This window comes from Impatiens glandulifera, chromosome 2, assembly GCF_907164915.1.
Source record: "Impatiens glandulifera chromosome 2, dImpGla2.1, whole genome shotgun sequence".
Taxonomy (NCBI): Eukaryota; Viridiplantae; Streptophyta; class Magnoliopsida; order Ericales; family Balsaminaceae; genus Impatiens; species Impatiens glandulifera.
The window spans coordinates 51,255,821-51,522,040 of record NC_061863.1 but is presented as its reverse complement, the minus strand read 5'-3'; the positions used below and the strand labels follow the sequence as shown (position 1 = coordinate 51,522,040).

The 266,220-nt window shown below is 31.9% G+C and overlaps 24 protein-coding genes, 1 non-coding gene and 1 pseudogene across 29 annotated transcripts; 17 read left to right on the top strand and 9 right to left on the bottom strand.

Annotated features, from left to right (window-relative positions):
* The first annotated feature begins 3,916 nt into the window (after nucleotides 1–3,916).
* On the top strand, nucleotides 3,917–17,927 carry LOC124925873 (protein LONG AFTER FAR-RED 3). Its single transcript, XM_047465992.1, has 15 exons — nucleotides 3,917–4,138; nucleotides 4,257–4,426; nucleotides 5,748–5,849; nucleotides 6,802–6,874; nucleotides 9,345–9,451; nucleotides 9,534–9,657; nucleotides 13,143–13,337; nucleotides 14,086–14,171; nucleotides 15,145–15,252; nucleotides 15,876–15,971; nucleotides 16,068–16,166; nucleotides 16,287–16,361; nucleotides 16,948–17,079; nucleotides 17,181–17,296; nucleotides 17,580–17,927. Exons 1-15 carry the CDS (start codon nucleotides 4,060–4,062, stop codon nucleotides 17,752–17,754), a joined length of 1,737 nt encoding a protein of 578 aa, XP_047321948.1. The 5' UTR covers nucleotides 3,917–4,059; the 3' UTR covers nucleotides 17,755–17,927.
* A 22,797-nt stretch (nucleotides 17,928–40,724) lies between these two features.
* LOC124925342 (probable LRR receptor-like serine/threonine-protein kinase At1g06840) lies at nucleotides 40,725–47,653 on the top strand. Its single transcript, XM_047465320.1, has 21 exons — nucleotides 40,725–40,916; nucleotides 41,049–41,154; nucleotides 41,861–42,011; nucleotides 42,100–42,171; nucleotides 42,240–42,311; nucleotides 42,505–42,648; nucleotides 42,725–42,796; nucleotides 42,941–43,012; nucleotides 43,162–43,236; nucleotides 43,427–43,495; nucleotides 43,722–43,790; nucleotides 43,888–43,959; nucleotides 44,059–44,145; nucleotides 44,437–44,505; nucleotides 44,615–45,135; nucleotides 45,211–45,375; nucleotides 45,479–45,762; nucleotides 45,852–45,903; nucleotides 45,975–46,225; nucleotides 46,924–47,058; nucleotides 47,141–47,653. Exons 2-21 carry the CDS (start codon nucleotides 41,061–41,063, stop codon nucleotides 47,504–47,506), a joined length of 2,892 nt encoding a protein of 963 aa, XP_047321276.1. The 5' UTR covers nucleotides 40,725–40,916; nucleotides 41,049–41,060; the 3' UTR covers nucleotides 47,507–47,653.
* An 875-nt stretch (nucleotides 47,654–48,528) lies between these two features.
* LOC124926950 (60S ribosomal protein L23a-like) lies at nucleotides 48,529–50,473 on the bottom strand. 2 transcript variants are annotated; one of them, XM_047467285.1, is made up of 4 exons: nucleotides 50,393–50,473; nucleotides 50,100–50,138; nucleotides 48,989–49,352; nucleotides 48,529–48,818 (listed from the first exon to the last, which is right to left on the bottom strand). In XM_047467285.1, the coding sequence occupies exons 2-4, from the start codon at nucleotides 50,110–50,112 to the stop codon at nucleotides 48,734–48,736; spliced, it is 462 nt and encodes a 153-aa protein (XP_047323241.1). In that variant the 5' UTR covers nucleotides 50,113–50,138; nucleotides 50,393–50,473; the 3' UTR covers nucleotides 48,529–48,733. The 2 variants fall into 2 exon arrangements, with proteins under 2 accessions (XP_047323241.1, XP_047323240.1); XM_047467284.1 differs by lacking the exon at nucleotides 50,393–50,473 and adding an exon at nucleotides 50,275–50,297.
* A 2,919-nt stretch (nucleotides 50,474–53,392) lies between these two features.
* Nucleotides 53,393–53,464, top strand: TRNAH-GUG. Its single transcript has one exon. It is a non-coding gene; the product is annotated as a tRNA-His (tRNA).
* Nucleotides 53,465–53,837: 373 nt separating this feature from the next.
* Nucleotides 53,838–57,569, top strand: LOC124927868 (spliceosome-associated protein 130 A-like). Its single transcript, XM_047468357.1, has 3 exons — nucleotides 53,838–56,811; nucleotides 56,890–57,359; nucleotides 57,432–57,569. The coding sequence occupies exons 1-3, from the start codon at nucleotides 53,838–53,840 to the stop codon at nucleotides 57,567–57,569; spliced, it is 3,582 nt and encodes a 1,193-aa protein (XP_047324313.1).
* Nucleotides 57,570–58,040: 471 nt separating this feature from the next.
* Nucleotides 58,041–59,558, bottom strand: LOC124927473 (annotated as a pseudogene).
* Nucleotides 59,559–64,534: 4,976 nt separating this feature from the next.
* LOC124926218 (60S ribosomal protein L35) lies at nucleotides 64,535–65,644 on the top strand. Its single transcript, XM_047466410.1, has 4 exons — nucleotides 64,535–64,669; nucleotides 64,760–64,895; nucleotides 65,187–65,343; nucleotides 65,452–65,644. Exons 1-4 carry the CDS (start codon nucleotides 64,666–64,668, stop codon nucleotides 65,524–65,526), a joined length of 372 nt encoding a protein of 123 aa, XP_047322366.1. The 5' UTR covers nucleotides 64,535–64,665; the 3' UTR covers nucleotides 65,527–65,644.
* A 21,754-nt stretch (nucleotides 65,645–87,398) lies between these two features.
* LOC124925335 (fatty acid amide hydrolase-like) lies at nucleotides 87,399–91,779 on the top strand. Its single transcript, XM_047465306.1, has 19 exons — nucleotides 87,399–87,603; nucleotides 87,686–87,795; nucleotides 88,694–88,754; nucleotides 88,827–89,011; nucleotides 89,076–89,205; nucleotides 89,297–89,374; nucleotides 89,466–89,613; nucleotides 89,705–89,817; nucleotides 89,926–90,001; nucleotides 90,072–90,143; nucleotides 90,219–90,267; nucleotides 90,351–90,425; nucleotides 90,506–90,586; nucleotides 90,672–90,775; nucleotides 90,848–90,940; nucleotides 91,007–91,075; nucleotides 91,148–91,212; nucleotides 91,295–91,452; nucleotides 91,538–91,779. Exons 1-19 carry the CDS (start codon nucleotides 87,504–87,506, stop codon nucleotides 91,601–91,603), a joined length of 1,833 nt encoding a protein of 610 aa, XP_047321262.1. The 5' UTR covers nucleotides 87,399–87,503; the 3' UTR covers nucleotides 91,604–91,779.
* A 4,483-nt stretch (nucleotides 91,780–96,262) lies between these two features.
* Nucleotides 96,263–102,333, top strand: LOC124925417 (CBS domain-containing protein CBSCBSPB3-like). The gene is made up of 15 exons (XM_047465410.1): nucleotides 96,263–96,541; nucleotides 96,610–96,778; nucleotides 96,858–96,990; nucleotides 97,073–97,243; nucleotides 97,718–97,796; nucleotides 97,886–97,999; nucleotides 98,183–98,249; nucleotides 98,897–99,002; nucleotides 99,076–99,134; nucleotides 100,244–100,353; nucleotides 100,431–100,564; nucleotides 101,390–101,472; nucleotides 101,538–101,627; nucleotides 101,740–101,972; nucleotides 102,157–102,333. Exons 1-15 carry the CDS (start codon nucleotides 96,387–96,389, stop codon nucleotides 102,173–102,175), a joined length of 1,722 nt encoding a protein of 573 aa, XP_047321366.1. The 5' UTR covers nucleotides 96,263–96,386; the 3' UTR covers nucleotides 102,176–102,333.
* A 147-nt stretch (nucleotides 102,334–102,480) lies between these two features.
* On the bottom strand, nucleotides 102,481–103,329 carry LOC124924870 (short-chain dehydrogenase ptmH-like). Its single transcript, XM_047464855.1, has one exon. The coding sequence runs from the start codon at nucleotides 103,327–103,329 to the stop codon at nucleotides 102,481–102,483; it is 849 nt and encodes a 282-aa protein (XP_047320811.1).
* A 15,150-nt stretch (nucleotides 103,330–118,479) lies between these two features.
* On the top strand, nucleotides 118,480–119,531 carry LOC124926932. Of its 3 annotated transcripts, none has more exons than XM_047467268.1 (3): nucleotides 118,480–118,746; nucleotides 118,834–119,067; nucleotides 119,150–119,531. In XM_047467268.1, exons 1-3 carry the CDS (start codon nucleotides 118,647–118,649, stop codon nucleotides 119,251–119,253), a joined length of 438 nt encoding a protein of 145 aa, XP_047323224.1. In that variant the 5' UTR covers nucleotides 118,480–118,646; the 3' UTR covers nucleotides 119,254–119,531. The 3 variants fall into 3 exon arrangements, with proteins under 3 accessions (XP_047323224.1, XP_047323223.1, XP_047323222.1); XM_047467267.1 differs by having other exon boundaries at nucleotides 118,831–119,067; nucleotides 119,153–119,531; XM_047467266.1 differs by having other exon boundaries at nucleotides 118,831–119,067.
* A 24-nt stretch (nucleotides 119,532–119,555) lies between these two features.
* Nucleotides 119,556–122,029, bottom strand: LOC124926931 (ADP-ribosylation factor-like protein 8a). Its single transcript, XM_047467265.1, has 6 exons — nucleotides 121,889–122,029; nucleotides 120,581–120,662; nucleotides 120,458–120,490; nucleotides 120,125–120,246; nucleotides 119,850–120,011; nucleotides 119,556–119,767 (listed from the first exon to the last, which is right to left on the bottom strand). Exons 1-6 carry the CDS (start codon nucleotides 121,924–121,926, stop codon nucleotides 119,650–119,652), a joined length of 555 nt encoding a protein of 184 aa, XP_047323221.1. The 5' UTR covers nucleotides 121,927–122,029; the 3' UTR covers nucleotides 119,556–119,649.
* A 4,054-nt stretch (nucleotides 122,030–126,083) lies between these two features.
* On the top strand, nucleotides 126,084–126,785 carry LOC124925679 (60S ribosomal protein L26-1-like). Its single transcript, XM_047465751.1, has one exon. It carries the CDS (start codon nucleotides 126,165–126,167, stop codon nucleotides 126,603–126,605), a length of 441 nt encoding a protein of 146 aa, XP_047321707.1. The 5' UTR covers nucleotides 126,084–126,164; the 3' UTR covers nucleotides 126,606–126,785.
* A 1,938-nt stretch (nucleotides 126,786–128,723) lies between these two features.
* Nucleotides 128,724–130,522, top strand: LOC124926143. Its single transcript, XM_047466319.1, has 2 exons — nucleotides 128,724–128,905; nucleotides 129,152–130,522. Exon 2 carries the CDS (start codon nucleotides 129,259–129,261, stop codon nucleotides 130,189–130,191), a length of 933 nt encoding a protein of 310 aa, XP_047322275.1. The 5' UTR covers nucleotides 128,724–128,905; nucleotides 129,152–129,258; the 3' UTR covers nucleotides 130,192–130,522.
* A 1,275-nt stretch (nucleotides 130,523–131,797) lies between these two features.
* On the top strand, nucleotides 131,798–134,333 carry LOC124923818 (ribonuclease III domain-containing protein RNC1, chloroplastic). The gene is made up of 5 exons (XM_047463797.1): nucleotides 131,798–132,695; nucleotides 132,862–133,066; nucleotides 133,177–133,377; nucleotides 133,503–133,589; nucleotides 133,783–134,333. Exons 1-5 carry the CDS (start codon nucleotides 131,878–131,880, stop codon nucleotides 134,101–134,103), a joined length of 1,632 nt encoding a protein of 543 aa, XP_047319753.1. The 5' UTR covers nucleotides 131,798–131,877; the 3' UTR covers nucleotides 134,104–134,333.
* Nucleotides 134,334–135,664: 1,331 nt separating this feature from the next.
* LOC124923819 lies at nucleotides 135,665–139,997 on the bottom strand. The gene is made up of 5 exons (XM_047463798.1): nucleotides 139,620–139,997; nucleotides 138,394–139,269; nucleotides 138,034–138,119; nucleotides 137,083–137,223; nucleotides 135,665–136,006 (listed from the first exon to the last, which is right to left on the bottom strand). The coding sequence occupies exons 1-5, from the start codon at nucleotides 139,953–139,955 to the stop codon at nucleotides 135,856–135,858; spliced, it is 1,590 nt and encodes a 529-aa protein (XP_047319754.1). The 5' UTR covers nucleotides 139,956–139,997; the 3' UTR covers nucleotides 135,665–135,855.
* A 2,384-nt stretch (nucleotides 139,998–142,381) lies between these two features.
* On the top strand, nucleotides 142,382–143,391 carry LOC124927675 (peamaclein-like). The gene is made up of 2 exons (XM_047468130.1): nucleotides 142,382–142,955; nucleotides 143,036–143,391. The coding sequence occupies exons 1-2, from the start codon at nucleotides 142,844–142,846 to the stop codon at nucleotides 143,221–143,223; spliced, it is 300 nt and encodes a 99-aa protein (XP_047324086.1). The 5' UTR covers nucleotides 142,382–142,843; the 3' UTR covers nucleotides 143,224–143,391.
* A 586-nt stretch (nucleotides 143,392–143,977) lies between these two features.
* LOC124924113 (U-box domain-containing protein 4-like) lies at nucleotides 143,978–149,937 on the bottom strand. 2 transcript variants are annotated; one of them, XM_047464182.1, is made up of 6 exons: nucleotides 149,805–149,844; nucleotides 148,175–148,340; nucleotides 147,293–147,573; nucleotides 146,990–147,103; nucleotides 144,989–146,902; nucleotides 143,978–144,288 (listed from the first exon to the last, which is right to left on the bottom strand). In XM_047464182.1, the coding sequence occupies exons 3-6, from the start codon at nucleotides 147,554–147,556 to the stop codon at nucleotides 144,229–144,231; spliced, it is 2,352 nt and encodes a 783-aa protein (XP_047320138.1). In that variant the 5' UTR covers nucleotides 147,557–147,573; nucleotides 148,175–148,340; nucleotides 149,805–149,844; the 3' UTR covers nucleotides 143,978–144,228. The 2 variants fall into 2 exon arrangements, with proteins under 2 accessions (XP_047320138.1, XP_047320139.1); XM_047464183.1 differs by lacking the exon at nucleotides 148,175–148,340 and having other exon boundaries at nucleotides 149,805–149,937.
* A 1,808-nt stretch (nucleotides 149,938–151,745) lies between these two features.
* LOC124925507 (metal transporter Nramp3-like) lies at nucleotides 151,746–154,624 on the bottom strand. The gene is made up of 4 exons (XM_047465530.1): nucleotides 154,068–154,624; nucleotides 153,355–153,491; nucleotides 152,504–153,156; nucleotides 151,746–152,200 (listed from the first exon to the last, which is right to left on the bottom strand). The coding sequence occupies exons 1-4, from the start codon at nucleotides 154,517–154,519 to the stop codon at nucleotides 151,922–151,924; spliced, it is 1,521 nt and encodes a 506-aa protein (XP_047321486.1). The 5' UTR covers nucleotides 154,520–154,624; the 3' UTR covers nucleotides 151,746–151,921.
* A 5,436-nt stretch (nucleotides 154,625–160,060) lies between these two features.
* Nucleotides 160,061–160,862, bottom strand: LOC124924868 (zinc finger protein 7-like). The gene has a single exon (XM_047464854.1). It carries the CDS (start codon nucleotides 160,860–160,862, stop codon nucleotides 160,260–160,262), a length of 603 nt encoding a protein of 200 aa, XP_047320810.1. The 3' UTR covers nucleotides 160,061–160,259.
* Nucleotides 160,863–189,388: 28,526 nt separating this feature from the next.
* On the top strand, nucleotides 189,389–191,096 carry LOC124928053 (xyloglucan galactosyltransferase XLT2-like). Its single transcript, XM_047468586.1, has one exon. The coding sequence runs from the start codon at nucleotides 189,460–189,462 to the stop codon at nucleotides 190,966–190,968; it is 1,509 nt and encodes a 502-aa protein (XP_047324542.1). The 5' UTR covers nucleotides 189,389–189,459; the 3' UTR covers nucleotides 190,969–191,096.
* An 810-nt stretch (nucleotides 191,097–191,906) lies between these two features.
* On the top strand, nucleotides 191,907–193,669 carry LOC124926945 (microtubule-associated protein RP/EB family member 1C-like). The gene is made up of 6 exons (XM_047467279.1): nucleotides 191,907–192,081; nucleotides 192,185–192,340; nucleotides 192,431–192,540; nucleotides 192,733–192,946; nucleotides 193,026–193,139; nucleotides 193,234–193,669. The coding sequence occupies exons 1-6, from the start codon at nucleotides 191,974–191,976 to the stop codon at nucleotides 193,519–193,521; spliced, it is 990 nt and encodes a 329-aa protein (XP_047323235.1). The 5' UTR covers nucleotides 191,907–191,973; the 3' UTR covers nucleotides 193,522–193,669.
* A 632-nt stretch (nucleotides 193,670–194,301) lies between these two features.
* On the top strand, nucleotides 194,302–195,980 carry LOC124925368 (ADP-ribosylation factor-like). The gene is made up of 6 exons (XM_047465353.1): nucleotides 194,302–194,519; nucleotides 194,615–194,685; nucleotides 194,768–194,887; nucleotides 194,988–195,106; nucleotides 195,322–195,403; nucleotides 195,723–195,980. Exons 1-6 carry the CDS (start codon nucleotides 194,372–194,374, stop codon nucleotides 195,726–195,728), a joined length of 546 nt encoding a protein of 181 aa, XP_047321309.1. The 5' UTR covers nucleotides 194,302–194,371; the 3' UTR covers nucleotides 195,729–195,980.
* An 84-nt stretch (nucleotides 195,981–196,064) lies between these two features.
* Nucleotides 196,065–203,967, bottom strand: LOC124925367 (CBS domain-containing protein CBSX1, chloroplastic-like). The gene is made up of 8 exons (XM_047465352.1): nucleotides 203,609–203,967; nucleotides 199,399–199,486; nucleotides 199,261–199,325; nucleotides 198,431–198,479; nucleotides 197,351–197,403; nucleotides 196,637–196,752; nucleotides 196,486–196,543; nucleotides 196,065–196,386 (listed from the first exon to the last, which is right to left on the bottom strand). Exons 1-8 carry the CDS (start codon nucleotides 203,861–203,863, stop codon nucleotides 196,318–196,320), a joined length of 753 nt encoding a protein of 250 aa, XP_047321308.1. The 5' UTR covers nucleotides 203,864–203,967; the 3' UTR covers nucleotides 196,065–196,317.
* A 40,209-nt stretch (nucleotides 203,968–244,176) lies between these two features.
* LOC124926529 (AP2-like ethylene-responsive transcription factor TOE3) lies at nucleotides 244,177–247,381 on the top strand. The gene is made up of 10 exons (XM_047466772.1): nucleotides 244,177–245,146; nucleotides 245,244–245,269; nucleotides 245,389–245,419; nucleotides 245,518–245,605; nucleotides 245,681–245,826; nucleotides 245,910–245,954; nucleotides 246,027–246,118; nucleotides 246,214–246,347; nucleotides 246,434–246,544; nucleotides 246,728–247,381. The coding sequence occupies exons 1-10, from the start codon at nucleotides 244,725–244,727 to the stop codon at nucleotides 247,049–247,051; spliced, it is 1,419 nt and encodes a 472-aa protein (XP_047322728.1). The 5' UTR covers nucleotides 244,177–244,724; the 3' UTR covers nucleotides 247,052–247,381.
* Nucleotides 247,382–249,257: 1,876 nt separating this feature from the next.
* LOC124926530 (PI-PLC X domain-containing protein At5g67130-like) lies at nucleotides 249,258–251,578 on the top strand. Its single transcript, XM_047466774.1, has 8 exons — nucleotides 249,258–249,554; nucleotides 249,641–249,763; nucleotides 249,873–250,010; nucleotides 250,105–250,203; nucleotides 250,310–250,613; nucleotides 250,712–250,935; nucleotides 251,033–251,119; nucleotides 251,203–251,578. The coding sequence occupies exons 1-8, from the start codon at nucleotides 249,444–249,446 to the stop codon at nucleotides 251,410–251,412; spliced, it is 1,296 nt and encodes a 431-aa protein (XP_047322730.1). The 5' UTR covers nucleotides 249,258–249,443; the 3' UTR covers nucleotides 251,413–251,578.
* Nucleotides 251,579–266,220: the final 14,642 nt, after the last annotated feature.

Sequence of the window (266,220 nt, the reverse complement as noted above, 5' to 3'; positions counted from 1 at the left end):
AACTTTTAAAATATGTTTTGACGTTTTGGCACGTTTAATACGTTTTTGACATTTTTTCACATTTTCACACGTTTTTCACGTTTTTTACACGTTTTAACACGTTTTTCATATTTTCACACATTTTTCACACGTTTTTCACACGTTTTTCACGTTTTTCAAACGTTTTTCACGTTTTTCACATGTTTTTCACATGTTTTTTTCACGTTTTTCACGTTTTTACACATTTTTTTACACGTTTTCACACGTTTTCAAATTTTTTACAGGTTTTAATACGTTTTCACGTTTTTCACACATTACAACACGTTTTTCACGTTTTTCACACGTTTTCACACACTATTCACACGTTTTTCACGTTTTCACGTTTTTCACACATTTAAACACGTTTTTCACGTTTTACACGTTTTTCACGTTTTTCATGTTTTTCACACGTTTTAACACGTTTTTCACGTTTTCAAACGTTTTCACGTTTTAACACGTTTTTCACACGTTTTTCACGTTTTTCACACGTTTTTCACGTTTTCACACGTTTTTCACGTTTTTCACACATTTTCACACGTTTTCACACGTTTTTTCACGTTTTCACATTTTCACACGTTTTAACACATTTTTCACGTTTTTCACGTTTTTTAAACGTTTTTCACATGTTTTTCACGTTTTTCACGTTTTCACACGTTTTCACGTTTTTTACATGTTTTAATACGTTTTCACGTTTTTCACACATTACAACACGTTTTTCACGTTTTTTACACATTATTCACACGTTTTTCACGTTTTCACGTTTTTCACACGTTTTCACGTTTTTCACACGTTTTAACACGTTTTACACGTTTTTCACGTTTTCATGTTTTTCACGTTTTTCACACGTTTTAACATGTTTTCAAACGTTTTCACGTTTTCACACGTTTTTCACGTTTTTCACACATTTTCACACGTTTTTCACACGTTTTTTCACGTTTTCACGTTTTCACACGTTTTAACACGTTTTTCACGTTTTTCACGTTTTTCACGTTTTACACGTTTTTCACGTTTTTTAAACGTTTTTCACATGTTTTTCACGTTTTTCACACTTTTTTCACGTTTTCACACGTTTTTTTACACGTTTTCACACGTTTTCACGTTTTTTACACGTTTTAATACGTTTTCACGTTTTTCACACATTACAGCACGTTTTTCACGTTTTTCACACATTATTCACACGTTTTTCACGTTTTCACGTTTTTCACACGTTTTAACACGTTTTACACATTTTTCACGTTTTCACGTTTTTCACGTTTTTCACACGTTTTAACACGTTTTCAAACGTTTTCACGTTTTCTATACGTTTTAACACGTTTTTCACACGTTTTTCACGTTTTCACACGTTTACACACGTTTTCACGTTTTCACGCTTTTCACACGTTTTAACACGTTTTTCACGTTTTTCATGTTTTTCACGTTTTTCACGTTTTTCACGTGTTAAACGTGTTAAATGTGTTAAAAATGTATCAAACGTGTCAAAAACGTAAAAAACATGTGGAACGTGTCAACGTGTTAAAACTGTTTTAAACGTGTTAAAAACGTGTTAAAAACATGAAAACGTGTCAAAAACGTGTTAAACGTTCCAAAAATGTGAAAAATGTGTTAAACATGCCAAAACGTATTAAACGTGTCAAAAACGTAAAAAAAGTGTTAAATGTGTTAAAAACGTGAAAACATGTTAAACGTGTCAAAAACGTAAAAAAATGTGTTAAATGTATCAAAAACGTGAAAACGTGTCAAAAACGTGTTAAACATGTGAAAAACTTGTTAAACGTGCCAAAACGTGTCAAAAATGTGGTAAACGTGTCAAAAACATAAAAAAATGTGTTAAATGTGTCAAAAACGTGAAAACGTGTTAAACGTGTCAAAAACGTGTTAAATATGTGAAAATTTGTTAAACGTGCCAAAACGTGAAAACGTGTAAAACGTGTCAAAATTGTGGTAAACGTGTCAAAAACGTGTCAAAAACGTGTTAAATGTGTCAAAAACGTGAAACACGTTAAACATGTCAAAAACGTAAAAAAACGTGTTACAAGTGTCAAAAACGTGAAAACGTGTTAAACGCATCAAAAACGTGTTAAATATGTGAAAAACTTGTTAAACGTGCCAAAACGTGAAAACGTGTAAAACGTGTCAAAATTGTGGTAAACGTGTCAAAAACGTAAAAAAAACGTGTTAAATGTGTCAAAAACGTGAAAACACGTTAAACATGTCAAAAACGTAAAAAACGTGTTACAGGTGTCAAAAACGTGAAAACGTGTTAAACGCATCAAAAACGTGTTAAATATGTGAAAAACTTGTTAAACGTGCCAAAACGTGAAAAACGTGTCAAAATTGTGGTAAACGTGTCAAAAACGTAAAAAAAACGTGTTAAATGTGTCAAAAACGTGAAAACACGTTAAACATGTCAAAAACGTAAAAAAAACGTGTTACATGTGTCAAAAACGTGAAAACGTGTTAAACGCGTCAAAAACGTGTTAAATATGTGAAAAACTTGTTAAACGTGCCAAAACGTGAAAAACGTGTAAAACGTGTCAAAATTGTTGTAAACGTGTCAAAAACGTAAAAAAAAACGTGTTAAATGTGTCAAAAACGTGAAAACGCGTTAAACATGTCAAAAACGTAAAAAAACGTGTTACATGTGTCAAAAACGTGAAAACGTGTTAAACGCGTCAAAAACGTGTTAAATATGTGAAAAACTTGTTAAACGTGCCAAAACGTGAAAAACGTGTCAAAATTGTGGTAAACGTGTCAAAAACGTAAAAAAACGTGTTAAATGTGTCAAAAACGTGAAAACGTGTTAAACATGTCAAAAACGTAAAAAAACGTGTTACATGTGTCAAAAACGTGAAAACGTGTTAAACGCGTCAAAAACGTGTTAAATATGTTAAAAACTTGTTAAACGTGCCAAAACGTGCAAAATGTGCCAAAACATAAAAAACATGTCAAACGTGTCAAAAACGTGTTAAAAACGTGAAAATCATGTTAAACGTGTCAAAAACGTGTTAAACGTGTCAAAGACGTGAAAAACGTGTTAAATGCGTCAAAAACGTGTTAAACATGTCAAGGACGTGAAAAACGTGTTAAATGTGTCAAAACGTATTAAACGTGACAAAAACGTGTTAAACGTGCCAAAAACGTGTTAAACGTGTTAAAAATGTGAAAATCATGTTAAACGTGTCAAAAACGTGCTAGACGTGTCAAGAACGTGAAAAACGTGTTAAATGTGTCGAAAACGTGTTAAACGTGCCAAAAACGTATTAAACGTGCAAAAAACGTGCCAAAATATGAAAATATGTTAAATGTGTAAAAAAACGTGTTAAAAACGTGTAAAACGTATTTAATGTGTGAAAAACGTGTTAAACATGTCAAAAACATGAAAAACGTGTTAATTTGAAATTACAATTCCGACCTAAAAAGATAGGAATTGAGAACTATCAAATTACACTATATTGAATTCCATTGGAATTCTAATTCCAATTCCAATTCTTAATATTAAAGTGTTTAACAAACATAAGAATTTGGAATTGGACCCTCCAATTCCAATTCCAATGCCAATTCCAGGGCTATCAAACACACCCTTATAGATTTGTAACTTTGTAACTGTAATAAATTAATAAGTATAGGTTAGTATTTTAACAGAATGTTTTAAGTTGATTGAAATTGTAATATATATAAAGTGTAAAGGCTATTTTGTTAGTTTAGTAAAACTAATTTGGGGTTTTAGGGGATTGAAACTTTGTAACTTTGATAACTAATTCATCAATGAAGTTGAGTAGTTTCTCTGCGATTTGCTTTCTTGATTAATCTAGCATATTGATCTTGCTTGCTGGATTTGTTCAAACATCCACTCCAGATTGAGTCCAAATTGTTTTCTCAGCGTTCGTTTAGACTTGAGCTGCTGTTGTGTTTCGGCCTGTCCAAGCCAGAGAAGGACGGAAGAAGAAGTGGGCCAAATTCACAATCAATCCTTATTCCTCCACAACCCTTCTTCTTCTTCTTCTTCTTCTTCTTCTTCTTCTTCTTCTTCTTCTTGAACTTATGAATTTCTGGGTCATATTGTCAACCTCGGTAGCTCTGGTTTCCATTGTCTTGTATCACTTACTTAGCGCCAATACTAGTACGTGTTATTTTACTATAACTCTTTCAATTATATTATACTCAACTTTTGAATAAAAAAAGAAGGGTTTTGTGTCATGATTACTGGAACCTTGTATGTTGTTATATATTATCTGCAGGTCTCAGAGATTTGAAATGGCTGTCATCTTCGATCTCGTCTTCAGAAGTAGCCGATTTACTGGTTTATAATGGGATACTCTACACTGGTGACCCTTCACTACTATTTGCTGATTCTATGGCAATTCGTGATGGACGGATTCTCCGAGTTGGGAACTATTCATTTGTTCAGGTGTTACCTTAAACCCTTGTCTGGGTTCTCATTTTACCTTCTGATTCATCTTCACACTTCAAGTCCAATATTGTTTTAGCTCAATTGTAGCCATAATAGGCTAGAATAGATTCCTAATGAAACAATCTTACTGACATTTAAGTGCCAGAACAAGTCTAATGTACTTAGTTTCACTTCTCAATTTATGGAAAAAAGGAAAGACGATAACTCCAATTTATTTCAAGTGTTTTTGTCCATAAGCCAACTGAAAAGCAATTGAAAATTTGATGTGTAACCAAAGACCAATTCCTAAGCCCTTTAGTGTAACCAAATATTGCGTAATTTTAATACAGTAAAATTAGTTGGAGAATGAGGAAGAAGATAGTGGATATAATTGGAGCAAGACAAATGCAATGGCTATGAGTGATAAGGTGATAAGGTGTTGGGCTTAAGGAACTTGTGCGAATCCTATAAGAATTAGGTAAATAATATTGAGAAAGCAAATAGAAGAAAGACAAAATTAAAGCTCGAAAGTGAACAATATAGACTTCAATGCGATATGACGAAGAAACCTAAATTGGGTAGGAGAATAAGGGTTAGGAGTATAGGATTAGTATCGAGAATTCTCAACTTGATTCAATGTTAGGGGTGGAAGAAGGCCCAAGTTCTGCAGAAGAAGATTGAGATATGGTGTTCTCTTTATTTGGTTTAATGATGATATTATTGAACCTAATTTAGAGGAGATTAATGAAGAATGACATATCTTAGTGAAATGATTTTTGATAGTCAGGGTTTTGGTGCTTCTTTCACTAGATTTTCTTATCTGATTATAATCTCCATTCTTGGAGGTTATTCAGCTTGCTTTTTTCTAGAGGTCTTTTTTCCCTCTCTTTTTGTTTCTTTGATCGTTGTTAGTACTGGTACTGCTGTCGCAATTCGCGACATCTTTTTGCTATGTTTTATCTTCTCCCTTATACACTATAAATAAATCTCCATTATATTGTTAGGGTTTAGTACTTGCCTACATATATGTTTAACTAGATTAATAAGAATGCACACAATACTTACCCTAAACTGACAACTCATATCATGAACTTAGATATTGTAGATCTACCTTTTGTTATACTGTTACAATTTGTTTTGATTCCTCTGCTAATATTCATAGTGTCACATATATATATAGTTAGTATTTCATGCGTATGAATTTAAGTGGTAGGGTCCCTACTTTGGATATTTCTTTTTTTAAAATTAAAATTGAAAAGGCCAACAATTATTTCATTGGTTGATGAGAAGTAAGTTTTCTGGAAAGTTCTCTCATCATGTTCCATGCCATTGAACCTAGGAATCAACTGGAGATAGAACTAGAGTTCTGAATTTGCAGGGCAAGCTTGTGACGTCAGGATTCATTGATTCACATGTGCATTTGATTTTTGGAGGGTTGCAGGTATAGTCTTTAGTTGTGTAATTTTGACATTTCTTTATGTAATTTATTTATTTTCTCCTTTGATTCAAATTTCCTTATCATTTGTTTTTACTGAAGTATTGTTTTATAAAATGAGTTACATTTTTCATTTTTTCTATAAGATTAGGTAGTACATGAAATGATTTTTGAAATGGTAGTTTCCTTGCAGAGGTAATTCTCATTTTACCCCTAAATCTTGTCTCGATTTTGATTTTACCCTCAAACCCTTGTTGGATTTTGCCCATGGAACTTTTGGAGCCTTTTGATTTTAGCCCCTAACTAATGAACCCCGCAAACATCGTCTAACTGATGATAACTGGCCAAACTTAAAAAAAAATGCGCGGCTGTCCGTTAGTCAAGAATATAATAAAAAGGAATTCAAAGTTTGAGGGAGAGCACGAGACAATTTACCTATGCCTTAAATCTAAATATTCCACATTTTTTAATCCTAAATAGACTTCGTAATTCAACCCCATCTCCCCTTAAAAGAAAGGAAGAAGAAAACATACGAACCTGGGTTTCCAAAATTTCTAGCAATTTACCTGTGCCTTAAACCATCTTTGCTAGTTTGTTGTTTGCTATCAAATGTCGACTCCAATGAGATTGAGCTGATTCTTTCATATATATCTTAAAATATAAAATATTGTACCGTGTTTATTGTATGTGTATGTTGCAGGGATAGTGAGTCTAACCATTTAGAATTGATAGGTTGTTCCACAAAGTCCTAGAAAAATATACTCCAATTTTGCTCAATGATAGCAATAAAATGGTCCATATAGTACACATTAAATACAAATAATCATTTTATATTGTCTTAAACAATAATTTATTGATTTCCCTCTATATTGCTTTTGTGAATGATCTGATGTTCTGGAGAAAACAATAGCTCAATATTGTTTTTCCCATTATGGTTCCTAACTAGCTGATGTAACAGATGATACGAGTTCAACTCCGAGATGTGAGTAGCAAAGAACAATTTATCAACAAGGTGAAAGATGCTATAGCTGGTAAGAGCTCTTATGTTTCTGTGACAGCATATGTTATCAGTATCACTCTGAACAAGGTGATCATGGTCAAGAAAGTAGAGATAACAATGGGTACCTAATAAACCTCATACTGGCACGTACTTGTCCTTATGGGGTTGGTTTCAAGGACCATTATCGGTTTTGGTGTAGGAATTGAGTAGTGTCAAATACCGGATTGATACCTGAGCCTGGATAACAATTTCATTAATTACAAACATACCATTATATATAAAACTAGATGTGTTGGCCCTTCCCCTTCTTGCACTCTTTCTCTCTTCTAGTTCACATGATGCAAGGTCGTATTAAAGTGAAATTTAGCCCTCTCTTCTTTCTTTAAGAACTCATTTACTCATTAATTCACATTTTGATCTCTCTATGTTGCATAGTCTTTCTCTAAGAACCCACATACTTCAGAACTCTATCTTGCCATAGGTGACACACAAAAACAATTTTTATTCAGAGCCTTTTTGTGGTTGTTAGGTGGAGAAATATTGCTCCGATATTAATCTAGATGCGTTCTTCTACTCATCTAGATAAATTAAAATTTACTATATACTTGTTGTATTTACCTCTTAGCTTATATATTCCTTATCTTGAAATATATTTTTTGAATTATTTGTATGCGTAAGTGTTAAAAAATGCTGTTTAAGCACAACAAAGAAAACCTTTATTCAACCATGTAAACAAACACCACAACACCAAAACAAACAGAAAACCCAAAAACAGAACATCCAACACCAAAAACAGAAAACAAAAAACCTAAAAAACCAAAAGAATCAAAAACAAAACAGCAAATACTGACCCACAATCTCCTAAAAGAGCATCTACTTTCTAGCCTTGAGATCCTTGAGAACATCCACCATTTCTCCTTCTGAGTGGTATGGGCCTCGATTCTAATCTCAACCAATGTCATGAAAGTGGAACTCATGATCATTGTCTGGCCTTACCTTCTAATGTTCTTCTATTACTTTTATCCATATTATCCACCAAATAATCACTGGAACTGGGAATCCATTTCTTGTTCATTCCCAACATAAAACACATATCGATCCATGCCTCCCAGCATTCCTTTAATGATCCGGGCACAACCCATTATCATTCCAAATTAGTCCCCATATATTCCTCACGAACGAGCATTGAATCAACATGTGACGCCGACTCTTCTTCCTTCTTGCACATTCTGCATCTACTAACAATAGTGCTCCCTTTCTTTTTGCATCGATCATCTGTCATAATGTCTCTATGTAGCACAAAACATCCGATGAACGGAATTTTAAATGAGACTCCTTGTATCCACACTTGATTCCATGGAAACACCTTGGGTGTCTCCTTATTCAATGTCTTATCTCATATATTCCTAGAAGATAAAGGACTCCATATTTAGTACAAAGTAGTTGTTATCTAGAATTGGTGACAATGAAATTCGTGATTGCGATGGGTTGGGGAACATCGGAGATCAGACAAAGCTAGAATTTGTCATGATGACATGCTATCACAAAGTACGCTTTCAGTCGTGACTTGGAAGACAAAGAAGAATGTTGTGAAAAATGTCGAGAAGAAACAAGAGAAAACAACGAAGTCTCAACTCCGAAGAGAGATGTTCAAGATTGAGAGCGACGTGGATTATGAGGGACATGGTAGGCCAACTCTTGACTGTCCTCGCCATGGAGCAGAGATCCAAGTGGACAACTAGCTCCCTTGATCTTTTGAGTCGATTCTTCTTTATTTTTTAATGTTTTACAGATTGTATGTAATTTGTTTCTTAACTTGTGACAATCATTGTCATGACTTGGCTAATTTGGTTTGTTTTATTCCATAGGTCTATGCGGTTGCCCCGGGGACTAATGATAAAACATCTCAATTTTTTTTAAAGTTGTTATCTAGAATTAGGCACTAAAAACTTATCATATAAGCATGTAATGATAGTTTAAAAAACACATCGAAGTATAAAATATCTACTCTTTGTTCTCTCAAATTTGGCATTAGGGAACTGAAAAGATAAAAGGAAGGAATTGATGAAAGAAAAACTTTCTACTAGTATCTAAAAACAGGAGTATCCTCGTATACCGGGTTGTCCATGTAGTTGGGAACATGGAAATCTATCAAATCCCCATTAGGTTTGGTGTCAGAGTCCCTATTTGTGTGTGTAATTAGGTTTGTGTTCATGTATTCAGATTGGGTTTGCACCTGTTGACATCCATAGTATGGGGTGGTAAGAATCTCTGGATTTTATATCATTAATTAGTTGAAATCACCAATTTTTTGTACTGCTACATAGGATACGCCTTTATCTGTTTGGACCTACTGTCTTGTATTGCTTCTTGTCCCTGTCTCTTCAATGTGGTCATTTTGGCTTTTTTCTTTCTGGGAAGTATTCATAGCAATACATAGTACTGTTCCCCTCAAGATGAAACCTTCATTTGCTATATGATTATCATCCTTAAGTTTACAGGTACGAAGAGTGGCTCTTGGATATTGGGTGGAGGCTGGAACAATGATCTTTGGGATGGAAAATTGCCTGAAGCATCTTGGATTGATGACATCACTCCTGAGAATCCTGTATGTAGATTTAGATTCATTTGTCTTCTAGCTAATCAGACATTGCTCTAGATCATTAATTGTTGTGTATCATCATGTACAGGTCTGGCTGTCAAGGATGGATGGCCACATGGGTTTGGCTAACTCAGTGGCATTGCAAATTGCTGGAATTTCAGATAGCACAAAAGATCCAGCGGGTGGAATTATTATGCGCCAGTCAAGTGGAGGTACGATATATGTTAGGATTATAATAAATGTGAAAGGAGGGTTTGCTTAAAAAGATAGTTAATGAAGGGTATATTTGATAATAATTGGTCTTGATGGGTAATATTCTAAACTTTCCTAATGCAAACTAAAATTTAAGACTATTTTTTGTCACCATCACAACTTTTATGGGATAAATGACAAATTTAGGTTTTTCCTAGTTTTTTTGTTGTTTGAAGAACTCTCGTTACAATATTTTGTTATATTTAGGACTCCTCCGTTAATTTATATACATGTGTGTTAAACGTATTTTCTATGTCATTTTATTTCTTTAATATAATTTTTTACACGTCATCAACTAATACATGACCCTAATTCTTTAATATAATTTTTCTTCCGCACCATGACATCAAGAGCATCGCCGAAGCAGGTTATGTCCTCCTCCACATTCACAACTGACAATGTACTTTGTTATTGTGGATTGAAAAGCCCAATATGCACAAACAAAGAAGATACATCTTTGAATGGAGTTCATTCCTATTGCAATAAAGAAAAAAAATTAGGTAATAGGAATGAGCTTCAGTCAAAGATATATTAATAATCATTCAGTTGTGGATGTGTAGAAAGACATAATCTACATCGGCGAAACTCTTAATGTCAAGGCCGCAGAAGAAGAAATGTCGGAAGTTTTTGAGTTCTTCGTTGTGGTCACGGAAGAAAATGGATGGGTGAACGATTTGTGGAAGGCAGGTCGATGATAGATGAAGAACGACTGCAAGGAATAGAAGAAGTCGGGTCGCTGTCTGAAGAAATGAAGAGTAAGAGTAAAAAAGAATCAGGGTTATGTTGATGACGTGCAAAAACTATATTAAAAAGTAAAATGACATAACAAATACGTTTAACACATGTATATAAAATAATGTTGTTAGTGGGGAGTCCTAAATATAACAAAATGTTGTGACGAAAGTTCTTCAAGCGACAAAAAATTAAGAAATACCTAAATTTAATAAAACTTTTTAACGAGTCTTAAATTTGTCATTTATCTCCAACTTTTATAGTGATATTTATTTCATTGAATGATCTGTTTGGAAACATTTGGAGTTGGAGTTGAACAAACAAATGTTATTAAATTGTTAATATATACCTAACTAAAAAAAATTACAGAACATTATTTCATCAATATCCCAATAAAATATTAAATATATATATATAATTTTTAAGTAAATTAATTTTTTTTTGTTCAAACTCAGTTCCAAAGCTGGGGTTTCCAAATAGGGATATTAATAATTTAATATGTTTATATTTATTGTTCTTACAATCTTTTCATATTATTCTCATTTAATTTAATTAAAAAGTATTTTACTTCAACTTTAACAAAAAAAATCTTTGTTAATTAAGATAACTATTACATCATTTATAGTCAATGTCATAATGTTTACCATTATATTAATACTGTATTATTTTTTAGAGGTTCTGTGTTCAAGCCCGCCAGACGGCAAGTTCTGTACCTGGTTAAATGTTAAGTGTGTTTGCGGGCTATGTTCTTAACTCCTTGTGACCACATTTTTTTAAAAGTATATAATCACCTTTCAATAAAAAGTATAATTCTTAATTCTTATGATTGATTTAGAAGGAAAGTGTTACGACTTGTTTCGTAAGTTGTGTTTATGGTTCTTGATTCCAAGAATCGAGTTCTTGATCTCTAGGACTGGGTGGAAATATATAATCAAAGGGTAGCGGAAGAGTTTTGTAATAGAGAATTTGGGATGAGGGGATAGAAGAACGAAGGGTGAGAAGAGAAATATTGTTGGTCTATACCAAACAGTTCACAATAAATAATCAAAACATAATAGACAAATGGGGGTTGAAGAACTTTCACAAGTAATTTCATATATTCATTATTCCATTCATGGGTCCTTGGGGAAGAGTGATCAGCCTTTTATAGGTGATGTCTTACCCCAGAATATTCTGTTACAATTACTTAGAAAATAATAGAATTCAGTTTGTAAAATAGAAAGGGAAAGCAAAACAAAATATTAAAACAACAAACAGAAATCTAGCCCAAGTGCACACTAGGACCGATGGAGGGTGCTGGAATTGTATTTGGGACCGTGACATTTATAATTCTTAATTCTTATGATTGATTTAGAAGGAAAGTAAAATCAAGGAAATCTTAAAATAATTTAAAAATATTATCAGAAGTTTTTTTTGAAAAAAGGAAAACACTTTGTAGTTTGTATTAATAATGACAAAGGTTTACAGAATTTGAATGTGTTTTTTTCATAGCCAAAAAAATGTATTAAGATATGAAGATTTTAATATGCATAAATAGATAAGTAAGCTTAAGGTTTTTATTCTTATATTTATTTTGAATAAGACCCCATTTGTCCCATTTTATGTGATATTTAATTCTAGAAAGTAAATCCCAGATTATTTGATAATGCAATATCCAAATTACCCTATCACCAACTGCTTATATTAGAAGTAAACTAATGGCTCGATCCTGACTGTTGTTGAAGCCCTAAGAACTAATGGTGGATTCTATTCAGTTGTTACAACATCTATTGCTTTCTGGCCAATTAGGTGTTTCCAAGTACCTTTATGGTTACTCTTTTACAGAGGCCTTATCAATTTTAGCTTTAATGAAGCTTATATATAGTGGAAGATTGTAAAGGTTTTGGTGTGCATATTGTAATGAAAAGTTTCTGATTTCATCTTACGTTCTAGCTCTCATCTCCATTCTTACTTTCTCCTAAGTATTCCAACAATATTCTAGTTTTATTCATTCAGAAATAATACAAATCCTCTCTTAATATTCATTGCATTATGCGATATTTAGTAGCAGACTGTTGGGTCCAATGGATCGGTCACATCTTCGGGGCATAAGCTCATAATGGACGGCCATCCCTCATATCTTGTGGTGTACAATTTAGGAATAATAGATGAACAATCCAAGGAAGGTGATTTAGGAGCGTGTCTTCCTTTATAACTTCCTCACATTAAATAAAATAGGTATTTGCATATGTTGGGATATCTCGAGATTAGGGATTTAAACTTTATGGCATTTATGTTTTTTTGTTCCTTTTTGTCCTTACCTCTCATTTTCTTGTAATTTGTGAACGCACATCACGTTCACACCTCTTTTGAAATAAATATTATCTGTTCACAGATTTTCTGAATCTCCTCACCGAGGGGCATCATAATACAGGAAGTAATAACATATAACAGGAGTATTAGTTTTTGAGTAACAACAGCATTATCCATCTCTGACTCAGTTTGGATTACAAACCCATTCTCTAGATTAATAACTTTCTGACATCTGTATTTAAGTTTATTTATAACTTAATATTACCTGAGTTTAGCTTGTGAGATTCTTACTCTCATTCTGTCAATATGCAATTATGCATGTCTTCTTGGTAAAGAGAAAAAATCCACTTTTGTTGCTATTTGATTGTGTTCAATCACTAGGGTGATATTGTGATTTTCTTCCTTGTGAGGTCACATTCAGAACCTACTGGATTGCTCATTGATTCTGCAATGGAACTGGTCCTCCCTCACATCCCAGAGGTCTCAGTAGATGAAAGGAGAAAAGCTTTGGTAAAAGCCACTCACCTTGCCCTGAAGAGGGGTGTGACAACTGTTGTGGACTTTGGGAGATATTTTCCTGGTGCATCTGTAGAGCATCCATGGGAAGATCTTTCAGGTCTGACCTTCAAATTCTTATTGATTTTTTAGTTGGATCAATGCATGCTCAGAGAACTATTATGTAACATTAAATTAGTTTTCAGTCATTTATATCGTTCCATAAAGACTATTGAAAATTCTTTCAAATGTTGGTAAAAGTTGAACCCAAACTAAATGCATAAGTAGTGATCCTAAATTTGAAACTCCATCCTATTTTATGTGATATATAGATGCCACAATTTTGTGTTCCATTTATTTAAAACTTGTGTGTATTTGGGATGAGGGATTCAAACCAAATTCATCTTAGATACTAGTAATGACCCATTTGGAAACATTTTCTGTTTTGGATCCGCGAATGAGAATTCTTTGGAAACACTTTTTTTTGTCATATCTTATCCGGATGTGGATCTACATTTGATAACATTTGGAAACAGAACTTATTTAGACATAGAATCATAATATTTTTTGACATTTTCTCATCAAGACCCAAATCCAAAAAGTGTTTCCAAATGGGTCAATTGGTATCTGTTTGTATGTGCGTAGAAGTTCGTCTGAAATCAGCCAGATTACATCCACTCTTTGTATGTAGTAAAAAATACGTAACATGACTATAAAAGTATACCCGTCTAACATCTATTTGTTTATTTACTTCAATATTCTCTCTAGTACTTCATACAACAATATTGCCTTGAGGCTTAAATTCCTACAAATGTGTGGAGAAGCATTTCAACCCTCCTTTCTCACATGCATTTTCTTGAGAATTGCAGATGTGTATGGGTGGGCTGATCTTTCAGGAAACTTGCAGATCCGAGTTTGTTTATTTTTCCCAATAGATACATGGTCGCGCTTACATGTAGGACCTCCTGAAACCAATCAGTAACATTTTGATTTTAACTGTTCTCTTTCATATCTAAGTTTTTCATGAGTTATGGATTATGTTTTCCTTACATTTTCCTGAAATTTCAAAGAATGTGATCTCTTTTTTTCTCTACTATCTGCTACATGATCTTTCTCGGTGTACTTTTTAGATATCTTAAAAATTTGGACAATGCATTCATATGGTCTTCAGATGGACAATTAATGTACCGACGCATTACCATCATGTCTTGTGTGAGACAAGTAGAGGAGTAGCCTTACAAAGCGCTTATATAACCTTTTGTCGGTTGAAACATTGTCCTTGTTCTAAGTTTGTTTTTAAGGAGTCCATCGGAATGCTTGTAGCCTATAACGCACTTAACATATCCAATGTGTATTTACGTTGAGATAAGGATATACATTGCTTTGACCGAGCCAGTTCCATGTCGAGAAATATTTTTAGGGGTTTTAGATGTATCAAACTCTTGAGTAAGTTTGGTTTTGTAAATGTGTTTGAGGATATAAATTATAGGCACCACAAACAAATTAATTGGCCACCCCAAACGGTACCTTAAAATGATTCAAGGAGGTGGCTCTCATAAAACTTTGTTCCACATAATTCAAGAGGTAACCCCGTGATACTTTGTTCCATCATTGATCAGCCTTGATACCAATTTAATGCACTGGCTCCCTCAAAGGGTAGTACATGTGAGAGTATACTCTATTGGCACCTTAGATAAAGCAACTAGAGCATCATAACCTAAGCTTAAAGGGTGTCTAAGGAGGTGATTATAGCTGATACCTCAAACTTATAAGGAATTAACATTTGTTGTAATTTCTGATGTCGACCGACTCAATTTATTTGTAAATATTTATCCCTTAAACTTAGTTGTTTGTTCCTGTTCCCTTTATTAATGGTCTCAGTTAAATTTTCCAGATTTTCATCTCATAAGCTCATATTTCTTTCTTAGGGTCTTATTAAAGAGAAAGGTAAAAAACTGAGTGAATGGATTTATTTAGGAGGCGTTAAAGCCTTTTCTGATGGCTCCTTGGGCTCCAATAGTGCTCTATTTCACGAGGTCAGTTCTTTCTCAAATTTTTAGCGTTACATGCCGAAGTTGATCAAGAATATTGCAAAAGGATTCTTATTCAAACTAGTCAAGGATTTTATCTGCTGGACAATTACTATATAATTGTATTGAAAGTGTTAAACAAGTTATAGAAATAAATGCTATCTAAACTCTGAACTTTTTTATGTAATATTTACCTTCTAAAAGTTGATGTAATTTTACTATGTATATAAAGCATTTACTGATGAAATAATTTATAAATATAACTAGATTCCGATAATGAGAAAATATTAATCACATGGCTAGCAGATACCTGCTTCTCTATTTGACATTGTGAGACGCAATAGTCTTATATATTTTCAATATAAGTCTTGACTCTTTCATTAAGAACATAAAAGTTGTATATCTAGGATAATATGGATATTGACAAACTCCCAAACCAGAAATTAAATATCACTAACAGTATTCTTATGGTTAGGTGAATTTTTCTTCATGCCTGAGATGTTTCCAAAGACGTGCTTTTACTCACTTCTTGCTTTATTTGTGTGATTAATTTTTCAGCTTTATGCACAATATGAAGGACTGTCTTTGTTTTCTCATTGATACTAATGCATTACCAATTTTCGCCATAGCCATATCTTAACGAGCCTCAGAATTATGGGCTACAAGTGAGAGACTTTGGAGAATTGTTCAATTTAACTGTAGCATCAGATAGATCTGGGCTTCAGGTATTTTGATGAATGCATTATTCTTTCTTTTCCTCCTAGAGAGAGGTGCCATTTTAACTTGAAGGTTTTGATTTATGTATATTTATGAATATTCAGGTTGCTATACATGCTATTGGAGACAAAGCAGTTGACCTGATCCTAGATATGTACAAACTAGTTGCTTCTCCAAATGAAATAAGGGACAGGAGATTAAGGGTAAGACCATATAAAAGAATTGTACTTGTACTCTTGGGCAGGGTTTATTTTGGTGTCAAACCATACAAGTTATCTAATCATCTATATGCTTTTACGGCTGGGTAAAAAACTCTATTGCAGATTGAGCATGCTCAGCATTTGGCACCTGGAACAGCAGACAGATTTAGGAGAGGAAAAGTTGTTGCTTCAGTTCAGGTTCATGATGCTCCAATTTAATATCTAAGCTAAATTTATTTTCCCAGTTCATGATATTTAGTTTGGCTGGCTTCTATAAGAACTATTTTTTTTTGGAAAGGAGGGCCTTAATTTAATAACGAAATACAAATTCATTCACAAAAGAAGGAAGAAAAATGTAAAGATACCCAACATGCTGAATATCGCAAGAAAAAACAATAAACTTAACTTATATGACTGAATAAAAAAAACAAGGAAGGCAAAGATTATAAGAAATGCAACATCCTTACTATAAGCTTGCAGGGCTTTATTAAACCTATTATGGCACCAAGTGAAAATGACAACCAAATTCTATATCCACTATATAATTCAATCTTATGGCCTCTACACTGGAAAAACTGTCCACGGATTGTATAGAAATGGCTAAATAGATATTTTCTAACCAGAAAGTTTGTAGTACTTTTTTAAGATGATTGTTTACTATTATGTAAGTTTAATATTTAGATTGTCCACTTTTTCAAAATTGTAAGATCTGATATAATTTCATTAGTTTTGAACCATGATGATTTTGTTTTTAAGATGTATGACTGAACCCTCCATTTAACAGCCAGATCACTTACTATACGATGCGGATCCTGCAATAAAAAAGCTTGGAGTAGAGAGAGCTCAAAAGGGCTCCTATTTATTTCAGTCTCTACTGGACAGCGGGGCACTATTAGCATTTGGTTCTGATTGGCCAGTGAGAAATTTATATATATACATATATGCTTGTTGTGTTTGCACATACAGAACAAAGTCTTTTTGTAGTAACATGATTCAGTATTCACCGGTCTGTTTCAGGTGGCAGATATCAATCCTCTAAGCAACATAAGGACATCAATGAAAAGAATACCTTATGGTTGGACCAGTTCCTGGAATCCTTCGCAACAAATTAAACTGACTGATGCATTAAACTCGTAAGGCTGATTCTTTTTCTTCTTTTTAACAGATTTCTGGGCTACAGAAAGTAATTTGCTCAGAACATAGTAACTTTTAGAAAATCAATGAAGCGTAAGTACTGAATTTTAATAACTGTTGTCTTTTATATGCTCATGTTATACTGTTACCGAATTAAACTAGTATACTAAGAGGTATTTTTGCCCTGATTGGGAAAGTTGTATATATATTAGTCCATTTCGTCCCTATATAATATAGTATTACAAAGTTGATCCTTATAAGAAGTTTCTGTTAATTGAGCAGGCATACAATCTCTGCAGCTCATGCATGTTTCCTTGAAGAAGAATTGGGTTCCTTAAGCCCCGGGAAATTGGCAGATTTTGTTGTATTATCAACCGATTCATGGGAAGAATTCAGCAAAGATGGATCTGCTTCTGTTGTTGCAACTTTTGTTGGTGGTCAACAGGCCTATCCTTAACTCAACAACAACAAAAGGAAGAAGTTTTCATTTTAGTCATCTGCTTATTATCTTTTTTTTGTTGTAAAGGAGGTGTTCATATTCATTATTGGAATTATTTGATATTTTCTTAATCACTCTTGTCTTTATTTTGTAATTATTGTTAAAGAGTTTATAAAGACAACCTTGTACAAGTGGTCTTGTTTTGTCTGGTAGTAAGCTCAATCTTGACTTAATCACAACCAATAACTATTCATGCCTATCTCATAGAAAATTCAAAATACCATCTACTAACCACAAGCTCAGTTGTCACACTTTAGTGTTTATTGTCCTTTTATTTATTTATCATTAGTCTAGTTTGGCTTTCTTTCATGATGATTAGAGCACAATAAAAGATATTTTAATACTATTAAAATAGGGAGAAGAGCAACAAATAGGCTATTCTATTCTAGAAAATGGGTTTTTAATTGGGCTACTCTATTTTAGAAAAATGTATGTTTCATGGTGGAGATATCAATTATATTATTATTCATTTTGAGATGTACATGTTCTTTTATGAATGATATGAAAAAAATAATAATTTTGATTTATCTAACTTTTGTAGAGTATGATCCACCATAACACATTATGATAATTTTTTCTATTCTTATTAAGTTTGGTTGTTTGTCATATAATTCAGTTTATATTAAAGTTATTTAAGAGTGGATTTAGTAATATTATAATTGGAATTATGATTTAATTTTAATTATTATGTTTTTATACTATTTAAATTTAAAAATTGGAATTGAAATTGGAATTAAAATTTTAATATAATACAAATAATATGTAATTTTGTAATTATTAATTATGAAATTGTAATTCCAATATTTGTTATTTATATTTTTAAATAAAATTTTAATTAATTTAAAACATGATTAACATGTTAAATTAATATTTATATTTTTATTCAAGAAGTGCATATGTTAAACTGGTAATAGGATCCTCTGCTACCAAGTTAGTAGGTTCCCATGTTCCCTTCTCACAAGGTGAGGGGTAATATGGTAAATAAATAAAAAGTTTTTTTATTTATTTACCAATTACCCCCTCACTTTGTGAGAGGGGAACATGGGAACATACTAACTTGGTAGCAGAGGATCTCAAGTTGTTAAACTGATATTTGTTTTTAAGTAAAAATCAAAATTTATAGGATATTTGAAGTACGTAATTTTGAAACAGATATCTTAATACATATAATATTTTATTTTAATATTTTTATCATAATTTTTGTTTTAAATGTAAGAATTAAATACCATTTCTTATAAAAATATGAGTTATAATTTTTATATCAATTTCAATTATACTTAGGGTTGAAAAAAATTACTGATATTATTGAAAATATTGAAAATATTGTATTCTAATATATCAAAAATATTGATTTTTAAGATATACTGAAAAAAGTAAGGTATAGTACTAAAATTATTTGTTCAATATAAAATTTTCAAAATTTGATATATCAAAATAATATTTATAAACTAATATATATATGTATAATTTATATATATATATAATAAATAAATTTAATTCTAATTTAATTATAAAAACATAATTTTTAAAAATAAAATAAAATTATAATTATACTATAATATTATTGAATATATGTCATCTCTAACTTGCCGATAATATTGAAAAAATATATAATCAAACTTTCAATCTCTTTGATTGATGTAAATGAAGTTACTCAATTTTTAAAATTATTTTCAATGATATTTTTGAAATCTCATACTCAACAATTGCTTTTAGCTTGGGTAAAAGAATAATGAATTATTTTAGGAATAATTTGAGTCCTAAAATGATTGAGGTATTGATGTGCACAAATGAAATGATTGACTAAAAAGAGTAATTCAATTTATAAAAATATCATACAATTAATGAACTTGAATTGTTTAAGGAAAATGAAAAAATTAAAAAGAGTGAGTTTTTTCAATTAAGTCTAAATTAACTAATATTTATTATTATTATTATATAACTTGAATTATATTATAAATTTATAAAAAGAATATTTTATTTTATGATAAATATTTTTAATTTTTAGTTTTGTATAACGTTTATGTATTAATTATATTAAGTTGATTTTTTTGTTTAAGTTAATATGGGTTGATATATGTATGAAAAGTATAACACCGATATTGTACCGAAATTAAGGTATATCGAAATTAATGTAAGGTAACTCTATACATTTTCTCTTATGTTCATAGTGTGTTGACTTTGAGCAAACTGTTGTAAGTTTAATTTCAGCTCTTGTACTATTTTTTACCATTTTCGGGTTTTTTTAATTAATGACGTAAGTCATTTTTCAAAAAAATAAAAATCTATACATTTTCATATACCGAAATATTTGGTGAAGTATAAAATATGGCTAAAAAATATGATATACCGTACCGAATCATCTTTAAATTATAAGGATCAAACAGAGCCTAATTTTATTTGGAATAACTTAATAAATCTTGAAGACCTCATAAATCACCCACAATGGTCCAAGTATAGGACAAAATAGCGCACATGATGAATTGATTTTTTAATGGTCTTAAAATCCATTTTGAATAGCTTACAATAACAATTACTATGAAAGAGATAGTATGAAATTTATAATTTAAATATATAAATTTTATTTAATATTTAAATTTTTGGTAGCTTTTTTAACAACCTATTCTATATTTTGTTTTGTACTATCTTATTTAGATCCGGTTGGGTTTAGATTTTCTAATAAATTTAATTATTTAAAAAATAATTATTAGTCATAATTTTGAAGAGTTAGAGATTTTTTATTTTTATTTTTTTTTATTTAAAAGACTTAAATGTATTAATATATAGTAATAAAATAAAAAAGGAAGAATATTTTAAAATTTTGTTTATGAATTTAGTGATATTATAAATGTGAGAGAGTGTGAAATGATGTTTTTTAAATTTAGGTATTTAAATGGGAAATTTGACGAAATGATCCTAATAGTTCACCGTTTTGGGGAGTTAACCAACGCCAAATAAACTTTACAAAAATGGTCATTTACCCTGTACAAAGACTATAATACCCCGTCGGGTCGGGAGACGCAACCGCGCGCGTCTCGCAACCTAACCCTTATAAAATCTATTTTTTTCATTTTTTTCTTCACATTCTCTCTTCTCGCTCTTCTCCGCTCTAAACCCTAAGATGACCGTCTTTCTCTTCTTCTCTTCATCACGAACGACAAACACGAACACGCGGGCGAAGACAACTGCGAACTACGAATGTCGAACGGTGAACTGCGAACGTCGAACTGTGAACGAAGAACATATTAATTTGACCCTTATTTCCTTTATAGTTGAATGTTTGGGAGTTTTTGTGTTTAATTGATTCGCTTCCTTGATTGAATGCAAATGTTGATGGGGTCCATGTTGATGAGGATGGATGCGGTGCTGTCTCATGTTGATTCGTCTTGTGGAGCGGTCGTGATTGTTGATCGCTTGATAGTTATCGATTGCGTCTCGCGATTGCTTTTGTCTCACGGTTGCGTCTTGCGATTGCGTCTCGCGATTGTGTAATGAACATGTTTCGCGATGGAATATGAAGAGGCACACTCTATTTATAAGTATTTTATAACCTTTGATTATAAAATATTTCATAATTCTTCATTCTGTCGCGACGTCTCTCTCTAGCCTCTACTCATCTCAATTTTGCCTGCCTCGACGACTCTTCCGGCTCGTATTCTCATTCACTTTGTCTTCATTAATCAGGTTGGTGTTAGTTTTTGGCGAATGGTTTATGTTAGAGTTTAGCCAAATTTGGTTGCGTCTCACGAATGGTTTATGTTAGGGTTTAACCAAACTTGGTTGCGTCTCGCAAATGGTTTATGTCAGGGTTTAGCCAAACTTGGTTGCGTATTGCGAATTGTTTATGTTAGGATTTAGTCAAACTTGGTTGCGTCTTGCGAATGGTTTATGTTAGGGTTTAGCCAAACTTGGTTGCGTCTTGCGAATGGTTTATGTTAGGATTTAGCCAAATTTAGTTGCGTCTTTTGAATGGTTTATGTTAGGGTTTAGCTGGTTGCGTCTCGCGATTGAAGTTTGTTTATTGCAATTATATTTGTTGTAAAATGTTTTTACCAATATTGTTGTTTTTCCATTTGAAGATAGCAGTATCCATCGTTCCTGATTTTCCTAGTATGATATATTAGAAATCTGTCTTATCTTAAAGAAGATAGCTGGTCAATTTGTAAAAATGGATCTTATGGAGAGGGCTTTTAATTGTCAATTTCAATATTTATTCAAAGGAGTCCCGAATTTGTTGTTCTTAAGAAAAATTGTCCATCAAATGCTGCTTAGAAAGGTTAGGTCCAATTCGAAGATGATTTTCAATGTGAATGAAGAAGAACTGACTTTTGGTATGAAAGTATGCCCTTATTACAGGCTTTAACTTCGATAGATTGCCTGAAGTCAAAGATGAATGTCGAGGTTGTCCATCCTTGCTGATAAAATATTTTAAAAGGAGTATGATAGTTCGAATGAAGTAGTTGGAAACTTGTTTTATGGTATACACTAATAAGGAAGATGCATGGAAGATGGGGCTGATATGTCTGATTGGCCAGTGTATCTTTTCATTTGATCCAAGACGTATTCTAAATATCAAAATCCTCCACATGGTGGAAGATGTTGATGTTTTCCTCTGATTTTCATGGAGAAAACTGTACTTTAGAGTCACCGTGAAGGGTTTTAACTAAGACATCATACGTCATATGTCCTTATATCTGGCCAAGAAGGGGAATGGAGTTAGTGATATTTTTGCTTATAACGTTTATGAGTTCGCACCAACACTAAGTGTGTACCTATAAGGTTATCCAAAGCTTTGGGATTATTGGGACTACTCATGACAGATTTTTTACTCATGTTGGTTGTTTTGGGAGCACATCATATTCAAGCTTTCTGTTCCTCTTGGGAGGTTGGATAGTAGTAGCTTTACATTTTCCATCTTGATCTTCTGCTTTTCTCTTGACAGGTTTGGAGTAGGTTTTACATGTTCATCTTCAGTCTTTCTCTTTCTTCCCCAATCATTAACTCTCTCAAAAAAATCATCAAATGAATTGTCTATTTGTTCAAAGTTCACTCCACTGTACAATCTTTTCTCCATGGTAGTCAGCACCACTGTGCTATGAAGGACGGAGTTTAGCTTCTGAATGGTGTTCTTCTTGTTGGAATGATACACTAGTATTCTTGGGCGTAAAGGTCATCACGAACCTAGAGACAAAACTTTGAATAACCTTATAAGTCCACACTTGTAGTGTTAGTGCGAACTTATACACGTTATAAGCAAAAGTATCATTAACTCCACTCTCCTTCTTGGCCAGATATAAGGACTGTTAGGATCTAGGTCGCCGCTGGTGGACCGGGGGTTGGACCGGTTAGCGGTTCTTACTCGTAGGGTGGTAGTTAATCCGGTTAGAGATTAATACCGGGGTTTCAATACTACACAACCTGTCACAAACCCTTGAACTAGGTTCAAGCGCGGAAGAGGTTTGCTTTCAGGTTGAAGCGGCACGCTTGTGTGATAGGCACGGTCGGTTTCGGATGATGGAGATTTGGAGATGGTGGGTCGGTTTCGGTAATCTGGATATTCGGTATGGTTAGTGTAAAGTCGGTTTGGAGCGGTATGGTTAAGTTAGTCGGTTATATGATGAAGCCAGCAGAAAGTAAATAACACAACAGATTTTATGGATGTTCGGAGATAAAACTCCTACGTCACCCCTTCCTCTCGAAACCGCGAGAAGGATATTCACTAAGGAATACAAGTACAAGCCGATCGAGACTTATTTTCCTGCTCGATAACACACTTACAATTTACACCGAAATTGTAACACACACTTTAACTTTCAACACTTAGGCTTTCTAGAACAACACACTTTATCACTTGTAGTAAATGCTCTCAATATCACAGTTGTCTCTTAATGTCTTAAGTCTCTTGTTGTCCCGCATTTACTCTTCTGCAACTGCCTCCTTTTATAGGTGAAATATGTCAACGGTCATATTTCACTGTCTTGAATCTGATTGGCTGATCAGAGGTGCAGTGATTCAGTGTCTCAGAGGTTCAGACCTGCGGTCGTCTCCTCAGACCTGATGGTCAATCTCAGACCTGACATTATGTCTCAAACCTGGCGGTCTGTTCATTCGGTGTGTAAGACAAACCTGCCGGGTTTATCTTTTACTTGATATGGGCACTGTCTGTTTGGACAGTTGTCTGTACTTTGAAGATTTCCTTTCTGGCTTATCCCGAAGTAGAAGGATCCGGTAGTACTGTTTTCAGCAGCCTACAGTCTTTCCTCAGACTTGCATGGATATGGAAGTATTCAGTCTGTTCCTTTGGTATCATTCTCAACAGATACCCAAATTGTCTTCTTGTACTGGTCGGTCATTTGACTTGGCCGAATGTCTTTGGTAGTGATGTAACCGGACTTCTTTCGGTTATTCTTGTCTTGTGATTGATCGGCTGTTTGATGGTTCCGGTTTTGAGCTTTGGCCGATCCTTCCTTTGTGCGGTCACGTTCCGAATACTCTTGATCGGTTTGGTAGCTTGACCGGTTAGATTTCTTCAGTCAGTTCTCTTGTTCATCCGGTCCGGTTCCTTGTTCCTGCATGGGAAGTTTGTTTAAGTTAGGTTTATTTGAACCGGTCTGAATTTATCTAACAATTTCTTCCTTTTTGATTATTTTATTTAAAATTATCAAAATCATGTAAGTTTGCAACCGTAGGCCGGTTGTTTTGTTTGTCCGGTTTTTGAAAAAGACTTAGAGAATTTTTTTTTTTTCGAAAAATTTTGAGAGAAAAGTTTTGGAAGAGTCTTTATCTTTTATCTAACAATTTCTCCCTTTTTGATTATTTTATTTAAAATTATCAAAACTAAGTAGAAATGCAAAATAAGGCCGGATTCAAAAATAACTTTATATATTTATATGTAGATGACCGGAAAAGACAAAATATAAAAATACTAAGGCCAGTAAGAAAAGAAGGATAGTCCCTATTCAGAGTCCGTGAAGTCATAGGCGCTCTTCTTTTTCTTCGGTTGCTGTTGCCTGGTCTGTTCGGAAGATCGTCGCCTTTTAGACCGGGACCGCAGTTGTTCTTCGACTTCGTCCTCGACTAGGTCGGCTTGCTGCGAAGTACCCGTAGTAACCGGTTCAGAGACCCCTTTGAGCATCTCGGCTATCTGAACTTTCTTAGGAGCCTCTCTCTGTCTCTTTTTCGGTGCTGAAACAGAGGCGGACGCCTTCTTCTTCTTCTTCTCGTTTTCCTTTGCAAAAGCTTTCAGCCTCCGTTCCTCCCTTTCAAACCGTTCAGCATCCTCTGCAGCTCGAGCGGCTACTTTATCAGCAAACCCTGGGAACAGGGCCTCTCCTCTTTGAATTCGCGCGGCTTCCACTTCCGCTTCGGTCAGTTGAGATGGGCGCGGTGCCTCTTTATCTTTGCTAACTTCGGCGTCCAGCGCATCCTGGACCCTTTTAGCCACTTGAGCATCAGCCTCTATAGCTGCTGCGTCCGCGTTCTCCTTAGCCTTTAGAATTTCGGTCATTTGTTCGGTAAGTGCCTTTACTTCGGCCACGAGACTCTCGTTTGTCTTTTCGAGTTCTGAGACCCGGTTAATTGTCGTGTCGACCCGTTCGAAATCCTTCTTTAACTCGGAGGTCATACCTTCCAGAGTTGCGGTTCGCTGAGCCCATTTGTCGCGCTCACCGGCCTCTTCCCACAGTCCGGTGCCGAGTTCTGAGAGTCGTGCTTGATGTTGATCCAGAAGCTGCTTTGTCACGTCGGTGAACTTCAGGGCCGAATCGATAATGTTGTTGCATCTATCCTTGAATGGTTGAAGCTTGGACACGTCGTGTTCTTGTACGCGGTCATCGATCCGCTCCGATATGGATGCTTCAAGCTTTTGAAGTCGGTCCTCAACCCATTCTTTAGCAGCCCATTTTTTAGGAGGGTCCGAAGCAGTGACTTCCGGTGGTGGGGGAGGCGAGTGCTCGGTGGGATCTGGATCGGCTCTTTCATCGGGATTTATCGGTGCAGCATTTTCATTTGGAGGTTCTAATTGTGCCGCATCCTCTAAGGTCGGTACCTCAACCTCTAATATCGGTACCTCAACCTCTAATATCGGTACCTCAACCTCTCTTGGAGGTGTTGGACAGTTAACTGGAAATTTTTCGATTACCGAAGCAGTATAGACCGGTACTTGCTTTTGGTTGCATATCGCTTCCAGCCGCTCTATTTCTTGAAGTATTTCCATTTTGCCTTTTGCAAGCTTTGTTAACACCCGCGGCGCTACGGTGTCCACCGATCCCGTCTCGTTATACTCTTCCTTAATTTTCTGGATGCGCTTTCTTAGTTTCCGAAGTTGGATCCTCGGTATTAGGAGACAGGTTCGGCTTTGTACCTCCTGAATTGTGTTGGATTTTGTGAGTCGCAACATCAGGTCCTCTACTTCCTCCAATCTGTCGATGCATTCCTTTTGCATGAAGCCCGGTAGGATTTCTTTATATGTTGTACTGAACCGGTGCTCATGCCACTCCAAATATAACTCTATAACGTCCTCGCCTCGCTTGTCAATGCCCTGAAAGATTTTCTGGGCTAATCTATCGGCCTCTGCTTCGTCGGCCTCCTCCCTCTCCGTGTGATAGCCTTCATTGGCTTCTTTATCAACCTCTTCTTCACCACTATCTTCTCTATCCTCGGTGGTTTCAGGATTGGTGTTTGGTTCGGCATTATTCGGACTCCAAGCCGACTGATCGTCGTCATTGACCGTTCTATCATCGGTCCTTTCCGTGTCGGTTTCCTCAGAGGCTCACTCCTCATCTTCTGTTTGTTGTGGTGGCTCTAAGAATGTTATCTTTTCTTTGCCTCTTCCTCCGGTCTTTGCTTTAGCCGGGGCATCTTTCTTTGCGGCTTTCTTCTTTCGGCCACCTGTGGAACTGGAGGCCGGCTGCGTTCTTTTAAGGAATTGCCTCGATCTAATGAGGCAACGTTTTGCTACCGCAACACCGGGACCGATGTTGAGATTCAAGTGGAGGAAGATCTTACCGAGGGGCACGGCGTATCCCCACGACCGGGTTGAATCTGGTTTCACCATGTCCATGAGGTTGCTGAACACTGATCTTGCCCAGTTGACCTCTTTTCCTTCCAACAGACCGATTAGCATCTTGATTTTGTCCCTTGTGAGGTTGTTGAGGTTTCCTCCCCTTGCCATGATCGCCCTTGTAAAAATGTCACATATCGGGATATACTCCGGCTTTAGCATTTACTTGCTCCCGGATGTTTTGACCGGCGCAGTGGTTGCTGATAAAATGTAGCAGGCCGAGTCAAAAGTGTTCTGGTCTATTTCTGCCGTTGCGTCCTGGCCGGAAGTTGGAAGACGCAGGCTTTCGGCCACTAATGTTTCGGTGAGCTCGATTTGGGAACCGCAAACCGTTGCGATGATCCTGTCGTAGGCGATGGTTGCGGTGTTGAAGAATTCTTCGACCGCATCTTTGTATATAATATGGGGACCGTCGAGGAAATATCCCAGACCGGTTTTAACTAGCCGGTCAATAACTTCCTTTGCCTCGGTCGTACCATTCAGCCGGATTTCCTCGAAATCCACCTGAGAGTAGAGTCTGAACAATACCGAATCACGACCCATATTTGAGAATGAGAGAAAACGGCTTCAGAGAGTTTAGAAAGCTTAGAGAGAGAAAGTGAATTCGCGTGAGAATGAAAGAAAATGATCAAGGGTCCCTTTTATAGACGCGGTTTGGAAACCCAACCGTCCCATCATGAATGGGCGGGAATTTTCCCTCCAAAATGAAAAGGCGCCAAACTATGGGCGGTAAAGTACGAAAAGGTGGGCGGCAATTTTGAGCGGGAGATTTCCCTCCAAAACCCTTTGCCTATGTCATGGATGACGCATTATGTTCCTTGAAGCCGAATGATTGAGCGGTTTCGAAGTCTAACCAGACATTTTGATTGATCAGAGTGTTAACAGTTTTATGAGACCGGATAAGTACGCGGTTATAGGTTGAAAATGTAGACCGGTTACTTAGATAAGTGTTCAAAGAATTTAAGAAGACACGGTCATTTAAACTGAAATGATAATGGAATTCAAGAAATATCAGATGAAGAAAACCGATTATAAGATTCGGTACAGGAATATGCATACAAAAACAATGAAAAATATAGCCTATTCAACAGACATTCTCCAGAGTCGTTCTCTTGCCGAACCACTGTTGAGGATGTTTGAAGAGGAAGCCGGTGTGCCCGGTCCGAACTTTGGTCGATACCCAAGAATCAGCTTGCTGATATGCGGTGCATACCCGAGACCCTTCTTGGTCAGCACCATATTCTTTAAGTTTTCCCAAATGACCGATGACCAGTTGATGGCCGATTTGCGAAGAATGTTGGTCATGATGTTGTAGGTATTCCTGGAATACCGTTGATTGGGTGATTGACACAAAATTGACCTGGTCACGATTTCGAGCAATAGCTGACCGTGACTAGCAAGTTGGGTTTTTGGCCCAAACTGTTCCACCGGAAGAGGGGTGGCCGACAAGTAGAGCGCGGTTTCAAATCCCGCAAGGTCCTGAATAGCCGGGAAGTTAAAGAAACCTTCAGCGGATAGACCGAAGAGTGAGGAAAATTCATCCTCGTCGATCCAGAATGTGTGGTCTCTGACAGTCGAGACGATGTATTTTCCTCTGATGCAGGCGCTTCGAAAGAAGGCCTTGACATCATCTAGAAGGATAGGACCGGCCTCTTCAAGAAACGGTTGAAGACCGGTTTCAACGAGAGAGTTATACATGATTCTCTGCTTAGTAGTGCAATCCCTTATGTCCGTGCAAGATTCGAAATCGATGCATAGGAAGTTTCCCAGAGTTCTGCTCGGCATGATTTCGGTATTGAAAGAGAGAGAAAGGATTCAAGAAGAGTAAGAGTGATTTTGTACTTTCGGATGTGATAAAATGAGTAGAGAACGGCTCCTTATATAGGATCGGTTTTGGAGGGAAAATCTGAGCATTGATGGTCAATTTTGTTTTATTAAGGAAAGGAATCTTTACCTTTTCAAGGCGCATGGGGAAGTGGCAAATTGCAAGTCCCTAGGTAAATATTAGTTGGGAAGTGACCAGTTCGGTTGGATATTAAATGTGCGGGTGGTTGGGAGTTATCTCATTAATTGGGATTATCTCATTAAATGCATTTAACACATAACCGATATTAATTAGATAGAAACCGAAAATGGTAGAGACAATGCCGAAAATGGCATACGGGAACGATGAAGTCAAGAAAAACACAAATAAAACCGAAAGTGACGTGGATGAAGCCGATTTGATCAAACTTGAGTTGGTTAAGAATACATCCGGTACATGCTGCAAAACGTCCGGATGCAGGAAGGAGTAACTTAGCGGGCGCGGGGATTGACTTCACGAGGGGGATTGAAGTTTCTCCTTCTCCAGGCTCTCTCAAACCGATCATAAAATGAATCGGTTGTCTCTCTGGTTAACACCTGGGCCTGGTTCAAACCCTCGCCAGGACAGGTTGGAACACCAAGTTCCACCAGAAGGGTGCTTATTTGGGGAATAAGACCGACCGACCGGATGTTAATCATCCAGATTAGGGTGTCGAATAGCACCCGGGACCAGTTGACCAGCGTGCTGGTGATGATGGCCGCCATCATGTTGAAAATCGCCGCGCAATAGGTGTTGGTGACATCTCTTCCAAAGATGCCCCTTCCTATTACATCGTTGAGGAGCTGATACTCAGCCCTCAGGAGAGACTTAGAGCCATGATCATCAACAGGCTCATCCGACCGGGCAAAGAAGAGGGAGACCTCAGCCTTAATGTCGGCCGGAGAATTGAGGTCTGTGATCCCTTGCTTAGGCAGACCGAAGCACCGAGCAAAGTCTTGTTCGGTGAAATCGAAGATTATACCCCCAACCTTTGATTGGATGTGGGTATCAAAGTGGGGTGTGCCCCGGAATACCCTTGCATTATAGTAAAATTCCAAGACGGATTCAGGGTAGATAGTTTGCTTGTCATCCAGAAAATACTGGAGACCAGTATCTTCCAGTTTCTTGATCATCCGATACACCTCATAGTGTTCGGTACTAGAGCAGGATTCAAAATCGACTTAAAGAATGTTTGGAAATTGAGACATGGTTAGGTTGCTTTAGTGAGATGATTTGTTGTCTTGTGAATGTTTGAGTGTTGTGGTGAACTTTTGCTTCACTTAAATACTAGTTTAGGGGCTATCCTATTGTCCAGGCATTAAATGGGATGACATCTATTAACTGCAGGATAAAAGATATTGCATAAAAATAGGCATGTTTGCAGTCTAGGTATCGGTCATAGGCCTGGACTGTGAAAGATATCAAAAGATCTTCACGTCTTTTTAGGCGCGACCATATTACTTTGAAAAGGCAATGTTTCAGAACAGATATCTACAAGCATTGATAGTTATTCCACATCTGTGTGAAATTCAAATAATCTAGAGTGACCTGCTTCCAAACCGGTCAGATATCAGTTGTTCATCCCGATGCGGTTATTTGGTGCATGCACCACGTAGCCGGTCGGTTTACTCTATCTGATAGACTGGGCGGTTCTTCCACAGACACCCTAAAGATTCGAAATTCAACAGTTTAGGAAGAATTACCGGTTTTGTCTGTTTGAACCTATTTCCCTTTAAGCGTCCTTTGGAAGGATTTGGCTAATGTCGGTTAAGCCGAGAGTAAGCCTGAATTGAGAAAACTTAGCTTCCTGTAGCGGCTTTATGAAGATATCGGCTACTTGTTGATCGGTCGATACATATTTCAGCCGGATATGCTTCAGCGTGACATGCTCCCGAATGAAGTGATGCCTTATGTCGATGTGCTTGGTTCTGGAGTGTAGAACCGGATTGTAGGTGATCGCTATGGCACTTGTGTTATCGCAGAAAATCGGGGACTCTTCGGCTATGATACCGAAGTCCTTCAGCTGCTGTTGAATCCAGAGGAGTTGAGAACAGCAACTTCCGGCCGCCAAATATTCAGCCTCTGCAGTGGATGTGGCCACAGATGTCTGCTTCTTGCTATGCCATGAAACGAGCCGGTCACCAAGGAACTGACATGTTCCGCTGGTGCTCTTTCTGTCAATCTTACACCCTGCATAGTCTGCGTCTGAATAACTTGTTAGATTGAAAGACGAGTCTTTTGGATACCACAGACCGACATCAGGTGTGCCCTTTAGATACTTCAGTATCCTCTTTGCGGCTGTGTAATGGGATTGCTTTGGATTTGCTTGGAATCTTCCACACACACCAACTGCAAACAGGATGTCCGGTCTACTTGCTGTCAGATACAATAGGGAACCGATCATGCCCCGGTATGCAATCTGGTCTACCGATTGGCCTTCATCATCTCTGTCCAGTTTAATGGATGAGCTCATTGGAGTGGCCGCCGAGGAGCATGTGTCCATACCGAATTTCTTTAGCAGCTCCTTGGTATATTTAGGTTGACTGATGAATGTTCCTTCCTTGAGTTGTTTAACCTGAAGACCTAGGAAGAAACTTAATTCTCCCATCATACTCATTTCAAACTTATCAGTCATCATTTTTGAAAACTTATCACATAATTTAGGATCGGTTGAGCCAAAAATGATATCATCTACATAGATTTGAACAAGTAGGATATGTTCCTTCTTTTCAAATTTGAACAATGTCTTATCCACCGAACCGATGGTGAAATCATGCTCTAATAGAAATGCGGTTAGTGTATCATACCAGGCTCTAGGTGCTTGCTTTAGACCGTATAAAGATTTGTTTAGCCGGTATACATGGTTTGGAAATGCAGCATTTTTAAAACCGGGTGGCTGTTCAACATACACTTCTTCACGTAGGTCACCGTTCAGAAATGCACTTTTAACATCCATTTGAAAAACTTTAAAATTTTTGAAGGCTGCAAAAGCTAGAAAGATCCTAATGGCTTCAATTCTGGCTACAGGAGCAAATGACTCTTCAAAGTCAATGCCTTCTTCCTGTTTGTAACCTTGAGCCACTAATCTGGCTTTGTTCCTCGTGACCAGACCGTCCTCATTGAGTTTGTTTCTGAATACCCATCTTGTTCCTATGACCGATTGATCTTTCGGTCTGGGAACTAAGTACCAGACTTTACTACTCTCGAACTGGTTTAGCTCTTCTTGCATTCCCAAGATCCAATCCGGATCTGACAATGCTTCATCTATTCTTTTCGGTTCAATCTGGGATATGAAAGCTGAGTTAAAGTGTCCTTCCAGAAGTTGACTCCTAGTTCGAACAGGTTCTGAAGGGTCACCTATAATTTGCTCAGGAGGATGTTTACTATTTCTTCTGAGATTCAGTTCAGGGATGTCTACCAAATTACCGGTATCTTGACCAAGGCTAGACATGTCGGTAGGTTGACCGAGATTGTCAGACCGACCGACTCCCTCGGATTGGACCGAAGTGTCAGCTTCCTGTTGTGGAATAGCTTGATCCGGCTGGGTATCGATGATACCCATTTGGTCATGGACAAACCGCCTGAAGACCGGAGTCTCATCTTCACTATCAGAATGAATATCGTTATTTTCCAGTCTGTTGTGTAGATCAAAGCATGAAGCAGTATTGCTTTCAACCGATTCATCGAAAACAACGTGAATTGTTTCCTCCATGGTTGCAGTTCTATTATTATATACTCTATATGCTTTACTTACTGACGAGTATCCTAGCATAATGCCGGTATCGGTCTTTGCATCAAAAGCGGTGAGTTGGGTTTTACCATTTATATGAATATAACATTTACAACCGAAAATCCTGAGGTACTTGAGTTTAGGAACTCTGTTAAAATAAACCTCATACGGTGTTTTGTTGTGAAATCTGTTTATCAAAGACCGGTTTTGTGTATGGCATGCAGTGTTGATAGCCTCAGCCCAAAATTTCTGAGCAATGCCGGAGTCGGCTATCATGGACCGTGCGGCTTCCTTGAGAGTCCGGTTTCTTCTCTCGGCCAGGCCATTTTGTTGAGGAGTCCTAGCACTAGACAACTCGTGTCTAATGCCGGATTCATCAAGATATGCAGTTAATGTACTATTAGTAAATTCGGTACCTCGATCACTTCGAATGCTATTGATACGAGTTGATTTTTCATTTTGCAGCCGCTTAAGAAGTGTGATCAGGTTTGATACAGTTTCACGTTTAGATGGTAGAAATATTACCCATGTATATCTAGAATAATCATCAATAACTACCATGGTGTAAAGCATACCTCCTAGACTAATGACCTGAATCGGTCCAAATAGATCCATGTGAAGAAGATCTAGGCATCGGCTAGATTGGATATTTCCATTACTCTTAAAAGATGACCTAGTTTGTTTACCCATTTGGCATGCTGAACAGACCTTATCCTGGTTAAATACTATATCAGGAATACCTTCAACTAGCTTTTTACCACGAATGTAGTTTAAGGTTTTCATGTTTAGATGGTTTAGTCTCTTGTGCCATAGCCAGGTTTGATCGGTCTTAGCTATCATGCATATAGGATATTCTATTCTTGTTTTCCAGTCTACCTTATAGATGTTACCTATCCTATTTCCGGTTAGTAGTACAATACCTTGAGAGTCCTTAACTAAGCATGCATGTTTAAGGAATTCTACCGTGTATCCGGCATCACACATCTGACTAATACTAAGTAGATTGAAACGTAGGTTTTCAACTAGAAGTACATTATCAATAGTCAGATTACCATGGACAATCTTACCCTTGCCCACAGTTTTACCTTTTGAGTTGTCACCGAAGGTAATTAGAGCACCGGTTACTGATCTGATGTCGATTAGCAAATTGCTATTTCCGGTCATGTGCCTGGAGCAACCGCTGTCCAAGAACCATTCGGAGTTTCCTAGCCGTTTCTTTGGATCCTGTTCCTCATTGGCCATGAGGCACGTGAGTTCATCGTCGATGTCACTGCGAGCCCATAGACTTCCTCCATCGTCGGCTATCAGTGCTTTCGGTACCTCACTTCCTTCACCGGCTTGTTGATAATTGTTTGTCATTTTGATAGTCCGGTTTCTGGGTATCCCTCCTTGGTTTCTTGCATTCCCACTTAAAGTGTCCCAAACAGTTACAGTTATAGCATCTTATATTGGATTTGTCACCATAGTAGTTGTTTGTCGGTTGGCTCCTTTTCATGAACCTCCCGAACTTCTGTGCAAGCATTGCCATGGCATCCTTAGTGAACTGTTCGGCGGTTCTGATCGGTGCGGGTGCAGGAACCGGTATCGGTGCAGGAGTAGGAGCAGGTGCAGCCGGTTCTGTAGATGTGATTAGTGCTCTGGTTAACGTTGAGGCCGAGACTTCCTCTTCGGTTCTGGATCTCATCTCGAATTCGTATGCCTTTAGATCTTCGAATACGTCGTATAGTTTCATCTTACGTAGGCTCTTTGATTCCCTCATCACCATTGTCTTTATATCCCAGGCACTTGGAAGAGATCTCAAAGCCTTCATAACTACCTCTTTGTTCTCATACTTCTTGCCCAGAGTTGCTAGTTCATCTAACACACCAGTGAACCGGTCACTGTATTCCTTCATAGTTTCTCCTGGTTTCATTTTGATGCTTTCAAACTTCTGTGTGGCCATCATTATTTTGTTCTCCCTTGTTCTTTCATTTCCTTCAAAGATCTGGATGACCGTGTTCCATGTCTCCTTCGCGGTTTTGCAGTCTCTGATCTTGCAATATGTGTTTCTGTCTACGCTGTTGGAGATCCGGTTTCTTGCATGGTTGTCCAGATTGTTCCTTCTCATATCTTCAGCCGTCCATTCTTTTCTATCTTTATCAATGAATATCGGTCCTTCGGTTAGAATGGATTCCATTTCATCATCCAAGGTGACTAAGTGCAGGTGCATGCGTGCCTTCCAGTTGGCAAAGTCATCACCTTCTAGCATTGGAGGCCTATCCTGATACATGTTTGCTTGAGTATTGAAACTAACTGCTCTGATACCAATTGTTATGATCTAGGTCGCCGCTGGTGGACCGGGGGTTGGACCGGTTAGCGGTTCTTACTCGTAGGGTGGTAGTTAATCCGGTTAGAGATTAATACCGGGGTTTCAATACTACACAACCTGTCACAAACCCTTGAACTAGGTTCAAGCGCGGAAGAGGTTTGCTTTCAGGTTGAAGCGGCACGCTTGTGTGATAGGCACGGTCGGTTTCGGATGATGGAGATTTGGAGATGGTGGGTCGGTTTCGGTAATCTGGATATTCGGTATGGTTAGTGTAAAGTCGGTTTGGAGCGGTATGGTTAAGTTAGTCGGTTATATGATGAAGCCAGCAGAAAGTAAATAACACAACAGATTTTATGGATGTTCGGAGATAAAACTCCTACGTCACCCCTTCCTCTCGAAACCGCGAGAAGGATATTCACTAAGGAATACAAGTACAAGCTAATCGAGACTTATTTCCTGCTCGATAACACACTTACAATTTACACCGAAATTGTAACACACACTTTAACTTTCAACACTTAGGCTTTCTAGAACAGCACACTTTATCACTTGTAGTAAATGCTCTCAATATCACAGTTGTCTCTTAATGTCTTAAGTCTCTTGTTGTCCCGCATTTACTCTTCTGCAACTGCCTCCTTTTATAGGTGAAATATGCCAACGGTCATATTTCACTGTCTTGAATCTGATTGGCTGATCAGATGTGCAGTGATTCAGTGTCTCAGAGGTTCAGACCTGCGGTCGTCTCCTCAGACCTGATGGTCAATCTCAGACCTGGCATTATGTCTCAGACCTGGCGGTCTGTTCATTCGGTGTGTAAGACAAACCTGCCGGGTTTATCTTTTACTTGATATGGGCACTGTCTGTTTGGACAGTTGTCTGTACTTTGAAGATTTCCTTTCTGGCTTATCCCGAAGTAGAAGGATCCGGTAGTACTGTTTTCTGCAGCCTACAGTCTTTCCTCAGACTTGCATGGATATGGAAGTATTCAGTCTGTTCCTTTGGTATCATTCTCAACAGATACCCAAATTGTCTTCTTGTACTGGTCGGTCATTTGACTTGGCTGAATGTCTTTGGTAGTGATGTAACCGAACTTCTTCCGGTTATTCTTGTCTTGTGATTGATCGGCTGTTTGATGGTTCCGGTTTTGAGCTTTGGCCGATCCTTCCTTTGTGCGGTCACATTCCGAATACTCTTGATCGGTTTGGTAGCTTGACCGGTTAGATTTCTTCAGTCAGTTCTCTTGTTCATCCGGTCCGGTTCCTTGTTCCTGCATGGGAAGTTTGTTTAAGTTAGGTTTATTTGAACCGGTCTGAATTTATCTAACAAGGACATATGACATATCATGTCCTGGTTAAGACCCTTGATGGTGACTCTAAATGACAACTTTCCCCATGGAAATCGGAGGAAAACTTCAACATCTTCCACCATATGGAGGATTTTGACATTTAGAATCTGCCTTGGGTCAAATGAAAAGAGGTACTGGCCAATCAGGCATATCAGCCCCATCTTCCATGCATCTTCCTTACCAGTGCATGTCATAAAACAAGTTTCCATCTTGTTCATTCGAACTATCAAATTTTTAAAATATTTTATCAGCAAGGGTGGACAACCTCGACATTCATCTTTGACTTCAGACAATCTGTCGAAGTTGAAGCCTGTAATCAAGACATACTCTTTCATACCAAAAGTCAGTTCCTCCACATTCACGTTGAAAATCATCCTCTTCGAATTGGACTTAACCTTCCGAATCAGCATCTGATGGACTATTAATCCTGAGAACACCAAGTACGGGACTCCTTTGAATAAATACTGAAATTGGCAATTAAGAGTCCTCTCCATAAGATCCATCTTTTCAAATTTCTCAGCTATCCTTTTTAGGGTTTGGACAGATTTCCAAGATATTCTACCAGGAAAATCAGGAACGATTGAGTCTTCCATCTACAAAAGGGAAAACAACAATGTTGGTGAAAACCTTTTACAACAAATATAAACAAACGAGAAACAACCGTCAATCGCGAGATGCAACCAGCTAAACCCTAACATAAATCATTCGCAAGACGCAACCAAGTTTACCTAAACCCTAACATAAATCATTCACAAGACGCAACCAAGTTTGCCTAAACTCTAACATAAACCATTCGTAAGACGCAACCAAGTTTGGTTAAACCTTAACATAAATCATTCGCGAGACTCAACCAAGTTTGGTTAAATCCTAACATAAATTATTCACGAGACGCAATCAAGTTTGGTTAAACCCTAAAACAAAAACTAACACTAACTTGATTAATGAAGACGATGAATGAACGGAAGGCGAGACAGAAGAGTCGTCGAGGCAGACAGCAGTGAGATGAGCAAAGGCTAGAAAGAGATGAGAAAAAAGAAATATGAAATAAATTATAACTCATTATAAAATGTCTTTAAATATAGTGTAACTCTTCGCGACACGTGTCGGCCGCGAGACGCAACCGCAAGACGGAACCGCGAGACGGAACCGCGATACACAATCGATAAGTATCAAGCGATCAACAATTGCGCCCTCTACGCAAGACGAATCAACATGAGACCCCATCAACAATCAAGGCGAATCAATTAAACACAAAAACATTCATCTATAAAGGAAATAAGTGTTAATTTAATCTTTCGTCGTTCGCAGTTGTCTTCGTCGTTCACGTGTGAAGAGAAGAAGAGAAAGGCAATGAAGAGAAGAAGAGAAAGGCGACCGACGTCTTAGGCTTTAGAGCGGAGAAGAGGGAGAATGGGAAGAAATAAATGAAAAAAAAAAGAATTTTATAAGGGTTCAGTTGCAAGACGCAGCGATTGCGTCTCGCGAAGGGGTAAAATTGTCTTCAACCAGAGTAAATGACCATTAGTGCAATGTTTATTAGGCCTTGTTCAACTCCCAAAATCAGTCAATTATTAGTAGGGGTGAGCATAATATGGGTTTACCCAACCCTAACTCAAACCCAAAATATTAATTTGGGTTGGTTAATATGGGTTGAATTGAGTATGGGTTGGGTTGAGTTTAATTTGGGTTGGGTCAGGGTTACCCAAATTACCCAAATTATCTAAATTTAGTTTAATTCTCTATTATTAATCCAATATAAATTAATCATCTTCCAACTTTAAGTCGAACACGTTTTTGACATTTTTAACATATTTTTCATACGTTTAACACGTTTTGCACACATCTAACACGTTTTTAATATTTTTAACACGTTTTAGTTATAACATGTTTTTCACACGTTTAACACGTTTAACATGTTTTCCACACGTTTAACACGTTTTTCATACGTTTAACACGTTTTTCACACGTTTTCACATTTTTGACACGTTTTTACGTTTTTGACACGTTTAACACGTTTTTGACATGTTTAACACATTTTCACACTAATAACACGTTTTTCACATTTTCGTCACGTTGAACACGTTTTTGACATGTTTAATACGTTTAACGCATTTTTGACAAGTTTAACACATTTTTTACATTTTTGGCACGTTTAACACGTTTTTAACATATTTAACACGTTAACACATTTTTGATAAGTTTAACACGATTTTCACGTTTTTGACACGTTTAACACGTTTTAAACATATTTAACACGTTTTTGATAAGTTTAACACGTTTTTCACGTTTTTGGCACGTTTAACACGTTTTTGATATTTTAACACGTTTTTGATATGTTTAACACGTTTTTCACATGTTTAACACATTTTTAATATTCTTATCATGTTTTCACACTTAAAACATGTTTTTCACACGTTTAACACGTTTTTACATTTTTGACACGTTTAACAAGTTTTTGACATGTTTAACACGTTTTCATACTAAAAACACATTTTTGTCACGTTTAACACGTTTTTGACATGTTTAATACGTTTAACGCATTTTTGACAAATTAAACACGTTTTTTTTTTACGTTTTTGGCACGTTTAACACGTTTTTAACATAACTAACATGTTAACACGTTTTTGATAAGTTTAACACGGTTTTCACGTTTTTGGCACGTTTAACACGTTTTTAACATTTTAACACGTTTTTGATATGTTTAACATGTTTTCACACGTTTAACACGTGTTTCACACATTTAATATGTTTTTCACGTTTTTGGCATGTTAAACACGTTTTTGACATATTTGACAAGTTTTTCACACATTAACACGTTTTTCACATTTTGGTACATTTAATACGTTTTTGACATGTTTGACATGTTTAACATGTTTTTCACGTTTTTCACATTCTTAACACGTTTAACATGTTTGTAACATGTTTAATTATTTGTAACATGTTTAACACGTTTTATACGTTTTTGGCACGTTTAACATGTTTTTGACATTTTAACATGTTTTACACATTTAACATATTTTTGACATGTTTAACATATTTTTTTGCACGTTAGCACGTTTTGATAAGTTTTAACACGATTTTGTCACGTTTAACACATTTTTGGCATTTTGACACGTTTAATATGTTTTTCACACGTTTGACATTAAACATGTGAAAACGTATTAAACGTGTCAAAAATGTGAAAAACATGTTAAACGTATCAAAAGCGTGTTAAACGTATCAAAATGTGCCAAAAACGTGGAAAACATGTTAAACATGCCAAAAATATGGAATATGTGTCAAAACGTGTTAAACGTGCTAAAAACGTGTGAAAACATGTTAAACATGTTACAAACGTGTTAAACATGTTACAAACGTGTTAAACGTGTTAATAATGTGAAAAATGTGAAAAACATGTTAAACATGTCAAAACGTGTTAAACGTTCCAAAAACGTAAAAAAATGTGTCAAAATGTGTTAAAGGTGTCGTAATCGTGAAAAATGTGTCAAACATGTTAAAAACGTGTTAAACATGAAAATAGTGTCCAACGTGTAAAATGTGTGAAACGTGTTGAATGTGTGAAAAACATATTAAACGTGTCGAAAACGTGAAAAACGTGTCAAAATGTGTTAAACGTCTCAAAACGTGGACAACGTGTTAAATGTGTCAAAACGTGTTAAACGTGTCAAAATGTGTTAAACGTGCCAAAAATGTGAAAAACATGTGAAACGTGTCAATAATGTGAAAAACATATTAAACGTGTCGAAAACGTGTTAAACGTGTCAAAACGTGGAAAACGTGTCAAAACGTGCCAAAAACGTGAAAAACGTGTGAAACGTGTCAAAATGTGAAAATATGTTAAACGTGTCAAAAACGTGTTAAACGTGCCAAAAATGTGTCAAATGTGTTAAACGTGTCGAAAACGTGTCAAAAACGTGTCAAACGTGTCAAAAACATATTAAATGTGAAATACGTGTTCAACATGTCAAAAATGTGTTAAACGTGCCAAAAACGTGTTAAACATGCCAAAAACATGAAATACGTGTTCAACATGTCAAAATGTGTTAAACGTGCCAAAAACGTGTTAAACGTGTCAAAAATGTGTTAAACGTGTGAAAAACGTATTAAAAATGTCAAAAACGTGAATAACGTGTTAAACGAATAAAAATGTGTTAAATGAGTTAAATACATGTTAAATAAAAAAATAAAAATAAAATAATTTGGGTTACCCAACCCATACTCAACCCAACCCATATTAGTAAATAATATGAGTTGAGTAAATTTAATTTGGGTTGAATATGGATTAAGTAATATGGGTTGGGTAATTATTAGGTCTTTCCTCAAATTTCCCAAGAATTAAAATCCTCTTGTGACTTGTCATTGTCACGTGATTAAGGTTTGTTTGGATGATTGCATAAAAAAAAATTATGAATTGATTGATCATATAAATTTGACCAAATGGAATAATAAATTGATAATTTTGTTTATATTCAAACATAAAAGCCTTTTTTTTAGTTTTTTTCTATCCATTAATCCTCATTTTATGGAGACCAAAATGGGGTGAAAACAAACGAAAATTTGTCATAAATTATTATGTTTTCAACAAAAGAAAAATTCAAAAAACATCAACTCCTCTGGTTTCAAATACCGCCTTTCTTCTCCAAGATGATGGATACAGTGATGGTTGACTCATCTGCTCTATTGAGCTTCGAAACTGACGTAATCCTCGTCATTATCTCTCGAACTGATAAGAGTGATGATGTCAGTCTGGGGCCTGGGACTTGATATTCATTCGACCGTGCGATTACACCATATATTCTTTCTTTGCTCCTCCTGATTTGTATCCAACATTGTGTAAGTGTTTCCTTCTTTTCCATTATACCAAACAGTAAGATTTTGTTATCTTCTGCACTATTTTTGCTGTCTATTTATAAGATTCCATTACCCCCATTTTCAAATGATCTAACATAGTGATTTCTTCTTCAGATTATCCTCAAGATGAAACTTTTATTTGGAGAATTCGTTCTCATGTTCTGGTGTTGCTTCTGTTTCACGCACTTTGCAGTTTCACATCTAACTTTGCCTTCTGAAGGTGAATGAATTTCTTTTGAGAATATTTAGCCTTTGTTATCTTATTATAGCAAAATACAAGAAACAATGATGATACTTTTATTAAAATAATCATTTTTTGTTTGTTAACATTGTCGAGGGGGTTCTCATATCACTTTGACCTTCTGCCCACATCAAAACTTCTTAGAATTGTGCCATTTGTCTACTTCTATCTGAATCCAATCCCCATTCAATTTTGGTTGGTGTTTGGACACTTCTTCCACATAAAACTCTGATTCAAAAACCCTCCCATTTTTTTCACTCCTATGTTCAAAAACATGCTTTTGTCCTCTGTTTTCTAACCATCCATGTTTTGATGTTGCTCCACTCTTGATTATCACGTTGCTATTGATTTTTAGAGAGTTGTTAGTATAACACTAGTATTGTTAGTTGTTAATATGTTAGAGAGTTGTATAAATAGAGGAGGTAATCAAGTGGATATGATATGAAAAACAGTAAAGTGAAGTTTCCTTTTTTGTTTGAATTACTTCAACGTTGAAGTAACCCTAAGAATATAAGTTTTTTTTTACTTTCTGTTTGAGCTTGTTGAGTATTGTTTATTTTCATTTCTGTTGACAAGGGTTTTTTCATTTATTAAAATAAGGCTCTGGCCTTTCCCAAAACAAGGAAAAATTACTGAATCACTCAGTACATGAAATGATTAGGATTGTGTTTTCTTCTGTCTACAGTGTCTGCGTTATTAGCAATCAAAGGAAACTTAATTGATCCTAAAATGAATCTTGTAAACTGGAAACAAGGGGACCCATGTACATCTAACTGGAGAGGAGTTATGTGTTATGATACTGCTGGAAGTGATGGCTACTTGCATGTCAAAGAGTTGTAAGTTTTGGGTCCTTAAACATACGTCCTTGCTGCTTTGTAATGCTTAGCAGATTGTTATATCCATTCAGGTGTGTTATTTGTACAGGCAGCTATTGAAATTGAATCTTTCGGGAAGCTTAGCTCCTGAGCTCGGGAAGTTGTCTCAGTTGAAAGTATTGTGAGTCGCCAAATTAAATAAGTTATCTTTTCAGGATCCTAATGGATTGGTATATTTTTTTTTTGAAGAGATTTTATGTGGAATCAACTAAATGGCAGTATACCTAAAGAGATTGGGAACATTTCGTCTTTAAAACTTCTGTAAGTTCACAACTTCTGTATTTAGAAATTTTTCTTTCACCACTAACTTCCCACCAGTCAATCAATCATCAACTAAAAACTAAAATACTCAATATTCTACAAGGGTATTTTAGGTTTATTCATGCTGATGATTTGTTTTCTGTTTGTGTTAACATGGTCCTATTTGCTTCTTCTTTTTTGTTTATTTGTGTAGCCTCCTAAATGGGAACAAGTTTACTGGTTCTATGCCTGAAGAGTTGGGATATCTTTCAGATTTGAATAGACTCCAAGTGGACCAGAATTTCATATCTGGACCAATACCAAAATCATTCTCAAATTTGAACAATGTTCAGCATCTGTAAGTGGTGGTTGCAGATAATATTATTATTCAGCCACAAGAAGTTTACTGCATATATTTAACTGTTGCATTGCAGCCACTTCAACAATAATTCCATTAATGGTCATGTTCCTCCAGAGCTTTCTTTGTTGCCCAAACTTGTTCACTTGTAAGTTGGTAAATCATCTCACTAGCAAAAGAATTGATAGTACATTTCCTTCACAGACTCTCTTCCCTTATCCTACGCTTCGAGCCTGCATTGTTGCATGCAGATGAAGCTTGTATGGTTAATTTGTCTTCATGATGTTTACAGACTCTTGGATAATAATAATTTGAGTGGATATCTTCCAGAAGAGTTCTCAATCTTACCAGAGTTGCGTATACTGTAAGTTTTTTGTTTTTCTTGTAAGACTCTTAGATTTTTCTATTGTGTGGTGTTGCTAGGCATAGAAGTTCATGATCAATGTTTGGTTAGTGAAGAATATCAAAATATCTTCTTATTATGAATGTAACACTTCTATTTTGTCATAGCAGTCAACTGGACAACAATAATTTTTATGGAGCTGAAATTCCTGCATCATATGGTAACATCTCCAAATTAGTAAAACTGTAAGTATCATCTACTCTTTGAAAATCACATTGGAAGTAGTGAGATTTATATGAAGCTGTAGGGTAGGAAGAAGTTGACAATGAACCAGAAGATGCTTGCAATTTTTTTTTTGTATGCTCCTTATTTTGTCTTCCATACTTTTATTGATCCTAAAACAAATGCTTTCCTTTTTTTCCCTCTACCTTGCAGAAGTCTTAGAAATTGCAGTTTACGAGGAGTTGTTCCTGATCTCAGCTCAATTTCTAATTTGACCTATTTGTAAGATGTAATCCCTTCTCTTCTCATTCTAAGTTTTGCTTTGTTTCCACAACTGGGCCACCACAACCTACCACAAAGTAGATACCTTATAATGAACACCCCTCCCTATAAACTCAAGGGCAAAGCCCTCAGCTTTCCGTTGAGTGACACAATGTCTTAAGATAATGCTTGTACAAGGTAAATCATAATGCAGATTGATCATTTAACTTGGGAGCTTCTGTTTCAGAGATCTGAGCTGGAACGAGCTGAGTGGATCAATACCGTCAAACAAGCTTTCTATTCACATGACAACCATGTATGTAACTGGCAATTTTGCTGAATTCTTTTCATTAGTTACAGATTTGCTTTAGAAATAATTGATTAGTTGGTATTAATCACATCCTTAATTGCAGTAAACTTTCATATAATAATCTTAGTGGATCTATTCCAGCAAGTTATTCAGACCTTCCTGCACTTCAGAAGCTGTAAGATCATTAAACAATTTTATATTCTTTCAGCTATCAAACATTTCTGTTATGCAGATCTTCTTGAAGTAAAATATCAAATTGGCTTATGTAACACAGGTCACTTGAAAACAATCTCTTGACTGGCTCTATCCCAGCTCAAATCTGGCATAAGATGTCCTTCAGTACAAGTGCTAGACTTATAATGTAAGATCATGAAGCAAATTTTACTACTTTAACTCACTAAATTTTGGTTATTTTACCCACTCATGGTAGCTCAAGTGATAATAGTTCAAGTATTCAACTAAGAGGTTGATTTCTTATGTTCGATTCCCATTAAAAACACATTGACTGAAGTGGGAGGTTATGTCGGTGGGAGGCTTGCTAACCTCCTCCAGGAAAAGAAACTCTGGTCTAAAAGAAAAACTAAATTCTGGTAATCTTCGAATAATGTTGTATTAAAACTTTGATCTTTTGGTTGGTTCGTTGAAATGGCAGTGATCTTCGGAACAATTGGATTTCCAATGTCTCAGGAATTCTCAATCCTCCTGCAAATGTGACCTTAAGGCATGTTTTTCCTTCACATTAAACCTTTGTATCTTTTTTTGGCGTTATGTTTGATTAATATGCATTATGCAGTTTAGTTGTGTTCATAATTTTACCAGCTATTCTCCAGGCTTCAAGGGAACCCTATATGCACTGCTTCAAATATACAAAACATTAGAAACTATTGTGGAGCCAACACTAGAGAGGGAGATGATATAGCAAAAAACTCAACAAATTCCAAACTGAATTGTCCGATTGAAGCATGTCCTGAAGACAATAACTTTGAGTATGTTCCAGAAGCTCCAGTTCCATGTTTTTGCGCATCACCTCTTCTAATTGGATATCGGTTGAAGAGTCCTAGTTTCTCCTACTTCCCCCCTTACATGTCTTCATTTTTGATGTACGTGACGAGCTCTCTCAATTTGGATATTTATCAGTTATCTATTGACTCGTATTATTGGGAAAAGGGACCCAGGATGAGAATGTCTTTGAAGCTCTTCCCCTTATTCAAACAAGATCATTCCAGTACTTTCAATCTAAGTGAGATCATTCGTATTAGAGGCATATTCACTTCTTGGGAATTCCCTGGTAATCATTTCTTTGGACCTTATGAGCTTCTAAACTTCAGCCTTGAGGGTCCCTATTCATATGGTATGCACTTTAGCTTGATTCCGGATTTCCTAAATAAATGAATAAAATAGACTTATATTGCTTATATTTCTGCAGTGAATTCCCAGACTCAAGGTCACGAGAAAATCATGAGCAAAGGCATAATGATAATCATTATATTAGCAATAGTCTTATGTGTTTCCACAGTGACTGCAGTTTCCACATATCTAGTTGTTAAAAGACTTCCAAGATCCGTGAGCACTCTGTCAAGAAAACATTGTTGTGAGTTTTCTAACTTCTTAGCCAAATAAAAGAATAAAAATAAAATGATGATTGCTTCTTCTTTTTTCTGGAGAGAATTTGAAGTCCTGAATACTAATTTCAGCATCTAAGTTATCTATCAAGATTCCGGGTATTCAAAGCTTCACATATCGAGAAATGGTATTGGCAACTGATGATTTCAATATCACAACTCAAGTTGGCCAAGGAGGTTATGGGAATGTTTACCGTGGAACTTTATCTGATAAAACTGAAGTGGCCATAAAACGAGCAAGTGAAGGATCTTTACAAGGTCAAACTGAATTTTTAACAGAGATAGAAATACTGTCAAGGCTACATCATCGCAACCTAGTTTCATTGGTTGGATATTGCGATGAAGACGGAGAGCAGGTATTTTTGGTCAGAAAAAATAAAGTAATCATAGTTCTGACTTCTGATAGATATTTTTTACAAGTAAAAAACTCTTTATGTGCATGCAGATGCTGGTATATGAATTCATGTCTAATGGAACGGTTAGAGACTGCATTTCAGGTGCGGAACTTTCTGAAATTCCTTCCTTGTTGCATGAACCTTTTTCTTATTAGTTTCCCATTATTTCACAGACAAATCAAAGGATATAGTGGACTTCAGTACAAGATTAGGTATTGCGTTAGGTGCAGCAAAGGGCATCCTTTACCTCCATACTGAAGCAAATCCACCTATATTTCATCGAGATATCAAAGCCAGCAATATTCTATTGGACTCCAATCTTGTAGCAAAAGTAGCTGATTTTGGACTCTCAAGAGTTGCACCTATCCTAGATGACGAAGGAACACTACCCAATCATGTTTCCACAGTTGTGAAGGGGACACCTGTAAGTCCATTTTTGCTTTATGTTCAGTAGCCATTATATTACAATATATATATATGTATATTAAAGAAACAATTTCATTAAAACTACGTTAGAACACAAAGATCGTGTCAACAACAAACATCGGGGGTGGGGGGGGACACATGAAAACAAATCAGATTGTACCTTTTCCCAAATACGAGAAAAACAAATAATTTAGATTTTCTTTGTATATGTAAAATGCATGGATTTGTCTATTTACAATTGGTTATGTAGATAACTTCTTTTGAACTTGCTGTTAGATTTTTTTTTTTAAAGGCTAGGACCTTAATTGAATAGATATAAGACAAAGTCCAAAGAAAAGATTCACATTATGGTGAGTATAGCAAGGGAAGGCAATAAACTTAATCTATATGATTGAGCAAAACCAAATAAGCAATGGAAAGCAAAAAGGATAAGAACACCAAGAGCTTGTTTGATGTAGGGTTTTTTTAAAAGAAAAGAAAAACATGTTTAATGACTAAAATATCCTTTCTATTTAATATTTTAAAATATAAAATAAAGGTATTTTAGTTGATGATTTGATTAATGATGGGACAAGGGATAAACCGACGAGTCTTGGTTCAGTATACATACCCATGCACAGAAGCCAATTAGCAGGATTATTAGTGTATTTTTCTCCGATTTCTTCTCAAAGTTGTTTATTTTTCTCATGCGTGCAGGGTTACCTCGATCCTGAATATTTCTTAACTTACAAACTGACAGACAAGAGCGATGTTTACAGCATTGGTGTTGTATTTCTTGAGCTGTTGACTGGAATGCGCGCAATTTCACATGGGAAAAATATTGTCCGGGAGGTAAAAGTAAAACCTAATTGAATTGGTACTACTACTACTAGTATGAAATTACATAGGATGTTGATATGTTCATATTGTTCAGGTGAACTTAGCTCATGAGGCAAACATAATGTTCTCGATCATAGACAGGAGAATGGGATCTTACTACCCATCTGAAATTATTGAGAGATTTACTGACTTGGCTCTGAGATGCTGCCAGGACAAGCCTGAGAATCGTCCATTCATGTTGGAAATTGTGAGAGAGTTAGAAAACTTAGTGAAGCTGATGATGCCTGAAACAACAGAGATGTCTGATGTGTCGATAACATCGAGACAGTTGAGTGAATCATCTCCACATTTCTTGTATGGAAGCAGGGGAGGAGGAAGTTCTTCATATGTGTCTTCTTCTTCTGGTTTCTTGGGAAGTGATCTTATGAGTGGTGTTGTTTCATCTGTTGCACCTCGCTGATCATATAATATCGTCATTTCAAGATCCTAACTTATGTAAGTTTTTGTTGTTGTATATTTTAAGAGATTTGTTGTCTTTTCTCAAAACATTATGGAAATTTTGTCTGTTAATATTAGAAGAAATTTAATTATTTGGGTGGTTGGCTTTGTTTTTATTATTTAACTAGATTGTGTGCATTAGTTTAATCTATATATATATATAATGATGCTTAATTTTTAAAGTGTCCGGATTGCCGGGTCGAGAGCTGTGGTTAATTTGGATACTTGGGTCGGATTGTGGGTTGACCCGCCTTTAAATTTAAAACAGTTAAAAATAAAATTAAAAATGTTAGAGATATGTTTCGAACTTGCAACCTAACAAATCAAATACAACTCTTTAACCAACTAGACTACAAAGACTTTATATTTTAAATTCAACATCAAATTTGATAAACGCGGGACGTTTTAATATTAATATAAGTTCAATTTTTAACTAACTAATCTATATATATATAATGATGCTTAATTTTTAAAGTGTCTGGATTGCCGGGTCGAGAGTTGTAGTTAATTTTGATACTTGGGTCGGATTGTGGGTTGACCCGTTTTTAAAATTAAAACGGTTAAAAATAAAATTAAAAATGTTAGAGGTATGTTTCGAACTTGCAATCTAACAAAACAAATATAACTCTTTAACCAACTAGGCTACAAAGACTTTATATTTTAAATTCAACACCAAATTTGATAAACGTGGAACGTTTTAATATTAATATAAATTCAATTTTTTAACTAACTAATCTATATATATAAAGATTACAGATTAAATGTACAGATTAAATGCAAGTTTACATTAATTTAAGAAACAAATGACACTAAATAAAATAACAATTATAAATTTAACTAGTTAAACAAAAATAAATACTTTTTAATTTTAAATATAAATTTACTTTATTTCTGTAAAAGTATATTCAAAAAACCTTAGATATAACTAGTTAGCCTTAGTTTAATATCATCAAATTTTAAGACTGAAATATAACTAACTGCTTTAATAGGCCAATATTGCATAATATGAGAATTTCAGCATTTCTTTAAAATCCAGTAAAAAAATGACTAAATAAAGTAAAAGAATCGCTAAGCATAAAATACTATTACTCTCAATTAAAGATAATGAAAAAAAAAACTGCAATATCTTATGTAAACTGGTTCATTGTCATTTTCCCAAAAATAAAGGAGAAATTAAGTAAACCATGCTTTAGATAATCCCAATCTTGTTTGCTACATCCAAAGCATCATAATCAGGAGTAAGTCGAACATAAGCCTTCTTGGTTCCATCAGGCCTGGATAAAATATAGAAAAGAAAATTCATAATGCAGTCAAATATAGATAACTACAAATAAATTTCTCAATCTGACTAAATTATGTTTGCAAACGTGATTATTGCCAATGGGGACAATGTTTTTACACAAATTATATGGAGCATGTGAGATGAAAAAGTTTAAAAAATTACCTAATCAAAGTGTTAACTTTCTTCGTCTGGATGTCATACATCTTTTTAACAGCATCTTTGATCTTTTTCTTGTCAGCTCGGATGTCAACAATGAAAACCAAAGTATTGTTATCTTCAATCTTCTTCATTGCAGACTCTGTAGTTAGAGGATATTTGAGTATTCGATACTGGTCTAGCTTGTTTCTGGAAGGTGCGCTAATACGGGGATACTTTGGATTCCTTTCCTTCTTCAAAGTTCTAGGCCTGTGAAAGGTAACTGTTGTCCTGATCTTATCCTTCTTCTTGAAGGTAGTAGCACCTGCTTTCACAGCCTTGGCAACCTTCAATGCCTTTGCCTTTGGATCAACCTTTTTCGTACTCTCAGCTGCAATGAAAGACAAAATTAACAATAAAGGCTATGTTTTGAATGTGTGTAATTGGAATTATGAGAATTGGAGAAATTATATAACTGCAATTTAGATGTAGAAATGAAGAATAGAAACTTAAAAAATCATATAGATTCAATTTTCATTACAATCATAATATCAAACTAACAAATGTGAGCTAAACATAAGAGAAATGGAAATCCAAATATGTTTAATGAGAGCTCTATCAACAATTCATCAGCATAAGTATTGAATGAAACATAAAGTTGTCTTGGAAAATGAACTAATCGAATAAAAAGAAGGTTATAACTTGCTGCTTCAATTTGACATTCTTGGGCCACTTGTGTTTACTAAATCTAAGATGAGAGACTTTGAAGTTCTAGAGATAAACTAATTTAAGAAATAGTGACATCAGAACATAGAACCAAGCTCCATTCTTATTATAGACAGGAAATCAAAGCATCGCCATGTTCAAAGTCATCTGTTTTACACAAAAAAACATAAAATCAAAGAGACTTTGAATCACTATTTGATCACATGAACACTCCAGTTATTCACATCAGGAAAACACTAAGCATAATGCTCACTACTAGTAAGAACTCAAGAACATGGCCAAGTGTATCTGAATCCCTTACACATTTAACATTACAAGATACATATAAAAACATGGACCCAAACAGACCAAATCCAAACATAAAGAGAAGGGTTGCAGAGAAGACGACACTCCTCTCAAAAAAAGATTATACCTTTAGGAGCCATTGTAGAGGTCTCGTCACAAATCCGACCTGAGAACAACCAGTTCAAGGGAAAACGTCAAAAAGAAACAAAGGAAAGGAGAAAGAAACGTAGAAAACAAAGGATTTCTACAACAGGAATTCACGAAAATGTGAAGAAAACATGAATTCGATATGAAATATAAACCTCGGTAAGCAAATCGCAAAATAAACGTGAATTTAGAAAACAGAATATGAAGGATATATAGAAATATACAGACAGATGATGCGGCGGCGGCGGCGGCGGCTGAGGTCAGAATACAAACCTAATTGAAGCTTGAGAGAGACCTGTATTGCTGCATACAATACAGGCTAGGGTTTTAATGTAGACGATAGTTGAGCCTTGAGGTATAAATTTTCAATTTCGAAAATGCCCTCAAACTTTATCTTAGGATAAATTAGTGCATTTGAAAAACTCAAGGTTATTTTTGGTATTTTTATTTAGTTTTTTTTTAATTGATAAAAGAAAATTAAGTTATTTGTCTTTTTAATTGTTAAATTATTATATATATATATATATGTTTTATTTATATTTTCTATAAATAAAATAATAGTATTTTAATTAATTAAATAATTAATAATTAAATTATTATATATTTTATATATATAATTTATTTATTTTTTAAAGTTTCATTTGTATTAAAAATAATGAAAATAGTTTGAACACAATTACAAAAACATGTTAAAAAGAGAAAATAATTAAAAAATAAAAAAATAATAATAGGTTATCGTTCAAAAAAACGATTAATTTTCTTACTGACTTCAGAATGAATATAATAATAATAATAATAATAATAATAATAATAATAATAATAATAATAATAGCATTATGAATGGTACGCATCAGACAATTACGATCAGACAATTACGATCAGACAATTACGATCAGTGAAAGTTCGATAATTTATGTCCAACTTGATAGTCCATCAAAAAAATAATTGGGATGACAATCCAATTATGTAGACATGTCATATTAGTCGCATCAATTCAAATTTCCCAACAACTACTCAAAGACTCGGACATCACCCAATGAATCTCAGTTACTCCGCAAAAGACTCTAGATATTAGTCACCTCTTGACAATGCAAAAATAAATGAGTTGTGAATTCAACCTACTCGTGACACATACGACAACGACTAACTATAATACAACATTTTTTCATGCACATATCATCCGTAAGAATTCTATTGTGAATAATACTACTTTCAAAGAACGAGATATTTGATGAAATATTTGACTCTTAAAGTTTTTCTCAACAAAAATTATATGAACTCATCTTGACGAATAACTTGTAGCAATGCCCCACATGAAAATTATTCATGTTTTACCAACAGATAACATCTTGTTCAAACGGTGACACTTGTTTGCGACTTATCAAAAGTAAAATTCTACTATGAGACGAACTCTCTATAATGTTTAATCGCATTTTATATCTAATTCGGCTAGCAAAATCACTAGATCAATGATCAAACATGACCTTAACTGTATAATTTCTACATATAGCAATGGAAACAAGCTTAGAATACGTTGTAGCTAGACTTTTAACACTACACTAAATGTCATCCCAAAAACTGATCGAAGAATCATCCCCACAATGAATCTAGATTGCTCACAAAAGCTTTTGACACTACACTAAATGTTAGCCTCCAAATGTTACACTCCGCTGGATAAATAAATATTTTTGTGAACCAACTAAATCAGTCGTAACCATACTTACATTTGATCATCGATGCCCAAAGACTATTTGGTTCCGTTGCAAATCTACAGCACCATTTTGATAGAAAAGCCTTATTAAAGGAAATAAGATCTCGAATATTAAACATCTTTGATCTTTAAAACATTTAACCTTATCTCAACTAACTAAATGACAAAACAATGAGTTAGATGATCCCCATATAAATTTACACATTATTCTCACCGTCACACTCTTGAAAAAATGAATAAAGACATCATATATGTGGGCATAGATGAAAACACATTCTTAATAAGGATTAACCGATCCCTTTCTAAATTAATTTACTTTTCCATCTAAACAATTACATTCCATTTTAGTGATAATTGGGTCCAAAAGGTGTTGAATAATTAAGCACTCAATTGCATACCAAGGTATGTTGATGTAATATCATCAATTGTGAACCCAACACATTGTCAACACCATTTTTCTTATATTCGAAACAAGATATAAGAAAAAAGATGTCTAATTTATTAAGATTCACTCAAAGACCGAAACATACACCGAATACCCATAAAATATTTCGAATTTGTTTAAAATTCATGTAGCTGAACCATGCAGAGCGTGTCATCAGCGAAAATCAAATGTGATATAGAAAAATGATATTTTTTTGACCGACAATTCACTCTACAGATGAGTTCCGAGTTTTCTAAGAAGGTTATCATTTTTTAGAGAACTTCCATAACAATGACGAATAAAAAAAGAGATAGTAGATAGTGAATCAGTCTGTTTAATCCCTCAGAAACTCTCGAAAAATCCCTAAAAACTACTCAAAATTAAAAAAAAATATATTTTAATTAATTAATGAAAATGGTTAAAAGTAATTAAGATATAATAGGTGTAGTTTAATCCAAAACAAATAACTAGTTTAATTTTGAATAAACTTATTAACTTTTTATATATAAATTATTATATATGTTTGATAATCATAAAAATTAGAATTGAAATTGGGTTCAATTCAAATGATTAGGTTGGGCAGTGTATTTAAGAATTATAATTATAATTCAAATCAATGTTATTTTATTATTCTCAATTTTATTATTTTTAGCTCTAAATTGTAATTTTAATATTTATATTTTATATTTTTCAAATAAAATATCATATTATTTTATCATTTAACACAATTAATCTCATATGCTTAACATATAATTTTATTTATTTATTTATTTTTATTTAGTAAATTATATATATTTTTTAATTTAAAAAATTAACATATTTAATCATGATTTTTCATTTTCTTAATAAGAATCAAACTCTATACAAAACTATCCAATTTTTATAGTTTTTTCAAATATAAGAATTATAATGTCAAATCTAATTTCACTCGTCCAAAACATACACGAATAAATATTATTTTAACTTTAAATCATGATGAACATTTAACTATTTAGAAATCAAATAATCTTAACCCAAATTTATAAAGTAAAACTAATCCTTTTTTCAAGTAAATGGGAAATATTCTAAAATCTAATACTTAAGTATTTGTGATGTACTTTTAATATTTATTTATAATATATTTATTTACTGACACAAAGTGGCTGTAGTTTAGTGGTAAGAATTCCACGTTGTGGCCGTGGAGACCTGGGCTCGAATCCCAGCAGCCACACTTCAATTTTTATTTTTTTTTATAAATTGTATTTTCTAAAATCTCTATACATTTAAAAGTATCATTTAAATATATTGTTCAAAAATAAATTGCATAATATCATGTAAGAAGCATATAAATAAAATAAAAAGTATGGTTAATTTAAAGTATATAACAAAATTTTCATTTAAATAAAAAATAAATAAAAGTAAAACATTTGATGATAGTTTTGTTTCATAACAGATTAACGGTTTGTCCATTTTCCCTCCAAAAAAATTTCAATACTTTAACTAACTAACTGTTCATTTTCCCTGCAAAGTTTTCAAGGTCCAAGAATTTCTTCATTTCAATCACTATGATTTCATCTTAGGGTTTATAAATCTTGTATCTAGACATGTATCTCTACAATCTCACTCTCCAGCAAGCTTCCGGCATAGTCTGCGCCGTCACTGGAAATTTCTCTGGTGGACCGACAACCAACACAGAAGAAATTGTCGTCGCAAGAGGCAAGATTCTCGACCTTCTCCGACTTGACGAAAAAGGTAACATTCTCAAGCTTCTCTCCGTTGAAGTCTTTGGTTATATTAGATCCTTAGCTCAGTTCAGATTACCCAATGCCGACAAAGATTACATTATTATTGGTTCGGATTCTGGACGGATGGTCATACTAGAATACAATAAAGAAGATAATGTTTTCCATAAAATTCAACAGCAGATTTTGGGGAGGACTGGTTGTCTACGTACAGTGCCTGGACAGTACTTGGCAATTGAACCTTATGGTAGGGCTGTTATGATTGGGGCTTGTGAGGAGCAAAAACTGGTTTTTCTGTTGACTAGAGGGGATAAGAAAGATGGGTTAACAATTTATCCGCCTATACATGTGCACAACTCTAAAGTTTTATGTTACTCGATTTGTGGGGTTGATCGTGGGTTTTGTAATCCAATATTTGCTGCAATTGAACTTGATTATAATACTGAGGCTGCCTATGCACAGAAATGTTTGGTATTTTATGAGCTTGATCTAGAGCATACAGTTGTTTCAAGGAGATGGTTTGATCAGGTTGATAATGATGCTAACATGCTTTTAACTGTACCTGGTGGTGCAGATGGACCTAGTGGTGTTCTTGTTTGTGCCGAGAATTTCGTTATATACAAAAACCAGGGTCACCCAGATGTTAGGGGTGTCATCCCTAGACGAGAAGATTTGTCAGCTAATCGCGGCTCCTTGATAGTTTCGGCTGTGGTTATCAGGAAACAATCCGTGTTCTTCTTTCTATTGCAAACAGAATATGGTGATATCTTTAAGGTTACATTAGACCATGAAAACGATACGGTGAAGGAGTTAAGGATTAAGTACTTCGACACAATTCCTGTTTCGTCTTCACTGTGTTTGCTGAAGTCTGATTTTCTATTCTCTGCATCTGAGATTGGTAATCATGGGTTGTATCGATTTAATCCAATTGGAGAATTTACTGATGTGGAATCTTCCTCGAATAAACAGTTGAAAACAAGTGAAGGTTTCCATCCTCTTCCTTTCCAGCCGAGGAAGCTGAAGAATCTCCTGAGGGTTAACCAAGCCCAGAGCTTAATGCCGATAATCGATATGAAAGTTGATAATCTTTACGGAGAAATCCCCCCTCACATTTTCACTCTATGCGGGAGTGGTCCTCGTTCCACTCTTAAGATATTAAGACCGGGCTTGGCTGTAAGGGAAATAGAGAAATCATATCTTCATGAAGTCCCAACTGCTATATGGACAGTGAAGAAGAATGTGAATGATGAATTTGATGCGTATATCGTTGTTTCATTTGCTCAAACAACTATTATGTTCTCTGTTGGTGAAATTACTGAACAAGTGAGACTTACTGGTTTCCTGGAAAACACACCTTCACTTGTGGTTTCTTTGATAGGAAACGATACTTTGATGCAAGTTTATTCTGGTGGGATTAGACAGATAAAGGAACAAGGTCTAGTTGATGAGTGGTTAGCCTCAAAGAAGAGAAGAATTGTTAAAGTCGTAGCTAACAGACTTCAAGTGATTATTGCATTGAATGGAGGAAAGCTTAAATACTTTGAAGTGGGTAAAAACGGTCAGCTGAATTTTGTTAATAAGAAAAAGATATCTGGAACTGTGGGTTGTTTGGCTATCGCCCCTGTTCCAGAAGGAAAAAAGAAATCACGGTTCTTCGCACTTGGATCATGCGATAGATATGATAATAACCGCATTTACATATTTTCTTTGGAGCCTAAACATTGTATGAAGCTACTAAGTTTGCAAAGTATTTATTCATTACCAGAATCCCTTATCTTTCTTGATGATACTACTAGTCTGTTTCTCAATGCTGGTTTAGAGAATGGTGTATTGTTCAGAACGGGTGTGAACCCGGTGTCAGGTCAGCTTGATGATACCCGCTATCAACCATTAGGGATAAATTCCCCCAAACTATTATCTATCGTGGTTGGAGGAATACCTGCTGTGTTATGCTTGTCGAACCGGAGTTGGCTTGGTTTTGTACATCAAGGTGTTTTTATTCTGGCACCACTTTCATATGAAAGTTTTAAGCACGCTGCTTCATTTTCGTCTGATCAATGCAGGGAAGGTGTGGTGGGTGTTAATGGGGCTGAATTAAGGATCTTCGTTGTTCAAAAATTGGGAGATCAGCAGCCGTTTAACCAAATTTCATATCCGTTGAGGTACACACCGAGGAAGGTTATTATTCATCAACAGCAACATGAACAGCAACAACAGAAAATGTTGGTTATTATCGAGAGAGAAAAGGGAGTGATTAATGCTGAAGATCGTGAGTATGAGAAAAACGAGTGTTTTGAAGTTGCAAGTTGGATTAAGGAAAGTGCGGATGGTGATGATGAAGAAGACATGGAAGATCCTTTCTCTGATGAGCAGTTTGGGTATCCCAAAGTGGAATCTGATAAGTGGGTTTCTTGCATAAGGATTTTAGATCCAAAGAATGGAGACACCACTTGTTTAGTGGAGCTTGAGGATGATGAAGCTGCCTTCAGCATATGCACAGTGAAGTTTAAAGATGATGAAACAGTCTTGGCTGTGGGTACAGGTATTGGTCCTAAGGAAGATGAAGTATCTGGTGGATATATTCATATTTATAGATTTGTGGATTGGGGAAAGAAAATAGAACTTTTGCATAAGACGGAAGTGGATAACCTTCCTCTTGCTTTGTGCGAATTCGAAGGAAAGTTGCTTGCTGGAGTTGGGAAGATGCTGCGATTATATGATTTGGGTGAAACCAAATTGCTTAGACAATGTGGTGACATGTTTCCCTGCAGAATTAAATCTATTCAAGTCTACCGTGATCGATTTTATGTATGTGATGATGAGGTAGGTAGCTTCTGTCTTTTTCTTGTTTTGTTTTTCTTTCTAATGTGTGAGTCATATATTTCTTCTCTAAATCCATTTTGTTTGCAGAAAGTCCGCTATTGCAAGTATCTTCCTGGCCCTGATCCAGGCGGAAACCAACTATACATGTTTGGTGAGGATTCAATAGAAAGATGTATTACTGCATCTCATCACATAGACATCGATACAATGGTTGGTGCAGACAGGCTTGGGAATGTCTTTTTCTTACGGTTACCCACGGATGTATCAGCAGCAATAGAAAAATGCCCATATGGTGATGGAACCCCCAACAAAATAGACGAAATAGTCCATTTTCACGTTGGTGATGTTATCACTTGCTTGCAGAAAACAACTCTAACTCCAGATGGTAAAGAGTGTGTCTTATATGGAACTATAATGGGGAGTTTAGGAGCATTACATGCTTTTAGTTCTAGAGATGATGTTGATTTCTTCTCAAGATTTGAAATACAAATGAGGCAGGTTCATTCCCCTTTGTGTGGACGTGATCACTTGACCTTTAGGTCTTCTTATTTTACTGTCAAGGTATAAAAATTATATAAATCAAATGTTTTCAGTTTGTTTCATTTATCTTGAAATATTTTATCAATGTTGTAGAATGTGATTGATGGAGATCTATGTGAGCAATTTCCAACATTGCCCTTGAAATTGCGCCGGAAAATTGCTAGGGAAATGGACATAACTCAGGCTGAACTTCTAAGGAAACTTGAAGCAATTCGAAATAAGATCATTTGAGTAAGCTCATCATATTTACTATATATATTTATATGTCCATCTTTTCTTTAATAAGTTATCAATATAAAATGGTCATTTTGCACCAAAAGTTTCTATGAACTATAATCTTCAAACAAGTCAAACTCAAACAAAACCAGTTAGTAATACAATTTGAGTAATAAAATGGCAACAATTAGTGCAACTAACTGATGGGCTATTTTGTTTTGTCTTTTACAGTTTAACCCTAGTTGGAAGAATGCTCCTTGAAGTTGGAAGTTGACTTTCTTGCTGAATATACAATTTGTAGGACGGACAAATCCTTCTTATGAAAAGAGTATAATTTTGCAGAAGCAATTGTTTTGTTTCTTCTTGTCTGCTTACAATATGAATAATACTACTAACTTCAGCTAATTGATTACTAAATAACAGTGCCCTCGGGAATGTGCTTTAATTGGGGGTTCTAAATGTGTGTGAGCATAAACATGAAAAATCGTTAATAAACATTTGAATCTGTGTATCATTCAGTTTTCAAACGCAATCCCATCTGGAAATAGACAGAAAAAAAATGTTTGCCAATGAAATAAACCTTTATATGTCAAAAAGAGACAATATATGAAATCTAGTCCCACAGAAAATCAAATTAAATTGCCTTTCGGGTTGAGTTTGCAGGTTTCATTTGGAGGTAGGTATCATTGTCGATCTTATGCTCCCTTTCCATTTTAGCATTTTCTGCTTCAACTCTGTCATCGAGCCATGTGATAATATCGGAGAAGACAGTTTGTATGTTTTCAGGAAGTTCACCATAGATTAAGTCATGCCACATTCCTGGATATAACTTAAGTGTCTTATCTGTACTGATAGCTGATTCATACAATAGCTTACTAACTGATGGATCAGTTATTTTGTCAGCATCTCCATGCACAACTAGAAAAGGTAGTGACACCTAACCAAACAAACAAACAAAAAACAGTTGATTAATACTATTCTTCTTTTCGAGTTTTAATTTTGTAATTATTTATTCACCTGGTGAAGTGTTTTCTCGAGATCTAAGCTGACAGTTAAGAGCTGATTTCCTGTTTGTAATCGTGGTCGGCCTTTGTAACAATATGGATTTGACTCAACCTGTCGTCATTTGTAGCTGTTTGTTACACATATGGCTCGAAAGAAACAAAAGAATAAGAGTATTAGTATTTACCTCTTTTCTGATTTCAGGATCTCTAAAGGCAATATGCACAATGTCCTGAGTTGGAATAATCTTCCATTTTGGAATAATATGGCATAACTTGGTCAATACATTGACCACCATTGGATGAGGCTTTATATCATCTGCTATCTTCAAATCAAATCAAATCAAACCAAACCAATTACTTAGACTATTGTATATGGGTCATAGAAGATACATCATTTTCAAATAATACTATAGAATAAAGAGTTAACCTTACACATGGGAGCAACCAAAATGGCAGCATCCCAGAATTGGGGCATAGTCCTATCCAGGAGAAGTGCCACAGCCCCTCCCATGGACTCCCCCATCACTATCCTCATCTTCCCCCCATTCTCCTTTCTCTCTGTTATTTTCAAACTAGGAATTAGTTCAAAAAGAAAAGAAAAAAAATGTATTAATCAAATTATTTACAAAGTACCAGCTATAGATGTATAGTGACGGGAACAGTCACTAACAAGGGCAGAAAAACTTGGGACATATCCATGAAGCCCAGATGACTTCCCATGCCCTTCATAATCCATTCCATATACTGCATATCCTGCCCTTGCCAATCTCTTCCCTGTCCCTGTTCAAACAAAATAAAGGGTTTTTTGGGCATCAAAACAATACAATTAATTACCCTTTTTCCAAAAAAAAAAAAAAAAACCTTTCATGGTGATGCTGCACTCCATGCCATAGCCATGGCAGAGAAAGATGAGAGCTTTTGGTTCTTGATTTGCAGGCAGCCATCTGCAGGTGAAAAGCTTCATTCTTCTGGAATTAAGAATGATGTCCTATATATATATATATAAGAGATCATAATTAGAAAGACCAATCAATCAACATCAAATTTAACAACTTAAATAGAAATGGATTGGAATGAACCTCTTCATATTTAACACCTTCACCTTCAAAAGCCTGCAAAAAAATATGACAAAACCAAAACTAATTCAGATGTTGATAATTAATTAATACATTTATTCATGTTCTTCAAGAAAACAAAAAAAACAGACCATGGCTTAAGAATTCAAGATTTAAGAGATTAAGATTAGAGGGTTCGCCGTTGGCTACTCCTAGAACCAGGGAATTATCAAATTAAGTTGTTTGAGAAGACAAGTATATGTAAAGTTGCTTGGTCAAATATATATATATATAGATTGTCATTTTTTATTTGATTAATATATATGGATTATTTTAATTAAATTCAAATCATTAATTAGTCAATCTTATTATTAATCATGTTTCTTATTTTTAGTGTTTAAAATACTTATCAATTATCCAAATAAATTATAATTATCTATTTTTTCATTAAATTAAATAGTTTATTTTATTTCTTTCCAAAAACATCATTATTTCTATATAAGCCTAGATCAATCAAATACTTATCCAGTTTATCTGCCACCGTGTAACAATTTTTCATTTATTTTTATTTTTCCCTTAGCTTGTTAATTATATATACATAATATTTTTGAAAATATAAAAAGGGATTGGCAGAAAAAAAAAAATTGAGCTATAATGTTTAAAATATATAAATAATAATATTTTTTTGTATATAGTTTTTTTTATTAGTATTATTTTTTATTTTTTTAAGGTAGATTTTTGATATATTATTAAGTCAATAAATTGAAACCAACTTTACAAAATTTTCTGTAAGTTAAAAAATAAATCCCAACAATAATTTATCAATTCAACTTGAGTTCAACATGATATGAGTTTTTCAATAAAGTATATTCAAGAGACTTTATTTGAATATTAATCTTTCTATTAATATCATTTTATTTGAAATAATAATATTTTTCATTATTAGATATGAATGTTAGGATAACACCATAAAATATACAAATAATACATACATTTTGTATACATTTTGTGTTTGTAGTTTCGGAGTGAAAAAGAACTGCTCATAATACATTTTATGTTTGTAATTCTGGAGTGAAAAATAACTACTCATAATATATTTTGTGTCGTCAATTCATTAAAAAAGAAGTGAAAAAAAATAGTTTGATGATTTAAAAGTTTAAGAGTTATCACATTATTATCTTATATCTTGATTTTGGAAGAAGATGGAGTTTGAAAAAATATTATTAGATAGTTTAAAAGTCTACTATTTATTAATTACAAGAAAGACATAAATATTTAAAAGGTGGATTACAAAGTGGAGATTATCAATTAATTGATTTAGCAAAATAATACTTTTGTGATTATGGGTATTCTTGACTAAGTTCAGTTTCACTTTTACAACAAAAAGATTAACATACATAAATTTACTCTCTTTTTTTTTTGGAATGAATTGAAAATGCAAATATTACTAAATTAGAAAAAACAATTTAGTAGTAGAAATGAAAAATAGTTTCAAACATGCTTTTAAATTAATGATGATGTGCTTAGTTTTATATTTGGCTATGTGCTTTAAGTAAAGCCATTACACACTCTCTTCTATTGACTCTTCTATTTCTAACCATGATAGTGACTCTTTATTTGATCTGTTTATTATAGTGTATAGGGACACTACAATATCTTACATTTACTCGTCCTAAGTTAGCTTTTGTTGTCGATTGAATTTGTCAATTCATGCAAACTCACACATTTTCTCATTGAAGAGCAATTAAACGTATTCTTCAATATCTTCATCATACTCTTCGTCATGGGATTTATCTTCGTCCAATTTCACAATTCACTCTTGTTGCTTACTCTGATGCTGACTGGGCAGGATGTCCTGATGATCATCGTTTAACAACTGAATTTTATATTTTTTTAGGTGACAACCTCATTTCTTAGAATTCTAAAAAACAACAAGTAATTATCCGCTCTAGTACTGAATTTTAATATTGTGCTCTTGCATATACAACTACTGATTAAGGATGGCAATTTGAAACCGCCCCGCGAAAACCGAACCGTATTGCCCCGTTTGGGACGGTTTTTCCCCGAAACCGAACGGAGATGGGGCGGGGATGGTATTTGTGTCCCCCGCACCGACCCACCCCAATTTCACCCCGATTCTGCCCCGAACACCATAAATACAATTAAATATATTAAAATTACCAATATATTTATTTATTCATTATATTTTATAAGAGTAATAAGGTTATTTCTTTATAATAATATAAAATTTTAATATATTACAATATATATTACATTAAAATATTCGTTTTATAATTTTATTGTATAATTTTTATTTATTTATTTTAAAAAAATATTGACGGTACCCCGCGGGATTCCCCGAAATCGAAAAAAATCGAACGGGGCGGGGATGGTAATGTATTCCCCGCCCCGAATCGCCCCATTGCCATCCCTATTGCTGATCATTGTTGAATTCAATCTCTACTTAGTGAACTTAGAGTTTCACTTTCTTCTTCCCTAGTTCTATGGTGTGATAATATTGGTGTCGTATTTTTATCAGCAAACCCGGTATTTCACGCTTACACGAAACATATTGAAATTGATTTTCACTTTGTTCGAGAAAAAATTGTTCGTAAATAACTAGTCATCTAATACATTCATACTGAAGATCAAGTGGCTGATATATTCACCAAAAGTCTTGCTTCTCATCGATTTTCTCTTTTACGTAGTAAACTCACGGTTTGTGCCTCACTTTTTCGCTTGAAAATGAATTATAAAGTATTAAACAAATAAGATAAATTATTGATTTATCTCCTATTAATTAGACTCAATATATTAATTAATTCCTAAGTTTTCTTATATTAATTATCTTTTCTATTACTATTCTAAATATAGATAAAGATTACTCATTTAATCAATAATATTATATCAATTTTTTTTTGAAGAATTCAATCAAATAATTCTAGTTTATATTATTAATTGTTAATTTAAACTTGGAACCATGATAATAATATATATATATATATATATATAATATATATATATATATATATATATAAAGAATTATTAATTAAGAAGAAATGGGGGAAATTTAACGAAATGACTCTAATAATGACTCTTTTTTGGAAAATAATACAGGATTGATAAAGTTTGTAAAAATGACTTTTTTGGACAAAACTACCCCTTTCACATACAACATCGCGGGGGTCAATTTTGCAAAAATTATCAGGCCATCCTTTTGCGTGACACGATAATGCATCTCGTGACACGATAATGCATCGCATGACGTGAAAAGGTATTTTCGTCTTTAGACAAACCGAAAATGTCATTTTTGCAAACTTTATCATTTCCTAAAAAATAGTGTAATTATTAGAGTTATTTCATCCCATTTCTAAAAAAATGTAAGTTTTTTTAAGGATATATATATATATATAACGAATTATTAATTAAGAAGAAATGGGGAAATTTAACGAAATGACACTAATAATGATTCTTTGTTGGAAAATAATACAAGACTGATAAAGTTGGTAAAAATGACCGCACCACGGGAGTTATTTTTGCAAAAATTATTAGGTCATTCTTTCGCGTGATGCGAAAAGGTATTTTCGTCTTTCTAAAAACCGAAAAAGTCAAATTTGCAAACTTTATCATTTCCCAGAAAATAAAGTGTAATTGTTAGAGTTATTTTATCCAATTTCTAAAAAAATATGAAGTTTTTTCAAGGATTAGTTTTATATATATATATATATAGATATGTGAATTATTAATTAAGAAGAAATGGGAAAATTTAAAGAAATGACCATAATAATGACTTTTTTGGAAAATAATACAACACTTATAAAGTTTGCAAAAATTTATAAAGTTTGCAAAAATGATCTTTTTGGACGAAAATACCTCTTTCGCGTTACTCGACAGTACTGCGGGGGTCATTTTTGCAAAATCAGGTCATCCTTTCGTGTGACGCGAAAGAGTATTTTCGTCGATCGAAAAAATCATTTTTGCAAACTTTATCATTTCCCAAAAAGTGTAATTATTAGAGTTATTTTATCTAATTTCTCGAAAAAATGTGAAGTTTTTTTAAGGATTAATTTAGGAAAAAGTAAGAAAATATATGTAGAGAAATGAGGAAATATATTTTTTTTAACTAAAAATAACCTACGATGAAGTAAATAAATATAGAGGATTATTATATATATATATATATATATATATATATATATATATATATTTCTATTATTATTTTAATAGTTTTTCAACTGAATAGACTCGTAAAGAGAGTTTGAAAAGTTATAAATATTTTAAATCAATAATTTAAATAAATATATTGAAAAAAAATAAATATGAAAAAAAACCCAAAACCCTAAACTTTGTAAACAAAAACAAAGTTTTAATTTTTTCTCTTAAAGATATATTAATATGTCATTTATAAAAAAAAAATGTGACCACAAGAACCATTTATAAAAAAAATGTGACCACAAGAACCATTTCGTCTGACGGTTCGAACCAAGACCTCTTAAGAAATATGAGAATCTCAACCTCTTATTACCTCTAAGCTAGAAGAGAAGATTTTTATATGTCATTATAATATATCATTTATGAAATATTTTTGTAAATAATATAAATAGATTAGAATATATATGAGGAATGAGATAGATAGACAATAAGTGAGTGATATATATTATTTTAATTATTATTTTATTTGTATAATTTATTTTTAATTTAGTTTAAACTTAAAAAGTTATTTTTATTATATTTGTAGATTAAATTTAATTATTTTATAATCTTACACATTTTATTTTATATGTAACTCAAAGATTATATTATTAAAAAAAAAAGTTAATAAAAATAATGTCCTTACGGACCAGATTTGAAGAAGTTTCATTTCTTTTACAACTGATATTGGGCCTGCAGAAATGAGGCCCATACCCCAATCCAGTATAATCTTCTATTCTCTCCGATCTACCTATAAAACCCATCTCAATTGGCTGAAACCCTAGCCTCATTCCGCATTTGTCACTTCTCTCGTCGATCAAAGAACATCTTCTCTACAACCTTCGAGGATCGAGCGTTGCAATGGGTAAGCCGTTTATTCTATTCTTCATATGATCTCCATTCGAAATTAGTTTATCTCTATCTTATTCCTGTTTGAATGATTTCTGTATTTCAGCGAGAATTAAGGTTCACGAGTTGAGACAGAAGACCAAGGCCGATCTTTTGGCCCAGTTAAAGGAACTCAAGGCTGAGCTCTCTATCCTCCGTGTCGCCAAAGTCACTGGCGGCGCCCCTAACAAACTCTCCAAAATGTACGATCTCTCTCAACTCCACGCAATATTAGTTTTCTCATCATAAAATTTCATTTTGGCATGATGGGTTTGATATATCAGATCACATTAGCAAGATATCTAATGGGTTTGTGTTGGATTCGATGGAAATGCCATCTATTTTGATTGTAGATCTGTATTGGCTATGGTTTGATAGAAATGGCGGTTGATTGGTTATGGTTTTGATTTTGATAGCGATCTGTACCATTAGAATAACTGAAACATCAAACACATTGTTCTTAATTGATTCATTTTATGATTGTTGTTGTACAGTAAGGTGGTGAGGCTGTCTATTGCCCAAGTTCTGACAGTGGTATCACAGAAACAGAAGTCTGCATTGAGGGAAGTCTACAAGAACAAGAAGTATTTGCCTCTTGATCTGCGTCCAAAGAAAACCAGAGCCATTCGCAAACGTTTGACCAAGCATCAGGTATTACTTACTTGTGCATATATGAATAGTTGAATGTTATGTTAAAGATTTCATATTGACCAATAATGTGTATCCTCTTTTGATATACTTTTTGATTGTTTGTTGCAGCAATCATTGAAGACTGAGAGGGAGAAGAAGAAGGAAATCTATTATCCATTGAGGAAGTATGCCATTAAGGTGTAGAGAGGTTCAGATCATTTTGTAAGGTGTTTTTATTTCTAAGTGTCTTGATATCTTGTTTAAGTGAAGGAGATTTTGAACTTTACCCTGTTTCTTTATTATATTGCAACTTTGTTTTGAAGATTGAGTCTAATTCAGAGTACTTTTTTTTTTAAATTTTAAAAAGAATTGTGATTTTGCCGTTGCAAGCCATTAAATTTGCAATGAAATTCTATCTATAGTATTAAATGAACCACTCTTTATTTTTCATAGGTTATACTTTTAGTGCTTCATACAATGTGTTTTGGCTAATCTTTTAGTAAAGTCAATTGAACGAGGGCAATTAGTTGATTGAGCTAAATGGTTATTAGAAAGATTTTGTAGCAAATAAATAGGTGTGGATGGTATCTTGAGATGAAATCAATGCAATAATACAAGTTCTTGTAAACATTCTCAATTCTTCTCCACCATTTGAGATCTCTATCAAATCTGAGATGTTTGATGAATGTTACTGTTCCCAAGTTTTTTTCCTTGCCATGAAAATGTATTACTTCAATTTTGTAAGTGTGATTTACATATCAACCAAGCAAAATTTAGATGGAACGAAAACTAGATCCAAATTATCACAAGAAGAGTTTTGGTGAAAGCTTTATCTTTGTATAGTATAAGGAGAAACTTCCAACAAGGTTTGGTCAATTGAGACTGGTATAGAGAATAACAAGAAAATTACACATCCTATCTTCCTTCACTAAACTTTTGTATAGAAGAAAGAATATGAAACACTATTTAGAATCAAGTTTGAATTAATTATGTGATGTAATCACGATTCCTAATTTGCAAAGTCATCAGAATAAACAAAATAAAATTATTTACATACATTTTTTTTAGGTTTATAGTCAACTCAAATAAAATATGGTAGTCCAACTCAAATTCGTTCATCCTATTAAAATAAAGAGTTACTCCATTCGGTTGGCCAAAAACTAAAACTGATAAAAGTTTAATTTAAAAAATATTTATTATATATTATTGTTATTTATATATATAATGAATTATTTTATATTTTAACAATTTAATTTAAATATAAAATTAATCAAAAAGTATTTATATTAATTTGAATAAATAATATATATATTTTTTAATTTATAAATAATTTTTTTTTTCTAGTTTAAAATTATATCAAATATTAGAATCTAAATTATTTATAAACTTGTGAAATTCCTTGTCGGATGTGCTTGAAGGTCTCCCATGGGGACCGATTACTCCAGCTGTTCCGAAAATCTCCGCTAGTTGAACCGCGTTCAGTAGATTTCCTGTGGAGCTCATCCCCTTTCATCCGTTGTTTAATCAGAATACTGTTACTTAGGTTCATAAATTCTAAAATCTTATTATTTTAAGGATTTAACCATTTAAGAATTTTATCTAAAATTATATTTCAAAAAAACCACAATTCATACGTTGTTACTGTTCATCCACTAAAAGACTATTTTATATATATTTCAATCCTTAATGTATTTTAATATTTATCAATTTAGTTTAAAGTCATAAGTTTAATTTTTTTTTTATATTAATCTTGTTTATATAATTTATTTTATTTTTATATATAATCTTTTAATATATTAATTTTTTTATATGTTTTTTATATATTATTTTTATTTATTTATATATATATATATATTTATTTTTTATATATTTTTGTATGTATCCTAAATTTATAATAATTAACAAAATAAACAAAAAAAAAGTTAAAAAATATATTAAAATAAAATAAAAGTAGGAAAATAACATTACAAATTAAAAATAAAAGACATTTTAGACTACATTGATAAAAATTTCAAGATAAAATAGTCAATTTAAAGATTTTTTAATTAAATAGAAAAAATATTAAGATTTAATTTGTAAAATTTATAAATATGTAGATAGTATTGAAAATATTAAAAAGTTGGTAAAAAATAAATATTATAAAAATATTATTTTGAGTTTTAAAATGATAAGATTAATTACAGTTTGATGTGACATTTATTATTTATGCATTTTCGGTGTAAAAATGAGATTAAGGGTGGAAGATGACCTTTATGATCTAAATTTTTATTTTCTTTATATGCCTTTAAAGGTGTTACATTCAATTAATGTTAATTATTTCAAAAGAAATTATTTTTTATAAAAAAATTTAAATATAAAATAAACACAATTTAAAAGTTAAAAATACTCATAAATTATAAAAAATAATAATTAAATATTAATAATTAAACAAATTCTAACTAGAATAAAAAAAGGGATAAGAGAGAATTTATGGGAAGAAATGAGAGAAAGAATGACATGCATTTGAAAAAAAAAATGTAAGAAAATAGCGAAGATAGATAAATAAATTGCTTTCATCCCTCTCCAAATTTTATTTTCCAATTATTTCTCTTAAAATATATATATCTAATCCACTATTTGTTCAAATTCTACCTTTAGAATATTTTTTTTATAAAAAAGTAATTTTAATTAAATTTAAATAAGAGTTATATATATATATATATATATATATATATATATATATATATATATATATATATATATATATATATGAGAAATGAGTAGGTGAGGGAATTTTGTGAGGGAATGATTTGGCATAATCTTAATTTGCTGAAAAAATCAAATAATTTCTCGCTTTTCTCTCTCCTCTCACTTTTACAATTTTCTAACCTAAAAGTGATGCCAAGTCATTCCCTCACCAAATTCCCTCTCTATCACTCCTCTATATATATATATATATATATATATATATATATATATATATATATATATATATATATATATATATATATATATATATATATATATAATAATAATAATATTTAAAATTAAAATAAATAATTAAAATTTTAAATATTCATTTTTTCTCCTTTTATTTATTTATATATATAAATAAAAAAATGCTGGTGGGCTAAGCCTCATAGCCCATACATCCCTCCATCTCTGGATGTCTGACCCATCATTATATGGGAATTGATTACAATATTCGATATAAGGTGTGGAACCCTAAATTAATTAGTTGTTTTTTAGGTATATTAACATTGGTTTCTCCACCTATTATGTCATTTTTTTTTTCATTTAAATAATTTACTATTGTATTTCTTAACACAATTAAACAATCAAAACTGTTTTGGGGTACACTAGAGAATAAACCTTTCTCTGATTTGTGATTGTTTGAAGCACACCCTCTTAAAAATTACCCACTTTCACAATCTGTTACAATGTTAATGGCATAGATAAACATGTTCAAAACATCATTAATCCTACAACCATGATTGACAAACAAAAATTGATGTGAAACTTCTAGACAATTTTTCCAAACATGGATACCATTTATTCGAATTTAACTTGTTGGATCATAAAATTTTGGAGTACATAACATGAAATAAAAACAGTTGAGAGAATTAAATTAATGGGAACACTTATTGGGTAACAACTTTTGTGTTCTTTTCTCTCGATTGATCTCTTTAACATTAATTCAAACAATTATCCAACCACGGGGAGATGGATAACATTGTTATTATTATCGACGACTAGGTACACCCTATTGCAACAATAATCAGGAAGCCCAATTCTCCCCGGAGTTATGAACACAACCGTCACCAATGGGTTGTCATGCTCTATTATGGCCTTGGCTTGATTCCCGTTTGCCCCAACTAGGTTTGGCCACGCCATTTTGTATCCTGCAATCGACATAAAACACAATAGAAAACGTCAAAGGCGAACATCAACATAACAATAACCAACATTTCTCTTTGATTTCAATGTTTTTGGTTTATTTTGTTTGTTACAATTTGTAAATATGTTATAAACTATACATATATTTTACATTAGTTCGTTTTTATACAAACAAAATATATACCTGCACTGCCGCATGTCATCTGGAGACAAGGAGGGTAAGGTACCCTTTGCACCATTTTTCTTAAAAATGTTGGACAAAATTAAAAAATGTTTTTTTTATCCTTTTGTACAATAATCCAATTGTATTTATACACAAATTTCTTATTAGGGGTCATTAATTAAAGTTAAAATTTAAAATATATTTTTATATATATAATCAAAATTTTGGTGTTTTATTATAAAGGTTAAATACTTTTTTAGAAAGGATTAAATAGTTTTTTAGAAAGGGGAAATAATAACCTAGATATATATCATTATCATTTCTTATAAAGGTCAAATACTTTCTTAGAAATGGGAAATAATAATGAAGTGTATTTAAAAAAAATATATATTAAGGGCATTAAATTTAAAATAAAACATAATCTATCAATAAATTCACTATTACTTTTGATTTTTATTTTATTTTTTCATTTAAAATTTATAGCATTTCATTCAAAACATATGAATGAATAAAAAGAAATTGAAACATAATCAATAAAGTAGCTTAAGTGACAATAATTTTTTTTAAGAAATCAATTATTATAAATTTGATTTTCACTTCTAGTTAGCATCTTATATTTAAATATAAATAAATTATATAGATATGAATTAAATTAAATGATAGAAATATTAATATTTAATTTATAAGGTGATACACAATTGTCCCACATTCATCAATTCTTAACAACTCCTTAAACAACCTTTGCTTTTTTTTGAAGTTGAAGGATGCCTAAAAATTTGGACCATTATTATTTAAAGGGCTTAAGGTTATTAAAATGATCAAATATTAATATTGTTTTCTATTTTTAGTTGTAAAGGTCTTACATAAATAAATAAATTGAGAAAATAGACAATCAACTTCAACCACTTTAATATGAATGCTGATATCGACCCACTGCATATAAATCTCCAAACCAACCAAATAAATTAAATTTAATTAAATTTATTAACCATATGGTCCACTAGTTGAAAACCTCTTACTCATAAACATAACTTTTTTTATTTGAAAACGAAAATTCGGAAAGCACAACATTAAATGCAATAGTTTGCCTTCTTGATTGTGATTTTTTTTTTTTTGGCTGTCGAGTTGACTTTATTGTAATTTAACCACGCAACTTCTTTAGTGTGCATCTGACTATTTATGTTTTTATAATTGAAATATATATATATATATATATATATATATATATATATATATATATATATATATATAATAATGCTTAATTTGAATTTATTTCGTTTATCGGGTCGAGAACTTTGGTTAATTTAGATATATATGTGAGAGTAATGAATACTTGAGTCGAATCGTAGGTTGATCCGCCCATTAACTTGAAACAGTTAAAAATAAAATTAAAAATGTTATATGTATATTTTGAACTTGCAACATAACAAAACAAGTACATATAACTCTTTAACCAAGTGTGATTGGAGTGTGGTTAACCGAGGGATAATATGTTGGTAATAAATGAGAGTGGTTAAAAAATATGAATCAAATATTTGATCGACTAAAGTGTGAGGTCACGAGATTAATTGCCGATTGAGATTGGTGATTTATTTTCCTAATTATGAGAGACGTATAAAAGTGTAATTGAGATGTGATTTGTCAAGGGATAAGAGGTGAGTAACAAAGAATCGTGATGTCACAAGATTAAAGGTGGATTGAGATTAGTGGTTGGTTTCACAAGATTAACGAATAACAGACGTTTGAAAATATAATTGAGATTGATGGTTGGTTTACCGAGGGATAAGAGACGTGTGAAAATATGATAAATAAACATATGAAAAAGTGTGAGTCATAAGATGTCGACTAATTAACTAATTGGTAATAAATATTAAACCCACAATATATATATATATACAAAATTATAAAAATATTTCAACAATCTTAAGTGGTCTAATAGTTAAAGTGTTCAAATTTAATGTTTAAAATTAGAATTCGAATCCCCAAAATTAAAAATTTAAAAATGAGTATTATAAATATGTAAGATACTTGAAATATTAATATTAAATATATATTTATATATATATATTTATTTGTTACAATTTAAATGTCTTTTCAACTTTCACATCAATATCATCATTACAAATTTATATTAAATATATTATTTAATTACTTATACCAACACTTTTGTCCATGTCATCATCATTTTAATTTATATTCTCTATAACTCTTAATATTTCATTTCTTTAATAATAAAATATGTTCCCTCTTTATTCATTTTTTATTTTTAAGATTAACATTTTTTTATCTTTCTTCAATCTTCTTTTTAGTTTTTGTTGAACTTCTTTTTAATTTTTTTTTTTTTTTGTTAAACTTCATGTATATAATAACAATAAAGTTATTATATTGTTCAACTTTTATAACATTACTATGCAGATAAGTAATATTTTTATTTGTGTTTTTAATATTTAGTATATTTATAAAATAATAAATAAAAATTCATTTTTTAATTGGGTAATGGGGTACCCGTTAGAAATCGGGTACCCGACGAATCAGGGATGAGGATACAAATAGTTATACCCGTTGAGTTCGAGGTTGGGGATGAGTAATAAAATAAAAAGCGAGTTTAGGGATGAGTACTTCACTACCCAGCAGGTAGGGTACCCATTGTCATCCCTAGACGAGCATTTAAAAGTGTAAGTGACAAGATGATGGTAAATTGGAGGGGGGTAGTGATTTATTTGACGAGGTATAAGAGGTGTGTGATAAATTGACATTAGTTGTTCATTTATTGAAGTGTGAGTAAAGAGGTCGTCTAAAATTGGTGGGTTATTTACTGAGGGGACAAAGAGGAATATGAGGGAATAAAATGACATATGAAAAAGTGTGAGTCACAATATGATGGTCAATTAGGGGATTAATGATTAATTTGACGAGTGTATAAGAGGTGTGTGATCGATTGAGAATTGGTTGTTGATTTATTGAAGTGGTGGGTAAAAAAGGTTGACTAAGATTTGTGGGTGGTTTGCCAAGGGGATAAAGAGACATGAAAAAGTATGAGTCACAAGAGGTCGACTAAGATTTGATGGGTGGTTTGCCTAGTGGATAAAGAGGCATAAATGTGAGTTATAATAGGTCAACTAAGATTGGTGGATGATTTTCCGAGGGAATAAAATGTGTATGAAAGTATGTGAGGTCACAAGATGAAATGTCGATTGAGATTTGGTGGTTGGTTTGTCGAAGTGAGGGTAAATATAAGAGGTCTTCTTAATAAATTCGATATTAGTTGTTAAAAATATATGAATGAGATGTTGATTGACCAAAGTGGTCAATTGAAGGATTGGTTGTTGATTTGTTGAAGTGGAGGATAAAAGAAGTCTCGATAAGAGTAAATATGATGAGATACGACGTGGGAATTTGTTGTTGGTTTGTCGGGATAAGAAGACGATAATAAAATGAGATATTGACGGTTATATATATATATATATATATATATAAAAGATGTTAATTGATCAGAGTATAAACATGTATGTGAGGTCACAAGATTAGAGGTCGAAATTAAGATTGGTGAGTGGTTTATCGAGGGGATAAAGAAGCATATGAAAAAGTGTGAGTCATAAGATGAGAGGTCGATTGAAATTGATGGTTGATTTGACGAGAGATAATACCACTTGTTAAATATATATTTTTTATCTTGTTTTAGTCTGATTATCTGATATTTTTCTTTATTCATGATCAATAATCCTAAACATTATATTAGTGTTTATCTAGACAAAACAAGATTATGATTGTCTATGTCAATAAGTCGAGATGATAAACTAAGTGGAAGCGTACCTAATATCATTGCCCAAAGCTTTTGAGTTACCACAGGTTGAATCTTCCAATTTTATAGACCGTCTCTCTTGCTTCTCTCTAATGATGGAGGTTATGAGAAATAAAACTGACATCTATGAATCGGGGACCACAACCCTATTTACATTGTCTTTTATTTATTATTTAATCCATCATAAATAATAAATAAATTTCCACACATAATAAACTGTATCATATTAATAACAAAAATGACTTAACCCAATAACTAAAATACTTAAGTAGTTCACTTTATTAATTGAGTTCAAAATAAAAAAATAGACTAAATACATTATTTATATATATTAGTTTAATAAATCTAACAATCTCCTACAACAATATGTTAATTAAATGTGTTTCTCTTTATGCGCAAATAATATAGCTATCATAATTTAAAGTAACTCCAAATCAATCTCGTCCATTAATTATATAAACATTGGACCAAATTTTAATTACATTAGTTCGTAATTTAACCCATCAATGATCACGAATATCAATATAACTAAATGACATAAATCATAGTACAAACGTGTAACATAGAAATGACATCTAATGTGACCAATCATGTCAACTTTTAACTGGTCTTTAATGAGATCAAAGTTTTCAAGAAAATATAGTGTAACCAAATCTTTATTATATATAAACTGCAGTAATCAATAAGTTTATATTATATATATATATATATATATATATATATATATATATATATATATATATATATATATATATATATATAAACTCCCACTATAACTCAATATCTTTAAATGACATAACACTCATTCGAGCAGTATGCTCCAAAGAGAACTTAGGTGGTAGTCCATTAGTTAATGGATCTGTAATCATAGAGTTTGTACCAATATGATCTATATATAAATGACCACTCTGAACTCTTTCTTTAAAAATTAGGAATTTGATGTCAATGTGTTTTGACTTGGTTGAACTCCTATTGTTATTTGAATACATGAATGTTGATTTATTGTCACAAAATAATTTTAATGGTCTTTCAATTCCTTCCACAATTTTCAGTCTAGTGACAAAATTCCGCAGTCGCATTCCATGATTAGATGCCTCATGACATGCTATAAATTTAGCGGCCATAATAGAGGAAGATATGAGTATTTGTTTAACACTCTTCCATGAGATTTCTCCTCTAGTAAACATGAAAATATGACCTAAAGTGGATCTCCGACTATCTTGACATCCAACAAAATCCGAAGCTGAATATCCAACGACCTCTAGTTGGTCAGATTTCTTATACGTGAGCATGAAGTCTTTAGTTCTTTTCAAATACTGAATAACCCGCTTGACTGATATCTAATAATCCATACTAGGGTTAATCAGATATATGTCCAACATTTCGACATTGTATGCCAAATCTAGTCGAGTACAAACTTCTACATACGTCAAACTCCCTACTGAAGATGCATAAGGAATTTATGCATTTCTTTAACTTCAAGATCATTCTTAGGGCATTGTCGAAGATAAAATTTGTCTCCTTTAACAACGGGGGTAAATCCTGATTTACATTAATGCATGCCATATCTCTTTAGAACATTTTCAATGTAGCTCTTTTGTGACAATCCAAGTATACCTTGAGAACGATCTCGATGTATCTGTATTCCTAATACAAAAGAGGCATCGCCAAGATCTTTCATCTCAAACTTAGTTGAAATAAATCTCTTAGTTTAATGCAATAAGCCAATATCATTGCTAGAAAATAATATATCACCAACATATAAAATCAGAAAAAATATGTTTGCTCCCACTAATTTGTGGTATACACAATCATCAATTACATTACTCTCAAAACAAAATGAGATAATGATTTCATGAAATTTGTGATACCATTGACGAGAAACTTGCTTGAGACCATATATGAATTTTTTAGTTTACAAACCATTTTGTTTGGTTCTCCCACCACAAAATTTTCTAGTTGCTTCATAAAGTTTGTTTCATCAATGTTATCATTTAGAACACAGTCTTAACATCCATTTGATGTAGTTGAAGATCAAAATGTGCCACTAATACCAATAATTGTCCTAAATGAGTCATTTGTCGAAACAAGGGAAAATGTTTATATCAAATCAATGCATTCCCTCTAAGTGAAACCCTTTGCAACAAGACATGCCTTATATCTTTCTACATCACCCTTTGAATCCCTTTTGATTTTAAATATCTATTACAACCAATAGGCTTCGCGTGCACCTTTAGGTAATGATACTAGATCACAAACGTCATTGTCTTTCATTGACTTAATTTCTTCATTCATGAAAATAATCCATTTATGAGAATTGGAACTATGCATTGCTTGATATAAGTTGATAGAATCATCTCCCATCATCTCAACGCTATCCTCATGTTCTTGGAGAAATATAATATAGTCATCCGAAATAACATTTTTCCTTTCTTTTGTGGATCTTCGTAATGACATTTGTTTTTGAGATTGTTGAATTTGTTCTTCAAAAATGTTTACCTCATTTTCAATGGGAAGATTTGTATTAATGTCTTGAAATTCTGGAATTGCTTCTTGATTAATATCATAAATAAATTAATTATTATCATCAATAGCAATAACATGAATTTGAACAAATTCCTCTTCAAATACAAATTCCTTAGTATCTCTTCCCTCAACTAAAAATCCTCAAAGAACACCACATTTTCCGTCTCAAAAATATTTTTGTTCATGGGAATAAAAAACTTGTAACCCCTTGATTTCTTAGAATATCCAATAAAGTAACAACTATCTGTTTTGGAGTCCAATTTCTTTTCATGTGCTTATAAGGTCTTGCTTCTGCTAGACATCCCCAAATATAAAATTACTTTAAGACTAACTCTTTACTAGTTCAAAACTCATAAGGAGTTTTAATTGTTGCTTTATTTGGAACTCTATTGAGAATATAAGATGTAGTCCTTATTGCTTCTCCCTAAAGAGATTTAGATAATGTAGAATGAGAAATCATAATTCTTACTATATCCTTAAGAGTTCTGTTTCGTCTCTTAGATACACCATTCATGCTAGGAGAACCTAACATAGTGTATTGATGTACAATTCCATATTCCTCTTGGAATTTAGAAAATGGTCCTAGACGTTATTCTTTTGATCCATCATATCGACCATAATATTCACCATCACGGTCAATCCGACAACCTTAATTGTTTTACCAAGCTAGTTTTCTACTTCAACTTTGTATGCCTTAAAAATGCCCAGTGATTGTGACTTCTCATTTATGAGGTATATGTAACTATATATTGAATAATCGTCTATGAATGAAATAAAATATCGTCGATTATTCTAAGAGACCGTAGGGAATGACCCACATATACAATATGTATGTATGAGTTCTAAGACGTCTGTAGTTCTATTGGTATCTAATTTTCTTATATTTGTTTGATTTCCCTTAATACATCCAACACAAACTTCAAAATTGGAAAAATCAAACTTTTCAAAAATGTGTTTAGATGTATGACATAAACGTTTGTGCAAAATTGATGCAAAATTCTCAATTGTTAATTTTTTTTAGTACCGCGTGTACTTGTATGTAAAGTTTCATTATATGAGGTAATTGTATCAAGTAAATATAGATTATCATAAACCGACAAAGAACCAGTTACAATAATACTTGAATTTACAGAAAGACTAAACTGACTATTCCCAAATGAACAATAAAAACCAAATTTGTCCAAAATAGAAATAGAAATCAAATTACATCTAAAAGATAATACAAAAAAAGTGTCATTCAAATTCAAATAAGAATCAGTTCTTAATAATAATCTAAAATTCCTAATAGTCTCAACTTCAACTGATTTGCCATTACCCACAAAAATGAATCTTTCATCATTACTTGGCTTTCAACAGCTCAGACAACCCTGGATAGAAACACTAAGGTGAGTAGTAGCACCAAAATTTACCCACCAAGTATATATTACTCGGTACTAAAGTTAAATTAACCTGAGAGCAAACTAAAGTAAAAATAATAATCAATTCTTAATAATAATCTAAAATTCCCAATAGCGTCAACTTCAACTGATTTACCATTACCCACGAAAATGAATCTTTCATCATTACTTGACTTTCAACAGCTTAGACAACCCTATATATAAACACTAATGTGAGTAGTAGCACCAGAATCTACCCACCAAGTATATATTACTCGGTACTGAAGTTAAATTTACCTCAGAGCAAACTAAAGTAAAAATATCACCTTTCTTTGAATGCCACATGTGATATTTGGTGCAGTCCCCCTTCATGTGTGTGGTTGCCGACAAAAGAAACAACTAAATTCCTCATTTTCTTTAGTTTGTTGTTTCTTTTGTGCAGGATCACCTACAACTTCTTTAGGGTTATTCTTTTATTTCTTTTATCTCTGAAGTTATTTGTCAAAGCCAAACGAGCATTTTCAGTCCGTTATTGCTTCAATATCTCTTCCTCTTGCACACAATATAAAATGAGCTCATTAAGAGTTCATTTCTTATTCTGACAGTTATAACTTACCTTAAACTAGTTAAATTATGTAGAAAGAGATATCAAAACTAAATGCACGAGTAGTTAATCAGAAAATTCTAACTTTAGTGCTTTTAGTTTTGAAGCATTGTGAGACATTTCTATAATGTACTCCCTTATATTTCTTTTCTTTTATATTTCATTGAGGTTAAGCTCGCAAGAAGCATGCTAGTTTCAACTTTATCTTTTTTTGTAAAACTTTTCTCAATTTCCTCAATGAATTCCTTAGCATCAATAACTTCATAGATATCACCCTTAATTGTTTCTGGAACTCCTCGTTTGATGATCATCAAACACATGTGATTTGATCTTTCCCACTTTTCAAGGGCCCGTTTTTCATTAAGGGTACCCTCATTCGTAATAGTGGGTCGATCAATCCAAAGCGCAAGGTCTAGATCCATACAACTTAGAATAATCAAAATATTATATTTTATTTCCATTCATTACAGGAATTGAATTAACATTGACAGATATTAAAGAAACGGAAGCATTAACTAAAATCATAAACACATATATTATCCAAATATAATTAGTATTTTATATTAAGATTTGTCCATAAAAAATCAATTTTCTGGCACAACGTTAAACGTTAGTCTTTTGACATAAATCTTAACTTGTAAGTGATAATTTAATGTTATGATCAAATATTAACAATAAATCATGTCAAACAATAGTTCTATTTTTGGACCGAAATATCGTTCACATGAAAAAAAACGAATAATTGTCACATATTTATCATTAATGTATATATATTTAATCCGGATTGACAATATTGATATTCCTTTGGGCCGATACAATATCCGCATGAATTAGAAATATACTATCATTTAAAAATTTTACAAAATTAATATTCACAAGTGGATACTTTGGTAACATGTTGTTTCAGTTAATTTGTTTTATAATAATAAACTCCTTTAATCTTAATGTAGTCTTTTAACTCTAGTTCACCAAAATAAACTTCCTTAATTCTTTAATTTCTTATAATTTTGATATATTTTAACTCTAGTTCACCAAAATAATTATTTATAAGTTTTTTAATGATATTTTATATTCTTAATAATCAATATAAAATATATGAGTTTAAAAAAAATATATATATCTTGCATATTGAATGTCTTAGAGAAAAATAATTGTATAAATAATAAGTGTATTTAGTATATATATAAATAAATATAATAAATAAAAGTCTATATAATAAAACATATAATAAATAAATTTTAGTTGGCCTTTTCAAATTCCATTTACATATATTTAAATAATAAATATATAATAACATAATAATACTTGGTCTTTGTTTATTTATTTATTTATTTTATTTTATATACCCATACAATATAAGCAAACTCTATGAACTCAAAAATCTATTTTTTCAGTTTAAAGGAATTATAATTTCTTCCTATCATAATCTTAACATTAAGATATCAACATTTCTTCATATCATAATCTTAATATTAATAAATTAACATTTCTTAATATCATAATCTTAACATCAACAGATCAGCATAAATACATTGTATGTGTAAGTGTGTGAGGTCACTATATGAAATGTGAATGGTGTGATTGGTGGTTGGTTTATCGAAGCGGTGGTAAAAAAAATTGCGATAATGGATAAGAGATCGGTAATAGTGCACGTCTAACATTATTTTAAAAATGAGTAAAATGTATGACACAACTTTAAGTAAATCTCTAAATTGATCTATATACTGTTTAGTTTTGGTCACATGTACAAATAAATTAAACTTGAAAACGATTTCAATGGAAAGATATTTGAATGGAAGCGAATGTCATTACGGTGATGCAATTACGGTGAGTGTCACATTAGTTTTCTTTAATTTTTTTTTAAAACGCGAATGTCATTACGGTGATGCAATTACGGTGAGTGTCACATTAGTTTTCTTTATTTTTTTTTTAAAACTTAAACATGACTTAGTAGATCTTTTGCTCTAACTATTTCATCATTTTTTTTTTGTAAAAATATAAGTTTTTTTTGTTCCTCATCATAGTTAGTGACGAAATCAAAAAGAATTAGAATTATTGTGTTTTAAAAAAATTGGAGCCCTTTTTTCAAATTAGATAAATAAATAGTCAAAGCCAAGCCATTATGTTACAATTTTACCTACATAAATTTATTTATTTCATTTTATTTGAGACAAGCTGAAGCCCACATGAACTCTTAATAGATCCGTTGCTGCTCACGGTCCAGTTATATTAATTAGAGAAGAAAAAAAATATTAGGGGTGTTTGATAACTCTGGAATTGGCATTGGAATTAGAATTGGAGGGTCTAATTTCAATTCTTATGTTTGTTAGACACTTTAATATTAAGAATTGGAATTGGAATTAGAATTTCAATACAATTCAATATGGTGTAATTTGAGAATTCTCAATTCCAATCTTTTTAGGTCAGAATTGTAATTCCAAATTAACACGTTTTTCACACATTAAACATGTTTAACACGTTTAACACGTTCTTAACATGTTTAACACGTTTTCACATATTTTCATATTTTTGGCACGTTTAACACGTTTTTGACATGTTTAACGCGTTTTGACACGTTTTTAACACATTTAACACGTTTTTTTACGTCCTTAACATGATTTTCACGTTTTTAACACATTTTTGACACGTTTAACACGTTTTTCACATTTTAGCACATTTTGCACGTTTTGGCATGTTTAATAAGTTTTTCACATATTTGGCACGTTTAACACATTTTTAACACGTTTTGACACGTTTTTGACACATTTTGACACGTTTTTGACACATTTAACACATTATTGACACGTTTAACACGTTTTTGACACATTTAACACGTTTTTAACACATTAAACACGTTTATCATGTTTTTGGCACGTTTAACACGTTTTTGGCACGTTTAGCATGTTTTGACACATTTAACATGTTTTTCACGTTTTGGCATGTTTAACAAGTTTTTCACATATTTGGTTCGTTTAACACGTTTTCATATTTTTAACACGTTTAAAACATTATTAACACATTAAACACGTTTCACATGTTTTTTTACGTTTTTGACATGTTTGACACATTTTTAATATATTTAACACATTTTTGACACGTTTAACACGTTTTGGCACGTTTAACAAGTTTTTCATTTATTTGGCATGTTTAACACATTTTTACGTTTTTGACACATTTAACACGTTTTTAATACATTAAACATGTTTATCATGTTTTAGGCACGTTAAACACGTTTTTGATACGTTTAATATGTTTTCACATTTTTGACACGTTTAACACGTTTTTACATTTTGGAATGTTTAACACGTTTTGGTATGTTTAACACATTTTTGGCATGTTTAACACGTTTGATAATATTTGGCACATTTACCACATTTTGACATGTTTAATACATTTTGGCCCATTTAACACACTTGTGACATGTTTAAAATGTGTTAAATATGCCAAAACGTGAAAAACGTGTTAGACGTGCTAAAAATGTGTTAAACTTGTCCAAATGTGTTAAACGTACCAAAAACCTATTAAACATGTTAAACATGTTAAAAAGTGTTAAACGTGTCAAAAATATGTAAAACGTATCAAAAACGTGTTAAACGTGTTAAACATATCAAAAACGTGTTAAACGTGTTAAACATATCAAAAACGTGTTAAACATGTCAATAACGTGTTAAACATGCCAAAAACATGAAAAACGTGTTAATCTTATCAAAACGTGTTAAACGTATTAAAAAATTAAAAACGTGTTAAGTGTGCCAAAAACGTGAAAAACGTGTTAAACGTGAAAAACATGTTTTTTTTGGGGGAAAACGTGAAAAACATGTTAAACGTGCTAAAAATGTGTTAAACTTGTCAAAATGTGTTAAACGTATCAAAAATGTATTAAACATGTTAAAAAATGTTAAACGTGCCAAAAATGTGTAAAACATGCCAAAAATGTGTAAAACGTGCCAAAAATGTGTAAAAACGTGTCCAAAATCAATAAAACGTGTCAAAAACGTGTTAAACATATCAAAAACGTGTTAAACATGTCAAAAATGTGTTAAACGTACCAAAAACGTAAAAAAACGTGTTAATTTTATCAAAACGTGTGAAAAACATGTTAAACGTATTAAGAATATCAAAAACGTGTTAAATGTGCCAAAAACGTGAAAAATGTGTGAAAAACGTGTTAAATGTGCCTAAACGTGAAAAACGTGTTAAACGTGTCAAAAATGTATAAAACGTGTTAAACATGCCAAAAACGTGTTTAACGTGTAAAAAACTTGAAAAAATGTTAAACTGTGAAAAACGTGTTAAACATGTCAAAAACGTGCCAAAAACGTGAAAAATGTGTTAAACTTGTCAAAACGTGTGAAAAACATGTTGAACATATTAAAAATGTCAAAAACGTGTTAAACATACCAAAAACATGAAAAACATGTTAAACGTGTGAAAATGTGTTTTAAGTGTGAAAACGTGTTAAAATGTCAAAAATGTGTTAACGTGTTAAACATGTCAAAAACGTGTTAAATGTGTTAAACATGTCAAAAACGTATTCAATATTTAAACGTGTCAAAAACGTGAAAACATATTTAAGAAGTTAACATTTTAAACCGATATTTTATTTTACAAATATATGAATTGAAATTGAATTACAATTCTATCATTTTCCCAAACATAGGAATTGGAATTGAATTACAATTCTATAATGTTTTCAAACATAGGAATTGAATTGTAATTCAATGTCAATTCTCATGGAATTGTAATTCATTGTCAATTCTTATGGAATTGAAATTAATTTCAATTCCAATTCCAATTCCAATTTCAATTTCAATTCCCCCTCGTCAAACACACCTATCTAGTAATTAGACGGAAAATAAAGAAGTTGACGATGATTCTCATTTCAAAATTCTTCAAAATTCTAATTAGTTTTTGTATTATAAATGAAATTTTATGTTGTGTGTGAGTTTCTATTTGATTTTGTAATCACAATTTCTAGGTGATTTTTTTTTTTTAACTTTTTAGTTATATTGGAATAATATATGACATGTACCTTTTGTTATATTATATATTTTATAATTTAAAAAATGACAAAGAGATCGTTTGATGAAAGAGTTTTAGGGATAAAACTCAGTTTTTATTCCAAAACTCAAACATCTTATCAACCATTAAATCAAATAATTTTATTATTTAAATATCAAAATTACTATATAATTTTATTATCTATATCTAACTATCATTCTTTCACCTACACCATATCCTCTAAAGTCAAAGAGTAAATTAGTCTTCAAATTTTAAAAACCAATTTTTTCCTAATTTTTAGGATAAAATTCAGATAAAGTCAAAAAAAAAACTCTTTTCTCAATCAAGCCCAAAGAGAAATCTAATATATATATATATATATATATATATTAAAAATTTTAATTAAGGATGACTAGTATCACCTCTATAACCTCCCATTCAATTACAACTAATAACATTTTTATATCAAATTATTTTAAATGGTTATATATATCAAATGTTATATATATCAAATAGTCTTATCTTAACTTGTTTCTTAATTAACCTTGATTGTGATCTCAAATCTAAACTAACCAGTAATCACACTATTCTTTTTTTTTAATTATCGGTGTTTTTAGTTTCTTGTTGGGTGTTGTTTAAATATATAAATAATCACTTTCAAAACAATATCATTACTTTTCGTGTCACCATATGTAAAGTTAAAGTTGTGAAGTTTGTGTTCCTCTTTATCCAAACTTATTGGTGGTCCGCCATTAAAATAATAATAATTATTAGTCCAAAATGTTTTTCCTATCATTAGTCTCTTGTCAAATAATTTAGACAAATTCTTCATTGAAGTTTAGTGGAAAAGGTATTGACATTTTCTTGACCCAATTATGCAGTTAGGAATAAAAACATTTTATATACCTAATTATATACCCCCATTATATGCAATTTATAAAACTGATCATTAAATAATTAATTAATATATAAATATTATTAATTTTAAAATATTAAAATAAATAAAGACTCATTGGATATTCATAAGTCTATAAATAATAAAATTTATTTTTGGAGGGTCTTAACTAACTCCACTAGAGTTTGTGATCCTTCAAATTGACCTTTCGCCCAAAAAATAACAAGTTTAATGGTAGAGTGAGACCATTTTTTTTAAAACACAAATTAAATAAAATAATATTATAATAGGTTAGTGAAAATAATTTTTATAATTTTTAATATATATGGATATTTAAAATATATATTATAATTATTTTATAAATATTATTTATATAAAAAAATAATATATTACTTGACTCGAGATTCTCACCATTTAAATTACCCAACCACAATTCAAAAAAAATCATATCTTGATCCTCACCATTTAAATTACCCAACCACTATTTTTAAAAAAATCATATCTTGATTCTCACCATTTAAATTACCCAACCACTATTAAAAAAAAAAATCATATCTTGAATAATTTAAAATAATAATTTAACTAAAAATTCATTAATAATAATAAAAAGTAAATCTCACTCAACCACTTTAATTTTGTAACCAAAGCATTTACAAAATAAAAACTACCCATAATAAATTGACATTAAATTGAGAGATACATGCAACCACTAACTTTTCTATAAAAAAAAAAAGTAGGCAAGATTATTAATGACTTTTAAAAACCAATATTTTGTAAATTTTGGTTTTGTTTGATATAAGATTATTAATGTAATTTAGATTATAATTCAGATTATTAAGTGTTTTTTAATTTAATCTATTTTTTGTATTATTATAATTTTGAAACATAATAAATACTTATTAATTTAAATTGTGATATAAATATTAAAAATATAATAATAATTAGAGCTAGTTTGATCTAATGAATTTTGTTTAAAAAAAACTTTAAACAAATCCAAGATCAAACAACCTCTTAGGCTTGTTATGCCTTGTTTGGTTACTAGTTATTTGATGGATTATTCCCAAATGATATTGTTTGAGTTATTAAAAATAACGTTATTTGTGATTATTTAAATATATAATGAAAAATAGAAATAATACTTTCCAACAAACTCTCAAAATAAAATACAGTCTGAAATATGTTCTATGTTTATTTAATTCAATCATTATTAAATATCACATAATTTAATTATTTGATTAAAATATTAAAATATTTTTTATTAAAAATAATATTTTATTTTTCATTATATATTAATTTTTTTAAATAATTTTATTTAAAAAATTAACTACATAAAATTAATCAAATTAACATTTATTGAATAAATAAACTGAAATTAACAAGTTCTTAAATTAAGGCCTAGTTTGATTTTACGTTAATAAGCCGCGTATCGCGTATGGAGTCTGCTTAATAAACTGCTACAGACTTTGAGATGCTATGCTACAGACTTTGAGATGCTACGGACTTTGCGAAATAAATTCACGCAAAAAAAATACAATTAAACACACTTTTGCTTTTAAACTTAAATTTCTCTCTCCCTTCCTCTTCAGCATTTTTCTCTCTCATTATTTTTAAATATTTTTTTATTCATTCTCTTTTATCAATTTTATTTATTTTTAATTATTTTATTCATTCTCTCATCTATTTAATCTCTTTCTAATCATTTTATTCATTCTCTCTCATCTATTACATATATTTATAATATTTTTATATAAAATTATTATAATAAAAAATATATATTTAAATATATTTTTATTTATTATTTATAATATATGTATCTTAATATATAAAGTAATTAAACAGAATATAAAATATAAAATATAAATACACTTTAATATTTTTTTATTTATAATTATAATTTTAGAAATTAAACTAACTTTAATTAAGTATTTAAAATAATGATTAGAATTTAGATAAATCTCAAGATGAATAAAAACGTAAGAAAACATAAAAATAAATTAACAATTAAAAGAGTGGATTATAGAGTGGAAATGTGAAAAAGATAATATTAAATAATATTAAATATTTATATATATATATATTATATTAAATATATTTAAAATTATATATTTATAAAAATTAATATATTAATATTATTTATTTTAAAATATATTATTTTTTAATTTAAATCATTTATTAATATTTAAAATTATATATTAATACAATTTATTTTCAAATATATATTATTTTTTAATTTAAATCATTTATTAATATTTAAAATTAAATTAATAAATATATATAATATTATATCTATATATAATATTAATTATTAAATAATATATTAAAAATATTAAAAATAAATAAGTTGTACACTGTATCAAACATATCAAGCTTAACAATTAAAACTTAATTCAGAATCAACTGAAAACATACCTAAACTTAATGATTAAATAAGTTGAGATCATATCAAATTTACACGAGAATAAACTGGATAAGCTAACGCCAATAAACTTATCAAATTTACACGAGAATAAACTGGATAAGCTAACGCCAATAAACTGAATCAAACTAGCGCTAAATGTTGATTAATGTAGAAGGTGGTTACAGGTTAGCCTCCCAAGATTCTCCGGCAACTTTTCGCTCTCCTATCCTTGTATTGTTCGTCTGATAACTTTTAAATAGAATTTTTTTAATTTGAACTATTTAAATAACTTAATTTAAAATATAGTATTTAAAAAAAATATATATTAGTTAATTTATTAATTAAAATTTTAAAATATTATATATTGTTTTTTATTTTATAATTATATATTAATATCTTTTAAATATTTAAAAATAAATTACTCATTCAAAATAATCATTGGTCATTACTTTTGAAATCATAATTTTTTTAAAAACTACGTCCCAACCGAATTTTAGAATCTGTTTGGATTGAGATTATTTTAATAATTTAAAAAGAAAAAATAAATAATAATTTTAAAGAGGTTAAAATATTTTTTATAAAATGACTTAAAATATATTAATATATAATAATAAAATAAAATTTAATAATTTAAATTATTCGTATATTTTAATATTTTAAATAATAAATTAAATGATTTAATTGATGAGAAAAGAGTAAAATGATATTTGAGAAAAAACTCTAGAGTTTAGTGTTAGGTTATCAGTGAATTTTATTAAAAAATTTAGAGAAAAAATAAATTATTTGAATTTTGAATAAATTATATTATTATAATTTTTTTTTATCAAATTATCAAATTTTTAATTGAGATTTGAATTTATTTTTATTTTTGTAAACTTTATTATTTGTGACTTCTTATGTTTAGAGTTTACAAAAACTCTTAAATTAACTTATTATATACATCAAAATTATAAATAAATAATTAAAAATTTTAATACTAATTTAACTATCAAAATTTCAATTAAATTAAGGAAGAGTTTCAACTTTTGAATTTTAAAGAATGGATTCAATTTGTTAAAACTAGTTAGTTAAATTATTTAGTGAATATTTTATTTATTTATAAATTAAACAAAATGTTATTTTGTATAATTTTAGTGAGATTTGATAAGAGATGTCCATAAAATTTAAGTTAACCATATAAAAAGCCCAAATATAATCATTTAAATTATTTAAAATTGAAATAAAAAACGTTATAATAATTAAAAATCCAAATAACCCATCCCCTTGATTAAACAACATATAAATCCAAAATTGTAAACAAGTTTTTCGTGATAGTGTAAGTCAAGTTGGTTTTCTCTTGTTTTCTCCGTCATTTTGAAGAGGCTATTTATTTCTGGGTCCCCCGATTGGCAATTATTTATTTATTTAACTCAATTTCTCTCTCTATATATGTATCACAAATTCTCTCTCTTTCTGTAATATTTGGTCTGCAATTCTATGTAACTTTCTCAGTCTAATTAACCGCACACACCAGCTTTATTGTTTCTTGTCCAATCGATCAATGGGAATGTTTCTGACCAAAGGGGTCGTTTACAAACCGGCCGCAAAGGTTGACCTTGGCCCTCACAGTGACGAAATTTACCGGCGTGCTTACGTCAAAGGTATACATACTCTGTTCTGTTTTTTTTTTGTTCATAAATGGATCATTTGAAATGTCTAAATTTTATTTATATATATATATAGCTCCTAGAATGGCTGGGCTACTGGTTAAGATCTTTGCAATGTTTCTGGAATCGAGGATTTTCGGCCCTATTCTTCTCTACTTTTTGAAGAGAAATAATCTAATTCACAAGGTATAATAATTAATTATTAAATAGAAGATATCACATTCTTTGTCTTCTATTTATTACTTTATATTTATGCCCATGTTATTTAATTTCCTAATTATACTTATTACAGTCATTTTCTCTCTCTAAACTTAATATCATCGTTACTGCTTTTGGCTTTGTTTTCGTGACCCACTATGACTATTATTTATCTTTTATAATTTGGAAATATTGTGAATTTAAATTAATGTTTTTGATAAAAATGTCAGTTCATATTTAAAATTTATAAAAAAAAAATAGAGTAATATACTAATGTTGATAATTTAATTGAGGTAGGTATCAAACTAGTTTTTTTTTTTTTTCTATTTATGTTGTATGCATTATAATTGATGTCCATATGCACCTACAAAAGAATTTATTTTATATTAAATATTATAATTATTTTTCTTCTCATTTTACCTTTTCATTTCTCCATAACTGTAAAAAATAATATTAATCTGGTTAGAACCCATATACAAAAGTATTTTTTTAATTAAGTTATATTAATAAACTTGTAAAATATATAATCAACATTTTAGGGTCATGATTCAATTTCTTATAACAAATTACAGGGTTGAAAGCTAGCATAATTTCAATTGAATAGTAATGAAAGACAAAAAAAGAGAAATAAAATAACAGACCATACTAAATAAATATATTGTTATATATTAATGAGTACATAACTATTCATCTACTTAGCCATAAGTACACATCTCATTTAATTTCCTGCCTTTCACATATATAGCTAGGTAGTTGGAAAATTGTTTTTTTATACACAATAAAATTATGTATTCCTAAAAGTCCAAATGTGTTATTTCTTTTTGTTAATAATTTATTTGAAATCTGATATTTTATACTTGCATTAATGATCTTATATATTAATCAGCTTGTTTCATATGCTGATTTGGAAGAAGACCCTGTATTTGTTCCATTGCAACCTTACGAAGGTAAAATTGTCGCGTTTATGATTTAGAAAAATGTCCAAAACCGCCTATTTCATTTATTTAATTATTTAACAGATGTTAAAGAACAAGATGTAATATCGATAGAGTCGAATCTATCTCCATCTTCGCAAGTGCAAGAGGCTATAGATTGCCTAAACCCGTCAAAAACTATATCAAGTAACATAAACTCGAGTTTTCGTAGATGGACTATATTAGATTACTCAAGAGCCTATACTTCAGGGAAGATAAATCCAAGAATGGTAAGTTTTTCACAACCATTATTTATTTCAATTGTTTTAGTATTAATTCAATGTTTCTAAACAGGTTGCAGAAAGATTTATAGCTGCTGTACAACAATCTTCCGAACCTTCACTTGACATGTCGTTCTTTATCAGTTACAATGTTGAAGATATTCTTCGACAAGCCAATGAGTCGACACTTCGATATGAAACAGGTATGAAATAGACTTGTCTCATTGTTAAGGATGTTTTTTAATGCTTAAAATTGTCATTGTTTACTATTTTATTTTGAGTGTGGCATTACAGGAGATCAATTATCAGCTTTGGATGGAGTTCTTGTGGCTATTAAAGATGAAATAGATTGTCTACCATATAAAACTACAGGTACCATATATATACATAAAAGCATAACATCTTGATCTCATGAATTAACATATCAATTCAAATCATTTAAGACTCATAATTGACATAACAGGGGGAACAAAGTGGCTGCAGAATGTAAGATCATGTGAAGACGATGCGTGTTGTGTTAAACGCTTACGATTATGTGGTGCTATTCTTGTCGGAAAGACAAATATGCATGAGCTTGGGGCAGGAACCAGTGGTATTAATCCTCACTACGGGTAACAACAACAACACCAACAACAATCTTAATCTATTTGATTTCATACTCTAATTTGTCGTTAATTTAGATGCATTTTATTATTATTACAGGGCAACCAGAAATCCATATAATCGCGATAAAATCTCTGGGGGTTCTTCGAGTGGATCTGCTGCTGTAGTTGCTGCTGGATTGTGCCCTGTTGCTCTTGGTGTTGATGGTGGAGGTGAAATTTATGTCAATTATCAATTACATTAATAATATTGATAATTATTAGTATTAGTATTTTTCATGCTAGTAATTTGAATATAATTGTTTGTTTATTTCATTTTAGGTTCGGTTAGAATGCCTGCTGCTCTATGTGGTGTTATTGGTTTGAAGCCAACTTTTGGTCGAGTTTCGCCATCAGGGTAAACACCAAAACAATTTTTTTTTTTCGAATATTGATAATTTTCTCACAAATTTTTTTTACTCTTGTAGTGTTCTTCCTCTGAATTGGACAGTTGGGATGGTTGGGGTACTTGCAGGAACTATTGAAGATGCTTTAATTGTGTAGGTTTCATTTTCTATAATTGAATACAACCTTTTAAAAACATTACTGTTGTAACTTGTTTATTTAAATTTCAGGTATACAGCTATAAGTGGTGAACTTCCCACCGCGGATAATTCAACAAAGGTATCATCAATCCACCGAGTTTAATTTTTGATGTAATGTTTGTTGATTTTGTGAATTTAATGTTGGTTTGTTTATGTAAATAGCATTATAACATACATTTGCCAATTCTGAAGTCACCAAACTATATATCAGGTGTAAGGCTAGCTAGATATGGAGAGGTAAATTACTAATAAATTTGTTATTATAACAAAGAATTTGAAAGTTTACAATAATATTTTGTTCATATTATATCAAACAGTGGTTCAATGATTGTTCTAAGGATGTTGGAGACTGCTGTTCTAGAGCAGTTGAGAAGCTTCAACATCATTATGGATGGGAGGTAACTCTGTTTTTTCTTGGTGACATACAAAATAAAAATAAAACAGTTAACATTCTTAAAAGATTGTTTGTTTTTTGTACTTAAGGTTGTAGATGTTAATGTACCCGAGATAGAAGTGATGCGATTGGCACATTATGTAACAATCGGTTCTGAGTGCAGCAATGCGATTGCATGTTATGTCGAAAAGCTGTATGTATCTGCCCTACTTTTTTTTTCCTTAATGAAATTGTTTAATCTAAATGAAAATAAAAATATCAATAGGGGTACGAAAGAATTCGGTTGGGATGCAAAGGTGGCTCTTTCTGTTTATCAGTCTTTCAGCAGCAGGGAGTATCTAAATGCTCAAAAGATTAGGTATGGAAAAGATTTATAAAAAAAAAACATTATGAAGAATTGTCTTAACATTTTTGGTCATGTCAGGAACCGTCAAATGCAATTACATAAGCGTATATTCGACGAGGCAGATGTTATTGTCACACCAACAACAGGGTATTAATTTGAAATTTCATTTAACCTATTAAAAGTTGTTTGTTTTTTTTATATTTTCTATACGATTGACAGGGTAACTGCGTACACAATATACAACGATGCATTGAAAACGGGTGAACTTGACTATGTCAATGGAGGTGGGTAACTAAAACATGTTCAAACAAGTGTTTTTTCGTCGATTTCTCTAAAAACAATTCTATTTTTTTTTGGAATTTTCAGCTGCACTAGTGAGGTTTTCAATATCAGGGAATTTCTTGGGATTGCCAGCAGTGACTGTACCAGTTGGATATGACAAAAATGGATTGCCAATTGGACTTCAGTTCATTGGAAAACCATGGTCTGAAGCTACATTGATTCAAATAGCTTATGCAATGCAGGTAATGGATTTATTTAATTAATTCATTCATTCAATCATATAATTTAGCTATTTTAATGATATATATTATTGTGTTTTGGTTCTAGGCTTTGTGTATTTCAGAGTGTAGACAGCCAGAAGTTTTCTATGATCTGCTCAAAGAAGAAGATTGAATATATATGATCAAGCCTTGAAGTTTTTATAATAAATAAGATGATGATTTCAGAATGTATCTGAGTTATTGACTGACTTTCTCTTCTTTCTATTTTTCAATTATGTAAAGTTAGTTGAATTTATGGAGGAATGCTAAGATGGGACTTAATAATTTATAAATTAAAGTTTGACAAGATATTCAAATAAATGCATGAATTTTGATGATATGATTAATGCATTAAACAAAAATTCTTTTGGAGTTTGATTTTGTTCCATTTTTTTAAAATGAAAATATTGTTTCAGGAAAAAATAAGTTATTAATTAGTTAGATTAATAGATAAAAAAATAAAAACATTTTAATGATACAATGATAAATAAATAGGTAGTTAAAAGTTTAGTATCAACTACTTACTTCCAACCTTGTCAATGACACTTAGACTAAAAAAAATGTTTATTATTGATTACATAATTGTTGGTTTTTAATGAAAATTGAGCTAAAACTTTTTAATTATTGATGACGATAATGTTTACCCTTAGTGACTATCAATACTTATTCAAATCTTTATGTAATAATTTTTAAATATGAAAAGATAATTAGTTTTAGAGGAAATAGATGTTTATGAGATTGGATCTTCTGCTCCCAAACATTTCCTGTTCTCCCTGTGAGAAAGGGTAAAACAATCTTTTCAAAAAAAAAAAAAAAAAAAAAAATCCACTTTACCTCTCTAATAAGAACAAAGAACATGTGAAGTTTGGTAGCAAACAATCCTATGAGGATGTTTATAGATAACATGTGTGATGTTCTTGATAAATGAATGCTTGAAACAATAGAAGACTTGCATAAATGCATATATTTCAGGATTTGAAAATAAAAATAATACGAGATCGTCTAAGGGAAAAGAAACAAAACCGAAAAGTCTTATGTCGATTAAAAATGATAAGCTCGTCTCTCTCAATTAAAATAATGCAATATTGAATATTAAATTAATTTTTCATATTATGGGTGTAAATGAGTCGAGTCGCTCGTGTGTCAATCGGTCAAAGTTCGATTCGAGTTCGAACCGAGTTCGAGCCATCTCTTTTGAGATTCGAACCGAATTTAAGCTTAGGTAAGACTCGCTTGATGGCTCGTCGAGTTTTTTCGAGTCTAATCATATATTTTTTTATTTATTATATTTTACTTTTTAATCAAAATTTGAAACATACCCATAAGATTATATATGTGCTTATTGCTTATCTCCTCCCCAAAATCCAATTATCTACCTAACCCTATTTACTATCTTGTTTTCCAAATTCCAAATTCGGACTCTTTGAATGATTTTGATTGTTCTTAGTCATCTCATGTTCAGTCTACAACAATATACTATGAAATTTTGATAAATGAAACTAGTTAGAATAAAAATTTACTAGGAAATTTTAAATTTTAGAATAGACTTGCCCTACATGACAATATTATTTTTGTTAATCATTATACAAAAATATTATATTTATTTAATATAACATAAAATATATGTATCGATGAGAAATATTATCGATATTATAGGTATATCAAAAATATTTAACGGCAATATATCGAGAATATCAAATTTTTCGGTATATCGAAAAAAAGTAAGGTATGTTACTGATGGATAGTTTCCCAAACTAACCTTGTTTGGCATTCACTTTCCCAAACTAACCTAGTTTGTTCATTCATTCCTAAACTAACCTAGTTTACTATTCAAACTCAATTTTTTTAATTTATTCTTTTTACATTTAAAATTCATTATATATAAAACTAAATTATTTATATTTTAATATATATTTTAAATTATTATTTTTATAAATTCAATTGTTTATATTTTGATATATATAATTTAAATTTGATTATTTTTTTTATAAATTTAATTATTTATATTTTAATATATATATATATATATTTACATTTTAATTATTATTTATATATATAATAAATATTCCCTTTAACATTTCTAATAAATAATTGATAAATACTAATAAATTTAAAATATTTTAACTATAATAATATAATAATTATATATTCATAAAAACGTTTTTAAATTTATCAATTATTTATTAAATATAATAACATTTTTAATTAATATTTTAACCATATAAGTATGGTAATATTTTTATTATATTTAATAAATAATTGATAAATTTAAAAACGCGAATATTTAATTATTATATTGTTAGGGTTAAAATATTTTAAATTTATTAGTATCCAACAATTATTTATTAGAATTATTTAATATTTATTACACTATATAAATAATAATTGAAATGTAAATATATATATATATATATTAAAATACAAATAATCAAATTTATAAAAAATAATTATATTTAAATTATATATCAAAATATAAATAATCTAATTTATAAAAATAATAATTTAAAATATATATCAAAATATAAATAATTTAGTTTATATAAATAATAATTTAAAATATATATCAAAATATAAACTTTATATATAATAAATTTTAAATATAAAAAAATAAATAAATAAATAAAACTGAGTTTGAATAGTAAACTAGGTTAGTTTGGGAATGAATGAACAAACTAGGTTAATTTAGGAAAGTGAACGCCAAACTAGGTTATTTTGGGAAACCGTTCGTTACTGATGCCGAAATTATTGGTACGGTAAAAGGTATGAGATTTTTAATATTTTGGTATATAAAGATATACCAAAATAATGTTTATAAATTAAAAAATATTACTTATAAGGAAATAAATAAATTTGATATTAATTTAATTATAAAAATATAATTTTAAAAAATCAAATTAAAATATAATTTTACTATAATATTATTTAATATATGCAATATCAATTTATTATATTTTATAAAATATAAAACTATTTTTTATTTCACTGTAAAGTGTTATTTTTTAAAATAAATTTAATGGAGTTTAATATATTTTCAAGTTAATCTTAAATACAATACACAACTTGAAAATATTCTTCTTGAGAAATTCTCGACTTTTATTTGCATCTCATTGTACAGTCTACACAACACAATAATCTTTATTTTATGAACTATGTTTTAATTTATGATTGTCTTTTTTATTAATATGTAAATAAGAATTTAAATATTTGTGTGGTGAACTACTCATTGATTGATGAAGGGTGATTTAGGTTTTTTATAATATAAAAACTTAATATATAAATATATTTAAATTCGAACTTTTCGAGCCGAACTCGAGTTTATGATTATATAATCGAGCTGAGTTCAAACTTACTATTGAAAGCTCGATCGAGCTTGAGCCGAGCCAATAAAAAACGAGTCGAGACAAACTCGAGTCAGGATTAATTCAAGTTCTGCTCATTTACATCCCTATTGCATATGTCATTTATGAGTCAAATATGATACTGGGTTTTATATCAAGTCATATTATAAACTAACGAAATGTTTTTAATAAGGTCTATAATTATATGGACCAAGTAAAATAAAATAAAATTGTAATAGACTAGTGAATTAAAAAAAAAAACCATTGACAATGTATGCATTATATATTACACCTATTCAATCGAAATTACATAACATTAGAAATCATAATTCTAAGGATTCAATCAATTTTTATATAATTTATATGGATTCAGTCAATTTAGATTTAATTTCTTAAATCTACCTAAATCTAATCTCATATAATCTTATTTATTTTCTATATCTTAGAAGGGTTAAAAGTCAAAATTTATAAATATTGGTGGCAAAATTTTGATCGAAATTTTGATCGGACTAAATTGACATTTGAATTTTTAATTATTTAATTATTAAAATATTTTTTATATTTAAAATTAATATAAATATTATTGTATAAAAAAGAAAATTGTACCATTCAATATTGAGCACGTGGCGTAAAAGCGTGGTGTCAGACTTTATCTATTAGCCTATCACACTTAAAAGCATGAGCACCTCTCAAATATATAATTACAACTTATTCAATTAAAGCTTTTTATTTTTTATTCAGTTTTTGTTTTATATTTTTTTTTATAGTTAGTCAATACTTTTGATATAATTACTAAGAAAATAAATTGAGTTTGTTTAATTTTGAAACCATATAGTTTCAAGGCATAATAATTTTGTTTCAAGGTTGTTATTTAAATTACAATTAAATTGTATACTTTATATAAAAAAAATTGTGTTACAAGTTGATTATTATTATTTTTATTAAAGTCAATATATATATATATATATATATATATATATATATATATATATATATATATATATATATATATATATATATATAGTCATGATATTTCCCTCTAATTTAATATGCTTTTAATAAAGGTTTAAGAAAATATTAACTACTCAAAACAATCTTAAATATAAATATAGTTGACCATTCAATTCTATTAATAAAAATTAATATATACCCTTTTTGTACTTTATACTTAATTTATCTACTTTTCACATTATATATATATTTTTTAAGATCATTCAAATATCAAATACCAGGATTAAAGTAAGTCATGTAAGTTTTTTATATGAAAAAATAAATAAATAATTGACATTCATTTTATATATAATTATTTACAAATAGTTATATAATTTATATGAAAAAAACAGATTAAAAAACAAAACAATTGAATGGAGATGGGTTGACTTTCTGTGGTGTTTTTGCCCCGTTGGAGATAATTTTTAAAATCCGGGCTTCTATTCGTGGAGGCACATTTTGCTATTATGCTCCCATTTGGCTGCTTCCATTTCCATTTACGAATGTTTCTAAGCTTCTCTCACTAGAACTGGGCTATAACTTTTCACTTGATTCCTTCCAATTCTTTTACTATTTTCTTTCTAAACGATGAGTGGTCAGGTGGCTCCAGCTCCGAAGAAGAGCACCAGCACCAGCAGCTTGAATCAGAAGCGAAATCCATCCACTTTGAGAAAAACGTCTTCCCAGACAGACTACGGGATGATTAATGGAGCCAAATCCAAGCCTTCTTCGCCTAACCAATCGTGGGTTTTTTTCTTTCTTTTGTAAGACATGATTATTCCTTCTTAAAACAGAGATATGGGTTTTTCAGGTCTGGTCTTGGAGAAAGGACGGTGAAAAAACTGAGGTTGTCTAAGGCATTTACAATTCCTGATGGTACAACTGTTTCTGATGCTTGCCGGAGAATGGCTGCTCGCCGGGCTGATGCCGTTCTGTTGACTGATTCAAACGGATTGCTTTCTGGAATTGTCACTGACAAGGTTATTAAGTTACCTTCATGTTTTACACCTTTCTATCAAGATTGGCTATCTTTGACAATGATTTATACTATTTTATTAGGATATTGTTACAAGAGTTATAGCTGAAGAATTGAGAGCAGACCAGACTGTTATTTCTAAAATTATGACAAAGAATCCTACCTTTGTCACGTCAGATTCATTGGCCATTGAAGCCCTTCAGAAGATGGTCCAAGGTCAGTTCTACACCTATTTATGTGTTTTCCATATTCAGTAACATGTGTTATAATAATCTTGTTTGATCATCTTTTGCATCAGGAAAATTCAGGCATCTTCCTGTTGTAGAAAATGGGGAAGTTGTTGCCTTGTTGGATATTACTAAATGCCTTTACGATGCCATATTCAAAATGGAGAAAGCTGCAGAGCAGGGTAGTGCCATTGCAGCTGCAGTTGAAGGTGTGGAACGCCAGTTTGGAAGTGATTTCTCAGGTTCCGTGACTTCAATGAATATGAGTTTGAGATTAAGAATGCTTACTAATTTCTGAAGTAACTATTGTGTATCCTTGGGATTGTTTTGGTCATTTTTCTGTCTTTGATCAATTTTAATAACATAAGTTACTGATATCATGTTATTTTTATGAAAATTATTGTTGTTATAGTTAATTTGGTTTTATCTAAAATCTTCAGTCCAAAACCACTTATTTTATTTATCCGCAAAATTACAATAGCAGAGGCAGATCACTAGTAAAGTTGATGTTCATTTGTGATCATAAGTGACGGTCTCAATACAACTGTTCATTCACAATATGACAATTTTAGGATAGATTGATGTCTTATTCACTTGCAAAGTTGTTAGTGTTCTTTTATTAGGTGTTTTACTTAGTTATAAATATTTAACCTTTTTCCAGAGTATATTACATCTTTATACATGCTAATGTTTGTTATTATTGAATTCTCTTGCAGCTCCATCAGCCTTCATTGAAACACTCAAAGAGCGAATGTTCAAACCCTCCTTGTCAACAATTATTGGTGAAAATGCAAAGTAATTCTCACAAATCTTCAGTGATGAGCATTTACATTCTGTAACATGTGCACATGATTTGTTCAGTGACATGCCACTTGTATTTCTAGTGTTGCAGTAGTATCACCATCAGATGCTGTCAATGTTGCTGCCAAGATGATGCAAGAATCGCGAGTTAGCGCTGTTGTTATTGCCCCCGAGAACAAGATACTGGGGATATTGACGTAATGTTTCTTTCAGCATCAATGATTTTCCTTCTGAATAAAAAAAGAGGAAAAGCTCTAAAAGATCAAGAAAACAGTTCTATAAAAACATTTTTGATTTTATTGAATTAACAAATTGATTTTCTTCTTCTTTGGTTATTGTTTTGCCCTGTTTCTTATTGCATGTTATTTTTATTTATCCAGTTCAAAGGACATCCTTATGCGAGTGGTTAGCCAGAATCTTTCACCTGAGTTGACTGCTGTTGAAAAGGTCTGAAATCTGATTTATTTCTATTGTGTTATGACCATTTCAAATTATACATCCCATTTGTTGGAACTGTCAATACCAAGTCTAAGTATATGTAATCGGATATAGTTTTGCTTGAAAGAATTCTGCAAGTGGAAATGATGCATACAAATGAGTTTCGCATGTTTTAAATCATCTACCTTCTCTTTCCAATGTTCTTTCACTATTGCAGTGAGTAAAAACTTCACGATGAATGTTTTTCTTTTTCAATTTATTGTAGAAACATGAAACACTTAATTTTATTACCTTCTCCCCCATCTGGAATATTTTCCCTAAACTGACAAGCATATAAACTTTTTGCCCCTTTTGAGTACATCTAAAATTGTAAAGACAGACAAGTTTATTATTCTGACAAGGATCAATGACATGACTATCCATTTTCAGAAGATGAATCTTTCTTTATGCTGTCGATTGTATTTAAACAATCTTAAGCCAAATATTTCTTCATTGTTGTTAATAGATTTGAACATCTAAGGACATGCATGTGTATCTTATTACTATCCAAGATATGCAGCAACTTATGTGATACATTACTTTCATGTTTCATCTTCAATAACTTACGTCAACTCTATTTGTACCATCTGTATCTCATTTACGTGTTATCCTTTAAGGTGATGACTCCAAACCCTGTATTTGTGACCTTGGAGAGTACAATCCTGGAAGCATTGCATATCATGCATGATGGAAAGTTCTTACATCTTCCTGTTGTAGACAAAAGTGAGAAATACTTCCTTTTAAACAAATGAGAAGAAAAGTCTTCAAACATATTAATGATTTCCTGGCTCAGCAGATGGAAACTTTGCTGCTTGTGTAGATGTTCTCCAAATCACTCATGCAGTAATATCTATGGTAAGGTTTCTGCTATGCTGTTGCATTTTATTGATGTAGTTTGCAAAACGTTCTTTTACGTTTTTTGTCTTGATTATTGTTTGAGATCTTCATATCTGTCTCATAGCAGATCAATATCATACAATGAAAAAGAAAATGACTTTCAGTTGCCTAAAATTCAAACTTAATTAAGTACATATGTTTCTGGCATTTATCTGTGGCTCATGTTAGGCTGAGAATACTTTTGTATATAAAGTAATTTCACAGTATTCATTGTATATGAGAATGTAGAGCAGTAAGGGTCTAAACTTGACCATTGTTGCAGAAAATAAAAAATATGATTCCTTGTCTCTTGCAATATAATATGTCATTAGTCAGGAATGGAAAGGAAACAATTCAATTTCCATCAATATTAACTCATAGTAAAGTGATGAAGATTTTTTTTAGCTTATGGACCTTCAGAAGTGTTCTCTGCAGCTTAATGAGTAGTGTGCTATAAAACTTATTGGTAGGGTAAAGGCCTTACAAAGTGTTCTGTAGCTTAAATGGAAGCTACTGTATAAAAAGTTGTTGCATCATTCAATGTATTATGTTATCCAAGATGGTGTTAAGTTAGGATAGGGGTTGCATAATAGCATATAACAAGCAGAACCCATCTAGCCCAAAAAAGAACATAAAGAGAAAAAAAGTCAGTTTAATCCTTTGTGAGATCCTGTAAATTTGAATTCAAACAATAATAACATTAATGCTACATCATTTCTCTCAAACTTTGCATTGAAATTACCTCTGGTTCCTAAATTGGGTGGGTGTCGGATTAGGACAACCACGACTAGCTTCATAAATTGCTTACTCGGTAATTTGTGCTTATGCTAATATACATGTCAAACATGGATCATTTTAACCCTTGCATTAACTTTATTAAATCTGGACAACAATCTAACCATATTATCTTTGGGAAACAGTGCTGGACTCCTTTCAAGGCATTCATTTACTAGTGTATTTGACTCACCTGTCTTGTGGATGAGCTGACCATTATGTTTTCAGTTCCATTTCATGTTCAGTAGCATTATAGCCTTCCTAAAGACAAGATATTGCTCCTCATGAGGGTACCTACTACTTTTCTATCTCAGATTGAGAACAGTTCTGGCGGTGCAGTTAATGACATTGCAAACACAATTATGCAGAAGTTCTGGGATTCAGCAATTTCCCAAGAACTACCCGATGATTATGAAAATAAAAGGTATTTTGTGCTGGTGCATTGATATGTTACTGCAGGATTTTTGTTTCATCACCTTGTTTAGGGTATTCTTTTTGCAGTGAGATGTCCATGCCTGAGGGAATGACACCTGATGGGGCAGAACATGGAAAGAATTATCCATCTCTTGGCATTGGAAACTCATTTACCTTCAAATTTGAAGACTGCAATGGTCGAATACACCGATTTAATTTTGGTGAGTTTCTCTTGCCGACACCCGATCTTGTGGCATAGCACTGAAACTTCTTTTCTGATATATATACATGCAATGAATATGAAATTTTCTATCTTTCCTCCTGGAATATTGGCTGACCCAAGTGGCAAACCTTCTTTTATGAGTTTGGAAAAACCTTTACAAATGTTTGACTGACAACTTCTGATATATATAAATGCAAGGTTGAAGTGAGCTGAGTTTGTAACTAAAAATGGCTGGTACGGTGTAATGTGACGAGTATAGGACTGTTTTTCCTTGTGAATGGACAAACCGGGCATGATGTTGTCACAGTTGTCTAAATTGATAGTTCTGTCCAGTAAGAGAAAGTTCTTGTTAATTAGTGATTTTGATCTCCTCCATTATTGATGTTGATTTCGGTAACATGTTTTGTAGTCTAGGAAACACAGACTTCAATTATTCAATAGAATTATTAATATGGGACAAAATTCCTAAATACTTAGTCAACTAGTTTGTATGAAATTCATAATTATGTAGTTAATATGGTCAGACTTCTAGTATTGTGTGTAAATTGTTTCTTGTTCCTTAAAAGTTTTTGTGTGGAATTTAGTTAATAGGAAGAAATACAGGACAATTATGATCCATTGTCAGATGTTTATATATGCCGTAATCCCTGCAATATTCTTTATTTAGCTATTTTACTATTATGCTATATAAGGTTCTAATATTTTCTAGAAGGAATTAATCACTATCGAATGGTAAAAAAGGCAGCCTTTGGTCCCAAACATGGTTAAGAATGCTAGTTTGAAGCTTGAACCAATGTTCAGATATTCCTTTGAACTATTGCAGGCACTGAGAATCTTGGTGAGCTTCTTGCTGCTATAGTTGTAAGACTTGGCATTTCTGACAATCAAAGCCGTCCTCATATTTTGGTATGTAAAATATATTTGTTATCTAAGCAAAGATGATTCTTGGTGATATTTTTATAATTTTGTAGTATCAAGACGATGAAGGCGACAAGGTTCTCCTTACAAACGATGCTGATCTTGTTAGTGCTGTTGGTCATGCGAAATCAGCAGGGCTAAAGGTGACATCTCTATTATATTAGCCCAATCTTTTGGTGTCCTGAGCTCATCAAGATGTTAAGTTTTTGTTCTCTAATGGGTGAAGGTGTGGATAATATCTTGATCATTTTGCAGGTCCTAAGATTACATTTTGATTATCCAGAGGTGAAAAGCGAGGAAACTAGCGAGTCAAAAGACACAATTGAGACAGAAAACAGATGCATTACGGAGACAGAAAAAAGAGGAATCCGGTCTCTCCAGTATAGTATTTTGGCTGGAACTGTAGCTGTGGTGGGAATTGGAGTGTTAGTATATCTGAAACGTGCCAATCTTGGACCCTTTCTGCAAAGAACATGGCAAAGAAACCAGTAAGGTGGTTGGTTAATTTATTTTCCAAGGAGAACAAAATTTGAAAGTTATGCCACAAGGTGTTTTAACAGCAGCATTGTGAATTTATACATTAAAATTGTTACTGCAAATACCACAATAAAGAGAGGTATTGAAACTCTTGTTATTTCGCATTGAATTTGTAAGTGCACGTCGCTTTTGCAGGATAAATAATTCCACATAATAAAGGATGTGCGGGTTTTCAACCGAATTTTGGCTGTTGGATGGTGTGTATGTATCCTTTCTAATTGCAAATTATTCCTATTTGTAAGGCTTCTGTATGTCAATTTTAGGCATGTTTTATCATTTGAACAATGAAATGAATGATATTCTAGTTGCAGAGGTGGATAATTCTCTCTTTTTATTTTATTTTTTGCAATCAGGATTTGTTTAATAGATGCCAAAAGGCTTAATTTTGAATTCTCCAATTTTTTTATTAAATGATCACAAATGTTTATAAGTCTTTGCTTAATTTTGAATTACCTCCCCCTATATCTTCTTATTCAAACCAAATCTAGTAGAAAAAAATAGATCTCTAACCCAAATAGGAGACCATGACAACAAACTAAACAAACCGGTCATATGACCAAACCTAATCACCTTAGGAGGTCTTGGACTTAAAACCTTGTTAGCCACATATCTAGCTAGAACACTCGCATCGGTTGCCTTACCCCCTTGAGAAGCATTGGCTCGCTCACTTATAACGTTTCTAAAACCTTCATAAATTTTCCACTCATTATCGTACTTCTCCAACATTTTTGCGTTATTTCTCCCGAAGTTTGACTTAATTGCCCCCGGTACAACCAACACTACATCTATTCCAAATGGCTTCAACTCGACCCTCAACGTATCTGATATCGCATGAATAGCCGCCTTGGTGGCACAATACGAGCCCGCCCAAGGTGTAGGCACGGTTCCAACTACACTACCAACGTTCACGATAGTACCTTTACGTTGATCAACCATATAAGGTACAACTTGTTGGATCAACCTAAGATGGCCAAGAACATTTATTTCATAAGCCTTTCTTATCATGTCTATAGGAAGCTCGACCAAAGGACCCGAGTTTCCTATTCCTGCGTTATTCACCACTATGTCTATACGCCCATGTTTCGACACAATGGCTCCCACAGCTGATTCGACACTATTATTAGAAGAGACATCGAGCTGGAGCGTCTCTATGTTGTCTAACGAGAAATGATCGTTAGACATTTTTTCAATATCAGAAGCGAAAACACGACAGTTGCTTTCGGCAAAAGCTTTGCAGTATTCATAGCCGATGCCACCTTTGGCGCAACCCGTGACTAGAACGACCTTAGAATTATTATTCATAGTCATTTCTTGTTGTTTTTAGTTTAGAATATTTCAAAAGTTGCAAGCTTTGTAGCTCTTTCATAGAACTAGGATTTTAGTATATGCTTAAGGGATATACTTTGGTTCCCATTGTTTAGGCCGGCTGATAAATGTCTTATATTCTTATTTGTTAATCTATTTATATATACGAGTTCTTAATTTGTTAAATTTTTGTTCTTATTTTTTTATTCTCACTTATAATATTGATTTTTATTATACATAGACTGTAATGCTTGCAAATGATATAAAAACTTATTTGAGGGAAGAACAAGGAGAATATATCAAAATAACAAATTTTATTTAGTTGAGATTTGAATCATATATAAAAGATTGATGGGTGAATATCAAAATAGGTTGAATTGTATTCATGCGCAACTAACATCATGCCAAGCTGAATGTTAGATGTGGTCAAAATAGATATTAGAGTATCATCTGACCACCACCTGGGGCGGGGAACAACATGCCACGCTTCTTAGCCGTTTCCAACAGGTCTACTTCACCAACACCAACACCATCATCATCACTGTCGCCTTCCATTTTGGTTCGGAGAAGAAGGTTCTTCAAATTCTTCTTAGCCATGCCATGCTTCTTAGCCGTTTCCAACAGGTCTATTTCTAGGATATCTTCTTGTTTTGTCAAAAAGTGAAACTTATTTTAGGGAGGCTGAAATTTGTGATAACTAACTTCAGCACCAAGATTGGCCGCCATATGTTTTTGTAATGTGTCATGTTTAAAGAACATAACAAATCCATATATGACATGAGTACTATGCAAACAATGAGTTGCCACTTAGTAGTGGAAACACTTACATACCTGACCTTTGTCACGGGCTAAAAGTAGATCCGTGTGGCACTAAGTTAGATCGAAGAGATTCTAACTTAGTAAGCCTTTTTGAAACAAGAAAACTCAATGCAAGAAGACTTAGAGAGAGAAACAAAGCTTGAGAATAAAAATTGTATTCAACAACCACTTTACAAGATGTGACTACATGTATTTATAGGTAAATTACAAGTACAACATTAAATGCATTAAAGATGGATAGGTGGGTGGTGGTTAAGGAGAAAGCATTAAATGCATTAAAGATGGATAGGTGGGTGGTGGTTAAGGAGAAGCATTATATGCATTAATGATGAGTAGGTGGAGTGTGGATAAGACTAAGTCTTGTTTGGTTCCACTCTTCTCCCTTCTTGGATTTGAGTCATGACTTGGTGGACCTCTACTCCTCTTGATTGGGCCCTCTCACAAATGGGCCGTGACATACTCCCCCACCTAAGTCGTGGCCGCCCTCGGCTCGACCTTGGACCGGTATTCTTCGATCTTCTTCTTGAATTGCCACAAATGGTCTTCTTTTTCCCAGCTACTCTCGGCATCGGGAAGGTCTTTCCATCGTACAAAGTATTCGACGTAAGGGGGAACACCCCTTCTTCTAATTTCTCTATGCGATATAATTTCCGTGATATCCTTGTCGAAGGATGTCGTGACGGCCGTTGCTGCTCGATTGGATTGTCCCCTGTCTACATTCTCCGTATCCTCGTGAAATGGTTTAAGTTTACTTACGTGGAATACCGGATGAATCTTTAGTTTGGGCGGCAACTCCAATCGATATGCCACCTTTCCCACGCGCGCCTCGATTGTGAATGGTCCTTCGTATCTACGTACAAGCCCCTTGTGCACAGATCGTAGAGACTTGAATTGTTGTGGAAGTAACTTCATCATTACTTTGTCCCCCACCTTAAATTCGACTGCCCGCCTATTTTGGTCCGCCCATTTCTTCATTTTCTTGGAGGCCTTATCTAAGGACGCTCGAGCAAGATCTACCTCTTCTCCTAAGGATTTGGCAAATGTATAGGCGGATGGGCTTTGACCTGCATAACCGGTCGCCAAACTTTGCGGAGTCGCCGGTTGCCTCCCTGTCGCTAGTTCGAACGGACTGCGCCCAGTTGATTCACTCTTTTGCAAATTATATGAGAACTGTGCCGTATCCAGAAGTCTGCTCCAGTCCTTTTGGTTGGCGCTTACATAGTGTCTCAGATATAATTCTAGCAAGGCATTGACCCTTTCTGTCTGTCCATCGGTTTGTGGGTGGAAGCTGGTTGAGAATGCCAAGTTGGTGCCCATCAATTTGAACAACTCCGACCAAAATTTCCCAGTGAAGCGAGGATCTCTATCGCTGACAATCGTCTTTGGTACTCCCCAATGCTTCACAATGTGTTTCAAGAACAACTTGGTTGTATCGACAGCCGTGACGTCGGATGGTGCCGGAATAAAGGTTCCATACTTAGAAAAGCGATCAACCACCACTATGATTGACCCGTACCCATCGGACTTGGGTAGTGTTGTGATATAATCCATCGAGATGCTTTCGAATGGATGTTCCGGTACTGGTAATGGTTGGAGCAAACCGCCTGGTTGACGTTGTTCGATCTTATCTTGTTGGCAAATAAGACAAGTCCGTACATAAGCTTCCACGTCATCCCGCATTTTGGGCCAATAATACGATTCCTCCATCAGCGCCATGGTGCGGTGCATTCTTGGGTGACCCGCCCATTTTGAATCATGACTTTCCTTCAAGACGTCGTGACGCAAACTTCCCCACTTGGGTACGAACACACGGTTTCCTTTAGTTAGGAGTAATCCGTCGTCGACCCAAAATCTTCGAGTCTTGCCGTTTTGAGCAAACTCCATGAGTTTCAACGCATTGGGGTCTTTCTCTAGGCCCTCCCGTATGCGTTCCCTTATGTTGGTCTCCGGTTGACTAATGGCGGCCAACTCCGCCTTGCGGCTTAAAGCGTCAGCTACACGATTGGTAACTCCCGGCTTGTACTCCAATGAGTAATCGAACTCGGCTAGGAATTCTTGCCACCTAGCTTGCTTGGGAGTTAGTTTCTTTTGCGTTTGGAAGTAACTAGTGGCTACGTTGTCGGTCCGTACCATGAATCTGCTTCCAAGCAAATAGTGTCTCCATGTACGTAAACAATGTACAACTGCCGTCATCTCTTTCTCATGGATCGTGTATCGCCGCTCCGTATCGTTTAACTTCCGGCTTTCATATGCAATAGGATGCCCTTCTTGCATCAACACACCTCCAATGGCAAAGTCAGATGCATCGGTCTGTACCTCGTACTCTTTGGTATGGTCCGGTAGTGTTAACACCGGTTGTTTGGTGACTTTGTCCTTGAGTCCCTCGAAGGCTTCCAAACACTTTTCATCCCACCTCCATGATCGGTCTTTCTTCAAAAGGTCCGTCAAGGGAGCAGCTATTTTTGAGTATCCCGTGATGAACTTGCGGTAGTAATTCACTAAACCAAGGAATGAACGAAGTTGAGGTACGGTTTTAGGCGCTTCCCATTCTTGAATGGCTTTGACCTTGACCTCATCCATCATAATGCACCCTGCCTTCACTCGATGGCCAAGAAACATCACTTGATCTTGGGCAAACGAGCATTTCTCCCATTTGGCGTATAACTCATTCTCTCGCAAGGCTTGGAGAACCAATCTCAAATGCTCCACATGTTCATGCAAGGTGGACGAGTATACGTCAATATCGTCAAGGTAAACTACCACAAACTTATCTAAGTAGGGGTGGAAGACCTTGTTCATAAGGGTGCAGAATGTGGCTGGTGCATTCGTAAGACCAAAAGGCATGACAAGGAATTCGTAAGATCCATACCTCGTAACCATTGTGGTCTTCGTCTCATCCCCTTTTGCAATCCTCACTTGCCAATATCCGGACCGTAAATCGATCTTTGAAAACCACTTGGCTCCTCCAAGTTGATCGAACAACTCGCCAACAATCGGGATCGGATACTTGTTTCGAACGGTCAACTTGTTCAACGCCCGGTAATCCACACACATCTTCAATGACCCATCGTGCTTCTTTTGGAATAACACTGGAGCACCATAGGGCGATTTGGATGGTTGGATCATTCCCGCATCAAGCAACTCTTTCAATTGTTTCTGTAACTCCTTCAGCTCGGGAGGTGCCATTCTATAGGGCGTTCGAGATGGTGGCAATGCGTCTGTCACTAACTCGATTTTATGGTCCACGTCCCTTTTTGGCGGTAATTTCTTTGGGAGTTCGTCAGGCATCGTGTCTTTGAACTCCTCCAACACTTCTTGGACTTCTTTGGGCACTTCTACTCCCACCTTAGAATCGTCCTCATCTTCCATCACAGCGAAAGCGGCAAAAGTCTCTTCACCTCGCTGGAGGCCTCGGTTAAATTGTATAGCCGATAACATTCCCACTCCATCTAGTTCCCTTCTAACCGGTATGGCACTCGTTCTCTCGTGATCCAAGATGACCAACGAGTCAGAATAGGGAATTATGCACGCACGTACCTGATCGAACCATCGTAGTCCTAGTACTACGTCGTAATCGTCAAGGGGGATTACTGAAAAGGAAACCTTCCCGATCCAATCTCCGATTTGGATTTTCACTTCCTTAGCTTCACCGGTCACCGGCTTGGCTTTCGTGTTCACGGACTTGATGGTCCCCCTTGATTGGCTGATGTGGAGGCCAAGCGCCTTAGCCACTCCTTCACGCATGAAGTTGTGGGTTGCCCCAGTGTCGACAAGGGCTTTCACACGCTTTCCTTCGATCAACGCCTCAACGAACATTGAACCCCTCTTCGTTCCTTTAACTGGCTCAACAACGCTAGCCTTAACAGCATTGAGAAACCTTAAAGATCCCAGTTGAGCCCCTTCTTCATCATCGGAAGATTCGGCTCCTTGAACTGCCGCAACTTTCTTCCCTTTGAAAGGACACATGAACTTGAGGTGATTGGTGGCACCACAAATATGACAAGTTCTAGGCTTACCCGTTTCGTCGGCTTGCCTTCCAGGATTGTTGTTTGGTTGCCACTTCTTGGGTTGGCGGTCTCCCCCGCCTTTCTCTTTGTTGTCCTTATTGAACTTTGGTCTATCCACAGACGTTTTAAGCTCAATCAGCCTTTCTGCAATCGCAATTGCCTCCGAGACGTTCTGCACTTTCGCCCTTTGTAGTTCTAACTGCGCCCACATCTTTAGGCCATTAACAAAAGTGAATAGTGCCTCTTGTTCGGTCAGGCTGGGCAACTCTAGCATCAACTCTTGGAACTCCCTCACATACTCCTTTATGGATTGGGAGTGTGTAAGTTGGCTTAAACGCTTTCGAGCTTCGAAATCCGCGTTTTCGGGGAAGAACTGACGTTTGAACTCGGTCTTGAAATCCACCCATGTTTCCATTCGTAACGTACCTCGTTCAATGTCGACTTCACGTCTCCTCCACCACAACAATGCCATATCTATCAAGAAAAATGGCGCCGTTTGCAACTTGATGCGATCGTCAAGTATGTTGGATGCCTTAAAATACCTCTCCATATTCCATAGGAAGTCGTCCACTTCTCTTGCGCTCCTTGAGCCTTTGAATGAAGTTGGTTTGGGAACATCAATTCGATGAGGTGCCGCACCTCGAAGATTCCCTCCTCCATTCCACCCAATCCGCCCCTCCAAGCCTTCGATCCTCCCCCTTATTTCCCTTTGGAAGGCATCGATCATGCCTTGGACTTCTCCACGGATTGCTTCAAATACCTCATTCCGGATATCATCAACATTCACTCGAACCATCCCAAGCACTTCGTCTCGAATGCTATGTTTCGAGTTGTTGATGATTCCCATGATTTCGTTCTCCAGCTTTTCACCTTCCTCATCGAGCACCTTCACTCTATCGGCCACCGTGCTAAAAACTTCGAGAGCTTCTTGGTGCTCGCTCATTCCTTCCTCAAGCCGGGTCACTCGAGCTTCCATGGCAGCACTTCTCTCGACGGACTTGCCCCTTCTAGACACTTTGTCCGCTAGTTCGACGATCGGAACCTTCGTGACGTTGGCACTCGAATCCATCTCTTGCAACTTGAGTGCGGAAGCACAACCTTGCTCTGATACCACTTGTCACGGGCTAAAAGTAGATCCGTGTGGCACTAAGTTAGATCGAAGAGATTCTAACTTAGTAAGCCTTTTTGAAACAAGAAAACTCAATGCAAGAAGACTTAGAGAGAGAAACAAAGCTTGAGAATAAGAATTGTATTCAACAACCACTTTACAAGATGTGACTACATGTATTTATAGGTAAATTACAAGTACAGCATTAAATGCATTAAAGATGGATAGGTGGGTGGTGGTTAAGGAGAAAGCATTAAATGCATTAAAGATGGATAGGTGGGTGGTGGTTAAGGAGAGAAGCATTATATGCATTAATGATGAGTAGGTGGAGTGTGGATAAGACTAAGTCTTGTTTGGTTCCACTCTTCTCCCTTCTTGGATTTGGGTCATGACTTGGTGGACCTCTACTCCTCTTGATTGGGCCCTCTCACAAATGGGCCGTGACACCTTGCTTCCTTGGAAGCTAGACTTGGTGTTAGTTAAATCAGTTATCAATTTATTTGCCTCCAAAACATGTTGGGTGTAGAGCATGGGACTGGCTGGCTGAACCTGCAGACAACAGTATTGCATAGTCAAGATTGAAATTTGTTTGGTATTTAGATTGAACATATATGTCAGGAATCTATTGAATCTGAATGTAACAGTTTGAAAGGGTGAAAGGGATGAACTGATGAGAACCTGAGAAGGATAGTTATGAGAGATGAGAAGTTAGTTAATATATACCCTCAAAAGAATTTGATGAACCTTCTTCTCCGAACTAAAATGGAAGGCGATAGTAATGATGATGACGACGATGATGTTGGGGGAAGTAGATCCGTTGGAAACAGTTAAAGAAGCGTGGCATGCATGGTGTTCCCCGCCACAGTTGGTGGTGGTTAGATGATATGCCTTAAACAATAGATAGTAGCAGCTCTAATATCCATTATGACCGCATCTAACCCTCAGCAGCTTAGCATATGTTACCGAGTGACAATTTAATACTTACCCATGAACCTCTTATATATGATTCAAATCTCAACTAAGGATTATGTTCATATCTTCTCCTTGTTCTTCAACTCAAAGTTTTCAACTTGGAGGAGGAGGAGGGAAAAAAGGGTGTGATGGCTAGTGTGATGAACTGTAGAAGGAGGTACTAGATCCGACTGATGATGAAGGCTATAGCTGCCGTGATGGATATTGCTCATATTCTCTTCTCTCTTTCCTCCATAGATACGAAATATAAACCCGAATCACATCAATTAGTCCAGCGGTAGTAAGAGTGTTTCGTTTAAAAAAAAAAAAAAAAAAGTAGTCAGTCATCAATCAACACAACAAGACAATTGCAGATAAGATCTTCTGCTACCGAATTGGGTGTTCCCCTGTTGCGGACCAATCAAAACTCAGCATTATTATTATATTAATAAATTAAAATTGGGTTGAAAAGGAAGAAAGAGAACCCGGAACCCGTATTTTATTCCGGGTTCAGCAGAAACAGAAATGAGTGAAGCTTCATTCGCTTCACTCTGTTTTACATGATCTTTGAAGAGACAGTCTACACTGTTTTACATAAAGTTGTCCATGTAAAACTGATTGATATATATTCACTCAGGTGAATATAAAATACATTCATGTAAAAACAGTTTATATGATAGAAGTGAAGCAAACTTCACTTGATATTAAATTTGTAAGATATTTAAATGAATTTACTTTAATTATTTTATATGATTATATATTAAATATATATATATATATATATATATAAACATGTTCAAATTTTTTTTTAATATATTTAAATAAATTTGTAAAACAAAATATTTTAAAATTTATTTGTAAGATATTTTTAAAAAAATATATTTAAATTATTTTATATTTTATATAATTATATATTAAATATATGTAAATGTTCATGTAAAACCACTAACACATTTATGTAAAAACATTTATACGTTAGTGTAAAAGCATTTATGCCTTCATTTAAGTCTGAAAAAAAAAAACAAGCGCTACCAGGTGAAGCTAACTTCACCTGGGTATTTACAGCGCTCAAATGAGTGAAACAAGCACTACCAGGTGAAGCTTGCTTCACTCAATATTTACAGTGTTGATAGAAGTGAAGCAAACTTCACTTGATATTTACATTTGTAAGATATTTAAATTAGTTTATTTTAATTATTTTATATGATTATATATTAAATATATATATATATATATATATATAACAATATATTCAAAAAAAATTTGTAATATATTTAAATAAATTTGTAAAACAAAATATTTTTAAATTTATTTGTAAGATATTTAAAAAAAATTATTAATATTATTTTATATTTTATATAATTATATATTAAATATATATAAATGTTCATGTAAAACCATTAACACATTTATGTAAAAATATTTATATGTTCATGTAAAAGCATTTATGTCTTCATGTAAGTCTACAATAGAATAAAAACAAGCGCTACCAGGTGAAGCTTGCTTCACCTGGGTATTTACAGAGCTCAAATGAGTGAAACAAGCACTACCAGGTGAAGCTTGCTTCACTCAATATTTACAGCACTGATAGAAGTGAAGTAAACTTCACTTGATATTTACATTTGTAAGATATTTAAATCAATTTATTTTAATTATTTTATATGATTATATAATAAATATATATATATATATAACATTTTCAAAAAATTTTGTAATATATTTAAATAAATTTGTAAAAAAAAATATTTTTAAATTTATTTGTAAGATATTTAAAAAAATTATTTAAATTATTTTATATTTTATATAATTATATATTAAATATATATAAATGTTCATGTAAAATCATTAACACATCTATGTAAAAACATTTATATGTTCATGTAAAAGCATTTATACATTCATGTAAGTCTGCAAAAAAATAAAAAAATAAACAAGCACTACCAGGTGAAGCTTGCTTCACCTATGGATTTACAGTGCTCAAATGAGTGAAACAAGCACTACCAGGTGAAGATTGCTTCACTTAATATTTACAGCACTGATAGAAGTGAAACAAACTTCACTTGATATTAAATTTGTAAGATATTTAAATGAATTTACTTTAATTATTTTATATGATTATATATTAAATATATATATATAAAACAACATGTTCAATTTTTTTTGTAATATATTTAAAAAATTTTGTAAACAAAATATTTTAAAATTTATTTGTAAGATATTTAAAAAATAATATATTTAAATTATTTTATATTTTATATAATTATATATTAAATATATGTAAATGTTCATTTAAAACCACTAACACATTTATGTAAAAACATTTATACGTTCATGTAAAAACATTTATGTCTTCATGTAAATCTGCAAAAGAATAAAAAAAAACAAGCGTTATCAGGTGAAGGTAGCTTCACCTGGGTATTTACAGCGCTCAAATGTGTGAAACAAACACTAATAGGTGAAGCTTGCATCACTCAATATTTACAGCGCTGATAAAAGTGAAGCAAACTTCACTAGATATTTACATTTGTAAGATATTTAAATTATTTTGTAAATATATTTAAATTAATTTGTAAAACAAAATATTCAATTTTTTTTAATATATTTAAATAAATTTGTAAAACAAAATATTTTAAAATTTATTTTTAAGATATTTAGAAAATATATATATTTAAATTATTTTATATTGTATATAATTATATATTAAATATATATAAATGTTCATGTAAACCACTAACATATTTATGTAAAAACATTTATACGTTCATGTAAAAGCATTTATGCCTTCATGTAAATCTGCAAAAAAAAATAAGCGCTATCAGGTGGGTAACTTGTTTTTATTTTTTTTATTCTTTTGAAGACTTACATGAAGACATAAATACTTTTACATGAACATATAAATGCTTTTACGTAAATGTGTTAATGGTTTTACATAAACATTTATATATATTTAATATATAATTGTATACAATATAAAATAATTTAAATATATATTTTTTAAATATCTTAAAAATAAATTTTAAAATATTTTGTTTTACAAATTTATTTAAATATATTACAAAATATTTTGAATTGCTTCACTTCTATCAACGCTGTAAATATTGAGTGAAGCAAGCTTCACCTGGTAGTGTTTGTTTCACTCATTTGAGCGCTGTAAATACCCAGGTGAAGCTAGCTTCACCTGGTAGCGCTTGTTTTTTTTTTATATTTTTTGCAGACTTAAATGAAGGCATAAATGCTTTTACATTAACGTATAAATGTTTTTACATAAATGTGTTAGTGGTTTTACATGAACATTTACATATATTTAATATATAATTATATAAAATATAAAATAATATAAATATTTTTTTAAAAAAATATCTTACAAATAAATTTTAAAATATTTTGTTTTACAAATTTATTTAAATATATTACTAAAAAATTTGAACATATTTATATATATATATATATATATATTTAATATATAATCATATAAAATAATTAAAGTAAATTCATTTAAATATCTTACAAATTTAATATCAAGAAGTGAAGTTTGCTTCACTTCTATCAACGCTGTAAATATTGAGTGAAGCAATCTTCACCTGGTAGTGCTTGTTTCACTAATTTAAAGTTTTAAATACCCAGGTGAAGCTAGCTTCACCTGGTAGCGCTTGTTTTTTTATTCTTTTACAGATTTACATGAAGACATAAATGCTTTTACATGAACGTATAAATGTTTTACATAAATGTGTTAGTGGTTTTACATGAACATTTACATATATTTAATATATAATTATATAAAATATAAAATAATTTAAATATTTTTTTAAAAAATATCTTACAAATAAATTTAAAAATATTTTGTTTTACAAATTTATTTAAATATATTACTAAATTTTTTGAAAATGTTATATATATATATATATATATTTATTATATAATCATATAAAATAATTAAAATAAATTAAATTAAATATCTTACAAATGTAAATATCAAGTGAAGTTTATTTCACTTCTATCAGTGCTGTAAATCCCCAGGTGAAGCTTGCTTCAACTGGTAGTGCTTGTTTTTTTTTTTTTTTTTTTACAAATTTATTTAAATATATTACAAAATTTTTTGAACATGTAAAATCCATAGGTGAAGCAAGATTCACCTGGTAGTGCTTGTTTTTTTATTTTTTTGCAGATTTTACATGAAGGCATAAATGTTTTTACATGAACGTATAAATGTTTTTACATAAATTTGTTAGTGGTTTTACATGAACATTTACATATATTTAATATATAATTATATAAAATATAAAATAATTTAAATATTTTTTTTAAAAATATCTTACAAATAAATTTAAAAATATTTTGTTTTACAAATTTATTTAAATATATTACTAAATTTTTTGAAAATGTTATATATATATATATATATTTATTTATTATATAATCATATAAAATAATTAAAATAAATTAAATTAAATATCTTACAAATGTAAATATCAAGTGTCAGTGCTGTAAATCCCCAGGTGAAGCAAGCTTCACCTGGTAGTGCTTGTTTTTTTTTTTTTTGTTTTACAAATTTATTTAAATATATTACAAAATTTTTTGAACATGTAAAATCCATAGGTGAAGCAAGCTTCACCTGGTAGCGCTTGTTTTTTTATTATTTTGCAGATTTATATGAAGGTATAAATGCTTTTACATGAACGTATAAATGTTTTTACATAAATGTGTTAGTGGTTTTACATGAACATTTACATATATTTAATATATAATTATATAAAATATAAAATAATTTAAATATTTTTTTTAAAAATATCTTACAAATAAATTTAAAAATATTTTGTTTTACAAATTTATTTAAATATATTACTAATTTTTTTGAAAATGTTATATATATATATATATTTATTATATAATCATATAAAATAAATAAATTAAATTAAATTAAATATCTTACAAATGTAAATATCAAGTGAAGTTACTTCACTTCTATCAGTGCTGTAAATCCCTAGGTGAAGCAAGCTTCACCTGGTAGTGTTTGTTTATTTTTTTTTTTTGTTTTACAAATTTATTTAAATATATTACAAAAATTTTTGAACATGTAAAATCCATAGGTGAAGCAAGCTTCACCTGGTAACGCTTGTTTTTTTATTCTTTTGCAGATTTATTAAAGGCATAAATGCTTTTACATGAACGTATAAATGTTTTTACATAAATGTGTTAGTGGTTTTACATGAACATTTACATATATTTAATATATAATTATATAAAATATAAAATAATTTAAATATTTTTTTTTAAAAATATCTTACAAATAAATTTAAAAATATTTTGTTTTACAAATTTATTTAAATATATTACAAAAGTTTTTGAAAATGTTATATATATATATATATATATTTATTATATAATCATATAAAATAATTAAAATAAATTAAATTAAATATCTTACAAATGTAAATATCAAGTGAAGTTTACTTCACTTCTATCAGTGCTGTAAATCCCCAGGTGAAGCTTGCTTTACCTGGTAGTGCTTGTTTTTTTTTTTTTTTTGTAGACTTACATGAAGGTATAAATGCTTTTACATGAACATATAAATGTTTTTACATAAATGTATTAATCATTTTACATGAACATTTATATATATTTAATATATAATTATATAAAATATAACATAATTTAAATAATTTTTTTAAATATCTTACAAATAAATTTAAAAATATTTTGTTTTACAAATTTATTTAAATATATTACAAAATATTTTGTTTTACAAATTTATTTAAATATATTATATAATCATATAAAATAATTAAAATAAATTAATTTAAATATTTTACAAATGTAAATATCAAGTGAAGTTTAGTTCACTTCTATCAGTGCTGTAAATATTGAGTGAAGCAAGCTTCACCTGGTGGTGCTTGTTTTCACTCATTTGAGCGCTGCAAATACCCAGGTGAAGCAAGCTTCACCTGGTAGAGCTTGTTTTTTTTAATTCTATTGCAGACTTACATGAAGACATAAATGCTTTTACATGAACATATAAATATTTTTACATAAATGTGTTAATGGTTTTTCATGAACATTTATATATATTTAATATATAATTATATAATTATATAAAATATAAAATAATTTAAATAATTTTTTTTTAAATATCTTACAAATAAATTTAAAAATATTTTATTTTACAAATTTATTTAAATATATTACAAAATTTTTTGAATATATTGTTATATATATATATATATTTAATATAGAATCATATAAAATAATTAAAATAAACTAATTTAAATATCTTACAAATGTAAATATCAAGTGAAGTTTGCTTCACTTCTATCAGCGCTGTAAATATTGAGTGAAGCTAGCTTCACCTGGTAGTGCTTGTTTCACTCATTTGAGCGCTGTAAATATTCAGGTGAAGCTAGCTTCACCTGGTAGCTTGTTTTCTTTTTATATTTTTTGCAGACTTAAATGAATGCATAAATGCTTTTATATTAACGTATAAATGTTTTTACATAAATATGTTAGTGGTTTTACATGAACATTTACATATATTTAATATATAATTATATAAAATATAAAATAATTTAAATATTTTGTTTTACAAATTTATTTATTTATATTACAAAAAAAATTTGAACATGTTTATATATATATATATATATATTTAATATATAATCATATAAAATAATTAAAGTAAATTTATTTAAATATCTTACAAATTTAATATCAAGTGAAGTTTGCTTCACTTCTATCATATAAACTGATTTTACATGAATGTATTTTATATTCACCTGAGTGAATATATATCAATCAGTTTACATGGACAACCTTATGTAAAACAATGTAGACTGTCTCTTCAAATGTCATGTAAAACAGAGTGAAGCGAAGGAAGCTTCACTCATTTCTGTTTCTGCTGAACCCGGAATAAAATACGGGTTCCGGGTTCTCTTTCTTCCTTTTCAACCCAATTTTAATTTATTAATATAATAATAATGCTGAGTTTTGATTGGTCCGCAACAGGGGAACACCCAATTCGGTAGCAGAAGATCTGATCTGAGACAATTGAGTCTTATTCGCTCTCATTTTGAATTCATAGTAAGAGGCTGGTTTTGATTAGGCCAGTGAAATGAAATATCCATTTCTGAATCCGATTTAGATTTACTCTACGATTTTGATTCCGATGAGTATTTCTATTTTTTTTACATCCCCGATTCGTCGGATATCCGATTCCTGACAGATACCTGATTCCTGACAGGTACCTATTATCCGATTAAAAAATTACTTATGAAATTATAAAATTTGAAAGAAAAAACATAAATAATTTTAAAATTAGTAATATTAAAATATTAAAAATATAAATAAAAACATTATTGGTGAAAAATAAAATAAAATGAAAGATGATTATAAGTTAAAAGATTAAATATGAAGAATGATAAAAAGATTTAATATTTTGATATTAAAATAAGTTGAAGATTCAATATTGATCGTAGAGAATATTTTCTTGTTAGTATAAAAAATTTAAAGATGGAGTGGAGTATATTTATGATGATATTTGGAATGGAGCGTGGATAAAAATAATTTAAATGATGTCTTTATGAAATATTTGTAAATTGTAATAACGAAGAATTTGAAAAGTAATATTAAGTTGTAAAAATAAAAATAAAAATATAATTTTAATATTAATAAAATCAAGTATCGCGTTTGGGTTTCGCACAATTCCCATCCCCGACCCCGTACTCGACCGGTTACTTGCTCCCCCTCCCCATGCCCAACCCTGACTCTGAACCCGACTATCGGGTATCCACAGATATCGGGCATATGGGTACCCATTGTCATCTCTACATCTTAGTTCTTCTTTAATTCCCAAATAAAATTATTGTCTTAACTAGAATATTCGATATCCTAGGGAGGAATAATTCAAATCAAGGAGGTCGGAGATACACAGTAAAATTGAAACACCGTCAAGTTTGATATTAAAATTGAAATATCCTTCGAGCTTGAGTTCGAATTTGGATAGTTTTCAAAAACTCTTAATTGATTCATATTTCATACATTAAAATAGTTCAAATATATATATACTAAGAATATAACGAAAACATTTTGGCCAATCTGGTGTTGAAGTTAGTTATCACAAATTTCAGCCTCCCTCGAATAAGTTTATCCACTTCACTTTTTTTTATTAGACATAGACTAGTTCTTAATTAATATATTTTGAATATAAAAACTCCAATGTTTGCAAATAATATATATATAAAAATTGACGGCAATCAAAGAAGGCATACAATTATAAACTAGAAAGAATCTCTGCAACCAAATAAGGAAGTGATGAAGAACGAGGAAAAGAGACGACGGTTTCACGAAAAACTCATCCACGTTCTTTATCCTCCTCCACCTCCATTAGTATTACTACTCTCTCTGTCGTGAAATCTTGGTTTCTTCTTCTTCTTCTTTGTTTTATTATGATTCTGATGCTGTCATTTTTACTTTATCAGGATGATAAAGAGGAAGATGAAACAAATGCAGTGATCCCATCATCGCATGATCTAAATAATCCGCCAGGTAAATATTTGATTTGATTTGATTAGTAGATCCTCGATTAGGGTTTTCGATAACCAACCCATCTCAAAATATGTATTTGTTAAGAAGAAGAGGGAGAATTCGAAGAGATTTACAGCGGCGGCGGCGGCTACTCTTCATCATCATCAGACACGAAAGGAGATGATAATAAGAAACTGGGTAGGGCTCAAAGAAAGAGGCTACGGAGGAAAAAACTCAAGGAAGAAGCCATCCGTCGTAGCAAAATCATAGGCCCCCTCTTATCATCTAACCAAGAAGATTCAATAATCCAGGATCATTCAAATTCTGGATTCAATAAACCAGGTAAGATTGTTTGTATCTTCATTAAAAATTTGTTCTTTTTTTCTTTCTTTCTTTCATGTTATCTGAGTGAGTTGGTAATTAGCAGAACAAATTGCTGCTGTTTGCATTGTTCAAAGAAAGCTCAAGCAGAGGAGGATGTCTAAAAAGCTGGCTAGGGGTGAGGACAACAAACAATTAGATATATGAATCAAAATCAAGCATGAAGAAAGAGCTATGAACTTGTTTTCTTTCTTTCTTTCTTTCTTTCTTTCCAGATTCATAGGAACGAGAAAGAAAAACATGTCTGCTTAATTGGACCTTTTTTTTTTTTTCTGGTTTGTGTTTTTGAATGAGAGACAGGTTTTTTCAAATGATTTTATTGTGTCATGCCCCTTATTAAACAATGTTGTTAATAAACTTTAGTGAAAATTTCTTCAGTGTTAGAAATGATGAAAGGAGCAAAAAATTAAATAAATAAACATTCAAGAAAAGAAGATAAAAAAGAGCCAATATCTTAGTAAATCAGAAATCTCCAATATACATATATATAAATAAATATATATATATATATATATATCCACAGAAATGTCGATCAATAATTAACTAGCTCTTTGATTTGGAATGCTTGACAAGCCAATCAATAACTGAATCAATGTTGGTTGAGTATTTGCATGAGATCATAAAGCAGCAAACCTCTCTGTCACTAATTTCCTTCAGCCCCCTGCACAGCAAACACAATTTTATCAGTTATTATAAACAAACAAATCCTAAAGCTAATACTCGAAAGAAATTCGCTTGCTTACATCTGTTCGGTCAACGATTCTTTCGAGAGGGACCCTTGTTTGTCATTCTTGTTGCCGAGGACCAGCAATGGAATACCACTAAGAGAAGGTTTGCTCAGAAGATCATGGAGTTCACTTTTTGAGATATTAAGGTTCTCATGATCAGCTGCATCCACCACATAACTGTGTGCCCAAAAACATGCCAAGTCAATTAAAACCACCCCCATTTGGAAACAAATTCTGAAATGGATATATGCTAACCAAACAGGACAAATTTTAAGGAATATAAAACATACACAATAGCAGAAACAGCCCTACAATATCGCTCCCACATGCTCCTAAATCTGGGTTGACCTCCAAGATCCCACAGCTTAATTGTAACATTACCTTTTGTTACTTTTCTCATGTTGAATCCTACCTGAAGATATCAAAATACAAATATAGGTCTTGATTGAACTGGGTTATTTCAGATTTATTTCAAATAATCCAACAATTTAATCATGTTTATACTCCTAATATTAATAACCTGCATCAAACAAGATTATTTGAAAAATAACTACTTGATTATTCAAGTAATCCTAGACCTAATAATGCAATTGACAGACCCCATAATAAGGAAGAACACTTACTGTAGGGATCATGTCCTCACTGTATCCGCCAGTCTACAAACAAAACCACGAAACCGATAAATTCCCAAAACAGAAAAGCAAATAAACATCATTTTCCAACATTAATGCCATTGGTATACTTACAGCTACAACATTTACAAGAGAAGTCTTCCCTGCATTCTGGAGCCCTATCAAGGAAAGTTCCATTTCTTGCTTGAAGAAAAGGCTGCAAAGTGCACAAGGAGTTGCGTAAATCCATTTATAGTATACAAAATATTAATGTTAAAATTCAACATTGATGATCTGATATTTTCTGCTTATCAAATATTGATATGTTCATGTATAAGTCATCATGTTACTAACTACCTAAGGTGTTATTAGCAATGTATAATTCAATAAATGAGCATATTTCAAGAAAAATAAAGCTAACATTCAAAAGTTGACTTTAATACAGTTTAGCTTTCTTATACACAAACCTTTAATAATTTCATATGAGCTAGATCAAATAATCCAAACAACATATTTTCACATAGACACAGGATAAAACAATGAACAATGACAATATGAAATTGCCTACAGGCAGGGTTCTGCAGCAAATGAATTCAGCTAATCCGTTCAAGGGTAACTTGTTTTCATTGAAAAAAGCACAGCTAAATTATAAAATTTATGAACAAACTTGACTATAAGCTTGGATGCGACTTACAACTTATAAATTCAACAAAATAGTAATTCACAATAAACTAGTATACGTTAATTTTATAATAACTTATAAAAAAATATCATAAATATGGTTTACAAGTCATGAAAATCAGTTTGTGAGCTGGGGTTGGTTACAAAATCCAATCATGGAAGGGTCAAGGAAGCACAATTTAAAATATTTCAAGTCCATATATGAACCAGCTTAGACATACAGGACCAAACCTAGAATTTGACAACCTACATCAACTAAACAAAACTATGAAGTTGAGCAGGCAATAAACCAACAAACACATAGACAAATTGCTGCAAGAAGTGAAGCTGATTTATAATCCACCTCAAACATAGCATCAAAAGGAGAAAATTTAGTATGTACTCATGTTTTCAGGGACCTAGTTTCCTAACCAAAAGGTTTTTCAGCTTCAATTTTGTCTAAGGATTCACCTTGGCGGGAAAAAAGTAACTAAGAACATATGAATTCTAAAGCGTCATTAATCAGCATATCCTAATTACATAACAGCGAATGTCGAATTCAATTAATAGTATCGTAAAACAACATAACGATGTGATGTATTATTGAGTAGCCGTATCCTTATTCGATCGCAAAAACAGCAAAGATCTAAGATATGCAAAAGAAAATATGTCGTGTTTATCGAGAAGTAACGAGAAATCGAAAACCTAACCGTCGCCATGGGCATGGTTGAAAGAAAGCAGGATCCATTAATAAAGGTGAGATATCGAAGTTGATTATTATACCTTCGAAGCCAATTGAGAAATCCTTCCCACAGGCCCATTCTTGAAGACAGGACTCCAAAATTCTGGAAGAGATCCGTTCACAATATTATTGATTGATTCAAGCTCTTTACTCTCTTTCTCTCTCTAGGGCTTTTATATATATATATATATATATATATATATATATATATATATATATATATATATATATATATATATATATATATATATATATATATATATATATATATCAACGAAGGGTTAGCGAAAGCAAGACCACGAATCCCACGTGGCCTTGCCAGCTAGGAGAGAGAAAAAGCAAAACAAAATAAAAAAAATAAGAAAAATAAATATTTCAGTTTCCCCCTCTTTCTTCTTCCCTCTCTTTCTTCTTTCCTCTCTTTCTTATTTTCATTTATCACTTTCGGCGAACCCCGATTTCTTCTCTGGCGATTTTTCTCTCCGGCATCCCCGACTTCTTCTACTTTCTTCATCTTCTTTCGAACGAAAATGGTAAGAGAACTCTTTCGTGTATGTTCACTTCATTGTCTGCCTTCGTGTTCACTTCATACTATCTTTTCAGGCTGGTGGTCCAGGTACATCTCCATACAAGACTTCAAAATCTCCCAGATCTCAAAAGACAAGATAAATAACATTTTCTTTTTTAGAATCGTAGATCATTTTAAAGATTTGAAGATCGTTTAGCTTTTTGCGGTTAGGGTTAGGGATTTTAATGATTTTAATGATTTTAACGATAGAAAACTATGATTATTGTGTATTTGCTGCATTATGAGTCCGGAAATGGATGGTTTAGAGACCCGAAAGTATGATTGTATAATGTTTGGCTGTTATGGGTCCCAAAAATGTGATTTCGGGACCCGAAAGTATGATTATATAATGTTTGGCTGTTGTTATGGGTTTAGTTGCAGAACTAATTTCAATTAGGTTGTAAGAAAAACCATTTCTGGTCCCGAAATCACTCATTTCTGGTCCCGAAACCACTCATTTCGGGTCCCGAAACCACTCATTTCGGGTCCCCAAAACACAAATATCCAAAAAAAAAAAAAAAAAAAAAAAAAAAAAAAATTTTTTTTTTTTTTTGCCGTTTCGGGTCCCGAAACCAGCTTTTCTGGTCCCAAAATCAGCTTTTCTGGTCCCGAAACCACTCATTTCGGGTCCCGAAACCACTCATTTCCAAAAAAAAAAAAAAAAAAAAAAAAAAAAAAATTTTTTTTTTTTTTTTTGCCGTTTCGGGTCCCGAAACTACTCATTTCGGGTCCCGAAACTACTCATTTCGGGTCCCGAAACCAGCTTTTCTGGTCCCGAAACTAGCATTTTTTGTCCCGAAATCACCATTTTAGGGTGATTTCAAACTCCGAAATGGTTTCTATACGATCTTTTATGGCTATTTTATTTTTGTATAAACCAATAATCTTATTGTAATGTTAATTTGATTTGTAGGTCATGTATGAAGATCCAAATCTTCTTATTGATCAAGTTAATGAAGAAATGAGATTATTTGAGATCTCTCAAATTGTAGGTTGTATTTTAAATGTGATATAAATGACAGATTGTAACATTGTAAATAAATGTTTAATTATGTAAATTTCTAGTATAATAACATTATCTTCAATTATTTTTTATTTTCTAAGATTCATTATAATGTTTCAGATTAAAAAAAATAAAAAAAAAAGTGTCCCAAAATCACTCATTTCTGGTCCCGAAACCACTCATTTCGGGTCCCGAAACCACTCATTTCGGGTCCCGAAACCACTCATTTCGGGTCCCGAAACCACTCATTTCCAAAAAAAAAAAAAAAAAAAAAAAAAATTTTTTTTTTTTTTTTTTTTTTTTGCCGTTTCGGGTCCCGAAACTACTCATTTCGGGTCCCGAAACCAGCTTTTCTGGTCCCGAAACCAGCTTTTCTGTCCCGAAACTAGCATTTTTTGTCCCGAAATCACCATTTTAGGGTGATTTCAAACTCCGAAATGGTTTCTATACGATATTTTATGGCTATTTTATTTTTGTATAAACCAATAATCTTATTGTAATGTTAATTTGATTTGTAGGTCATGTATGAAGATCCAAATCTTTTTATTGATCAAGTTAATGAAAAATGAGATTATTTGAGATCTCTCAAATTGTAGGTTGTATTTTAAATGTGATATAAATGACAGATTGTAACATTGTAAATAAATGTTTGATTATGTAAATTTCTAGTATAATAACATTATCTTCAATTATTTTTGATTTTCTAAGATTCATTATAATGTTTCAGATTAAAAAAAATAAAAAAAAAGTGTCCCGAATTCACTCATTTCTGGTCCCGAAACCACTCATTTCGGGTCCCGAAACCACTCATTTCGGGTCCCGAAACCACTCATTTCCACAAAAAAAAAAAAAATTTTTTTTTTTTTTTTTTTTGGCCGTTTCGGGTCCCGAAACTACTCATTTCGGGTCCCGAAACCAGCTTTTCTGGTCCCGAAACTAGCTTTTCTGGTCCCGAAACCAGCTTTTCTTGTCAATAATCTTATTGTAATGTATGAAGACCCAGATCTTTTAGAACTCTAATCTAAATCGATTCAGCAGCTAAACCATAAACGTTAAACATAAATATTGATATGACAATCATTTCGAACGGAAGATAAACGAAAGAAAGAAAAAAGACTTTATATTTCAATCGATCGGAAGATAAGAAGTCGATGAAACGTTTCAGTAAGATCGACAGTGGGTTGGGTTTTGGGAAATGGAAACGAAAAATAAAGAGAGAGATTGTCGTGGGGGTTTTGGTTTTGGGAAAAAATAAAACGTTTCATTAACAGAAGAAGTCTTACCATTTCGATCGATCGGAAGAGAAGTCGGTGAAAATGAAAGAAGAGAATCTCCGGTGGGTTTAGGAAAAATGAAACAAAAGAGAAAGAGAGAGAATGAAACAAAAGAGAGAGAAAGAATAAGATTTTGGTTTTGGGGGGAAATAGAAATATAGAAATAATAGGATTTTTGGTTTTGGGGGGAAATAGAAAATTTTAATTTTTTTCAATTTTTTTTCTCTCTCCTAGCTGGCAAGGCCACGTAGGATTCGTGGCCTTGCTTTCGCTATTTTGTCGTTGAGAATATCATTTCTCATATATATATATATAGTCTTTCTCTCTTCTCAAATTATTGGAGCGAGAAAACGCGAAGAACCTGATTGGATGGTTACAGAAGAAATTACGAAACAACCAAAGTGAAAATCGCCTTCTTTTTCGCAGCCGCGCCCATAGATTTTGATTTATTTGAATCTTTATTTTATTTTTACTTTCCATTTTGATAAAATTAAAATTTGAATAAATTTGAATTTTAAATATTTAATGTTTTAAATATTTATATATATAAAAATAAAATAATAAATAAAATATTTAATTTTAAGTATTAATAGTTAAATTAATTTAATAATATTTAAAACTAATATAAAAAAATACATCAATATTATTATACTCTTATATATTAATTAATTAATTTAATATATTAAATAACAAATAATTAAAATAAATATTTTTTTTTAGTTTTTAAATTATAATTTATTATTAGTAATATATATATATATATTTTAAAGAGATAATTTTAATTTTTATATAATTAGTTTAAATATTATCACATTTTTATTTTATAATGTTTGAAATTATTTTTATATAACATTATATTTTTAATGAAATCATGATTAAAGAAAAAAAAATGGTTGTTACGTCTCTAAAAAAAAAACTTAAATTTAAAAGGACATAATAGTATTTTGTTTATTTTATTTTATTTTTTAATTTATTTTAATTTATTATTTTTAATATATTTAAATTTATATAAATAAATGATTATAAATAAGTGTTATATAAATAAATTCATATTAATGCTAAATATATTAGATGAAGTATATGTAAATTAAAAATAAGTAGTGCCTTAAATATTACAAAAGTCTGCTTATTTTATTTATAATTAAATTTAAATTGATTGTTTTAAATGGGCCCAAAATCAATAAAAAAAATGTAGCCTTAAATATTAAAAAAGTCTGATTAAAAGTTTAAAAAGATTATTTTAAATGGGCTCAAAATCAAAGGTCCATTGAGAAACAAATAAAAAACACAATGGGCCGTAAAATGAGCCCAATTGAATCAAACAGAATCATTGAATCACTACCCTAACAATACAAATCTTATTTAACCTAATCCTGAAAACCCTAGCCTTCTTTCATATCGATAGCCGCATTTCGCAAAGGAGGAGAGACAGAGAGAGAGAGAGAGAGGGGAGAGAGATTGATTGAGCGAAGATGAAGTACAATCCAAGAGTTACAAGCTCTCGCCGGAAGAACAGGAAGGCCCATTTCACGGCGCCTTCAAGCGTCCGAAGAGTGTTGATGAGCGCGCCGCTGTCATCCGAACTCAGAGCTAAGTACAACGTCCGATCTATGCCGATTCGCAAGGATGATGAGGTCCAGGTCGTTCGTGGAACCTACAAGGCTAGAGAAGGAAAGGTTGTTCAGGTTTACAGGAGGAAGTGGGTGATCCATATTGAGAGGATCACAAGGGAGAAGGTGAATGGATCGACAGTCAATGTTGGTGTTAACCCTTCTAAGGTTGTTATCACCAAGCTCCGTCTTGACAAGGATCGTAAATCTCTACTTGACCGCAAGGCTAAGGGACGTTCAGCTGCTGATAAGGACAAGGGAACCAAATTCACAGCTGAAGATATCATGCAGAACGTGGATTAAATTTGGCTGGTTTATGGGTATTATTATTATCTTGTTCTATGAATTTCTTGCATCTAGTTTGATTATTTTGAATTTTGAAATTAGTAGTTCTAATGAAACTTTGATTTTGTTGTTGCCTTTCTTTTATAAAACTCTACTGTTTGCTTTATTTAATATCAGGGTTCCTTATCCATTACTATTCATATGCTTTCTTCTGATTTTGGTTTATCTAGTTCATTTCCCCTTCTTCTTTCTATCTAGGATTTTTGGTTCTGTCTTGAATACCAAGTATCTGTCTAATTGTACAGGGGATGTTGATTGTTTTCATGGTCATTACAAATTAAAACAATTGAATTCTGAATTCTCAAGCTTTATCTAAAGCTTTGAATGTTCACCCATTATGATATTCATACATCTCTTTAAGATGTTTATTATGTTGAGCCCCAATAAGCCTAATTGAGCTAGGTTTTGGTCATCAAGAACAAGTCTACTGTTCTGAGTGTTTTCAGAATCATTTGGATTGATGTTTTTTATGTAGTGTTTGATTGCATACATTTTTTGTATACTTAATTTGAAACCATATATGATGTTTTCAAATTGAGTATTGTTAAGATGTTTTCACATTGCTTTAGACTAGTTGTTGGCTTTAATATAAGGTTGTTCTCTGTTAATGTTTATCTATGTCAATAAAATTTACCCAATTTATAGTGATTTCACTCTCCATGTATTCTATGAACATCTTTCCAATGTCAAAAGTTATATTTTTTGTTTTTTTATATAAATCATAATTGAATTTGGTTATTGAAAATGTAACACTTTTTCAATTGAAACGTGATCCCTAGGAGGAAATTAAAAATGACTAATTGTCATCATCACTAAAGTCCTATAAAACTGAAATGTAACACATGTTTCATCTGTGTTTGCGGAGATTAGTTGCATTCCAAAAGGAGAAGTGAAATCATATTTCTAAAAACAAATTTCTTAAATGAATAATCTTTAGTATTTTTCAGTATCATATGCAGTTTATAATTCACAATAGAGAATTTCATGCAGAAAATTGACTAAATTTGGCCTTGTTAATTGGTATAACTATTTTCATGCTTCTAGTTTGTTTATTTAATTTGGATTTGAAGATTAATTACTCTATAATGAGTTTGTTTTTGTTGTTGCCCTGTTTTACTAAATATCAGTATTTGTTGTACCTTTTTGCTTTCAATTTTCATTTATCTTATGGTTGATTGTTCATCTCCATTGTTCTTCTAATCAGGTTTCTAAACAGGGTATTATTATGTTCATAACTCACATTAGGGTTCAAGCAGATGTGATCTAAGCAATTGGTTCTTGAATGTTTTAAGAACACACATTTATAGGCTTACTACTATTTCAATACATAAGCATAATGAACATATTTAGTGTATCACATTATTAATTATTGGTCTCATGTTTTCATTTTACATGATAATTGTTAAATGTTTGCTTATATGATATGTTTCGTGGGATGTTGTAGAATCGAGAATCATATGGATTTTGTAGAGGATCTTGATTATACGATTACGAGTATTACATCGGGTTCCTTTTGCATGTTGAATATTGCATTAGAATCGATCTGATTCTCTGAACAATCTTCATTTTGTGCTCATATTCTTTGGTTTTTAGATCCTTATTAAGGGAACCTAGTTTTTGTTTGTTTGCAAATTATTCAATAAAGTAGAGATTGCTTTTAAGAAGTTGTTGTTTGTTCAATTTCTTAATACTTTAATAGGTTAGTGCTCTAGAAGTTGGTATTTATTTCCTGTTTTGTGAAACTCCATATGTATTCAAATATTTCTATGAATGTTGTGTTCTTTTATGAACAATATTTCTTAATTCGAACATAACTCTTATATTTTAATAAAAGCGATTAATAACGAAAGAAGTAGTAACATAACTATAGTTAAAAAATAATTATATATTTATAATAAAAAAATGAGAGAAATCTAAGCACATAAGACCAATCTATTAAGATTGAATATAAAATAAATTCAAATTAACATGATGTATTTTACAGAAATATGAATTATTCAACCCGACCCGACCCGTGTTCATTGACTTATGAATTCGGGTCGTAAAGAGTCCAAACCAAACAAACCTCAGCACGTGCATTGACTCTTTTCCCATCACCGGGGAGTCGCGAAACGGAAGTTTCTGAATCCCCCCTTTGCTTCATAAGCCCTAGTCTCTCTCCTCGATTCTCTCTCTACAATACATACTGGATATCAGTCTACTGAGCTTCATCGATCCCGCGCTGATCTGCCAAATTCATTCAATTTCATTCTGATCAGGTTAGTTAGTTCAATCGTCCTTTTAATTCATTTTCCTCTCTATACTACTTGATCGGAGCTCGTTTCAAGGGTTTTAACACTCTTAGTTTACTTCACAAGCTTCGTTTTCACTATCCATAACTTCAATTTCTTTATTCCTTATGCAAATAGTGTTAAATCTACTTCACCGGAATTCGCGACTGCAGTATGATGATGAATCTAGCTTGTGATTTTCTAAACTTGTTGATTATAACTGTTTTCTTCCAGAAATTGAAATGTGATGCCGATTGCTGATTTTCGGTTTTCAATGGAGTTTAATGAGATCTGTTCTTTGTGATAACTGATAAGAGGAGGATGGATTAGAGAACGTGAAAATGCCAGCGTCTCTGCATCCTGCTCCTAGAGTGGATACTTTGAAACTGAAGCTTCATATTGAGAGAAAGCTTGGTCATGAGAAATCTGATAAGTATTTCCAGTTACTGAACCGATATTTGAGTTGCAAGCTGAGCAAGTCTGAATTTGATGTGCTCTGTATTGGTGTTATTGGTAGAGAGAACATTCTCCTCCATAATCACCTTATTCGATCGATCTTAAGAAATGCGTTTCTTGCAGAGACATCACCAACCGAAGCTAGGTCAAGTGTCTCACTTAATGTCAAGCTTCCGAATGGATGCTTAAGAGGTAACCTTCAGTCACTTTGTAGAGATGCATTTCCTCAGTCCCCAAGGAAGGGGAGGACACCTAATATTCGTGAAAGGAAGTTCAGGGATCGGTTTAGCCCACTCGGTCCACATGGCAAATCTCATGTCCCTAAATTCATTCAACAGAAGAATGCTAATGACAAATACTGTAGAAGTGTCCTAATACCTCCAATTGGAATATCTACAAAGGGTAAACAAAAGAAGAAGAAGAATAAGAATAAGAAGAAACTACTTGATAGTGAACTTCCTGATAGTGTTTCTTTGAAAGCTAGACTGGATAAAGATCTTGAGATGGAGGGTTTCACCATTTCAGTTGATTCTGTCAACCTATTGAACCGTGGGCTTGATGTTTACCTGAAGAGATTGATATTGCCCTCTTTGGAGTTAGCTCGTTCGCGGATGATGATGAGTAACAAGCCCCAGAGCGAAAATGGGATGATGAGATATTTAGAAAAACGGGAAAGAGCTATATTTGCTTCTTTGTTGGACTTCCAAGTTGCATTGGAAGCCAATCCAACTATACTCGGAGAAGATTGGCCTGTACAACTTGAGAGGATTTGTTTACATTCAACCGTATCAGAGATGGAAATGAAATTTAGTGGGTAAATAATTTGGTTCATAAGTTTTTTTTTAGTAATTAATTTCTAGAATCCATTTTAACAGTGAGTTGTAGCTTCATTTGGAAACACAATCTGAAAACCCTAAATTTGGTGGCGGTTCTAGATTTAGAAACAAGAGTGTTTCCAAATAGGGCATTAACTCAGACCTAACTTGTACTCTCAAAATGGGATTTGCTTATTATGCTGGTAAAAAACACTTGTAAAGATCTAGTCACTAAAGTAGTAACCCCATGTTCTCCAACTTTTTATATATATATATTTGGTTTTGTTTTGTTCATGAATAAAAGATGGGCTCTTTGAGTTTTGTTTCTTTTGAATAACTGATTTGCTTCTGTTGAGTTGTGTTATGCAGAACTGTAATAGTGTTAATTTATACTGTAAACTCGAGTCCTCTCCCCATTGAAGAAATTCATGTGGAGATTTCATTTTCGAAACTGCGGAATTCCAATTGGTGTACAAGGTTTGATTTCTTTCTTGTTTGAGATTCATTTTTGAAAGGTTGGAATTCCAGTTGCGTTGTTGGGTTTGTTTCTCTTTGATCTAGATAATATATTTGTTTTAATCTATGTATGTATGTCTTAGAGTTTTGTTTCAAACATCATCTAGATGAGAAAAAATAATTGTCAGTCTTTAACTGGTAATGGTTTTGTTCTGATCATTTTGAAGAACCTTCCATAAAGACATCAGATGATAATACAATGAAAACACAGTTGAAACCCAATCTTGAAACATCACCAAAAACTAAGGACAGAACCATTAGGGGCCTTAAACTTAATGTAAGAAAATATTTATAAAAAAAGTACACTTAAAGAAAATTAAACTCAAGACAAAATATATAATATATAGTTCATTTTAGATAATAATTTTCTTTTTTTACTGAATTTAAGTTTATTATAGTTCTTACATAAAAAATTGTAGTGGAAAGCAATAAGAATAAGAATACTCTTCCAACGTAGCAGTAGAAGATACTCACTGATAGGGTGAATAACTAATGGTGCGGGTGGATCACTGATAGGGTGAATAACTAATGGTGCGGGTGGATAATTTAAATAGCGCTGGTGACCCTATTTTTTTTAATGACAATTATACCCTTGCGTAACGCAACTCCAGTTGAGTGACGCAACCGGAATAATTTTTATTGCAACTGGAGTTGCATGACGCGATTGCGTAATGCAACTGGGGTTGCGTCACACAACTGGGCATTTTCGTCCAAAAACAGTAAAAGGGATCACCAGCGCTATTTAAATTATCCACCCGCACAATTGTTTATTCACCTTATGAGTCGGGTCATTTTGCTCAAATTCCCCCTCTAGGAGAGTTGTGATTTATTTTGTTAATTTATTGTGATTTATTTTGTTAATTTATTTTAGATAGATATGACAACCCAATTTTAGCCCATTTATTTATTTAACCGGAGGGAATATGGGAAAAAAAATGAAATGAAGCTAATGAAATTGCGGCACTAATTCCTCTCCAAATACAATTATTTGAAAGAAAAAAGTAACAAAAAATATCTAAGCTTATTTGGAATTCATGACCGGTCCGAGCCGGGTCCGAGCTAACAAAATCCCAGTCTCTTCTTCTCCACCTTATCCCGACCCCCAAAAACCCTGCAAAGATTTTCCTGATTAATCCCAATACGATAGCAGCTCAAATTCTTCCTTCTGAAATCATGGAAATCATCTCCAATTTCAGACCGTCTCCTCTTCTTCAAAGACCTCATGACTTCTCTTTCTCATCTTCCATTTCACCATTTCCCCTCCTCCAAACCAATCTCAAATACCACTTAAACCCATCTCCCCCAAACCTCCAAATTATCGCCGTAACAGCAGCAGAAGCCATTGAACCACCACCATCAGAAGAAGAATTACCCAGAAACAGTCCCCAAAGACTACTCAGAGAGCTCGCAGAAAGAAAAAAATACGTCTCTCCCAAAAAGAAAATACCTCCCAAGAGATTTATCCTCCGCCCGCCACTCGACGACGCAAGATTAGCCGAAAGGTTTCTCAACAGCCCACAACTATCCTTAAAGTCATTCCCTTTACTCAGCTCTTGTCTTCCTCCTTCGAGGCTTAACAACAACGACACAACATGGATCGATGAATACATCTTGGAGGCCAAACAAGCACTTGGGTACCCGTTAGAACCGTCAGATAACTTCGGCGATGATAACCCGGCTAAGCATTTCGACACTCTCCTTTACTTGGCATTTCAGCATCCGTCTTGTGACAGGACTAAGACAAGACATGTGAGAATGGGTCATTCAAGGTTAGCCTTTTTAGGTCAGTATGTACTGGAATTGGCCATGGCTGAATTCTTCTTGCAGAGGTATCCGAGGGAATCACCCGGTCCGATGAGAGAAAGAGTGTATGCTTTAATTGGGAAGAGGTTTCTTCCCAAATGGATTAAAGCTGCAAGCCTTCAAAACTTGGTGTTTCCTTTTGATGATATTGATAGGATGGTTAGGAAGGAACGCGAACCGCCTGTTAAGTAAGTGTGTTCAATTTCTTCTGTTCTTCAATCAAATTTGAAATGCTGCTTTAAGAATCATGGATATTTCAGAAACTTAGGTAGTATTTATTGACTGTTTCTCATATGGATATGATTCAGATATAGATTGTGAAATTGAAACTTAAAAAAATCTTCTTGTGAGCAGATCTGTTTTCTGGGCATTGTTTGGGGCAATTTATCTTTGCTTCGGTTTCCCAGAAGTGTATAGAGTTCTATTTGAAGTGTTTGGATTGGATCCAGAAGCAGAAGATTGTCAGCCTAAGTTGAGGAGACAACTGGAAGATGTGGATTTTGTATCCACCGAATTTGAAGAAAGAAAGCTCACATGGCAAGACATTGCTTCATACAAGGCAAGTTTCGAGCTGAAAATAACACCAATTTTGTTGTGGGTCATTTTCATTTTCTAGAACAGAACCTGATTTTGTTTTTTGGTTCAAACTTTATTAATGTGTTATGACAGGCACCGGAAGATGCTTTGTTTGCGCATCCGAGGCTTTTCAGGGCATGTGTTCCACCTGGAATTCATCGTTTCCGAGGAAATATATGGGATTATGAAAACAGACCACGAGTTATGCAGACATTGGGATATCCCTTAAGAATGGCTGACAGAATTCCAGAAATTACTGAAGCCAGGAACATAGAACTTGGACTTGGCCTGCAGGTACTTTTATTAAATCCCCATAGACATTTATCTAGAATTTCCTATATCTCGATACGGGTCTTCTTTGGAAACCGGGTTTCAGTCAGTCAATATTTATTCTTTTTTCTATTTCCAATTTGATTCAGCTATGTTTCTTGCACCCATCAAAATACAAGTTTGATCATCCCCGTTTTTGCTACGAGCGGTTGGAATACCTCGGCCAAAAGATTCAGGTAAGCGCTTGGATTTAACCGAAACTAAGAGCTTGTTTATAACAAAACCTATAGAAAAGAAACTAATTACTCCAATACATCTTTTGACGATTTGAAAGATGATGTGATAAGGGTGTTATTTGGGAATCCAAAATCCAAATAATGGATCATCAAAGAGTATTTTAATCAATTGTATGTATGATTTGACTGGCAGGATCTGGTGATGGCAGAGAGATTACTTATGAAGCATTTGGATGCACCTGGGAGATGGTTAGCAGAGAAACATCGAAGAACTTTGATGAACAAGTTTTGCGGAAAGTACCTTAGAGAAAAATATCTTCATCGATGTATTGTATTAAACGACGAGGTTCAAGACGCATATGAGCACAACCGGCGGCTCAGAAACCCTGCCACCACTGCTGTTCAACAAGCCATTCACGGCCTTGCATATGTTGTTTATGGGAAGCCCGATGTTAGGCGAATGATGTTTGAAGTTTTCGATTTTGAGCAGACTCAACCCAAGGCTTTTGTATGATAAATCAATAGATAGACCCTGCAGATTTTGTTAGATCCAGTTTATTTGACCGATGTGATTGTGTTTCGACGAGAAACATGAAATGGTGAAACACTGAGTCACAATTGTTGTTTTGAAGATTTTGCTTCTTGCTACAAGGACAGGATTATAAACCATGTATATACATCTATATTATCATTGAAATATTTTAATACGGTTCCTAACAAGGAAGAAGTTGAGAATATTTTTTTTTCTGGACGGAAAATTTCATTCATTCAAATCATTGCAAAAATTGCAATTATTTATAGTAGAAATCTGAGAAAAAAAGTAAAGAGCAAGTCATGGTATTAAAGGTTCAAACAAATGTCCCAACAGCTTCAAAAGCCAAAATAAAACTCAGACCTCTAACTAAAGGTTCTCGAAAGAACTCGTGAACTTGAAGCTGAAATTCCATGCTCATGGATATTTTGCTTCGTTCATGTCTGAACCTTGTTTACAGTATTCGAGTCCATTTTTTCCTCCCTACTCTGTTCATTTTCTTCCAATTGTCAACTTGAAGATGAAATTCCATGCTCATGGATGTTTTGCTACAATCAGTCTGAACCTTGTTGATGGTCTTCGAGTCCATTTTTTCCTTCCTACTCTGTTCATTTTCTTCCAATTGTCGAGTAGTTGCCTCATCGTCAGCTCCTTCAAAGACCGTGACAAAGCTTCAAGAATAATATTTTCAATGCCCTATTTATTAAATGACCACTAATTAATTAACAAGTTCTTTATGTAGGGATGAAATATGCTGTTGACAGACTGTTATGAGCAGTAATAACTTAAAGAGAGGATGGTATTAAAACCACCATAGGTCAGCCTTCAGTTCATTTAGATCTTTTATTTAGAGGATGGTTATAATAACACATGATCTTATTGTAGGTCTCTTTAAATTAGAAATAAATTAATCATGTTAATTTTAAAAGGTGAAAAATATGTATGCAAATTGGTGAGATGGAAAAATGAAATAATGTGTCATTTTGGACATTATTCCACATATCATATTTGAAAATTTTAAACTCAATTTTGATTCAATGATAATGAGATTAATTCAAATGTCAATTCCAAATTCTATATAAACAAATCATACACTAACACAAATAATTGAAAAAACTTAGATTTTTTCTATAAAGCACATATCTAAAACAATGAACAAATAAAGTAAGCACATAATAATTTTGCTGTCAACCCTATATGTTCATATAAGGTAAGCACATAATCAAATAAGCTATTGAGCTTAGACAACTAACATGAAAAATCATAATCTTCAAATAAAATCATTATAATAACAGACAATATCATGAAAAAAAATTGATCTTCATACCTTCTGCTTGCAGGGGAAAGCTGTTGTTCGATTTTCTGAAACAAGCATTAATTGGGAGTAGTATTGAGTGTACCCTCAGAGAGTCCCGAGGGAAGCTATAAAGACTCTTCTTGTTGTTTGAGGCATAAGAAGATCTTTTCTGAACAAAAATAAATAAATCAGTACCATAGCTAAGAACCAACCATTTCTGTCAAAATGAGGAGATGTAACACTCACCTCTTCAGGACGAACTTCAAATGACAAATGTGAGGAACTGGCTTTATATTTTCGTCTAAGGATAATGTTTATGCACTCTTCAATTTTTCTTCAACAAGATGTAACAGGGAGCTGAAGTGTTTTATCAAATGTGAGACTTGGAAGCATATTATGAATTAGGCAGCAAAAAGTACTCATCATGGAACACCAAATTACAACTGTACGAGTTTTCTGAACCATCTGATCGTTCTTGAAGTCTCTTCTTTAATAATATGTCTAATTGTTTTTTTCCTTCTTTTAGCATCCTCAAGATCCAGAGTTCTATATGCGATGGAAAACAAATACATTGCAGGATGAAGCCTCCTATATATATACACATCAAATTGATATGCAATTAGGACTGTCAATACTAACAAGTTAACTGCATAAAGCACAATTATAAAGGAGACTTCCTGCAAATGCGTTAATAATTGGTTAGAGATGACTAAAATCTACTCATCCTTACCATTATTACCAAAAAAAATGACTAACTTCGCAATAAATCATCTCCCCAATGCAAGATCTAACTTATGTTCTGTCAATAAGCCTATTTGGGTACCACATTTCATGATCCGGATCATGAATCGGAAAAATCTACGTTTGATATGTTTGCAAAAATTCACAAGATACATGATCTAGATTCTTTATACCAAATGAAGTAAAAAAAATCACAAATTATTTATTCATAAAAAAATCTTATTTTAAACAAGAAAAAAACACTTCTAATTTTTAACTTTGCGATTTTCCAATGTGATTATGATTATGACAAAATACTAGTTTCAAAATAGGCTCTAAGGAATTCTATTTTTTTCCCCATAAGCCAAAATTAATTGGGTAAAACAAATACAATCTTTTAGCATGTTCAATTGCCATAGTTTCTTGGAAATAAGATAAAAAAATTTCATGTAGCCACCATGACAATGCCAAGCAACATAGATCTAATTTCATCCTACCATCTTTGTGGAATAGCATCCAGATATTTTTTTGGAAACAAAATAAATATATTTTTTTCCCTTGACGACGGAAATAGGTTGACTAGTCATGCAGCTAACATATTTCAAAATCAAACTGATGTTCCAATTAATTCAAGGACTGAAGAGCAAAATAGCTAGATAGTGAATTGCAAAGATGTTCATAATAACTGTTGCTAAACTAATTTTCTTAAAAAGTCTACATGTATTAAAAGTGTAATGGAGCTGCCTCCATGGATCTATTGCTGGCTATGCAAACAGTAGAAAAGAAAGACCGTTCAAGCCTAAACATATACAGATGTTTAAAATGTCCCACAGTATACAAGAAATGGAAAGTGTGCAAATTGTCAAACTCATGTGTGGTAATAATTAGACTAGCATAGGGGAATTCCATAGAGCTGTAGAGTCTCAAATTTTCATTAAACTTACTTGTCAAGCTTTTCATTAGCATCAACTCCATCCCAATACCTTCTGGACAAGACATTTCGACCTTTGTGATCTTTGCCAAATGTCTCCACATACCAACCACCAATATCATGCATGCCACATCGAGGCTCAAATAGCCAATATCTGAAGAAAATCATCAAAGAGTAGCCAAAAGTTACACAAACCTAAATGGAAACTTCGGAGTAATAAAAAGTCCTGGTTCTCTTAGAAATAATATATACCAAGATAATAATGTGTAATTTTGTATTTTTTAGACCGTTTTCTATTGCTAGAAAAATCATTCAACCGCTACGACCCCCACTTCAATCAAGGTGTTCTTAGTGTGAGTCGAACTTGAGATTTCATCTTCTTACCACTTGAGCTACCCGAGGTGGGTCTAAGATTTCATCTTCTTACCACTCATTCTAGGAATATGAATCAAATGGGCGTAGAGATGTTACACAAAATTCAATTCACTTGGCAGTTTTTAGAACAAAATTTCATCAGCACATGCTCAATCATACATACCAAATATTAATGATTTCGAGCACACAAACAAATTGTATTAGATAAATTAATAATGAAAAGATGGATTTAGCAGACCTAAGAAGCTTGATGAAAAAAATTAAATAGCATAAGAGAAATGGTAAAAGAACACTGGTCAAATAAGGTTACTTAGGTGCCAATAAGTAATTTTTTCTACCTACAAGAAAGACCAGTGGCCTTGTTTAGATTTAATCCAAATAAACCACCATCACATCATAAATCCCTTATTCTATCAAATCATCAACCAAAATATCATTAATTTATTCTTATAACATTTTAAAATATTATTTCCAACAAAAATCCAAATAATCTACTTCTTCGTAAGAAGATTTTCCAAAAAAAAGTTTATTTTGAAAAAACCCCAGAAGAAATTAAATGAAAAGGCAGTTAAGTAAAAGATTTCCTTACTTGCTTGGTGGCAACCGAGCTCGCCTACATCTACATTCACAGACAGAAGCTTTGTCTCCCACGTTATACCAGTGCATATGTTTCACCTACAAAGACATCCAATGAAAAATTAAACATATGAAGAAAAATTGAAAATATCGGCATCTCATTAAGCCAGGATATACACCAATAAACGAAACCAATAATATTAACGGCCCCTGAAACTACAGTCCGTTACCCCTTTCTTTCTCACATACAAGGAACAAGAACTAAAGAACTTTTCGTAACGTAAATACTAAATACATATAAGCCAGACTTGAGAAAGAAACATAACACACAAAAACAACTGACAGAGAAAACTAAAGAGCTCATTTTACATACCAGCAGTGTCCTATGCTTAACAATAAAGTGGGTTTTTACACCACTATTATTGTAGATGAAACATGAATCTTCTTCTGGAGTTGTTCCCAATCCAATTACCTTCCCAACTGGAAACCAAGTCCCGCCTAAGACATTCGTATACGAACACCCAGAATATTTCTTGTTTGCCTGTTCAACTTCATCGCCTAAATTAAGGTAAACATTTATTTGATCTTTAGGATCATCATTGTCATTTCCATTGTAGCTCTTGGGAAGAGTTCTGGTCGCAACAGCAACCATCTTTCCCGCTACATACAATTCAAGATCTTTATATCCATCAGCATCTTCATTCTGCTTTTGAGAACTGCCAGCACCAGCAAATCTAGAACCAGACGGTACATTTGAAGGATAAATAAACTGGGACAACTTTGAAATTGCAGAAGAAAATAATGACAGCTTTTCTGTATAGGAATGTGATAATTCAGGAACCTTATTGGCTAAACACACCATCCCAAATAGCTCTCGACCATTAACCAAGTGCAAGACCTCATGTGTTTCATAGGATGATGACCTCTCTTCGGCTTCAAAGCATTCTGGAAGAAGGTCCATGGAACCAATATCAGGTCCAAAGTAGGCGGCATGTACAGCTGAATAGAAGTCTCTCTCGAGCACATCAAAGTAACTTGATCCTGCCACCACTCTTTTCTCATACAAAGTATCATTCAGAGCATGCCTATACCATTTTAGCCATTCAACAACTTCCATCTTCTTCATTACCACTCCCTTTGATCTATACGAGTACATTGTTGAATAATTCATAGATGGCCTCTTAATTTGCACTTTTTGAGCTAATAGAAAATTGTCATAGTGTGCCCTCCTCTCTATGTTGGATAATATCTGTAGTTCATAGTTCATAACATAGAATCAGAAATTCCATATTGCTAAACTTATCCAACCTCAGACTTCTTTTCATGTAGATCAGCCAATAAATTCCCGAAAATCAGTTTAGCCCAAAAAAGAGAACTAAAACCAGGTATTTTCCAAACATGGATTGACATATTTGAAAACCAGCTGGTCCTCATTACAATTTTGGTTCATATAATTACACTACTAATGACTAAATTTCCCTTCATGTCAACAAGAAAAAACATTCAATTAATGATCGATCAAAACGATTCTTGAATTGTTTGTTATCCATATCTCAAAATTCAGAAAGACAACAAGAATTTTGGACAAATTGACCAAACCTCGTAAGCTGCAAGGATTTGGACGAAGCGCTGGGAAGCGGAGGAGTCGTCCTGCGATTGAACAAGGTCAGGGTGCGTTTCTTTGGCCAATTTCCGAAATGAAGCTTTAATTTCGGCGAATGAACTTGTCTGGGAAACCTTTAGGATCTCATAAGCGTTTTGTCCTGCGATTTGGTTGTGCGCCGACACGTTGCTGGAACTTAGACACCGGTTTCCTACTCGGGATAAGAGAGAGAAGGCGGTGTCTTTTCGGTGCGATGAAAGCTCTGTGAACGAAAGGTATCTCCGGTGAAGGACGCCGGAGGCAAGAACGCTCCGTCGGTAGAGAAACGCCATTTTCGCCGGAGGTACGGACAGTACCGGAAATGCTGATAGAGTGACAGGTAGTAGTAGTATTAAGAAGCGCGCGAGTTAACGGGTGGGTATCCGGTTCTTTCTGAATAACGGGTTATAGAATAAAATATAATTTTTATCCTTGAACTATTATTACTTGCTCGTTTTGTACTCATAACTTAATTTTTAAACAATTGTTTATCCTTGCACAGACACGTTCACAGTCAATGAAGACAATTAAATTTTTAATTGGAAGTCAAAAGTCAATACACAATCATATTTATGGTCATAATTATAATTATAATCTTATAAAAAATAAAATTGAAAGTTTATTTAGATTATACTTAATATTAATTTTTTATCATGTTTTAAACTTTTTTTTTTCATTTTGTGTACTAATTATTTTTAAATTGTATAATATATTTTTTTTAACTTTATTTGACACAAAAATTTATTTAGATTAATCATGATTTAAATTATTTATAATTTTTACAAATATAACTTTTTCAAATAAACCAGAAGAAAAGGCTAAAGGACGAGTGGCTTCACCTAGAGCTCTTTGATGTATACCGGTATTTCAAGATTTTGTTTTTCAAAACTAATACTTTTTCTATTATAAATCACTTAACTTATGAATTAAAATAATCAATATTATTAATTTTATTAAATTTTAATTTTAAATACCAAAAATAACAGTTAAAAAAATACATGCAAACAGATTTTCACATAACAAGTACTACTTTAAATTAAATCATACAAATATTTGTTTATACATAAAGAGCTTATCTCCTATAATCTATATATATATATATATATATATATATATATATATATATATATATATATATATATATATATATATATATATATTATTTATATATATATATTATTTATCAAAAAATCAAAATCAATCATAGGTTAGAAAACTAGTTGATCAATTTTTTTTATAATTTAATCTGAAAATTTATCAAAACATAATATTTTCCTCACTTTCACTTAAAAATACTAATTTAATCACATATTTCATATATCAAATAAAAATAAATTTAATTTAATTTTTTTTTATTTTAATAAATTAAAAAAATATAATACTAATAATGATAAAATATTAAAATTTAAATATTATTTCATTAAATAACTAAATAATTAGTCTACTTGAATGAACCTGTAAAAGTAAAGAATTTGACAAAAAATATTTTGTTACAATTCCTTTAATAATCAAGATTTCATTATCAAAGTTCAAATTTAAATTAACTTATTATTATTATTAAGAAGAATACCATAGTACATATTTACCTATTCAATTAGTATAACTTTTTTAAAAAATAATAATATTCGAATTATAGTATGATTTATAACTTTAATTTCAATTTTTTTTTTATAAATTAAAGTTTTCTTTTCAAGACAATAATCTAAATTAATATATATATAATTTTCTCTTTTCAAACTAAAATTTAGTTTTGAATATGTATATTTTTAACAAAGGTATCTAATAACTTAAAAATAAGAAAGAAACAAAACTAAACCTTCTAATATTTTTTTCTTTTAAAATATTTTTTCTTTGATATTTGATAGACTTGAACTCATTTGTTAAATGTTCAAGTAAGTTTGATATATATTATTGAACTTATTTAAATAGTTAATATTGATTATATTTGATAAATTAATTCAATAATTTGCTCCAAATTTTTGTTTATTTATTTGTTAGGTAACAATTTAATACACAAATACTATTTATTCACAATAATAAGCTTAATTAGAGTAGCATTGCTTTATCAATTTTATTTATTTATATTTTTTTTCTTAACCAAAGTAGTTGAGTGGTAGAAGTTTCAATTTAAACGATTGAAAAAGGATTAAAGACGATTGAAAAGAGATTAAAGACGTGTCATTCTAATTCTCCTTACTTCAAACCCAAAAAAATATATATATTATAAGACATTGTTATAGAGTCACAATTGGCTAAACATGACGTGTTGAATGTGAGGAAGTGGGGGTTGAAGAGGCGCTTTGGGATGGGAATGACAGGCTGTATATCTTGGGAGAATAATGACTTATGACTTTCTATATGTGTTTGCATGGAAACATCCTATACAATTATTTTTCCTTTTCTTTTCTTAAAATAAACTTTCATTACCATTCCTAGATGAACCCTAGGGTCCGCATTTAGACGCCTTTTACCCAACCTGAGCCAACATTATTGACGAATCTACAACATTATTTTGATTCTTTTGGCACTATATGACTACACAGACTGGATCATACCTGGATTGAAATTTGCGAAGTCTCAAATTACAGAAGAAATGGTTGTCCATCTCATTTATAACCCTGTCATGACATTATTCACCTTTCCTAAGGTCTTAGCTTGTTTATTCTTTTCTTTCCAATTATCAAACCAAAATCCGAATACAAAAACAAGAACAAAAAGGAAATTGTACAATTTCCAAATAAACTAATGGCATTATAAAATGATGAGCCATGTGTGGAAAGGAAGCCAAAACCATCTTTGGCACTGTTTCGAATGGGTCTTAAATCTTGATATTAATCAAACACAAGTAATTGGCTTATGCCAGTAATAGCAACTTGCTAATTTAATATTCCTTACTCAAAGAATCATAGCTGGCAAATGCCTATTACCATTTTGGTTGCCCCTATTCAGATCTCTATTCTCCTAGCCCAGGATCTTCCCTCCCCCCGAAAATCCAATACTTTCTTGGGGTTCTACCACTAATTGCTAACTCATTTTTAAATTCGGGTCAAGTTGACTAAACGTGAGCTGTGAAGGGCTAGCTAGTAGTATAAATACACATGCAAATCTGTGCATGGACATCCACTCAACCCACTCCACACCTATAACACTAATTTCTTAATCTGTTTCATATTTCAAGAAAATGAAGAACAATGGTTTGGCTGCTCTCTTAGTCGTTTCTATTATCCTCACCTCATCACTCTTTCAATCCACCATGGCAGCAGTTCAGCCCCCGGCTTCAAGCCCTAATAACAGTAATAAATCCCTTCTCTCTGTATAAAGATATTGTTGTTTTGCCTTTTTCTGATTGTGGTTAAATTTATGCTTTGTGAAGGCGAATTTTGTCAGAAGAAGTGCGAAGTGAGGTGCTCGAAAGCTGGGGCTCACAAGAGATGCATGCAAGAATGCAAAATATGCTGCTCGAAGTGCAACTGCGTACCTTCTGGGACCTATGGGAACAAGTCAGAGTGTCCTTGCTATGCTAACCTACTCAACTCTAAAGGAACCTCCAAGTGCCCTTAATAATAATAATACTAAACTCATCCAAATTCCAACCCCACCAAACCCTAACCACCATTTCCTCTCAACCCTGCAAATAAAATTCTCCAAGAAATATATATGTCATTAGTCGATTCTGCATTTGTAATAAAATTTGACATGGCCTTTCTGCCTTATAATAATATATATGAATGTTCATTTTACATGCTTATTATGATCAACAAACATGTAGAACATACAATTTATACACAGAAATAGAAGCTAAAGCCTTTTGTATTCCACAGACAACCATCCATTGACATTGCGTAACCAATAGTCATGTATAAATAAACTGACATTACAAAATTGTCAACGGGCGTGTAGTCATCAATTTGTTTCTCCAGAATACCTCAATTTTATGTTTGAGGGAAAAAAGAAGATAACAGAAAAATGGAATTAAAACCAAGTATCCTAAATTTACCTTTCATTGCAAGTTGGGTCAGTTTTAATCTTGCTTACTTTAATCCGTCACAGTAGCTCAAGTGATAAGAGTCTTGAACTTAAGAGGTTGAGATCTCAAGTTCAATTCTCACGGAAAGCACCAAAATTGAAGTAGAGGTAGCAGTGGGATGTTGTACTAACCTCATCAAGGAAAAATATCTAAAAAGTAATAAATTTGCTTACTTTCAAGCCCATGTAGTAAAATGCCTAAGTCAAATAGTTTATCACCAAAGAGGATGACTTGGACTTTGGAGATGAAAAGGTAGAGAAGAACAACCATTCAAAGCAAAAGAACTCGCTAGCTAAAAGGATTAGGATTCCTTTCTTTTCCAAGAAAAACTATCTTAAGAGGCTTCATTTGAAACGAACCTCTACATGCATAGTACCTTTGTAATTCATAAGAAAAATGTTGCTCTTAACTAGAAATACAATCAAATCCATTGGTAGATCAAACTTTATATTTCTTGTATTAATTGCTCTTAACATCAATGAAACTGCAACTATCTGACAAATTAAATCTAGACATATGATGTATATATACCTCCTTGCTCAGTCTCTTCCACCATTGTTCTGTCGTTGGTTTTTGAAATGTCCGAGAAGTGATTGAGCCTGCAACAGCACAAACAAAATGGTGAGCACAAGAATGTCTTAATCTTCATCAGAACTTAAAACTAACACTTCGGTGTTTTCTAGATTAAACAAGTACGTTTATCTGAAAATAAGTCCTATCAAATTCTTAAAATAAATTAAATAATTGCACTATATGGAATCTGATTTAATATAAAACTTAAAAAGATGTCACCATCCATCATACTCAATCGCATAATAATCACTACTCCTACAGCCGATTCCAGATAGATCCAATTTCTAAACTCAGTACTTAAGAATGAAATTACCAGATTTTAGATTCCCTCCATCTCATTTTATATGACATAAATGCAACTAATCAGAGTTTAAAAATTAAAATCACATGGCTGTAATAGTCACACAATAAATTGTCCTTGTTTTTCATTGAAAGTACATTCAAGGATACTGAAGTTCAAAAAAAATATTTAAGTTATTAGTTTGATTAAGAAAAATAGTGATTTGGATGGACTTGAGACTCATGGCCTTTCAAGAGAGAATGTGGAAGAATTTCCACAATTTCATAATAATACAAGTTCTAATTTTTATTTAAAACAAATATATTGTTGATGTGCTTGGAAAAGTGATGTGGTTCACATCCATGTCAAATAAATGGGACCAGAGAAAAAAAAATCACATGCCACAAAATAGAAGGAGAACCAACTGTACAGGCCATAGGTTGTACCTTTTCTTTAGCTCGTGGAGTGCCAGATCGTAAAAGTGCCACTAACGGGGGAATGACTCCCTCCTGAAGAACCATATTGCAGAATCTATTGCTATTCATACAGAGTTGCAGAAGAGCAGCTGCCGCATTCTCCCTTCCCCGAGCCGAACCCAACTCAATAGTATCAACAAGCACCGGGATGCCTCCCTCCTGACCAATGGCAGTCCTCCCCTCATGGATACTGGAAAGATTTGACAAAACAACAACTGCTCTATCAACCATTCCTGTAGCAGGGTCCATCAAATCAATAAGGTGCTTCACTGCTCCAGCCTGAATGATCCGGGCTTTGTTTTCATTAAATAATGTCAAGTTAAACAAAGCTGTTGCCGCATCTTTCTTCCCCCTAAGAGTCCCATTTGCAAGAAGATCAACTAATGGTGATATAGCCCCAGATCGTCCAATTTTTATCTTGATGTCCTCAACTGCTGACAAACTATAAAGCGTAGCAGCAGAGTTCTCCTTTGCTTCATCACTACCTGTCTGCAGTACGTGTATTAGATGCGTAATTGCACCAGCATTTGCAATTGCAATTTTGTTATTATCGTTAATTGACAAGTTGAGTAATGCAGTAACTGCATTTTCCTGAATCCTAGCATCACTAGACTGAAGTAGATTAACCAGAAAGACGATCGCCCCAGAATTCGCAATAAGAATCCTGTTGCTCATATTATCCTTGGCAAGCTGCCTAAGTTCAGCGGTGGCGTTTCCTTGAATATCAACTGAAGAGCTACTCAAGTCCACTACAAGAGTCTTGATATGGTCTTCCATTCTGGAAAGGTCGTCAGATATTCCAATCAGGGGAGAAGAAACAATTTTTGGAATACTCCTGTCAGTAGGTCGGCGTCCTATTGTATGGCTTCGGAATCTCGTCTCTAACCTTGGTGGGAACTCACTTCTGATTTGTGAGGTTGTCAAGATAGAAGCATCCTGGGGCTCTGAGGGCATTTCACTGCCCTCATTGACCAGATCTGGTGGCATACTTGAACTAGATTCAACGAAAGAGGCAGAGGCAGTTCGGATATGACCCTTGGGCGACTGATTATCAGATTCCATCTCTCTTTCGCTCGAGTTCAGTTGTGTGTCCTCAGTGTGTGTTAGAGTAAGTATCTCATTACTCAAGCTAGGTTCATTACCAACCGTAGAAAATAATGAATCCTCCGACAATGATAACGAGCTTAAAGGAGAATTCTCATCTTGGCTGCTTCCACTAGATGAGATCAGGCCAGTTGGAGGGGATACAGAAGACCGAGTTCTACCAGGTGATGACAACTGATGCTGCTGTGAATGATTATTTTCAGAACTATTTCCCTCATTTTCAATCAAAGAAGGTTGGTCGGGCAGCTTCACATTATTCTTGTCACACCAACTCGCAATTAAAGCCTTTACGGTATAATTAGGAACAAGATTGGTGTGAGCCAGAGTCTGCCTTGTTTTAGGGCAGACCATAAGCCCAAGATCTAGCCACTTCCTTATATAAGCCCGCTCGTATGTTTGTCCAGAAGGAACAATAACCGGATCAGTCATGATCTCAAGTGAAAGAGGACAGCATAAATCAGTAGGTATAGGAACATAGTTTGAATTTTCAGCTTGTTTTGCTGCAATGAGGTGCTCCTGCATGTGACCAACCACAGATATTAACTGATCTATGTAGTCAGCATCACAAGTGTTATCAGCTTGTTCAGAATTTTCTTTCAATTTTTCCAGTGCCACTGCCTCTATCAGAAGGTCCTGGTTAGACTTCAAGTTGAGGGAATCGGCACATTTCTTCTGGCACTCTGACATGCATCCAAAGCCATCCCTTCGCTCTCTTACCGCTTCGTTAATAATTGCAGTTGTTTGGTGCAAATCCATCTGTTTAATTTTCTGCATAGAAAGCTACAATACGATGTGCCAAAATTGGCTATAATGTTTCTTCCTCATAGATGCAGTAGAAAAACTCAAACTGTTGATCATTATGGATACCTCCAGAGATGATGCAATTTGTTCAGCAGGTGGATGTTTTGAAGACTTCAAGAGGTCTAAGATTTCCAAACCAGTATTACAAACCTTAAATGTCAGTGATTCAACCTGCAGAACCTGGAGGTAGTCCAGACAAGCATATTAGAATAACTGGAGTCTTCTCCCAAAGATTAAGGAAGTTCATAAGCTTATTGGTAAGGAGGATGAAACCAAGCTCAAATAAAGAAAATGGACGAGTTCAAAAAATCATGTTATGAAACCAATACAAATTAAATATCTGAAAATAGTACAGATTTGAGATTCTACCAAATAAATTTTGCTCATAAGTGGGTGCCAATTTCCAAATAGTTCTGCCAATTCATCAACACATTGTCTTAGTTCTACAAAAGCCTCCTGCATAGTTTCCCAATTAGCCATGCTAGAATTGACAATAGCATCAAGAGTAGGTTTCATCAGCCTCAATATCTCTTCAATATTTTTGTAGCTTTTTTGAGCTGGACCATGAATTATGCTATCACAAGATGATAATTGAAAGAATGAAGTGAAAACATGGAGAAGCGCCTTCGCCATAGGTATCTCTGTGAGACCTGCATTAACAACAGTACAACCATGAAGAGAACAACCAAGGTTGGAAGGGCCATATTATTCCCCAAAGGGGAGAAAAAAGAAAGAACGCCCACTTGGCAAAAGGGAGTTTGCAGAAACAAACCTTAATGAGATTATTTATGGAAACACAGTAAAGATCCATGATAAAAAAGAGAACAAATGAGTTGAGATTTTCAAAAATAATGTGTGGGCAGCTATGCTTAATTGACTATGTGAGAATCTCTCTCATCAGTAACCAACGAGATCTAAATACATCTGATGAAAGAACAGAAAAGTTCCTAAACATATAGCAACTGACTTTCACAGCCTACAGATAAAGTGGTTAGGGTATTCCAATTAGAATAAAAAATAGTAGATATAAGAAGGGCACACATTTATCATTTATTGTTAAAAAATCAACAAACTAACGATAAAGCTGCATATAATGATGGTAGCAAAGTTGTGGGAACATCAGAGTTCAGCACAGCCATAAAAGACTAATAATAGATAAAATTCCTGTTATTTGAGTCCACAGGATCCATTGTGTCTCAAAACCAAACTGTATCGCCATAGAGAAGATGCATGTCTTTTTTCAGAACAAACCTGAAGCTCCCAATCAATATGCTTCACGTAGCCAGCCTTTGAGAAGCCAAATTTCAAAATTATCGAAAATGAAATCTCTGACACTCATGAGAAGCTTCAAATTCAGTACCAATGCATGGATACATATGGAAAGATACAAATTTTTATATAATGCATTGGTGAGACCCTGCATGATAGTGAATTTAAAAAAAAACACGCGAGAACCAAAGGAGAAACGAATATTTCAAGACAACATGATTGAAAAAAATTGTGGTCAAATACAAATTCAAAAGTTGATGTTGATGATATGGCTTGAAAGAAATGACAAGATCTTTAATGCAGTGGAAAATGATGCAGCAGTGGTTTGGAGAAGAGCTAAAGAATTGGTGAGGCTTCACGCTTATACACGTGAACGGAAAACAGAAGAATTGTTTTAAGAAGTGTTTGCGTCAATTAAATCTAAGGTGAGTATGCTTTTTCTCTTTCGTTACTTATGTTCCACGTTTCTTTGAACGCTTTTATTATTGAATCGTATTTCGCAATATTTCAATGTATATGCATTAAATTTCAAAAGGAAATTATTTAGGTTGGAGCCTAATATGTTAAAATCTAGTTGATCTATGATTCAATAATTTATCTTTCTCTCAACAAGATTAGGTATTTATTATCCATAAAATAAGTGAAGAGATCATTACTATAAGCAGCACAGACAATAGAGATCAAGACAGTGCTCCAGTATTATCAATAAAATCACACTAGTCAGTTTCTACAATTACAACTACGTCAAGACTAAGTCAATGAAGCCTTTGCATATCCAACCAAGTTAGGGCGACTGTGATATAATAAACCACATAGTAAATTATGATAAAATCTAGTTGATTTATGATTCAATAATAGTTATCTTTATCTCAACAAGATTAGGTAGTTATTATCCATAAAATAAGTAAAGAGATCATTACTATAAGCAGCACAGACAACAGAGATCAAGACAGTGCTCTAGTATTATCAATAAAATCAAACTAGTCAGTTTCTACAATTACAACTACGTCAAGACTGAGTCAATGAAGTCTTTGCATATCCAACCAAGTTAGGGCGACTGTGATATAATAAACCGCACAGTAAAAATCATGATAAAACCTCTTTGATATGATGAAAACCAGTGCCAATTAAGGAATCTTCAATGAACTCAATCCAAGGGAGACAGATGTATTTAATGCTTAACCTAAAGCCCCTGTAGCTCCATATCTCACCAAAAACCTTTTGAATAAAGAAAACTGGTGACCGTATCATTGAGGCCAATCAGAAATCTAATCTACAAGCTGAAGGAGGAAATTCTATATACTAAAATCCAAAACATAACAGCAAATTGAAGTTGAGAATAGAAACTGAAGCTGAAGCTTCCTAATAAACACATACAATAAACAAAATACACAGGAATCAGCAAGAGTTGGCCTGAGACTAAAATCCAAAACATCAGTATCGCTAATAGCAAGTGTTTCGTTCTGTACAAGATCAATTATCGCCATTCATATCGAAATTCAAGCACGTAAGATTCCAGAAAAACGCAAACGATCGATGAAAACTTGGAAACACGTATACTATCATCATCATCATCATCAGAGAGAGATAGAGATAGAGAGAGAAAGCTCACCGGCCGGAGCAACGGAACCGTTAAAGGACTCTTTCTTCTCCGTCGTTCACTGTAACGTCCTGATTACACATTTTCTTTGTAGTAGTAATAGGAGTCAGTAAGTATAGTTCTACTTTTCTTCTTGTCCCTTTGTAGACTCTTAATTTATTATTTAAACCCCCCTATTGTTCTGACTTAATTACATTAATAGCCTTTTATTTGTGGTGAATATATTACCTTTATTGCTTAATTGACCAATTGCACGGCCTATGTACAAAGTAGTAAACTTCCTTGAGTACTACCAAACAACACGTGTCACTTTTAAATTAAAGGTTGTTAAATTTGAAAATTGAAATAATAATAAATTTAAATAATTTATGGTCTTTTATATTTATTTATTTATTATTAATTTGTTAATTAAATATTAATCTTTTTACCGAACAATTCATTTTTTTTAATAATGATTTAAATAAGGTCCAAGTCTATTTAAATATTTAGTCTTTATTAAATTAATTTAATAATTGTATTCAGTGTCATATTTTAGTCTTAAGAGCTAGTTTGATCTGGGATTATTTGTTTTTTTCTTTTTCTATAAATTATTAATTAAAATATTAATATCTTCTTTTAATTTTATAAAATTTAATATGAAATAATATATCTAAATAATTCATTCTTTGATTTTTCATAATTCTATTTTTTTTTCAAATAACCTCAATGTTGTTCAATTTCTATATCATTTCAAGGAAATTTAATGTTGTTCCATATTTTATATCATTTTGTTGGTTTAAATTTCGTGAAAAGTTCTTATTAAAATAAATTAAAAGAATATTGATATGGTTCATTTATTTATTAAATTGTTGAAAATTGATTGAAACAATTTATGTTATTAAAACAAAAATGAATACCATTATATATTAAATTTTCAAAATCAATCAATTATTTCATTAGAGATATAGTGACGGACTTAGCCGAGAAGTCAAGAATATTTTATGCCCTCAATCTCAATTCAACCGAACTCGAACTCGGAGCTGTATGGATAAAATTTGGCATGACTTTTAGGGTTGAATTTAGCGCTTCTTAAATAAAGTTTGAACCCTTATTTGAATGCACTAGGGTTGGGTTTGTTGCTTGGATAAGTTATTTAATTAGCCGTTTAATGTTTTCATACTATATGCGACATCATCCAAGTTGATCGATTGACTTGTTTGTAAGTACTTATTCATAGTTTGGGGGTAAATATTAGATTATGAAATATCGTTTGTAAGCTTAATCCTAGTTTTAGAGTAAATTAAATTTCACATATGATATGACGATGATAATGTTCCAATAGATATTCTATTGAAGATTTTGGGCTGACTTCAATTTTTTTACATTTTGCACTATAAAAGGTCATATTTAAATGATTTTGGAAGTCTTTTGAGGTTTTACAATGAATTTAAAAGTTATTTTAATTATTTTGCACCACAATTATGTAATTACTTTTTATCTTACTTTATTTCTTTATTTATTTTAATCTCTTTCAAAAACACAAACACAAATTAACAAAATTAGCATATAAGGATACTAATCAAGACAAGGAGAATTCTAAGAGCTTTAAACTATATTATAATTTTTCCACTTCATAAAGTAAGATTGTTTGTATTTTAAATCAAAGTATGCAAATTTGTTTGTTTTTAAAGGTGAGAGAAAAAGGAATATGCCATGATTTCAAATGAAAAAAAAAGCCTATACAAGCGGATTCCCATGTGCAACCTCTTTTAAAAAGCCTAATTTTCTTTTGATTTTTTGAGCTATGTATTTGATAAAGACGAGAGACTCGACTCCTCCCATTTCTATATATGTTTTTTTTTTATTTGTTTGTATTCACTTAATTTTAAGACGTTTTAAAGTGAGAATCGAACATAATATTAATTTTATTTGTTTTCAAAGTTAGTAAGAGATCATGAAATGAAGATATATGGATTCAGATTGTGGACATCCCCATTTATCATATATTTGATACTTTATTAATTGTAATCATTTATAGTAGTAGCACATCATATATAATTGCAACTAGTAACAATAAATAATATTTCCGCCACACATGCTAAGACTGAGCTAACTAATTCTTTTTAGATATTGCCCATATAAATCTGAAATTAGAATTCACTGCTTATCTCATCTTTTCTGACCACATGACCTTCTACTTTCACAAATTCTTTTATTCCATTCTTCGATATATCTCTCCACGAGGCAATGAAGCGATCTGGAATCGTAATCTCGCGTATTATAAGGTACATTATGAAGCCTATGTATCCAACCGTTAAAATCGCGGTTAGAGTGCCATAAAACAATCCTTTTATCTCCGAAGCAAAAAAATCTCGAAGAAGATAGCCATTTATTGCCATAACAAGTGCAGCCACCAACCACGAAGCTCCCTGTAGTTAATTTCATTCAAAACACAAAGAAATTAAGGTTAACAAAGAGAGGAATGTTAGAATTCTCATATGAACAAGCCCTAACAAACAAACAAATGTTAGAATTTTGGTAAACTTAATTTTTTAGGACATTATTATAGATAGGAATATAAATATATAGTCTTAATTAGGATTTATGTAGGTTTTTTTTCGAATACCTATTGTAACATACTATTTTTTTTTTTTAATAAATCTATATGTTATCTAAGTGTTTTATTTATTTTTACTTGTTATCGATTTATAACAAAAGAAAGGGTAACTTACCTTAAGGACACGACCAATTCGAAAGACACCCATCAACTCCTCCTTAGAAACCAAACATAACAAAGGAATAAGCGCGAAAGGGATCTGAATAGATTGAAGTACATTCAACCATTGGTTCAAAACATCGAGAGTATCTTCCGAGCTTTCGAAAATGAGAGCGAGGATCATAGTTGGAACGATAGCAAAACTTCTAGTTATCATTGATCTTATCCATCTCTTGACTCGCAAGTTTAGAAATCCTCCCATGATGAACTGCCCAGCATAGGTGCCCGTAATCGTGCTGCTCTGACCGGCAGCTAATAACCCGATGCCCCATATGTAAAGTATAGGAACCGCATAAGATCCATACTTATCTTGAAGATATTGTCCAGCGTTAAGAAGTCCAATGTTATCCGCTATATCAGTACCGAAAAATGCTTTTGCGAAAACGGTTGTAACAAATAGATTGATTATGAACGATACTACAACCGCAACGGTTGATTCTATAGAGAAATATCTAAGAGCTTCGCTAACATGACTAACTTTGTTCTTGTCCACGTCTCTTGATTGGACGAGACCCGAATGAAGGAAAACGTTGTGAGGCATAATAATGCAACCAACAACACCCACAGCTTGTTGGATTGTTCTTGAACTTAACCTTGGAATCAAAATGCCTATGACCAAGGAAATAAAAAGTTAGTGTGTTTCATAATACAACTTAGTATTGTTGTAAAATAATCCTTTTATATACAAAAGATTTCATTTTATTTATGTAACATTTATTTTGTAGACATTTTAATTTAGACTTAAAATTCAGTATTTAACACTTAATTTTCATTTTACTAACAAAAATATCATAAATAACTACTTACCATAAATAAGTTCTTTCCCATTGGGCTTTGTCTCCCCAAACATCCACGCAAATGATATCGCCATTGTCGCGATGAGAACCGCAAACACTGCCTCTAACTTTCTTACTCCATAGTTCTCAAGAAGTAGAAAAATGAAGCTGTCATCAACCAAAATGAAGATAAAATATTTATGATAATTGCTTAAATTTAACGATAAATACAAGTGTAAAGTGTTATCAAACACACCACCAACACATGAATCATTAAGTTCAAAAAAAAAAGATCGATAATAAAATAATAATTTTTTTATGGTAAGAAAGTGAGATAAATTCCTTCGTATTTTTTTTTTTTTCAATTTAATTGACTATTTTCTTTTTATAACTATTTCTTTTTATTAATTCTTAAAAAAATTGGAAAAATCCCCTTTATCCTTCATAATTCCCCCTTCCTTTTTTTAATGCATATCTCAATTATTTTGGACAACTCAACTCTAATTCCTATATCCCTAAAATTAACCATTTAAAAAATAATAAAAACATAATTCAAAAGGATAATCATTGAGCAAACATAAAAATTGAATAAATGAAAATACCAATAAATTTTGAATCAATGTCTAACTAAGTTATATATGAAAATCTTATCCCCATCCAAATTTAATTTAAAGAAACATAATAAAGAAAAGTTTCCAATCAAAAACTATTTATAAAGCAATCTTAAGCAAAAGATTAACTTACCAATCACAAGCAGTAATTACAACACCAGCCCATAGAGGAATGAAACCATTACTAAGAATCTTAATAGCAATTGCACTTCCAATAACTTCCTGAACATCAGCACCAATAAGCGCCACCTCGGCCATAACCCACAAAGTAAGCCTAGCCCATCTCGGGTATTCATCGCGACATAGCTCCGCCAGATGCCTGCCCGTGGCAACTCCAAGACGAGCAGCCAAGAGTTGGACGAGAAGACCCATGGCAGTTGCCCAAAAAAGCAACCAAAGCAATGAATACCCAGCTATAGCACCCGACTGAAGATCTCCTTCAAGGTTTCCTGGATCAAGAAAAGCTATACTCATAAGAAATCCAGGACCTGTGAAATGCCAAAGCTTCCGCCACGAAAAAGGCGGAGTCTTTGAATCATTTCCGTCTGAGTCGCCGCCGCCGCAGACCAACAATTGGTGCTCCATTTCTGTAGTTGGAATTGGATTCGAGGATTAGATATAATAAGGAATATGGAGAATAATGACAAAGGAAGGAAAGTGCTTGAAAAGAACCAAATTTGTTGGGGAGTTTTCTTATGATATTGGTATTATTAAAGAAGAAGATAAATTAGTACTGAAAAATTAAACTACCGGTCGCATGAAGAAGAAGGAATCATATACTATAGAAAGAACTACCGGTCGCCGTTCGTTCTTTCAACACACGTCATCTCCATTATGATTTCTTTTCTTTTATTTATGTACCTTTAATTAATTTATTCTTTTGTCATTTGTATCAGCCGTTCATTATTTAGAAAGTTTTGAAAATTAATTATTACTTCTTTTAATAACAATTTATTCTTCAAAGAAAGTTAGTTAACAAGAACCATTAGGATCTGATTCAAATATAACACTTTTTAAATAAGTTCAATATAATTTTATTTTAGCGATTTTATGGTTTTACTTTATTTATTGGAGTTCCAATTTATATGAAAAATGGCCTTCTAAATCATTTGAATTAAATTATTATTTTTTAACACGAGAACTTTAATTCAAAACGTTCTAAATATAAATCGAACTTGTGACTTTTAATCTTTTAGGATCACTCTTGTCATTTAAGTTACTTTAATATGTTAATATTGTGAAATTAAGTTAATATATTAATAAAAAATATATTTATAACCAATTGCATTTCAAACAAATTCTATCATAAGTGGTGTCTTAGAATAATACCTTTTTTTTTTATCTTGTTGGCATGACAATTTTTTTGGATATTGAGGAATAATGAAGAACTCTTTTTTAAAAATAAATTATTGAAAGAAAAATACAAATTTAATATTAGAAAGAGTATTTTAGTTTAAAATTTTGGAGTGAGATTTAAATTTTGAGTGATTTAAAATATTGGAAATATCATTTTGTTAAAATTTTTAATGTCATATATTTTCAAGTGATATATTTTATTTATGTGTATTTATTTTAGAAACAAAAAGGCCTGCAACTTGGGCTGTTTTGCATGTGGGCCAAATTGACTTGGGCAGTTGGTCCAAGCCTTCATAGTTCATTCAATGACCCGACCCGACTTCATTTAATAACTTATTCAGGCTTACAAGTTAGAACAAAATATTTGTATTTTCAAAATTATTTGAAATGGCAACTTAGGGTACATAGAGGGGTCGAAATTTACATCATAGCCATGGAAATGATGGAATTATTTAAGTATGTTGAAGGTCAACGAATTAGAAGACTTAAAGTTAATGTACGACTTCAAGAAAATAAGTCTCTTAAATTTTATTTAAGGCACATAGTAAATAAATATCATCAATTATCATGAACATCAAGCAAATAATTACTTTATTTATTTAGGAAGTTAATACGATAATCTTTTACGGTCTTAATTATTAATGCAATTTAAAAAGTTTTAAGGGATAATCGAGTTCGTAACATCACTCTATGTTATGTGATCAAATAAATGAATAAATAAAACTATTTAGTTGTAGTTGGGTTTTTGAACTCTAAACGAGTTCTTCACGTGACCTCTTTTACTATGTCATCACTTCACTTGTTATCTATGTAAACAAGATATGTATTTGGGCTTAATCGGTCCAAAACAAAAGTATTATCTTTTTATAAATAATAATATTCTTATATTAATTGACAAACTATGTTCTGTTCTGAGTTTTATTCTCACCAATTGTATTTTTTTTTTAGAATTTATTCTGCAAATTAAGCTTAAGTTCCAAATTTATTTTCATATATTAGCCTTTATAATATTTAATTTCTTCAAGATCGAGTTATATATAATACATATATATATTTAAAAAAGGTTCATGCAATAATTTTTTAAGCACAACAAAACAATGCATAACATCGTAACAAATTAAAAAAAAAGTAAAAATAGTTGAGTTCAATTTATGACCCAAAAAAAAATCATATCAGTATATATCTCAATAAATCACTGACACGTGATAGTAATTGAAAAACTATAAAAAAATCCCAAGTTATTGAAATCTCACTTAAACCTAAAAACACGTGTCCCGAAAAGTCATTCTCATCATCCTTGTAGGCTCGTTTGCCTGCTCTATTGGGGGCGTAAATCACATTGCGATCAATGAATTATGTATTATTATTTATTATTTTTCGGTGGTCGTTTTCTTGGCTTTATCCATCTTCTCATTTATCTTTTAATGAGGTGAAGTTGAAAATTTACTTAATCTTTCAAAAGATTCAAGTTGAATATTGTAACCAATTTTCTCAAAGTCATAAGTTTTCGGCCTCAATCATCCGTACCGCTTTTCATTCATGTATTTTATTCAAATATTATTAATTATTTCACTTATAAGTAACCAATTTTCGCAAAGTCATAAGTTTCCGGCCTCAATCATCCGTATCACCTTTCATTCATGTAATTTATTTGAATAATATTATTAATTATTTCACTTATAAGGACTCATTTTCATATTATGTACATGATTATTTTTCAAAAATAAATAAATAAAAAGTTCTTCTAAGTAAGTGCCTAATGTCTATATGAATAAATAAATAAAGAAACATCAATGAATTTCTTTTATAGCAACATGATGCCCACTAACCTATCAAATTTCATTTGAGTAGAACTAGCCAACACAATGCAATTAATAAGGACTATATGCTCCAACTAGCATATGTTGCCTTAGTGGAATACATTTGATTTGATTGTTTTGGTTGGTCAAAATGCTGCATGTTCTATTTCATTGGGTAAATTCCAATCAGTTGAATATTTATGCCTTAATTACTTATATGAGTTGATTCAATTCACCATGATCCACACAAACCAACCCTAATGAAGTGCGTTAGATATATAAGCTTTCACAATGTATGAAGACACAAATTGGTGCTTAAACTAATGGATTATATCAAAGAGTATATGTGTCAAATATATGTGATTCATTGAACTCCTGAATCCTTACAAAAGTAAACTTATCATCAAACAAGTAAGACAAAATTATATGCGAAAAAGAATAGTTGTTGTTTTACTAATATATTTTTTTGTAAAATTAAAGTAGAACTAACATGACACTTCACGTTCTCACTTACATTCAAAGCGATTTCAGATGGAATTGAACCGTGACATTTTAGTCTTTTAAGCCGACTCTTACTGATTTACATTGATAAAAATTTTTTAATAAATTTTAACTTTGTGTGAATGTTACTTATGAGAATTAAATTAATTATAACTCAAAGTATGAGACTTGTGACCTTGTAGTTCTTTGTTTAAGCTTTTTATTTTTTGATTTTTTATTTGAGATTAATTTTGGTGTGACTAGCACAACCAATTCTATGGTTAGTTATGATCCCTTTTAATTATATATGATTTTTATTAAGAATTTAATAAGAATTTAACATGAGACATTTGATCTATAAGGTAAGATTTGTTGTTACTCTGATTGTTTTTTATGACCCGAATTTATTTTAAGGTTGGCTAGCATAAACCTTAGATATTTGGTTTACAAGATAAGACTCAATGTCACTTCAACTATTTTAACAATTAAAAAATTATCACTTGATTTGTCTTTATATCACATGTTTAACTTGATAGGCTACAGTACTAATTTGTTTTTGTTTTTTTTAATGTTTTCACATTTAATTTAGTGTCTTTTAAAAAAAATAAAAAAATACATATTATCTATTTTAACTTATTAAATTTTTAGTGAAATTCGAGACATAATAATATATGGATTAACAAAAGTATATAATACTTGTCATTTTAATAAATAACCTTTGGATAAATATAATATTATTTTCCTATTAAATAATATTATAAATAAATGCATAGAACCCATTCCTTAAAATATTTTCCTTTAAATGTTAGTACATTAGGAAAATAGAATGATATACATTAGGAAACCAACAAACAACCCTATGTGATATAAAATACATTAGGAAAATAGAATATAAAATAAATTTCAGTTTTTGTTAAATAGTTCTTAATTATATTATACTATATATATATTATAAAATAGAATGATATACATTAGGAAACCAACAAACAACCCTATGTGAAGTTACTTGTCCTATTAAATGAAATGTTTAAATATGTCACCTTTATAGGAACACATAAGTTGCTTCATGAGACTTCACCAAGCAGATCACCATCTATCAGCTTTCCCATTTTTGGTTTGACATTGTTGGATCATTTTCAGTATCATTAACAAAGGTAAAACATAATCTAACCAGCTGTTATTTGAATCATCTCCAACTGGAGGGATTCATTTAATACAAAATTCTCCAATTGGAGGAATCTATATCTATATGTATGTGTTCATGCATCTCTCTTGTCTTATTCATTTATCCTCAAATGCCTACCCCATTAGTCACTTTGAATTGGCAGATGCTGTTGATTGTATTTGCTAACTTCCCTTTATTTCCTTTCAAGAATTTAAGGTCTTATATGCTATCAATCAATCAAGAACTAAATCATCATGCATATATTCATGTATTTATTTATATATATGTATAACTTTTATTGAGATCATATGCCCTAGTGTAACATTAACTCCCCTACTTCAAATAAATATGATTTAAGTGATAATCAAATTTAACTCATATTGTATATCATTGTGGAGTATTGTTAAACAATTTTCCCCTACCAAAGGGTAAAGTGATTATTGAGTCTGATCCTTGAGATGTAACTCATGGCGAACAATCAAACTATGAGTTGGAACTTTGTTCGAAGGGGAACGTTGAAGCAAAGGATGTGACTAACCATGATACTAAAATTGATAATGAACATGTGGGTGATCGTTTAGAAATTGGGGAGGAATATGTCGTGTTGGGAACCATGACAAATCAACATATATGCAAATCTTCACAAAAACTTCTAGGTTGCATTTGCAAGCCGAATAGGGAAATCGTATGCAACATGATGGTAAATTTATTCATATTTAAGGCTATAACTCGGTTCTTAAAACTTCTATTTATAATACTTGTAATGATTAATAATTCGAATTGAAGTGGACCAAAAAAAAGAACGATCTATAATTTGAAGATTACTCATACATCATTAATATGTTGCTCTTATTTATAAAATATGATATTTTGTATACATTTCTTTAGTATTTATCATTCACTTTCTTCATTTATTGAGTAAGGGTCCAATAATAATAAAAAATAATTACTTTATACAAATTTCCAATCACATTTAACTCCTAACCATTACCATTTTTTTTAAAACTCAATATTTTTATTAAATCATGATACACTTAAAATATTACATCTAGTGCACAAGAATAGTAAACTAGATTAATACAAGTCAAGAAATGAAGTTTCCAAGACTAAATCAAAAATCTAAACAATCTGAGTGTTTAATTCTCCCTTCCCTATTAATCCCAATCCAGATTTCTGAAAATACTCATCCCTGTTACATCTTCTAATTCCACTTATCTAATCTTGGAGTTCTTCATTTTCTTTCCTTTCCCCGGTTTGTTTCTTTATCGACTCGATCTTCTAGACATGACTAGAATGCGCATGCTCCTCCTTCTTCCTCAACTCATCACTTCTAATTGCTTGGAAAAAAACAGTTGTAATTGAGATTGCAGAAGTGGGGATTATCTTATAGCTAGCTATATATATATACATAAATAATATTGTCTCATCATCAATCATCATGTCATGATCTATAACTAGTCTCATTTTCCTTGAGGAAAAAGAACAAGAATGCATGTCTAAAGGAATAATAACATTAATTTGCCTTTTAAAGCCGGAGATTTAGATCGATTTGAGATGGGTCATAGATTTCTTGAGCATCTTTGGAAGAACTTTCCACAAAAAAGCTTCCTGGCCAGACAACTCTGTCCTGTTCTTCATCAGTGCAAGAAACATTCCATCCTGGTTTGCTAAGAGGGGATTTCTTCATTAGTACTGTGATATTATTGCTGGAGTGGGGCTGGACTCCAAGGGACCGGCCGGAAGGGGAGGCTGCAAAGTGATCAAAGCCGCTGCGGCCACCGGTGGTGGTTGACATGGGGATGATCCTGTTGGACTGATATAAATGCTTCTTAGCTGTTCCTCTTTCTCTTTTGTGTGCATTTTGGTGACCTCCCAAGGCCTGAGAGCTGTAGAACTTCCTAAGACAGAAGTTGCAAGAAAACAGTTTGTTCTTGAGAGGTCTGAATGCTGATCTATGATGATCATCACCGGCGGTGGAGAATTCTCTTCTGTTAATTCCAAGGCTTAACCAATCACCCATATTGATCATCATGTCTCTTTCAATAGTATTAGCTTTAGTTTCTTGATTATGATCATCACTTGATGCTAAAGCCAATTCATGATCGGTTTCATCTCTTTCAGAGACCATTTTTCAAATAATCTCTTCTCTCTAGTGGTATTGGAATGAAGAAATTAGTTGTTTAGTGGGATGGATGCCCTTTAGCTTGTACAAAATTTGATCTAATATCTTATGTGGGGGCTACAATAGTGATTGTGTTATGTACATTGTTTTTAGTCAAAGCAAATATATATAATGCAATTAGTAAAACATGGGGACAAAAGGGTATTTTTAGGTATGAGAAAATAATTAATTAAATTCAATAAAAATGAAATATATCATGAGATTTAAGTTGAAGGAATTTGAGATAGTAATCATGATCTAGCTTACTAGTGTTCTTTATCACTAGCTTTGGATTCTCCACTTCATCTTAAAAGTGGCTTGAAACAAGAATATTATAGAGGTCACAAGTCAATCTAAGTTTGCCTCCATTACCAAATAAAATGTTAAATTATTATTTAAGCTTAAGTTGTATATCTTTATAGGTCTCATCATTTGTCGTGTGACAAGTTTTGCTTGCCTGATTAAATTGGTTAAGTGTGTTTACGAGTTTTTAATTTACAGGAATTAGTTGAACTCTTAGAAAAAGATAAAAATTTAGATTATTTAGTTTGAATAATATGATTAATTGGTTTAAAAGTTTTTTTTTTTTTAAATTATTCAGTTTGAACAATATGATTAACTAGTTTAAAGGCTTTAAGGTGGTTTATCTTTTTTTTTAATTTAAAAATAGTTTAGAATGAAAATTCGAATTCATAACTATAAGGACACGAGTTCATTTGCGTGATAAATGAGTTTTAACAATCTACATGGTTTTTTCTAGGTTATTGCATATTTTTCATTTGTTTGATCTTAACTTTATTTGAATGTTTTATTGATATTTGTGTGTTTGTAGGTTGGATTGTTAAACATATTTTATATATTATATATAAAAGAACTTGTTTGATGATAGTATGTTTAAGATTTTTATTGAATTTAGAAAAATATATTTTATAAAAAAAGTTTATTGTTTGGATTTTAATTGATTTAATTATTATGATGTTGTTTAATACTTAAAATTTAATTTCTAAATAAAGTAAAACTATTTTTTTATTTTAATTAATAAATTAAGTAATTAAAATAAATTGTATTTTGATTTTAATTAATAGAAAACAAAAAACATAAAAAAAGGTACAATTAAATATATACTATTTTCTAAAAGTAATGTACTTGTCTTGTACTATATAAAATGATTCAATTGCACGGTAAATTGATTGTACAAAGATAATTATATTGTGTTATGATACTTAAAAAAAACATTTCACTATTGAAATAAGCAGATATATTGTTATCATTTGACATATGATATGACTTGTTTGAAATTATGAGAATAATTTAAATTAAAAAAGCATTTGAACTACGTGTCACATTTTAAACGACTAAATTAAAAAAAAAATCTTCTTATATATTAATTAAACTTGGACCTAACATTTGATAAAATAGTTTATCTAAAATGTGGAGCCGCTTGTAAGATAAATTGCATATTTTTCAATGAGGAAAAGATGAATGTCATGAAACAATTATATATTCATATTCTTTAGTGCCGTACACATGGATATCACATTACACATGGATATTATTATATATGTATATATATATTAAATATAAGTAACAACGTTAATATTAATAATTTATTGGTTGGAAATGAAAAATTTTTAAAAAGAAATTTTTTTTCTTTCTAACAATCAAATTGCGCTAAATTGTCCCATTCCCTAATCATTTCTCATATATTAAATATAAGTAACAACTTTCATAATAATAATAATAATCTTTACTTGAATGAAGGTTACAGTTTGAGTGAGAATTAAATTTAAAATATTTTTTTATTTAAATCAATGTCTTAAATAAATATTTGAATAAAAAAACTGTTTTAAAAAAATTATAAATATTTTAGATTAACCTTCGAAAAAGTGTTTTTAAATAGTTCATAGTTTAGTATTGTTTTTTGTCTGCAACTTTAGTTTTTAAGTTCATTTATACATTTAAAACAAAAATTAAAATACATAATATATTAACATTAACTCTCTTTTTTTAACTAGGAAGAATTAACATAACACTCACAAACATATAATCTGTTTTTCATATAATAACCTCAGTGGGATATTTTAACATTAAATTAATAAAATATATTTTAGCTTTTAATTATTTCAAATTTGTAAGATAAATATATATGTTTATTTTTAGTAATACTATAATCGCATTACTTACGTCATTTTTTTTGTGTATATATTCAAAAATTATAGTTGAGATAGCCTTGAAAATATATTTAAGATGTGCTTAAAAAAATAAAAGATAAATTATGAATAAAATAAGTGGATAAATATGAGTTTTGTCATTTTTCTTTTAAAATTAAAAATGCAAATAGTGAATTTAAAATTAAGAAATTAGAGATCGTTTCACAACTTAGTTATTTATTTTCGGAGTGGGTTGAATCCCACCCTAACCCTAACTTAGATCCTCCCCTAAGTCTCTTTATTATATCATGAATTTAACACATATATAAAGTTCTTTTTCCATATTTACTTATATATAAAGATAAATATAAAAATCAACCATACATTGTATAATTGTCAAAATTATAAAATTACAATACTTTATGTATAAAGAGAATAAATAGGCTTTTTGAGTACCCTTATCTAACACATGACATGTTGGATGAAGACGGCCTTGGACTATGATTTTATATTTACCTAATTAATAGAAAAGAGAGAGATTGATTTTTAAATAAGATGAAAATACAAAGGATATGAAGAAGTATAAATGTAGTCAATAATTAAGGAGATGACTAGTTAGCTAGCTAGGTCCATTAATGTCAATTATGTGATCAAGGAAAGTGATGGCATGTCAAATTAAAGTCATACATTTGCTTTTGCCTGCTTGCTGTTTTTATGGATAATAGCTTTGTCCATTTTCATTTATGTCAAAGATATATAGGTTCTTGATTAGATTATTAACTATTAACACATTAACCATATGATCATGAAGACTATATAGTACTTGTATATATGATTGATCTATTTCTCATAACTCACATACTTGTTGTAACATATAATATGCCTCCTTATTGAAAACACTTTTTTGAAATAAATCTATTTTGATTAAAAAAAAAAAAACAGATTCAACTCAAAAAAGATGTTTTGAATGGACCCAATATGGTTGTGAATGACTTTGAATAAGTATGAGAGTTAGAGGATGTGTGATGGTGAGTGATAAAGAACTTATTTTAATGTAAGGGAGACATATAAAGTGACTTTTGGTCATCTTGAAAGAACCTACACTTTAGTTTCCTTCTTCAAATCAATCTTGTTTGTAATAACACTCACATAAATGTTTAGTGCTTATGTATTGCTTCAATTGATCCCACCACTATCATAAATCAACAATATGAGTTTATGGATTTAAGATTAGGTCCTTTTAGTTTCTTTCTAACCATATTTAGAACTAATTGGGTTGGACAGAAGATATCAAGTTAGTTTGATTGAACTGAATATATTTAGTAACAACAAAAAAATTTGGTATTTTTTTTTTCATATGATGGAAATGTTCCCTTTTGTGATGACTTTGATTTTGAGATGGAAACTCTTCACATGGCTATTTGTGTCCAAGAATGTCTTTGTTTATCTACCTTTAAATTAGTGGACTCATTTTGTTTGGATAATTTGGGTTTTAGTCTAAGGATTATTGGCAAAATTAGGATAAGATAGACACATTCCTTTTTTCACTTGAATTGACAATCCAATACATCTTGACTTTTGGTGGACAGGAGCCTACACAAGAGATTAGAATTTGTCAAAATAAAAAATAAATAAAAATGGTTGAATTATTATTGAAGGGAACTTGGATCATTTTTATCACTAGAAGGATTTTCAATTTGAATACACTGAGATCATGTAAGAGGAAACAAAGACAATCTTTTTTTTTTTTTTTTTTTATCTTCTGCAGCAGATAACTATGAAATCGAAACCATTTGACATTTTTGAGTGAATCTTCAATGTGCAATAGTCATCTTGAATACACTCATCATTGAAACACAGGTTAGACATTCTATTCGCCAATGCCTGGATATCATGATTTTCCCCTCCAAACTGAATTATGTGAATTTCAAAAATATAAATTAGAAATCTAGTTATGGGTTAAAATTATGTAACTATGAATCATTGAGAATGGTTGACTAAGAGATGTTGTTATCTTGAATCTACCTGCCTTTAATAAACCTGCTGCATATTGTTGATGAGAAATAATTTCATGAATGAATGATTGAATCCTATTAGCCTAGTTTTGGCTACAATTTTGTAGATAAAGTTACAAAGACTAATAGGTCTCAACTGTTTAAACAAACATTGGTTCGATTCAATTATGAAAGAATCACTTCTTTTTTCCATATTTTCCCACAATTTATGAAAGAACTGACCTGAAGGTCCATGTGTGTCTGGTAGCTTTTGTTGAACCGTCTTTTTGATCTGGTCTGTGGAAGGTATTGCCCCATGTTTTGCATTCCACTCTTCATTACTCAATCTTGAATCAATTCAAGAATATCATTCATACCATACCATATGTTCAGAAACTTCTGATGTGAACAGGTTTTGGTAGAATAATTGAAATTGATGCATGAGTGGTCTTCCCTGATCATCCTTAATTCTATTCACGATATGCAAGACAATGTGTTTTTGGGTAATAGAATTCGATTATTTTTTATCATGATTTAGATTAATACACTGAGTTATTCTCTTTAATCCATGTCTAGTCCACGAGAAGGAATGTGTAATTAATTAATCAAAGACAACAAGGAGAAGCACACCACTTAAGGAATGGAAGTGGTTATTCTGGAATATGTAATCAAAGACAATAAGAAGAATAATCTAATTTGGCCTAATCCAAATATACCAATCCAAGTTGAACGAAACTGGCCCATATGTATTTTTCAATAACTTAGTAAAGCCATAATAATAATAAGATAAGAGAAGGAAATAGACTAGTAATGAGCAAAAGAATGAAATTATTGCAATTATTTCTAACTGTTAAACTAAATCAAATGGTCTTAATATGTAGTGTTATTAAACTAATTAAGTCATAAATAATTCATTAGTGTGTTAATTCATGGTGTCCATATCCGAATTCAGATGTCAATTATTTGATTAGGATTGATCTCCTAACTTGTTAGTAATCTGTATTTATTACTATTTAATCTTTAAGGTTTTTATTAATAATTAGATTCTCTCAAACCCACTTATAGGGCTAGAATAAATTTTAATTGTGAAATAAGTTGTTATAATAATTTTAACAAATAAATTATTATTTATAAATAAACGATTACGTGTATCAATTAACATTAATGATTCATATAAACTTTATATTATCAAATTTATTTGAGAATTTAACCGAACTGATGGTTAATATGTTGAATAAATTAGTACCTATCATAATTAAGTCTTAAAAATATTATATGATGTTTATTTATTAAACAATTCAATCAACACAATTTATTTAATTAATTAAATGTGTTTGAATTTAATAAAGAAACTTATTATAATGAAATATCATGTGCAATTATATTCAAAGTAATTGAATTAAAATGGGGATAATCATAGTAGATTATCATGCTTCTCCCTTAGGATTAGTTGAGATTCTTCAAATTTGTGTCTCATTAAAATAAACATCAATTAATAATTGGCTAGAATACTAATCTGGGGCTCTAACTTAAGCAACTTGGGTTATTTGGGGCTTAAACTTCTAAATCCATTGTATGATGCTCCAATTTAATAAAAATGAGGACTCTCTCTTAGAGCTTGTTTGATTTGGGTCTTTTATGATTTTATTCATCTTTTTTTTATAAATTTTCTCTTTATCATATTATTATTTTAATCATTAAATTATTTATTTTGTCAACTAAAATATATTTATTTTATTTTTATTAAATTTAAATTTTAAATAAAAAAATATTTTAATAATTAAATTAATTAAAAACTTAAACAACTTACTTTTTCTATAAATAATATTTTTTAGACAAAAAAAATTAAAATAAATAAATAAAATACGATCAAACAAACTCTTAAGAGCTTTGATTTAGAGTTTGCTTAGGATTTTTATTAAAACTAGCATGAATCCCGTGCATTTGCACGGATTAGAATATATATAAAATATTATTTATTTATAAATATTTGGGATAAAATTAAGTTTCATTTTAAACTTAATATTAACTTATATTTTATCCGTTCGATACCCACTTAACCCCTCAATTGACCATCATCTTGTGACCTCACACTTTCAAATGCTCGTCAAACCAACCATTAATTCCAACCTCACACTCGACAAACTACCCACCACCCGACCTCCATCTCGTGACCTCACACATTCAATTTATCACCACACCAACCTTTAATTCCGACCTCACATTCGACAAACAACCCACCACCCGACCTCCATCTCGTGACCTCAAACTTTCAAATGCTCACCAAACCAACCACTAATTCCGACCTCACACTTTCAGATGCTTATTATTTGGTTAAAAGTTGCGCCACATAATATTATAGTCAAGAATATATCGTTGAAAATATAAATTTGCATGTTTTGGGATTCGAAACTTGGTCTTCCACATGAAATGTGAATACTTAAACCGCTAGATTACATATGATTGTTGAAATAATTTTATTATTTTGTGTATGCATATATATTTTGTATTTAATATTTATTAACAATTAGTTAACCACCACCCGACCTCTATCTCGTGATCTCACACTTTTAAATGCTCGTCAAACCAACCAATAATTCCGACTTCACACTCGACAAACCACCCACCACCCGACCTTCATCTTGTGACCTCACACTTTCAAATGCTTGTCAACCCAACCACTAATTCCGACATCACACTCGACAAACCACCCACCACCCAATAATTCCGACTTCACACTCGACAAACCACCCACCACCCAATAATTCCAACTTCACACTCGACAAACCATCCACCACCCGACCTTCATCTTGTGACCTCACATTTTCAAATTCTTGCCAACCCAACCACTAATTCCGACATCACACTCGACAAACCACCCATCACCCAATAATTCTGACCTCACACTCGACAAACCACCCACCACCCGACCTTCATCTTGTGACCTCACACTTTCAAATGCTCGCCAACCCAACCACTAATTCCGACATCACACTCGACAAACCACCCACCACCCGACCTTCATCTTGTGACCTCACACTTTCAAATACTCGACAATCCAACCACTAATTCTGACATCACACTCGACAAACCACCCACCACCCGACTTCTATCTCGTGACCTCACACTTTCAAATTCTCTTCAAACCAACCATTAATTCCAACCTCACACTCGACAAAACACTCACCACCCGACCTCTATCTCGTGACCTTACACTTTCAAATGCTTGCCAAACCAACCACTAATTCCGATCTCACACTCGACAAACCACCCACCACCCAACCCACCCACCACCCGACCTCCATTTCATGACCTCACAATTTCAAATGCTCGTCATACCAATCACTATTTCCAATATCATACTCGACAAACCACAAACCACCGACCACCCAACCTCCATCTCGTGACCTCATACATTTAAATGCTCGACAATCCAACCACTAATTCCAACATCACACTTTCATATGCCTATAATTTGTTTAAAATTTTGCATGTTCTGGGATTCGAACCCTGATCTTCCGCATGAAATATGAACATTTAAACCGTTAGACCACTTATGATTGTTGAAATAATTTTATTATTTTGTGTATGCATATATATTTTGTATTTAATATTTATTACTAATTAGTTAATTTTTATATTAACATAAAAATTATTTATATTATTATATATATGATGAGTGAAAAAATTTATGATAAAAGATAAAATGTATTTATATAAAATTAATGATGAAAACTAATATAATATATATATATATATATATATATATAAGGTAACCAATAAATATAAAATTATGAATGTAGGTGCATTTATAAAAATATAAAAAAAATTGTTTATATTTATATATAAATAAAATAAATATAAAAATTATGAAGTTAGATTCATTTATAACCAATTTTTTTGTTTATATCTTGAATTAATATTAATATAGATAATGTTTTAGATAATATTTTATAATGAAATATATATATTATATATAATATATATAAGCAAATTGCTTTTCCCACCCCCTCCCATATTCCCACCCCCACTTTACTCTTTAATTCATTTAAAAATGACTTATTTATCCTTATCACCTTTATATATTTATATATTCTTATTTTATTTATTTTACTTATTTTATTTTATTTAATTATTAAGTTTTTTTATTAAATATAATTAATTAATTTTTAATATTTTTTAACTTCATTTATTTAACTAAAAATACAAAATATTATTATTTTTATATTATAATTATTTAAAATATATTAAAATGTGTACTAATTTAATAAAATATAAATATTTAATATTTTATTATATTAATTATATATATATATTAAAATACTTATAAAAAATATTTATTAAATAATAATTAATAATTAGTCTAATCATAATATTTTAATTAATAATATTATATATTAATAATTAGTCAAACATAATATTTTTAATTAATAATATTATATATTAATAACTATTCAAACATAATATTAATAATTATTAATATTTTTATAAATAAAATTATCTATTAAATAATAATTAATAATTAATCTAATCATAATATTTTACTTAATAATATTATATTTAATATGTTTTAAATAAATATAAAAATAATAATATTTTGTATTTAAATTAAATAAATAAAGTTAAAAAAATATTAAAAATTAATTAATTAATTATATTTAATAAAAAAACTTAATAATTAAATAAAATAAAATAAGTAAAATAAATAAAATAAGAAATGTAAATATATAAAGGTGGTAAGGATAAATATGTCATTTTAGAGTTAATTAAGGAGTGAGAGAGGGGGGTGGGAATATGGGAGGGGGTGGGAAAAGCACCTCCCTATATATAATAATGGAAAACTAAAATTTAATTAAGAAATGAAGAGAAAGAGAGAGGAGTGAGAAAATATTTAATGATATGAATTATATATGGATTAATGTGGTGCTTTATATTTATATATATATATATATATAAATAAATATGTTATATAATATTATATATTTTAATATAACATTATTGATAAAAAAAAATATTTTATAATATTAGTGAAAAAAATATAAATATTTATATGGTAAGAGAGAATAAAAAATACTTAATAATTAAATTAAGGGAGAAAATATATATATATATATATATTAAAAAAAACTTATATATATATATATTAGGAGAGAGAAAATAATTAAGATAAATAATTATTAGCAAAGAGAAATTATAAAATAAAGAGAAGGAGAGAGGAGAGATAAAATATTTGATAATGTGATTATATATCTAATGACGATTGATTAATGTGGTGCATGTTGATTTTAAACATTATTATTATTATATATATATATATATTGTTATTATTAAATATAAAAATAAATATGTTATGTAATATTATATATTTTAATATAAAATTATTGATAAAAAAATATTTTATATTATTAATGCGAAAAAAATATAAATATTTATATGGTAAGAGAGAGTAAAAAATACTAAATAATTAAATTAAGGGAAAGAAATATATATATATTAGGAAAGAAATTTATATATATTTATATATATAATTATTTGGAGAGAGAAAATAATTAAGATAAATAATTATTAGGAAAGAGAAATTACCTTATTTGTTAATGATTGTGGAGAGAGCGTGTATTACACCTCCAACATTTTAAATTAAGCGTTATTAGATATATATAGATTCTCTTATCAACTTTTATTTAATGTAGATCATAATTAAGTCCGATTTTTTTATTATTTAAATATAATTAAATATTATTTTATTTTATTTTTTCATTTATTGCATAATTGAATATATTAATTGAAATATTAAAGTATCATTCATTTTAAAAATATATTTTATTATTATTATTATATATTAACACACTTTTAAATTCTTATATAAAAAAAAATCACTTCTTCAAAATCAACCACAAATTATCACTAAAGTTTGATGTATCAAAATATCAAATCACTTCTTCTTAATATAACTATTTTCTATAAATTTTAAATACATTTTACTTTATAATTTAACACATTTAAAATTTGAATATTTTTTAATATTTAATTTTTTTTCTAATAAAAATTTAAATGATTCAGCAACTAACAACCACATAAACTGGAGAATCAATTCTCTAACCTTGTTTGACGTTCAACTTCCCAAACTAACATACTTTATTCATTCATTCCCAAACTAACCTACTTTACTATTCAAACTCAGTTTTTTAATTTATTTTTTATTTTTTTAATTTATTTATATTTAAACTTATTATTATATATATTTAAATTATTATTTTTATTAAAATATTTAATTTTCTTTTATAAATTTAATTATTTATATTTAAATTATTATTTTTTTATAAATTTGATTATTTATATTTTAATATATATTTATTTTTAATTATTATTTTATATAATTTTTTATTTTTTTTTTTATAAAAAATATTATATAAACGAGAATGATTTAAATATAATAACAAAAACATTATAAAAAACACGATTGTTCAAAGTTTCACAAAATAAATTGAAAAATAACAAGATTAAGCATCTAAGAAACAATAATAAAAACATAAGTAAAAAATATTTATCAACGAACAAACATAACATAAAATATAGTGTTAACGATTTCAGATATGTTCAAGAAAATCAATATTGGACGTTCTCAATTGGAAGAAATATGATAATTTTATTCCCAGAGAAATTTTGAGAAAGAAAAAAACTAACGAAATCAAAGTCAGTGTATTCGAATTGAGATGGATAACTCACGAAAGATTATAATTTGTGGGAGGTGTGGTCAAGAAGGTTATACATGAATAATCACATTATAATTTGTGAGAGGTGTGACCAAGAAGGTTATACGAAACTTAGTCAAAGATTATTTTGAGTAAAATTGTCAATAATTAAGAGAAGAATTATTATAATTATTTTTATAAATTATTAAATTATTATATATGGTGTTAGGATCTAGGTCGCCGCTGGTGGACCGGGGGTTGGACCGGTTAGCGGTTCTCACTCGTAGGGTGGTGGTTAATCCGATTAGAGATTAACACCGGGGTTTCAATACTACACAATCTGTCACAAACCCTTGAACCAGGTTCAAGCGCGGAAGAGGTTTGCTTTCAAGTTGAAGCGGTACACGTGTATGATAGGCGGAGTCGGTTTCGGATGATGGAGATTTGAAGAATGGTGGGTCGGTTTCGGTTATCTGGATATTCGGTATGGTCAGTATGGAGTCGGTTTGGAGCGGTATGGTTAAGTTAGTCGGTTATGTAATGAAGCCAACAGAAAGTAAATAACGCAACAGATTTTATGGATGTTCGGAGATAAAACTCCTACGTCACCCCTTCCTCTCGAAACCGCGAGAAGGATATTCACTAAGGAATACAAGTACAATTCGATCGAGACTTATTTCCTGCTCGATAACACTCTTACAATTCACACCGAAATTGTAGCACACACACTTAAGATTTAGCACTTAGGCTTTCTTAGAATACCACACTGTTATCACTTGTAGTAAATGCTCTCAACGCTTCACTTGTCTGGCTTAATGTCCCAATGTTTGTCCCGCATTTACTCTTCTGCAACTGCCTCCTTTTATAGGTGAAATATGCCAACGGTCATATTTCACTGCCTTGAATCTGATTGGCTGATCAGAGGTGCAGTGATTCAGTGTCTCAGACCTGCCGGTCGTCTCCTCAGACCTGACGGTCAATCTCAGACCTGGTATCCTGTTTCAGACCTGCCGGTCTGTAAAGCAAACCTGCTGGGTTTGTCTTTTACTCAATGTAGGCACTGTCTGTTTGGACAGTTGTCTGTACTTTGAAGATTTCCTTTCTGGCTTATCCCGAAGTAGAAGGATCCGGTAGTACTGTTTTCTGCAGCCTACAGTCTTTCCTCAGACTTGCATGGATATGGAAGTATTCAGTCTGTTCCTTTGGTATCATTCTCAACAGATACCCAAAGTGTCTTCTTGTACTAGCCGGCCACTTGACTTGGCCGAATATCTTTTGGTAGTGAAGTAACCGGACTTCTTCCGGTTATTCTTGTCTTGTGGATAATCGGCTGTTTGATGGATCTGGTGTTTAGGCTTTGGCCGATCCTTTGTGCGGTCACGTTCAGAATGCTTTTGATCGGTATAGTGACTTGACCGGTAGTGACTTGACCGGTTCGGTTTCTTCAGTTGGTTTTCTTTTGTTCATCCGGTCCGGTTCCTTGTTCCTGCGTGGGAAGTTTGTTTAAGTTAGGTTTATTCGAACCGGTCTTGAATTTATCTAACAATTTCTCCCTTTTTGATTATTTTATTTAAAATTATCAAAATCATGTAAGTTTGCAACCGTAGGCCGGTTGTTTTGTTTGCCGGTTTTTGAAAAAGACTTAGAGAATTTTTCGAAAAATTTTGAGAGAGAAGTTTTGGAAGGGTCTTTATCTTTTATCTAACAATTTCTCCCTTTTTGATTATTTTATTTAAAATTATCAAAATCATGTAGAAATGCAAAATAAGGCTGGTATTCAAAAATAATTTTATATGTATTTATAGATAACCGGAAAAGACAAAGCATAAATACTGAGGCAAATAAGAAAAGGAAGGATAGTCCCTATTCCGAGTCCGTGAATTCGTAGGCGCTCTTCTTTTTCTTCGGTTGCGGTTGCGGTTGCCTGGTCTGTTGGGAGGGTCGTGGTCTTTTAGATCGGGACCGCAGCTGTTCTTCGACTTCGTCTTCGACTGGGTCGGCTTGCTGCGAAGTACCCGTAGCAACCGGGTCAGATATTTCATTGAGCATCTCGACTATCCGAACTTTCTTAGAAGCCGACCTCTTTCTCTTCTTCGGTTCTGAAGCGGAGGCGGCCGCCTTCTTCTTTTTCTCGTTTTCCGTTGCATATCCGTCCAGCCTTCGCGCCTCCCTTTCCAATTGTTCGGCATCCGCTGCGGCCAGACTGGCCACTTTCTCAGCATACCCTGGATATAAGATCTCGGCCCTTCTTATTCTTTCGGCCTCCAATTCTGCTTCGGTCAGCTGAGACAATCGCGGCGCCTCTTTATCTTTGCTGGCTTCGGCGTTCAGCTCATCCTGGATCCTTTTTGCTACTTGGGCATCAGCTTCTAGAGCCGCGGCGTCCGCATTCTCCTTAGCTTTTAGAATTTCAGCCATCTGTTCGGTAAGGGCCTTTACTTCGGTCACGAGATCTTCGTTTTTCTTTTCCAGTACCGAGACCCGGTCGATTGTCTGGTCGACCCTTTCGAAGTCCTTCTTTAAGTCTGAGGTCATAGCCTCCAGAGCTGCGGTTCGCTGAACACAATTTTCGCGCTCACCGGCCTCTTCCCACAGCCCGGTGCTGAGTTCTGCTAGGCGTGCTTGATGTTGATCCATAAGCTGTTTTGTCACATCGGCAAACTGCAGGGCCGAATCAAATATTTTATTGCAACAATCCTTGAGCGGTTGAAACTTGGACACTTCGTGTACTTGTACGCGGTCATCGATCCGCTCTGAAATGGATGCGTCAAGCTGCTGAAGCCAGTCTTCAATCTGCCCTGATATGGACATTTCAAACTTCTTAAGTTGGTCATCAATCCTCCCCGAAACAGATGCTTCAAACTTTTTAAGTAGGTCATCAATCCATTCTTGAGGAGGGACTGAAGTGGTGACTTCCGGTGGCAGAGGAGGCGCGTGCTCGGTGGGGTCAGGATCGACTCTTTCATCGAAATTTAATGGTACATCCTCTCCATTTGGATGTTCTAATTGTGCCGCATCCTCTGAGTTCGGCACTTCAACTTCCAGGTTTGGAACCGCATCTTCTAAGTTTGGAACCTCAACTCCCAAAGTCGGTATCGGTTCCTCATCTTCCAATATTTGTTCCTCAACCATTTTTGAAGTCGGTACCTCAACGTCTTCTGGCATCGGTGCCTCAATATCCCTTGGTGTCTCAACTTCCTCTCTTGAAGGTGTTGGGCAGTTGACTGGAAATTCTTCGATTACCGGAGCAGTATAGACCGGTACTTGCTTTTGGTTGCATATTGCTTCCAGCCGCTCTATTTCTTGAAGTATTTCCAGTTTGCCCTTTTCAAGCTTTGATAAAGCTCTCGGCGCTACGGTACACACCGATCCCCCTTCGGCATATTCTTCCTTAATCTTTCTGATGCGCCTTCTTAGTTTCCGAAGATGACTTCTCGGTATCAGTAGACAAGTTCGGCATTGTACCTCCTGAATCGTGTTGGATTTTGTGAGACGGAAGATCATGTTCTCTACTTCCTCCAATCTGGCGATGCAATCCTGTTGCGGGAGGTCTGGTAGGATATCTTTATACTTTGTACTGAACCGGTACTCATGCCACTCCAGATATAAGTCTATTACGTCCTCGTCTCGCTTGTTAATGCCCTGAAAGATATTCTGGGCTAATCTTTCGGCCTCGGCTTCGTCGGCCTCTTCCTTGTCGTAGCCTTCATCATTGTTTCCTTCATCAACCCCGTCTTCACCCTCGGTGGTTTCAGGATTAGCGCTTCGTTCGGCATCGTTCGGACTCCGAGCCGAATGATCGTCGTCATGGGCCGTTTCATCTTCGGTCCTCTCCGCGTCGGTTTCCTCAGGGGCCCACTCCTCATCTTCTGTTTGTTGAGGTGGGTCCTCGAAAGTTATCTTTTCTTTCCTCTTTCCTCCGGTCTTTTCTTTTGCCGGGGCATCTTTCTTTGCGGCCTTCTTCTTTCGGCCACCTGTGGAACTGGAGGCCGACTGCGTTCTTGGAAGAAATTGCCTCGATCGAATGATGCAGCGTTTGATTAGCTCAACACCGGGACCGACGTTGAGGTTCAAGTGTAGGAAGATCTTACCGAGTGGCACGGCATATCCCCATGACCGGGTTGAATCCGGTCTCACCATGTCCATGAGGTTGCCGAAAACTGCTCTTGCCCAGTTAACCTCTGTTCCTTCCAGCAGACCGATTATCATCTTGATTTTGTCTTTGGTGAGGTTGCTGAAGTTTCCTCCCCTTGCCAGTATCGCCCTGGCGAAAACGTCACATGCTGGGATATATTCCGGCTTCAGCATAGTTTTACTTCCGGATGTCGTGATTGGCTCAGTGGTTGCCGATAAGAAGCGGCACGCTGTCTCAAAGGTTTCATTGTCTATTTCTGCCTTTGCATCCTGACCAGTTGTTGGGAGACGCAAGCTTTCGGCCACCAAAGCTTCGGTGATCTCGATTTGGGAACCGCAAACCGTTGCGATGATTCTGTCGTAGGAGATGACTGCGGTGTTGAAGAATTCTTCGACCGCTTCCTTGTAAATCACGTGAGGACCGTCTAGGAAATATCCCAGGCCGGTTTTAATCAGCAGGTCAATTACTTTCTTTGCTTCGGTCGTCCCATTCTGCCGGATTTCTTCGAAATCCACTTGAGAGTAAAGTTTGAACAGCGCCGAATCACGACCCATGTTGAAGAGTTTGAGAATGAGAGAAAACGGCTTCAAAGAGTTTAGAAAAGTTAGAGAGATAAAGTGAATTCGCGTGAGAATGAAAGAAATGACCGAAGGCCCCCTTTTATAGTCACGGTTTGGAAGCCCAACCGTCCCATCATGAAAGAGCGGGAATTTTCCCTCCAAGATGAAAGTGCGCCAAACTATGGGCGGTTAAGTGTGAAGAGGTGGGCGGCAACTTTGGGCGGGAGATTTCCCTCCAAAACCCTTAGCCTATGTCATGGATGACGCATGTTTTTTTTTTGAGACCGAATGAGTGATCGGTTACTAAGTCTAATCAGATATTTTGATTAACAGTTTTGATCAGATTTTATGAAACCGGATAAGAACGAGTTAATTTTCGGTTACTTAGATAAATGCGCAAGGAGTAAAGAGAAGCGGTCATTGAAACTCAAACGAAATTTTATTCAAGAGACCGATACGAAAGAGTACATAGAGAAAGCCGAAAGATAGACATTTAAGCAGTAAGCACCATTCTGGAATACTTTTCCACCACCGCATCTGCATCAAGAATGTTTGAGGGGGATGCCAGCGTGCCCGGTCCAAAATCTGGCCGGTACTTGAGAATCAACTTGCTGATGTGAGGTGCATAACCGAGACCTTTCTTGGTCCGCACCATATTCCTCAAGTTTTGAAAGAGGACCGCTGACCAATTGATGGGCGTATGGTGGTAGATGTGGGTCATGATGTTGTAGGTATTCTTTGAATACCGCTGATTTGGAGATTGGCACAGAATGGACCGAGTGACAATCTCAAGAAGTAGCTGAGTACTACGACCGAGGCGGGTTTTTAACCCATGGGTTTCCACCGGATCAATGGTTGTAGAGCAGCGTAACCCATAGTAGTATTCATCAGGTCCCTCCATGGCCGGAAAACCAGAGAACCCTTCTTTGGGCAGATTGAAGAGGGTGGCAAATTCGGCTTCATCAAGCCGGAAGGTATGATTCCTGACAGTGGTGACAATGCGATCGCCCCAGTTGCAGGCATTTCTGAAGAATTCCTTGACATCCTCAATCAGTATGGGACCGGATTCGTCAAGGAAGGATTGAAGACCGGTAACAATAAGGCTTTCAAACATGTGTTTCTTTGGATGGTCATAGTCCCATTCGGCCAAACATGAGTTGAAATCGACACTTAGAAAGTTTCCCAAAGTTCGGCTTGGCATGATTATAGTGTTGAGAGAGAGATTCAAGAGATGTTCAAGATGAATACAAGTGTTTTGTACTTTTGGATGTGATAAAATGAAAGGAGATTGGCTCCTTATATAGGATCGGTTTTGGAGGGAAAATCTGTGCATTGATGGTCAGTTTTGTTTTATTAAGGAAGAGAATCTTTCCCTTTCCAAGATGCATGGGGAAGCGGCAGATTGCAAGGCTCGAGGTAAATGTTAGTTGGGAAGTGACCAGATTAGTTGGGAATTAAATGTGCGGGTGGTTGGGAGTTATCTTATTAAATGGGATTATCTCATTAAATGCATTTAACACATAACTGATATTGATTAGATAGAGACCGAAAATGGTTGAGATAATGCCGAAAATGACATACAGAAATGATGAAGTTAAGAAAAACACAAATAAAACCGAAGTGGACATGGATGAAGCTGATATGATCAAAGTTGAATTGGTTAAGGATGCATCCGGTTCATGCTGCAAAACGACCGGATGCAGGAAGGAGTGACTTAACGTGCGCGGGGATTGAAATCTTGAGGGAGATTGAAGTTCCCCCTCCTCCATTCTTTCTCAAACTGTGCATAAAATGAATCAGTTGCTTCCCTTGTGAGCACCTGAGCATGGTTTAGACCTTCGCCGGGACAGGTCAGGACGCCAAGCTCTTCAAGAAGTCGGCTTACTTGGGGAATGAGGGCCACTGACCGGGTGCCGATTATCCAAATAAGGACGTCAAACAGCACTCTGGACCAGTTCACCGGCGCACCGGTGACAATGGCCGCCATCATGTTGAAGACCGCCACGCAGTAAGTGTTAGTGACATCTTTTCCCAAGATGCCCCTTCCTAACACGTCGTTGAGTAGCTGGTATTCAGCTCTCAAGTGGGCCTTGCTGCCGTGGTCATCCACCGGCTCATTCGACCGGGCTTGGTTGTGTGAGACCTCGGCCTTTAGGTTGGCCGGGGGGTTAAGATCGGTTAGCCCTTGTTTGGGCAAGCCGAAGCACCGAGCAAAGTCTTGCTCGGTGAAGTCAAAGAAAATACCCCCCACTTTAGATTGAATGTGGGTGTCAAAATGTGGTGTTCCTCTGAACACTCTGGCATTTTGGAAAAACTCCAGAACAGACCCAGGATAAATGGTGAGTTTATCATCAAGGAAGTATTGGAGGCCGGTATCCTCCAAGGATTTTATCATTTTGTAGATGTCGTAATGATCGGTGTTGGAGCACGACTCAAAGTCAACCTGAAGGATATTTGTGAACTGAGACATATTTTCCTTAGTGATAGAGAGGATGTTTTGTTTTTGTGAGTGTTTTGATGAGTGAGTGCTTCCTTTAAATACTGGTTTTGGGGCTAACCTATTATCCGGGCATTAAATGAGATGATATGTATTAACCGCAGGATAAGAAACTTTGCATGAAATAGGCAGTTTTGCAGGTCTAGGTGTCGGTCATAGGCCTGGACTGTGAAAGATATCAAAAGATCTTCACGTCTTTTTAGGCGCGACCAGGTTTACTCTGAAAAGGCAATGATGCAGAACAGATACCTTTAACCTCTGATAACTATTCCTCTTCTGTTTGAAATTCAAATAATCTGGGGTAGCGTGCTTCCGAACCGGTCAGGTATCAGTTGTTCATCCCGATGCGGTTACATGGTGCATGCACCAAGTAGCCGGTCGGTTTACTTTATCTGATGAGCTGGGCGGTTCTTCCGCAGACACCCCGAAGATTCGAAGTTCGACCTCTTAGGAAGAGTTACCGGTTTGTCTGTCTAAACCGATTTCCCTTTAATTATCCTTTGGAAGGATTTGGCTAATATCGGTTAAGCCGAGAGTAAGTCTAAATTGAGAAAACTTAGCTTCCTGCAGTGGCTTCGTGAAGATATCGGCTACTTGTTGATCGGTTGGTACGTATTCCAGCCGGATATGCTTCAGCGTGACATGCTCTCTGATGAAGTGATGTCTGATGTCGATGTGCTTGGTTCTGGAGTGGAGAACCGGATTGTAGGTGATCGCAATGGCACTTGTGTTGTCACAGAAAATCGGGGACTCTTCGGCTATAATACCGAAGTCCTTCAGCTGCTGTTGGATCCAGAGGAGTTGAGAGCAGCAGCTTCCGACCGCCAAGTATTCAGCCTCTGCGGTTGATGTCGCCACCGATGTCTGTTTCTTGCTATGCCATGACACCAGTCGGTCACCTAGGAACTGACATGTTCCACTGGTGCTTTTCCTATCGATCTTGCACCCTGCATAATCTGCGTCTGAGTAGCTTGTTAGATTAAAGGATGAGTCTTTTGGGTACCACAGACCGACGTCAGGAGTGCCTTTCAGATACTTCAGTATCCTCTTTGCGGCTGTGTAGTGGGATTGCTTTGGATTTGCTTGAAATCTCCCACACACACCAACTGCAAACAGGATGTCCGGTCTACTCGTTGTTAGATATAGCAGGGAACCGATCATGCCTCAGTATGCAATCTGATCTACCGATTGACCTTCATCATCTCTGTCCAGTTTAATGGATGAGCTCATTGGAGTGGCCGCCGAGGAGCATGTGTCCATACCGAATTTCTTTAGCAGCTCCTTGGTATATTTAGGTTGACTGATGAATGTTCCTTCCTTGAGTTGTTTAACCTGAAGAGCTAGGAAGAAACTTAATTCTCCCATCATACTCATTTCAAATTTGTCAGTCATCATTTTTGAGAACTTATCACAAAGCTTTGGATCGGTGGAACCGAAAATAATATCATCTACATAAATTTGAACAAGTAGGATATGTTCCTTCTTTTCAAATTTAAACAATGTCTTATCCACCGAACCGATGGTGAAATCATGTTCTAATAAGAATGCGGTTAGCGTATCATACCAGGCCCTAGGTGCTGCTTGCTTTAGACCGTATAAAGCTTTGTTGAGCCGGTATACATGGTTTGGAAATGCAGCATTTTTGAAGCCGGGTGGCTGTTCAACGTACACTTCTTCACGTAGATCACCGTTCAGAAATGCACTTTTAACATCCATTTGAAAAACTTTGAAGTTTTTGAAAGCAGCAAATGCAAGAAAAATCCTAATGGCTTCAATCCTGGCTACAGGAGCAAAAGACTCTTCAAAGTCAATGCCTTCTTCCTGTTTGTAACCTTGAGCCACTAATCTGGCTTTGTTCCTCGTGACCAAACCGTCCTCATTGAGTTTATTTCTGAATACCCATCTTGTTCCTATGACCGATTGATCTTTCGGTCTGGGAACTAAGTACCAGACTTTACTACTCTCAAACTGGTTTAGCTCTTCTTGCATTCCCAAGATCCAATCCAGATCTGACAATGCTTCATCTATTCTTTTCGGTTCAATCTGGGATATGAAAGCAGAGTTAAAATATCCTTCCAGAAGTTGACTCCTAGTTCGAACAGGTTCTGAAGGGTCACCTATAATTTGCTTAGGAGGATGTTTACTATTTCTTCTGAGATTCAGTTCAGGGGTGTCTACCAAATTACCGGTAACTTGACCAAGGCTAGACATGTCGGTAGGTTGACCGAGATTGTCAGACCGACCGACTTCCTCGGATTGGACCGAAGTGTCAGCTTCCTGTTGTGGAGCAGCTTGATCCGGCTGGGTATCAATATTACCCATTAGGTCATGGACAAACCGCCTGAAGACCGGAGTCTCATCTTCACTGTCAGAATGAATATCATTATTTTCAAATCTGTTGTGTAGATCAAAGCATGAAGCAGTGTTGCTTTCAACCGATTCATCGAAAACAACGTGAATTGTTTCCTCCATGGTTGCAGTTCTATCATTATATACTCTATATGCTTTACTTACTGACGAGTATCCTAGCATAATGCCGGTATCGGTCTTTGCATCAAAAGCAGTAAGTGGGGTTTTACCATTTATATGAATGTAACATTTACAACCGAAAATCCTGAGGTACTTGAGTTTAGGAACTCTGTTAAAATAAACCTCATACGGTGTTTTGTTGTGAAATCTGTTTATTAAAGACCGGTTTTGTGTATGGCATGCAGTGTTGATAGCTTCAGCCCAAAATTTCTGAGCAATGCCGGAGTCGGCTATCATGGACCGTGCGGCTTCCTTGAGTGTCCGGTTTCTTCTCTCGGCCAGGCCATTTTGTTGAGGAGTCCTAGCACTAGACAACTCGTGTCTAATGCTGGATTCATCAAGATATGCAGTTAATGTACCATTAGTAAATTCGGTACCTCGATCACTTCGAATGCTATTGATGCGAGTTGATTTTTCATTTTGCAACCGCTTGAGAAGTGTGATCAGGTTTGATACAGTTTCACGTTTAGATGGTAGAAATATCACCCATGTATATCTAGAATAATCATCAATAACTACCATGGTGTAAAGCATACCGCCTAGGCTAATGACCTGAATCGGTCCAAATAAATCCATGTGAAGAAGATCTAGACATCGGCTAGATTGAATATTTCCATTACTTTTAAAAGATGACCTAGTTTGTTTACCCATCTGGCATGCTGAACAGACCTTATCCTGGTTAAATACTATATCAGGAATACCTTCAACTAGCTTTTTACCGCGAATGTAGTTTAAGGTTTTCATGTTTAGATGATTTAGTCTCTTATGCCATAGCCAGGTTTGATCAGTCTTAGCTATCATGCATATAGGATATTCTATTCTTGTTCTCCAGTCTACCTTATAGATGTTACCTATCCTATTTTCGGTTAGTAGTACAATACCTTGAGAGTCCTTAACTAAGCATGCATGTTTAAGGAATTCTACCGTGTATCCGGCATCACACATCTGACTAATACTAAGTAGATTGAAGCGTAGGTTTTCAACTAAGAGTACATTATCAATAGTTAGATTACCATGGACAATCTTACCCTTGCCCACAGTTTTACCTTTTGAGTTGTCACCGAAGGTAATTAGCGCACCGGTTACTGATCTGATGTCGATTAGCAAATTGCTATTTCCGGTCATGTTCCTGGAGCAACCGCTGTCCAAGAACCATTCGGAGTTTCCTAGCCGTTTCTTTGGATCCTGCAAAATGTACATATTTACAACTGTTTGGTACACACGTTTACTTGGGTCCACATGCGATTAGTCCCTTAGGTATCCAAACCTTGATGAACCGGACAGTTTTCTTTGCTAGGGTTTTAACTGTCCTTTTTACACTTGGTCTGGTGTATTTCGGTTTTCCTTCAAATGGCCTAAATGGAGATGGTCTTTGGTTCGGTGTTCTATAGTTTGACCTACGTGGTTCAGGAAAGTCTTTCTTATATTTGAGAATTTCGGCTTTTCTTTTCTCAAGGTCAAGCCATGAATCGGTTGGGCCAACATAATCGTATTTTAGCTTCTCTTCCCTATAATATGCGGTTTCCTCTTCTTCGGCTGTCCAGGTGCTCTTAAGAAATTTTATAAAGGGAAGGTTTCCTTTTGTAAGCCTTGCTTTCTCTATGGGTTTTCGGTCTTTGGAGCTATTCCCTGTGTATCTAAGACCACGCTTACAACGAGGATGCCTATAGTGTTTATTCATATCCTTTACTATATCGCTAGATCTTTTATAGGCGGCCATCGTATATTGAAATCGGGCATTCTCTTCCTCGGTTAGTTCTCTAGTCGGTTCACTAGGTTGTTCGATTTTAAGATCTAACTCGGTTTCTAGGGTGTGGGTATCATCAGGTTGTATGACTTCCGGTTCGGTGATGATAGGTACCTCTGGTTCTATTGGGATAGGTACTATGGGATCGGGCTTGATGTTGAGGTGTTTAGGTAACATGGTCAATAGGTTCTTATATTCTTCTACCATGTCATTCAATGCTTCATATAACTCATCTTTAGTAAATTCATCATAGGGAGAGTCAAATACCTGTTCCTCATTGGCCATGAGGCACGTGAGTTCATCGTCACTGTCACTGCGAGCCCATAGACTTCCTCCATCGTCGGCTATCAGTGCTTTCGGTACCTCACTTCCCTCACCGGCTTGTTGATAATTGTTTCTGTCATTTTGATATTCCGGTTTCTGGGTATCCCTTCTTGGTTTCCTGCATTCCCACTTAAAGTGACCCAAACAGTTACAGTTGTAGCATCGTATATTGGATTTGTCACCATAGTAGTTGTTTGTCGGTTGGCTCCTTTTCATGAACCTCCTAAACTTCTGTGCGAGCATGGCCATGGCGTCCTCAGTAAACTGTTCGGCTGTTCTGACAGGTGCAGGTGCAGGAGCCGGTATCGTTGCAGGTGTAGGTACAGGAGCAGGTACAGTCGGTTCTGTAGATGTGATTAGTGCTCTGGTTGATGTTGAGGCTGAGACTTCCTCTTCGGTTCTAGATTTCATTTCGAACTCGTATGCCTTTAGATCTTCGAATACATCGTATAGTTTCATCTTACGTAGGCTCTTTGATTCCCTCATTACCATTGTCTTTATATCCCAGGCACTTGGAAGAGATCTCAAGGCCTTCATAACTACCTCTTTGTTCTCATACTTTTTGCCCAGAGTGGCTAGTTCATCTAAGACACCAGTGAACCGGTCACTGTATTCCTTCATAGTTTCTCCTGGTTTCATTTTGATGCTTTCGAACTTCTGTGTAGCCATCATTATTTTGTTCTCCCTTGTCCTTTCATTTCCTTCAAAGATCTGGATGACCGTGTTCCATGTCTCCTTCGCAGTTTTGCAATCTCTGATCTTGCAGTATGTGTTTCTGTCTACGCTGTTGGAGATCCGGTTTCTTGCATGGTTATCCAGATTGTTTCTTCTCCTATCATCAGCCGTCCATTCTTTTCTGTCTTTATCAATGACTATCGGTCCTTCGGTTAGAACGGATTCCATTTCATCATCCAAGGTGACTAGATGCAGGTGCATGCGTGCCTTCCAGTTGGCAAAGTCATCACCTTCTAGCATTGGAGGCCTATCCTGATACATGTTTGCTTGAGTATTGAAACTAACTGCTCTGATACCAATTGTTAGGATCTAGGTCGCCGCTGGTGGACCGGGGGTTGGACCGGTTAGCGGTTCTCACTCGTAGGGTGGTGGTTAATCCGATTAGAGATTAACACCGGGGTTTCAATACTACACAACCTGTCACAAACCCTTGAACCAGGTTCAAGCGCGGAAGAGGTTTGCTTTCAAGTTGAAGCGGTACACGTGTATGATAGGCGGAGTCGGTTTCGGATGATGGAGATTTGAAGAATGGTGGGTCGGTTTCGGTTATCTGGATATTCGGTATGGTCAGTATGGAGTCGGTTTGGAGCGGTATGGTTAAGTTAGTCGGTTATGTAATGAAGCCAACAGAAAGTAAATAACGCAACAGATTTTATGGATGTTCGGAGATAAAACTCCTACGTCACCCCTTCCTCTCGAAACCGCGAGAAGGATATTCACTAAGGAATACAAGTACAATTCGATCGAGACTTATTTCCTGCTCGATAACACTCTTACAATTCACACCGAAATTGTAGCACACACACTTAAGATTTAGCACTTAGGCTTTCTTAGAATACCACACTGTTATCACTTGTAGTAAATGCTCTCAACGCTTCACTTGTCTGGCTTAATGTCCCAATGTTTGTCCCGCATTTACTCTTCTGCAACTGCCTCCTTTTATAGGTGAAATATGCCAACGGTCATATTTCACTGCCTTGAATCTGATTGGCTGATCAGAGGTGCAGTGATTCAGTGTCTCAGACCTGCCGGTCGTCTCCTCAGACCTGACGGTCAATCTCAGACCTGGTATCCTATTTCAGACCTGCCGGTCTGTAAAGCAAACCTGCTGGGTTTGTCTTTTACTCAATGTAGGCACTGTCTGTTTGGACAGTTGTCTGTACTTTGAAGATTTTCTTTCTGGCTTATCCCGAAGTAGAAGGATCCGGTAGTACTGTTTTCTGCAGCCTACAGTCTTTCCTCAGACTTGCATGGATATGGAAGTATTCAGTCTGTTCCTTTGGTATCATTCTAAACAGATACCCAAAGTGTCTTCTTGTACTAGCCGGCCACTTGACTTGGCCGAATATCTTTTGGTAGTGAAGTAACCGGACTTCTTCCGGTTATTCTTGTCTTGTGGATAATCGGCTGTTTGATGGATCTGGTGTTTAGGCTTTGGCCGATCCTTTGTGCGGTCACGTTCAGAATGCTTTTGATCGGTATAGTGACTTGACCGGTAGTGACTTGACCGGTTCGGTTTCTTCAGTTGGTTTTCTTTTGTTCATCCGGTCCGGTTCCTTGTTCCTGCGTGGGAAGTTTGTTTAAGTTAGGTTTATTCGAACCGGTCTTGAATTTATCTAACATATGGTTATGTTTAAAATATATTAGTATTTATTAATTATTTATGAGGATTGTACGTGAATATTTATTATAATATAATAAATAATAATTGAAATGTAAATGTATATATTAAAATTATAATTATAATATTTATAAAAATAATAATTTAAAATATAAATAATAATGTAAATATATACATCAAAATATAAATAATATAATTTATAAAATAAATAATTTAAATATTTTAATAAAAAAAAATTCATTTAAATATATATATATATAATAATAATAATAAGTTTAAATATAAATAAATTAAAAAAATAAAAATAAATAAGAAAGCCGAGTTTGAATAGTAAAATAGGTTATTTTGGAAATTAATGAACAAAGTAGGTTAGTTTGAGAAGTTAACGCTTAAACCAAATTCTCTATTTTGTTAAAAATGAAAGAGATGTCAGCCTATTGTCCTCTGATAAAATATCTGATAAAATATTAAATACTTATTTATTCTTTATTAAAATTTAAAATATTATTACAGTAAATAAAAGTTTATAATAATTTTTTATTTCAAATATTACTATAAATAAAACAAAATGTAGATTGAATTTTCAATTTTTATTTACTTTCAGTTTTAATTCATGTCTAATTTAATTTTTTATATATAAAATGAATTTGATCGTGGAGTAAAAATGATTTTTTTTTTTTTAAAAAAAATTAAGTTAAGACAGCTAAACAGTTTTAAAAAATCAGTTAAACAATCTTTAATAAACAACTAAAAATCAATCAATTCTAGAAAAAAACTCAAACAAATTCACATAAAAAACAAAATTTAAAATATATCAATTTTTAAAACAGTTAAAAAAAACTGAAAGTAAAATATAAAAAAAAATCAGTTAAAAAACTGAAAAAAAAAATAGAAAAGAAAAATCAACTGCAGTAATAATATGATCATATTATAGGTAAGAAATTAAATGAACAAGTTACATCACTATATATAGTGCATAATATATTATTGCAATGTTAACTTAAAAAATGGTTGAAATGATTTCAAACCTTCTTGTCACATAATATGTATTTTATAAAATAATCTGATAATTGGTATATATATATATATATAATGACTCATTATTCCTTGAAATAATAATGCCAAATGAAACAGCCCCTAATAATTTCTTATACCCAATGAAAAATAATAATATTTAGTAGTTCAAACTAAGTTTCTAAGAGTAATGTTTTATCGTTGTATTTAAACAATTTTTTCATTTTTAATATAAATGTACATTTTTAAAAATAATCTTTTAAATAAAATAATTCACTTGGAGAGATACTAATAGTTTTATTAATCGAGATAAAAATGCTTCCCTAAAATATCAAGTCACAATAATTTTCAATTAAAAATTAAAAATTACTTTAAATCGAAACGCAAATCATGAATGAAGTCATACTAGTTTTATTTTGAAAATAAAATAAAAAAATAAATACAAAAGTGTTAATGAAAGAAATTGGACTATGCGGCCTGCGGTGGAGTGAAAAGTGGAAGAAATTGGGACCAGCTAATTTGAATGAAATAACACAACCTCCTTATATTACAGCTAGCTATACATCTTCATTACCCCATGTTCTCATCAATTGAATTTGATTATGATATCACACTACTTTACTTTCTCATTTATTATTTTCCTTTCATACAACCAACATTGTGGACAATTCATTCATTTTCAAATAATATAAATACTTTTTTTTATATAATATATATATATATATATATATATATATATATATATATATATATTATATATATAATTCTCTATAGAGTTTGTTTGATCATGGTTAATTATTTGAAGGATTTTGTCTAACAAAATATTGTTAATAAAAAATAGTTATTTGATTTAATTGGTTTAATTATTAAAATATTTTTTATATTTAATAAAAATAAAATAGAGATATTTTAGTATATTAATAAATAATTTTTTTTTCCTATTTTAAGTTTAGAAAAATTGAAACAATTGTAGCTTTCATTAAAAATATATATTTAAGTGAGAATCGAAATTTGAAACGTTTAATCTTTTAAATTTTTTTTTTCACTTAACCAAACCTAAGCTAAATGTTAATATAGCATTATATAATTAATTAAGATTTCAAAACTTAAAAGTTTATAAATGCAAAATCTATTAGTGTGATACTGATACTATTTTTTCATTACAAAACATGAAACCTAGATTCTTATTAAAACCTTCTTTTTTTTTTCTTTCATTAAACTGCATATTGTATATTAAATGAAGAATCTTGCAAAGTATAGTATTCAAAACAAAATGAATGTAGATTAAATAGTATAACAAACAAGTTTAATAGCATTCCTTGGAATTCATGACAAATGAAAATCTTGATTAAGTGAAAAATTCCAAAAAATATCATCCACATTGACTTGATTGATTATCTCCAATCCTTTTCAAAGCAACAAATTAATAATCCCATATCAATAGCACTAGCAATTTTCATTAACCCATATACAAGTTTGCATTTCAGTTATAATAGAATCAATAAAATTCATAGATTTTGAAAAAGTAAATAAAGTATATATATTACATTCATCTTGATGATGTAGTAGCAAACAATGTTTTTAGATTAACAACAAGGTCACTAAACAAAAAAATAACATATTCTAATATTTGTATCTCATTATTCATTTTACATATAAAATACCCACTTTTAATATATATATATTAGGAATATCATGCCATGCAAAAGAATTTGCCATATTCATTTAGGAAAAATCACTCTACCAACTCAACTACACAAAATTGTCCATTCATTAAAAAAATGATTTTTTTTAAGATGACCCGAATGCGAAAATATAAACTCACGACATTGTGAATATGAGTTCTCGCAAACAAAAAAATGTCCTATCAAGCTTCAACTACGTACATGAGTTGTGCGGATGAAAATAAATATGAGAAATAATTTAAGCAACGAAGTTATAACGAAAATAAGGTCATAAACCTAATGTGACCTGCCATATTTGTAAAAAAAAATAATAAATTAAAAAATTGTCATGTTCGGGAATTTTTTTTTGTCTCGAATATGCCATGTTCGAAATATTTAATATATATTTTTAATTTATTTCTTAGTATTTTTTTTTCTCTTAAGTAGTGATAATTCACGTTAAGATTGAAAGATCCAAACCTTCCTTTTCATAGAGGATCGAACGTGATCAAAATGTTAGAGATTCGTGACTGCTTTCGTTCCCAATTTCGTTGTTCACTATCCCGACTTCATAAAGATATACTAGTTTAAAAAACAATAATAACCAAGATTTTATTTATTTGATAAGAATTAATATTTTGTATTTTAAGAACATAAATAGAAGGAAGGTTATAGAAGAATGTGTATTTAAAGTAAAAGAAGAACCAAAAATAGAAACCATTAGAAATAAGTGCTTTTCCTTCCTAATATACCCTCCCCGGTTTCAATCGCTCTTCTTCAGTGGAGAAGATCATACATAATATTGTTATTATAAAAGCCGCGTGGAAACCAGAAAAGCACGGTCGGCCTCATCGCCACCCTAACCGCAAAACGTGGCCGCTCTCTCTTTGTTGCGATTAGGAATGCTTTCACTTGTCGGCCATTCTTCTCCTTCTTCTTCCACAGAAGCTGAAACCCTAAAGAAACCCAAACCACCATTTGAAGAACCCACCAGACCTAATCACGTTTTCTCTCATATCCCTCCAACCCGAACAACCCTTCTCCTCTTTCTCATCCTCCTCCAATTCCTCCTCATCCTATACATAATCCATTCTCCTCAAACCAACCATTCTCCTCCAATCCCATCGCCAATCCACGTCGCCGCCGATTCAGACTGCCACGCCCGTCGGATCTACGTCTACGACCTCCCCACCATATTCAATCACGTCTTCAAAGAAAGATGCGACGAATTAGATCCCTGGACAAACAAGTGCGATGCGTTTCTAAACGACGGATTAGGTGCATCCGCCGCCGACGATGTTGCCGGGATCGTCCCGGAAGAGGTTCTTCCGGCATGGTACTGGACAGATCATTACTGGGGAGAAGTTATTTTCCATAATCGGATGTTGAATTACAAATGTAGAACCATGGAACCCGAATCCGCTACAGCGTTCTACATCCCCTTTTACGTTGGATTATCAGTTGGAAAACTATTGTGGGGGAATTACAGCGCTAAAGAACGCGATTGGAGTAGTTTAATGATGATGAATTGGGTTCAAGATCAGAAATGGTGGAAGAGATCTAATGGTTCAGATCATATCATAATGTTAGGAAGACTAACCTGGGATTTCCGTCGTTTAATCAATTCCGACAATGATTGGGGAACAAGTCTTCTTCATATGCCAGCAATGAGAAATATAATACGTATCTGCGTTGAAAGAAATCCATGGGATCATCTAGAAATCGCTGTACCTTACCCCACCGTATTCCATCCCCGAACCGCCGCAGATACATTATCTTGGCAGAATTTTATCCGAAATCGGAATCGGACAAGCTTATTCACCTTCGTCGGCGGCGCTCGTCGTACAATTCAAAACGATTTCCGAGGATTATTACTAAATCAATGTTTAAACGACTCCGGCGGAACTTGCCACCACGTGGATTGCGCTCGTTCGGGATGCGTTAACGGAACGACGAAGATCATGGAAGCGTTTCTATCATCGGATTTCTGTTTACAACCGAGAGGAGATGGGTATACGCGGCGATCGGTTTTCGATTGTATGTTGTCTGGTTCGATTCCGGTTTTTTTCTGGACTAGGACTGCTTATGAACAGTATGAGTGGTTTATGCCATCGGATCCGAGTAGTTATTCGGTGTTTATTGATCGGCGAGAGGTTAGGAATGGAACTTCGATAAGGAAGGTTCTGGAAAGTTACAGTAGAGGGAGAATTAAGAGGATGAGAGAGAAAGTGATGGAAAATATTCCGAATTTTGTGTATGCGAATCCCGGCCGCCATGGATTGGGTACGGCGGCGGCGACGGTGAGGGATGCTTTTGATATAACTGTTGATGGAATTATGAATAAGTATAAGGATCATATGCAGAGAGGAGGCAGAGGAAGAAGAAGAAGACGGTTACAAAACGAAGGCTAACCCTAATTTTCATTTATTTGTATAATATTAATATTATTATTCACTTATATGTGATTAATTTAGTTAAATATATATAGATAGAATAATGCATAGGTTGTAATAAAATTACTACTCTCTTTTTATTATTATTTATTATTATTATTTTTGTTTAAGACTAAAATTCATAAATAAAATAATGAGTAACAATAAAATAATAAAATGATTCTTGACGTTTTTTTCAGGAGTCACAAAATTCAAACCTAACCCTAGGTGATAATAATAATAAATTTTTATTGTTTTTTTTCATGAGTGTAACATTTTATTTATTTATTTTTTATTGAAATTTGTTAATGTTTTAATTTTTATGGTTGAATGGTTAAATTGGAGTGAATTGTAATCTCGAAATTTTTATTTTGAATATCATAATTTGAGTTTCTTTATTTTAACGTTAGATTTTAAACTTTATAAACTTATTATATATGTGATATTTATAAATAAATAATTAATTTTAGTAATTTAATTACTAAATCTTAGTGAACTTAGAGTTTTAATTATTGATTATATGAAATTCAGTGTTTTTCTTTCATGAAATTCTTTAATTAAATTAGAAATAAGGTACAATATAATAGATCATAATTTAAATGTATTTAAAATCGATAAGACAAACTTGATTACATATAATTTTAAATTTGTAATAATAAAGAGATTCAAATTATGAGATTTGAAATAATATATACGTGTAATTTCTCATAAAGAAAGAGTTTCAATTTGACAATTATAATATTTTTTATTACACTATTAAAATTAAAAGTAATAATGTTTTGGGAGTGAATAGAAACTTTAGAAAGAGACTAAAATTTATTGTCTTAAAATAATTTATATAGTCAAACAGGCCTTAATTTTTGAATTCAAAAGACGAAAAGGCTCTCTTCTCCCCGTTTCTATCCGTTGATGTTTGTTTAAGCATATATATATCTCTCTTTATCTATCTATCTCTTTCGTGAAAGAAGAAAGAAGAAAATAGAAATGGCGTCAAACATTGGAATGATGGATTCTGCTTATTTTGTGGGTAGAACAGAGATCCTGGCCTGGGTGAATTCGACACTTCATCTCAGTGTATCCAAAGTGGAGGAGGTTTTTTTCTCATTTTTCTTTTGCCCTAATTTTTAATTTTATCTGAAAGATATGCCCCCTCCTCCCCCTAATCTCTTGTTGTTTATCGATCGATCGATCGCAGGCATCTTCTGGTGCCATTTATTGTCAGTTATTGGACTCTGCTCATCCAGGAATGGTTCCGATGCACAAGGTCAATTTCGACGCCAAAAATGAATATGATATGATCCAGAATTACAAAGTTCTCCAAGACGTCTTCAACAAACTCAAACTAACAAAGGTTCGTTCTTAAATAAATCATACATCTTTTTGGAATTGGAATCATCATCATCATCAAGTCCCACTAATTAAACTTGTTGGAAAACAACAGCATGTCGATGTCAACAAACTAGTCAAAGGACGTCCCTTGGATAACCTAGAGTTCATGCAATGGATGAAGCGTTATTGCGATTCCGTAACTGATGATGGTGTTCTGCAAAAGTAAGTATTTTTTTTCTCTATTCATTCTTTCCCCTATTGTTATTTATATAATTCATCTGCTGCTGTGTTTCTTCTCCTTTTCATATCTAAATCTTTGATGGGTCAATCTTTGTTTGCTCCTCCTTTCCCTTGGTGGGTGGATATGCATTTCATAAACTAATAGATAATATTCAATTGTTGTATCAATGCTAGTTACAATGCTCAAGAGAGACGAGAAGCTTGCAAAGGTGGAAAAGATGTGAGCAAAAAATCATCAGCACCTCAACATCAGTCGTCGACCAAATCTTCAACAGCTACTCCCAGGACTCGTAAGAATGATTCAAACCAACAACAACAACCCATCATCAACAACAAGCCTTCAAAAACAAATTCAAATTCAAGTGCAGGACCTGCACATGATGGACAGGTTTCTTTCTTCTTCTTCACTTATCTTATCTTGAGAAGAGTATCTATCATCATCTATCTAACTTCATTTTTATGTACAGATTACTGAGTTGAAACTTTCAGTTGATAGCCTGGAGAAAGAAAGAGACTTTTACTTTGCAAAGCTGAGGGACATTGAGATCGTATGCCAGTCCCCAGAGATTGAGAACTCACCTGTAAATTCTTCTTCCACATTTCATTCATTCATTTCTCACTTGCATTAAACTTATTTGGAGAAATTGAAATTGACAGACTGATGACTTCTTTTAGGTTGTTGAAGCAATAAAGAGCATACTATATGCTACAAATGTCAGTGAATCAGTTGTTGAAGAAGCTCAAGCCATGATAGCGAAACACCACAAAGCAACAGCAGCGGTTGATGGGTTGAGTCCGATTCAAGAGGAACCAGGATCTTTGCCAAAGTTAGATACCCAGAAGAGGAAAAGCATTGTTAACATCGAAGTTGATGAGACTGCCAACACCACAATGTCGCCAAGACAGAGGATTTCTGATGATTCTTCAGATGTTCACTGCAGTGGATCACCTCTTGTGGCATGAGGAAACTAAACGCATCATAATACTTCAAAAACAAAGTTCAATTTTTATTATACTACTACTACTACTACTAGTAGGTAGTGATGAAGATAAATTGGGATCACTTACTCTAGTGATAATGTTTTAGAAGCCTGTGTGACATTCTAGAAAACCTTAAACGCCTTTTATTTACTGTCACAAAGAAATTATTTGTTTTAAATTAACAAAAACTCATTTGTGTGAATTTCCCTTAGTTTTTGTGTTCCTTTTCTTAACCAAATCAATTATAGTGGATGTTTCTTTTTGAAGAACCACATCAATACCAGCTAGCTGTGTATTAGGGTTGGTGGGATTTTGAGGTTGATGCAAGCAAGACCCATTTGAAAGCTTTTTATTCATTGGGAAAAAAAGTGATGATTGAGGATATTTTTATATTACAATCATCAAAGTTTACAAAAGATAAAACAACAAACACAAGTGCAAAAGCCATAGAATCAGACAGCATTCAAAATACTCTAATTGTTGACTTCGAATTTTCTTCCTCAGTTTCAACTCTCAATGTTTCTCCAAATGTTTAATTCGTGAAAGAACAACTACCCTTGCAATATTTCTAGAAACCACTTTGGATGTCAATTCATGCTCACATTAATCTTTACAACCAAATTCAACTTATTCCCCACTAGCAATAAGAATTCTATTGTCAAAATTGTAACTTTATTCCCTACTAGCAAAAAGCTAAGAAGAAATATATTCCCCATCTATTTATTTATGCTTAAGCTACCTTATATGTTTTAAGCAACCACACAAGTGATCATCAATTTTCCTTTCTCCCCCATATACAAAATTTTCACTTAATCACCACAAGAAGGCATTCATGGGTGCCGCGCTATCTCGAATGTTAAGCATGTTGTTCGCGAAGAAAGAGATGAGGATTCTTATGGTTGGTCTCGATGCTGCTGGAAAAACTACCATTCTTTATAAACTTAAGCTTGGAGAGGTCGTCACCACTATTCCCACCATCGGTATTTCGTTAATTCTATACACGATTCTTCTCCTATGCTATGTTGTTTCGGCTAATAACTCTAAATTGAAAGAATATGTACATCTTAAATTGAAGGGTTTAATGTGGAAACAGTGGACTACAAGAATGTGTCCTTTACAGTTTGGGATGTTGGAGGACAAGACAAGGTAAATTTAATTTATATATAAAACGAAAATGAAACAAACAATCATTTCTGATAAGAAAATCACATTTGATTTTCAATCATAGATAAGGCCATTGTGGAGGCATTACTTTCAGAACACACAAGGTCTCATATTTGTTGTGGATAGCAACGACAAGGATCGGGTTCACGAGGCAAAAGACGAACTCCATCGCATGCTAAGCGAGGTTATTAATAAATAGAGTTGTCGCGATTCATTATTTTCTATTCAATACATGATGCTTTTCATTAAGACTATTAAGTACTCATTTCAAAATTTGTTCATAGGAGGAATTAAGGGGGGCAACAATTTTGGTATTTGCAAACAAACAGGACCTTCCAAATGCGATGAGCATTGCTGAGATCACTGATAAGCTTGGTCTGAATTCTCTGCGACATCGACGATGGTAAGCTTCATTATAGAATTTGTATTACACAAACACGCATAAAAGAAATCTCGATCCCTTCTGAATGCATCAAATGTCGTAAATTGATCACATTCCTCCTTCGAGATACCAAATTGTTTCTAAATCTTGATCTGGTAGAGAAACCTTCAATGAATATTGAACCTGGGAACAGACCCTTTCAATGACTTTTTTTATGATAATTTATACTTTGATAGGTTCATCCAGGGCACTTGTGCCACTGCTGGCCAGGGACTTTACGAAGGTCTTGATTGGTTATCCAGTAATATCTCAATTAAGGTAATGCAAATTATTTTATTAGCAAGAAAAATAAGATGGTAATAAAAAATCATTTAACTTGAAAATTAACCTAATATAAAATCATTTTATGTATGATTTCATGAGTTATCATAAGAATGCTAAAAATGATGAAACTTGTGACATTTTTTAAATGAAAGTTTATTCTCTCGAGAAAACTGGCACAATCCTATCTCAACTTATGACATTTTTAGTGGGTTATTTTTTTTTTATCAAATACAATATTACAAATTTTGTGATCTTATGCATAACAGATTTGACCTCATTTTATCTCAATGACCCATTTTGATGATCAAAACAGGCATGAGTTGGAATTGATTGATACAACTAGTATTGGCTAAAGCATCATATGGGGAAACAAGGAGTGATTTAAATATGTGTTTCTTTCATTTATCTGAATTAAGATTCCTAATTTCCTATTCCTTTCTAGCATGCATATCTGGGAACAAAATAGCTTGATTCTATACAATTATCATCATCCATTATACAGAAAACTGATACAATAAACTCATTAGCTTATTTGATTGTGCCCCTATTTAAAATCACTTTTGTTTCTGAATCTGGATGACCAAATCATTTAGAAATCTGGCATAAATGGTGTTTCAAAATGAAAAAACTGAGAATTTGAACCAACAGAATGATTACTTAAAATGGACCCTTTTAATCAAAATTATTCGAATCCCATTGCTATATAATATGGGGTGAATAATAAAAGAAAGAAAATTGTTCTATAATTCGGTGTTAATTAATGATGTCAAAGTGAATCAATCTAACATATTACATATGAGCACCTAAACAACAAACTTTAGAACACAAGACTTACAATTTTAAGGACTTGGCGATTTTCATGCCCAAGCTCAAGCTAAAATTGATGGTTGTCGAGATAAATATCATGGTTAACCTTCCACAATGCGTTTTAACTGGAGCGCAGCTGCAACCACATTACCTCGTGTGATTATGCCAACCTAATTCATCATGGGAAGTCACAAAAGTTTAAACAATTCATCTCTAAGAAGGGAGATTAAAGAGTTTTTGCAAATTCTGAAGGAAGTCTATTAATATACCAATTTTCCATCACCATCCACAACTGGTAATCTGCGATAATTTGTTTCAAGCAGTATACTGCAATAAAAAATCACATTATTTTAATCGTACTAGATATATTCAGAACAATACAAAAAAAAAAAAAAAGAGATTTGGGGAATATATGATGACCTTGCAGCATCCTCCAAATTGGTGGAATCCCGAACAACAATTGGTGCTGGTGTCATCAGATCTCCGACCAATTTCCCATTGGTTTTACTGAGCAATTTCTGTACTTCATTAAATGTCTGCACAAGATGCCTAAGCTTGATTAGGTTATTCGTGGAAAAAAGTAGAAGAAGGCTACCTGCTGTTTCCAACAAGTCTTTCTCAGGGGAGGGGAGGGGAGCAGTTAAAGATCAAAATACCAATTCAAGGATCCAAGTAACAAAATCCATGAAAATCCAGATTGCTAACCTAAATTTTTATGAATAATATAACCTTGTTTGTGGTGCAATTCCAATAACCGGGTTATTTGGGGTTCTATTACTATCATATTAAATATATTTAAAAGAATTTAAGATATTTTGGATGATGATTTGAATGATGAAAGAAATGGTTATTGGGTATTTAAGATTAATCTCAAATAACCCAGATCAATCAAGACCCTAATTTAATAGGTAGGAATAAAAAGAAACTTGCTATTGTTTCTCAAGTTTATGGTGAAAGTCACTATCGTTAGAACTATGGAGAAACCGATGGTATCTTAAGTGGTAAGAGTTTTGAACTTGCGAGAAAAAAGGGAAAAAGGATATACATTCTAGACAAGAGACAAACAAACTTGAGCCAAAAACTTTGTTTCCATCAAACGAAGTATTATTTCTTAGCGTATATGTTGTCACATACTTTCCAAGTGCTATCAACTTCTGGGAAGATATCTGTATCAGTCACTCCACCACCTTGAAACAAATGCAGAACAACATTTAGAATGTATGTATAGTGATCTCAGGTTACAATGAAGAAGCAAAGACCAAAGAGTTAGGAAACATCCTTAAGGGAATACTGATACATTTAACAGAAAGGAAATAAAAGAAATGAACCATGAAAGATACAATCATGAAGTCTAGTAAAGTTGCTGGTAAAGGCGGACCTCTTTGTTGAATAGCCAAATATACAAGGAAAGACTCAAATTTAACCATTCGAGTTACTTGTCCTTAACCAGGAAGCATAATAGCACAATAAATTATGGATGAATCGAATCCTTATTTAATTTTCCTGTTGTTTTGCCTTCTGGCTTTGGGTTCAGAACTTTTGGAGTACAGGCATAGGAGTACTCTCAAGAGGATTAATGAGACCCTAAATGTGTTTACAAGACCTCATTAAAACTGCATGTATCTCACACCTGCTAGTTATGCCATGGCCACAACTTAATTTGAATAGGCTACACTCCCTTTTTTTCATGTTCATCATGATCCGGAAAATTCAAGTTGTGTTTGTCAAAACAAAAAATAATCAAGAAAATAATATGATCATGATTGGAAAAAAAAAAATATCAAATTAAGCAAAAAATACACTATAATCTGGATCATGATCAAGAAATTAATTTGTATACCAAATTAAGCAACAAAATCACACTATAATCCAGACCATGATGCAAAAGATAATCTAGAATCGCTTTCAATTTTTAACTTTGGCGATTTTTCAAAAGGAACATGATTGTGACTAGGCTCAATATGTCATGCTATTCAAACAGAAAGATGCAATATGCCCTGCTTGTCAAACAGAGAGAGGCAACATGAGACTCATGCAAATATGTTCTACCCGAACACTTCAATCCTGAGCCAAAATGGTTGGAATCTCAAAAAATCAATTAAGCTATAGCAACTAGTAGCAGAGCATAAAACGACTCATGATTTAGAGCACTACTGACATAGGGTTCTGTGAAAAATAATTATCTAAAATGATCTATCTCGTAATTAAATGTACCTGATATGGAATCCAATGCCAATAAATCATAATCTGAAACTAGACCAACCTGCAGCAAGAGAGGAATGTCTCAACTGTCAGTCTCAAATCTCATGATTCTCCGTATACCACAAGCTCATGTAAGAAAAGTCCAGGACTGATGCAAATAACTAATTTGCTGTCTTCTGATATCATTTCTAATTCAGGAAATAGTAAGTTAAATACTTCAATTGTACGACTTGATTAGCTGAAAACACCGTATACAGACATTGTTTCCCAGCAATACCACATATTTACCGTGTAAAAAATCATCTTTACACTTACAGAATATGTGTGGACAGACCAAAAAACTACGAAAAATTCACCTTCATCTAGTTGGTAATCTTTATTAAAAATAATGACCAAAACCTCTACAAATATTCTGACTTGGACGCCTGATTTGCTTCTTCAATTTTATCTATCATTTCCCATCTATTTATACTTGTGTAATCAGCTATAAACTATCAGCATAAACAGTCCCACTGAAATCTAATTTGTTAGCCATTGCTTCATCCCCATCCTTCAGTTCTCAAATAGGTAACAGCTGAATGTAATTTACTAGATTCCAGAGTACCACTGAAGTAAAACACACACACACATATGCATACACAATTGTTCTTTACTAATATAAAATTTATGATTCAAAGGTGACCATGTGATGCTAAAATGACGAATATCCATTTTTGTTCCTAACTTTAAAAATAACAGAACCAAATCCATTAAGATCTAAGAAACCAAGATCCCATAATGGGCAAAATCAATATCGGGTATAGATTTAGTAGAGTAGTGCTCTGAATAAGAATATACTTTACCAGTTTCCAGTCATCGTCAATCACAGGAAACCCAGTAATCCTGTTCTCAACAAGCATTTCTAGTGCTGTATACAAAGACAAATTGTCATAAAAAGATGCTACAAAATTACCAGGAATAAACCCAAAGAATTTGTATACCTTCATCCACAGTTGTTGTAGGTTTGACTACATGTAAGTCCTCTCTTACTGTCATGAAGTCACCCACAGTGTAGACCTCCTCTTTTGGCTGTAGAAGAATCAAGCCTAAGATAAGGAGGAAAGTAAATAGCATGCAACGGAACAGAGAGAATGCTTCAATAAGATCTTTACTTTTTGAGAAAGTCATATCTGGCTACAACAGAACAAGTAGTAAAGACAGAGAAGCAGTTGATGGTATTTATAAAAAGGTATAGCAATGGTTGTAATGATTAATGAGAACCAATTCTCAAAAGTCCTAATTGTTGAATTAATCACAACAATGAGGCTACATGTTTCATATTTGGTATAAAATTATGTTGTAATGATTAATGAGCACAGCAGTGGTCTATCAAGTCTTCATGAAACCGTATCTCCAAGAATTACTTCCCACATCAAGCAAATCCAACGTACCCATCAATTAATTCCATGAAGAAAAGTAAAATCAAACCTCTGAGACGGAGATAAATAGAAACACTTATATCTTGTGGCTTTTATCACCCTTCCGTTTACAGAGGTTACCCACAACAGTACTAATGGATCCATAACAAACAAGTATCGGTTCCCAAAACTAAATTATTGATATAAAGATATAACTCTTAATTATGAGATGTTAGGTTCCCATATAGCTTATGGTAATACAGGTTACAACTGAAAAAGGTTCCATCTAATTCTTTCTTTCCTTCACAAAGGCTCTTAACCTTTATCAACTTCTTTTTCTGGATTCTAGAAAGCTAGCAAGACCCCTCATAGTCATGGCCCCCCCACTTCAATTTAGGGCGTTCTTATGAGACCTTTGGTCTCTTAGGCAAAGCTACCTTAGTGGGTTTCTTAGCCTTTATCAGCTGATTGTCTATAATATGTACAATGACCTTCCATTGGAAAGAAAATAGTAAATTGGAAAATATTACTGATCTTCATCCTGTTTATGTGATCAACAACAGCTTCTTGATAGGAATGCCTCACATACTCTTGCCATCTGTTGTAACTTGTAAGGCATATCAAAATAAGGTGTTAAGAGGCTGGTGGACTTCAGCTGAACTTTAAGGTTGAAATTGATTTCATAGCTTCCAATGGGAATACAAGCGTTCTTGATTCGTTACTTTATATTATATTGGTCCTTCAAGGCAACCAAATGAAAATAAGAGAACATTTTTTTTATGTAAGGGAGATATTACAACTTTATGATCCATAGCATGTCTTCTTGCATGGAGGGTTTTGGAGCACCGCCAATTGATGGCACTCAGTAGATCATTGTTTCAACTTGACTGTTGCTGAGATGTTGTAAAAACAGGTATACAGAAAAGTAAAGATGCTATCAAACTTCCATTGTCAATTCTCATAGTTGGTATTGGAGTTGAATTTACAGAAACATAAATTTTGGATGCCAACGGCAGAGGAAAACTTGAAGGATTTAATGGACAAGTTGCATTATGCAATATTATCCAATTCATTCCATACCAAGATATGCATAATGGAGTCAATTTATTGTACATACATGTCTTCCATATATATTACTGACAAAATAAGAAGAATTCAATGACAAGAACTCTACCATTTTTTGTCTATGATAGGAGCAAAGATAAAAGGACATGTGACTTTCCACCTTCGGACAATCCATGAGGACAAGGATATCAAAATGGGAAAAACATTGTTTGGAAATTGGAATTGAATAGTAGGAAAGGAAAGGGTTAGTGGTAAATTAGTAAATAAAGTAGATGACAATCTTATAAATAATGAATGTCAAGGGCATATAACTACATGGATTAGGATGTTGTAATGAATGAAAAATCCAGTTCTCCACCACTCCCTCCATCTCTCCTTAATTCTGTATGTTCTTTTCTTTAGGGTTTTTCGTGATAAAAAAACAGATTGATGGCATAGATCCTTTGGGAATTCACTCTTCTCTAAAATATTGTTCCTTTTAGTTCTTGCTTCTTATTTTCTTGTAACCTGTGAACATACTTTGTGTTCACACCACTTCTCAAATAAAAGTTGACCAAAAAAACTAATTAAATAAATATAGACGACTTTGGAGAGGTTTCTTCTTAGGGGTTTGGTTACACTCACGCATCACTTTTCTTGTAGTTTCAGATGCAAAATTCTCTCAAACGAGTATCATCCGCATTAGGAAAATGAAAGAATTTACCATTAGTAACAATAGCAACTAAATGTTTCAGATACAGCATATCCAAATAGCCAGCTGCATATTACACCTTAGACTTTCCAACCTTCATACACTGCCAATGAGCTACTACAGTATCCAAGACTTAGGTTTGTTGCTTGAATTCCTATGTCAGACAGCTCTTATTTCCTCTCAAGCTTTGTTTACTATAACTGTTGGAAGCAATTTTCCAACATATCAGAATCTAAACTTAAATATTGGAGGTTCTACCCAGCAAAAAAAAAGTAACTAGACTTTCAGTTTCTAAAGTAAATAACCTTGGGAATATAAAATGGAAAAAAAAATAGTTGTATCATGTGTTTGCATGTCCAGCCACACCAACTTGTTGGTAATCTTAACCAACACTTAAAACCTGAAAACGGTAATTTAGAAAAGTGTGTACTCCTCTATAGTTCCAATTTATGTTGTGGAATTTTTGGGTGGATTGAAAGAAATGTTTTTGATATATTATTTTCATGATAGGTAATACCTATTTATATAATTGCGGGATTTCATTTTTCTCAATCAAATGAATCAAAATATTATAATTTCCTCAAATAATATAAATTAGAATTCCTAAAATATTTAACGATGTAGAAATAAATAAGAGAATAGAATAAAACAAACTTAGTTTGACTATTTCTACACTCTACTCAAACCATGCAATATATTATTCAAACCAAGGAGACCATTGATTGACTTGATTTATCCCAAATGAAGATGATGGGAAGTACTTGATTCAACTAAAAAATGAGTGGCTTTGAGAAGAATTGACAACAGATGGTTGATGTCAAGACTCTTACAAAGAAACGTCGTGGAGTTGTATGCAGGGCGGCTCCCACTAGATTGACGTAGTCGGGACTGAAATATTGCAACAGTGCGACACAATGTCCGGTGATGCCAAAACTAAATGAGTGGTTTTGAAGAAATACTTTGTGGAGGCCCAGAGAATGATTTTTTTTATAGTTTTTTTCTTTATCATTTTTTTACAGCTCTCCAATTTTTTTAACAACCGAATTAAAATAAATACTAAAAGTTCAGACAAACTCTAGGACCCAAAACATATCCTTTTCTGAATATTAACATGTCATTGCAACCAAAAACTTGTAAATAAAAAAGAGACGAAGATTGACAATTCCGTGTAGTAGGTGAGGTCTGCGTCAACATCAATGTCTAGGGTGACATGATCTTGATGGTGATAATGTTCGAATGTCGGAGAGTGAGATGATGACGTCGAGTTTCTTTTGAGAAGACATTAGAGTATGTTTATGGTTGATAGACTTCACTAGATTTAATCAAACAAGAAAATCACAGTTTCTAGCAAACAATTATGCTCAAAAAGAATAATAAAACTCTTATTAATTGTTTTTTCTTCTCTTGAAGAACAATATTACTTTTTCTATTCAATACTTTGCTCTATAATCTATAAAATATAGAGGCAACTGTTGAGGCATCAAGGAAGAGTTTATGTTTGGTTTATGTAAGGATAAAAATATTATCAACAATAAAATTGGTAGGACTATTAGAGCTCCAGCAATAGAGATAGACATCCTCAAGAACAGAAGGTCTTCTAGGATATCATGTGAAATATTTTGAATGGATAGAAAAATATATGTTTTTGATATGCTATTCTCATGATAGATTACTTATTTATAAAATTGTAGGAATTAATTTTTCTCCATCAAGCCTAAAATATCACAATAATTTATTATAATTTTCTCAATTAAAGTAAATTAGCATTTCTAAAATTAATAGACAATTAAAGTTCTACCATTTCTACATATCCTTAATGGGTTTAGGATAATTCTACAGAAATGTAAGATATTATTTGTGAAAACTAAAAATGCAAATTTGATATGAAATTGTGAAATAGTTAATGAATTGATCAAGATATGAATTGCATAACATAACAAACAGTATTGAACATTCAGTCTTCGAAACAACAAAAACAAGAATTAAGTATAGAAAAGAAGTAACAAAGGAAATCAGAAATTGGAAAAATTGACTGACCAGCACGGAATTGGGGGTTAGAGGGAGTCCAGCTGATGCCGTGAGTACTAGGTATCCACCACGGCCAAGTGTGGGATGGAACCAACGGGAAGGGAGTAATCTATGGTTGTGGAGGGGAAGGGAATGCATGCGATAAGGGAAAGCGGCGAAGGAGGAGAAAGAAGAAACTGAAGCGGGCGATGAAGAAGAAGAAGAAGATGGAGAGCTTAGGATAGATAGGGCTAAGGATTCAGGCGGAGAAAGTGAGGTAGCCATTTTAGAAGGTGTAGAGAGAAGGACGAAGAAGAAGTTGCAGAGCAGATAGCGATCGATTTTGATGGCGGAGATGGAGATTCATCCACAGTTCACACACCCCAAGACTAACCGCCCCTTGTTTCATATTATTATTAATAATAAATTATTTATATGTTTATTTTTTTAATTTCAACTTAAATATTTTATTAATATTTTTTAAATATCATAAATGTATAATAATAAACAAAATTAATAAAAAAAAATTTAAATTTTAAAATTTCAGCATTTAATATATATTTAAAATATTATTTATATATAAATATTTTAGATAAAATTAATATTATTCAAATCTAATTAATTTAAAATTGATTTTAATTTGTAAAAAATAAGTTTAATTTTAAAATTAATGTTAACATATATTTTATTCCCACACAACCATTTAATTGACTATAATCTTGTAACTCACACTTTTTCATATACATTTTTTATGTCTTCGGGAAATTACCCATCAACCTTAGTCGACCGCAATCAATGACACGTCTCTTATCTCTCGTCAAACTCAACCACCGATCTTAATTCCGACCTCACACTCGACAAATCACCCACCACCCACTTGACCTTCATCCCGTGACCTCACATTTTCAAATGTTCGTCAAACCAACCACTAATTTTGAGCTTGCACTCGACAAATTACCCACCGCCCGACATTCATCTCATAGCTTCACACTTTCAAATGATCGTCAAACCAACAACTAATTATGACATCACACTCGACAAACCACCCACCACCCGACATCCATCTCGTGACCTCACACTTTCAAATGTTCGTCAAATCAACCAATAATTCTGACCTCACAAACAACCCGACCTCACACTTTCAAATACTCGACAAACCACACCCACCACCCGACATTCATCTAGTGACCTTACACTTACAAATGCTCGTCAAATCAACTAATAATTCTGATCTTATAAACAATCTGACCTCACACTTTCAAATACTCGTCAAACCAACCAATAATTCTGACCTCGCACTTTCAGATGTATCGTATCATTTGTTTAAACTCTGGTCTTAAGCATGAAATATGAACACTTTAATCGCTAGACCACTTGAAATTGTTGAAATAATTTTATTATTTTGTGTATGAATATATATATATATATATATATATATTTTGTATTTAATTTTTTTTATCAATTAGTTAATTTTTATATTAATAAAAAAAAATTATGTTAATAAAGAAAATATTATATATATATATATGGGAGAAAAAATGTATAATAAAAAATAAAATGTATTTATTTAAAATTTATGATGAAAACTAATATAATATATATAAGGTAATTATATTTAAATATATATAAATTATTAATAAATAAATATATATATATAATTAATGAGAGAGAATAATTAAGAAAGAAAAAAAATATAAAATAAAATATATTGATAGTCTTTAAAATCTAAAATTAAATAAAAAAAAGAGAGTAGGAAGGAAAATAAAGAAAATACTGATAAATTGGATTATTGTGGTACTTTTAATTTTTTTTATAAATTATTCATTTATAATTAATTTTATTAGTGTGAGTTCAAAAAATATTGAAGTCAAATTTGTAAAATTGATAAATGTATAAGAATTATTAAAAAGTTAAAAATTTGATGTAAAAAAAGAATATTTTGATAATATTTTTTAAGCTTGAAAATGAATTTTTGAATTAAAGATAAATTAAGGTTTGATTTAATTTGAAAATGAAATTTCAAACCCAACTCAACTTCAGCTTCCACTATTTTATCTCTCCTATAAACTCATATTTGATTTTCTAACTTATCATATATATATATATATATATGAGCTAGTTTAATTCAGTTTATTCTTAAGTTTCATATTATCTTAATTTATTTAATCGTTAAGTTTGCCTATGTTTCATATAGCTTATACGATCAGCTTATTTATTTTTAATAGTTATAATATATTATTTAATAATTAATATTATTAAATAATTAATAATATATATAAATATAATGTTATATATATTTATTAATTTAATTTTAAATATTAATAAATGATTTAAATTAAAAAATATTATATATTTGAAAATAAATTATATTAATATATTATTTTTTATAATTTTATTGTTAATATATAATTTTAATTATTAATAAATGACTTAAATTAAAAAATAATATATTTTAAAATAAATAATATGAATATATTAATTTTTATAAATATATAATTTTAAATATATTTAATATAAATATGCTATAAAATATATATAGATATATATAAAAGTATTTAATAATATTTAATAATATCTTTTTCACATTTTCACATTTCCCTCTACGATCCAATCTTTCAATTGTTAATTTATTTTTGTGCTCACTCACAATTTTAGTATTATCATTCATTTCGGAATTTATCTTAATTGTAATCAGTATTTTAGATATAGTTAATTAAAGTTAGTTGTAATTAGTATTTTAAATATAGTTAATTAAAGTTAGTTTGATTTCTAAAATTATAATTATAAATAAAAAATATCAAAGTGTATTTATATTTTATATTTTGCTTAATTATTTTATATATTAAAATACATATATTATAAATAATAAATAAAAATTTAAATATATATTTTTTATTATAATAATTTTATATAAAAATATTATAAATATATGGAATAAATAAGAGAGAATGAATAAAATGATTAAAAATAAATGAAATATATGAAAGAGAATGAATAAAAAAATATTTAAAAATGATGAGAGAGAAAAACGTTGCGATTATAATCTTAAACGATGATATTATAATTTTAAACGCTGAGGAGGGAGGTAGAGAGAAATTTGAGTTTAAAAACAAAAGTGTGTTTGATTGTAATTTTTTGCGTGAACTTATTACGCAAAGTTACTGTAACAGCTTATTACGCAGACGCTCATACGCGGCTTATTAACATCGAATCAAACAAGGCCTATATAGGCCTTGTTTGATTCGGGGCGTTAATAAGCCGCTTATGGGCTTATGCGTAATAAGCTGCTACAATAACTTTGCATATATATATATATATATTAGTTTTTTATATGTTCAATTTTTTATTTTTATCATATACGTTTTACATATTATAAAATTATTACCATGAACAACATTAATAAATAAATAAAAACTAAACAATTTTATTGAAATAAAACACAAAGATATGAAAAATAAAAAATAATAATCCATTACAAGTAAAAAAAATAAAAAATATTCAAATTACTAAATTAAATACTTAAAAATAAAAATTACATTTTCTACAATTAAAAATACAAAATAAATAATAAAAAATAACAAGAAATAATTAAAATAAGATTAATAATCTATTAAATTAGCACCACTTCTTTACAAGTTATTAAAAAAATATTAGAGTTGAATTTGTAAAGTTAATAAATATATAAATACTATTGAAAATATAAAAAAGTTGATATATAAATTATTATTTTAATTAATTTTTTTTGAGTTTAAAATGAATTTTTGGGTTAGAGATGAATTATTATTTAATGTAATATTTACTGTATTTTGAGTTTGAAAATGAGTTTTTAGGTTGAAGATGATCTTATAAATTTATTTTTGTTTGAAATTGTTTTTTATATATTTAATTTTTATTTAAATTTATATCATAAATATCTAAAATCATTTAAAATATTAGAATAAATCTGTGTTAAAAATATACACAAATTTCTCTTATACTTCGTCGTATATATTTTTTTTTCTAAATTCTAAGGTGGGGAAAGCTTTGATAGTCTTGAGATGACTATCCAAGTCTCTTTAGAAAAAAATGATATTTTTAGTTGCTCAATTTCTAGTTAAAAAAAATGATTTTTAATGAAATTTGAACCCATAATCAAATAATAGTTATAAGTTTTTAGGTTGAACCCCTGAGTTACAACATTTTAGGTTTAACACTACAATAAATTAGACTAAATATCTTACTATTTTTAATAAATGGGGTGCCACTACAATAAATTTGACTAAATATTTTACTATTTTTAATAAATGGGCTGCCATGGAGAGTGGACTTCCCTGACCGAGGGCTCGCAGGCTTACCCTTTCATATCTAAGGATGTTGAGTTTACTAACAAAATGGAGCACTGTCTAAAAAAATAAAAATAATAATAACACTGAAATATAATAACATAAATAAGAAGGTGATAATGTCGACGACCTTGGTTCAATCCAGTTTTGATATTTGATTTTGATGATTGGTATTTATGATAGATGGATAGTGTTAGACATTTTTTTATTACTAACAAATATTTATGATTTTTGTGGATATTTTACTAGTTTTAATAGTCTAACTTATGTTAAATTCGAGAGAAAACACTAACTTGATAACATAGTTAATTAAGATATCAGGAAGTGAGTTAAGTTCATTTTTCTTTATTAGTTCTTTGATTAACTTATGACAATTCAGACTTAATTAATCTGTATATATGGTTTTTGTGTTTCATATAACAATAATTGTGCTCTTGTATGTATATAGTGAATTAATGAAAAAAATAGTATTACTTTTACATGTATCTTAATAATATGAAAAATTGTAGACTTAAAAGAATTCATCAAATATTCAATGTCAGATTGAGATGATACTTATTTGATAAAAACAAGTGTTATTTTATTATAATATGAAAGTGGTATTAATATTTTCACTTGAACCACATAACTATTTTACCTTGTTTGTGAATGTTTTCTTTTCTATTTTAAGCTAGATGTGACATTGTTAGCACCCTTTTGTTGAAAATGAAACAATGATATATAACTAATTAATTATCTATCAAACAAAAGGCTTTCTACTTTTAAATATTCCTTTTTCACTATGTCCAATCTGGATAACATGGAACCAACTAGAAAATATGTTTTATGAGTTTCCAAACTATGAACCAATCTCTCAAAGTTCTATATTCTAGGCCCAATCCATTTGTAACAAACTATAAATACTTTCATGGTTACTTTTTAAAAAGTTTAGTTGTGAGATATCATAAATGTTTAACCCTTTACCCAATTATTTTTACAACTTAATTATATATAGCTTAATTTTTAATTATTTCTCCAAGTCAGCCTTCATATAAGGCTGCTTCCATATTGTTTTTATAGATTTTATTTTGGGTTTTTTCAAAAAAATCTTTTTCAATGAAAATATAAGTTATTTGAGTTTTTAATTTGTTAAATTATTCAAATTTTGAATTTTTTTAAAGATAAAGTTTTATAAATAACTGAATAAAATAAAATAAAAAATCTTATAGAGACCCATGTTACTATTTACATTTTATCACTACCACACATGCAGCTAGCTACCTAACTAATTAGAGCTCCATTTATTTAATTTACTAGCTCATAATTACAAGACAGTAAAATATTTGTTTGTTTGCAAGGAAATAGTACATATATAATAGTATGACAACAACAAATCAAGCTTTGCACAACTATATATATATATATATATATATATATATATATATATATATATAGAGTTCCAATGAAATAGTAGCATGCATTTAAAATTACCCCCAACCCAATTAATTAAAATAAAGCTGAGTCTAGTACTTGAATTTATGGTGGGGACAACAAACTATTTACCATTTATGGTAAAAAGATTTACTGAATCCAGGGACTATTTACAACCCATTGGCTAGCAGCAAGTCCAATAAAGAAGAAGCTAGATCCAAATGATTCTTCTTCTTCATTAATTTCAAAAAAATTACTTTTTTTCCTCTCTAAACCAGAAAACAAACAAGACTTTAAGATACAGCATGCATGTTGAATGAGATACAGCATGCATGTTGAAAGAAACAAGTACAGGGTCGGCCACAGTCTCTAATCGGTACTGACTGTCCAACTAAGGATGGTTACAGATCAAGAATCAAGATATTAGATATTTTAGGTCTCATTTGTTTTCTTCTCTACTTTTTTCAATTCTATATATGTTTAGCCTTTTTATTGATATATGTTAAAGTACTTCTTCCAATCCTACCCTCTTCCACATTTCTTTTTCCTATTTATAGTTATTAATTTGTACATTTTTATTTTCAGGACAAAGCTTCTGATCAGACTGTACCTACCTAGCTAGCTTTTTTTATTTAGATTCTTATTAGTGATAATGTGTATTTTTAGAAAGATTTATAGTTTGGAATAAACAAAAGTTTAGTTAATTAATTGTTAATATGAGTTTATTTGGTTTGAGTTTATTGAAATACATTTTGTTTGTTTAAAAATATTAATTGATGGTGATTTTGAGAAGGGAAGTAATTTTTGATGAAATATAATTTATTTATTTTAAAATATATGATATTTTAGTCAATAAATTAGTATGATTAATGAGAAAGAATAAAATAATATTTTATTATAATTGTATTTAAAAAATGAAAAAGTTTAAATGATTAATATTTGGTTATTTTGAAAAAGAATAATAGAAGAGTTTATGAAAAGTTATTTTCTTAAAAGGATGACAATTAAGGTCGGTTTCGAATCTCCCCTAAACTTGATATAGTTTATGTTATATTATAAATAATAATAATTTTATATTATATTTAACCTAAATAGTTTAGTTGGTTAAATAATATAATTGTTTTTAGAAGTCTTAGTTCAAACATTGCTAAAGTATTTTTTTTTTAAAATTTGGGACCCTAAGAATTGAGGGCCATGAGCGACTGCAATGGTTGTCCTACCCTTAAAAAAGTAAAAAGTAAAAATAAAATGGGACAACGAATTAAGTATTTAGCCCGTAAACACACTTAAATATCATTTAACGAGGCGCAGAACTTGCCGCCTGACGGGCTCGAACCCAGATTCTTAGGGTGATAATATTCACCTCTTGTTGTTGCTAAACTAGAAGAGAGGATAATTGTTTTACCCTAGAGCCGACCCTGATGAAATTTATTCATAACCATTGAGTTTAAGATGTTTCAAATTGAAATTGTGCATTTGACATTTGGTTTCTTAAACACTAACTTTTGATATTTAGCTACTTAATGAGTTGCGTAAATATATTAAACTGATATTCAATATTTATATTCAAAATGGGTATGACCAAAATATTTACAATTCTAAAATCACCCATGTTACAGAAGAAGAAAAATGTTTACTGATATAAAAGGAAATTTTCATTTTTTGAATTATTTTAGAAAAATGTTCATTGCATCTTGTATCTAGGAAATCTGAAAAGAAAAAAATGTAAGAAATTTTGGTTCAATCATAGAAATGTCTTTCAAGATTAGATGCCCAAAAAAACATGAAATATGGTACACTGGGAGAAAAAAGCAAATGAAAGATGCTATCATAAATCTGGAACACACCTTGGAGCTTGTTTGATCTTAGATTTTGTAAGATTTTGGTGGGTTAAAAAAAAACTTGTTAGATAAGAGGTGAGTTAGGTCAGATTTGTTTAAGATAAATAAAAAAAAAAACTTTTATATTTAAAATTAAAAATAAAAATATAGTAAGAACATTTTTATATTTTAGTCAATGAATGAAAGTAATTTGATTCATAAAATGACAGTGATATAATATATATTTTTCTAAACCCTAAAAATACCCCTATTTCAAAAGAGGTCCAAATCCATGACATGCCAATTGACAATCTACCCATGTGAGGAAAAAACGAATCTCTTCTCAAAAAATTAGAGAGACAGATATAGATCAAAAGAAAGCAAAACCTGCTTTTTGCTATGTTTATTCCATCGATGAATTTGATCAATCAAGATAATTAAACAATTTTTTATTTTGTTTGATTAGTAAATTCATTTTCGAGGAGTTATTAAAATGATTCTTCATAATATCTCATTTTAAATTTGAGCGTTTTAACTAGAATAAAAAATGAGATAATTGTTATATTATGTAAGCTTTTTATACGCTTAAATTACAAATGTGATTAATTAAATATTTTTTTTAAATATAATTATTACATAATTTCATCTTTATACTTATAACTTTTATGTGGTTGGTGATGTTGAATCTTATAGCAGCAGTTGGAATATTGATTTAATTTTTTAAAGAAAAAATATTTTTAATATTCCAATAACTGCTCAAAGGCAAAAACTAAGGTAAAAACAAAAATATGCAAAGAAGAAAGCATCATCTACTTCGATAACATTAATTTTTACCTTTAATTAATCACACATAATTGAAACAAAAAGAACTAAAATAGATGGTTAACAATTCGGTTTTTTTATAACCTCAACAATGAGTTCCTCCTCATCCACATCCAACATTTCCGTCACTTCAATTTCCTCATTTACGAGCCAATAAATCTCCTGGTCAAGTATGTTGATTCCACGTTCGACGACTAATGGTGAATCGTTGATGAAGTCATATAGCTTGTGTCCTTAATGATCCTCGTCATAGTGTGGAAAGTTAAAAACAATTGGTTATGGATGATGCATCATGAGTTTCTTACCCTAATTCATTTATTGGATGATGTGTTTGTTGAGTCAAATTTTAACTCTTAAGTTAACTTTTGAGCAAATATATACCTTAAATATAATATCCACCAAGAGAGTGTTAGTGGGAGTCAATTTATATTTTTTTATTTTCAATAGAAAATATTACAATCCCTACTTAATTAAGGTTTTCTTGGTAAGATTTAAGTTGAAATGAACCTCTTCTAGCAATTTAGCTAATCTGAGTAGGTATATATAATAACCAAAACTCCTAAATCCTAATTAAGATAAAGTTAATGGACCGAGCCCAAACATAATTAGATTAGAATTTTCCAAAAGTCATGATTGGTCACCAATGCAAAGTTCAAAAAGTAACTCTTATAACTATAAGCAATGTAAACGTGTCTAGTTTAGTGACTTTGATCATTAATTATAATTAAAATTGAGTTAAATTTACCCATTTTGGAACAATTTATTCTTCTTGGCATAAGTTGGAGGAAGTTTACTCCTAACTCAAAACCTTTCTAAACTAAGATGGAAATTTAAAATTTAAAAATAATATAAAATTATAAATTAATTAGTTTTTTTATTTATAATCAAGGTCTCTTGATTGCATACTCTTTCCAAATACAAGTAAGAATAAAAATTTAAGTAAAATTTATATTTGTTGGACATCTTAATTAAGTTATAAACAATAAACTATATTAAGATATTTTGTTTAAAAAATATTAAAAATAATAAATATATATATTAATAATGCTTAAAACTAGGTCATTGAGAGGGAGTAAATTGATAGGCTAACCAATTAAACCAAGTTCTTTTCGTTGTACCGAAATAGAGGTCTGATTTAAACGACTATCCTTTATATTTTAAAATTAAGAAAACAAGAATAAATGACATTCAAAATCTACTTTCATATCAAGTGTAATAAAATAGAAAGATTAATCATATCAATCTAATAATTTGGGATACATTAATGGTGGAGAAGATTCTGAAAAAAAAAAAGGAGTCATCAATGAGAACACTTAGCTTGCAGATAAGATGCAAAGCCAGCCTATAATGCTAGACATCATAAACATATATAAATTTGTAATATAAGATCTACTTATAGAAAACAAATTAATGATTATCTTGCTCCTTCGATATTGGTGATAACCTTCAAAGAGTCTTTCATGGAAGAAGAAAAAAAAAAGTGAGAAAAATATTGAGACAAAAAAGTGTCAAATTTTAATTTTCTTTTATACTATACCACTAGATTGGCGGATCTAAATCCGCAGTTCAGATCTTCTGCTACCGATTGCCGTGTTCCCCTGTGGCGCACCAATCAGATTGCAGCATTATTAATTTAATAATAAATCAATCTGGGCAGGAGACGGAGGGAGGGAGAATCCGGAATCCGGGTTTAGGCCCGGGTTCACACAAGACGCCGTTAACGGAAGTGCCCGTTAACGCCAGGAAATAATATAATATTCAGATAATACCCAGATAAGATATCTTCGCTCTGATCTACACGCCCGTTGCCATGACCCTCATGTAAACCCCCCATACCCACCCATGAGAAGACCGTCTGCCGTTCGTGAAAATACACTTACACGTCCATGTAATGACCGAATTGACATGCATATTATATTTACGTTTATTAAATATTAATTTAATTTATTAAATAACACAGGCAGCGATATAATATTCGCTTCAAGTAATTCAATCTTTTATTTTCTTGGATTTTTTATTTACTTTTTTTATTTAATTTTTTTTTGCCTCGAGACTCTCTGGAGCGAAGATATATTTGCTTCAATTAATTTTAATAAAAACCCCATGTAAAACCCCCCTACCCACACATGTAAAGACCGCTTGACTACCATGTAAAGACACTTACCCGTTTATGTGAAGACCAAAATGACATGGATTTTATATTTCCGTTTATTAAATATGAATTCAATTAATTGAGGATGACATGCAGAAACCGAACAAATCTTCGCCTCAATTACCGGCTAGTTATATTTTCCTATTTTTTGCCTCGAGACTCTCTGGAGCGAAGATATATTTGCTTCAATTAATTTTAATTGAAACCTCATGTAAAACTCCCCTACCCACACATGTAAACACCGCTTGACTACCATGTAAAGACACTTACACGTTTATGTGAAGACGAAAATTACATGGATTTTATATTTCCGTTTATTAAATATAAATACAATTAATTGAAGATGACATGCAGCAACCGAACAAATCTTCGCCTCAATTACCGGCTAGTTTTTTTTTCATATTTTTTTTTATTTCATTTTTTTTGCCTCGAGACTCTCTGGAGCGAAGATCTCTTTGCTTCAATTAATTTTAATAAAAACCCCATGTAAATCCCCCCTACCCACACATGTAAAGACCGCTTGAATACCATGTAAAAACACTTACCCGTTTATGTGAAGACCAAAATTACATGGATTTTATATTTCCGTTTTTTAAATATTAATTCAATTAATTGAAGATGACATGCAGCAACCGAACAAATCTTCGCCTCAATTACCGGCTAGTTTTTTTTTCCTATTTTTTTTTTATTTCATTTTTTTTGCCTCGAGACTCTCTGGAGCGAAGATATATTTGCTTCAATTAATTCATTACTTTTTTTTCTTTATTTCAATTTTTTCGCTGGAAAAGAACATTTGTTCGCCTAGACCATGTTCCATGTAAAATGGATTGAATAGTCGCTTCTCGAGAGAACACTTATTCGCCCCTGGTCCCTGTGTCATGTTACATGGAATGAATAGTCGCTTTTCGAAAGAAGACATGTTCGCCCCGGTTACATGAATATATATACCCCCTAATATGATTATTTTATTATCATTTCCGCCCGATTCATCTCTCTCTCTTCCTGCCTCCTTTTCACGGCGATTCGTAACCGGCTCCCCGTCGACCGAACCTGAATCCACATCTTCACGACTCCTCAATGGTACGTATTCCTGACTAGTAGCTTTTAATATTTAGGATTATGGAACTACTACACTAGATTCTGTTATGTGATGTTGTTGTCTCTTTAATCTTTTGGAAACCTTACTCTCAAAATGTTACCTTGACTGTAAATCAATGTTTTTTTCATGCACGTGCAGGCTGCCTCAGCATCCGTCCAAAACTTTGGCAAAGATTGGATTTTATGCCCAAATCAATTAAGAAGTGAAGAGATAGTACTCTTCGTTACATTTCTCCCTTTTTTTTCCATATTGTTTAAGTTTTCATCCTGTTTAACTGAAATATTTATGATTGTTCTTAAACAGCACTTGATGCAACAATATGCTAACACATGTGGTGCCACGGTGTCAATGAGGTGGCGAGACGATGTTACCCACGTCATAGCATCCACCGATTCTAATGGTGGATACGGTCGCACTATCAAAGTATTGAAGGGCATATTGAACGGGAGTTGGGTCCTTACCATTGATTGTGAGACTCTGTTATTGTTAACCCTTTACTGTTAACTCCATATTCATTTTCACATATATGAAACTAAAAACACCTATTGCTTTTATACAGGGATAAAATCATCAATCAGATTTAATTGTTACGTGGACGAGGAACCATACGAGGTGCAGCGAGATAATCATGGGACTGTGGGCGATCCAAGAGCTGGCAGAATGCGTTATTTGAACAATGTAAGTTTTGTCTTATTCCCTCCTCCATATGATATTCAATTGTCCATCATTACTAATAATGTATTGTATTTTCTTTCAGCTGCCCAAACTCTTCGACAGTTACACCTTCATATTTGCAGGGGAATTCATCCCGGCTTACAAACTTGATCTTATGGGGTTTGTAATTGCTGGAGGAGGTACAACTAAAGAAATGGAGAATCCATTTGTCGAGCCCGAGGACGACAAAACTATAGTTGTATACGACAAGTCTAGGCACGATGTTAATGAACTTGTTTGGGTATTTGAGGCAGAGAATCCTCTGAAGACATATTTGGATGTGTTTGGTGTTCCTCACACAAGCTTGCTAGAATCCATTGCTGCTTGTGATTTGCAGCCTTTGTTTTTGTAATAGACATGTGTTGGTTTAATTTGTTACTTAATATTTGAATATTTTGCATTCTTGAAAATTCAATGTCATATTTGATTTCAGAATTATGTTTTTTGTTCTTCGAATTGTTTTTTTTTTAAACATCAGCCTTATATTTAACTAAATCTTGAAACATTAACAAACACTGTATAAATTGAAGTATAAATTTGATAAATAATTAATATTTTTTAAAACTACTGTCAAAATAATATTTGTAAAACAATTGTCAAAACAATAATGTGAAGAAATCTTCGCTTACTGATTGATTGATTGATTTATTAATTTAATTTCATAATAATTTTTGTCATTTAATTATTAAAATGAAATAATTTTTTTAACAAGTCACCTCACCGCCACCTAACACCTGCCACCTTTTCATTAAATGCTGCATGCAGCAAGCCATGCTGCTAAGCTAGACAACTTTGTACTCTTCTCTCTCTCTACTGTACGACCATTTCTTCGCCGGAGTTATACTACATTGTCTACCATCGACCTCTCCTTCGCCGGAGACTTCATTATAATATCAATCCGTCTTCCTAAATTATAAAATGGTTTGTTTTTGAATGTCATCTATACCTCCTTTACTTTTCTTCCCAACCTTTTCTATGTTTTTTGAATCATCTACATGAAAATGTCATGTTCTTTTTGATTATCAGGAAGGAATACGTATCAGCGAGAATGATATGGACGAGAATGATATTATTGATTTAAGGTAACATTTTTTAACTTCTCCAATTTTTGTAGTGCACATGTAAGCGAAGATCTCTTCACTACTATATTATGAGATAATATCTTATGAAGCGAAACTATATTCGCCTAATATTACAATCTTCATACTGTTGAAGTGAAGCATTCTTCGCTTATATTGTTTTCATTTTCCAATAATCTACAAACCTTTATTTTCCACTTGTTCAAACTGAACAGCGAATCTGCTACTTGTCGTCGTCAATTGAATTTCGATGGAAACGGCCAACCTTTGGAGGACATCGAATCCAACTTAATTCCACTTTTAGGTAGAGAATTTGAGAGTGAAGAAGAAGGCTACGTATTCTACTTAGCATACGCTAAACTAATAGGATTTGGTATAAGGCGCAGTTCAAAACATGTAGACAAGGAGGGTAAAATACTGGATAGAGTTTTTTGTTGTAGTGCACAGGGTGAACGGGGAAAGGACAAACGTGATGTCTATGTGAAACGTAGACGTTCTGTGACTCGGTTCTGTTGTGAAGCGAAATTGAGGATAAAGCGTGCAGATAATGGAAAGTTCCAAGTGGTAAATTTTATTAGTGATCATAGTCATCCTCTTGCAAGTCCAAAGAAAACTCACCTGTATAGATGCCATAGGAATATTTCTGCAGTTGCAGGCTTACATATCGAGATGGCCACTAACGTGGGAATTCCTCCTAAGTCATCACATGCTCTAATGTCTAAACAAATCGGTGGAAGGGAGAATCTAGGTTTTCTTCCTGAGGATTACAAAAATTACCTGCGCACGAAAAGAACCAGAGAGTGTAATTTTGGGGAAACAGGGGGTGTATTAGAGTATTTGCAGAACAAACAATCCAATGATCCTGGTTTTTATAATGCTTTTCAACTTGATGCGGACGATTTGATAACGAATATTTTTTGGTGTGATTCCAACATGCGGTCCGATTATTCATACTTCGGAGACGTGGTCAGTTTTGACACCACATACAAGAAGAATAATGAAGGTCGTCCAGTTGCGCTTTTTGTAGGTGTCAATCATCACAAACAATCAATTCTTTTTGGAGCAGCTCTATTATACGATGAAACTGCGATGACTTTTGATTGGTTGTTTGAGACTTTCACCAAAGCTATGCATGGGAAAAAACCAAAAACCATTCTTACAGATCAAGACGCGGCCATGGCTAAGGCCTTGGCGTCTCAATGGCCCGAAACAAATCATCGTCTCTGTATTTGGCACATATTTCAAAATGCAGCCATACATCTTAGCTCGGTGTTCCATAATTTCAGAGATTTTTCTAAGGATTTTTCTTCGTGTATATATGATTTTGAAGAAGAGATAGAGTTTGTTGAAGCTTGGAATCAAATGTTGACAAACTACGGGCTTGAAAACAACGATTGGTTGAAACGCATGTTTAGCATCAGGCGAAAGTGGGCATTAGTGTATGGACGACAAATGTTTTGTGCTGATATGACGACAACACAGAGAAGTGAGAGTATGAACAGTATGTTGAAAAGGTACTGCTCCTACAAACACAAGTTTTTAGAATTTTTCAAACACTTTGAAAGACTACTTGATGAAAGAAGATATGATGTGTTGAAGGCTGATTTCAAATCAATTACCAGCCAACCAAGTCTTAACTATCCAGTTTTGATCTTAAAGGATGCCTGCAAAGTTTACACCCCAGAGGTCTTTAAGTGCTTTGAACAACAATGGTTTATGTCGCATGATTGTGGTGTTGAAATGTTAGAGGATGTTGACACACACAGAAAATACAAGGTAACACCCCACACTAGGAGATGCTCTCATACAGTTACAGTTCATAAGAATGACGATAAGAATATCGAGTGTAGCTGCTGTAAATTTGAATTTGGAGGGATTTTGTGTGCTCACATCCTAAAGATTTTCACAACGATTGACGTGTTGAAGATTCCTCCGGCGTTGATATTGAAGAGGTGGACAAGAACAGCCAAAGATGGAATATTTGGAACTGATCCAATCGTGGACAGTACTAATGTTGATCCGAGTGAGCTTCATAACATAAGATACAGAGATTTGTGTGGGTTGTCCATGCATTTATTTAACAAGGCAGCCGAAAGAGATGACACTTACAATCATGTCAAAGAAATCATGCTGAGCCAGTGCACGTTTGTGGATAAAAAATTGCAGGAGAGTTTAAATATGCAAACTCCACCAACCGGTTTATCACGTTCGGCCGAGGGTGCCCCTGTGCAAGCAAAAGGAATGAAAACTAAGAAGCCAACAAAGTCGGGTAAGAGAAGGAAAGGTGGACTGGAGAAGAACTCAAGAAAACGAAAATCAACAAGAATAACTAGTGAATCACATATTCCGGTATGAAATTGCTGACTTACCCTTCTTTACTAATAATTGTGTTATTAATATTCATATAATAACATACTTTTAAATAAATTTGATCTTCCTTTCCAGCCATCAAGTGCAATGCCAACGACAACTCCTCAGTTCTCAACTCCTCAACAATGGGACGAAAGTTTCAGCATGGACGCCAATACTCCGTTCACTGTTCTTTTGTCATCTCAACTATCGAATTCCAGTTTCATGTGAAATCTGATATGTATATAGTATTGTATGTACGTTGGATTTGAAACAAAGAATAAGGTCGAATGTATGCATGCGAAGTTTTATGAAATACCAAATGAATGACCACACTAATTCATTTCTAAAAAATTACAAACACCTATATGAATCGAATATTTATTCGCCCCAAGTCAACTAATATTAAGTATCCTTTTAGTTGCAAATTGAGAAAATGAAACATAATACTGAGGCGAAGATGTTTTCGCTTGAACCTAACCATCTTTGTCTGATGAAATTGATCTTTATGTTGAAACTGGTATTTACATGTCGTGGTAAGTGCAGTGACATGACAAGTCATCCCGCTTCTCATGGATGAGATGGTGGCTTTACATTATCAGTAACGTGAGGCGAATATGTATTCGCTTCATCGAAAATATGTATTAGAGGCGAATATTTATTCTCTTCATATTTCTTTCATGAAATTAGAGGCTTCACATACATATTTTATGAAGAGAAGGTGTTTGAAGCGAATATTTATGCGGCTCATGTTTATTTCACTTAATTTATTCATTTAACACATAATTGAACAAGTATTTGAAAATCAAATTTCATAAAAAACACACTTCATGTATACACGTTCATAAGTGTGAGGATGTGAAGTAACAATTTTTTAGAATTGAAATTACACAACATATTCTTTATTGTAACAATAAATCATTACAATTATAGGAATAGTTTAATTACCCCATCTGTCTATGAGTACATTATTGTACTCATGTGAACTAAAATTCTTTGTAAAATTTAATTACACAATATGTATACAGTTCCTAATTCATTGACTTATCCATTTACGGCAGGAATTGTAGACCTCGCTCCTGGCCTTGTTGAGCTCCGAGCCAATGACACGCCAACAGTATTCCATCCTCAATGTCCTTATTTGGTTCCTTACATTTCTTTTAACTCCAAAGCCAGTTTTCCACCCCTTCACCTCACCTTCATACGTCTCCATGTGTCTCATGCAAAAAATGCCGCAGTCAGTGTAATTCTTTGAATCCTGCCATGGCAATTTCAGACATATCTTTTCCAAACCGCCATACTTTTTAGCAAGAACGGGGTCTACGTCGTTCATATATTGTTGAATGTAGTCATCCTGATACATCATTACAAACAACATTATGTAATGTATTTTAGTGCTACTAGAATTCCAAAATTGAACTGTTTTAAATTTTAATTGTAGTGTCATACCAAGATTTGTGCATTCTTATATCTTCTTTCGAAGGGCGATTGCATAGGTGACTCCCGGTTATCAATTACTTGAAATTGCCTTTGTATGAAGTTATAGCAAACAAGGTAGAAATGTCTGTCATCAATGATTGGGAAAAACAACTGTGGATAGAATTAGAAAAGATTAGATTTGAACTGAGTGGTAAATGATATTATAAGGTATGACAGCCAGAGATGTACTTACGAGGTCCACTTCCCAGAGGTCCATTTTTGAAATTTGGAAAGCACGACCTTCTAGACAGAACCTGTCATTGAATTTTTCTCGCGTAGTTATCCCACCTTCACGAAAAATCTGTTTACAGCAGTCTTTAGTCTCACAAGAATAACATAATTGATAAATAACAGTGCTAGTACAACTTACGGTGAGCACGGTTGTGTAGAAAATCTTCTTGTAACGAGATTTGACATTTTTCCTACAAAGGTTGTGCAAAATGTATGACCAAACATCAATAATCATACTGTCTACCCAGGTTTCATTAGCCATTGTGAGCATGTCCCCGCGCGTCACGTGTAGACATAGGTGTTCCGCAATAAATAACATTTCACTACATGAAAACAGCAAAACATTTTTCAAGATGGTGTGCAATTCCTATTTTTTATGAATAATTAAGCATTTGCAGCAAACATTACCTTGGATCAAGTCCTCCAGCAAATACGAAACCCACAAAAATCTTCTGAAAGTTTGTTAGTTTCTTGTCATCCCTAAACATTTTATTGAATTGTGGTGTTTTCAAAGCTGTAGGCAATTCCAATGCTTTAACCCATTCTGTCGTTCGCATGTTTGGACGAGAAGAGCCAGTTTGAAGTGGCGGTAGTACACTGGAGATGCCTTCTTCCGGTTCATTCTTTACTATCTCCAAAGAATAGGCGGTGTGAAATGGCGTTAGTAGACTGGAGATGCCTTCTTCAGGTTCATTCTTTACTGTCTCCAATGACGAGGCGGTTTGAAGTGGCTGTGGTAGACTGGAGATGCATTCTTCAGGTTCCTTTTTAACTATCGCCAAAGAAGGGGAGTTTTTGTTGGTTTCGGTTTTGATGACATCGGTTAACCAATCAGTTTTCAAATTTCGTGGGGCTTTTCAAACTTGTAATGAAAATTTGTACGTCGAATGATAATATTTATTTGTTATTTATATTTTCATGCAAATGTCATTAAACATTAATAAAATAACGAAATTGTTAAAAATAATAAAGTATCATATCATTGCCATAATTTTAAATGTAAGTTTTGGTCCGATTCGATGTGTAATGATTATAAATAAAAGTTATATGTGATTAACGGAAAGAAATTGGAAAATGGTTTGTAGCGAAGATTTATTCGCGGCGTGTAATTTCCTCCCACATTCGTTCATCATTTTGGTCTTCACATACAAGCGTTGTTGTAGTTACATCAGGTGTAAAGGGTATTCTCATGTAGGGGTTGTGTGTTTCACATGTAAGTCAACCGTAAAATTCATTCAAGCGAATATGTATTCGCTTCAAATTAGTTCTGCACACGAATATATGTTCGCTTCTTTTCACATATAATTAAATGAAGCAATGTGCTTAAAAATTGAAAAAAAAACATAATTTGCAACTTCATTAAAATACAATATTTATTAATTTTTTTGATGTGACAACAATACTGCACACAGTTCCGATTTGATATGTCATTACAGGCTACATACAGTAATCCATAGATATGAAATGATTTCTTTATAGGGTTTTATTCGAAAACACACTTTTTTTCTTTTTTGAATGATGAAAGATATTTTCAATACATTTCCGTTGAATGTGGTCGACCTGAAATATGAAGATCAAGCGAATAGTATGTCGTTTCGTCACAATGTTTTGTTTAATATAGAAACTTACAGGCGAATGATTCTTCGTTTTCAAATTCATTACAGTATGACATGAAAGTGTCAACAATAATATGTAACTTCAAAGATTGGATGCGACATCATCTTCGTTTTTAAGGGTTTTACAGGCGAAGAAATGTTCTTTCGATTTACTGATTAGATATTGTGTAAGGAAGCGAGCAACCAATCGATTGATCAATCGAAGGGGTTTACATGAACAGATCAGTTGTTTTACATTATACTTTGAATTGATCATGACATCCAAATTGCAATCAAAGAATGAATCAAAGCTAACGACAATGAGTCGATTTATATCACTACAGAATAAACGAACTACATAATGTAAAATATAACTTCAGACTATAATCAAACATAACTTCATAATATTGATGAATACACAAAAACATTCCATAATCCGTTTACATAAGTACTGCACAGATTAACCAAAAATATAGATGTTGAACAATACAAATGAAGCTCTAGTCTGATTCATGAGAGGATGACTCGTCTATCGGTCCTGTAAGCGACACGACCTCATGTTCGATGACGGGTGGAATGTATAGCTGAATGGCTTCGTTCACAGCATTGATCCATCGGTTGGGGATGAAAACAGTCAAAGAATTTTCAATTATTGATGCGTACTCTAAGTAAAGATGTTGAGGAGTAAACATGAAGTCCTCCGGAGGATTGTCTCCATTTGAAGGTAGGGGATTCCGTAGGCCAAATTGTCTGTATATGACACTTGTGCAGTAGGAGGTAGTTCCCTGAAGGCCCAACAAAATGATGAATGGAGAACCCCTCATCTCGTACATCATTTCAGTAAACAGATACCACGGAACAATGAACCTAATTGGGTGAATATCCGAAATAAAATTCGGAGGCACGAGTCCATTGACCCTTTGCACTTGTAGATTGGCAAAGGAAGTGTAGGGAATTGAAGGACGGGGCAACCAATGCAACTTGTCTAACAACCAGAGGTATAGAACCAAAGGTGATCCACGGCGAGAATAGTTGTTTTCCTCGGGAACAAATTCGTTAAGACCAAGTAATGTCTCAGCAAGTACCAGGCTAGCCAGGTTTGGGGCGTTTCCCATCAGTGCAGGAACTACCCGCAGGAGCCTTTCCGAAGGCCGGCGTCCTGCAGCCGGACATAAAAAAAATGAGCCAGAACCACAAGCATGATCAGTTTGCTTTGTGTGTGGTTGATGGTCCTCTCAGCTCCCTGGACACGCCAAATGTACTCGTCTATGTTTGTCATATTCAGAAATCTATGTTGGAGGGTAAACAAGAGAGCATCAAACATTGTACATCCATAGAAGCTGTCGCAAATGTGGACGGCCATATGAGGATCTTGATGGACAGGCAAGATCATGAGTGCATTTGTACCACACCTAAGGATTGAAGCAAAGTCCTCTAGCGTCGGGCATATGTGCATTTCCCCAATAACAAAAGAACGAGAGTCCGTATTCCATCTGCTTTGCATGTGGGCCATAAGTCCGTCGTTAACGTTTATTCGTAATAGAGGAAGAATCTCATCTACATGATAGACACTAAAAGGGACAGGGTCATCGTTGATCAGACTTAAGTATCGCTCCAGCTGTTGCTGCGATAAAACAAGCATGTCTGGGTCAATCTCTACATCCATCTTATGAGTTTTACGCTAAAGGAATGAAGGAAAGACACCGGTAGATAGAGATTTGGGAAGGAGTGAGAGTGTAATGTGAGAGTGAGAGTGAGAGTGAGGGTATGAGAGTGATGATCTTGATACAGCAGTAGTTGAAGTAATAAATGAGTTTTCATTCTTGAATTTACATCAATACATACCACAGGTAGGGGCATTACATGTTGCGAGGATATCTTCGTTTATGAATTGACAAACATATATTGAAGAAGATATCTTCGTCTCGGATATTAAAAATATGGATTGCACCAAAAAATAACATAAGAAGATATCTTCGTTTCGGATATTAAAAATATGGATTGAACCAAAAAATGAACATAAGAAGATATCTTCGTTTATGAATTTCAAAATTTTCAGTGAAGAAGATATCTTCGTCTCGGATATTAAAAATATGGATTGAACCAAAAAATAAAATAAGAAGATATCTTCGTTTATGATTTTGAAAATGTATAGTGGCGAGGATATCTTCGTTTATGAATTTAAAAACATATAGTGAAGAAGATATCTTCGTCTCGGATTTCCAAAATATGGATTGCACCAAAAGTGAACATAAGAAGATATCTTCGTTTATGAATTTCAAAATTTTCAGTGAAGAAGATATTACGGTTGCAAGTTTTTCAGTTTCATGATGTTGACAATATATCTTCGTTTAAGAATATTTAAACACACGGTTCAGAAAACATCCTCGTTTATGATTTTTAAAAAATCGGTTCAAGAAGACACATCAAACATCAATACATTATAACTCCATACATTAAGATCTGAACTGCCTTCCATACATTAAGATCTGAATTGCATTATAAGTTATAAATCAATATCAAACATCCATACATTAAAAAATGTGAATTGACCTGTGTAAACATAAGAATTACTGTACAAGTATAATTCCGTGTAAGACATAAAAATCCCTAATATCTTGATCTAATTGCAGTCTTTATCTTGAACCTATTGACATTGTGCTCAGACATAAGAATTCTGTATAAATATTTAATCCTCAACGTACTCAAAGCTTCTTCGGCCTTCAAAAGAACAAGAGAAAGTATAAGAACATCTAAAATTGTTCAATGTCATCTACTAAAAATTAGATATGGTATAACACTTACATTATTTTCGTTGATGTCAATAGACCAATTCTTCGCCGTTCCTCTATATGTTTCCATATGTCTCATTAAGTATACACCGCAGTCTGTCTTGTTTGTTCTGTCTTGCCAGTCCAGCTTTGGGGCCGTTATCCTGTATTTTTTAACCTTGGCAGCCATTCGTTCCATGCCTTGACTTAACAAGAATTTCACAAAACAATCGAGTTGTTTACTCAAAGTGACATACTTGTCCAAAATTTTCATTCCATGAGGACGGCCGGAGTTGTCAAGTACAACGATTTTGGAGTCCTTAATATTCACACAAACAAGGAAGAAATGTCGGGAAAAGACAACGGGTAGGAATATCTGCAAAAAGAACACAAACATTTATTACTTTATTGCATATTCTTTACTTGGAATTGAGGGATATGTACAGACCACGTCAGCGAAGATGAGGTCTTCTTTTGTGATTTGGTAGTTCCTCATGTCTTCTTCAATGGATTGGGAAAATAAGGTGGCATCATGCTCCATATTAACCTGCAAAATAAGGGCAGAGCATCAAAGTCATGAACATTGAAGGATACATAGCCAAAAAAAAGCAGTTCATGCACTTACATGTGAACATGATGAGAAACAAATTATTCTTGGTTCATGCCTTGGCAACCTACGGCATTTGAAGTGCACAATTATGGACCAAGCGTCAATCACTTCGCTCGAAATTTCGCGACCCATTTGCATTGAACGAAGTAATTGACGGGTAATATTACCAGGTGCACCTTCGTACAGAACGTCACTGAAAAATACATTCATTTAGAAGACCATAACTAAATAATTTCATTTTAAAAAATTCTAAAAAAATGAGAACTAACTTACGTTGGAGGCAGGTCTTCATCAAACACAAAATCGGCTAATCTCTGCTCCTTGTTGGTTATTTTGTGGTCCAACATATCCGCAACCTGTTGCATGTAGGGGGATCGAAGGTGCACAGGAATTTTTGAGATCTTCCTCTTAGGATATTCTTTAATGTTGATGCGTCCCCCCCCCATCACCTTCATCTTCATCTTCAGAAGATTCAACGGCCTTAGAAGCCTCAACCTGTTGCTGGCCTTCACCCTGATCAGTTGGTGCAACAGACTGACCTTGGGGTTCCTCAACATTTTCCTTCCCTGCACCATGATCATTTTGTTCAAAATGATCAGATTTGGGTACCTCAACCTGTTGCTTGCCTTCACCATGATCACTTGGTGCAACAGACTGAGCTAGGGGTTCCTCAACATTTTCCTTCCCTGCCCCCTGATCATTTGGATTTTCAGGCGGAGATTTTGGTTCATCAACCTGTTCCTTCACTTCAACCTGATCATCGTCTTCAACAGTGGTTGTCTGCACTTTGTGTGCCCCATCCGGTTCCTTGCATTCACCCTCATGATCAGTTGGTTCAACAATGGGTGAGTCATCTTTGTTGGGCAGAAATGAATCCTCATGTTCGTCCTGCTGAGGAGGGGGTGACTTGGCTTGACTGTGATGAAATACAGCCTCTACATCTTCCGGTTCAACAAGGACTGATTCATCTAAAATGTCCTCACGTACATCCTCAACAGATTGCGGTTGAAGAGGTGGTGACGGAGCATCATTGTGCACAACGGCAACATCGAGATCATTCTGTTCTTCGTGATCGGATGGATTTTCTTGATTTGACATCACTGAATCCTCAAAATCATTCAGTTCAGCCAGTGCTGGTTGATGGTCTGCATGGTCATCCACTGCATGGTCATCCACTGCAGTCCGACATGTGTAATCAACCCGGGGACTATTGACTTTCAAGCCCGCACACTGTAAAGTGTCCCCAAGTGCATCCCTTGGAGGATCTTCCACACCTACATGAACCGGACCATCGATCACCACCTTCAAGTGTTTCATGAAGCCTTCAGACTCTCTGAGGTTCAGGAAACCGGCCTCAAAAAAGGGCTTCGGATCGATGTTGCGTTTCTCCAACTCCCCTGATAGGTAATTCAGCTGTTGGGCTGTATCTTTAAAAGTTTGCAGGATTTTGGATGTCAACAACTGTACATTATGAAAAACATACTTCATTAATCTTGAAAACAGGATAATAAAGAACAATGGGAGTCAATTTATTGTTTCCACATACCTCATTATCGTCTTCTTTTACTTCAACCGAGTCAACTGGATTCTCGGGTTGTCTAACTGCTAGGCGCGCCCTTGCCCTGCCCAGCCCAAAACCACCGGCACGACCTTCTAAGTTGGTAAACTCCAACACGCTGACGTCATCCCAACAGGAGATGATTGGAAATTTTCTTTCGTAGGGGATACGTTCACCTTCCACAAAAACACCATCTAGGTAGCAAATCTGGAGTAAAGGAGTGGGAGACATGTTAGAAAATATTACATATCTATAAATCATATATAAGAGAGGCAACAATACTTACCGATAAAAGGGTTATAGGTCCATCGAAATATGGATTTTTATTTTTACTTGCTTTTTCTTTCCAACTTCTTACACTGTCAACCAATCGTTGTAGTGTAAAGTGGCACCAGTTCAGTTCCTTTATGTTATCAACCTCCATTAAGGATTTGAGAATTTTGAACCTGAAATGAAAAAAATACATTTTTCAGTATTCAAAAATACAATTAGATATATAAGAGGTTTGAATACATGTTTACCTGGCTCGTGAATTTTGAACAGGACATAAAAAACTAGAGACAACAAAGACAACGAAGTCTATTTTGAAATCGTTGTCTGCACTTGTGTTACTTAATATCTTGGGGATCATAGAAAGTGTTTCGGGAGCTTTGGAGTCTTCCCCGGTCCATCTGGTCTTCCAATCCCTCAAGAAATTAAAATAAGCAGGGTCCTTAGTCTTGTCCAACCCAACGGACTCGACTACGTTCATTGAGCCTCTAGGGAGGTTCATCACGAGCTGTACGAGATCTTCATCGATACGGATCTCATCACCGTTGGCCAATACCAGAGAACTCTTATCCGGGTCAAAAGATTGGATTACATGTTTGGAAAAATGAGCAAGGCACTTGGAGACGCCCATTGTAAGAAGAGAACCAAACCCGATTTCCTTAACGGCTTCCCTCTGTTCTACGCTCAATTGAGGAATGAGTTGAGCGAGGCCATGAGGTGATGATCTGGTTAGAAATGTCACTTTACGTTTCTGGCGGGTTTTGGTTTTTTGGGGAGAGGGGGGAAACTCTTCATCGAATGGGGTAGTAGACGGAGAAATATTAGTGGTTTCTGGGGGTGGTTCTGGTAACTCTTCATCGACTGTTGGATTGGAGGTAGGAATAACATTTGTTTTTTTTTTAGGGGGAAAAGGTGGTGGTAAAATATCATCAGTACCTGCAGCAACATCAGTAGCTTCGACAGCAACTGTGGAAACTGATTCAGCAGTCGATGAAGACTTAGTATTCGTCTTCGGATTTCTCTTCCTCTTCCTTTCATAGGTCCTACAAGTCATTAATTTTGGTGGGATAGCATAAATCAGTATTATACGAAATAAATTGAATAAACATGTGTAAAATTAGTATAAACACAATAAGATCAACATACCTCTCTGGTTTAGTGCTGGGATTGACGTTGGATGCCGGAGTGGGTGCAGTTTCGTTTTCGTTTATGCTCCTACAAACTTGCAAGACGACCTCTCGGGAGTCGATGGGATGATCCACTTCCATGTTCTTGCCTTGGTTACCCGACATGTTCAGAAGATATCCTTGTAGTATAAACGAAATATCTAGGGTTTCGACGTTCAGTGTTTGGATTATCGCCGGGAGATAGAGAGAGAAGAATATGAACAGTTGCTTATGAAAATGAAATTGAGGGAGAGTCGGCTTGTAGCGGGAAATTGAAATTATATCAACTAGTCATGGAAGCGAATAAATATTCGTTCGATATCGTAACTTCTTAAAAAAATAATAAAAATAAATGCAAAGTAAAAACTATTCATCGAAGCGAAGATTTATTCGCGGAATGTAAATGCACGGGTAAGTGAATTTACATTACAGGCAAGTTGGCTTCTCATTGGAGGGGAGGTGGTTTTACATGAACGTGAGGATAAAATTATTTGAAAATAAGAAATCTTCGCTTTCAATCATCTACTCGAAAAACAAAATTCAAGCGAATATTTGGTCGTTTACTGATTGTCAATTTAATTTAATTACATTAACATTTATTAATAAACGGAAAAAAATAAAAAAATAAAAATAGCCAGGTAATTGAGGCGAAGATTTGTTCGGTTGCTGCATGTCATCTTCAATTAATTGAATTAATATTTAATACATGGAAATATAAATTCCATGTCAGTTTGGTCTTTACATAGACGAGTAAATGTGTTTACATGGTAGGCAAGCGGTCTTCTCACGGGTGGGTATGGGGGTTTTACATGATGTTTTTATTAGAATTCATTCAAGCAAATATATCTTCGCTCATGAATGTCTCCAGCAAAAAAAAATTAAATAAAAAATAAAAAATAAAATCCGGTAATTGAGGCGAAGATTTGTTCGGTTGCTGCATGTCATCCTCAATTAATTGAATTCATATTTAATAAACGGAAATATAAAATCCATGTCATTTTGGTCTTCACATAAACGGGTAAGTGTCTTTACATGGTAGTCAAGCGGTCTTTACATGTGTGGGTAGGGGGGATTTACATGGGGTTTTTATTATAATTAATTGAAGCAAATATATCTTCGCTCCATAGAGTCTCGAGGCAAAAAAAAATTAAATAAAAAAAGTAAATAAAAAATCCAAGAAAATAAAAGATGGAATTACTTGAAGCGAATATTATATCGCTGCCTGTGTTATTTAATAAATTAAATTAATATTTAATAAACGTAAATATAATATGCATGTCAATTCGGTCATTACATGGACGTGTAAGTGTATTTTCATGAACGGCAGACGGTCTTCTCATGGGTGGGTATGGGGGGTTTACATGAGGGTCATTTCAATGGGCGTGTAGATCTTCGCTCCCATCGCATCTCACCCTTCCCTGGGACACGTTGCCCGGAGCGAAGATATCTTATCTGGGTATCATACAAATATATCTTCGCTCCAGAGAGTCTCGAGGCAAAAAAAAATTAAATAAAAAAAGTAAATAAAAAATCCAAGAAAATAAAAGATTGAATTACTTGAAGCGAATATTATATCGCTGCCTGTGTTATTTAATAAATTAAATTAATATTTAATAAACGTAAATATAATATGCATGTCAATTCGGTCATTACATGGACGTGTAAGTGTATTTTCACGAACGGCAGACGGTCTTCTCATGGGTGGGTATGGGGGGTTTACATGAGGGTCATGGCAACGGGCGTGTAGATCAGAGCGAAGATATCTTATCTGGGTATTATCTGAATATTATATTATTTCCTGGCGTTAACGGGCACTTCCGTTAACGGCGTCTTGTGTGAACCCGGGCCTAAACCCGGATTCCGGATTCTCCCTCCCTCCGTCTCCTGCCCAAATTGATTTATTATTAAATTAATAATGCTGCAATCTGATTGGTGCGCCACAGGGGAACACGGCAATCGGTAGCAGAAGATCTGAACTGCTAAATCCGACCCCATGACCCACGAGAGTGAACCTTAAAATACCACTTTTTTCATTCAATGCTATAACAAACAAAATTTGGGGCTTATTTGGATTTGGGTTAAAATCATAATATGGTTATTTATAAATAATGATAGAGGGATGATTTTGATAAAGTATTTTTTTTTTTTGTAAAAAAACAAAAAACAATTAATATGTAAGGATAAAAATAATAATAATTTAAAATAAAAATAATAATATTTTGTGTAATGAATTGAATAATATAATATAAGAGAAGAAAGTGAAATCATCTTTTTTTATATGAGTTATTTATAACCTAAATCAAACAAGGTATTCAAGACATTCTTTGTAACTTTTTAATTTAAATTTTATACAATTATATATATTTTACTTATTTATTGGTTATGATATTTAAAATATTTCTCATTTTTATATTTTATATTTGCAAGGAATTAAGAAGTCGATATATATATAATGTAACTTAATATGATAACTCAATAAAATATATAAAAATATAAGAGAAATAAGATAAGACCAAAAAATAAAATATTTTAATTTATAATATTATCATTAAATAAAAATAACAATTAATGTTATTTTTTAACAAATTATTATTATATTATTTAAAAAAATATATATTATTGATTAAAAAGACTAAAATAAAAGAAAATTAATACATAAATATTATTGATTATAAAAAAAAAAAAATTAATTAAACTAAATAAAATAAATATAACTATTAATTTTAAAATTATTGAGAAATGTATTTTAAATTTAACTGTAAGTATAATAAAATAAAATTAGACACCATATATATTTTAATGAGTAATTTTAAAATTGATTTAAAACTTATAAAGAAAATATCAATTACCACGTATTATATATATATATATATATATATATATATATATATATTATTTATAAATATTTTTTAACATTTGTCCAAATTTTTATTCTAATAATATTAATTTTATTGACTTAAATATTTTTTACAAATTAAGTGTATTTAATTAAAAAAATTATTTCAAATCTTACTCAATAATGTTTTTTTTAACAGTTATTAGGTGATTCCTATCTTTTTTTAAGATAGATGTGAATTACATTTTATGATTTATATATTTTATGTTATTTTATTTTAATACATTTTATCTATTTTTTAACTCTTATTAAATTCTTGTAAATTCAAATATTTTGATGATTTTTTTTTTTTTGAGTTACTAATAAATTGTGTTACAAATTTGTTTTGTTTGGTAGATGTTAGGTAAAAAGACACTTAATTGTATTATTTATAGGAAGTTGAAATCTTCAAAGAAATATAAAAGTATTTTTATATTTCTAAATAAATCAAAACTGTAACAAAATATAAAAATCTTATTTAACTTAAAATCAATCAATTGGAAGATTTTTATTTATTTATTTTTTAATTGTAAACTTTTATATTAAGTTTATGATTAATTGTTTTAATTATAATCTTATGTATTTAATATATTAATTTACATATGTATAAAAAAGGAAAATATCAATAATAATAAGTAGTATTATACCCAATAAAATTTTATATAATTTGATACCAAACAAACGTTTGAAAATTATTTTATTGAAATTAACTTTCTTCCCACTTAATCACACTCAATCTTAATCAGATGTTAACAAATTATTTGATTGGTAGCAGTACACTGCAAAGTTTATATATTTAATATTTATTTGAAGTGGTTAAATAAAAAAAATTCAAACTCATAGTGTTTGTTCAAACTAAATCAATTTTTCAATCAATCACTTCTCACCAATAGTATCACTCATTTCATTAACTAAAATATTAAAATACCCTTTAATTTAAATTATTATTTTATATTTTATTTATATATATCAATACTTTTTAAGTCTTTTTACTAAAAATAATCATTATCTCCTCAAAATTATCACCCATCATTCAATTTCTCTCTCTTAATTTTTCAAAAAAACCCATAACCGAACAAGGTCATACATTTTTTCTTATATAATTGTATATATATTTTGTGATTAAAAATATAGATTAAAATTAAATATGGATAAAATTCAATCTTTAAAAGTTAAAATTAATTGAATTTGAATAATAATAAGTCTATTCTAAATATTTTATTTAAGTAATATTGTGTATATATCCTTAACAATCTTTCTAGTTAAATTGTTTCAGTTAAAATGGTAACTCAAAAGTTAAAGGAAAACAAAATTTGAGAAATATAAAATCACCTTCATTTGAATTTCATTCAAACTAGAATTATATTTATTTTAAATAATTATACAAACATATAAAAAAAAAGTCAAATTCAAATTTAAGTTCCAATATTATAAAATACACATAAAATTGTTGTTTGATGGATTATTTGAAAATTTTATTATATTTAATGAAAAATATTTATTTAGGTTTTCAATTTTATAAAAATAAAATAAAAGTATTTAATATTTTAGTTGATTAATTAATAAAAATAGAAAAATTGTTTTGAAAAATAAATAAAACCAGTTTGTAGAGAGTTTGATGTTGTGTTATTTATGATTTTTATTGGATTAAAAATATTAATTAAGAAGTAGGTCGTTTTGATTTTAGTTAATTGAATTATTATAATATTTTTTATACTTAAATTTTACAAAAATAAAATAAAATAATTATAATAAAACAAGTTTATATTCTAATAAAAATAAATAGAGCCTTTGAGAATTTCATGTAATTTATTTGTTTCTTTGTTTTCACCTTTATTTTATTTTCATTCTTTTTATGTCATGTTTAGTTATTGTGATTAATTTTTTTTTATAATTTATGTTTCATTTAAAAAAAAAATTGACAAAAAATATAATTAAAATAATAAATTATTTGAGTTTAATATATATATAATATTTTAATATTTTTATTGATAATTAAAATTATATTATTAATTAAATAATGTATAATTTTGTAGTAAGTTATCTATAAATTAATAATTTTAAAAAATAGTTAAAAAAAATATATATCTAAATAATATTATAATTTGGTTTGTAATAAGCTAACAAAAATATCTGATATGAATAAATTAAGAAAACCCCATTATAATATAGAGAGTGAGAGAAAAGCAAACGAATGGGAGAGTGGTGGGACCCACTATTGTACTCTTGGATTGGACAATTCTGTAAAGTTTTCCTTATTTTGCTATTATTCCCTTTTCCTTTTCTGAACACTTTCCGCGGTCCCCCTTTCTGCGTCTCTCTATTTGTCAAAACTATCCTTTACCACGCTCCTTATTTACTTTTTCGTTATTCATGATGTTTACTATAAGGTTGATTTTTATTTATTTTTAGTTTGTGAGGATTCTAAAATTGGTTTTGGAAAAAATAAAGAAAATAATTTTAAAATTTAAGTTGAGAACAACATGGTGAAAAATTTCAGAATTTTCTGAACAATAATTCTTTTTATCAAATTAAAACGGGTTCATATAAAGAAAAAAATTAAAATGAGAATAGACAATACTCATCATTATCTTCAGTTCACCTCTTTTTCATTACAAGAAGAAAGAGGAAGGACAAGAGGAAGAGAAAGAAGAAAAGGACCTGTTGAAACATCATGTTGGTATAAATATAAAATTATGATTGAGATAATTAGAATTTGATACAATTTATAATCCTTGTTTGTAATATCTGTTTTTTCGTATGTTTGATGACTACTAATTAGTTTCTTTAAAGTCGATTGATTGTCATATTTTAATCATAGTTAAGGTTTATCTAGTTTTAATTCTTGATCTTCCTATTTTTAAAATTTTAATGAAATAGTGAATATATATAAATTTAATTTATTATGTGATATATTTTTTTTTTTTTTAAAAAAGAGAATGACAAGGTGGATCTCTCGTGTGGTGTGCTTGAGCAAAGCTGTCAAACTCGCGAGTTAACTCGTGAACTCGTTCGAGTTTACGAGTCAACTCAAGCAAAACGAGTTAAGAGTTTAAGAAACTCGGTCAGTAGTAAAATCGATATGAAATCGCGAGTTAATACCGTGAACTCGTCAAACTCGTTTAAATCGGTAACATCGACCCGATTTTTGTATTCTTAGCTATTCTCTTCTCTTGTTGAATGCTCGTCTGTTCTTTGAAGACTACATAGTTAGATTCTTCAAGCTACAATCATTTGTCAATAATAGAATGTAAAACAAAAGATCGTTAGTCAAAGAAGAAAATCAGAAAAAATGAAGGAAGAAAAGTGAAAGTAAAAAGAGGCGACAATGGAGGAAAGAGAACAATGGAGGAGAGGGTATTGGAGGAGGCGGCGGTGAGATAAAATATAATCGGAAAGGAAGCAAATTAGGGTTATCATAATAAATAATTAATATATATATATATAATAAATTATCTGGAAAGATAAAATAGTTTAATTATTAATTTTTATTTTGATGAGTATTTTATAATTGATTTATTTTCATAATGTAGGTATTTAGTTTTTATATTTTAATTTTCATAATAAATATTATAAATGATTATGATATTTTATATTATAATAATTTAACAACAAATATTTTAAATACAATAATTATGATACATAAATTTTATTTATTTATAATAATAGTTTGTTAATATATTGATTAATTTTTAATAATAATCAATTATTTATCTATATTTAGATGAATTAATTTTATTTTAAATCAATTATTTGCTTTTATGTAAACTCTTACGGTTTTACGCAAACTCTCGATTTTACGAGTTTACTTAGACTACCCACAGCAGGGTGTCAAATTTTTTCATTTAACACCCTGCCACGTCAGCTTAACACCTCTTTTAACACCCACTTTTTAACATGTCATACAGCAGCGTGTTATTCAAGGTATCAAAATTACTTTTTCACTTTCTCTCACTTCCACATCATTTAAACATATACATAATTTCATTTTTTTTTTTAACCACAAACAATATTATTCATCACTTCATTCACCACAAACAATATTTTTTTTGGTGTCCAAATGACACAAACCACGTCTCTATTTATAGATCGTGAAAAATAAAAAATATTGATATAATTTTTTTTTTTTTTTTATTGATCAATTATTATTAAAATGTATTTTTAAAATAAGAAAATTAAAATCAAAAGTAAATATTAAACTGCCACATGGCAGCGTCTCATTGGCCAAACAAAATTTGACACCCGTATCAAATTTTGACACCCAAAATTTGATCCCCATTTTTGCCCCCCTGCTGCCTCCCACCCTCCTCTTTTGACACCCAAATAACACCTTAATTAATCCCCTGCTGCGGCTGGTCTTATACAAAACGATTTTACGTAAACTCTCGATTTTGACAGCCTTGTGCTTGAGAGACTGAACAATGAATCGAAAACCAATCTTGAGTTTTGAAGGTTTATTTAGTATAGTGGCAACAAACAAAACATAAAACTAATTTAAATATCTGATTAATGTAAAGAAAAATAGACACCTTCTAATATATATACTATAAAAGTATTAGAAGTATAATAATAATAATAAAATAACTTCAGTATTTTATTATTATTATTATAGAGATAGAAGAGTATTAAATAAATTATATATGGTTTTGCCTCAATTATTTGTGTGGGATTTTTAGATTTTTTTTTCTCAGTAATTTGAGACTTTTTAACATCCTTTTAGTAAAGTGTATTTTTTTTTATAAATATTTCATTCTACTCACTTGTTTTGGGCTAACATGATTGAAGTGTAAAGGTTTGAATAAAATGTTAAACCTTATTTTAGTTTTTTAATATAAGGTCCATTTTCCCCATAATCCTTAATTCCCTCATTTTAGCCCAATATTCTCTTATAATCTATATCCCAATTAATCATTACAAAATTAGATATAAGTAAATAATATATATATATTTTTTTAAATAAAAAGAACTTCTACGACACTCTACAACCATGGTCCGATCCTCCATTTTCATTTAAAGAGTTTCTAAATGGAATTGACCTTGTCAACTTTTAATAGTATTACAATAATATTTTTTATTCTTGATGAAATAAGTAAATCTTACCATCAACAAGAAACAATTAAGTCATGTTATTCGTTACCCTAAAAGAAATAGCTGTTCTCCATTTGAATATTTCATTTGAGATATTAGAGATTTATTTTTAATGATAACTAGTAAAATATGATATTTTTTTTCTTTCTTTTCTTTAAAGTAGATACTACACAACACTTAAATATGACAATGAAAATTAAAAAAAATTAAGATATGCAAGACAAAAGAGACAATAAAATATATGAAAACCTCATATGCCAATTAATGAGTTGTTGGTTTAACCAGGTACCTGTTTCGTGTGTACATATATATATATATATATATATATATATATATATATATATATATATATATATATATATATATTATTTTTTTGTTAATACTGATAATGCATTAAATTAAAAAGTTCAATTTTAAATTATTATGTTTGTTTAAATTAAAACTTAAGAAAGTAGCCCATTTAGATAGAAATGTGGTGAGTTGCAACTTAAAAGGAAATGTGAAGAAAAATTGAGACTAGGAAAAGTTTTGACCTCAAGTATAACATCCATACATAGAAAACTTTAATCAGGGAACTATAGAAATTCATAACATATTATTCAACCAAATCAATCAAACATCGTTATATCTTAATTATCGTTTACATAAACTAAGTCAATGTCGACTATGTCGTTATCTGTGAATGACTCTCAATCTAACTAATTAAGAAGACTCATAACTCAATATGTTTTTCTTTGTCTTCTTGTTATTAGTTGATTTAAATTTCTTAATTAATCAAAATATTTAATTTTCACTTTCTTTATCATCATGTTATCAAAATATTATATTGTTTCAATTTGTTGTGTTTTATCAATATCACGACAAACGTTACTTTACAACGTCTTAAACTTGTATTTTTATCATTTTGATGTTGAAATGAAATATGTTAATAAGTCTCATTCATGTCAATTGGAATTTCGATTATTTTTATTTGTAATTTTATACATTATTTTAAAATAGATCAATGCACTTTTAAGTATTTTTTTTAATAAATTTCTGGCTAAATCCATTGTGTTATTTTGTCATTTAATACCATTCACATGTGATCAATATCTCATATCAATAATTTCAATTTTCATATCTTTGATATTTGAGGTTCTTTACTTAATTTGACTATTTTAAAACTCAATATATTTTTATGGACATAAGCATACATAAATTAATGGTTTCACTAAATTGTTATCTAAATTATTGGTTGTTAGTTTGGAGTTTTGTGATATAGATTTTTATCTAACTTGATTTGCAATTAACTACATTATTTATTTTGTAAATACCTTTTTGAAGTTAGATTAGAGTTTCAATAAAAAAAATGTCAAAATTATTTTAATTATATATTAATCTAAGTGAAATAATATTATGTACTATATAACTTCATATATATATATATATATATATATATATATACTGATATACATTGATATTTTTTTGATATAAATTATAACTTAAAGTCAAATTTAACTTAAAATCTTTTCAATTATATCTCATCTATCATCTCACATAATTACATAATAATTATACATCAAAATATCAAACTATTATATATATTAAATTTATTTTATCATTATATATCATTACTTTTTATTTTTTTTATCCAGACAATCTATAATAACGAAAAGTTATTTAAACTAAACAGGAGATTGATCTAGGATTCAACATAACAATAGTCAGCCACAATTTCACATGACAAACTGAATTGTGATTTGATTCAACTATATAAATTTATTAAACATAAAAAATAAAATCCAAAATAAATTGACACAATAATAATAAACAAGATTACTTGTAACTCTCGCGACATAACTTTATATCGATTCACAAATATAAAACAATTTATATATATTATATAATTATATATCTTGTTATTCAAATATAATATTTCGTGCTATTATAAAACTATAAATATTTTTTTAATAAAAATAAAAATAATATGTATTTAATGTTTAATTTTTTTTTAACAAATTATTGATAATATATTAAAATAAAAAATAGAACACTCTCATTCCATATTTTATTTACTTCGATAAAATAATTTATCTTCTCACATATCTCATCACATATTTTTTCCGAATGAATCTCTCATCTCGTGAACTTACACATTCACTTTGGTTAATCAAATATTTGATTCATATTTTTTAACATTTAATATCGTGACCTCAAACTTTGGTCAATCAAATATTTGATTCATATTTTTTAACCACTTTCAATTGATACCGGCCTATTATCTCTCGACAAACCACATCCCAATCACACTTGGTTAAATGGTTGTACTTGTTCTTGTTAAGTTGCAAGTTTGAAATATATATACAGATTACTTAGTTAAAAAATTGAACTTATATTGTTAAAATGTCTTGTGTTCATAAAATTTAGTGTTGAATTTAAAATATAAAGTCTTATTAACCTAGTTGGTTAAATGGTTGAACTTGTTTGGTTAGGTTGTAAGTTCAAAACATATTTATATCATTTTTAATTTTATTTTTAACCGTTTTAAGTTTATGGTCGGGTCAATCCACAATCCGATCCAAGTATCCAAATTAACCATAACTCTCGACCCGACAATTTGAAAACTTTGGAAATTAAGCATCATATTATATTATATTATATTATATTATATTATATTATATTATATTATATTATATATATAATTTAATGTCTATATAATTATTATTTTTTAATAGTTTGAAAATTATTTTAATAACTAAAAAGAAAATTATATAATAAAACATGTGTCAATGATACATATTAATTTATATTTCATATCAGAAAATTAATGTAAAAATAATATTTAAAATTAATTAAAAAATATATATATCATCATTTAAAATGATACAATTATAATTCAAAATTTTATCATATTTTTAATTTTATTTTTTAAATTTAACCGTTTCAAGTTTATAGACGGGTCAATCTACAAATTAACAACCCGATCTATTTACTCTAAGAAAATGAGGAGTGCATTATGGTGAAAAGACATAGTTATTTGAGAAGGATGTGTTTATATAATTTTATGAATAAAATATTATACGTTTATCAAATTTTATATTATTTTAAAAATATAAAGTTTTATTAACTTAGTTAGTTAAAGGGTTGTATGTATATTGTTAGGTTGTCAGACTTATTTATATATATATCATTGGTAAGAGATGTTCAGGAGGTGTTTAATTCACCATAAATTTAATTATCCAGGGACGAATTTATGAATCTGAGTTGAGGTGAGTTTAAAAATGTTTAGGATAAACTTAAAAAATAATGAAAAAATTATGAATAAAACGAGTGGATAAGATAAGTTTTACAATCTTTTTAGAATTCGATAAATAAATAATGAATTAAATTGATATTTTTTAAATCAAAGATAATTTCACATTTTTACCATAAAAAAATAAAATTCGGGTATACTGGTTTCAGTATACTCGAGCCCTCACATCAATTTCTCACTAAATTGAAAGGAATAAATCTATTAATTGGTTTACTTCTATTTCATAATGTTAAAGCGCTTTAAAAATCGAACAGTAATCTTTTGGTATCTTAGTCAACTATTTTTCTATGGTATTTCTGTGTTATAATTATATTATTCATTCTTTTATAATTAAAATAATAATAATTTTAATTTATTTATTAAACCAAATTATTTTAATTATTAAAATAAAATTTAATTAATATAATACTTTCACTAAAATAAATTTTTAATAATAATTACAATAATTAATAATAATAATATAATTATTTTATATAATTAATTTTAAATATTATACATTAATAATAAAATTATATTAATTTAATTAAATTAAAAAATATAAAAACGTAACAGGAATAATAATAATAGTTGCATTAGATTATTTAAATAATTTTTATTAATATTCCTATTAATCATATTATTTAAATTATCAATTAAAATATATTTTTATTTATTACATATATTAATATATTTAAAAAATATATATATTTAAATTTTGTTTTATAACTCTCCTTATTCAATATAATGTTATATATATATATAATTAAATATTATTTCATATATTCAAAATATTAAAATATCTTCCATTTTTAAATTTTTTTAATTATATATTAATACACTCTAAATATTAAAAAAACATACTTTCTTAAAATTAATAACAATAAATAATTTAAGTTTATTTAAATAAATCTCGGTAGAACCAGTTTTAGATGAACAAATTATTTAAATAAAATTATTGTAGTAATTTTTTATTCCTTTTGGTTTGTGTTAATTTAATTTAATTTTATATTGTTATTAATATTTATTTGATATATAAATTCAGACTATACTAGTCATATGAATGTTTACCAATGATTTAGGTTAATCCTTAACTAAACTAGGATAATGTTCTTGCTGGTAAAAAGATAAATAAAAATTACATTTACAAAATTGAAATATATAATACTCAACTTTTTGTGGTGGTTATCATTATCGTTTTTATCGCTTTTATTATTTTCTTCGTCCTCAACATCTATGATCTGAACATAAGAGGCTTCAATGATTATAACAACCTAGTGATCGTCTTCCTTTTCTCATTCATCTTTATTTTTGTTATTCATAAAAAAAAATTATAACAAATTTGATTAGAAAACATCCATTTAACTTTTTTCTTATCAACACCGACCTCTTACTCTCATTAATTACTCAGTTAACCAACAATATTATTTCTTACATAATAGACTTTTCATATTACTAATCTCGCGACCTTACTTCTACACTTAACCATCTCAACAATAGCAACATATTTTATCATCACTTTTGGCAAACCAATCATCTCATCATATCACCAACTTCTTTACACTCACTTCTTTGGTAAACCAACAAATTCATTAATATTTAACCACCAATATTTTTTGTTTTCCAATGAACATCTCACTAATCTCGTGACCACACTTTTAATATTTTGTATCTTAACGATCTCATATCATTATCGTGACATCTTTATCCTCACTTTAACAAACCAACCACCAATCCAATCGACATCTCATCTCGTGACCTCACTTTCACACTTCGGTCAACCAACCATCTCAATCACACATTTAATCACCAATATTTTTTTCCCAATGGACAACTCTCATTAATAGTATTGTGACCTCATATATTTTTACATGTCTCTTATCCCTCGCCAAACCAATCACCAAATCCCGATTGACCTCTCAATCTCATGACCTCACACTTTTAGACGTCTCTTATTCCTTGACAAATAAACCACCAATCCCAATCGATCTCTAATATTGTGACCTCACACTTCGGTCAATCAACATCTCATTCACATATTTTTTAACCACCAATCACAATCGATCTCGAATCTCGATCTTACGATCCTTTCTTACTGGTCTCTTATCCCACAGTAAATCAACCACCAATCTCAATCTTATCGACCTCTTATCCTTTGGCAAACAACCAATAATCCCATCGACCTCTCATCTTGTTTCCTCATACTTTCACATGTTTCTAATCCCTCGACAAACTAACTACCAATCACAATTGTCCTTTAATCTCGTGACCTTACGATCCTTTGTTACCAACATTTTATCCCTCGGTAAACCAACCACCGATTATAATTGTCCTCTCATCTCGTAACTTCATTACTTTCACACTCCTCTTATCTCTCGTCAAACTAACCATCAATCCGAATGAACCTCTTTATCTTGTGACATCACACTTTTACACATCTTTTATCTTTCGTCAAACCAACCATCAATCTCAATCAACCTCTCCATCTTGTGACATCACACTTTTACACGTCTCTTATTCCTCGGCAAACCAACTACCAACCACTAATCCCAATCACACTTTCAGACACCTCTCTTATCTCTCGGCAAACCAACCATTGACCTGAATCGACCTCTTATCTTTCGGCAAACTAACCACCAATTCCAATGTTACCGACCTCTTATTCATCAGTAAACCAATTACTAAATACCAATCCTAGGACATCTCATCTCGTAACCTTACACTTTCATAATATATGTCTCTAATCCCTCGACAAAATAACCACCAATCATAATCGACCTCTAATCTCATGACTTTACGATCTTTTATACCAACCAACCACCAATCTTAATCGACATCTAATCTCATGACTTTAGGATATTTTGTTATAACCTCTTATTATTTGACAAACCACATCTCAATCACACTTCACAAGTCTCTTATTCCTCGACAAATCGATCTTACTAACCTTTTATCCTTCGGCAAACCAACCATTAAAATCAATCACACTTTCACACGTCTCTTATTCCTTGATAAAATAACCACCAATCAATCATAATTTCACACTTCTCTTATCTCTCGACAAACCAACCACAAATCTTAATAACATTTTCACACGCCTCTTATCTACCGGCAAACCAACCATCAATCTCAATCACACTTTCACACGTCTCTTATACTCTTTAAACCAACCACCAATTTCAATCGACCTCTAATATTGTGACATCACGATCATTTGTTACCGACTTCTTATCCCTCAACAAACCACATTCCAATCACATTTTCGCACGTTTATTATCCCTAGGCAAACCACCACAAATCTCAATCGACATTTAACTTTGTGAACCTCACACTTTGGTCAATAAAATATTTGATTCATATTTTGTAACCATTATCATTTGTTAGCGTCATCTTATTTCTCGACATATTACATCCCAATTACACTTGGTTAAAAGACTGTACTTGTTTTTGTTAGATTGTAAATTTGAAACATACATATATCATTTTTAATTTTATTTTTAACTGTTTCAAATTTATAGGCGGGTTAACCCATAATCCGACCTTAATATCCATTTACTCTCACTTATATATCTAAATTAACCATAATTTTTTATCCGAAAAATCAAGCAAATTCAAATTAAGTATTTTGATTTAATTAACTTAAGAAGTATTTTTTTTAAGAATCTAATTCGAGACCTTAAGATTATTATCCGTTAAGCTATCATAATCCTTACTAATAATTTAGTTATAATTGTAACTTAACCATGCTTAATAAAACTAATTAGCTTTCAAGTAAAAAATGAGAAAAAAGGGGGTGAGAGATGAGTGGAGGTGACTTGTGATGTGGGTGGGATTCGTATGAATTGACAATTAGTAGTAAATATCTATTAGTGGTAATTGAGTAAATTGTTGGTCTTTGACCCCATCAATTTCCATTTTAAGCGGGTAATGTAGTTAGTGAGAGATAGAGAGATAGATAGAAACTCTTCTTTTCGATTTGGCTAACATCGGAAAGTTGCGTAAGAAAGAGACGGTTCTTTCTTTCCAATTACATTTTGACCCCCATTTCTCTCTCTCACTCTCTCTCTCACTCTCTCTCTCTCTCTTTAATTTTGATCACTTCGAACCTCTACACAGAAACGGGAATCTAGCTAGCTCTCCCTATTAAGAGCTGCAACAAACAAAGAAAGAAAGAAGGAGGAGAGATGTTCATTTATGAATGCTTGAAAAAGAAAAGTGTGGGTGGTGGTTTTGGTGGGGTCTAGAGAGAAGAAGAAGAAAGAAAATAAAACTCCATTCTTTCTTCAGAGAAAGACTCCTTTTTTAATCTCCAATTCTCTTTTGGTCGAAGGATTTCTATTTCGCCGTTTAACAATTACTTTGTACCAACCCCATATAGGAGAGATACAATAGATATAAATACTTCATACCTACCCCTGATCGACCTCTCTCTCTTCTTCTTTCCTTCCCCGGTCGTCGTCGTCGAGAAATGTGGGATCTAAACGACTGCCCCGATCAGATTCTACCCGTCAACGGAAAACATCCCGGATCTGTCTCTAATTCCAGTTCCGACGACGAAGAACCCGCCATATTCGGTTTCCCAGTCCCCCAACCCGACCACCAAATCGTTTCCCCTGTTGTTACACGACAGTTTTTCCCTGAGGTTGGAACGTTTTGTGCCACCGACGACGCCACCGCTGCTGCTTCGGCGGCGGCGGAGGTCGGTTATCCTCGGGCGGCGCACTGGGTCGGGGTTAAATTCTACCAATCAGAACTCCCCGGCACCGGGAAGACTGTTGAAATCGGCGGTCAACCCTTGAAGAAGAGCCGCCGTGGACCTAGGTCCAGGAGCTCTCAGTACAGAGGAGTCACTTTTTACCGGCGAACAGGCCGATGGGAATCTCATATATGGTATTTTATCTTCTCACATCCATTCATTCATGATTCATTCATCTCTCTATACAAAAATCTAACAATTTTCTTTATCTTCTGAATTTTACTTAATTAGGGATTGTGGGAAACAAGTTTATCTTGGTAAGTTAAAAAAAAAAAATTGAATCTTGATATTGTTTAACAATCTGGTTAAAAATGGGATTTTTTCAATTTTGTAGTTTGATTATGATTCTTGTCTGTATTATTATTATTATTAATAGGAGGATTTGACACTGCACATGCTGCTGCTAGGTGAGACATCATAATCCATGAACATTTTTGTGATATTAAATTCAATATTCATTCAATGTGTCTGTCTCTGTGATGAAGATGATGTATTTAATTTGCAGGGCGTATGATAGGGCAGCTATTAAATTTCGTGGTCTGGAAGCTGACATTAATTTCACACTACAAGACTATGAAGATGACATGAAACAGGTAAGTTTTTCAATTATATATCTGGTTTTGATTCAATTTATTTGTGTAAACTTGGCTTATTTGGTTAATAAACAGATGGGTAACTTAACAAAGGAGGAATTTGTGCATGTTTTGAGGAGGCAGAGCACTGGTTTCCCCAGAGGAAGCTCTAAATATAGGGGTGTAACCCTTCACAAATGTGGCAGATGGGAAGCAAGAATGGGTCAATTTTTGGGGAAAAAGTCTCTTCTCTATATATCTTTCTCTATTTAATAAGATGAAAATGGGTTCTATATATTTAATAAGACTTTTGTTTATTGAACAGATATGTCTACTTGGGTCTTTTTGATACTGAAATTGAAGCTGCCAGGTGGGAAAAATCTCATTTCTTTAATAATAATTGTTGAATAATGGATTCATGATAAAAGAGAAAAAATCATAGGGCTTATGATAAAGCTGCACTTAAATGCAATGGAAAGGATTCTGTCACCAATTTCGATCCCAGCAGCTATGATGATGAAATTAAACCTTCTGGTAAAATTGATTCAGTTTAAATATTATAAGCTTCTGGTTCTTAAAATTTGATGTTACAGTCTTGTTTGATGTTGATGATGATGATAATGATTCAGAATCTGGGGGAGCTATTAATAATGGTTCATCTCACAATCTGGATTTAAGCTTGGGTGGTTCTTCGGGTTCGAACCAGCAGGAAACTAACTCGGATTTCGGTCCTTATTCTTTGGTTCTTGATCCCAGGCCCAAGGTTTTATTAAAATTCTCCTAAATTATTATGATGATTTAAATTGTTATGAACTTGATGATGATGATGATGATTGGTTCAATTTACAGGAGAAATCCCAGACTGCCATACGCCAAACTTATGTTGGCCAATCTCCATGCATGTTTCCAAGATCATCAGCTGGTGAAATGGTCCATAGATATGGCAACTCAAGTTATCAAGTATTGTTTTTTCACTACTATGAATCTTGTTTTAAATAAAGTATTCAACTTTTTCATAAATTTGATTTGGGTTTTGATAGGTTGTTCATATAAACTCCTTAACATAACTTGGGTTTCATTGGATTCTTAATTTCAATTTCCGGGTGTGTAAAAATTGAATGTGGACACTCTTAATGCATGCAGTTTCCGGTTGGCGGCAATGGGCTTTCTCTCTCGACAGGAGGCGGAGGAGAGAAACATCACGGTGGTGGTGGTGGAGATCATCTTCGTCTTCATCATGATCATGATCATGATCATTATCCAGTACATTATAACCAGCAACAACAACAGCAATATTGGCAACTGAGTCATCATCCTCCTCCTCTTCCACCTCAATTGCTTGCAACAGGCGCAGCATCATCAGGATTCCCACAACCGATCATCTTCCCCACCTCCGGCTCCGGCGCCGGCACAAGCACAGCCACCGTCCCTGGTAGGACACCATACAGTTGGAACTTGGCTAAATAACAATTAATGGCTTCCAACCGCTCATGATCAGATGAGATATAGTAGATAACATTAATTAATTTTAAAATAGTAATTTCATGATTTGCTTTCATAATTATTATTATTATTATTATTTTTGGGTTGTTGGAGGATTCATCTGTTGAGGTCTAATCTCTCATTTGACAAGATCGTGGCAATTAGTGCTATCTTTCTCCTCAGTCACACAATTGTCGGTTGGTGTTTGTATTATATATGTCAAAACAAAACTGTGAACATCTTTCATTATTCATGTATGTGATCTAATGATATCCATTTTATTTGATTTCTAAAAAATAACATATTTTATCTTTACTTATTATCTAAATTTTAAATAAGAATTGAATATGTAACAAGTTTGTTTTGGTTTGTCGTACGTAGTTGATAGATTGTTATGTGGGTTTTGTTTATATTTATACACTTTATTTTATTTGTATTTGTTGTGATTTTTCTTAAAACAGCAATAATGAGCTATGTTGATCCTTATTTGACTATGCATTGCCTTGAAACATTTAGGTACAATGTATTTGTTCATACTTTTAAAACAATTCATTTATTTCCATCTATCTAAATAAAGCAATATATGCTTAAAAAAACAATCACTATTAAAAATTTAATAGTTGAAAAAATGTAAATGATTTAAATTATATTATTAAAATGTATTTTAATATTATATAAAAAAATCAAAATAAATTAGATTAGATGAATTGAATAATTATAAATAAGATAGATTATAAATTTTTACTTTTTAAATAATTAAATAATTCACAATCAAACCCACTAAATAATTCTTAAAATGTCATAGGTTTCATTTAAAACACTTAAAAGTAAAGATAATGACTTTAAAAAATCATGTTAACTTTCTATGTTGACAAACAAAATATTTATTATTAATCATTATATAATAAAATGATCTCAAAAATGAATATACATAGTATATACACAAAATAATTATTTACTTATTAATATATTTAAATACATATAAAACATAGTTAGTGTTATAAAAATATTATATATTACTTTAATATTAACTATGAGGAATGATACATATCTCTACTGGGAGACAAACGACTGTAAGAGCGATGGTCTACTTGGCCGGCCGACATGTGAAATTAATAAATAAATAAAAATATAATAATAATTAAGACACACTTGTAGTAGAATATTCTCTCTCCTCTTATTAATTAATTTCTCTTTTCTCTTATTAAATAATTTCTCTCCATCTCTACAAATTAATTTATCCCATTTACCCTATTCTCACAATTATTATTTTACTTATTTCTTTGATATTTATTATCTCTCATTTAACGGTTAAAATAACTCAATAATTTACAACAAATTCTCACATTAAATATTTTAATAATATGTTTAAATAAACTCTAAACCCTAAACCCTAAACCTTAAATCCTAAATTATAAATCCTAAACTCTAAATTCTAAATTCTAAATTCTAAATCCTAATTAATATTACTGATTAGTTGAATTATGAATTTATTTCTTTTATTTTTATTTTATTTTTATGACTTTTCAATTCCTTTATTTATCAAATATTTTTTATTTATTTTATGGCCTCTTTTTTTCTTTCTTTTATTATTTTTTTTATTGACTTATTAATATTTTTTCACAATTGCTAGGTCAGTATATAAATTATTTAATAAGAAGAGAGAGAAAATAATTAATAAAAGAAGAGAGAAAATAATTAATAAGAAGAGAGAAAATAATGTCCGCAGGTAGGCATCGCTGGATCATTCGCTGTCTCAAGTCGCGCTCTATATCATTTTTCATTAACTATATACTCATTGTTTTATGAGTTTTATGAGTATAATCTATATTCAAATTTTTATTTATCAGTTACTTTGTAAAATTATACTAATTAGTTTAGGCATAAACCAAAAATTTAAAGTTTAACGTGATTTTAGACATTTTCTTTCATATTTTAATTGAAGTTCCTTATTATTAAACGAGGGTTTTAACTATTGATAATTTAAAATTCGGTAATCAAAATCTTAAATTAATTGAATTCAATAGTTATATTAATATTAATCTTTTATTTATTTATAAATTTTATTTATATAATAAGTTAACTATGGTTATTCATTTTAACAGTTTTTTTAATTAAATATTATATTGAGTGAAAATATTTTTCTTTTGTTATAACAAAATAAAAAAAGCAGAAAAGATAAAGCCCACAATTGGGAACACAAAAATGGCAGTGAATTTATCTGTCTGTCTGAAGTGTGGAGTCTGGACTTGCACTTTTTGTTTCTCTACCGAGTACCGATCGATGATGAGAGTACTGGATTGATTTGAGTTGAGCTTTTCCTCCTTCCTTCTTTCTTTGCATCTTCTTCTGTTAAGATAACAGGACCGACGACCGTATGAACAGTAGGTGCAGAGCTATGTTCCTCTTATTAGGACTCATCCTCATCTTAGGCGCCACTTTACTCGTCACTTCTTCCACTGCTGCTTGCTCCAACGGCAACTGCCAGGTTCAGACTCTTTCTCTTTCTCTTTCTCTTTCTCTTTAGATCAGTTCCGATTTCCTCATTCCTCATTCTGAATTTGTTTACCCCAGCTGTTAGAGCCGTGTTCTTTGGCTACCGACTGCGGACCTAGTCTCTACTGTGGAAACTGCCCTTCTATAGGGGAAAACCAACCCGTCTGCACCAGAGGCCAAGCCATAATACCCACATCACTGGTCAGCTATTTCTTCTTTCCTTTCTTTCCTTTCTTTCTGTTTTCTGGCATTAAATTAGTGCCGATAATATTTGATCAACTATCTGCTTTTAACTTATTTGGAACAACAGATCAACGGATTACCCTTTAATAAGTATTCATGGCTCGTGACCCACAATTCCTTTTCAATTGTTGACGCCCCTTTACTCACCGGTGCCGACAGAATTACTTTCTACAATCAAGAAGACACTGTCACCAATCAATTGATGGTACTAATTACTTTATTAACAAAACTTGCCATTTCTCCTCATCCTCCTCATCCTAATTGATGATGAAGTTTTGCTTGTTGTTGTTGTTGTTTAGAATGGAGTCAGAGGATTTATGCTGGATATGTATGACTTCGAGAACGATATTTGGCTATGTCATTCTCTCCGAGGACAATGCTACAACTTCACTGCATTTGTAATTAATTAATTAATTATAACTAACAATGCTCATCCCTTTGAATCAGTCATTGCTACCTAGTTTGTCATTTGTGTTTATAACATTATAAATAAATTGTCTGCAGCAACCTGCCATTAACACTCTCAACGAAGTGGAAGCATTCTTGACTTCGAACCCAACTCAAATAGTGACCATCATAATCGAGGATTATGTTCGCTCTCCCAAAGGGCTTACAAAGCTTTTCGCCAATGCCGGGTTGGACAAGTATTGGTTTCCCGTTTCTAAGATGCCCAAGAAGGGTCGGGATTGGCCTACTGTAACTCAAATGGTCCTCGACAATCACCGACTGCTGGTTTTCACTTCTGACTCGTCCAAGGAAGCCTCAGAAGGGATCCCTTATCAATGGAGGTACATGCTGGAAAATGAGCGTAAGTGTGTTTGTTATAAGAGATATATCCTTTTCTTTCTTTCTTTGTTATGTTTTCAGAAAGAAAGAAAGATCAGAGGCATTGTTGTTTGTTTTCAGCTGGAGATGGTGGTGTTATAGAAGGCTCTTGTCCAAACAGAAAGGAATCCAAGTCACTAAATTCAAGAAGCGCATCTCTTCTCTTGCAAAATTACTTCCCCACGATTCCAGCTCAATCTGAAGCTTGCAAAGAGCATTCGGCTCCCCTTGCTAATATGGTCGAAACTTGCTATAAAGCAGCCGGGAATTCCATGCCAAACTTCTTGGCCGTCAACTTCTACATGGTATCTATGCTTCTCTAGTAGGCTTATCGAAAAATCCCAAGTATTTCATCGCTAATGCATTATTTCAATCCAATATGTTGTGGTTATTATTATGCAGAGGAGTGATGGAGGAGGCGTTTTTGAAGCTCTTGATAGGATGAACGGCCAGACATTATGTGGATGTTCTACTGTCACTTCCTGCCAGGTTTTTATTCATTTCCATGGAGAAAAGAAAAAAACACAACACTTCATGTATGGTGTATAAAGAAAAGTCTTGTGATTTTTCAGGCTGGACAAAAATTTGGAGTTTGCAAGAACATAGGGGTGTTTAATGGAAATGGAAATGGAAGTCCACCAGCTAATGGCAGCGGAAATTTCTCAGGATCCGTTCAATTGACAGGATCTTCTTCTTCTCTACTCCCTCCTCCACGGCCACACTTATTTTTGTTTAATCTTCTTCTAATATTGTTGCTTTCTTTTCTTTCCTTCTTTCTATAGATCTCTGAATCGAGCATAACATTTTTAGATGTTTCCTTTGAGTGTCTTCTAAGAGTGCTTTGTTTCTTCTCATCTCATCTCATTGGTTAAGGAAATAGTAAATTAGCTCAAAACAGTCACTGTTTGATCATCATGTTGAAATTTAAAGTCAGTTTCTAGAAATGGAGCTATGACCTTGGATGATTTTTCTTTGCTTTCTATTTGATCCTCAAATCATTTTCACTTAATTTGTTCTTCAACTTGGGCCTTATTAAACAGTGATTTACTTAAAGACCGAGCCATATATGATAGTCCATGTTGAGAGTAGGAAAGGTCAGGCGCTCTCTGCCAATGACTGCTCCACTGTGTGCTTCCCTGAATTACTTATAATCACTCATCCTTCTTACTTAATTACAAACACCCATTTTGTGAGAGTAAATGAGTCAGGTTGAGTTGTGAATGAATTGTTGGTTGACCGAAATAATGGTAAAAAGTTGTTAATGTTAAGATATGGTTGTGTGTAAAATACTCGTAACGAGATTAGTAATGAGAGTTCAATTGGGGTACAATGGGATATGCGGTGATTAAATATGTGAATGAGATGATTGATTGACCAAAGTAATGATTGTATGCAAAATACTCGAAATAGGGTCATAAAATTAGTAATGAGAATTAGGGAATATCCCTAGTGCATGTAGATTCAAAAGTTTCGATATGATATGTGATTAATATGATGGTTAACAATGACATGGTGAGAGTTTGATTGAGGTACAAGAGATATGTAGTGGTTAAGTATGTGAATGAAATGATTGGTTAATCAAAATAATGAATGGGTGCAAAATACTTGAAATGGGTTGGACCTCTATTGGACAATAAGAGATAATTGTGGTTGAGTTGAGAATGAATTGTTGGTTGACTTAAATGATAGTAAAAAGTTAGTAATGTTATGATATGGTTGAGTGTAAAATACTAAGTGGGGTAATGAGATTAGTAATGAGAGTTAAATTGTTGTACAAAGTGATATGTGGTGGTTAAATATGTGAATGAGATGGTTAATTGACCAGAGTAATGGTTGAGTGCAAAATACTCGAAATAGGGTCATCAGATTAGTAATGAGAATTGGGGAACAAAGGGATATATGATGGTTAAATATGTGAATGAGAAATTGGTTGGCCGAAGTGATGACAAGATGTTGGTAATGTTATGATTATGAGTTTTTGGGGATTGAAGGAGAACTAACATGACACCCCATAACCATGGTCCCCCGCTTAAACTCAAAGCACTTCCAGATGGAATCGAACCCGTGATATTTTGGTCATTTAAGTCGACTCTTACCACTGAGCTACCGTGGTGGATATATGATTAAGAGTTAGTCGGTACGGTATACCGTAATTTTTTATCCATACTACATACAGATCAAAAAGTTTCGATATGATATGTGATTAATATGATGGTTAACAATGAGATGAGGAGAGCTTGATTGAGGTACAAGAGATATGTGGTGGTTAAGTATGTGAATGAGATGATTGGTTAACCAAAAAAAAATTGATTTGGTGTAAAATACTCGAAAAGAGTTAGTTAAAGAGGTCGCTAGCAATGAGATGATTGGAGTACAAAATGTCCGAAGTGAGTTTATGAGATAAGGATTGAAAGGTCAATTAGGCAACCAGAGATAATTATGGTTGAGTTGTGAATGAATTGCTGGTTGACCGAAATGATGGTACAAGGAGGCGTTTGGTTCAGATAAGGGAATCAGAATAGAAATGAGATTGAAATATGTGTGGAATGAGAATGAATATGATTGATAGAAGTGTAGTGTTTGGTTACAAATATTAATCATTCTCAATCTCATTGATAATGTTTAGATTTATTAGAGAGAAATTAATATTATTTTGTAATTGAAATTAGATTAATATTTTTATTTTTTATTATTATATTTTATTTAATTAAAATAAAAAATATTACTATTTTTATATTAAAATTGTTTAAAATATTAAAGTGTGTCTTAATTTTATAAAATATAAACATCTAATATTTTATTATATTAATTACATATATTTTTTAAAATACATATAAAAAAATGGTAGAATGATTGAATTTTTTTATTTATAAATAAAAATTATCTATCATAAAGTCTTTAAAATATTATATATTTATAATTAATCAAATTAAATATAATGTTTTACTTAATAATATATACTATAACATTGCATAATATTTTTAATAATATTTTTTTATTAAAATATTTCATATTTAATTATTTTAATATTTATTTTATATAAAATTGTTATTTTATTTTTAAGTTTTTTATATTTTAATTAATTCATTATAATTTTATTATTAATATATAATATATAAATTAATTATATAAAAATAATTTTATTATTATTAGTTAATATAATTATTATAAATTTTTTATTAATTATATTATATTTTAAATAATTTCTCAATTTATTTAAATATTTGAAATAATTTATTATTATTTTAATTATAAAAAACGTCTAATATAATTATAAAATAAAAAATATGTATAATATTATAATTATAATTATGAGAGAACGTGAGAAAGTAGATATCATGGGAGAGGAAATGCATTACAAGGGAATGTGATTCATTTCTCCCAATTTAGAGAAAAATGAATGATTCCTGAGTGTTCTGGAATGAAACCCATCAACCAAACACTTTATTTATTTCCTTTCTCATTCCTGAGTATAAAAACTACGTACCAAGCATCCCCTCAATAATATTATGATATGGTTGGGTGTAAAATACTTGAAGTGGGTCCTGAGATGATATGGTTGGGTGTAAAATACTTGAAGTGGGTCATGAGATTAGTAATGAAAGTTCAATTAGGGTACAAAAGGATATGTGGTGTGTAACCCCCGAGAATCCTACAACAGCACATGTTGTTGACACGTGGCATGCGAACCTAGAGTGACTTGAGGTTCGATGGCTTCAACCTTGGTTTGCATGCCATACATCTTTTTAAGATAAAATATTATTTTTTAAAAGATTTTGTTAATATTCGACAACTTTTTAAAATCAATTATTATATAATAATTTATTCAAATTTTAATAATCCGAGGATTTGCTGTAATTAAATAACGATTTGATTTGTTATGAAATCCAATTTAAATTAACTAAATATAATTAATTTAAGAAAAAAATATTTATTTGAAGACAAAGTCCCTAATTGATTTTAGGAAAATTAATAAAAAAAAGTGTAAGTGTACAAACGTATTTTACACTAGAGTTTGGATTGGTTCGAAGTTTAGTGATACTCGGAAAAGGGTTTTCGCGCTATATCCTCCGTACTCATTTTAAAAACGGTATCCACTTATAAAGTTGGCTTTTTGAAAATCGGTTGTATAACGTTTTTATTTTAACCAATTATTTTTCGGCCCTAGTCATGCTTCCAAATTTTAGCATTATTTAAAATATTGAAAAAATAATATTTAAATACGTACCTGTTGGAGATGATAACTAGGGTGGAAATATCAGAAGATTATCAGTCATTTTCAAATATATTAGGGTTTAGAAATAAACACCAAACTAGTCTTTGTTGAAATATTTTTGTGGAAAACCCCACCCCAAAATATTTAAAATACATTTTATATTTTTTCTGAAATTTTAGAAAATTATTTGGAGTCAGAAAATTATAAAAATAATTTTGAAAATTTTAAAAATGGAACCAAACAGGCCTTAGGACTAGAGTCCTAAGGCTGGGGTTCGTTTTTATCGGTCGAGGTTTGGAGACCCTCGGTCTGGGCTCGAGAGCTCCCAGTCTGACTATTAGAGTCCCTCGGTCGAGATGCTAAGGACTCTCAGTCCTTGGCTGATCTTACCAGTCTAGGTGTAAAAACCTATAGGTTCTGTACTAGCATGGGGCTAAGTTTCTCGGTCGAGGTGTATAAACATCTCGATTCGAGGCTAGCTTTGAGCTAAGTTCCCCGGTCTTAGGTTCGAGAGCTCTCGGTTCTGGGTCTCAGGAACCTCGGTTCCAGACTCAAACCTCTTGGTCCTCGGTACTAAGATTCTTGGTCCTAGGTTTGTATTTCTCGATCGTGAGCCCTATGAGTGCCGGTCCTAGGTCAGACCTCTTAGTCCTTAGTGAAAATCCTCGGTTAAATTTCTCGTTCCTAGCTCAAGAACATCGGTTAGACCTCTCAGTCCTAGGTTAATTTTCTCAGTCCTAGGGTTCGGTTCGGATCAAGGATTCTTGGTCGGATATCTCGGTCCTAGGCTAAGAGCCTTGGTCCTCAAAAACACCAAAGTGCATGTTTTTAAATTAGTTTTTTTAGATTTAATTCTTTTATTTAAGAGCTTGGATAGCTTCACAAAGCTCCTAGGAATATGTTGATCATCATCTCAATGTATGAATCGACCTGGATGATGATCAATCTGTTCAAAATAGTTTGTGATAAAAAATTGAGTTTTTGAATTTAAAGTTGTTTTAAAGTGAAATGAGCTATCAAATAACTTTCTTATATCACATATACTTGATTGGTGCCAAAATAAGAGCACTAACGGTTTGTTTTGACCAATTTAAGAACTCAAAAATTTCATTTTATTTTGAAAATTTTGATTTTGATCAAACATAATCGGGATGGATCAAACATGATCCAATAGTTGTCCAACATTATTACAATCATATTGGGAAGCTTTCTAGAATGTGATTCAATAGAATTAACCCAAGAACAACGAACCCATTTTTTTTTTGAAATTCAATTTTGGATTTTTATTATTTAGATCGATTGATCGGTTCTATCCTATCCAGATATTTCCTAAATGATCATAAGAATGATTTCCATCCATAAAACACTATGAACATCAAGCATAAAAGCTTTTGCAATTTGAAATATAAAAATTTCAAATTCAAACTGTAAATATGATTTAGATGGTGATTGGAATCATACCAAGGATTGGATAACACTCCTTGAACGTTAGGAAAGCTGTTGTGATGCCTGGATCCAAGTTTCAAAGCTTGAAAATGAATTTTCGAAAAATCGAGAAGCTTTGAGCTTCAACGACGGATTTTTGATAAATTGCGATTTTACAGGGGAGGTTGGATTCTCTGGATTGAGATCGACTTAGGGGGTCTATTTATAATTATCCTAAGTCGGTGGAGACTTCTAGTGGCTTGAATAAGCCAAAATTCATTAATAGAATTTTGCTGTTCTTCAGTCAAGTGGCCGGAGTAGGCAATGACGAGGCCTATACTCATAAGGGGAATGATCACCATTGTAGGGTGATCTTTCTGGACTTTGAATCATCCATTTTCATTGACTAACGACTGAGTTCCAAGTTGTAAAGATCATCCACGGATCTTCATGTTTATCCAAACGACGGTCGCGATGAAGACAAAGATTGGAGATGGTAGAGCATTCCGTTAACGTTTCCGTCAGCGATCAGGTGGATAGAGATAACGTCCAGTTAGTAGATTTTCTACTACTCGACGCGCTTCCTTCCGCTACAACAGGGTATGCGGCTGCTTCCTGGGCACTGGATGAAAATCCAGCGTTGATTCGATGGTCCTGCCGTGTGCTACAACCAATTTTCTTAGTTTCGGTCACACAAGATCACAAATATTTTTTTATATTAAATCCTTAATAGTTTATTTGAAAATGATTTTTCTTTCACCCTTTGCCTTTTATTTGATCTTTTCAAATATACAAAATATTAAAATAAATATGGCAAATATTTTACCAATATTTTTTTATAATTGTATGATTTAAATAAATAATTTTTTTTAGATGAAATGAATACAACAATTCATCAAAATTATTTATTTTTATCCTTTAATTTTTCTAAAACTATTTTTAGATGCTATGGGTATAAAATTTATCCCAAATAATTTTATTTTTTATTTTGACCCTAACCCTTTATTAATTTGATTAATTAATACAATAATTAATCATAATTAATTGTTTTAAATAGGTTTTTGACTATAAGGTTAATTATTTTGATCTTATTTATTTAAAAATAATTCAAAATAATTATTTTAATATTATAAATTGGGATGTAGATTTTTAATGATTACATTATGGTTAAATATGTGAATGAGATGATTGATTGACCAAAGTAATGACTGAGTGCAAAATACTCGAAATAGGGTTATAAGATTAGTAATAAGAATTGGGGAACAAGGGGATATACGATGGTTAAATATGTGAATGTTAGATTGGTTGGCCGAAGTGACAGTAAGATGTTGGTAATGATATGATTAGGAGTTGGTCGGGATATGGTATACTGTATTTTTTTTGAGAAATGATTAAGTGAGGGAATTTGGTGAGGGAATGACTTGGCATAATCTTATTCGCTGAAAAAATCAAATAATTTCTCTCTTTTCTCTCTTTCCTCCCACTTTTACATTTTCCAACCAATGAAAGTGATGCCAAGTCATTCCCTCACCAAATTCCCTCTCTCTATCACTTCTCCTTTTTTTTTTATCCATAATACATATAGATCTGAAAGTTTTGATATGGGAAAGATCATATTGTTACCGCACCTTTATTTCGATATATCAAAATATTGGCATGATACAATTAACATACTGTTCATACCGAATATTGACAATATATCGCAATTTTGGTAGACAACAGTATCGATTAAAGTTTAATTATATTTTGATTTTTAAAAATTAGATTTTTATGATTAAATAAATATAAAATCAGTGTAGAGAAAAATTAAACATATTATATATAAAGAATATATATTTTTAGAGTTAAACTTCAAATCTTCTAAAAAAAAAAAAAAAGAAAATAAATTTTACTAAAATTGAATGATTATTTAATGACAGTTTAATTTTGTTGAAAAGTTAATAATGGTTGTGTGAATCAAATTAAAACTTAATTATTCATAAGTATTATATATATATTTTTGATTTATAAATATTATTTCTTTATATACCGATATACCAAAATTTTGAAAATTCTATAATTTATCATTTTTTTCTATACCAAAAATCAATATTTTAATATTTTACGGTACAATATATTCGATATACCTAAAATATTATTAATTTTCTCACCCCAATGATGATTTATTGAATTCAAAATGTTTGGAGTGAGGTCACGCGATGAAGTACTGAAATGTCGATTGGGGAACAAGAGATAATTGTGGTTAATATGTGAGATTGTTGGTTTAACCGATGTGAGGAGAGGCCTGAGATAATTGGGGTGTAAAATGCTAGGAATGAGGTCATGAAATTTTAATTGTGAATGTCGATTGGGAACATGAGATAATGGTAGTTAAATATGTGAATGAGATGATTTATTGGAGGTCGGTAATATGATGATCGAGATGGTTGTGTACAAAATGTTCAAAGTGATGTCACAAGACTAAGTACTGAAACAAAAAATGATTGTTAGTTTAATCGAAATGAGGAGAAGTGAGTAATATGATGAGATAATTGTGATGTAAAATATTCTAAATGAGGTCACAAAATTAATTATGAGAGGTAGATTAAGAAAGAAGAGATAATGATGATTAAATATGTGAATAAAATTATTGGTTGACCGAAATGAAAAAATGTTAATAAATAATGAGATAATTGAGTGTAAAATGCTCGTAAGATAATTATATTTAAAAATATATGATATTTTGTTTATATAATACAAAATGTAATCATACTAGTTAAATTAATATTAATTAACATAAATTCATGTATTAAAATATTATAATAGAACAATAATATTATAACAATGGACGATTCATACAAAATTATAACTATTTATTTATTTTCACTGAACATTATAACTTTTTATTTTCACACAAAGGAGGCCGCTTTGCATATGGGACAAGAGTTCTTGTGCATCAACCACGTTTTAATACATCCAAAGTGAAAATTGTGATTACACTCTAATTTACTCACATCCTCACCACATATGAATTCTTCCTGCAAAAACACAAACTCAAAGATTAAAAGATTGTTAGAAAAAACTTAAATTAAAAAAAAAAAACATTACCTGACAAATACAACACACTGGACTTTCAAGTCCATATTTTTTAATACAATATTTATATGATTTTAATCCTGACATAATTGCATCTTCGCTTAATCCCACGTTGACAATTCCAATACGTTCTTGTAAGGCCAATAATTCCTATTTTAAGATACATCATTTAGTTTATAAGCCTACTAATTATAAATTAAAATGTGAAGACAATAATTAAGTATTACCTCATAAGACATATTGTCTATATTGGGTATTTCTTCTTCTTCCTCCTCAGATTCATATTCATATTCCTAATAAATTATTCATTAGAGTTTATCTTCAAACAAGAAATTCAAAGTATAAACAGACTAATCAAATTACTCTAGTTATAGTTAAATATAGAGAAAAATAACTTTTTTTTTTTTATTTCTTATAATGGAGATAAATCAAAACTCATAATTAATGTGTCAATCACAATTACACCAACAAAAACATCAAATATATGTCACAAAATAAATTAATTAAAAAAACTAACCACACACCAATAGCTAAAAAAAAAAATACAACATAATCTTAACATGCATAATAAAAATCATTCAATACAATAATAAGAAAACTTTAATAAATAATCCATTTTAATAATACAAAATTTTAATTAAGTTGCAGAAAGGTCACCCCATTAGCATATGCTTCTAAGAAGAGTTCCCAGTATTCATTTAGCCAATTGAGCTGTTCCTCCTAAAACAACACATTGCAATGTCAGAAGGACTAAAATTATATGCAAATAATTATGTAGCTAGCTCTCTCTGCACACAAATAAAAAAAATTACCTGTCTAGCTCTTCTTTCCTCCTCTTCTGCTGCATCAGCTAGAGATAGCAACCTTGTCCAATCTCCATTCAAGTGTTGGTTATTGAAAGTACCCCCATTTTCATTTTGATTGACATCATTCACCTCCAAGTCATCTATCGGACCATCGGAGTCTCTGTCCTCAGCCATGAAAGGATGATATTATAATCAATTTCATCACAACTCTAAACACAAACTTTTTATAGAAAACTTGGGGGTAGACAGACAGTTAATGAGCTTAAATTAATACATCTACTTTTCTCAATTTATTTGAAAAGTATAATAAAAAGGTTCTCTATCTCAATACATGTCAACGGCCGTTTTAGATAACAAAGTCTATGTTAGACAATCTCTTTTAGATAATAAAGTCTACAATAGACGTGTGTACAATTTGGATCAAAAGTTATATAAAGATATAATTCAAATTCAAATTATCCGCCAAAACAAAAAACACTCTTCTTGGACATGATACATGATAGTGTAGTGATATCCTTTCAATTTAATGCAACACTAAATACAAACTTTATAAAATAACTAATGAGCTTAAATTAAGATATTTGTTTCAATTTATTAATTATGTGATAATTTTCTTAAGCTAAATTGACTTCGATTGAATATAAATTAGAATGAACTTCATTTTGAATTCAAACACAAATTTTGAAAATTAGTAGTCTTGATCTCGTTTAGGTTGTCAATTTGGGGTGATATATTCCCCCACATTTACTCATATGGTTGTTTTTCTGTTTTTGTTATATTTTGTTATTTTAACAAATAATTTGATTTTTTTTATCTTATATTTATTGGTGTGTTTAATTATTTTCAAAAACAAAAGGCCAATATCTTTGTAAATATGGTTAATTTTGAAAAAAAATATTTTTGTAAGTATTTAATTTATAATTTGTATTATTTATTTTTTTATTAGGTATGTCCTTAAAGATTAAATTTCACAGTTTCCATTCACATTTAAAATATTTTAAATATAATAATAAAAAGTAATATAATAAATAAAAAGCATACAAAAATGTATGATCAAAATTTTGATGTATATTAAATAAATTAAATTAAGTGGAAGAATCAGTCCGAAGTCAGATTAAGCCCAATAGCCAAGACAAGCCCGCTATAAATATCAAGGCTCCAATATCAAATATCAGAATAAATGATGAAAATATAATTTATATATTTTTGTCAATGTTTGAATAAGAATAATATTGATTCTAATTTACTCGGTTATATTTGTAAGGCTTGGGCCATTTCCCGGCAAATATCCGGATAAAATAACGGCCCAATATTTTCTTTTTCTTTTTCATTTTCTATTTAGACAAATTATGATATATTTTGATATATTTTTTTAAAAATATTTTTCTCTCATCATATATATATATATATATATATATATATATATTTTTTTTTTTTTATCATATATTTTTATCATATATTTTTTTTCTCATCATATATATATATATATTATTTTTTCTATGAGTATAAATAATTTTTATGTTAATATAAAAATTAACTAATTGGTAATAAATACAAAATATATACCTACACAAAATAATAAAATTATTTCAATACATTAGTGGTCTAACGGTTTAAGTGTTCAATTTCATGCTTAAGACCAAAGTTCGAATCTCAAAACAAATTTATATTTGCAAGAATGTATTCTTTACTATAATATATGGTGACGCAAGTTTTAAATAAATGATAGACATCTGAAAGTGTGAGGTCGGAATTAGTGGTTGGTTTGACGAGCATTTAAAAGTGTGAGTTCACGGGATGGAGATCAGGTGGTTGGTGGTTTGTCGAGTGTGAGGTCGGAATTAGTGGTTGGTATGAAGAGCATTTAAAAGTGTGTGAGGTCACGAGATGGAGGACGTCGGGTGGTGGTGATTTATCTAGTGTGAGGCCGGAATCAGTGGTTGGTTTGACGATCATTTGAAAGTGTGAGGTCACGAGATAGAGGTCGGGTGGTGGTGATTTTTCTAGTGTGAGGTCGGAATTAGTGGTTAGTTTGAAGGGCATTTTAAAGTGTGAGGTCACGAGATGGAGGTAATGTGATGGTTGGTTTGTCGAGTGTGAGGTTAGAATTAATGGTTGGTTTGAAGAGCATTTCAAAGTGCGAGGTCACGAGATGGAGGTCGGGCGGTGGTGATTTGTCTATTGTGAGGTCGGAATCAGTGGTAAGTTTGACGAACATTTTAAAGTGTGAGGTCACGAGATAGAGGTAATGTGGTGGGTGGTTTGTCGAGTGTGAGGTTAAAATTAATGGTTGGTTTGACGAACATTTAAAAGTGCGAAGTTACGAGATGGATGTCCGGTGGTGGTACCTTATATATATTATATTATTTTTCATCATTAACTTTATATAATTACATTTTATCTTTTATCATACATTTTTTTCTCTCATCATATATATATATATATATATATATATATAATTTTTCTTGATGAGTATAAATAATTTTTATATTAATATAAAAATTAACTAATTGGTAATGAATATTAAATAATATATATATATATATATATATATATACACAAAATAATAAAATTATTTCAACAATAATAAGTGGTCTAGCGGTTTAAGTGTTCACATTTCATGCTTAACACCATAATTCGAATATCAAAATATGCAAATTTATATTTTCAAGAATGTATTCTTGACTATAATATATGGTGGTACAATTTTTAAACAAATGATAGACATCTGAAAGTTTGAGGTTGGAATTAGTAGTTGGTTTGTCGGGCTTTTAAAAGTGTGCATTCATGAGATGGAGGTCGGGTGGTGGGTGGTTTGTCAAGTATGTGGTCAGAATTAGTGGTTGGTATGAAGAAAATTTGAAAGTGTGAGGTCACGAGATAGAGGTCGGGTGGTGGTTATTTGTCGAGTGTAGTCGAAATTAGTGGTTGATTTGGTGAATGTGAGGTTAGGTGGTGGATGGTTTGTTGAGTGTGAGATCGAAATTATTGGTTGGTATGAAGAACATTTGAAAGTGTGAAGTTACGAGATGGAGTTCGAGTGGTGAGTGGTTTATCAAGTGGAATGTATATGAGGTTGGAATTAATGGTTGGTTTAACGAATATTTGAAAGTGTAGGTCACGAGATGAATGTCGGGTGGTGGTTAGTGGTTGGTTTAACGTTGGATAAGAGGTCTATGATCAATTGGGATTGGTTGTTGATTTGTTGAAGTGGGAATAAAAGAGACGTTGACTAAGATTGATGAGTGGTTTGTCGAGGGATAGAGACACATATAAAAGTGTGAGTCACAAGATTATGGTATGTGGGTGGTTTGCCAAGGAGATAAAGATGCATATAAAAAAATGTGAGTCACAAGATGCGTGTCAATTGGAGGGTTAGTGGTTGAGTTTGAAGAGATATAAGAGGTGTATCATCAATTGAGGTCGACTAAGATTGGTGGGTGGTTTATCGATGGGATAAAAATGCATATAAAAAAGTGTGAGTCACAAAATGAGAGTCATTTTGAAGGGTTAAGTGGGTGCGTCGATGAAATAAATATATGTTAATATTAAGTTTAAGATTAAACTTAATTTTTAAAAACTAAAACTAATTTTAAATTAATTAAATTTGAATAATATTAATTTTATCTAAAATATTTATATCTAAATAATATTTTATATATATTCTTATCCGTGCATTTTGCACGGGATTCATGTTAGTATATATATAATAATACTTAATTTGAATTGGCTTGGATTGTCGGGGAGTCGAGAGTTATGATTAATTTGGATATATATGTGAGAGTAAATGAAAATGACATTTGAGTTAGTAAGATATTTTTTTTTTAAATTTTATATAAATTAAACATTATTCAATTTATTAATTAAAACATTCTCAATTTTAAAAAATATATATTTATCATCAATTAAATAAATTCTAACCGAATAAGCTTAAAAAGAGATTATTTTAATAAATTGAAGAAAAAACAATTTAATAAGCATCCCCAATAGTTGCATTCTGAAATGTGTCATCAGAATAATATGTCCATAAAACTCATATAAATGACTCAAAATATCTTGTTTGATGAGGGGAATTAGAATTGGAATTGGCATTGGAATTCTAATTCGAATTCCATGAGAATTGACATTGAATTATAATTTAATTCCTATGTTTGAGAAAATTATAGAATTGTAATTCAATTTCAATTCCTATGTTTAGGAAAATGATAGAATTGTAATTCAATTCCAATTATTTTGTTTGGAAGAAATTATTTTATGAACATAATTTTGACAAATAATTAAAAGTAACTTTATATCAATAATTTTTAACAAAAATTCTAATAATAAAACAATTTATTCAAACAAATTTCCAGCAAGACAATTTTTTTACTAAAAAATAGCATAAAATCAAACAAGTTATAATAATATTTTTGATAAAAGATCAAAATAACATATTAAAGTTTATAATTTTGTATGCAATAAGTTTCAAGTATCTCCCTACCCATATATGAGATAAAAACAGTCTTAATAACAAAAGAAACACAAAATAAGAAATTGGAAATCTCATAACTTGATGATCACTTCTTTATTTGTAACAAAATCCATGCACGCCTCATACGCTCAAGGATTGTTAGAAACACTTCGTACTTCCTCTCGTTTGTTGTGAGTACATCAATAGCTTGTAGAAATTGTGTCTCCTCTAAGTCAGAAATTTTAGATAGTTCATCAAAAACTTGTTGAAAACTTGTCTTGTCAACATTGTATGCCTTACCAACCACGTCAGCCATCTTGGATATTGCAGTGGCCATATCATTATGACGAGTTCTTTTAGAAGGCCGTTCTTAGGGATGACAATGGGTACCCGTATAACCGATACCCGTGGATACCCGATGATCGGGTTCGAGTATTTTAAATCGGGTTCGGGGTCGGGGTCGGGGATGGGGATTGGAAAATGGTACCCGATTGGGTTCGGGGTCGGGGATGGGGAGTGTTGGAAACCAAAACCCGATACCCGAATATATTAAATATTAATATATATTAATAAAATTTAAGTGACTTATCAAATTTCAACTACTAACTAATTAATTATCATTAAATAAATATATTAATTATTTTATCATTACTCTTAAGTCTTAACATCATTTCGTACATCATGCACGCTTAACATAATTTCATTAATTTATAATAAATGTTTCCCTTTCATATATCTCCATTCAACCTTACTTTAAGAGTTCAAGTCTTCAACTTCTTCTTCAACATAAGTTATATAGCTATGCAAGTAAGTAATGTTTTCAATCTGTTCTTCAACTTTTACATTCTTATATTTATTTATTTACTTAATCTTCAATATTTATTTTGTAGCTTCTTCTTCCGTTTTAACAACAACAAGGTTGATTTTTTCTGTAAGATCTACATGACTACGAGTCTACAACACAAGTAGGTAAGTAATATTTTCATTATTTATAGACTTTTTATTTAATATGTGGAATCTCTTCAATACTAGACATAACTGATATATACGACAAGATATTTAGGCATACTTTTATTATATATAATATGTCTATCAGTTATTTGACTCAGATTAAATAAACCGCATCAAACATTATATAAATTTATCCAAGTGTTAGATGAATATTCACCATTAACAAACTAGAGTTCTAAATTATAATAGAATATTAATATTATTAAATATTTTTTATGAAATAATTTATAATTTAATAAAGTAATACAATAAAAAATTTTATTTTTTATAAAGGCAAAAATAAAGGGTCAAAGAGTTTTTTTTAAGGAATATTAAAAGTTCTTTATATTTAGTTCAATGTATCAGTTTAAAAATAAAAGAGATTTTTTAAATATTATGTTTAATTATATTTAGAGAATAATAGTTCAACACATTAGTTATTTATTTTTATAAATATTTTTGGAAAATATTAATATATAAGACCAGGTAAAAGAATCATATTAATCCTTATTTTCTAAGTAATTAATGATTTGTCAAAGATTTGAGGTATGTTATTAGTCTATTTTGTATTTGTTAATGTTGATTGTTTTTTATTGATTTTGTAGGTTATAATTAAATGTGTTGAAGA

Coding starts and splice junctions, on each gene's coding strand:
- LOC124924113 (XM_047464183.1), bottom strand. CDS start 147,556: ATGGCGAAGGCGCTTCTCCATGTTTTCACTTCATTCTTTCAATTATCA. Junction 147,104..147,292: donor TTATGAGCAAAATTTATTTG/GTAGAATCTCAA, acceptor GACTACCTCCAG/GTTCTGCAGGTTGAATCACT. Junction 146,903..146,989: donor AAATTGCATCATCTCTGGAG/GTATCCATAATG, acceptor ATCGTATTGTAG/CTTTCTATGCAGAAAATTAA.
- LOC124925873 (XM_047465992.1), top strand. CDS start 4,060: ATGAATTTCTGGGTCATATTGTCAACCTCGGTAGCTCTGGTTTCCATT. Junction 15,972..16,067: donor CAGATAGATCTGGGCTTCAG/GTATTTTGATGA, acceptor ATGAATATTCAG/GTTGCTATACATGCTATTGG. Junction 17,297..17,579: donor CTGACTGATGCATTAAACTC/GTAAGGCTGATT, acceptor TTAATTGAGCAG/GCATACAATCTCTGCAGCTC.
- LOC124926529 (XM_047466772.1), top strand. CDS start 244,725: ATGTGGGATCTAAACGACTGCCCCGATCAGATTCTACCCGTCAACGGA. Junction 245,270..245,388: donor TGGGAAACAAGTTTATCTTG/GTAAGTTAAAAA, acceptor TATTATTAATAG/GAGGATTTGACACTGCACAT. Junction 245,827..245,909: donor GGTCAATTTTTGGGGAAAAA/GTCTCTTCTCTA, acceptor TTTATTGAACAG/ATATGTCTACTTGGGTCTTT.
- LOC124926530 (XM_047466774.1), top strand. CDS start 249,444: ATGAACAGTAGGTGCAGAGCTATGTTCCTCTTATTAGGACTCATCCTC. Junction 249,555..249,640: donor GCTCCAACGGCAACTGCCAG/GTTCAGACTCTT, acceptor TGTTTACCCCAG/CTGTTAGAGCCGTGTTCTTT. Junction 251,120..251,202: donor CTACTGTCACTTCCTGCCAG/GTTTTTATTCAT, acceptor GTGATTTTTCAG/GCTGGACAAAAATTTGGAGT.
- LOC124924870 (XM_047464855.1), bottom strand. CDS start 103,329: ATGACTATGAATAATAATTCTAAGGTCGTTCTAGTCACGGGTTGCGCC.
- LOC124928053 (XM_047468586.1), top strand. CDS start 189,460: ATGCTTTCACTTGTCGGCCATTCTTCTCCTTCTTCTTCCACAGAAGCT.
- LOC124925342 (XM_047465320.1), top strand. CDS start 41,061: ATGAAACTTTTATTTGGAGAATTCGTTCTCATGTTCTGGTGTTGCTTC. Junction 43,496..43,721: donor ATTTCTAATTTGACCTATTT/GTAAGATGTAAT, acceptor CTTCTGTTTCAG/AGATCTGAGCTGGAACGAGC. Junction 45,136..45,210: donor TGAGGGTCCCTATTCATATG/GTATGCACTTTA, acceptor ATATTTCTGCAG/TGAATTCCCAGACTCAAGGT.
- LOC124925417 (XM_047465410.1), top strand. CDS start 96,387: ATGAGTGGTCAGGTGGCTCCAGCTCCGAAGAAGAGCACCAGCACCAGC. Junction 97,244..97,717: donor GTTTGGAAGTGATTTCTCAG/GTTCCGTGACTT, acceptor ATTCTCTTGCAG/CTCCATCAGCCTTCATTGAA. Junction 98,250..98,896: donor AGTTGACTGCTGTTGAAAAG/GTCTGAAATCTG, acceptor TTATCCTTTAAG/GTGATGACTCCAAACCCTGT.
- LOC124925507 (XM_047465530.1), bottom strand. CDS start 154,519: ATGGAGCACCAATTGTTGGTCTGCGGCGGCGGCGACTCAGACGGAAAT. Junction 153,492..154,067: donor GTAATTACTGCTTGTGATTG/GTAAGTTAATCT, acceptor GGTTGATGACAG/CTTCATTTTTCTACTTCTTG. Junction 152,201..152,503: donor GAATTGGTCGTGTCCTTAAG/GTAAGTTACCCT, acceptor AATTAACTACAG/GGAGCTTCGTGGTTGGTGGC.
- LOC124924868 (XM_047464854.1), bottom strand. CDS start 160,862: ATGGTCTCTGAAAGAGATGAAACCGATCATGAATTGGCTTTAGCATCA.
- LOC124926143 (XM_047466319.1), top strand. CDS start 129,259: ATGCCAGCGTCTCTGCATCCTGCTCCTAGAGTGGATACTTTGAAACTG.
- LOC124925335 (XM_047465306.1), top strand. CDS start 87,504: ATGGGAATGTTTCTGACCAAAGGGGTCGTTTACAAACCGGCCGCAAAG. Junction 89,375..89,465: donor TCTACCATATAAAACTACAG/GTACCATATATA, acceptor TTGACATAACAG/GGGGAACAAAGTGGCTGCAG. Junction 90,587..90,671: donor AACATCATTATGGATGGGAG/GTAACTCTGTTT, acceptor TTTGTACTTAAG/GTTGTAGATGTTAATGTACC.
- LOC124927868 (XM_047468357.1), top strand. CDS start 53,838: ATGTATCTCTACAATCTCACTCTCCAGCAAGCTTCCGGCATAGTCTGC. Junction 56,812..56,889: donor TGATGAGGTAGGTAGCTTCT/GTCTTTTTCTTG, acceptor GTTTGCAGAAAG/TCCGCTATTGCAAGTATCTT. Junction 57,360..57,431: donor CTTCTTATTTTACTGTCAAG/GTATAAAAATTA, acceptor TCAATGTTGTAG/AATGTGATTGATGGAGATCT.
- LOC124926218 (XM_047466410.1), top strand. Junction 64,896..65,186: donor CCTAACAAACTCTCCAAAAT/GTACGATCTCTC, acceptor GTTGTTGTACAG/TAAGGTGGTGAGGCTGTCTA. Junction 65,344..65,451: donor AACGTTTGACCAAGCATCAG/GTATTACTTACT, acceptor TGTTTGTTGCAG/CAATCATTGAAGACTGAGAG.
- LOC124927675 (XM_047468130.1), top strand. CDS start 142,844: ATGAAGAACAATGGTTTGGCTGCTCTCTTAGTCGTTTCTATTATCCTC. Junction 142,956..143,035: donor GGCTTCAAGCCCTAATAACA/GTAATAAATCCC, acceptor TGCTTTGTGAAG/GCGAATTTTGTCAGAAGAAG.
- LOC124926950 (XM_047467285.1), bottom strand. Junction 48,819..48,988: donor AAAGTTAACACTTTGATTAG/GTAATTTTTTAA, acceptor TATTTTATCCAG/GCCTGATGGAACCAAGAAGG.
- LOC124926945 (XM_047467279.1), top strand. CDS start 191,974: ATGGCGTCAAACATTGGAATGATGGATTCTGCTTATTTTGTGGGTAGA. Junction 192,082..192,184: donor GTGTATCCAAAGTGGAGGAG/GTTTTTTTCTCA, acceptor GATCGATCGCAG/GCATCTTCTGGTGCCATTTA. Junction 192,541..192,732: donor GATGATGGTGTTCTGCAAAA/GTAAGTATTTTT, acceptor TATCAATGCTAG/TTACAATGCTCAAGAGAGAC.
- LOC124926932 (XM_047467266.1), top strand. CDS start 118,647: ATGATTCTGATGCTGTCATTTTTACTTTATCAGGATGATAAAGAGGAA. Junction 118,747..118,830: donor TGATCTAAATAATCCGCCAG/GTAAATATTTGA, acceptor GTATTTGTTAAG/AAGAAGAGGGAGAATTCGAA. Junction 119,068..119,149: donor TTCTGGATTCAATAAACCAG/GTAAGATTGTTT, acceptor GTTGGTAATTAG/CAGAACAAATTGCTGCTGTT.
- LOC124923818 (XM_047463797.1), top strand. CDS start 131,878: ATGGAAATCATCTCCAATTTCAGACCGTCTCCTCTTCTTCAAAGACCT. Junction 132,696..132,861: donor GAACGCGAACCGCCTGTTAA/GTAAGTGTGTTC, acceptor TCTTGTGAGCAG/ATCTGTTTTCTGGGCATTGT. Junction 133,067..133,176: donor AAGACATTGCTTCATACAAG/GCAAGTTTCGAG, acceptor GTGTTATGACAG/GCACCGGAAGATGCTTTGTT.
- LOC124926931 (XM_047467265.1), bottom strand. CDS start 121,926: ATGGGCCTGTGGGAAGGATTTCTCAATTGGCTTCGAAG. Junction 120,491..120,580: donor CTCTTGTAAATGTTGTAGCT/GTAAGTATACCA, acceptor TTTTGTTTGTAG/ACTGGCGGATACAGTGAGGA. Junction 119,768..119,849: donor GAATCGTTGACCGAACAGAT/GTAAGCAAGCGA, acceptor TTTGCTGTGCAG/GGGGCTGAAGGAAATTAGTG.
- LOC124923819 (XM_047463798.1), bottom strand. CDS start 139,955: ATGGCGTTTCTCTACCGACGGAGCGTTCTTGCCTCCGGCGTCCTTCAC. Junction 137,224..138,033: donor GCTCGGTTGCCACCAAGCAA/GTAAGGAAATCT, acceptor GATTTTCTTCAG/ATATTGGCTATTTGAGCCTC. Junction 136,007..137,082: donor GCTAATGAAAAGCTTGACAA/GTAAGTTTAATG, acceptor GTATATATATAG/GAGGCTTCATCCTGCAATGT.
- LOC124925679 (XM_047465751.1), top strand. CDS start 126,165: ATGAAGTACAATCCAAGAGTTACAAGCTCTCGCCGGAAGAACAGGAAG.
- LOC124925368 (XM_047465353.1), top strand. CDS start 194,372: ATGGGTGCCGCGCTATCTCGAATGTTAAGCATGTTGTTCGCGAAGAAA. Junction 194,686..194,767: donor ATGTTGGAGGACAAGACAAG/GTAAATTTAATT, acceptor TTTCAATCATAG/ATAAGGCCATTGTGGAGGCA. Junction 194,888..194,987: donor TCCATCGCATGCTAAGCGAG/GTTATTAATAAA, acceptor ATTTGTTCATAG/GAGGAATTAAGGGGGGCAAC.
- LOC124925367 (XM_047465352.1), bottom strand. CDS start 203,863: ATGGCTACCTCACTTTCTCCGCCTGAATCCTTAGCCCTATCTATCCTA. Junction 199,487..203,608: donor TAACCCCCAATTCCGTGCTG/GTCAGTCAATTT, acceptor ATTCTTCTACAG/CCAAAAGAGGAGGTCTACAC. Junction 198,480..199,260: donor TTGACGATGACTGGAAACTG/GTAAAGTATATT, acceptor CTCTTGCTGCAG/GTTGGTCTAGTTTCAGATTA.